This window comes from Heterodontus francisci, chromosome 18 (genome assembly GCF_036365525.1).
Source record: "Heterodontus francisci isolate sHetFra1 chromosome 18, sHetFra1.hap1, whole genome shotgun sequence".
NCBI lineage: Eukaryota > Metazoa > Chordata > Chondrichthyes > Heterodontiformes > Heterodontidae > Heterodontus > Heterodontus francisci.
Window position 1 is genome coordinate 16,287,704 of NC_090388.1, and position 243,793 is coordinate 16,531,496.

Genomic DNA, 243,793 nt, shown 5'->3' on the forward strand with positions numbered 1-243,793 from the left:
AATCGGCTGGGTCATTTCAGTGTGTTGAAACAATATCATCACCAGGAGGAGGATAAGCAAGAACAAGTTTGTCAGGTAGTAGGGACAGTGAAGGATGAAAGGGATAGTGAGGATGAGACAGAAGGAGGCCTAGACAATTCTCAAATTGAACCTCCTACTATCCAGTTAGCTAATACTGAATTATTAGGGAGATTGGATGCTATGCTTTCATATTTAGATGCAAAACAACAAGACCTAACAAGGCTACTCACAGCACTTAAAAGAGTCTGTAGGGACGAGCCAGGATGTACAACCTTAGCCACACATGATGTGGATGTAGGGGAATCTTTTCCAATAAAACAGCATCCTTACCGCTTAAGTTCAGAGAAACAGGTCCAAGTAAAAGCAGAAAACCAATACATGCTGGAAAACCACCTAATTGAACCCAGTCAAAGCAGCTGGAGTTCCCCAGTGGTATTAGTGCCTAAATCTGACCGTTCAACTAGACTCTGCATAAACTACAGAAAGGTTAATGCAGTAACAAGACAGATTTCTACTCAATTCCTCGCTTGGAAGATTGTATTGGCAGAGTGGGCAGTGCCACATTTCTTACGAAAATAGATTTGTTAAAGGGATACTGGCAAGTTCCTTTAACATCCCGAGCTAAAGAAAATTGGCCTTTGTCCTACCAGTCAGTCTTTTCCAATGCCAAGTGATGCCCTTCGGGCTAAAAGAATGCCTCAGCAACCTTTCAGAGACTAATGTTCTTTGTTCTTTGAACCAAGTGTTAGCCAGTGTTCCTAACTGTGTGCTTTACCTTGATGTGCTGGTATACGGTGACACTTGGAAGGACCACTTGAAACAACTAGAAGCTCTGTTTAGAAAATTACAATCAGCTGACTTAGTAATCAGCCTTGCCAAAAGTAAATTTGAAAAAGCAAGAGTAGCCTACTTCGGGCATATAGTAAGGCAAGGGCAAGTGTTGCCAAGAACAGCAAAAGTACAAGCATTGGTGGAGTTCTCCACCCCTAAGACTAAGCCAGAAATCATGAGGTTTTTGGGGATGTGTAGTTTCTATCAAACGTTTGTACCAAATTTTAGTACTATAGCTGCTCCATTGACAGATTTGCTACAAAAAACGGTATTGTGATCACGGGAGTGCCAAGCATCTTTTGAGAGGCTGAAAGCTATTTTGATTAATGAACCAGTGTTGGCAGCTCCAAATTTCACCACTAAGCCCTTCAAGGTAGCGATTGATGCTAATGACCTGGGGATTGGTGCAGTCCTGTTACAAGACTATGAATCAGGTATAAAAAGGTCAGTGGGATACTTTTCCAAAAAGCTAAATTGACACCAAAAAAGATATTCAACAGTGGAAAAAGAAATCCTACATCTGTTATTGACTCTTAAGCATTTTGAAGTCTATGTCCACCACGACTACAGAGAGACACTGGTATATACTGATCATAACCCCCTAGCCTTTGTGGAAAAATTCAAAAACCAGAATGCCAGACTATGCCAATGGATTTTACAGTTGCAACCTTATCACTTAAAGATTATCCACATTGAGGGCAAAATAATGTAATTGCAGATACTTTATCTAGAATCTAAATGTTCTTTGAGTTATCTGAGTGCAAAGATGGTACAAAGCAGAACTGTATTAACCACAGGTAAAGAGCGAATGACAATGAATGTCTAAACGTGTTTTTAAATTTTTCATCTTCTGTTTTTCTATACTTTGTAATGAGACGCATATAAATATGGCATTTCATTCCTCCAAGGGTGGAGGTATTATGAGTGCTTCCATTTTATTTTGTTAAATTATGAGGATTTGTGTGTTAAAACTGAAAAAAGATTCCTTTAGATGCTGGAACTTTGTGCTTTATATAAAAAGAGGTCATCAAAAGGTCTTTTGGACTGAGTTTTTAAACAACAGTTACTGTAAGAATCAATGAGTGCTTAAAAAAAAATGAGCCCTTACTGGAAGGCACCTGTCTCCAGATAATTACCCAGGTTTTTTTTGACTTGGGGAAAGATGCTTATGAAGAAGTGGCAGGTCAAGATTTATAGGGGTCAGGAGGCTTGACACTTGTGATATTGATTTTGGTTTCGCTTTGAACAGTGAGTTGGGATATGGAGTGTTAAAAAAGACAGTTGGTGAAAACGTGCCAAGGGAGCAAACCCCAACTCAGCTTGTTCTAGCTCTTTAAAAACACCTGCCAATTTTCCATCTCTTTAAGAAGCGCTGAGACGCAAGTGTAAGAAACTACCTGAAGCCCCTGTAACTGTATTTTTCCTCGAAAGCATGCCCAAACTGATCTTCAACGTCACCTGACAAGAACTGTTCTCAGAAGATCCCAGTGACAGCCGTCTACGCGTATTTGGGATGCCAAACCAAAACAAAGGACATCTGACATCTTTCCATATCTTCTCATTTTTCTTCAAGAATTAGCAAGTAGTGGCCAAAGTATTCTTTTTGTCTGTATTTTTTTTTTGGAATAGAGCTCCAAAGAGTAAATCTCTATTTTTTGGGTTAACCCGTGTGCATGTGGGTGTGCGTGTGTGAGGATCTAAGGTAAAAAGGGAACTTTTATGTTTCGTTCTGTGTGTTAATGCTTGTTTTATAATCTGATGATTTTGTTTATTAAAGAAACCTGGTTGGTGTATTTTATTCTGGGATTAAAAATAGAGTCTATGATTGACCGTATTGGTAACTGGGAAAAAATTTAAATATATGTTGTTACCTGTGGAGAAGTGGAACTAGAAAAACAGTGCCTCAGTCGTAACATCTGATCCAGGCAGGCATGCTGTATATAGGCCAATATACAGGCCCATGTGAAACGACATTAGATGGCCCCTGGACAACCAAGGCAAACAATGTTTAGCACCTCCGCCTCCCCACCCCCCCCACCCCCCACAACCCTGACCCGACAATCTTCCTTTGCTGGCCATCCATTTATTATGTGTTCCCATTGAATGGAGCTGTATACACATTCAAATGCGAGTGGAGTACCATGCTCAATTTTGGGACTAAATTCTGAAAATCTAATAACTGCAATTGTTTATTTGCACAGAACTGTCATTCAGCTCAATTTTTTTTTGCCTGAAAATGACACTTCAAAAAACTTTGGTTCCAGTATGAAGCTACACTTATTTTTTGCTTTAATTATTGATGAAACTATATAAAGAGTTTCAACAGTAATAATTGTGTGCAAAGTATTTCTCATATAGACCAGGCCAGCATTTATTGGCCATCCCTAATTGCACTTGAGAAGGTGGTGGTGAGCTGCCTTCTTGAACCGCTGCAGTCCATTTGGGGTTGGTATACCCACAGTGCTGTTAGGAAGGGAGTTCCAGGATTTTGACCCAGCGACAGTGAAGGAACGGCGATATAGTTCCAAGTCAGGATGGTGTGTGACTTGGAGGGGAACTTGCAGGTGGTGGTGTTCCCATGTGTTTGCTGCCCTTGTCCTTTAGTTGGTAGAGGTCACGGGTTTGGAAGGTGCTGTCTAAGGAGCCTTGGTGCATTGCTGCAGTGCATCTTATAGATGGTACACACTGCTGCCACTGTGCGTCGGTGGTGGAGGGAGTGAATGTTTGTAGATGGGGTGCCAATCAAGTGGGCTGCTTTTTCCTGGATGGTGTCGAGCTTCTTGAGTGTTGTTGGAGCTGCACCCATCCAGGCAAGTGGAGAGTATTCCATCACACTCCTGACTTGTGCCTTGTAGATGGTGGACAGGCTTTGGGGAGTCAGGAGATGAGTTACTTGCCTCAGGATTCCTAGCCTCTGACCTGCTCTTGTAGCCACGGTATTTATATGGCTACTCCAGTTCTGTTTCTGGTCAATGGTAGCCCCTAGGATGTTGATAGTGGGGGATTCAGCGATGGTAATGCTGTTGAATGTCAAGTAGAGATGGTTAGATGCTCTCTTGTTGGAGACGGTCATTGTCTGGCACTTGTGTGGCACGAATAATAGAATTCTTTGAGGAAGTGACAAAGTTGATTGATGAGGGAAGGGCTGTAGATGTCATATACATGGACTTCAGTAAGGCGTTTGATAAGGTTCCCCATGGTAGGCTGATCAAGAAAGTGAAGTCGCATGGGGTCCAGGGTGTACTAGCTAAATGGATAAAGAACTGGCTGGGCGACAGGAGACAGAGAGTAGCAGTGAAAGGGAGTTTCTCAAAATGGAGAAGTGTGACCAGTGGTGTTCCACAGGGATCCGTGCTGCGACCACTGTTGTTTGTGATATACATAAATGATTTGGAGGAAAGTATAGGTGGTCTGATTAGCAAGTTTGCAGACGACACTAAGATTGGTGGAGTAGCAGATAGTGAAGGGGACTGTCAGAGAATACAGCAGAATATAGATAGATTGGAGAGTTGGGCAGAGAAATGGCAGATGGAGTTCAATCAGGGCAAATGCGATTTGATGCATTTTGGAAGATCCAATTCAAGAGTGAACTATACAGTAAATGGAAAAGTCCTGGGGAAAATTGATGTACAGAGAGATTTGGGTGTTCAGGTCCATTGTTCCCTGAAGGTGGCAACGCAGGTCAATAGAGTGGTCAAGAAGGCATACGGCATGCTTTCCTTCATCGGACGGGGTATTGAGTACAAGGGTTGGCAGGTCATGTTACAGTTGTATAAGACTTTGGTTCGGCCACATTTGGAATACTGCGTGCAGTTCTGGTCGCCACATTACCAAAAGGATGTGGATGCTTTGGAGAGGGTGCAGAGGAGGTTCACCAGGATGTTGCCTGGTATGGAGGGCACTAGCTATAAAGAGAGGTTGAGTAGATTAAGATTATTTTCATTAGAAAGACGGAGGTTGAGGGGGGACCTGATTGAGGTGTACAAAATCATGAGAGGTATAGACAGGGTGGATAGCAAGAAACTTTTTCCCAGAGTGGGGGATTCAATTACGAGGGGTCACGAGTTCAAAGTGAGAGGGGAAAAGTTTAGGGGGGATATGCGTGGAAAGTTCTTTACGCAGAGGGTGGTGGGTGCCTGGAACGCGTTGCTAGCGGAGGTGGTAGACGCAGGCACGATAGCGTCTTTTAAGATGTATCTAGACAGATACATGAATGGGCAGGAAGTAAAGAGATACAGACGCTTAGAAAATAGGCGTCATGTTTAGATAGAGGATCTGGATCGGCGCAGGCTTGGAGGGCCTGTTCCTGTGCTGTAATTTTCTTTGTTCTTTGTTACCTTGCCCATGTTTCACCTGATGCCATGAGACTTCATGGGGTCTGGAGTCAGTGTTGAGGACTCCCAGGGCAACTCCCTCCCTATTATATACCACTGTCCCGCAACCTCTGGTGGGTCTGTCCTGCTGCTCAGAAACAGGCCATTCGGTCCAACTAGCCCATACCAGCATTTATCCTGCATACAAGCCTCCTCCCACCCCTTTTCATCTCATCCTATCTGCATATCCTCCTATTCCTTTCTCTCTCATGGGTTTATCTGGCTTCTCCTTAAATGCAGCTATGCTATTTGCCCCAACCACTCCATGTTCCACATTCTAACCAGTCTCTGGGTTTTTAAAAAAAAAAGCTTCTCCAGAATTCCCTATTGGATTTATTAGGCCATGGGGCCTCACAGATCAGGTTTAAATCCACGTTCACTGCAATGATAAATGTTCTCAGAAAGCAATCATAAAACAAATCAAGAACACGTTAACAGAATTTGAATGCAGATCTTTCAGTTTTTCCACACTGTGCATCCCACTACATACCCTTTTGCAATGCATTTTTTTTTTTAAATTAACATTTATTCACTTAAGAACTGCACTAGCTGAGAATATGATTCAGTGGGGCATGTATCTATGAACAGTATGTAGGAGTACATCAGCATGGCTGTACTTTTACTTGGCAAATTGTTACTAGTTTACAGTCCAATCCTGCAGTTAATCAATGTATATTCTAATCAAAACAGTTTTAAATTAAACACTTGAGTTACTGCATTGAATGCAAACTTAATACATATTTTCATATGCAAACGAGCAGCAAATATTCAATGAAGTTGTGTTCTGGGGAATGAATGCCATAATTCAGTATTAGCTAGTCTCAACTCTTCACACCCCAGAGCTGTAAAGTCACCGATGACTGAAAGCATAAAAATACTAAATGATTGAGTGGCCCCACGATTTCAGAATATTTCATTTAGTTCTCCCTTTCTAGTTTGTGCATAATCGTCGTGGAATTGGTATCAACAATCACAGCATGTCGGACTAGAATTCTACCTTCTTGAGATTGAAAACCATGCACCCTGACCGTTTTACTACTGTCCACATGGTGCATATAAACCATCGCTTTTGTGATATTTTATGTGGAGTCTACATTTCACTAAAGCGTCCCTTGCATATGTAAATTAGTGCAAAATAAGGCATTTCACAATTTTAAAAAGCACAAGACACTGTTTTTGAAGCAACATGCTTGGTCGAGCTTGTCGGTTTTTAAACAAATGTTGCTGACCTTACGGTCCCCTTAATCTCCTTTCACAGATGCAAATTAAGAATATTTTCTATTTCCTGTACGGTCCATACCCTTGTGCCAGTAACCTCCGAATCGAGGGAGGTAAATGGACTCTGGGAATATTGAGAGAATCCTGCATTCTTAATGAGGATTCTACCATAATTGAGTGTGTCTAATTAATAAATAGCTTTGCCATGCTGCTTGCTTGCAAACACAATCAAATTTTTGTTACAGATTTTTCATTCTACTACACATAAATGCGGTAGGATCAAATGCTCAACTAACAAGCATTTAAGAACCATTTTAAGTTCTATACCTAAAAACAATGGCCTCCAATGTGCATCAGTGTAGCTCTTGCATCTAATGCGAATTATATAGCACTTTCGAGTAAGGTTGTGACTTCTACACAAGGTTTTACAGTAGCTGGGTCCACTTATTAGAATTTCCCATCTTGCCTGCTCAGAGTAATTCACTTCAAGTGTAATTCTGCAAAAAAGAAATGGGCTTACCTTGCATGGTTTATGACCAGTGCAGATGAAACTTGAGATAGAATGTCAGTGTTGCCATGGGAACGTTAACTGCCTGATTTCCATACTGAATCCAGCAAAAGGCTGTTGACCTCAAAGAATGTTTGCTAAAAATTGATGGAACCTAAATAAAAGTACTCAGTGTTACATCTTCAGGCCTGCAGCCTAACTGCTGGTGACAGGTGACAACATTATTTGAGACAGAAATGAAAATATTGCACATTGCAAAAAATATCTTTTATATTTGGAATACTTTCTGACAACGAGAAGAATGAAATGCAGTATTCCGCCACTGAAAGTGTGCTTATAATTTTTTCGTTTAGGCCGTTGACTTTTTTGCTCCTCATCATTTTCAGTTGATGATCATGGGAATTTTTGAAAGGATTGTTTTTATGAATAAGTGGGTGTGGGAGAATTTGTGTTCTGCACAGGTATGAAAAAATTGCACTGCTTTTGAAAATCGTTTTTTATTAAAAGAAAGTTCCTTCGATTGATCTGTATACAGGTTCAAGTTTACGACATCTCAGAGCATGATCACAAAGCAAATGATGTACTGGTTCTAGCCACTGATGGACTGTGGGACGTCCTGTCGAATAAAGAAGTGGCTGAAGCCATTACAAGCTTTCTCTCCAACTGTGATCCCGATGATCCACGCAGGTTTGTGAAGAATTTTAATCGCTTTCTAAATGAATGAACTCCGCTAGCTAATAATCCAGAAAATAGGCACAGACAGCACAGTCTGTAATGGAAATAAGTTTTATAGAAAAACTGAAGTGGTAAATTTGAATGGTGGAATAGTTGCTGTACTTGTTGCTGTAACTCAACATGACAACAGAGAAGTTTATAGCACAGAAAAGGAGGCTATTTGGCCCATTGTGTCTGTGCTGGCTCTTGACTAGATCAATCCAAATCTAATCCCAATGCCCACTTCTCCCCTCAGATTCTCCTCTGCTTCATATATTTATTCAGTTTACCCTTAAAATGTGCAATAGTCTGACTGAGCTATTCTCCATGTTAAGGCAAGCCCTCTACATAAGTAAATTTCTTCTGTCTGAATGAAGTTTGAAGATCCTTCATCAATGACTCCCCAAATCAGAAGAAGCAGTCTTTTCCTCTTGACTCCATCAAATCCCCTCATAATTTTGAAAATATACATTAAATCCCTTCTTTGTTGCAGTGTGTATAGTTCCAGTGTACCAGTGTATCAAGTCTCCTCCTCCCCCCCCCCCCCCCCCCCCCCATGACTACAATTTCCCATCCCTAGCATTATCCTGATGAATCTATGCTGTATGCTTTCAAAGATTTTAAAATCCCTACTAATACCCAGGAGTGGGGGAGGGGGCAGGGGGGAGTGGATTTTAACTATTAGGTGCCTGACCAATGGACATCGGACAGTTGCCCACACCACCTTTCGTGATCTCTCCACTGTTTCTGATTTATTCACATCCAGTATTGAATGAACAGAAGTTTGCACCAGCTCCATTCCTCTCCTTGGCGATTGTTTGAGGCTGTATCAGAAGATGAGCTTCTGACCATATACTTGCTACATCACTAAGACCGTCTACTTCCACCTCTATAACATCGCCCAATTCTGCTTCTGCCTCAGCTCATCTGCTGCTGAAACCTTCATCTATGCCTTTGTTTCCTCTAGACTCAATAATTCCAATGCATTAATAGCTGGCTTTTCATCTTCTACCCTGCATAAACTTGAGCTCATCCAAAGCTCTGCTACCGGTAGCCTAACTTGCACCAAGACTCATTCACCCACTATCCATGTGCTTGCTGACCTACATTGGCTCCCAGTCTGGCAAAGCCTTGATTTTAAAATTCTCAGCCTTGTTTTCAAATCACTCCATGGCCTCGCTCCCCCTATCTCTGTAACGTTCTCCAGCCCTACCAACAAGCCGTTGCGATTGCTGCACTCATCCATTTCTGTTCTCTTGTGCATCCCTAATTTTAATTGCTTCACCATTGGTGGCCATGCCTTCAGCTGCCTCGCCCCTAAACTCTGGAATTCCCTCCCTAAACATCTCCGTCTCCCTACCTCTTTTCCTTCTTTAAGATGCTCCTTAAAACCTCTTTGACCAAGCTTTTGGTCACCTCTTCTAATGTCACCTTGTGTGGCTTGGTGTCCAACTTTGTTTGGTAACAATTGCATGAAGCACCTTTGGATGTTTTAGATGTTAAAGGTACTATACAAATTATTGTTGTTTTGTTGCAAAAATAACCCCTTTCTCATTTGCATTAAATCAGTGAGCTGCAGAGCGGCAATTTCTGATAACTCTAGTGTCAGCCCAGAGGATATTGGACACACTTGCCATTGCTCAACATTTCATCATCTAGTATTAAAAGAAATCTTAGATGATATGCCTGAGATGGAAACTGAAATCAAGTTGCTCTTAAAATAATCACAATGCTTCCTCATCTTTCTATATCTGAAATACAAACCGGTCTCCCATGTGACTGTCAGACAGACTATGGGCTGAACTTTACCAGCCCCTCGATGCCGCGAGTCGCGATGCAGGGGCCGGTAATATTCTGGGGGGGGGAAGGGCCTGCCGCATATTACTGGCGGCAGGGGGACCTCCGTGTGGCTCCCCCCCCCCCCCCCCCCCCACCACCTGGCAGCAGGCCCTTCATCAGCATATGCAAAGTAACATTAATCATATGTAAATAAACTCACCTGCAGGCAGCGGCCATCCCATGCCGATATTACGGCCACCATTCGTGCTTTGCGCGCCTTCGGAACGCCGCACGGAGTTCTGAGGCGTGAACCTGGTGGGGAGGGGGGAGGAATAAAATTTTCAGGGCAGGAGGGGTGGGGGAGCGGGAAAAAAAAATGTTGTTAGTTGTGTGAATGGTGGGAAGGGGTTGGAGGCCAAATGTTAGAAGGTTGGGGGGGGAAGTTCAGGAAGGCAATAAAGTTTTTTTTTCTGACTTAAGTGTCACAAATGACCATTGGGGGGGTTGGGGAAGGGCCTCCATCACAAATCTTTTTATGTAATAAAATTTCACAATGCTATAACATTAAATATTAAAATTGCTTCTGAAGGGCTTAAAGCCCTTCAAAAATGGCGCCTGCGCGGTGGCGCCGGACGCCGTTGCTGGGGACGCAGCAGCTGCCCCCTTACGTTATCGGGGTGGCCACACCACCTCCTCTATTTAAATGAGCCCCCGTGCGTAATATTGTGGGGGCTCAGGGACGGCACATCCGTGCGGGATGCATGCCACCATTAGAGTGCACTGCCGCAAACTGCGACGCACTTGTAAAATTCAGCCCTATGTGTTAACTTGTAGTCAAGACTCTTAACAGAAAATGGTTTCATCTGTTTTTACCTTCTAGGAATATAACTTGGGGGAAACCTGCACTTGGGAGGTTTGGAGGAGATCATTGATTTTGATAGTGGATAGATAGAACTTTAGATTGTACCCACTTGCAAAGGAGAGTCACAGTTATACCATATACCAAAGCATGGACACAAGTAGTGTATCTTGTTGCCCTTCGAACTGCAGCAGCACATTTACATAGGATCACATAGGACAGAGAGTACACAAACACACCATTTAGTCCAATGGTTCCATGCCAGTGTTTATGCTCCACATGTGCCTCCTCCTGCTACTTTTCTAACCCTATCAGTATACCATTCTATTCTTTCTCCCTCATGTTTATTCAGCTTCCCCTTGAATGCACCTATGCTGTTCATTTCAGCTACTCCCTGTGGTAGCGAGTTCCAAATTCTAACCACTCTGCATAAAGATGTTTCTCATAAATTCCCTACTGGATTAATTAGTGACTATTTTACATTTATGACCTCGAGTTCTGGTCTCCCCCAGAAGTGGAAACTTCTTCTCCATGTCTATTCTATCAAACCCTTTTGTAATCTTAAAGACGTCTATCAGGTCACCCCTCAGCCTTCTCTTTTCTAGAGAAAAGAGCCCAACCAGTTCAGTCTTTTCTGATAGTTATAACCTCTCATTTCTGCTATCATCCGAGTAAATCTCTTTTGCACCTTTCTCCAATGCCTCTATATCATCTTTATAATATAATTTTTACAGCCAACAAAATCGGAACTCCGTGATGCCATTGATTTTCTAGCCAGCGGAAAAGCGTCTGGGAAGGACGGCATTACCCCTGAAATCATCAAGAGTGCCAAGCCTGCTATACTTTCAGCTCTGCACAAACTGCTTTGCCTGTGCTGGGATGAGGGAGCAGTACCACAGGACATGCGCGATGCCAATATCATCACCCTCTATAAGAACTAGGGTGACCGCGGTGACTGCAACAACTACCGTGGAATCTCCCTGCTCAGCATAGTGGGGAAAGTCTCCGCTCGTGTTGCTTTAAACAGGCTCTAGAAGCTGGCTGAGCGTGTCTATCCTGAGGCACAGTGTGGCTTTCGAGCAGAGAGATCCACCATTGACATGCTGTTCTCCCTTCGCCAGCTACAGGAGAAATGCCGTGAACAACAGATGCCTCTCTATGTTGCTTTCATTGATCTCACCAAAGCCTTTGACCTCGTCAGCAGAAGTGGTCACTTCAGACTACTAGAAAAGATTGGATGCCCACCAAAGCTACTAAGTATCATCACCTTATTCCATGACAATATGAAAGGCACAATTCAGCATAGCGGCGCCTCATCAGAGCCCTTTCCTATCCTGAGTGGCGTGAAACAGGGCTGTGCTCTTGCACCTACACTGTTTGGGATCTTCTTCTCCCTGCTGCTCTCACATGCATTTAAGTCCTCAGAAGAAGGAATTTTCCTCCACACAAGATCAGGTGGCAGGTTCTTCAACCTTGCCCGTCTAAAAGCGAAGACCAAAGTACGGAAAGTCCTCATAAGGGAACTCCTCTTTGCTGACGACGCTGCAATAACATCACACACTGTAGATTGTCTGCAGAGACTCATCGACAGGTTTGCGGCTGTCTGCAATGAATTTGGCCTAACCATCAGCCTCAAGAAAACGAACATCATGGGACAGGACGTCAGAAATGCCCAATCTATCAATATCGGCGACCACAGTCTGGAAGTGGTTCAAGAGTTCACCTACCTAGGCTCAACTATCACCAGTAACCTGTCTCTTGATGCAGAATTATAAACAAGAGCATGGGAAAGGCTTCCTCTGCTATGTCCAGACTGGCCAAGAGAGTGTGGGAAAATGGCGCACTGACACAGAACACAAAAGTCCAAGTGTATCGAGTCTGTGTCCTCAGTACCTTGCTCTACGGCAGCGAGGCCTGGACAACGTACGTCAGCCAAGAGCGACGTCTCAATTCATTCCATCTTCGCTGCCTCCGGAGAATCCTTGGCATCAGGTGGCAGGACCGTACTACCAACACAGAAGTCCTCGAGGCAGCCAACATCCCCAGCATATACACCCTACTAAGCCAGCGGCGCCTGAGATGGCTTGGCCATGTGAGCCGCATGGAAGATGGCAGGATCCCCAAGGACACATTGTACTGCGAGCTCGTCACTGGTACCAGACCCACCGGCTGTCCATGGCTCCGCTTTAAAGACGTCTGCAAACGCGACATGAAGTCCTGTGACATTGATCACAAGTCATGGGAGTCAGTTGCCAGCGATCGCCAGAGCTGGCGGGCAACCATAAAGGCGGGGCTAAAGCGTGGCGAGTCGGAGACTTAGTTGGCAGGAAAAAAGACAGAAGCGCAAGGAGAGAGCCAACTGTGTAACTGCCCCGACAACCAATTTTATCTGCAGCACCTGTGGAAGAGCCTGTCACTCCAGAATTGGCCTTTATAGCCACTCCAGGCGCTGCTGCACAAACCACTGACCACCTCCAGGCGCTTACCCATTGTCTCTCGAGACAAGGAGGCCAAAGAATATAATTTTTATAGTTTAGCATGTATTATCGAAATTTTAATCTATTTTAAGGCAACAGCCCCTGCACACTTCCCACCTCCAAGTGACGTACAATTGCTTGTGCAGCACGGAAAGGAAAAGGGGCAGAGACCAATGTTGCTTGATCTCCACCCTCTTTACTCTGGGATGTTTGGGGCTTTCCTCGAGAGAGCTAGGCAGCATACTGCGCCTACAAAAGGCTCACTGCAAGCATTGAAAGCATGTGGAAATGTATTGGAGGGGGCCTATTGGCACATCATGCCTCACTCTTCTCTGGGAATGTCCGCTGGGCAACAATTTGGAGGAGCCTCTAGAAGCCTTCAGCAGCGGCTGGCTTGCTGCCCAATTATGGGCTCAGGCCTCTGTTTGGGACTGTCTTTGCCAAGGACATGTTTGGCACTAGCTAATGACCAGAAGTGTTTCTAAATTTCATTCTTAAAAGGGTTGACTCTAATTTTTTAGACTATGCCCCCTAGTCCTAGACTCCCCAACCAGCAGAAATAGTTTATCCCTATCTACCCTATCTGTTTCCTTTAATGTCTTGATAACTTTGATCAAATCACCCCTTAACCTTCTAAATTCCAGGGAATGTAACCTAGTTGTATAATCTCTCCTTGTAATTTAACCCTTGGAGTATGTTTGCTGGAAAGGGTAGAGTTGTTCAGCCGCTGAATCCATAGAGTTTGCAGTCCTGCCATTTCAGAGCGTACACCACATCCATGGCAGTGACTGTCTTGCTTTTGGCATGCTCAGTGTAGGTGACCGCATCCCTGATCACATTCTCCAGGAAAACCTTCAGCTCCCCGCGAGTCTCCTCATAGATCAAACCTGAGATCCGCTTGACCCCACCACAGCGAGCCAGGCGGCAGATGCTGGTTTGGTGATGCCCTGGATATTATCATGAAGCACTTTGAGGTGTCGCTTTGCTCCGCCTTTGCCAAGTCCTTTGCCTCCTTTACCTCTGCCAGACATGATGATTCTTCACTCAGATCACTACACAATCAATTTAACCCTTGGAGTCCAGATGTCATTCTGGTAAATCTACACCTCACTCCCTTCTCTTTTCTGCACTTTTTAGTGTCTCTTCCCCTTTCTCTCCCTTTTCTGTCACTACGTTTTCCTGTGTTGGACTTGTGTTTAACTGGGTTTTTTTTTCATAAATTAATTGAAGTAATTCAGTACATGATTGAAAGCTGCCTGATGCGAGAGCAGTTTTAAATGGGGTGTGAAACATCTGAATCATTGACTAATTTCCGCCTTGCTTTTAATGGGTGTGCGTAAAGCTATATATTACCTGATGAAAAACGAAAGCAGTATTTTTAAAGTTACAGACACAACACTCAACACATGCTTAAAATGAGGTCACACTAGTGATTGGATTGCTCTTTCAAAGAGCTGGTGTAGGCACGATGGGTTGTGGGCTGCCTCCTGTGCTGTAAGGTCTTCTCATTCTGTGACTTGTAAATCTTCCAAAAGAACATAACACAAAATACATTTGAATTCTGTAATTATCATTAGTGGGCCCAATGTACCTATACTGGTAAAGGCTCTGTCCCTTTTGTTTAAAGTACCTCTTATGTCATAAAATGTCCTTGTGGTTTCATGGTGTATTGTAACAGATTGGTAGTATTGCCCAGCAGCTTCCTTTCCATTATGATGAGCAGAGAGCACACGGCTTAAAAGAAGTGTGTGGCAGGGCACAGATTTAAGAATGTGATGACACTGGGGAGACTGCAGTTTCTTTCAAGTCTCAAAGGCATTGTAGTTTCAGAAGGATGCAAAAGTGTCAATTCTATTACGTATGAAAGCAGCAGCGTATAAAGGATACTCTTGTATTTTGAAGGAAACCATTCACATAAGAACATACCTGTCATTTTTAATTTCATCCTATGGTTACCATTCACCTGTAGTTTTTAATTACAAACATGGTCACAATCTGTTCACCTGTGTGATTGCATTCTAGAGAGTAAAATTAACCTTAAGCAACATAATTATAATCTATTTGTACATGTCATAAAGTAGCCGATGGTCAGTGATAAATTACAGAAGTGTAAATTCTGGAGTTTAAAGTCAGTTAGTTTTCAGGCCAGGCTTTTACATACAATCGCTTTTTACCCTGTACAAATAATCTTAAGATTTGATCATCAGAGATTGCAGCAGTAATTGGGACCAGGAGGGGGGGGGGAATCCTAAAATGTAAAGCATTTGAAATAAGTAGAGGATAAAATTAAATATATGTGTTGTAAGTGCAACAAATAGTCAAATTCCCCCTCCCCACACTTTCGATGAACAGGCGAGAATATGACTTTATCCAGGGTAAGATTTTAACAGAGATCCCCTGACGACAGAACTAAAAAAGAATTGGCCTGGAGCTTCCACTAGGTTGTGCTTTTTTTTAAGCGCAATTTTCCCAAAATCAGGCAAACAAGTGCAAAAGATCGAGGAATGTCAAATGCAAATTACATCCAGCACAAATTGAGTTTGCACTGGTTTAAAAAGCATCGTGATGGAATCTGGCCCCGCCCATGGAATGTAACAACTCACAGTCTATTCCAACCTGATTCAGTGAGGATCTCGTTAGCCAGAATAGTCTGCAATCATTTTGAGAATTGCTGAAGAGATTTAAACCACAGGGGTAGGTAAGGGAAGAGGTTGCCAGAGAGGCCTACCTGATGAATCATGAACCAGGGAAGAAGTCAGCATCACAGTTCTGCCCCTAGCTGGGAACACCAGAGTGAAAAAGACATCTGGGGCGTATGAACAGTCAGGTTTCAGTAAAAGACTGCAAGGTGTAGGTCTGGAACCCAGAGCTGGAAACTAACATGGATGTGGACAGTTTCTGAAGTTAGAAAGTTGATGAGAAATAAACACTGGAAAGAAAGAAAGAATGGGACTAAAGGATGACGAGTCCCCTGCACATAATGGCCTGCATCCAAGCGTCTTAAAATAAACGATCATAGAGATAGCGGATGCATTGATTATAATCCTCCAAAATTTCCTAGATTCTGAAGCGGTCCCAGCGGTTTGAAAACTGCAAACATAACGCCCCTATTTAAGAAAGGAGGGAGACAGAAAGCAGGAAACTATAGGTCAGTTAGCCTAATATCTGTCAATGGGAAAATGCTAGAATCCATTATCAAGGAGGTAGTAGCAGGGCATTTAGAAAATCCTAATACAAGGTTTTATGAAAGGATAATTGTGGTTGACAAGTTTATTAGAGTTCTTTGAGGATGTAACGAGCAGGGTGGACAAAGGGGAACCAGTATACATAGTGTTTTCAGATTTCCTAAAGTCATTTGATAAGGTGCCACATAAAAGGTTACTGCACAAGATAAGCACTCATGGTGTTGGGGGTAATATATTATAGAGAATGGGCTAGCTAACAGAAAAGAGTTGAGATAAATGGATCATTTTCATCATGGCAAACTTTAAGTAATGGGGTGCCACAGGGATCAGTGCTGGGGCTCAACTATTTACTATGTTAGTGACATGGATGAAGGGAACGAGTCTGCTGTAGCCAAATTTGCTGACGATACAAAGATATGTGGGAAAGCAAGTTGTAAGGATGAGACAAGGGGCAAAATTTTTGATTTGCTTCTGGGGTGAGACTGGAGGTGGATGGGCTAGAAAATTGGCCTCTGAGAGCAGCATTGCTGGTTTGTTGGCATGTTCCCAGCTCGGGTCATTTTAAAAGTAGATGGTTGTGGGGGGGGTGGGGGAGGTGATGGCTACCCACCCACAAGCGTGGGTAGCCAATTAAGGCCCATTAAGGACACTGGGGAGACGGTGACTGTAATTTTCCAGTCGGCAGTTGGGCCTCCCGCGGTGGCCGGAACACGGTCAGGGGATGGAGGCAACCTCCTGGCAGCAATCCAGATGGGGAGGGGCCAGCACTCCATTCCGCTAGGGACTACCCCCACATGATTACCCCCTCCACAGTGATGGCCTGGCAGCTGTGGCCTTTTTCATTTGAAATTTTCTTTACCTTCTCTACAGAGGGCACCTCCATCGTGAGGCGCACTCTCTCTCTCTCTCTCTCTCTCTCTCTCTCTCTCTCTCTCTCATTTGCATTGACAGTGGGGCTGCCAAAGTGCCATGGCTGGAGAGCCTCCTATTGGCCCTCCAGCCTTGGGAGCCCGCCTGCCGTGCTTAATTGGATGTTGGGCCCACTCTCTGGCCAGTAATTGGCCATCTCTACAAAGATCGCATTGGGCGTCTGACGCTGGTGCGACGCGCAGTCCCAACCCAAAACAAAAATCCAGTCCAAAGAATCCGTAAAGGGACATGGATCGGTTAAGTGAGTGGGCAAAAATTTGGCAGGTGGCATATATGTGGGAAGATGTGAGGTTATCCACTTTGGTAAGTAGAATAGAAAAGCAAAATTGTACTTTAATGAAGAGAAACTACAGAATGCGGTGGTACAGAGGGATCTGGGTGTCCTTGAACAAAAAACGGAAAAGGTTAGCATGCAGTTACAGCGAGTAATTAGTAAGGCAAATGGAATGTTGGCCTTTTTTGCAAGGGAGATGAGGTATAAAGTAGGGGAAGTCTTGTTACAACTGTACAGGACACTGGTGAGACCATACCTAGAATACTGTGTACAGTTTTGGTCTCCTTACTTAAGGAGGGATATACTTGCATTGAAGGCCATTCGGAGAAGGTTCACCATGTTGATTCCTGGGTTAAAGCGGTGTCTTATGAGGAAAGGTTGAGCTGGTTGGGGTTATACTCATTACAGTTTAGAAGAATGAAAATATAAGATTCTAAGGGACCTTAAAAGGGTAAATGACCCTTCTTCGGGTCACTGACCCGAAATGTTGACTTTGCTTCTCTTTTCACAGATGCTGCCAGACCTGCTGAGTGGTTCCAGCGTTTCTTGTTTTTGTTTCAGATTTCCAACATCTGCAGTATTTTGCTTTTATTAAAAGGGTAAATGCTGAGAGGGGCGGCACAGTGGCGCAGTGGTTAGCACTGCTGTCTCACAGCTCCAGTGACCTGGGTTCAATTCTGGGTACTGCCTGTGTGGAGTTTGCAAGTTCTCCCTGTGAGCGCGTGGGTTTTCGCCGGGTGCTCCGGTTTCCTCCCACTGCCAAAGACTTGCAGGTGATAGGTAAATTGGCAATTGTAAATTGCCCCTAGTGTAGGTAGGTGGTAGGGAATATGGGATTAGTGTAGGGTTAGTATAAATGGGTGGTTGTTGGTCGGCACAGACTCGGTGGGCCGAAGGGCCTGTTTCAGTGCTGTATCTCTAAATAAATAAATAAAGGATATTTCCCCTCGTGGGGGAATCTAGAACTAGGGGGCATAGTCTCAGAATAAGTTGTCTCCCATTTAAGACAGAGTTCTCAGAGGGTCATTAATCTTTGGAATTCTCTACCTCAGAGAGGTGTGGAGGCTGAGTCATTGAAAATATACAAGGCTAAGATGGACTTATTTTTGAACTGTAGGAGAGTCGAGGGTTATGGGAAACAGATGGGAAAGCGGAGTTGAAGTCAAGATCAGATCAGCCATGATCTTTATTGAATCGCGGAACAGACTCAAGGGGCCGTATGGCCTACCGCTGCACCTATTTTTATTATGTTCTTAGAAGCAAAATACTGCGGATGCTGGAAATTTGAAATAAAATGTTCTTATTGTGTTTCAGTTGGCCTTTGGAAAGATTGGAGAGACACACAAGGGCACATACAAAAGACACAATATTCAGTTCCAATCACAAGGGAATCCTATTGCTATATCCCTGATCACACAATTAGATATTGGGCAGTACAGGTACAGTCCTCAACAGATAACACTCTGACCACTTGCAGGAGGTGAGCATCACTGTACGCAAGAGAATATCTTGGGCAGACCTGAAAATTGTAACACTTGTCAATTAAGATAGAGGGGGTAATTATGATGTTCTGTGACAATGTAAAATGGGTGATAGCAAATTGGCATACCTCTGACTTTTATTTCCATTGACGTCAAGGGGACAGATGTAAAATGGGATACTGGCTCACTACCACCCATCTTATGCTATCATTCAAAGTCAAAATCTACCCCAGTGGATGACTGAAATCTAAGAAAATTGGACAGACATATATGAGGGTCCCTACAGATACACAGCTTTTCATTATATAGATTTACTAGGTAAATATCCTCAAAAGGCAGTGGAAGCAGTCTTTGAATATGTTTAAGGCAGAGGTGGATAGATTCTTGATGAGCAAGGGGATGAAAGGTTATTGGGGGTAGGTGGTAATGTGGAGAAATCCGTTCAGCCAAGGAACTTATTAAATGGCAGAGTAGCCTCGAGGAGTCGAGTGGCCTTCTCCTGCTCCTAATTCGTGTGTTCTGAAACAACTGTTACTGAAACGATTGTTGCTTATGGTTTTAGCAATTTATCAAAGCTCATACTGTTAATTTATTCCTATAGATCTATACTTCACAATTACATTACTTCTTCACAGGTACACACTGGCAGCCCAGGACCTAGTGATGAGGGCCAGAGGGGTTTTGAAGGACCGAGGATGGAGGATATCAAATGACAGGCTTGGCTCAGGCGATGACATCTCCATGTACATCATTCCTCTCCTCCATGGAAATAAGTTGACATGATAATGACTGCATCATGCCAGGTTGGCTTATTTGTTGCTGGCCCCCATAACAATACTGAAGGGAGGAAGATTTCCTTTGTTTTGTTACTTGTAGCAAAGATCATCAGTGCTGTTCCACTACAAATAGAAAACACAAGGAAATCTTCCCCCTGTGGTGACCAGACAATGAGAGGCAGAAGTCCTAGAACTGATTCAAGCAAGTCTCAAGAAGGGAGTTTAATAAACTGCATACTGGTAGATTTTGCTTTCCGTTCAAGTTTCACAATCTTTAAATTCTACTTCTGTTGTTATAGTTGGATGTATTTTTTTCCTGCAATCAAATAAAGATATCCTGTATAAATAAAAACGGATGTATATTTATCAAAAACTTGAGTCTTTAAATAATAAGTCTTTGCGTTATAACTTAAAAGTATGAAAATTTTGATGTATATTTTCCCAGTGCTGTAATACTAGTGGGGGAGGGAGAAATTCTTTGTGCTGTGTTTTAGAGTTCTTCATATAATCAATATGGCAGTCTTCTAGCAGAATTATGCTGTAATGTATTAAATATTGTTTCAATTTTTATGGCATTGTTTAAATGTGAAGTCTGTTGGTCACGACAGGTCATTCAAAAATGGTGCAAGGCACCAACTGTTGTATATACTGGTAACTGCAGGGCAAGATAAACGAATCTGCTGGTTATTTTTGTAAAATGATTTTCTTTGGCTATTGAGTAGACACTGGCCAGGAGTACTTACAGGCTTTCATTAGTCTGTCTCTTCGTCATATTCAACATATATGCCACTCAACTTGAAGAATGATTTTGCTCCACTGTGCTGTCCTTTAGTTCTACCACTGGTACCATATGCTTGGCAAGTGTCAAAATACTGCCAATATCTCACATCACCCATGCCAATCTCACATAGAAGCAGCATTTATAGACAGAAGTATTCTACAAGAGTGATATTCATCTCATTGAAGTATTTGAAGTTTGATCTGTGCTACACTGAAATATTTCTTTCATAGATGCCAAGAGAAAACTGTTATGATTTTTAAAAATGTTTAATTCATTTCTGTAAGACTGAAATGTGAAACATATTTTCATTCCAAAGCAATGTTACATTCAGGCATGTTTGAAGTTTTATTTCAGTGTTTGGTGTCTTATAAGAAGGCTGGATTGAAGATGTGAATAACTGATGTAGTGCTGTATTTGATTGTTCATAAAGGTGGTTTGTAAAGGGAAGGTAATGTTGCACTGTACAGTAATTAAATTTGCTTCATGTTTAAACACTTTTTATCAGTTATCTCTCTAATCACATCACACTGTTGGCAATGGGAATTTCTAATGGAAATCTTTCTGAATGTTTCTACTTTGTAAATCACTTCTTTATTTCCATACTGCATTTCCTACATCAAATTGGATGAGCAACATGACAAATTTTGAAATGATCAGCAATAAACCGGTCAACATATGCATTAGACAAACCAAATTTATTTTTACTAAAAGTATTTACTTTTAATTTTACTTGATGGTAGTAAACAATCCCATACCAAATGCAAAGCAGTTCCCCTAACAATGTGGCTCGTCAGCTTAATCCCTTACTTTGCCTATGCACAAAGGTAAAATGACAATCTTCTAAAATTTGTTGTCATGCAGTTCTACATTATTCTGTATATTTAACCACAATGATTGTCATGCTAATCTCTGACCAAATGCCATTTTATACTCTCAAGGCTAGGCTTCACCCTAAACCTCTTGAAGAGCATAGACAAAAATCAAAACTGTGTTAACAGAACTAATGCCACTTCCTGGTTGCAAGGGGACTAAGTTAGCTATGCTCTGAACATAATCCAATTAATATAAGAACATAAATAATAGCAGGCGTAGACCATACGGCCCATTAAGCCAGCTCCTGGTTGATCTTCGGCTTCAACTTTCCATGCATGCTCCTCATATCCCCGATTCCCTAAGAAACCAAAAATCTGTCCATCGCAGCCTTAAATATATTCAAAGATGGTGCATCCACAACCCTATGGGGTAGAGATAGGTATTGACCCCTATCAAGCCCCTTCAGAATCTTGCATGTTTCAATGAGATCATCAGAAATCAAAATGTGCAAGTGTTTCATGCATCCAATACTCAGTAATGTCCATCTCTTTCACCTATCATCCCTCTAAACTCTAGAGAGTATAGACCCAATTTACTCAGTCTCTCATCATAGGTCAACCCTCTCATTCCAGGGACCAATCTACTGAACCTTTGCTGTACTGCCTCCAAGGCAAGTATATCCTTCCTGAAATATGGAGCAAAACCGCACACAGTGCGCTGAACTTAAGGGCGCTGTTTGCATCCATCACGTGGAAGGCCACCCCACCGCAATTACACACGGGTGCCCATTTTGCATAGGGGAAGCACGCGTTTCCACTCCCACCACCAATCTGGAGGTAAGTCGATGATTACGGCCTCCGATAACTCCAGAGCGGGTGCTGGCGCCATATTTAAAGGGCTGCCAGCCCTGCATTCACTCCTGGCTTGGATGAATTTTCAGTTTTATGCTGTCTACAACTCTGACTGGTTTCTGTAACAACACCCCCCTCCCCCATCCCCAAAGAGAGTTGAAGACGATGGCTGAGGCAAGACACAGAGTGGTCCCATGGTGCGGTGATGCCTCCCTGCAGATTCTCCTCCAGGCTGCAAGGGAAAGACGAGAGGTTCTCTTCCTCCGCGATGGCAAGAAGAGGTCCTCCTGCCTGACCAAGCAAGCCTGATGGAGATCACAGAGGAGGTTCGAAGCTGTGGGGTCACCCAGCACAACTGAGTCCAGTGCAGGAAGAAGTCATTGACCTCCTGCATTCTGTCAAAGTTAGTACTCTACACCAATCACCTTTCTAAGCATTGTATGTTATCAAGCGGCAGGTTGCACAACATTGGGAGGGCAGCAGCACTGCGTCGTTGGCTGAGTGGTTAGGGTTTTATCTCTTCCTGACAGATGCATGGCTGCTTCTCAGCCACAGACCACCTTCCTTCATAGCTCACCCCTCTTAACTCCTCAGACAGTGAGTGTCAGCATGAGATTCATCAGATCCCCCAGTAGGGAATGTGGAGCTGACATGAAAAGAACTGTCATGTTGATCTCTCCGCCATTTTCTACTATCTCCGTTCTACCTCTTGTAGGACAAGAGAACCCATACTAGGAGGGAGACGGCCCAGATTGGAGGAGGACTTCGAGGTCTATGTCCCCTTACCTCTGCCAACGAAGAGAATTTGAAGCAGACGGGCATGCAGGGCAGCTGCACAATATTGGACAGGGAGACTGGAGTCCCTGTGCAAGAGAGTGAGGAATGTCTTCCGTCGGCATGCGCATTAATGTTAGAGAGCCACCTGACACATGGTTTGCATCAGGAGATCTACACAGCCTAACCCACATGTGTCTGTGTTCCCTCATGCAGGTGGCCATGTGCGGGGGTCCACAAACACAGGGGAACACTCATTCACCTCTGAGAAGGAGGACTACTCAGAGGATGCACTGTTCCATGACGCTTTTGCACCTTCCACCAATGCAAATGTTTTCAGTTCGGTGGGTATCCGCTCAGCTGCTGGCCCTCTCCCTCCTCTGCATCCTCCTCATCAGTGGATGAGTGTCACTCAGGCATCTCGTCATCACGTAGGGCCTCCCATCTCTGCAGTCCTAGATTGTGCAAAGCACAGCAGACCACCACGATGCGCGAGACCCTCACTGGGGAATACTGCAGGGCTCCAGTAGATCGATCAAGGCAGCAGAATCTCATCTTCAGTAGCCCAATGGCCTGCTCGTTAGTCGCTCGGGTGGAGCCTTGCCAATTGTTGTACCTCTCCTTTGCTGCATTGCGAGGGTTCCTCACAGGTGTAAAAAGCCAAGTCTTCAATGGCTACTGTTATGACCGACCACTCAAGACAAAGCCCCCCAATCAAAATATATGATTTTGATTGCAGTGGGAGAAACACATTGTCAATTCAATCCTGTCCCTCCACAGATTGCTTAACATATCACTTTAATCTTTCCAAATTAAAGAAAACCACAGCCAAATTGAACCATCTATTAACTCCCGAATGAGGCGAACCAAACCAGATATCTTTAGATCAACAAATTAACTGTTTATTTGAGAAAACTAAATTCTTAAACACTACTAAGATATAAACAACATTTTTTTTTTAAGTAACAAAGTCCATGCAGATTTACACTCCTGCCGACGTGGAATCTTCCAATGTGGAACAGTCCAAGGTTGCTTGAAGTCCCCACAGCCGTCCGATGGGGAAAAAAGTTCTTCAACAGTAGGATAGTCAGTAGTCTAGTTCAGCAGTTGAAGTAATGCTCGTCTTCTTTTCCAGCAATGAACACAGCAATTACAGTTCAATAGTTAAAGTAATTGGTTATTTTCTTCTAAGAAATTAATCTGGCTTGAAGCTTCTTTAAAATTTTGAGAGAGTACAATAAACAGGGTTTAAATAAACAGAACGAGAGCTCTCCTATTTACTTCAGTACATGCTGGCAGACAGTCTGTGTGTCTGTGCCCATTAAAAGACAGTTTTTAAGCTAGTTTCAAAAAGTTAATCACAACATTGTATATTTAACCTCATCTCTGAATGGCTGTTGCCAGGTAACCAAAATGCATTTTAGCTCACAGTCCCTGGAGCTTGTTGCCTTAAAGCAGTACTGATCCTTTGCTGACTTAAAGACACACCGCATACTTCCTGGAAAAAAACAGTATCATGACAATACCCCTTGGCCCCAAGAATCAATCCCTGCAGGTGAGCTGGGGCCTGAAAAGCTGTGGCACCTGGGACTGTCGAAGTATGTAAGCGTCATGGCTGCTTCCTGGGAAGCAGGCACAAACCTGCAGGAAATGCTTTCAGTATGTTTTTTTAGAGATACAGCACTGAAACAGGCCCTTCGGCCCACCGAGTCTGTGCCGACCATCAACCACCCATTTATACTAATCCTACACTAATCCCATATTCCTACCACATCCCCACCTGTCCCTATATTTCCCTACCACCTACCTATACTAGGGGCAATTTATAATGGCCAATTTACCTACCAACCTGCAAGTCTTTTGGCTTGTGGGAGGAAACCGGAGCACCCGGAGGAAACCCACGCAGACACAGGGAGAACTTGCAAACTCCACACAGGCAGTACCCAGAATTGAACCCGGGTCACTGGAGCTGTGAGGCTGCGGTGCTAACCACTGCGCCACTGTGCCGCCCTAAAGTTGCAGACCAGTTGAACGTTGATTGAATGGAAGCCCTACCTGTTGATGAAAGCAGCTGGCTGGTGAGAGAGGCTTGATGACCACATGCATACAATCTATCACAACTTGCACCCGGTGAAATCCAGCGATGGTCCCGAATCCAATGGCCCTCTCTGCCTGACTTCCAGGGTTGGTCCCGTACTGCACATGGTTGGCTGCCATCTTGAATAGGGCATTGGTAATCTCCTTGATACATCAGTGGGCTGCTGCCTGTGAGACCTCACACATGTCCCCAGTGGATCCCTGGAAAGATCAGATGCATAGAGGTTTAGGCCCACTGGCATGGGATGACCCCTAAATCCCATAGGTCGCAGGTCGTCCTGCATTATGGTGCATAAATTGGTGACGGCCTCTCTGGAGAACCATAGTCTTCATAAGCCTGCAGATCACTGTGAAAGCAGAGGCAATCCTGCCTTAGCATCTGAGCTTTAGGCAATTCTCTCAGTGGAGTCGCTGATGGACCTTAGAGTCCAACCCAATCTGTTCCAGTAGTTTGATCTAACAACCAATTAACACTTTGTTAACCCAATGCAGTTCCCCCCACACCCACACCCACACTGAACACTTGCAGAGCCCCCGAGAGCCCCGAATCCCCCTTGCAGAGACCCCGAACCCCTTTGCAAGGCCCCCGAGACTCCAAAACCCCCTGAAGAGCACCCCAAATCCCAACCACTCCCCCTTGCAGAGCCCCTGAGACCCCAAACACCCTTGCAGAGCCCACGGCCATACAGTTCAACAATGGCCTCCAAACACCCTCTCTTCCCCTATCCAACAATGCCCAGGACTGCTTCACTGTTGCAGCAATATGGCCTGTCACCTCACTGCCACCAGGTTTTAACAAATGTGAATCCGTAGGCACTTGAGTGCTGCCTGTTGTCCACACAATCAAGATCTTATCATAAGATTGCAATTAATTATATTAAAATGAATTAAAAAGAGCTGCTCAGCAATTTAAAATAGCTCCCCATCGCATCAGGGCATCAACGCTGCCATAGTGCTTTCCTACCGCTGACAAAATCCGGAACCAATGTCAGGATGCTAGATTTCTGGGTGGATGCTTCTGACATGATTCTCCGTCCCCCACGTCATCATTCCCGCTTCAAATGGCCACACAAAATTCTGCCCAGTATTCCAGATGTGGTCTCACATCTCAGTCTTCACTATTGAGGATACAAGTAACATCCCAGTATTAGCTGTAAGTCAGGAAATGGAAGGGAGGGAGGAACTCAAGAAAATTACAATCACCAAGGAAGTGGTACTAAACAAATTGTTGGAGCTGCAGGCTGACAAGTCCCTAGGTCCTGATGGACCTCATCCTAGGGTCTTAAAAGAAGTGGCTAGTGAGATAGTTGATGCATTAGTTTTAATTTTCCAAAATCCCCTAGATTCGGGGCAGGTTCCGTTAGAATGGAAAATAGCGAATGTAACTCCTTTATTCAAAAAGGGAGGGAGACAGAAAGCAGGAAACTACAGGCCAGTTAGCTTTACATCTGTCTTAGGGAAAATGTTAGAAGCTATTATTAAAGACGTTATAGTAGACCATTTAGAAGAATTCAAGGTAATCAGGCACAGTCAACATGGTTTTGTGAAACAGAAATCATGTTTAACCAATTTATCGGAGTTCTTTGAGGGAGTTACATGTGCTGTGGATAAAGGGGAACCGGTGGATGTATTGTACTTAGATTTTCAGAAGGCATTTGAGAAGGTGCCACATTAAAGGTTATTGCAGAAAATAAAGGCTCATGGTGGACAGGGTAACACATTACCATGGATAGACGATTGGCTAGCTAACAGGAAACAGAGAGTAGGCATAAATGGGTCATTTTCTGGTTGACAAGATGTAATGAGTGGTGTGCCACAGCGATCTGTACTGGGGTCTGAACTTTTTACAATTTATATAAATGACTTGGAGAAGGGACTGAAGGTATGGTTGCTACATCTGCTGATGACACAAAGATAGGTAGGAAAGTAACTTGTGAAGAGGACATAGTGGGGCTACAAAGGGATATAGATAGGTTAAGTGAGTGGGCAAAGACCTGGCAAATGGAATATAATGTGGGAAAGTGGGAAATTGTCCACTTTGACAGGAAGAATAAAAAAGAAGTATATTATCTAAATGGTGAGAGGTTGCAGAGCTCTGAGGTGCAGAGGGATCTGGGTGCATGAATCGCAAAAGATTAGTATGCAGGTACAGCACATAATTAGGAAAGCTAATAGAATGTTATTGTTTATCGTGAGGGGAATTGAATACAAAAGTAGGGAGGTTATGCTTCAGCTATACAGGGCATTGGTGAGACCACATCTAGAGTACTGTGTACAGTACTGGTGTCCTTATTTAAGGAAGGATGCAAATGCATTGGAAGCAGTTCAGAGAAGATTTACTCGACTAATACCTGGAATGGGTGGCCTGTCTTATGAGGAAAGATTGGACAGGTTAGGTTTGTATCCGCTGGAATTTGGAAGAGTAAGAGCCAACTTGATTGAAACATATAAGATCCTGAGGGGACTTGACAGGGTGGATGTGGAAAGGATTTTTCCCTTTGTGTGTGAATTTTTTTTAAATTCATTCATGGGATGTGGGCGACGCTGGCCAGACCAGCATTTATTGCCCATCCCTAATTGCCCTTGAGAAGGTGGTGGTGAGCTGCCTTCTTGAACCGCTGCGGTCCATTTGGGGTAGGTATACCCACAGTGCTGTTAGGAAGGGAGTTCCAGGATTTTGACCCAGCGACAGTGATGGAACGGCGATATAGTTCCAAGTCAGGATGGTGTGTGACTTGGAGGGGAATGTGCAGGTGGTGGTGTTCCCATTTATTTGCTGCCCTTGTCCTTCTAGTTGGTAGAGGTCGCGGGTCTGCAAGGTGCTGTCTAAGGAGCCTTGGTGAGTTCCTGCAGTGCATCTAGTAGATGGTACACACTGCTGCCACTGTGTGTCGGTGGTGGAGGGAGTGAATGTTTGTAGATGGGGTGCCAATCAAGTGGGCTGCTTTGTCCTGGATGGTGTCGAGCTTCTTGAGTGTTGTTGGAGCTGCATCCATCCAGGCAAGTGGAGAGTATTCCATCATACTCCTGACGTGCCTGTAGATGGTGGACAGGCTTTGGGGAGTCAGGAAGTGAGTTACTTGCCTCAGGATTCCTAGCCTCTGACCTGATCTTGTAGCCATGGTATTTATATGGCTACTCCAGTTCAGTTTCTGGTCAATGGTAGCCCCGAGGATGTTGATAGTGGGGGATTCAGCGATGGTAATGCTGTTGAATGTCAAGGGGAGATGGTTAGATTCTCTCTTGTTGAAGATGGTCATTGCCTGGCACTTGTGTGGCGCAAATGTTACTTGCCACTTATCAGCCCAAGCCTGGATATTGTCCAGGTCTTGCTGCATTTCTACAAGGACTGCTTCAGTATCTGAGGAGTCAGGAATGGTGCTGAACATTGTGTAATCATCAGTGAACATCCCCACTTCTGACCTTATGATTGAAGGAAGGTCATTGATGAAGCAGCTGAAGATGGTTGGGCCCAGGACACTACCCTGAGGAATTCCTGCAGTGATGTCCTGGAGCTCAGATGATTGACCTCCAACAACCACAACCATCTTCCTTTGCGCTAGGTATGACTCCAGCCAGCGGAAGGTTTTCCCCCTGATTCCCATTGACTTCAGTTTTGCTAGGGTTCCTTGATACCATACTCGGTCAAATGCTGCCTTGATGTCACGGGCAGTCACTCTCACCTCACCTCTTGAGTTCAGCTCTTTTGTCCATGTTTGAACCAAGGCTGTAATGAGGTCAGGAGCTGAGTGGCCCTGGCGGAACCTAAGCTGAGCGTCACTGAGCAGGTTATTGCTAAGCAAGTGCCGCTTGATGGCACTGTTGATGACACCTTCCATCACTTTACTGATGAATCTAGAACTAGGGGGTCACTGTTTAAAAATCAGGGATCGCCCATTTAAGACAGAGAGGAGGAGAAATTTTTTCTCTCAGAGGGTCATGAGTCTTTGGAAATCTCTTCCTCAAAAGGCAGTGGAAGCAGAGTCTTTGAATATTTTTAAGGTAGAGGTAGATGGATTCTTGATAAGCAAGGGGGTGAAAGGTTATCAGGAGTAGGTGGAAATGTGGAGTAGTCAGTTCAGACATGAACTGTTTGAATGGCGGAGCAGGCTCGAGGGGCCGAGTAGCCTACTCCTGCTCCTAATTCGTATGTTTGTATGTCTCACCAAAACCCTGCACAATTGTAGAAAGACTTCTTGATTCTTATACTCCAATCCCCTTACAATAAAGGCCAGCATGCCATTTGGCTTCCTAATTGCTTGCTGTACCTGCATGCTAACTTTCTGTGTCCCTTGTACGAGTATATATTCATCCAGCCATTCTTCAGGAAGCCATCCATAGCATTTTGTAGTGGTTAATATAGGGTTGTTATTGAATGTATACTGAGTATATCTCTGACCTTGCACACTACATTATTCATCCCTGACAGGTTACTTCCCTTGACATGTCATTTCTATGGTCCCAACTGCATATGAATGACATCTTCCACAAAAAAATCTTCTTGTCTGCATCTGTCCTTATCCATCTAACCATTAATCCCAATCCCAGCTGGAAGGAACAATCCCTCTGTGTGCTAAGTGTAAAAAAATCCTAAACATGTTCTCCAAAGTCAGGCTTATGATTACATTACCTGTAATGCACAAAGGCAATCCTCTCCCCACCCCAAATATTTATCTATCCCCCTTTTTAAAAGAACTCACGAACATACTGTTAATTGCTTTGGGAATCTGTTCCTTATATCTACAACTCCATGAGAAAATAGTTCGTTATAATCTCCCATCTAACATTTAGAAAGACAAGGGCTGCAGGTGCATGAGAACACCATCACTGCCAAGTTCGCCTCCAAGTTGCACACCATCCTGAATTGGAAATGTATTGTCGTTCCTTCACTGTTACTGGGTCAAATCCCTGGATTCCCTACCCAACATGCATTTGTGGGAGTGCCTTTACCATCTGGCTGCAGCAGTTTAAGCAGCTGACTCATTACCACTTTCTCAAGGGCAACTGTAGATGGGCAATAAATGCTGGCCTTGCTAATGAGGTCCATATCCCATGAATGACCTTTTTTTTTAAAATCACCTGTGTTTCATAGTGTCTTAAGGCTGTCCAAGAAATCAAAGGGGTTGATGAGATAAAATACTAATCTCTGTGTAAGTGAGGCCCTGACAACTTGGTTTTTATGACCTAGGCTAACTGATCACAGACTGTTGGTCCACATACTTTTACCATTTGACTCTATGGCTGAATGGCCTGCTTCTATGCCATACATGACTCTATGACCTGTTGTGTTGATGGGGTCTAGAGCCATGCAACAAAATGTACCTGAAGTGTTAAAATGGCTGATATTTTGGGGCTGATTTTCCCTTGCTTTGCCTCCCAGCAATACTTGTTTTCCGGGTGCAGAACAGAGTATAAACGGGGTGGAAACCCATGATAAGGTCTTCATTGCATTGTGTTGCCCTGGGAAATTCGTGGGGGATATCCTCGAGGAGGGGTGTTACAGTGGTGCCTATGTAGGTACAAACATGGAAATACATTATAATGATCTGGCCATGATGTCTCACCTCATTTTCCTGGGCCTCTACTTGGTCACTTGGCTACTTGGTCCAATGCGAAAGGAGGCACTGCTAGACCTGGTTCTTGGGAATGAGGTGGGCCAAGTGGATCAAGTATCAGTAGGAGACCATTAAGGGGACAGTGATCATTGTATCATAAGTTTTAGGCTGGCAACGGAAAGGGACAAAGAACAATCCAGAGTAAGAATAATTAACTAGGGGAAAGCCAACTTCAATGGCATAAGAATGGAGCTGAGACGAATAAATTGGAGTCAAACATTGGCAAGAGAAACAGTAGCTGATCAATGGGCTAACATCAAAGAAGAGGTAGTTCAGGCTCAGTCAAGGTATGTTTCCTCTAAGGGGAAAGGTAGGGCAAACAAATCCAGAGCTCCCTGGATGACAAAAGAGGTAGAGATTAAGATAAAGAAGAAAAAGTGTGCTTATGATAAATGTCAGATCGAAAATACTATTGAGAACCAGGTTGAAGGTGCAGAGAGGAAGTGAAAAAGCAAATAAGAGAAGCAAAAAGAAAGCATGAAAAGAGACTGGCAGCCAGCATTAAAGGGAATCCCAAAGTTTTCTAAAGACATATAAATAGTAAAAGGATGGTAAAAAGAAAAGTGGGGCCAATTAGGGACCATAAAGGGGATTTACACTTGGAGGCAGAGGCATAGTTGAGGTATTAAATGAATGCTTTGCATCTCTCTTTACCAAGGAAGAAGATGCAACCCAGGCAATGATGAAAGAGGAGGTAACTCAGACACTAGAAGGGTTTAAAATTGATAAGGAGGATGTATTAGAAAGGCCGTCTGTATTTAAAGTGGAGAAAGCACCAGGACAGGATGAGATGCATCCAAGGATACTGAGGGAAGTGAGGGTGGAAATCGCAGAGGCACTGGCCATAATTTTTCAGTCTTCCTTAGACTCGGGAGTGATGCCAGAGGACTGGAGGATTGCAGACGTTACACCCTGGTTCAAAAAAGGATGTAAAGATAAGCCCAGCAACTACCGGCCAGTCAGTTTAACTTAAGTGGTGGGAAAACTTCTAGAAAAAATAATTCGGGACAAAATTAATAGTCACATGGACAAATGCAGGTTAATTAAGGAAAGCCAGTATGGATTTCTTAAGGGAAAATCATGTTTAACTAACTTGCTGGTGTTTTTTGAGGAGGTAACATAGAGGGTTGATGAAGGCAATGCTGTTGATGTGGTGTACATGGACTTTCAAAATGTGTTTGATACACTGCCACACAACAGACTTGTGAGCAAGGTTATAGCTCATGGAATAAAATGGACGGTAGCAACATGGATACAAAATTGGCTGAGTGACGGGAAACAAAGAGTAGTGGTTAATGGATGTTTTTTGGGCTAGAGGAAGGTTTGTAGTGGAGTTCCCCAGGGATCAGTGTTGGGACCCTTGCTTTTCCTGATATATATCAATGACCTAGATCTTGGTGCACAGGGCACAATTTCAAAGTTTGCAGATGATACGAAACTTGGAAGCATTGTGAACTATGAGGAGGATAGTGTAGAAATCCAAAAGGACATAGACAAGTTGGTGGAATGGGCAGACAGGTGGCAGATGAAGTTCAATGCAGAGAAAGGTGAAGACATTCATTTTGGTAGGAAGAACATGGAGAGACAATATAAAATAAAGCGTACAATTCTAAAAGGGATGCAGGAGCAGAGGGCCCTGGGTGTATATGTGCATAAGTCATTAAAGGTGGCAGGACAGGTTGAGAGCACGGTTAATAAAGCATACAGTATCCTGGGCTTTATTAATAGGGGCATAGAGTACAAGAGCAAGGAAGTTATGTTGAACTTGTATAAGACACTAGTTCAGCCTCAGCTGGAGTATTGCGTCCAGTTCTGGGCGCTGCACTTCAAGAAAGACGTGAGGGCATTGGAGAGAGTACAGAAAAGATTCCCAAGAATGGTTCTAGGGATGAGGAATTTCAGTTATGAAGATAGATTGGAGAAGTTAGGACTGTTTTCCTTGGAGAAGAGAAGGCTGAGAGGTGATTTGATAGAGGTATTCAAAATCATGATGGGTCTAGACAGAGTAGATACAGAGAAAATGTTCCCACTCGTGAAAGGATCGAGAACAAGAGGGCACAGATTTAAAGTATTTGGTAAGAGAAGCAAAAGTGACATGAGAAAAAACTTTTTCTCGCAGCAAGTGATTAAGGTCTGGAATGCACTGCCTGAAAGTATTGTGGAGGCAGGCTCAAATGAAGTATTCAAACAGGAATTAGACTGTTATATGAAAAAGAAGAATATGCAGGGTTACAGGGAGAAGGCGGGGGAATGGAACTGAGTGAATCGCTCTTTCAGAGAGCCGGTGCAGACACGATAGGCTGAATGGCCTCTTTCTGCAATGTAACAATTCTGTGATTCTGTGAAAAGTCCAAACTTAGAGGCACCTAGCATTAATTAGATTCATTGCTTGCATACATCACAAAGGACTGGGTGCAAACTCTTGGAGCCAGCCTAAAGGTAAGTATATTTTGATTACTGTTTTTGCACTTATATCAAGGATATGTTAACCAAGATTATTAGTGAATATGGAGTCAAGGCAGGTAAATGGAGTTAAGATACGAATCAGTCATGATCTCATTAAATGGCAGAACAGGCTCGAGGGGCTGAATGGGCTACTCCTGTTCCTATGTAGTGCCAATTGAAAGGACCTGAATCGGAAGATACAAGGGAATTTAGGTCCAATGTAGCACACTTCATGGGGGGAATGAGGTTTTCCATCTTATCTGTTGTGATAATTAAAATTAAGATGCGACTAAAATCAAATAGAACTGCCAGAAATTAAAATAATACCACCATTACGTGAAAAGAGTTTTTTTGTAATTCATTCACGGATGTGGGCATCGCACGTAAGGTCAGCATTTACTATCCATCCCTAATTGCCCTTAACTGAATGGCTTGCTCGGCCATTTCAGAGTGCAGTTAAGAGTCAACTACATTGCTGCGGGTCTGGAGTTGCATATAAAACAGACCAGGTAAGGACAACAGATTTCCTTCCCTAAAGGGTGTTAATGTACCAGATAGGTTTTTATGACAATCTGTTTCATGGTCACCATTATTGACACTAACTTTTTTTAACACTTCAGATTTATTTAATTAACTAAATTAAAATTCCCCAGCCTCCATGATGAGATGTGATCTTACATCTCCAGGCCTCTAGAATTACTAGTTCAGTAACATAACCACTATGCTACCATTCCTTTTGGATGTGCATATTTATATTTTATATATACTTAGGAAGCAGTAGATTTATTTCATTCTTGGGATAAGGGTGTCAAATTTATTGCCAGTCCCTAGTTGCTTTTGAGAAAAGAAACAATTTGCAGGGCTAGGGGGAAAGGCAGGGGAGTGGAACTAGGTGAGCTGCTCTTGCAGAGACCCAGCACGGACACGACGGACTGAATGGCCACCTTCTGTGCTGTTACCATTCTATGATTCTAGGTGGTGGTGAGCTTTCTTCTTGAACCTCTGCAGTTCATGTGGTGAAGGCACTCCCACACTGCTACTAGATTAGAGCATTTCAGGATTTTGACCCAGTGACAAGGATGAAACTGAGATTATATGATGAAGTTTGAAATTATGTGCGAATTAAGGTGGGAAACTTGCAGGTGATGGTGTTCCAATGTACCAACTTCCCTTGTCCTTCTAGGTGGTGGAGATCGTGGATTTGGGAGGTGCTGCTGAAAAAACCTTGGCCAGTTGCTGCAGTGCATTCTGTAGATAGCACACACTGCAGTCAGAAGTACACCACTAATGGATGTTTAACCTGGTGGGTGAGCTGCTGATCAAATGGACTGTTTTGTCCTGGATAGTGTCGAAATTCTTGAGTGTTGGTGCAGTGTATTCCATCACACTCCTGAATTATGTCTTGATGGAGAGCCTTTGGGGAATCGAGGTTAGCCCTTCACAGCAGAATATCCAATCTCTCACCTGTTTGAGTAGCCACAGTATTTGTGTGTCTGGTTCAGTTGAGATTGTGGTGAATGTTGCCCCCACACCTCAAACCCTGCCCTGGAAGTTTTATTTGTGATACATGTCCTTCTGTCTTGGTGAAAGAGGGCTCTTTGTCATAATTCTAAAGAACATTGTGGTTGGTGCAGATAGATGATGAGCAAGTGGGGGACACATGGTTTTGCTGTCAATTGGAGGATAGATTTATTAAGGATTCAATCTGTGACTACAGGATTGACTCTCATATCAGAGAGCTCCATCAAATAAAACCAGAATGAACAGCAGCAGGGCAGGGAGAAGTGGCAGGAATTATATCATCTAGAATTAGAGGGTCATACTTGAAGAACCACTGCTGTGACAAGCAGACGAACATGCCAGGAAAGAACAGAAAATGGTTTAATAGAACATAAACAACTGTCCATGGAGAGGTTGGGGTTGCACTGTTACACAATAATTTGTAATCTGCAAACTACAAACTTTTAACTGTCACTTTCTTTTTGAATTCACATTAAGATGAAGTCGATTAACTGACTTCAATGTTTAAAAATGAAACCACGGAAAAGGAAAGATTTCCTTTGCAGCTTATACAAAATCATAATCATTCTTTGGACAATCATTTACAGTTTCATTATAGAGAATGGACAGAACGGAATCTACTCCAAAATGCCTACTTTCTCTGTGATATGCCACAGGTTTGCTTTACTTTTCTTGTGACTTATTTAAAATAGGACCAATGGAAATGTTATGGTAGAAGCTGCTTTTAAAGCGAGCCATGTTTTTTTTTACAATGTTCACATCTCTTTACAGTGTTTCTGTTAGACATTTTTCCATTTTAGTAAAATCTTTGCTTATTCTTTTATCAGAATATATCTTTTGGGACTTTTTTTTTACTCCTTAAGTTTGTTTTTAGCATGTCTCAAACAAAGTATGTCATGGTTGAAGTAGTTCACGATGAAAGGAAGCAAGCCAGCAAGCACCAAACTACATTTGCAGGCCTTGGTACAGTTACTTGCCAGTGATAAAGGAGAACTTTCTAAGCTTAATCTGGAGTTGCAGTAAACTAGTTGCAGACTTGTCATCTGCGGCAAAGGCATGTTCAGGCTAAGCTGCAGCATATTGCACAGTCAGTAGCAAAGTCACCACTACCCTCAACTAGTATAACTGGTTCATTCCTGGCTAACACTATCAGCTAATGTACTGCTCATGCAAGCATTAGTTGATGCCTTTGTATGCATAGTTAGAACTTTAATCTTTTCCACTGAATAGCATAACATAGTTACTCTATGGTACAACAGGATTGCAATTCCCAAATTACAAGAGGTCACTAGTGGCTACCACATTCCCAACCCAAAGTCCTTCTTAGGCATCAATAAGTGATCATGTTTGTGCTACAATGGGTTAAGCCCTTGGAGTAAGCAAGTGTGGTATGCTTTCAGTTGTAAGCTGCCCTGCTTAAATATTTCTATTTATAAGATTCTAGGAAAGAACTTAAGCTTGTGTAAGGCCTTGGCATGTATGAACAATAAATGTGGAACAGATTAACTGGCAATATTTTGTGTATGCCATCTTGGCGTTGTCTACTTGGTATATGGTAATATTAGGAACTTTTCTTTTCCCAAGTTCCTTAAAGTATGCCATGTTATCTCTACAGTTGTTTCCAGGTCCTGCAGTTACTGTGTAGTATTGAGCTTGGCAGGTGTAGTGTCATCTTGTGTGGAGTGCCAAACATGGCAAAGACCCCCTGCACCAACCTGAAGCAGCAGTACAAGCACTTCACCAGCCATCAGGCAAGGCATCAGATGTTAGACTACTATGCCATGTTCCCCATAACTACCATTTTGTGCCTTGACATTGGATTGACTTGCCTTCCTTTTGGCCTGCCACTTCCACTCTCCATCCTCCATGCCATTTCAACTCCAGCCCCCACCCATAGTCTTTGAAAAGGCTGACAACTATTTGAAAGTTATTTTTGGCCTTCCTAAAGATGGGAAGAATCTTTGCCTCGCTCTGTGGCCACTTACTTTTAAGTGACCTCTTTAAATGTGTGTGATATCCTGGCCCCTCCGTCAGCATGGTCCCTGTACTTGGGTCAGAGGGTACAAGGAACATATTCTGATCATTTAAGTGCCTTGGTAGAAATCAGACCAGTATACTAGTGGCGTGTAAAGTGCAGCAATGGGGTCACAGAATTAGTTCTACAGCACCAAATAGGAAAAAGGAACGAAGACTAATTCTCTTATTTGATTCCAGATAAATTGGGGAAGTCTAGTTAATTCTTCTTGATAACCATTTTCATTGAGGAACTTAACTGAAGTTAGAAGCACCCGTCACGTCAGGCAACGTCAGAGTTTGGGGATATCCCGGGTTAGGTCAGTACTATGGTTCTAGAGTAGGAGGGACAGGAATTCCTGGGGCGGAGAAGGGTTGCGGAAATCAAAATTAAAACCATGTGATGATGAAAAAAACTATACACTGATGTCACATAAGTTAGTGAAATTTCAATTTGATTTTATAATTGGAACTGGCATCAATTAGTAGTTGAGGTAGGGTCAACTAGTGTTGGAATGAATGACCATGCTGAGACAATGACTGATCTAGTGTTGATAAAATGCATAAAATGCATTGTAATGCTATAAATCAAAACAAAACTTGAGAAACTTACAAAGAGAAATAATTCCCTTTACCAGCTCAAAGCTGTATAGGAATAGACCCTAATCTGTTTTTAACAGAACCAATAACTGGCAATTAAGAACTTCTTTTCTGTTGTAAGGAGGTTATCAGCGGGAACATTTTGAGGGATGTTAGATTTACTCGTGGCTGAACTATGATCAGTTCCTATTTTTCTATCAGACACTAATGACTTGTAGTTGCTTGAAGTTAATTTTAATATCACCAGTGTCTCGGAAGGAGCTGTGATGAAATAAACAATGAACTGGAGAAATTATGAAATGAAAAAGTAAAGAACTGTGGCACTTGACTATCCAACAAAATGAAAGAAGAGGTCAGGTGATACATTCCCCCCCCCCCCACCCCCCATCCTCATCATCCCCACTCCCTGTACTGGAAATATACATGTTTGTCTGCTGAAGATGAAACTCATTAACCTCGTCTGAATTAGCTTTGGGGAGAGAGAACCCATTGAAATTGAAACAAGCCCATTACATATTGATGACTTTTATGTAGAGAAATTAACTAACGAAGAACTTTCGCAGACAGCCTGTCTCCGTCACCAAGGTCACCACAATGGGTGTGAAAGGCACCTATTCATCAGAATGGACACATTCAGATGCCATCATGGAAAAATGGTTCCCATATCCCGGAACATTGTATGAATCACCCCAGGAGAGAGAGCCCTTAGTCACCTGACTGACACCCCAAGCTGACAAGTTTCTACCTTAAAAGGTATCTCTCTGGAGGGAGAGGCAAAACAGCCAGAGAAGGTCTTTTCCAACCAGAACAGCTGTGAGACATTTCCAGCTAAGCAGAAGCCCTGCTGACAACACCTTTTTACTACTTCAGCAGAGAAATGACTTTTGGAACTCCCCTACCTGCGAAGGTGAACCAGGATTTCCAGCATCGACTTCTGATTAAGGCTTAACCACAAGGAGCCTGCAATACTGTTGTGAGAAGGGTGGTGTGATATATTGTTATACCATCTGTAAAGTGCTAGGAACTAATTGTTATGAGTAAGTGTTCCGGGGGGCTACATTCACGGCTGCACTGGAGAGTCATGTGACATGTAACAGGACACCAGCCTGGGGCAGTCCTATACCAGAGAGCATGGAAAATTAAACAAAGACTCCAGCCTTTCCAAGTCTATAGTGTGATTATTTCCAACATATGGGAACCAGAAAACAACCAAGAGACATAATATGGTGGCAGCGAGTGTCTATGAGTAAACCCAAAACATTTTAAACAAATGTAATGCTGAATTAGATTAGGAAAAAATTGACCCAAATTAGGGTCAGAGAGAAAGAAAAACTGAGTGAATTGTGTGAAAACGAGAAAATGAAATGTCAGCCAGGACAGGAATGAATGCCCATTATGAATTGGGAAGCTGATGAAGTCATAGAGACATTTGAAAAGTTTAAACAAAAGTGTAGACTGACATTCAGTAGTTTCCTAAAAGGCACTAGAGAAGAGGAGAGGGTCAGCTATATCTTCTGTGGGCAGGAGATAAAAAATGTAATTTATTTAACAGGTGGGAGCTAAGTGAAAAGGACAACAGGAACCCAGACAAAATTTTTGAAAGATTCAGCGCCCTTCTCCAGCCAAAATCAGATCATCGGATCTACCAATATGAATTGCAAGGCCTCAGGCAAGAACTAGGTGAGCCTATTGACAATTTTGTAACAAGATTGAAAAATGCAGCCAAAAAATGTAAATTTGTCGATGAAAGGCTGATAGTTCGGCTAATTTGGGGTTCTGCACATCATGAAGTACAGAAAGCTCCAATTGAAAAGGACAAGCTCACAATATCGCAGGCTGTAGGACACTGCCGAGCACATGAAGCCACGAGCAGACAGATGAAGACACTCACTACCCAAACAGTTAGCCTTCAGTTAAGCCAAGGGAAAGGCAGCAGGGTTGATGCAGTGAAATAACAACGAAAGAATGTACACCAAACAGAGAGAAAGACATGCAGGAGTTGTGGACGACCACATGAATTCACAGACAGAAGGAATTTCCCACATATGGATCAATCTGCAGAGCTTGCGGAAAGACCAATCACTGGGAAAAGATGTGCAGAACAAGGGAAGAAGGTGGTAGACAAATCACCAGAGCCAGAATAACAGGGCGAATGAGTAGTGAAAGAAACCAAAGCATCCATACCCTGGAAGACGACGATAGGTTTGAGAACACAATAGACATAGGAACCATAGAGTTGCACTCCAGGTTCCCTTTTATCTGGAAGGTGAAAGGCTGGTGAGCCACAACAATAATCTCAGCAGTAAGAGTTCTGTTCACTGAGCTAGGGATTCCTGAAAGATTAATACGTGATAATGGCACCCAATTCATATCCAAAGAATTTAAGGAATTCGCTGACCAGTATGAGTTCAACACCATCACCTCATCACCACACTACCCACAGGGACACGGGTTTATAGAAAGACATAATAGGCGGTGAGGGGAAACATCAGAGGTTGAATTTCTGTTGAGCTGTGCTTGCTTTTCAGTGCAATTTGCCCGAAAGATTATGGAATTTCAAGCGCAAATTATATTCAGAGCAACTCAGGTTTTTGCAATCTTTTGCGCTAGTTTAAAAAACAATACGCAAAAAGCAGGCCCCACCCACAAAACACCATGCACCCAGGATGAATTAATCAGCTTTGGGAGTTACTTCTAACTGTGCTCGTTTGTGGGCTTTTGAGGTGGCTTTAAAAATTGAGCTGGATTTTTTTGGGCACAGGGAAACTAATAGGCACATTTTAAAAGCTTTTTAAATTTATTTGACTTTACGAATAAATTTACTACTATAGACCAATGTGTCCAGTAAGTGGTTCTTTTTTTTTAAAGTCATTTTCAGTCATTTAAAATAGTTACTCACACTGTGGATTGACACTGATTACAAATGCTTTTTTTTTATCATGAACCCATTTTCAGCTGTATTATTAAAACTGCACCAAATTACCATTCTTAAGAATATTTTTAAAGCAAAATTTTTTTTTTTTTAATTACATTTTAAAAGACTGCCAGATTGCACTAGTTCATAGCAGATTTTTCATTTGCCGATATGCAAGTGAGTATGAGCAAAAACACAAGAAAAAAACTATTCTCAAAATGGGCATAACTTTGGTGCAATTTGCACCTGGATCATCAATTGTCCCCAAAGCTGAAACTCTACCCCAAGGTATTGGTAGACTGACGACAAATCTAAGCTAACTCTTTCCAGCTAGTTTGCATACTTGTGTGTAAAACATTACAACTGTCTGCATGGATTCCACAGCTACCAATTAGATTGATAATAAGTCTATATTTATGAACAATTTTGCTGAACTTAGTGAATTTTTTTATATTTTGATGTCAATTCTTAGAAATATGAATCGACCCACTAAGTACTGTGAAATCATATTTAATATTATGGTGCACTGCAATTTTAAGATGTTAATGTTTTTTAGAACAGATCAAAATTCTCCCAAGGGATCTTCTGGCAGAATGAGTTAGAACAATGTACTTTGAGTTTTAATACTTGGGTCCGGCTTTATCCCACACAGATTGAGTGTGTGGGGCTAAAATTCTTCAGTCACACATAAGTGGGGCACAGTGAGCATCAGTGATTGTTGCTTTCCTGTCACTGCTGGAGTATCTGGGGTCTGGGAAGGGTCCCCTAATTAGAATCATGCGGGCAGATAGCCAAACCACTAGGCATAGGTGTTGGGTACCTGCCAGTGCTGGGGCTGTGAAAAGCAGCACTGGCAAGCCATGCTGTTGAAAGCCATTGGCAGTTGTGCCTTCAGTTACTTAGGCCCTAAGCTCTGGAATTTCCTCCCTAAATCTCTCTGCCTCTCTATCTCTCATTCCTCCTTTAGGATGCTCCTGAAAACCACCTCTTCTGTCGTCATACCTCCTTATAGGGCTTGGTGTCAAATTTTGTTTGAGAATGCTCCGTGAAGCACCTTGTGACGTTTTACTACGTTAAAGGAACTGTATAAATACAAGTTATTGCTGTTGTGGTCCCATCTTCCCTTCATAAGGTGGTGGCGGTGGGGGGGCAAAAAGAATAATTGCACTGGGATGTTAATGAAGCTCAAGCCAGGACCCAGCCTTGGAGTCATAGAGAGATCCAGCACCGAAACAGGCCCTTCAGCCCACTGAGTCTGTACCAACCAACAATTTATACTAATACTACATTAATCCCATATTTCCTACCACATCCCCACCATCCCTCAATTCTCCTACCACCTACCTACACTAGGGGCAATTTACCTATCAATGTGCAAGTCTTTGGCTGTGGGAGGAAACCAGAGCACCCAGCAGAAACCCATGTGGTCACAGGGAGAACTTGCAAACTCCACACAGGCAGTATCCAGAACTGAACCTGGGTTGCTGGAGCTGTGAGGCTACAGTGCTAACCACTGCGCCACTGTGCCTTGCATAGGTAAACCCTAAGCACACTCCTGAGAGGACTAGTATGTTGAGTTGACACCAGCACCTTGGTTGCTTAGTGATAGGTAAGACTGGAGCTGAGGAAATTGCCAGAGTAGGAACTCCTTCTCCGCAGACATCCTCTCTGATTTACGGGACCATGTTTGGAAAGGGATAGAAGGTGCACCCGCCTCAGGTCCCTAAACATATTTCCAGCCAGCAAAATTCTGAGCAGTGACCAGACCAGCCCAGCCATTCCCAGGTCTCACCAGGATTCTGGCCTATATCGGTCCCATGTCCAACTTGGGCAGCAAAAGCACAGTGGGGCAGAAGGATTTCTCCAGTTGTTAAACCTCAACCAATAGATGCAAATCCTGAGCTTAAACTGATCTTAAATAAATATAATATAAAAGCAAAATACTGCAGATGCTGGAAATCTGAAATAAAAACAGAAAGTGCTGGAAATACTCAGCAGGTCAGGCGGCATCTGTGGAGAGAGAAACAGAGTTAACATTTCAGGTCGATGACCTTTCATCAGAACTGGCAAAGGTTAGAAAAGAATAAGGTTTTAAACAAGTGAAGGGGTTCAGGGTTGGGGGGGAGGGGTGCGGTGGATAGTGGGGAAGAGAACAAAAGGGAAAGCGTGAGATAGGGCAAGAGAGATTAAATAACAAAGCTGTCCTGGGACAAAGGCAAAGAGTGTGTTAATGCTTGTGGTGAAAGACAAAGCACAAGTCCAGAAAGAGTGTTAATAGCGGAATAATGGGATGCTCTATCTACATGAAAAACAGGCACATAGTTAAAAATTAAAATAAAATATAAAAGAAGCCAGTCATGCTCTGAAGTTATTTAACTCAATGTTCAGTCCGTGAGGCTGTAGAGTGCCTAATGGAAAGATCAGGTGCTCCTCCTCGAGCTTGCGTTGATGTTCACTGGAACACTGGAGCTGGCCAAAGACAGAGATGTTGGCATGAGAGCACGGTGGGGGGGAGGGATCAGGGTGGTATTGAAACGGCAAGTGACCGGAAGCTCGGGGTCATGTTTACGGACTGGGCGGAGTTGTTCTGCAAAGTGGTCACCTAATCTACGTTTGGTCTCCCAAATATAGAGGCGGCTGCATTGTGAGCAGTGAATAAATTGAAGGAAGTACAAGTAAATCGCTGCTTCACCTGGAAGGAGTGTTTGGGGCCTTGGATGGTGAGGAGAGAGGATGTAAAGGGGCAGTCACTATGGATGTCCAATCTCTCTACACCTCCATCCCCCACCAGGACGGTCTGAGGGCTCTCAGAGGGTCAGAGGCCCAACCAGTCCCCATCCACCACCACCCTCCTCCGCCTAGCTGAACTTGTTCTTACATTGAACAACTTCTCATTCAACTCCATTCACTTCCTTCAAATAAAAGGTGTTGCTATGGGTACCCACATGGGTCATAGTTAGGCCTGTCTTTTTGTAGGATATGTCAAACATTCCTTGTTCCAGTCCAACTCAGGCCCCCTCCCTCACCTCTTTTTCTGTACATTGATGACTGTATCGGTGCCGCTTCCTGCTCTTGCCCTGAACTGGAAAATTTCATCAACTTTGCTTCCAATTTCCACCCTTCTCTCACCTTTCCACTATTTCCGACACTTCCCTTCCCTTCCTCAACTTCTCTGTCTTTATCTCTGAAGATAGGCTGTCTACTAATATTCATTATAAGCCCACTGACTCCCACAGCTACCTGGACTATACCTCCTCACACTCTGTTTCCTGTAAGGACTCTGTCCCATTCTCCCAGTTTATCCGTCTCCGACGCATCTGTTCTGATGATGCAACCTTCCAGAACATGTCTTCCTTTTTCCTCAACCGAGGATTCTCCCCCACTGTGGTTGACAGGGCCCTCAACCGTGTCCGACCCATTTACCACACTTCTGCCCTCACCCCATCCTCTCCCTCCCAGAACTGCGACAGGGTTCCCCTTGTCCTTACTTTCCACCTCACCAGCCTCCACATCCAAAGGATCATCCTGCGCCATTTCCGCCACCTCCAATGTAATGCCACCACCAAACACATCTTCCCTTCCCCTCCCCTGTCAGCATTCCAAAGGGATTGTTCCCTCCGCGACACCCTGATGCACTCCTCCATCACCCCTGATACCTCGTCCCCTTCCCACAGCACTTTTCCATGCAATCACAGGAGGTGTAATACCTCCCCTTTTACCTCCTCTCTCCTCACCATCCAAGGCCCCAAACACTCCCTCCAGGTGAAGCAGCGATTTACTTGTACTTCCTTCAATTTAGTATACTGCATTGGCTGCTCACAATGCGGTCGCCTCTATATTTGGGAGACCAAACGCAGATTAGGTGACCGCTTTGCAGAATACCTCCATGCAGTCCGAAAACATGACCCCGAGCTTCCAGTTGCTTGCCATTTCAACACCACCCCCCCTGCTCTCATGCCAACATCTCTTTTGTTCTCTTCCCCACTACCCGCCCCCAACCCCCCGCCCTTTTCACTTGCTTAAAACCTCATTCTTTTTTAACCTTTGCCAGTTCTGATGAAAGGTCACAGGCCTGAAGCATTAACTCTGCTTCTCTCTCCACAGATGCTGCCAGACCTGCTGAGTATTTCCAGCACTTTCTGTTTTTATTAAATAAATATAAATCTGTTGGATTCACTCTTGGAAAATGCAATTTACTTAATCCAGTAGAAGCTATTCAGAGATTAATGGGCATTGTTGGGGCAGTATGCTGGGAATTCTGTACTGCAAATAGATGTGGCATATCAATCTTGGGTGGAACAAAGTTAGGCGGCATTGTATGCAGTCTAGATGATAGCATAAAATTTCAAGGAAATATTGACAGACTAGGTGAATTGGTAGAACTGTGGCAGATGGATTTCAATGGGGGCAAGTGTGAGGTTATCCATTTTGGACCAAAAAAGGATAGAGCAGGGTACTTTCTAAATGGGAAGAGGTTAAGTACAGTGGATGTTCAAAGAGACTTGGGGGTTCAGGTGCATAGGTCTTTAAAATGTCACGAGCAAGTGCAGAAAATAATCAAAAAGGCTAATGGAATGCGAGCCTTCATAACTGGAGGATTGGAGTATAAAGACACAGAGGATATGCTGCAGCTGTACAAAACCCTGGTTAGACCCCACTTGGAGTACTGTGAGCAGTTCTGGGCACCACACCTTAGAAAGAATATATTGGCCTTGGAGGGAGTGCAACGTAGGTTTACAAGAATGATACCTGGACTACAGGGGTGAAGTTACGAGGAGAGATTACACAAAGTAGGCCTGTTTTCGCTAGAATTTAGAAGGTATCTGATTGAAGTCTTCAAGATATTAACAGGAAAAGGCAGGCTAGACATTGGATAGACATATGGATGAAAATGGAATAGTGTAGGTCAAATGGTTTCACAGGTCGGCGCAACATCGAGGGCCGAAGGGCCTGTACTGCGCTGTAATGTTCTAAAAAAAAAGATAAAGACAAACTATTTCTACCGGTTGGAGATTCTAAAACTAGGGGGCATAGTCTAAAAATTAGGGCCAGACCATTCAGGAGAGATGTTAGGAAGCATTTCTTCACGCAAAGGGTGGTAAAGGTTTGGAACTCTCTCCCACAAACAGCAGTTGAAGCTAGAACAGTTGTTAATTTTAAATTTGAGATAGATAGATTTTTGTTAAGCAAAGATATTAAGGGATATGGGCCAAAGGCAGGTATTTGGAGTTAGGCTGCAGATCAGCCATGATCTCATTGAATGGCGGGACAGGCTCAAGGGGTTGAATGGCCTACTCCTGTTCCTGTCTTCCTATGTTCCTATGAGATCTTGGGGAAACTTAGCTTGTATGTGTGTCTTCTCCATGATCGAGTTTGCAACTAGCGACTTAGACTAGACAATGTCAACATTTTAAATCCAACTGGAGTTAGGGTGGTGGTTATAGCCCTTTGCCTTTCATATTACATTATTCCTTAATCCAGTACTAATATCACCTTAAATAAAAACAAGAAATGCTGGAACCACTCAGCAGGTCTGGCAGCATCTGTGGAAAGAGAAGCAGAGTTAACGTTTCGGGTCAATGACCCTTCTTCGGAACTAGCAAATATTAGAAATGTCAAGTGAGGCGGAGGTGGGGCAAGAGATAACAAAGGACAAGGTGTAGATTGGACAAGGCCACATAGCTGACCAAAAGGTCATGGAGCAAAGGCAAACAATATGTTAATGGTGTGTTGAAAGACAAAGCATTAGTAATATCACCTTTCTCCTCTACAACTGATAGTTTTTGCATCAAAGCCTTGTGGCTCCATGACATTAACGAAGGTACAGAGCCACCCTGCGTGATTTAAAAACAGAAAATGCTGAAAATACACAGCAGGTCAGAGAACATCTGTGGAGAGAGAAACGGAGTTAATGGTTCATCAGAACTGGGAAAAGTTAGAAATGTAATAGGTTTTAAGCAAGTGGAAGTGTGGGTGGGGGGTGGGTGGTGCGAGGATTGGAAAAAGAACAACAGGGAAGGTCTGTAATAGGGTGGAAGACAGGATAGATTCAATGACAAAAGAGTTGGTGGTGCAAGGCCAAATGGAGTGATAATGCGACAAGAAGCAAGCGATGTGTGTCTAGAGGAGGTGTGAATGGCAGAATGATAAACAGCTGCCACCTGAAAGCAAGGAAAGAGAAAAACAAGACAGTAAAACCAAAACCTGCAAAGACAAAAGGAACCAAAATGGAAACAGAGGTTACGGTCTGAAATTGTTGAACACAATGTTGAGTCAGGAAGGCTGTAAAGTGCCTAATCGAAAGATGAGGTGCTGTTCCTTGAGCTTGCAGTGAGCTCCAATCGAACACTGCAATAGGCTGAGGACAGAGAGGTCAGCATAAGAGCAAGGTGGAGAATTAAAATGACAGACGACCAGAAGCCTGGGGTCACACTTGCAGACTGAATGGAGGTGTTCCGCAGACCCATCTCCCAATCTGCGTTTGGTCTCCCCAGTATACAGCAGTCCACATTGTGAGCAACAAATACAGTATAATAAATTCAAAGTACACGTCAGTATCACTGAGTGGATAATTGATTTGGTAATTGTTGGAGCAGAACATTACTTCTTTCGAGGGCTAAACGGTTTTATTTTCTTTTTAACTCATTCGGGATGTTGAACAAAAGTTATAATCTTCAGGGCAGGTGGATACATCAGACTCTATTCTTTTGTCCATTTAATTTTTTAAAAACGTGTTAGAAATTCCTATTGTTGGCTTTACTGTAAATTGTATTTCATTGTAGTCTGCGCATTCACTTATCAATCAAATAGAAAAACAGCCGCATGTTTCCCTTCAGTTTCCTCAGCTTTTTTGGGTGGCTATTATTTGCAGGATTATATACTTTTTGAGGCAGGAGATTTGCTTGACCCAGAATTCGATGTTGTACTTCGATATTCTGTTTGAAAAGGTAAAGGTTACAAGGCTATGGGTGAAGAGTAGGGACATGGGATGAAGCTCTTTTCAGAGTCTGCATAGCCACGGTGTAATGAGCTCCCTTTGTTCGGTACAATTCTATGATTCAACGATAATACTCACATCTTGTCATAATGCAGCAGCCATAGTCACATAATGTACTGACTCTTCAGTGAACTTCTGTTTGGAGGATTAAATATTCCTACCTCGAGTTTTGGTCAGAATAGCACACTTGTCTCTGAAAGCCTACTTCAGCTCAATTCCCTTTGCCAACTTTAGCTAATCGGGGCGTAGGAAGAATGTAGTTCGGTTTAGTAGCTGATAGTATCTGAATTGTTCTCAGCAGCTTATTTATTCCTTTAAAGTTACTAAGCGCTTTAGAAATGCTGATAAAATAACGGGCAATTTTAAACTAAGCTCAGGTTAATTTGTAAATGTTCGTAAAAAGGGGTCAATGACTGCAGATTTCAGTGATAAAAAGCAACTTGACTGATACCATTTGACTTACTGTGAAACTGGAAAATAACTTTATTGCCAATCATCAAACCACACGCGAAAAGAACTTCATATATTTAAGAATTAGCCTTAAAAATGTAAACTCCACATTTTCAAGCTATTAGGCCTTGAAAATCCTTTGAAGCTTCACCGATTAGAAAAAAATAAACTCCCCGTCGGGGAATTGAACCCCGGTCTCCCGCGTGACAGGCGGGGATACTAACCACTATACTAACGAGGAAGTCGCACAAAATTTGTTAACACCTATAATTATATCTAAAGAATATGACCTGTAAGGCCATAGAAAAGATATAATATACGATGACAGTTTTAAAAAATATTTTTATTCATTCATGGGATGTAAGCGTCACTGGCAAGGCCAGCATTTATTGCCTATCCCTAATTGCCCATGAGAAAATGGCGGTGAGCCACCTTCTTGAACTGCTGCAGTCAGTGTGATAGATACACCCACAGTGCTGTTAGGGAAGGAGTTCCAGGTTTTTGACCCCGTGGCAATGAAAAGGAATGGCTATATATTTCCAAGTCAGGATGGTGTATGACATGGAGAGAAATTTGAAGATGATGGTGTTCCCACGTGCTTGCTGCCCTTTTCCTTCCATGTGGTAGAGATCATGGGTTTGGGAGGTTTCACGGAAAAAGTCTTGACGAGTTGCTGCAGTACATCTATCAGGTGGCACACACTGCAGTCAATGTGAGCCTGTGGTGGAGGGAGTGAATGTTTTAGGTGGAGGATGGGGCGCCGATCAAGCATGTTGCTTTGTCCTGGATGGTGTTGAACTTCTTGAGTGTTACTGGAGCAGCACTTGTCCAGGCAAGTGGAGACTTTTCCATCATTCTCCTGAAATGCCATGTAGGTGAGTCACTCGCAGCAAACACCCAGCTTCTGACCTGCTCTTGTAGCCACAGTATTTATGTGGCTAGTCCAATTATGTTTTTTGTCAATGGGACCTCCAGGTTGTTGATGGTGGGGGATGCGACAATAGTGATGCCAGGGTAGGTGCTTAGACACTCTCTTGATGGAAATAGTCATTGCCTGGAATTTAAGTGGCATTTAATTTGCATTCCCAATAGCTTAATTTTCAACACGAGCAAAATCATGGGAAATAACTTTCCAAATTAAATAAAACAGGCATGCCAATTTATAATTTTTATTTTGATGATTCAATGTTTATAAATTATCAATATATATGAATGCATGTGATTTCCTGGAATTCTAATTTTGAAAAATTATTGATCAAGTCTGATGAAATGATTCCTATATTTTAAAGTAATGGAGGTGTTAAATTGCAACACAATGTTGTTTATGATGGTTTTCAAGATGCTGATTTTCAAAAGAAATTTAGAGGTTGATAAAAAAAAATAAAATCCAGTGGAATTAAGCTGTAGTGATGGCTCAATATTTGCAAACACAAACAAACTGTCTGTGTGGTATCCTCCATTAACTCTCTGTAAATCACATCCATAGCTTGGCTAAAATTCAATAAGGGGGTTTACGAACAGATGGATAATACTAAAACAAATATTCTTCCTCAATACACTCAAAGAGAATAGAATTATTGCTCTTGTACCAAATGTCTGAGATTGCAGCCTCTAGTTAGAGGATTTGAAGTCCAGCACCAATACGGTGGAAACAATATTAAAATTAGGTCCTATTGGCTAACCAAAAGTAGAAAGACAATTCTACTGCTTGGCCAATATCTGCTTCTGAAGAAAAATCCTCCTAGCATCCTCCTTCACAGTGAAAACCAGATGTAGATTGTTCTACAGTGGGTAAATATTGTCTGTATAAATACCATACAGTATTATTACCTATGTCCATCACTGGAAAAGATTAATGTGTGGAAAATGAACTGACATACTGAATCGAGCATTGAGTATTTAGATTTTGAACAGGTAAGATCGCATAACAAGTCTGAAAACCAAGTGGCGAAAGTAAGATATTGGTAGCCAAAATCAAGTTTGAAAATTACATGGGTGCCTTAGGTCCTGATTAATATGAGGTACATATATACATATAAATCTTTAAAGGTCAACATATTTAGGTGACTATCATTTTAATTATTATGACAGAATTTAAGTATCACCCAACCTACACCCACTCCTTTTATGATTTATCATGTAGTAGTACTCTCACTTCTGGATTGGATGGAACTCTGATCTAAACTTGTAGGCACATTTTCCTTTTAACAATTACTGGATTTGTTAAATAATCCAAACTCTTATGTTTAAAACTGTCTATTTTCATGATCAATTACAGTGCCATTGTTGAACATCTCCTCTCCACCACCACCCCCAACACTGCCTCCCTAACACCCCTTTAGGAATTGACACATTTCCTTTCCCATATAAATATAGGTGAAAGGTGACAATGAAAACAGCCCATCTGTCACCAACACTAATTTTTGTAGTCTGGCAGAGATCCAGGACCTCACTGCAACCCCCAACATGAGTGAAGGGATCTTTAATATCAGGTGAATAAAAGCCAGGCTGAGAAATTAGTTTTCCATCCCAGCAATCACAAGCCTACCCATTTTCTGTAAATAGTCTCTCAGACTAGTGCAGATGGAGAAGCTGCACCTGGGGACCAAAGCAATCAATGCAGCAGAATTTAAGCAGCTGTGTGCAATTTAAACAAGAGTGGGCGGGCTAGAATTGAGCTATGGTATGCTTTGTGCATGATATAAAACTATATTGACTGTTTTTTTAAGCTGAAATAAAATGTGTATTCCACTACAACTAGCTTAATTGGTCAAGCTGCATTTTTATGCAGCTGCGATAATAATGGTAGCCAGTGAATTTTTCACAAGGGGCTATAAAAACAACACTGATTTATTGCCATGGATTTAATAGCTTGAGACTGATTTATTTCGCCACAGTTGAGACACTGGTGCCATCTGAAGAGCAAGCAGTCTGGAAATCTCAGATGTAAGCATAATCAGTCAATAGTTACTCGGTGACTTTCTGCTCGATTTCTATTTGCATTTGTAAAATACTTTATTAGTTTAATCCTCCAACATGTAACAGCTTGCTACAGTGCAACTGCAGTGACAGCAACACATAAAACTGCAAAATATAATTACATAAATTCATTAAAAACATAAAATGCTTCTAATTTTGGTAATTGTTACGACCGAGACAGAAGGAGTGTACTGTTTATTCTAGTTCCACTTCTCCACAGGTCACAACATATATTTACATTTTTCCCCATTTACCGATACAGTCAATCGTAGACTCTATTTTTATCCCAGAGTAAAACACACCAACCAGCTTTCTTTAATAAACAACAAAATTATCAGTTTATTATAAAACAAGTCTTAACAAGTAATGAAGTAAAGCATAAACACACAGATTGAAATATTAAAGTTCCCTTTTTTACCTTAGCCCGTCACACACACACACACATATACACATACACCGGAAAAAAAGGGATTTTTGTTTTTAGAGCTCTATTACAGACAAAAAAAAAGGCTAAATAGTTGCTCATTCTTGAAGAAACAGTTGATGAGATATATTGTGTTCCAAAACTGGCATACAGTCTGCCCTCCAGGTACACGTAGACGGGTCACTGGGATCTTTTAGAACAGTTCTTTTTAGGCAGCGTTGAGAATTAATTTAGGCAGGCTTTTCTTCAAAGACGGGAGATGAGATGAGTTGACACAGTGGACTGCTCAGGGTCTTTTAGAGAGGTGCTGGAAAGCTGAGCTGGGTTGTAGTCCTCTCTCTTACCTTGGGAATTCTCTTTTCTCCTTGGAAGTTCTCTCCCTTTTTATACAGTTCAACCCCAACTCAAAACAATTCAAAAGCGAAACTGACAACAGGAAGTCAACCTTTTGACCTCCATCAATCTTGACCTGTCACTTCTTTGTAAACAACTTCTCCAGGTATCCAAAGTTCTCTGTTGTTTATTGAGCTGGAAGTCAGGTTATTTTCCTCACAGGACTTCTCAGTGACCCTTTGAAAAACATTTCCAGGGACTGTTTTTCAAAGTCAAGTGACCTTTACACGAGCCCTTTGAAAACCCCAAAGTTTAACATTTCTTCAATCTTACAAAAATGAATCCTCAAAGAACAATTTTAACAAAACACAGAGGCAATTTCGTGACAATCACTTATTGAAGTATTGTGAAACCCTTAATTTGAAAATGGAATGCTCTATAAGCTAGTTATACAACATATTTTGCATCAATACAAAATAATTTTGGCTTCAAGACCTGTTGCATAACTATTCAGAAAGTTGTTGAATTAATGATGCTTTGCATTTTTCAAGCAGCATGAGATCATGTCAAAGAGGTAGCCTCAGACCATATTGGCTTTGCACTGGCTGCATTAAAACTGCAACCTATGCAAAGCAACATTCAAAGATCTCAAGTAATTGTTGGATCATTTGGCAGGTTTGAAATTTTCTAATTGCAAGGGAAGAGTTGAGCATTATCTCTTTATTAACGCAAAATATAACTAGGCATTTCAACTCTAGTGTGTAGACCTCTGCATCTGTATTCTTGCTTAGATGCAGAACTCTGCTTCTCCTGACAAGGCAGTATAAATTAGACATGTTGCTTCTGCACCACTCTTCATAGGTGCCCAGGATCAAATCAGCATCTGAATTTTAAAATATATTTTAGTAAGTAGAGCTTTGAAATAGATAAATTGAACAATTTCAATGTTAAATTATAAAGAATGATATCAGTGTCTTCCTGGGTACTGAATAACTGCAATTTTATTCTCAAATCCACACACTTTTGACTGGTCCACAATATAGTGAGGCAACAACGACTTATATTTATATGTTGCCTTTTAACGTAATAAAACGTCCCAAGGCACTACACAGGAGCATTATTTAAGAAGTAACGCCAATCCACATAGGGAGACATTAGGTCAGATGACCAAAAGCTTGGTCAAAAAGGTAGATTTTAAGGAATGTCCTAAAGGAGAAAAGCGAGATAGAGAGGTAGAGAGGTGTAAGGAGGGGATTTCAGAGCTTAGGGCCTAGGCAACTGAAGGTTGGATATTGATGGTGGATTGGAGTGATTAAAACTGAGATGCTCAAGATGCCAGAATTAGAAGAATGCAGATATCTTGGAGGATTGTGGGGCTGGAGGAGATTACGGAGATAGGGAGGGGCAAGGCCATGGAGGGATTTGAAAACAAAGATGAGAATTTTAAAATCAAGCTGTTGCTTAAAAGTCAGTGAGCAGAGGGGTAATAGGTGAACAGGACTTGGTGTGAGTTAAGACAGGGGCAGCAGAGTTTTGGATGACCTCAAATTTACGGGTAGAACATGGGAGATCAGCCAGGAGTGCATTGGAATAGTCAAGTCTAGAGGTAACGTAAGCAGGAATGAGGGTTTCAGCAGCAGATGAGCTGAGACAAGGGCAAAGTTGGGCAATTTTACAGAGGTGGAAATAGGCTATCTCGGCATGCTTGCCTTCATCGGCCGAGGCATTGAGTACAAGAGTTGGGACGTCATGTTACAGTTGTACATAATGTTGGTTAGGCCGCATTTGGAGTAGTGTGTGCAGTTCTGGTCGCCACACTACAGGAAAGATGTGATTAAGCTAGAGAGGGTGCAGAAAAGAATCACAAGGATGTTGCCTGGTTTGGAGGGCTTGAGTTATAAAGAGAGATTGGATAGTCTGGGTCTGCTTTCCCTGGAGTGAAGGAGGCTGAGAGGGGACATGATAGAGGTATATAAAATTATGAGCGGCATTGATAGGGTAGATAGCCAGAGTCTGTTTCCCATGGTAGGGGTGACTAAAACTAGAGGGCATAGACTTAAGGTAAGAGGGAGGAGGTTTAAAGGGGATCAAAGGGGTAAATTTTTCACACAAAGAATATTGAGTATCTGGAATGAGCTGCCTGAGGAGGTGGTGGAGGCATGAACAGTAGCGACATTTAAGAGGCATCTGGACAGGTACTTGAATGAGCAAGGCATAGAGGGATATGGAATTAATGCAGGCAGGTGGGATTAGTATAGATAGGCATTATGGTCGGCATGGACGCAGTGGGCCGAAGGGCCTGTTTCTATGCTGTACAACTCTATGACTCTATCTTAGAATGGGCTATCTTAGTAATGGCATGAAAATGAGGTCAGAAGCTCATCTCAGGGTGAAATGTGACACCAAGGTTGCGAACAAACAGGCTTAATTGCAGAGTGTTGCCAGGGAGAGGATGGAGTCAATCGCTAGGGAATGGAGTTTGGCGGGGGGACTGAAAACAATGGCTTCAGTCTTCCCAATATTTAATTGGAGGAAATTTCCACTCATCCAGTACTGGATGTTGGATAAACAATCTGTGGAGGAGTTGAGAGAGGTGGTGGTGAGGTAGAGTTGGATATTGTCAGCATGCAGGTGAGAACTATTGTTGCGCTTTCAGATGATGTCACCAAGAGGCAGCATGTAGATGAAAGATAGGAGATGACAAGGATACATCCTTGGGGGATACCAGAGCTAACAGTGTGGGAACAGGAAGAGAAGCCATTGCAAGTGATACTCTGGCTATGATTAGATATATAGGAATCAGGAACCAGGTGAGAGCAGTCCCACCCAGCTGGATGACAGCGGGGAGGCATTGGAGGAAGATGGTATGGTCAAATATGTCTAAGGCTGCAGACAGATTGAGAAGGATGAGGAGGGAATGTTTACCTTTGTCACAGTCACATAGGATGTCATGTGTGACTTTGATAAGAGCTGTTTCAGTACTGTGGCAGGGGCAGAAACCTGATTGGAGGGATTCAAGCACGGTGTTCCGGGAAAGATTGGAATGGATTTGGGAGGCGACAACATGTTGAAGGATTTTGGAGAGGAAAGGGAAGTTGGAGATGGAATGGTAGTTTGTAAGGATGGTGCGGTCAAGTGCTTTTTTGAGGAAGGGGGTGATGACGGCAGATTTAAAGGAGAGAGGGACAAGACTTAAAGAAAGAACCGTTAACAATATCGGCTAACATGGGGACCAGGAGGGGAAGTTGGGTCAGCAGTTTAGTGGGAATAAGATCGAGGGAGCAGAAGGTGGGTCTCATGGACAAGAGAAGCTCAGAGGGGACATGAGGGGAGATAGGAGAGAAACGGGACAAAGATTTGAGTTCAGGGATAGAGCAGGTGGGCTAGTGGAAGGGGAGGGATGTGGCAGAGGCAGCTTATTGGATGGCCTCGATCTTAGTGACAAAGAAGTCCATGAATTCCTCGCACTTAGTGTTGGAATTTTTGTGGTGTTGTTCATGGGTGTCCTGGGATTTGAAGCAGGTTTGACTGCAAATTTGGCCAGTCGCTTTAAGCTCAATGCTCTTGATAAGCAAAGCCAGGTGATTGTAGCTACTTCTAAAATATTAAGGTCAATCAAAGAGCAGTTGTACCTGCCTGTAAATTTCAGACTGTAAATCAATGAGTACTTTTTTCTTTGTTAAGATTGTTTTGCATCTGTAAATAACACTTTGAAGTGCGATGCCTGATGTGTGAGATGCATAGACAGTTTTAATATAAATTATGGGTAGGTAAGAAAACCCACAAAAGTTGTTCATGAAAAACATCTGTAATTTGCAAACAGAATATGCCAAATCCTCTAATGATTCCTAAATTGCTATTGCTATTTGTCTTAATACAATGTACACCCATGTTTTATTAAGAAAGCAAACTATTTTATTCAAGTACAGTGAAAATTAAGTTGTTGAATTGTCACTTTAGTGCAAACATAATTAATGCCAAACTCTGCATCTAGAGCCTGGGGGCAGGGTGGGGGGAGGGCAACTGCTACCTATTTTTCCATTTACTTCAATGAAAAAGCTGAAATGTCAGTACATGCTTGAGACTAGCTGGATCCATCATATGTAGGAATACACTCATATAAGTTTATTCTATGTAAGAGATCTTTTTTGGTCTCCTTATCTCGAGAGACAATGGGTAAGCGCCTGGAGGTGGTCAGTGATTTGTGAAGCAGCGCCTGGAGTGGCTATAAAGGCCAATTCTAGAGTGACAGACTCTTCCACAGGTGCTGCAGATAAAATTGGTTGTCGGGGCTGTTACACAGTTGGCTCTCTCCTTGCGCTTCTGTCTTTTTTCCTGCCAACTGCTAAGTCTCTTCGACTCGCCACACTTTAGCCCCACCTTTATGGCTGCCCGCCAGCTCTGGCGAACGCTGGCAACTGACTCCCACCACTTGTGATCAATGTCACAGGACTTCATGTCGCGTTTGCAGACGTCTTTGGACGGCCGGTGGGTCTGATACCAGTGGCGAGCTCACTGTACAATGTGTCTTTGGGGATCCTGCCATCTTCCATGCAGCTCACATGGCCAAGCCATCTCAAGCGCTGCTGACTCAGTAGTGTGTATAAGCTGGGATGTTGGCCGCCTCGACGACTTCTGTGTTGGAGATACGGTCCTGCGACCTGATGCCAAGTATTCTCCGGAGGCAGCGAAGATGGAATGAATTGAGACGTCGCTCTTGGCTGACATACGTTGTCCAGGCCTCGCTGCCATAGAGCAAGGTACTGAGGACACACGCTTGATACACTCGGACTTTTGTGTTCCGTGTCAGTGCGCCATTTTCCCACACTCTCTTGGCCAGTCTGAACATAGCAGTGGAAGCCTTTCTCATGCGCTTGTTGATTTCTGCATCTAGAGGCAGGTTACTGGTGACAGTTGAGCCGAGGTAGGTGAACTCTTGAACTACTTCCAGAGCGTGGTCGCCAATATTGATGATGGAGCATTTCTGACGTCCTGCCCCATGATGTTCGTTTTCTTGAGGCTGATGGTTAGGCCAAATTCATTGCAGGCAGCCGCAAACCTGTCGATGAGACTCTGCAGGCACTCTTCAGTGTGAGATGTTAAAGCAGCATCGTCAGCAAAGAGGAGTTCCCTGATGAGGACTTTCCGTACTTTGGACTTCGCTCTTTGACGGGCAAGGTTGAACAACCTGCCCCCTGATCTTGTGTGGAGGAAAATTCCTTCTTCAGAGGACTTAAACGCATGTGAAAGCAGCAGGGAGAAGAAAATCCCAAAAAGTGTGGGTGCGAGAACACAGCCCTGTTTCACGCCACTCAGGATAGGAAAGGGGTCTGATGAGGAGCCACCATGTTGAATTGTGCCTTTCATATTGTCATGGAATGAGGTGATGATACTTAGTAGCTTTGGTGGGCATCCAATCTTTTCTACTAGTCTGAAGAGACCACGTCTGCTGACGAGGTCAAAGGCTTTGGTGAGATCAATGAAAATAACGTAGAGGGGCATCTGTTGTTCGCGGCATTTCTCCTGTATCTGACGAAGGGAGAACAGCATGTCAATGGTCGATCTCTCTGCACGAAAGCCACAGGCACAGTGTGGCTTTCGTGCAGAGAGATGTAAGAGATAGAGATCATTTATTCTGTATAAGAGATGGATAGGGATACAAAAGGAGGGGGGGAGGGGGTCACAGTATTGGTTGAAAAAACAGCTGTGAGGAGGGATGATATGCTAGAAGTATCAACAAATGAGGCCATATGACTGAAGAACAAAAATGGGGCAATCACAGTGCTGACAGTATACTATAGGCTCCTAAACAGAGGGAAATAGAAGAACAAATATGTAGGCAAAATATTGAGAAGTGCAAAAACAATAGGGCAGTAATAGGCGATTTCAACTACCCTGATATTAACAGGAATAAAATCAGTATAAAGCGTGTAGAGAGCGCAGAATTCTTAAATTGCATCCAAGAGAACCTTTTAAGGCAGTATGTAGCAAGCCCAACAGAAAAGGGGCAGTTCTGGATTAAGTCCTAGGGAATTAAGCTGGGCAGGTGGAAAAGCATTTCAGTGGTATTGATCAAAATTTAGTTACACTTAGCATATTTATGAAAAAAGACAGGGATACACCAGGAGTAAAAGTTCTTAATTGGGGAAAGGTCAATTTTACTAAGCTGAGATGTGATTTTGCAAAAGTGGACTGAAAACAGCTACTTGAAGGTAAATCAGTGTCAAATGAGTGGGAGGCATTCAAGGAGGAGATAGTGAGGGTTCAGAACAAACATTTCCTACAAAGAAAACGGTGGGACTCCGAAATCTAAATTCCCCCTGAATGTCAAGGAGAATACAGGGTAGAATATGGCAAAAAAGAGAAGCTTATTACTGCAAAAAGCCTGAAGGAATATACGAAGTTTAAGGGTGAAATTATAAAGGAAGTTAAGAAAGCAAAGGGAGAGCATGGAAAAATATTGGCAAATAAAATTAAGTTTAATCCAAAGATGCTTTATAAATACATGAAGAGCAAAAGGATAATTGAGGAAAGCGTAGGGCCTTAGAGGCCAAAAAGATAACCTGTGTGTGGAGGTAGAAGACATTGTTATGACAGTGCTTCTATATTGTTTGTTAAGTTTTTTTTTGAGCGCTCATGTATTTTAGAATTATGGACATTGTTTTATTTAGGAAAACTGAAAAGGATTCCATAGATGCTGAACTTAGTGTTTTTTCTTTACAAAGATGTCATCGGAAGGTTTGTAACCAACCCTTGCAAGAGATCTGAAACAAAAACAAAAAGTGCTGGAAATACTCAGCAGGTCTGACAGCATCTGTGGAGGGAGAAGAAAAGTTAACGTTTCAGATCTGTGACCTTTCATCAGAACCTGAAACATTAATGTTGCTTCTCTCTCCACAGATGCTGCCAGAGCTGCTGAGTATTTCCAACACTTTTTGTTTTAGTTTCAGATTTCCAGCATCTGCAATATTTTGCTTTTACCTTACTGGAGATCACCTGCGAAGATAAATAAATAACATTTACTGGAAGTCACCTGTCTTCAGATAAGTACCTAGCAGGGGCTTTTTGACTCAGGGGAGATGTTTACAGAGAACTGACAGGTTAAGATTTATAGGGGTCAGGAGGCTTGACTCTTGAGATATTGTTCTGGTTTCGCTTTGGACAGTCAGTTGGGGTTTGGACAGTGTTTTGAAAGGAGTTTAAGAATCGACCTGCCAAGGACAAAACCCCAGCTCAGCCTTTTCCATCTCTTTGAGGAGCTCTTAGAAGCGAGTGTAAGAAATAGAGAAATTGATGCTGCATTCCTCCCGAAAGGCCTGCCAGAAATCCCTGTTGCTGCATTTTTCCTGGAAAGTCTGCCAAACTTGTCGTAAGCATCGCCAGAAAAGAACAGTTCTAGAAAGATCCAGTGACAGCCGTCTACGTGTATTTGGGACGCCAAACCAAAAAGGGACAACTGACATCTTTCCATATTTTCTGTTTTTTCTTCAAGAATTAGCAAGTATTTGGCCAAAGTTTTTTTTTGTCTTTTTTTTTGTAACAGAGCTCTAAAGAGAAAATCTCTATTTTCTAAACTGGTGTGTGTGTTTGAGGGGCTACGGTAAAAGAGAACTTTCATATTTCACTCTGTGTTAATGCTTTGCTTCATTACTGGTTATGTCTTGCTTTATAATAAACTGATAATTTTATTGTTTATTAAAGAAAACTGTTTGGTGTATTTTATTCTGGGATAAAGAGTAGAGTCTATGATTGACTGTATCATAGTTTTGGCCAGTCAAGCTGCAGTCTTATGCAGGCTTTGGGCTTTCCTATACCGGCATGTACAGCCACTGTAGTTTCGTGGGCCCCTCTTAATATTTCTCTCTGGTACTTCTGCAGCACCACTAACTGGTGAGCGACTGCCCACTCCTTGCTCTCAGGCCTGTGAAGAGAACTCCATTTCCTCATCAGTACCTCATTCTTTAAATAGAAGCAATCAGGGACTCCCTCTGCTTCACTTTCAGACTGGGCAGCCTGTGCTAACTCTCGCAATACTGGGTCAGCTCACTGAAAATCACCTAGAGAAAATCCATTTAAATCATTCCCTGGGTCACCTAACTTTCCAAAGAAAGTCTCGGACAGGCAGACCTCATGGACATCTGCCTGCAGTGCCAATGCAGTCTCCTCTGGGGAAGCTGGTTTGATCATGGCCTGATCCACTACACATTCAGGGAAACTGCAGGGTTTCATCTCCCGCCACTGCCCTGTCTCTCTGACCTCCTGCGGTCTTTCACTACTTGGGGGGCTACCACCTTCACCCCCCCCCGCCAAATCATTACCTAGGAGCAGGTCAACCCCGTCCACAGGCAAACTAGGGACAATCCCTACAGTCACCGGTCCCAAAACTAGTTTGCACTCCAGGTGCACCCGGTATACAGGTACAGGCATACACTGCCCTTCAATACCATTCACTACCATTCTGGTGTTCACTGCACTCTCTGGGGGAAAGGTCAGGCATTTTCCCAGTAAAAGTGGCCCCTGTGTCCCTGAGAATCACTATGGACTTGCTTGCTCCACTTGAGGGGTATGGGGTTACTCTCCCTTCAGACACAAAACCCTATTAATTTTTCCTACACTTGCAGCAGTAGACTTTTTATTTATTTATTTAGAGATACAGCACTGAAACAGGCCCTTCAGCCCACCAAGTCTGTGCTGACCAACAACCACCCATTTATACTAATCCAACATTAATCCCATATTCCCTACCACATCCCCACCATTCTCCTACCACCTACCTACACTCGGGGCAATTTACAATGGCCAATTTACCTATCAACCTTCAAGTCTTTGGCTGTGGGAGGAAACCAGAGCACCCGGCAGAAACCCAAACGGTCACAGGGTGAACGTGCAAACTCCACACAGGCAGTACCCAGAACTGAACCCGGGTCGCTGGAGCTGTGAGGCTGCGGTGCTAACCACTGTGCCACCCCTTCTTCAGTCTCATTCGTATGCAGTTTAAAGCCACAGCTTGTTCTGCTGTGCTTTCCATCAGGTTCGCTTCTTCACTGAGCGGGTGTGCCCTGATTAACCCTACAGGTTTTCCCTTTAGTTTCCAGCAGTCAGCTCTTAAATATGCTGCTTTATTACAATGGAAGCACACAGGTCTCTGGGTCTCACTCTTGCTCACAGCACCTTCCTTTTTGGCTGGAGGAGGGCCCCTTGCTTTCCTTTCTCTCCCAGGACTGCTTGGGCGCCTATCACCTTCCCACCCTTTGTCCCTTTCGGATTTGTGGGGGTGACTAGGGAAAGGCTGTCTCCTGGGAAACTGATTTCGAAATTAAAGCAAACTCATTGGCCAGGATGGCCGCTTGTCGGGCTCTCTGGACCCACTGCTCCTCTACATGGGTCTTTATGGTGAGTGGGAGAGAGTGTTTAAATTCCTGTAACAGAATTACTTCTCTGAGATTTTCATAGCTGAGCTGTACTTTAAGAGCCCTCAGCCACTGGTCAAAAACCAGCTGCTTACTTCTTTCAAACTCCAGATAAGTTTGATTAGCTTGCTTCTTGAGGGTTCTAAACTTTTGGCATTAGGCTTCAGGTACCAATTAATATGCTCCGAGGATAGCATTTTTGTTCATAATTTGATGAACTCTCCTCTGGCAACAGGGCATAAACCTTATGGGCTTTTCCAGTTGCTTGCTTTGTAGTAAAAGAGACCAGGTCTCAGCTGGCCATTTTAATTGCCTTGCCAGTTTCTCTTCTACATCCTCCTTATTGAACTTTGGAATTAGTGGAGCTAGTTTTAACAATTTAGTACCCAGCTCTGAATTATGTTTCTCCATATTTGCCATGCTTTCACTAGGGTTACTCTGTTGCCCCCTAGTTAACTCAAGCTGCTTCAACTCTCTCTTTTTGCATTCCTTCCAGAATATTCTTTCTCTCTTCCTCTCCTCAAATTCAAGTTTCCTCTGTTCCAATAGTATCTTGCTAACAATACCCTGTCGGAGTCTGCTTCTAACCCTGTTTCTGCTTCTTCAGATGCTGTCATGCAAGGACCCCACCTGCCAAGAACGAGGCACATGAATTTTGTCATGAACATTGATTTTAAACTGTTACTGGAGTTAAGAAAGGACTTGTTAAACAGATCAGTCGTGGCTGGAAAAGTCATTTGCATATTAACAGACAGTGCTTGGAAAGGACAAAGAACCATTCCTTGACACATTCAACCCACAATGGACTTTTGATCACCAGATGTTGAAGTTGGGGGAGCTTGCATTCCAGGTTGACTGCTAAGATGGCTGAATTCACAAACAGACATGGTCAAACCAGCTAGTCACATAACTAACCTGCTGGACAACCTGGCTTTTTGTTAATTGGACAAACTGTTTGAACTGAGAGTGTCTGTTTGCTCCTGGACTGAGAAGATCTCACTCCTGTCTGCTCCCATCTCTTTCTCACAAGCCTCTGAATCCATTAAAGACACATGAAGCCCAAGAGAGAAAAGTCTCCGACAGCAAACAAGATTTAAGAACAATACTGGGCCCCAACAAAAAGCAACATCTACCTACAGTCAAGGACTCTATAGTGAGCTCGAAGAACTGTAACAAAAACTCTTCGGATATTGCCTCAAACTTTTCCACTTTATTTTTCTTCTGCTCTTTTCTGTCTCTATTTGCATGTGTGTATCACGTATGCATGCTAGCATGGGCGCGTTGTGTATCCTTAGGCGTTAACCAAATTAAAGTTTAAGTTTAATAAATTTCAACTTTTCTTCTTTAAACCTAAGAAAGCTGGTTTGTGCTGGTTTCTTTGCCTTATAATTGGAAAGCGGTGAGCAAGGATTCACCAAGGAGGAACTAAAAACACGGTGTATTTAAAATTAAACCCTGTTACAGTAAGACCAGGTGAAGGTCTAAAGGGAACCCTTGACCTCTTTCTCACCTAGTCGTAACAACTGTCATTGAGCTGTGTGGGACTGCACTTGCCTAGTTCCATTCTTATCTATCTAATCATAAACAGAGAATCACCTGTAATGGCTTCTCCTCCTGCTCCCATACTGGTACCTCTGGTATCCCCAAAGGATCTATCCTTGGCCTCCTCCCATTTCTTATCTACATAACTGCCCCTCAGTGACATTATCTGAAAACACAGCATCAGTTTTCACGTGTACCTTGATGACACACAGCTCCATCTCACTGCCACCTCTCGACTCCTCCAATGTTACTAAACTTGTCCGACATCCAGCATAAACCTCCTCCAATTAAATATTGGAAAGACTTAAGCCATTGTCTTTGATCCCTGCTACAAACACCATTCCCTAGCCATTTACCCCAATCCCTCTCCCTAGTGACTGAGGCTGAATCAGACTGTTCGCAACCTCGGGGTCACATTTGACCCCGAAATGAGCTTCCAACCACATATCCACACCATCTAAGACCATCTATTTCTATCTCTGTAACAAGCACAATGTTCAGCACCATTCGTGGCTCCTCAGATACTGAAGCAGTCTGTTTAGAAATGCAGCAAGATCTGGACAATATCCAGACTTGAGCTGATAAGTGGCAAGGATCATTTGTGCCACATAAGTGCCAGGCAATGACCATTTCAAAAAAGAGAATCTAACCATCTCCCCTTGATATTCAATGGCATTACGATTGCTGATTCCCCCACTATCAACATCCTGGAGGTTACCATTGACCAGAAACTGAACTGGAGTAGCCATATAAATACCGCGGCTACAAGAGCAGGTCAGAACCTAGGAATCCTGTGGCAAGTAACTCACCTCATGACTCCCCAAAGCCTGTCTATCATCTACAATGCACAAGTTAGGAGTGTGATGGAATACTCTCCACTTGCCTGGATGGGTGGTGCAGCTCCAACAACGTTCAAGAAGCTCGACACCATCCAGGACAAAGCAGCCCGCTTGTTTGGCACCCCATCCACAAACATTCACTTCCTCCACCACCAACGCACAGTGGCAGCAGTGTGTACCATCTACAGGATGCACTGCAGGAACTCACCAAGGCTCCTTAGACAGCACCTTCCAAACCCGCAACCTCTACCACCTAGAAGGACAAGATGCATGGGAACACCACCAAGTTCCCCTCCAAGCCACACACCATCCTGACTTGGAACTATATTGCCGTTCCTTCACTGTCGCTGGGTCAAAATCCTGGAACTCCCTTCCGAACAGCACTGTGGGTGTACCTACCCCACATGAACTGCAGCAGTTCAAGAAGGCATCTCACTACCATCTTCTCATGGGCAATTAGGGATGGGCAATAAATGCTTACCTGGCCAGCGATGCCCACATCCCAATAAATGAATTTAAAAAACATAGCCTGACTCCGCCCCTGCCTCAGCTCCTCTGCTGCCAAAACCCTCATCCATACCTTTATTACCTCTAGACTTAACTATTTCATTGCTCCTGGCCATTCAAGCACATTCTACCCTCCATATTCACTCCAAGTCTTATTCCCCCATCACTCTTGTCCTCATTGACCTACATTGGTACCTGTTAAGCAATGCCCCGATTTTAAAATTTGCATCCCTGTTTTCAAATCCCTCCATGGCCTTGCCCCTCCCTATCTCTGTAATCTCCTCCAGCCCCACAACTCTCCAAAATATCTGCACTCCTCCAATTCTAGTCTCTTGATCATCTCCAATTTTATTTGCCCCAACATTGGTGGCCGTTCCTTCAATTGTCTAGGCCCGAAGCTCTGAAATCACCTACCTGTCTCTCCTTCCTCCATTAAGGCATTCCTTAAAACCTACTATGTTGATCAGGCTTTTGGCCATCTGCCCTAATATTGGCCCAAGCGGCTCAGTGTCATTTTGTTTAATAATGTTCCTGAAGTACCCTGGGATGTTTTATTATGTTAAAAGGGATTATATACATACACATTGTTGTTGTCTCTTATACTTGAGACTTTAGACACTACCGTATATAAATTTGTGCCACTTAAAGATAAATATTTGCAATTTCCGTTGACAGCATCTTCCAAACCCACAACCTATACCATCTTGAAGGAGAAGGGCAGCCAGCGCTGCCCACAAAAAGGATAAACCTTGTTGCAGTCAAACCAGAGAAGGGGCGAAAGGCGGAGTCTGAGACCCTCTTCCTCACCTGGTAATAATAATAAACAGATACCTTTGTTGTGTGTGCTTTATTCTGGGGACAAATAGAGTATCTAATTGACTGTTTCAGGAAGTGCGAAAATTTATGGATATGTTGTGACCTGTGGAGAAGTGGGACATATTAATTGGGGGCTCTTGTCAGGATTAGACCCAACAACAACGTTCAATTGTAAGTGGGGTAATACTAATTGGAAAAGGAAAATAAAAGAACCAGATTTCTTGTGTAATAGGGTAAAGTCTACACCACGAGAATGTCTGTAGCAGTTGCTGAAGCTTTTCTGGGGAAGGAGGAAGTATCCCTCAGTGACTTGCAAAATTTAATCAAGGTTAAACTAAAGGATTTGGCAGCACAATTGAGGTTAGAATTGAAATCAGCTGTTAAAAATGGCAGACATAATTGGAGTAATAGCCCAACATTTGAAATTGGAAGACGACAGTAAATAGGAGGGTAGTGCAGTTGAATTAGCTAAAATTCAGTTACAAATGAAATAACTTGAGCAGGAACAAGAAATGGAAAAACGCAGGCTTCAACAGGAAACAGAAAAAGAACTAAGAAAACTTGACAAGGAAAAAGAAAAAAATACAATTGGAAAAACTTCAGCTTCAACAGGGAAAGGAAAAAGAAATAGAACTGAAAAGACTTATGCTTGAATTTCAAAGAGGAAGTGAAAAAGAAGAAAGGGAATTCGAATTTAAAAAAGATGGAACTAAGACAAAGGGGTGGTCTTGACTCCAGTGAAAATTCTGATCAGGAAGAATCTGAATCCAGCCCAGGACCCAGGGAAAAGCTGTTTAAATTTATACAAGCTCTCCCTAAGTTTGAGGAAAGGGATGTAGAGGCATTTTTCATTTCTTTTGAAAAGATAACCAAACAAATGAAATGGCCAAAGGAAAGCTGGACACTGCTTATGCAAATCAGGTTGATGGGCAGAGCTCATGAAGTTTATGCCATGCTTTCTGAGGAGGCTGCTGCAGATTATGAGATGACTAAAAAGGCTATTCTCGCTGCGTATGAGTTAATCCCTGAAGTTTACCAACAGAAGTTTCAGAACCTCCAGAGATTGGCCGGGCAGACCTATATAGAATATGAAAAGGTAAAGCAAATTAATTTTGATCATTGGATACAGGCACTAAAGATGGAAGCCACATATGAGAACCTTAGGAAAATAATTCTCCTGGAAGAATTTAAAAATTCACTCCCTCCACTAGTGAGAACTCACGTAGAGAACCAGAAGGTTTCAAGGGCCAGAGAAGCAGCAGAAATTGCTGATGATTATGAACTTGTGTATAAGCCCAAACCCTTTGTCCGTCACCCCCACAAACCCGAGAAGGATAAAAGGTGGGAGAGTGAAAGGAAGGCAAGTAGCCGGGGACATGAAGGGACAGCTGGGAATGTCCAGGATCCCCTCCTCAGGCCAGAAAAGAAGGTGCTGAGGGTGGAAGTGAGGTTCGCATGCCAAAGTGTTACCATTGTCACAAGGTGGGACATCTTCGTTCAGAATGCTGGAAGTTGCGAGGAAAACCCATGGGACTTGTTGGGGTACACAAAGTCACTGCAGAGAAAGGTCTCTGACTGAGAGTACAGCAGATCAGACTGTAGCTTTAACTGCGGCTGTAAAGCCAAATACAAAAACCAATGTGAGTGTAGGGGTTAAGAATAAGATTCCTGAAAGTTATAGGGAATTCTTGTCGAAAGGAAAAGTAACTCCTTATCCCTCAAGTGAGGCAGGCAAACCAAGAGGAGCAACCCAAACTCTTTTGCTGGGGAAAGGTATAAAGTGATTCCTAACTGTGTGGTTCACCTTGATGATGTGCTGGTATACAGCAACACTCGGAAGAGCCACTTGAAACAGCTAGAAACTTAAAAAAAATTACAAGCAACTGATTTAGTGGTAAAGCTGGCCAAAAGGGAATTCGCAAAAGCGAGTGACCTAACTCGGGCATATAGTAGGGGCAAGGACGGGTGTTACCAAGAACGGTGAAAGTACAAGCATTGGTGGAGCTCCCTACCCCTAAGACTAAGCGAAAAATCATGAGGTTTTGGGATGTGTGGTTTCTACTTAAAGTTTGAACCACATTTTAGCACTGCAGCTGCTCCACTAACAGATTTGCTACAGAAAAAGAAAACCAATGTAGTGTGGCCATGCATCTTTTGAAAAGCTGAAGGCCATTTTGATTAATGAACCAGTGTTGGCTGCTCCAAATTTTACTAAGCCCTTCAAGGTAGCGATTGATGCTAGTGACCTGGGGTTGGTGCAGGCCCGTTACAAGATGAAGAATTGGGCTTAGAAAGACCAGTAGGATACTTTTCAAAAAAACGAAACCACCAGCAGAAAAGATATTCCACCATTGAAAAAGAAATGTTAGGTCTATTATTGGCTCTTAAACATTTTGAAGTCTATGTCCGCCACGACTACAGAGTAACACTGGCATATACTGATCATAACCCACTCACCTTTGTGGAAAATTTAAAGCCCAGAATGCCAGAATATTCCAATGGAATTTACTGTTGCAGCCCTATCACTTAAAGATTATCCACATTTCAGGGAAAAAAATGTATTGCAGATGCTTTGTCACGAATCTAACTTTGTTTGAGTATGTGAGTAAAGATGGTACAAAGCAAAATTGTATTAACTACAAGTATACAGTGAATGGGGGCGAGTGTGAGAATGTTTCAAATGTTTTCAACTTTTAAAAAATACATTCAAAAATGGCATTTCATTTCGCCGAGAGGAGGTGCTACGAGTTTCCATATTGTTTGTTAAAAGTTGGAATCTATATTTTAAAACTGAAGAGGCTGAATTTTGGGGGGTTTTTTTAAAAAAAAGGAAGTTCAACAAAAGGTTGATCAGTAAACAAGTTTTTACAGGAAAGCATATGATTTCAATGAAACATAATGGGGGGTTGGACTTGAGATATTTTGTGCTGTGACAGGACAGTGTTTATGATTATCATGGGACTTGCCTGGAAGAAAAGTTTAGTTTCACTTTGAACTGTTAAAAGCCAGCAAGATTCTGGACTAAAGGAATGGTTGGAGATCTGCATATGGACCTGCCAGAATCAGAAGAAAATCTAGACCACCGTTACCTTTTTGAAGAATCCCTGCTCTTGAAAAGCAAAAGCCCGTATGAAGTTGTACTCTTGCCTCTTGTTCTTTGAAGACATCCTGAATGTTTTCAGAAACCTTGCATTGAATGTTAGAACTGAATCCTTTGTTGCACACCTGCCGTAAGACCTATGTGAAGCTTTCTGTAGTCTTTCTTTGAACACCTAGTGGCAGCCACCTATTCGACTTTGGGACACCTCACCAAAACAAAGGACTTCCATATCCACTTCTCAGTCTAAGTTTTCTTTAAAACTACTTTTATTTCTTTGTAACAGCTGTAAACAAAACTCCTTTTTTCCCCCCCAGTTAACCAGTTTTTGAATGTTTGTGCACGTGCGTGAGGGCTAGGATTAAAATATGGGGCTTTAATATCTCAGTTCACATATATATTTACTCATTATTGGTTATGAATTGATTCATAATAAATGGATAATTTTGTTGTTTATCAAAAGAGCCTGGTTGGTGTGCTTTTTTCTGGGAACAAATAGAATATCTAATTGACTGTTTCAGTAAGTGGGGGAGAGAGAGAAGTGGGACTGAATTAACAGTGCATTCCTCCCATCTCAGTCATAACGCAGAAATTTGGAAATTGCTGTCTGAGATATTCCACTCTATTAGTTTCCTGAAAATGGCATCTTGCTGTCTGCTTCAACTGCATTGAACAGTGTGAGGTTATGTGGGGAAACACTGAACAAGCTGGGGTTCCTTTCGCTAGAAAAGACCGAGAGGTGACTTTAATTATGAAATGGTTCAATACAGTAGACAGAGATGTTTCCACTTGTGGAGTCCAAAACTAGGGGCCATAACTATATAATGCAGTCACTAATAAACCGATAATGAAATCGGAAGAAACTTTTTTTTAAACCAATAGAATGGTGAGAATGCGGAACCTGGCGTAGTTGAGGCAAATAGCATGGATGCATTTAAGGGAAAGCTGGATAAATGGGGGAGGGTGGCGTACTAGTAATGTCATGAGACTAGTAATCCAAAGGCCCAGACCCATAGGAATATGGGTTGAAATCCTAACATACCACCTGGTGGAATTTGAATTTTCAATTTTAAAAATCTGTAAGTGAAAGCTAATCTCAGTAATGGTGCCATGAAACTATTAATTATTGTAAAAACCATCTGGTTCACAAATATCCTTTAGGGAAGAAAATCTGCTGTCCTTACCTGGTCTGGTCTACACGTCTCCAGACCCACAAGCAATGTGTTCCACTCTTAACTGCCCTCCGAAATGGTCTAGCAAGCTACTCAGATATCAAGGGTAGTTCAGGATGGACAACAAATGCTGGCCTTGCCAGTAATGCCCACATCCCATAAGAACGAAAAAATACAAAATGGAGAAAAGAATAGTTGTATTATATATAGAATTAGATAAAATCAGATGGAAGGAGACTCATGGGGAGCATAGACATTGGCATAGAGCAGCTGTGCCAAATGTCCTGCTTCTGTGCTGTAAATGTGTAATTCCTGTACTTGCATGGTAGATATGAACTAAAATCCCCACAGTAAGGTTAGGCCATGTCCATTTCATTCTAAGTACCCTTTTCAATGGTGTGGTAAGTCTTAATTACTGTTAAACAACCTCTGTGGCACTGAATATTAATTTTTACAAGTGTAGAGTATCATTCATTCAGCTTTTAATTGTTGGCTTTTTTCTATTTTTTTTTAAATAGCCATTTTATGTTTTCCTCTCAACCCAATCTTCCTTTCCTTTGCTTTTTCCACTTTCTGTACCTGATTTAACATTGTATTCACTACTCTAAGTTATAATTCATGGTTCAAATTATGTGCAGTATATTAACAATTCTTCAGTCAGATTAGTTGAGATACACAGCTTCTTGTCCTTACATTGTACTTACGATACAGAAATAGTCCATTCTTTTTACCAACACTAATATAGAAATCACATTAGCTGTCCACCAGTCCTCTGCCACGAATCCTTTTTTAAAATGAGTTAACATATCTACTTTTAAAATCTCTTCCTGTAATGCCCAAGTTAGCCTCCCTGGTAAATATAGAGGAAAATTTAATATTTCTGCCATTTCCTGTCAGCTTATATCACTTGAGCCTCTATCCCGATCCAGATTTTTCTTGTATGGCTGTAGACTATTTTTCATATTTCTTGATTGCTTCTCTTTGCCTAACTAGATTCCATGTGGCATTGCCCACTGAATGCTTCTTTCCCACTCTATCATCAGTCTTCTACACATTTTCCAGAATACTCGCAGTATGAATCTACACTGTTCGGTCACCTTCCAAACCTGCAACCTCTACCAGCTAGAAGGACAAGAGCAGGAGATGCAAGGAAAACACCATCACTGCAAGCGCCCCAAATCACACACCACCTTCACTTGGAACTATATTGCTGCTCTCACTGTTGCTGGGTTAAAATCCTGGAACTCCCTCCCTAACAGCACTGAGGGTGTACCTACACATAAATTGCAGCAGTTCACTACCACCTTCTCTAGGGCAATAAATGCAGGCTTTGCCAGTGACACTCATCCCACAAAAGGAAGAAAAGAAAATGCATGTCATATTTTGCTCTGCACCCAATATTCATTTACCTTTCTAAGGCCTCAGTTATGTAGAAGGCAATTAAGAGTTAAAGTGGCTGCTAGAGAGCTGCCAGTACATGGATATTTCAGACAGGTGAGACTACTACTGTGATAAAGCAAGCCACTTTTTTTGGCCTTTATTTCCCAGGCCATGTTTTATGCTCATTGGTCGTGGAAGGTCTCAATGAACTAGCAGACATCGCATGCTCCCTCTAAAGTTGGGAGGGGGTGGGGTGGGAAGAGGCACAGGAGCTTCAATATGGAAAGAAATGGCAGGATAGGATTTGGAACTAATTCATGGCATCTGGCAGCACTAATGGGACTGCATTCTGGATACTCAGGCTGGGTAAACAAGCACACAGGCTGGCAAATATTGGGATGGACTAGCAGTTAGACCAAAAAAAACTCTCAATACGTGATAAGACATTATTGGGCTGGGTGGGCAAGCACTCAAGTTGAAGAGTGACTCACCAACCAAAATGCAGATGGACTTGGATAGCTTTGGTCTGCAAATTCAAGTTACTACTGCTTGGGTCTTCCCTCCCATAGGCACCAACTTTGTCAGCTATAAGGGATGGGGACAATGTTTTTCTGCACATTGAGAATACAAAAAAAACACTAGAATTCAAGATGAAAAGAAATTAGGTGTCTATCTAGAATACTAGATATGGGTCATTCAATAAAAACTTTTTCTATGAAGAATCAATACATAAATCTTGTGCTGTAAACAGTTTTGATGTAACTGCCAAAGCTCTAAAATAGTAGCATTTGTAGTAATTTTCCATTATGAGGCAAGATGTGTGGTTTACAAATAGCAAGTCTTAACATGAGTGGTCACTCAAAAATAATTAACCAAATGAAGCAGATGGACACAAACAGATGATGGGAACTATAATTTTTTCTCTTTTGTGGCTTACTTAGATTTTAGTAAAATTTTATAGAATGCCTTCCACAGAAAACTGGAAACAAGTAGGCAAGTTGCAGTATAGCAAGATGGATCAAATTGTGGTAGGATGATGGCAAACATGTCTATATAAATGGGAAGCATTTTGGCTGTAGGGATTGGCATGGTTTCTTTTTCAATTGATTTGGAAGGTGTGGATCACTTCATTTTAGAGCTGGGTGGGTACTTGGTAGATTGTTAAACGTAGCTAAGTGTAAAGTTATGCATTTTGGGCTACTAAAACATGGGATTTGTTCTGAAATACTGACAACACAAAAGAATGTCATAATAGATGGATCCTTCAAAACATCATGCCAATATTTGACACTGCCATGAAAGGAAATTGAACGCTAGCCTGTATTAAAAATTACAGATCAAAAGGAGGTAATCTAACTACTTCAAAGATCATTTTTCAGGCTATGCCCAAGTGAATTTCACTGCTGGAAGGATGCAGAAAATAAAGCTACATGTTTCCCAGTCACAAAGTCGAAACACTGGAGAAAACAAAAATGTCTTTGTGATACATGTAATTTACCAACCAGCTTCAGTTTTGGAACTCAGTTTTCTATACTGCATCTAAAAAAAAAAATGCACTTCAGATATTCAGCATGTTCCTGCCTACATTTTTTCCAAAATACTAACTTTCAACACTGCTAGGTATAAATTCTAAGCACAAGTCGCCCTCCATAACCTTGCACCAAGTGACTAACAGTTAACTATCCTAGTCCAACCAGTCCGGATTTAAAAAAAAAACCCAACAGTGGAAGCGTGAAACTGCAATTGTACCAATTTTTTTTAAAATGCAGCTGCCTGCAGAACAGCACCCCTCCTTCCTGGAGCTACCAATTCCCCATACCTAGCATGCAATCTTCATAAGCTGCACTTAGAGAATGAAGATATGCTTACCAATATGCCTTTCACTCCAGTTATCTGGAGAGAGCAGTGTGCAGGTACATGCCTGATCAAATATTGTATCTGCTGGCATTACACATTCCTTCAAATTTCAAGCACAGGATACAGTGGGATTATTAAATTAAAAAATTACAACCCATGTAGATAACCCATTATCTAAATATCGACCTCAGGGTTTCAACTTTCAGACACTTAAATCTTACAAAAATACTTTAAGGAAGTTGTCTTTAGGGATGTCAGTGCTTCTGATCATCTCAAGGTCCTCCCATTTCATTCAGATCATGGCATTCCCCAAACATTTTCTCCCCAGAAAAAATTACATTTTAACAAGAGCATCTAAATATATAAAAACAACTTTGGGACACAAGAAACTACATCCATTAGTGGTTCTTTTGCATGCAGGGATGGCTTAGCTGCTTGAAGCTTTGATTCCAAAATGTCATCCCTGCCAATAATGACAAAGATTAAACCAAAGCAACTGTTTTTGATTCTCCATTACAATACCCTCAATCTGCTCTCCCCACCATAACAGCATTGTTTCTGCCTACTGTGGTCAGTCACTCCTGCAGGTCAATTAGCTTAATTTTCACAAGTGTGCAGTTGCACATTGTTCCTTTTTTCACAAGGAGTTAGCATACATTTGTGTTTGATTTATTTTGATGCTGCCAACCATATCATCACAACCTGCGCATGATACTTGCAAAAAATGTTTACTGTAACTGAGCCATGGTGAATACATCTAACATACATTTGCATGTCAAATTCATACATAGGTCCTGAGGATCTGCATATGGGCCATAGCCATTTGTGCAACTTGATTGGTGTCTTATTGTATAGTCGGCAACCTGACCTCTCGTCAACCCAGCCACCTGTGCCAGGCAGTTGCACCTGTTGAAGCAGATCTATACAATTAGCATCTGTAGCTTTACCAATGTTGTTAACAGTACATTGTTGAGTGGAATCACTTTTCAGATTAATATTCTCCTCAAAAACACTTGGTATAGTATTTATTAAAACCACTTTAATTAGAAAAGGAGAAAATGGTAACAGCTGATTCAAACAAATATCTATTCCCATGGGACTAAACTATGAACATAACAGCAAATCAAAATCAGAGAGAGATCATACTTCAGAACACAGATCAAGCCAATAGTTAGTTATGACAGTATCTGACAATGCAATTGCCACTTGGCTTGGTTCCCTCCCTTACTCTCAGAATTGTAGTCAATTTTGTTACTGCACTGCAAGATTGGAGACACAATCATTGATTTAAAATATTGAATCGGGGAGGGAAACACAGTCTTAACAATGAAGAATCCCAACAAGATTTTTGAGAGGGGAAAAGAGCAAAAACATTTTATAAAATGCTTGAACCAAACTAATTCTTTGCAGTGTTCTACACTGGTTAAAAGATTTTTTTTGGCTATCACTTCAATATAAAGGCATATACAATTTTAAAAAAGATAAAATTACATAACATGCTAACACAGTATTTGCAGGTTAGACGAAATAGTACAAGACTCAAACTCCAACTAAGAACTTGAACCCAAGCCATCTCAACTGGATTTTTTTTTTACATAATGATGCAGGGTCAAATCTCGGCCTCTGAACACTGAACCAAACATTGGATTTCACATTTGCTTTATATGCACAAACTCGAAATCACAGTCTATTCAATTGTTAAATAAAAACTCTAAAATCACGTACATTTTAAAACTCAACCCAGGTCGCGAATCTCAATTTTGAAGTAAAATGCGTCCAACAAGAGAAATTGCCGTTTTTAAAAAACAAAAATTGAAAAAAAAAGAGAGATCGTCCCCGTCGAGTTATCACCAGCACTAGCAAGGCAGTAGCTTGCGCAGTTATCTCCATACTGGGCAGTGTCACAGACCCTTCCAACAACACAAACTACTACCTCAGCCAGTGTACTGGTCAAAGAAAATCCAAAGACTTCGTGGAGATGATGTTTTTCTTGGAGGAGGAGGAGGAGGGGGGGGGAGGGGGGAAAGAGGAAAAAGACACCCAAGGCAGCTCCATCTCTTCTCAGCAGCGAATTATGATCTTCCCCCTCATCAAGGGCAACCCCAGCCCAGTTTCACTCCGTGAGCGACCTGAAACAAGGTGCATTCATTTCAAAACACGACTAAATTCTCAAAAAGCAAAAAAAAATAATCGGGGGGGGGGGGGGGGGGAAAGAGAACAATGAATACAAACACCGCAGTGAACACAGGCCTAGCTTCTCAGTCTTTGAAGGAAACCCCCTATATATGTATCAGCTATTGTCAACTTTTATTCGCCGCAAGGAACGGGGGAGGTTTTTCTTTTGGCGGTTTTTTCTCCGGGAAGAAGTGCACGGCTACATCCAAACATTTACGATTACCCGCCCAATTAAAATTTACGGCCGTACCTCAGAAAATGCGGTTTCCCCGACCCAGCCGCGCAGTCCCACGACTCTCATCTCCGATCGGAAAATATTATAAAACGTACGGTGACGATCGCAGTTCGGAACTGCTGCCGTGGGTGGGGGTTTGAGATGGCTCCCCTCCCCCCCAACCCACCCACCAAACGGTCGCCCAACGGCCGCCGCTCGAGCTCAGTCCCGCGAGACACGTGCCTCGTGCCGGGCCGCCAGCTCGCCCCGCGACCGGGTGGGGGGTGGGCAAGGGAGAGGCAGAAGAGCGGGCGTCGCAGCAAGAACAAGGCGGGACCGAACCGTGAGGTAACAGAAAAAAAAAAGTCGCATCGTAAACCTCCCCATCCCCGCTTGGTACAGTAACCGGCTACCGAGCGCTCTCTTCGCACCCACCGCGAGGGGGTCAACGTTTTACCACCGAACTCACCGTCATCTTAAAAGTCCCCAAAACGAAAAGCTTTTCCCGTCGAAGCCCTCCGACTCCTTTTTCTTTCCGCTGCAGTTTTTTTTGGGGGGGGGGGGGGGAGGGAGGGAGAAGAGAGGCGTGGCACCCGCGGAAAAGGAAGCCTTCTCCCTCCTCTCCGTGTATATGCGTGTCTGTCTCTCTGTACGTCTGGCGAGCTCGTCTAGGCCTCTCCTTTTTCCCCCCCAACCGCCCGTCACCCGCGGGCCAATCAGGCGCCGCATTCCTTGGCCCCGCCCCTTCATCTGCATGCAACGTCACCGACCCGCCCTCTTCAGAAACCGCGCGGGCCGGCACGTGACCATCTCAAGAATGCGCGCCATTCTTACAGCAGTAAATTATGTCTCTGGAACGAGAGCAAAAAAAGCCTGAACTGCATTAAAACCGAATGCTGATATTCGAAAGAGTTAAGAGTCATACCGTCATAGAAATTCTTCCCAGGAAAGCCAATAGATTAATAGGATAACATGTACAAGATATTAACTCATTTTTTGTGTTGTGTTTTTTCACTAATTTTCTCCTTAAGGATTGACTTGCTGGGACGCATTCCTCTGCCTCCATCAGTTGATAATACCTAGCTATTGCACCAGTAAGTAATGGTGTATGCACACGTGCAATTTTACTGCAGGTCATTCGATAGCAAGCAGAAGACAGCCTGGCTGATTTTCCCCTTGCTATCCCTTCCTGACTAGATCATCCAACCCACCACCAACGGAAATCAATCTTGGAGCCTTCTGGTGCATTATGCCCCAGATATAAACTACCTAATAGCACCAGAGTTAACAGGAGAGTGTAAGTACTACTAAAACTGTTCAACCCCTAAACAATCCAAAACACAAAGATGCTTTAAAACACGTTCCACACTAGATATGTATTTGTGCTCATGTCTATCAAATGCTTCAGCCAATTTTCTTTTCTCAGCAGTGGTGAGGTACCTATATTTGTTTTTTTCTCACAGTAACACAGACAGCTGAAGTTAGTAGGAACCCCACATTCTTGTGTTTTTAAATCCACTTTACATCTGTTTCTCTACTCATTCTGAATACTAGCAGGTTCCAGCCCAACAGTTCCAGGACATGGGCAGGTGCCTCTCCACAAAGAAGAAGCTGCAAATACCTAAAACTGTCAAAGATAAGGGGCTCAGTCCTCTAAAGATCAGTCACTACAATCTAGCTGTTGAGCAACTAGGAGACTGATTGAACTGTAAATATTATACCCCTATGCAGGCACTTCCCAGGATCCATCTACTCTCTCCTAATCTGAGATCCACCAAACAAGTTTATGGTCTGGCAGAAAAGTATTATTAAATAAGAAAACTTCTCCACAAGGGCTAGGTTTCATTGTCCTTCTAATCTCACATCACCTGGCACAATCAATGTCATTACCTCCAAATGGTAAACTGGGGCAATTAATATTTTCTGTGTCACGCACTGTAGTAGCATGAAAGGCAGCAGAACCCCTACCTTGCATGCATGGTTACATCTTTTGAGGGGGAAACAGTTACTTTTAAATGAGCTACCTTATCAGAATTTATTCCTTTGTCTAGTCATTGATTGCAGATCCTTTGTGGTCCTGAAGAATTCGATAAACATAATTAGCAAGAATCCAAATGGAATGACTTTACCCACTGTGGATGCAGAGTTTGCTATTTAAAAATCCATGTGAGAAGTGAAGATAGCTCATTCAATTTAATGGATCCTTTAATGGTTCAGTGGATAAATAAACTGCCTGGTGTGGTACTGAGCCACACAAACTATAAGATTCAGGTTCCATTCCTAAGCTGTGCTGAGTTTATTGATCCAATCTGAACTGGCATTAGAGGTGCTATGATTTACTTCGATGGCTCTAGCTTAGGCAGGGGAAAATTAGCAAAGAATCTTGATCATTATTCACTGATTCCTACTGAAAAGCTCATGCGTATAGCATCAAGTGAAAAATAGCATCAGGCATGAGAGTGATTAAACAAACTTGATGATGCTCACTGTCTAACTCCACACAAGAACTGTCATTTGTGTGAAGCCTGTGGAACTGTACTCAATGCATTTAAGACTCGAGGGAGAAAAGATCTGAAAAGATAAAAAACATTTTCTTTTACATTTTCTTTCTTCATTCTCAATTTTTCTTTTCTCTGACCTCTATGCAGCCACACATCTCTCTTGTTGGGGAGAATACTAGAGGTGCAAAGTATAAAACACATTTATAACAGAACTGTATTCAAAGTGCCTATTTTGGTTTGGCACAGAGGTATGGCAGAGTAGCTCGGCCGAGTGGAATGTGCGTCCTGTGACATGGGAAGTCATGGATGCACCATGTGTCCTTGACTGACTATCTGCAGGAAGTGTCACCAGCTGCAGAAGCTAGAGCTCCATGTTTTGGAACTTGAGCGGCGGCTAGAGTCACTGTGGTGCATCCACAAGCCAAGAACTACGTGGATAGTATGTTTAGGGAGATGGTCACACAGGTTAGGAGCATGTAGCAGTAGTGCAGGAGTCCCCTGAGATGATCTTGCTTACTAACCAGTTTTCTATTTTGGATACTGGTGAGGGTGATGCTTTCTCAGAGGAATGCAGCCAGAGCCAAGTCCGTGGCACCACGGGTGGCTCAGCTGCACAGGAAGGGAGAAAGAAGAGTGGAAGAGTAATAGTGATAGGGGATTCATTAGTTAGGGGTACAGACAGGTGATTCTCTGGCCATAGACGTGACTCCAGAATGGTATGTTGCCTTCCTGGTGCCAGGGTTAAGGATGTCACAGAATGGCTGCAGGACATTTTTCTGGGGGAGGGTGAACAGCCAGAGGTTGTGGTCCACATTGGTACCAACGACATAGATAGGAAGAGGGATGAGGTCCTGAAAGCAGATTTTAGGGAGCTAGGAAAGAGATTTGAAAGCAGGACCTCAAAAGCAGTAACCTCAGGATTACTCCCGATACCCTAGTGAGCATAGGAATAGGAGGATTGAACGATTGAACACATGGCTGGAGAATTGGTGTAGGAGGGAGGGCATCAGATTTCTGAGATATTGGGACCGGTTCTGGGGCAGGTGGGACCTGTACAAGAAGGATGGTTGCAACTTAGCAAGACCGGGACTAACATCCTCACAGAGAGATTTGCCAGTGCTGTTGGGGAGGGTTTAAACTAGATTGGCAGGGGGTTGGGAACATGAGAGGGAGCTCAGATTGGAGGAAGCAAAACTGGTAACAGGAAAAAGTAGTAAGCGAAATTAGAAGAAAAACAAAGTGATGGCAAGCATCAAATAGGATCAGAATGCGGAATATTGTTAAAAAGACTAAGTTAAGGACAATCTATCTGAATGCATGCAGCATTCGCAACAAGGTAGATGATATGAAGGCACAAATAGAGGTAAATGACTATGATTTAATTGCCATTACAGAGATGTGGTTACAGGGTGACCAAGACTGGGAACTGAATATTCAAGGATATTCGTCATTTAGGAAGGATAGGCATAAAGGAAAAGGAGTGCTCTTAATAAGGGAGAGGATCCTAGATCGAAGGATCAAGATGTTGAATCAGTTTGGGTGGCGCTAAGAAACAGCAAGGGGCAGCAAACATTAGTGGGAGTTGTTTATAGGCCACCAAATAGTGGTGGTAATATTGGGCACAGTATAAATCAGGAAATTAGAGGTGCATGTCACATGGGTAATACAGTAATAATGGTTGACTTCAATATACATATAGACTGGGTAAACCTAATCAGCACTAATGCTGTGGAGGATGAATTCCTGTAGTGTGTACAAGATGGGTTTCTGGAGCAGTACATTGAAGAACCAACTAGGGATTGGGCTATTTGAGATTTAGTATTATGTAATGAGAAAGGGCTAACCTTGCTGTAAAGGAGCTTTTAGGAAGTAGTGACCATAATATGATAGAATTTTACATTAAATTTGAAAGTGATATAGTTCATTCTGAAACTGGAATGAGGGGGTTGTCCTATGATGAGAGGGTCAGCAAATTGGGCCTATATTCTCAACTGTTTAGAAGAATGAGAGGCATATAAGATTCTGAAAGGGCTTGATAGGGTAGAAGCTGAGAGATTGTTTCCACTGTTCGGGGAATCTGGAACACAGGGGCACAGTCTCAGGATAAGGGGCCGATCATTCAGGACTGAGATAAGGAGAAATTACTACACTGAAAGGGTTGTGTATCTTTGGAATTTCCTACCCCAAAGGTTTGTGGATACTCCATCGTTGAATACATTTAAGGCTGGGATAGATAGATTTTTGGTCTCGCAGGGAATCAAGGTATATGGGGAGTGGGCAGGAAAGTGGAATTGAAGCCCAAGATTAGCCAATAGCATATTAAATAGCGGAGCAGGACCGATGGGCCATATGGTCTACTTCTGCTCCTATTTCTTGTGTGCTCTGAATCTATCCCATTTAGTTCAGTGATAGTACCACACAACATGATGGAGGGTGTCCACAGTGTGAATACAGGACTTCATTTCCACAAGGACCATATAGTAAAGGGCTGCTCAAGTCACAAAAAAAAAGACCGGAACCCGGCCCGAGTCCCTCCATTTCCGCCCCTAGCCCGACCCGACCACCGGAATGTTCCCTTTACTTACCTTTCGACTCCCAATCTTCAGGAAGCTGCAGCATGAGCATGATGATGTCATAGAGAAGCTCACTGCGCAGACTCAGTTTCCCTGTTTGACGTCCCGGACTCGCAGCTTAGGTAAATTTTTAACTTTTAACACTTACCTGCAATTCTTGCTGTGTGTCCCCGACCCGGCCCGAGCCCGAAGGCCGGACCCAGAAGAGCGGCCCGACCCGAACCTGACACATGTCGTTAGGTCCCGTCGGGTTCGGGTCAGGTAGTAGGCCTTTACCATATAGTGGTCACTCCTACCAATACAATCATGGATAGATGCATTTGCAATGGTTAGGTTGGTGAGGATGAGATCAAGTAGGTTTTATCCTCGTGTTAGTTCACTCGCCACCTGCTGCAACCACATCTGGCAGCTATGTCCTTCAGGTCTTGGCCAGCTCGATGAGTAGCGGTGCTTCTTTTGAGTACAGGAGCAAGGATGTCTTACTGCAGTTATACAGGACCTTGGTGAGACCACATATGGCGTAGTGTGTGCAGTTTTGGTCTCCTTATCTGAGGAAGGATGTTCTTGCCATGGAGGGAGTGCAAAAAAGATTTACTGGGCTGATCCCTGGGAGGATTGACGTAGGAGGAGAGATTGGGTAGACTAGGCCTATATTCACTAGAGTTTAGAAAAATGAGAGGGGATCTCATAGAAACCTATAATATTCTAATAGGACTAGACAGGCTAGATGCAGGGAGGATGTTCCTGATGGCTGGGGAGTCCAGAGTCAGGGGTCGCAGTCTCCGGATATGGGGTGTGCCATTTAGAACCGAGATGAGGAGAAATTTCTTCACTCAGAGGATAGTGAACCTGTGGAATTCTCTACCGCAGATGGCAGCGGAGGCCAAGTCATTAAATATATTCAAGAAAGAGATAGATATATTTCTTCATGTCAAAGGGATCAAGGGATATGGGGAGAAAGCAGGAACAGGGTACTAAATTAGACGATCAGCCAAGATCGTTTTTGAATGGCGGAGCAGGCCTGAAGGGCCGAATGGCCTACTCCTGCTCCTATTTTCTATATTTCTATGTTAAGGATAAGTACAACTTGAGATAATCAAATGCTGTTTGGATATGATGGTTCTTGAGTGGGTGAAACAATTCAATGTCATATCAACCAAGGCAGCTTGTCTAGCTTGTTAAATGTAGGTTTGTAAAATTAGATAGGTATTCTGTAATTTTGCTGATTTACCTCTGTGGGCAGGTAGAAATTTTGCAAAACCTTTCCAAGGAGATTTAAATGGGTTGTGTGGAGTCGATTGATTGTATATATTGTCTATTGGCTGTGGAAAGCATTTGCTTGATTTGCCAAATGTTTATTTTCTGTTCCCACATTATATTCTAAAGGATTGACAAAATGACTATGTTTTTCCACTTCTGCACTAGCCAGGCTGTGATTATCGACCCATTTGGAATGAATGGGAAGACTGAATCACAGAATGCAGAATAGAAAACTCCAGCCAGTCTGTGCTGATCACTAAAGTTTGGTCTATTGCAGATTCAGTTTTCTTTGTTCTTCGAAAGATATTTGGTGAGCTATGATAGCTCAGTCAACTGATTTCTTTATTCTTGCCATGTACAAATTAGTTTCCTTTCTCAACATAACGGTTGTTTTCTTGCTGCTGCAGAAGTTATGTCTGCATCGGACACTGGGACAAACATATTTATTTTTTATTTAGAGATACAGCACTGAAACAGGCCCTTTGGCCCACCGAGTCTGTGCCGACCAACAACCACCCATTTATACTAACCCTACAGCAATCCCATATGCCCTACCACCTACCTACACTAGGGGCAATTTATAATGACCAATTTACCCATCACCTGCAAGTTTTTGGCGGTGGGAGGAAACCGGAGCACCCGTCGGAAACCCACGCAGACACAGGGAGAACTTGCAAACTCCACACAGGCAGTACCCAGAATTGAACCCGGCACTGTGAGGCTGCAGTGCTAACCACTGCGCCACTGTGCCGCAGAGCAAATCATAAGATATTAGATTTATGAGGATTTTATACTGTCAGTTAAGTTAATGTTTCTAACCTTCTAATTCGTTAAAGAGCATATACTAGATGATTGAAAGTTACATCAAAGTGAATAAAATAACACTTTTAAAGTTCCATCCTTAAAAAACTTTTTGCATTATTCATTAAAAAATGTCAAACAAAACCAACTGAAAACTCAAGACTTATTCAATATAATGCAGATTTCTTTTTGATTTGACTTTTAAAATATTCTGCTTTCACCAGGTAAAATGGATATATCTAACCCGCTGAGAATTAAACACAGGATAGTTGTGCCATGCAGAGGCAAGAGTTTGCAAATGTCATTTCCCAGATAGCAAGTCCCTGACATGCTGTCAGGAGGATGCTCAGAATGTACAGTAGAGATGGAGAGTACTATACATTTACTAATTTCTTGTGCAACAACCATCACAGCATTTCAGATGTCTTGATGTGATAAAGCACAATAGAAACGCATGTTTATTTAACTTTGTATATTACCTGTATAAATCAGAATCTGGCACAATATAATGCAGTGCTCATAAATAAGAGGTGGGGTGTGCCAAAGACCCATCTGGCATGATTCCTAGGGGATAGAAGCTGCTGCTTTTACTCCTGAGTGCTGCACCTGATGCCTGTCCTGATGCCAAGACCACAGTGTCAAGCTGGCTCTATGCTGAAAGCTGTAAACAATTGCAGTATAGTCTGGTGTGTTAGGTGCTTTCCTTGAGAAACCTTCTTACCTTCTGAGTGTGGGCCTTCACGGAGAGCGGCATTGATAAAGGTGGGGGTGTGGGGATGTTACCCACGGAATTTCCCAGTCAAATCCACTGCTGAATTCTTTGATGTTTCTTTCATTTTTCATGTTAGAAAAATGCATGTTGGAGGAAGACAAATGTGTGGTTTTCAACTGATCTATGTTCTCCAAATTGCTGCTTCTTGTGTCTGCCAGCCAGGACACATCTTACTCAGGGGCTGCAGTTTCAACCATTCCAGAATACATTCACAAAATTCACACAAGGCAACACCATGGTTGAGGGAAAAGTACTGATGAGATCTGTCATGAGTGTCAGCAGAAAATGGTTTCCTTCCTTTAATGCAAAGTTACTGTATCAGTTTGGTGGACGTAGCATAAAGCAAGATCCAAGAAAACTCAATTATTCAAAATAAAATTTCTGGCTAACAGGCACACATATTGTGAGAAACAGCTTTTTACATAATGCAGCAGATTGCAATATGGCTTGTCTGCAGGAAACCAGAATCATGTGGCTTCAGCAAAAGAGGGATCATAAAGGGTTTCCTAGTTAGCTTGGCATTAATATTTTAATAAGTTATTAGAGATCATTTAAGTTTTTAACTTTGACCAATGACAATTGAATATAATTTTGGAGCCACGAGCCAACATAAGCAGTACTGGGACTTATTTTAGTTGGGCCTAAACCTTAGACTTATACAGGACAGAGGGAGGCCACTCGGCCCATCGAGCCCTTTCAAAGAGAAGTCCAATTCATTCCACTTTGTCTGCAAATTTTTTGTTTTCAAGGTATTACATTTTACAGCATTGGCTTTACATCCACTATAGCTAAAGATCACATATTTGCAGCCTTATTTGTAAACAGCCCCATTCTAGTCTTACAAAATCAGGTCAGGGTAGGCCTCTATGTTTGCTAATTGCACCTTTAATTATGTTTGGCTTTCCCTGTCCTACTTGTTTGTGTGTGTAGACCACAAACATTGACAGAAATCCAAGACACCTCCCCACCCAGTAACAATGACACAATCTCTGAAAAATAGCATCAGCTATTCAAGAGAGAACAGCACCATCGTTGCAGAAATGTTTTTCATAAATAAGCAAAAATAACATTCTATTAAGTCACTGAATACAGGAATCTGATGATCTTGTAGACCCTTTGGGATCAAATCTACACTCGAACACTGAAAATTTGTGGTATACTGGAGTGAAGTGTGGACCACACATTTTAACTTTAGTTAATATTTTGAACCAGAGTTAGAAATGTAAATTTAAGATAAATCTATAAGGACTTACTGCAACAATAATAGTTTTATTTAAGTTGTGGGGTGCAAGATCTTTTCTCCCCATCTTAATCCCTGGCACATACAGTTAGAGGGATCCACAACTATCATTTATAGTTATGCAAAGTTCTAATCAGTTGCAGAGCTTGGTATTTATACTAGCTGTGACACTTAATTGAAATAATGTTTTAGTTGCATATTCTGCAACTTTTCACACTGATTTTTCAAATGTTAAGATCGAAACTGTTCAATTAAAATTATTGTACAACATTTCCGGCTTAATTACCGTTACCAGGAGTTTTTTTTCTCTGAACGAACTATAAAATATGGCACACATCTCAATTAATATCCCGCCTGTAGCTTTCCATACCCACTACTGTTTTTTGTCTGTTGGATCTTTGCGATGAGGTGCCGGAACTTTCAGAGAATGACAAGGCCTCAAAGGTGGTCATCTTGAGAAAAGCAACAGAGTCTGTTAACATGCTGAAGGCAGAGCAACAGAAACTAAATGCAGAGAGGGAGAAACTTCGGAGAGCAGCAGCAGGTGAGACGCAAATTCCCTGAGCAAAAGTTGTCAAACCACCAAGACGATATATGGACTTCAGTAAATTTTATAATCTATATGCTGTGTAAATAATTTTGATGTTATCTAATGTTATGTATTTTTACTTTTAGCATACAAGACTTATCTTTGGAAAGAAGGGGGATGTTGTGTGATTGCCTTTAAGAGTAATATACCTTTAAGATCTTAGTATACTAATGAGCTGAGTAAGAGAATGCAGTCATGTGACTACAAACCAGTCACACTCTGCTACTGTAACACCTAGAGGCAAGTCATGTAAATAGTTAGCTCTGCACTGTATACAATATTTAGCTGTTAATAATCCTGTTTGAGATCTTCAATCAACTGAACTCCACACATCTCATTTATGTTGCATCAGACAACATAAAAACATTCTCATTACAACTACCTCTGATTCCACAGTCTTGTAAAATCACCATATTCAATTTCCAGCTTTCCCGAGACCCCTTTCATTAGTTGGTTACATATCAATGAGTATACTGTCCTTTTGGCTTGCATGTGATCTCCAAGATATTCAATATAAGTTTAGAAAACATTTCAAACTCACAGGAGAATCTGTTTATAACATTTATAATGGTTTCCGAAGCACATATTTTACAAATCACTTGAACATATATTCCAACCAGGTACAAAATCTTACTGCTTTAATTTGCTTATTTGTATTAAAGCTACATCAATGGCAATTTAGCAGCTTTGCTCTCTGAACTACTAACATACTCATACAGTTTCCACAGCTCGATCAAGTTTAGAAAATAAAGTTGCTCTTTGTAACAATTAAAACGGGCACAGAAACATTTTATACTCTCACTCCTGATAATTTTCTGAACTGCTTTTCTAGTCTCAGATGCACACACCCACTGCATATCTTACCTTCTGACCTGGAGGAGAGGAGTGAAAAACTGCAGTACAAAAAGGCAAAAGGGTACAGAACTTAAACTTCTCAAATGTAGTGAGGCCATAATAAATCCTAATCATCTTGCAAACTTTATGAAGAGTCAGGTCTCTTGCACCAGTTAACCCTTTTCTATCTCCACAGAAATCAGGGATAACAGTGGTACAAACAATAAAGAAAATAATTCATACAAATAAATCTATTGTTGTATTAAATCTACACTGCTGTAATGGCTTATTTTGCACCAATAAAATAAATCTTTGTCACTTGATAAATCAAGAATTAGCTCCTCAATAGAAGACAGAAGGTGATGATCAATGAAAAGTGCTCTGCTTGGATAAAACCACAGGGATGTGTTCTTCTTGAACTCCTGTTTGTGAATGAGATGGACATAAATACACACAGTGTGGTAAATAAGATTGGAGAGCTACAGGCATAAGTTGCCACATGGGACTATGATATAGTGGCAATAACAGAGACCTGGCTCAGAGAAGGGGAGGATTGGGAACTTAATATTCCTGGCTACAAGGTATTTAAAAAAAGATAGGAAATAAAGAATGGTGGTGGCAGTGTTCATCAAAAAAACTAGCACTGGAGAGGAATGATGTAGTTGAAGGGTCAAGGACAGAATCTGTTTGATTAGTATTAAGGAACACTTAGAGGAGCTATTATGCTACAGGGTGCATACTATAGGCCAGGGGTTCTCAGAGGTCTGCAGCCTCCTAGGGGTCCATCAAAAATATCCAGAGAATGTGTGGGAAATAAAAATACAACTTAAACCCATAAATTAACTGCTTACTACCTAGAAGAAATACCTACCGTTTGTCTGAGTGAGTACCCCTACCTAAATAGGCTCACGGCATTCTGAAGATAATTCACCTGGTGAAGCATTTTGATATGTTTCAACTACGTGAAAAGGCATTTAATACCATTAAATCTGTTTATGTCTCAACACAAATGCCACAGATGGTGACTGTCATGTGACCAATCAGCTACGGCAGAGGGAGGTGAATGTGCTGGCTATGAGGCTGCCATTCATCTAATCTAGCTCCCTGTAGCTGCCTCCGCCTCACAGCGACGTGAAACATCACTTCAGTGATAGTATTTAATCAACTGATAACTTTAGAAAATGCGCTTTAATTGGGGGGGGGGGGGGAAGCCATGTGGCTTTAGGGTTGAATGTTGACGCAAGAATTAAGAAATGTTGTTCAGCACCAGCGACAAATTTCACATTAAATAAAACAAAAATTATAAATGTTTAATTGTATACCTAGTTTTTATACAGAAAAAAATACTTGTCTTTAAGTGGATGGGGGGCTGGGGGGTGGTGTCTGTGGAATTTTTAAAATATGGGGTGGGGTGGTGGGACTCAAGCAGAAAGGTTGAGTACCACTGCTATCGGACACTAAATAGTGAGAGGGACTTAAAGGAGCAAATTTGCAGCCAAATTACAGAATGATGCAAGAGCTATAGAGTAGTGATAATGGGGTATCTCAATTACTTTAAAATAGGCTGGGATAGTAACAGCGTAAACTGCAAAGGGAAGAGGAATTCCTCAAATGCGTACAAGAGAACTCTCTTGATCCATGCATTTCCAGATCAACAAGGAAGAAAGCAGTGCTGGATCTGAGAGTGTCAAATGGAACATGTTTCAGTGGGTGAACATTTTGTGACTGTATGATCAGGTTTAGAATAGTTATGGAAAAGGATAAGGTACAATCAGGCATGAAAATATTTGACTGGAGGAGAGACAACTTCAGTGAGTTGGAGAGATCTAGTACAGGTGGACTGGAATCAAAAACTGATAAGCAAAGCCATAAATGAGCAATAGGAGGCCTTCAAAGAGGAAATGGTTCAGGTACAGAATAGACACATTCCCACGAGGGGAAAAGGAAAGGCATCCAAAGGTGCAGCTCCCCGAATGACTAAAGCTTTTGAGATTAAATTGTAACAGAAAAAGGAGGTTTATGGTAAGTGTCAGGTTTATAATTCAGTAGAGAACCAAGCAGAATACAGAAAGTACAGAGGAAATCTATAAAAGGGACTAAAAGGGGCAAAGTGCCAGTATGAGAATAGGTTAGCAGTTAACATAGAAGGGAAGCCAAAAGTCTTTTATAAACGTATAAATAAAAAGTGTAGCGAAAGGAAGGTAGGGGCTGATTAAGACCAAAAAGCAGTGGCGGCACAGTGGTTAGCACTGCAGCCTCACAGCTCCAGGGACCTGGGTTCGATTCTGGGTTCTCCCTGCGACCGGGTGCTCTGGTTTCCTCCCACAGCCAAAGACTTGCAGGTTGATAGGTAAATTGGCCATTGTAAATTGCCCCTAGTGTAGGTAGGTGATAGGGAATATGGGATTACTGCAGGGTTAGTATAAATGGGTGGTTGTTGATTGGCACAGACTCGGTGGGCCGAAGGGCCTGTTTCAGTGCTGTATCTCTAAATAAAAATAAATAAAATATTTCTTGTGGAGGCAGAGGACATGGTTGAGGTATATTATATGAGTACTTTGCATCTTTCTTCACTAGGGAAGGGCATGCTGCCAATGTAGCAATAGAGGAGGTAGTAGTGACATTGGATCAGATAAAAATAAAGAAGATATACTTAAATAGTCGAGAGTCCTCAAAGTATAAAAGCTACCCGGTCCAGATGGGATGGCTCCTAGGTTACAAAAAGTCACCACAGAAACTGCAGGGCAATCTTCCAATCCTCCTTAAAAATATGGGGGTGGTGTCAGAGGACTGGAAGTTTACAAGTGTTTAAAAAGCGGGATAGGGATAAATCTACAACGACAGACCTGTCAGCCTAATGGCGGTGGTGGGAAAACTTTTAAAGACAATAATCTGGGATAAAAATTAATTAGCATTTGGAAAAGTATGGGCTAATAAATGAAAATCAACATGGATCTGCTAAAAACAAATTGTGTTTGACTAACTTGATTGAGCTCTTTGATGGAATAATGGAAAGGGTTGATGTGTATTTTTGCGTGAACTTTTAAAAGGCATTTGACAAAGTACAGCATAATGGATTTATTAGCATAATTAAACCCATGGAATAAAGTGACAGTGGCAGCATGAATACAAAATTGGCTATGGGACAGAAAGCTAAGAGTAGTGATGAACAGTTGTTTTCCAGGCTGGAGGAAAGTATATAGTGGCATTCCCCAGTGTTTGGTATTCGGACCACCACTCTTTTTGATATATATTAATGACCTGGATTCGGGAAGGAGGGCATGATTTCAAAGTTAATAAATAACATGAAACTTAGTTTACTACATTTCTATGAGGATTGTGATAGACTTCAGTAGGATATAGAAATGGTGAAATAGGCAGACACATGGAAGATTAAATTTAATGCAGAGACGTGTGAAATGATACATTTTGGTAAGATGAGGAAAGGTCATCGACCTGAAGCATTAACTCTCTTTATCTCTCTACAGATGCTGCCTGACCTGCTGAGTATTTCCAGCATTTTCTGTTTTCGTTTCAGATTTCCAGCCTCCGCAACATTTTGCTTTTGGATAAACTAAATCATACAATTTTAAAGGGGCTACAGGAACACCGGGACCTAGGTGTATCTACACAAATCTTAAGGAGGCGGTTAAAAAAGCATATGGGATCCTTGGTTTTAATAATATTGGTATAGAGTACAAAAGCAAGGAAGTTATGCTAAACCTTTGTAAAATACTGATTCGGTCTTTGTTGACCGTATTCAATTCTGGGCACCAAACTTTAGGAAGGATATCAAGACCTTAGAGAGGGCGCAGAAGAGACACAGATTTAAGGTAATAAAAGCAGAAAATGATGAAAATACTCAGCAGGTCTGGCAGCATCTGTGGAGAAAGAAACAGAGTTAATGCTTCAGGTCTGTAACCTTTCATCAGAACTAGGGCCCTACCAAATTCACAGCTGTGAACAATGCATCACAGATGGTGAAATCTCAGGTCCTCCATGAAATTGGCCATTTTGTGAACTTTGCACGTTTTATTCATTGACACAAGGCTCACCTCGCTGATTACTGGGCATGCTGCCAACAGCACGCATTTTAGTGATTGATACAAAGCTCACCTCGCTGATTGCTGTGCACATTATAAACTTTATTCATTGACACAAGGCTCACCTTGCTCATTGCTCAGCATATTGCAAACATCGCATGTTTTAGTGATTGATACAAGGCTCAACTCGCTGATTGGTAGATGTGGGAGGACTTCCGATGCAGTTTTCAGAGAAGCAGTCTCAAGTATTAGCAGACAAGCGAGAATGCCAGAATGAGAAAATCAAAAACAGCCACAACCATTATTTTTATTTATTTAGAGATACAGCACTGAAATAGGCCCTTCGGCCCACCGAGTCTGTGCCAACCAACAACCACCCATTTATACTAATCCTACATTAACCCCATATTCTCTACCACATCCCCACCATTCTCCTACCACCTACCTACACTAGGGGCAATTTACAATGGCCAATTTACCTATCAACCTGCAAGTCTTTGGCTGTGGGAGGAAACCGGAGCACCCGGAGGAAACCCACACAGACACAGGGAGAACTTGCAAACTCCACACTGGCAGTACCCAGAATTAAACCCGGGTCGCTGGAGCTGTGAGGCTGCGGCGCTAACCACTGCGCCGTTTGTTGCAACACCGTGAAATTTAAGATTTAAATCCATGAGATTGTGAAAATCACAATTCTTAAAATGCTGTGACCGTGAAATTAGTAAAATTTGACCGTGAATTTGATAGGGCCCTAATCAGAATGGACCGGAAAATTGACTCGGTTTCTCAGATGCTGTGGCTCAGTTGGTAGCAGTCTCTGAGTCACAAGGCTCCGAGTTCAAGTCCAACTCTAGGGCTTGAGCACAAAAATCAATGCTAAAACTCCAGTGCAGTACTGAGGGAATGATGCAGTGTTGGAGGTGCCATCTTTCGGATGAGACGTTAAACCGAGGCCCCATCTGCTTGCTTGGGTTGATGTAAAAGTTCCCATGGCACTATTTTGAAGAAAAGCAAGGGAGGTATCCCTGGTGTCCTGGCCAATATTTATCCCTCAATCAACATCACAAAAGAAACAGATTATCTGGTCATTATCACATTGCTGTTTGAGAGATGTTGCTGTGCGCATACTGCTGCTGCGTTTCCTGCATTACAAGTGATGACACTTCAAATAAAACTTCACTGGCTGTAAAGTGCTTTGAAACGTCCAGTAATTGGGAAAGACGCTATATAAATGCAAGTTTTTCTTTCCTTTCTCTTTTATTTCAGATTTACAGCATCTGCTGTATTTTGCTTTGTATTACTGATCAAGGTGATTGACAAAAGAACTAGAGACGACATGAGGAAACTTTTTTAAGGTAGCGAGTTGTTGTGATCTAGAGTGTACTGCCTGAAAGGGTGGCAGAAGCAGATTCGATAAAAAAGGTAAATGGATAAATACTTGAAGGCAAAAAAATTACAGGAAAAACAGGGAAGTGGGACTAATTGGATAGATTTACCAAAGAGCTGGCATAGGATCGATGGGTCAAAATTTAAGGGTACTAATGCACAAATTATAATTGTATGAACTAGGATACTTTTTTTTACATGGATAAATGTTGGGCAGTTTATGAAGATGCAACCAAAAATGTTCTATTTTAAGTTAGCCCAGTGGGACAGGGATTGGGCATAGCCTCACTTTTGAAAGAGGGACATGATAAAATTCAAGTGAAGAATGACCCATTCAAATTTGTTTCTAAACAAAAAAAAAGGGAACTAAAATAAAAATCACTGGCAGACGCCACAAAGAATTTGGAGTGATTACTGATCATACTGTGCAGTATGATAGAGTTATCAATAACGTGAGTTGGTTGCTGGGATTATCTGGAGGGCATTGTATTAAAGTCAGAATAAATTACATTGACATCGTACAAATCAATGGCGAGGCTAAATGCATGTAATTTTAGCCATCCTACCTCAGCAATTATACAGATGCATTGGAAAGGGTTGAGAGGAGGTCAAGATAATTCCAGATCTTGGGATGAAGAAAGGCTAAAGCAACTAAACTTAATTTGCCCAGACAAAAAACAAAGGGGAGACATGATATACAATAACAGGCATAGGTTAAGGTTGAAATAAGCAAGCTATTTCACTTGGGCAGTGAACAAGCCTTAGGCAGAGATTAGAAAAAAAAACTTTTACACAGCATTATGGACATGTGGACCAGATTCCCAGGGATCTGGGACAAACTGACTTCTTTAAAAGGGAGTAAGATTGATATCTATTGAAAAGGGGTACTGAGAGTTGTGGATATATTAACAGCACTGATGTTTTTTTCCAGAGGAAACATGGAAAGGAAATTTAGGGGTCATCAGATGAAAACATGTGGTGGGAAGAAATTCGTTATCAAAAATCATATATTGGCTTGATGAGCTGATTGAGCTTTTCTCATTGCAGATTTTATTCTGTTCTGTAATTTCAGCAGAGGATCCTTTTGACCCTTTGTACTTGTGGTGTTAATTCCACATTGGACCTGTTTAATCCCATTTGCTCAGTCTTTCAACATGTCCTTTAATAATTTTCTTCAAGTTGTTTATCCAATTTCCTTGGAAGTACAGTCCCCATCACTTACACCGTCCGTGCTTATCAGGGACAGCCACATTCATCAGGCAAATTGTGCTATTCATTTGCCTGGAACATTGGAGCCAATTGCAAAGAGCATCTTATAACATGTTAAACCTGCTGGCTATTTCAGGCACTTTAAAGAAGCTGTTCACCCCTTATTATATTTGCTTTTATTTTTCAGTCAATCAACATCACAAAAACAGATTATCTGGTCATTATCACACTGCTGTTTGCAGAGGTTGCTGTGCGCAAATTGGCTGCTGCATTTCCTACCTTACAATAGTGACTACACTTCGAAAGTACTTCATTGGTTGTAAAGCGCTTTGAGACATCCAGTAGATGCAAAAAGCGCTACATAAATGCAAGTTTTTCTTTCTCTTTTATTTAAACCCCTCCGATGATTATTCTGCATTTGTGTCTGGTGTTTTGAGCCCTTAATGTCTCTCATAAAATCTCACCCATGTCTCGGTTGCTAGTAACTGCTGCAGAGTTTTAAGAAACCCGGTCCCTTCTGCATTTCCTCAGCTCCCAATTCTTCAACAGTAATTTGAGAACATTGGAAAATCCCTGTTGATGCATTTCCACATTAAACTTTATCAATAAATGGTGGGATTATTTCCTTCTCTGTTCCAGTTCTCGGTGTCTCTAAATGATGGTACACGGTCAAACGCTTACAGTGGCTAATCACATTACCCCATGATTGACTTTGGTTTGAATAGCCTCTTGTGTTAATGTATTCCATTTTATTACAACTTGTGAAAAATTCTTCTAACCAACTAATTTTAATTTATGCCCCCTTGATATTGATTCATCAACCAGAGGAAATAATATTTCACTGTGTTAGGTAATGTTTTGGAAGGAAATATTCTGGAAAGGTGTTGAAGGGTGTGGATGAACAGAGACCTAGGTGTCCAAATACATCATTTCCTAAAAGCTTAATCCATAAATAAAAGGCCAACAGCATTTTGAGTTTTATAGATAGGGGGACAAAGTACAAGAGTAAAGAGTAATAAAACATTTGTAGGAAACATTGGTTAAGTCATAATTAAAGTACTGTTTGCAGGTTTTGGGCACCCTATTATAGAAAAAAATGTTAAAACCATAGGTTTCATTCACCAGGATGATGCTGGGAATGAGGAACTATAAATCATGAGAGACTGCAGATAAGGGGAGATTTAACAGACATTTTTAGAATGTTGGGAAGTTTTCTTAGTGTTTTAGGGTCTTTTTTATTCGTTCATGTGATGTGGGTGTTGCTGGCTAGGACAGCATTTATTGCCCATATCTAATTGCCCTCGAGAAGGTGGTGGTGAGCCGCCTTCTTGAACTGTTGCAGTCCGTGCGGGGTAGCTACACCCACAGTGCTTTTAGGAAGAGAGTTCCAGGATTTTGACCCAGCAGCAGTGAAGTAACGGTGATATAGTTCCAAGTCAGAATGGTGTGTGGCTTGGAGGGGAACTTGCAGGTGGTCGTGTTCCCATGCATCTGCTGCCCTTGTCCTTCTAGGTGGTAGAAGTCACAGGTTTGGAAGATGCCAAGGAGCCCTGGTGCGTTGCTGCAGTGCATCTTGTAGATGGTACACACACTGCTGCCACTGTGTCCTAGTCCATACCACTAAGTGAGTGAACAGAAAAGTTAGGAGAAATTCCTTTCTGCAACAGCTTTTGGAATAAAGCATATTTTGCCATAGGGAATGGTTGAGGTAGAGACCATTGCAACATTTAACTGAGAATTAGATAAATATTTGAAGTGGAGGAAGATATAGGGTTATGGGGAGTGTTGGGTATGTAGGATTAGTTTTGGATTGCTTCAATAAAGAACCAGCAGAAACAATGGATCAAAAACAACCTCCTTCTGTGGGTTAAACTTCTATTGTTCACAATTTATCCTCACAAACACTCAAAAATTTTGAACGCATTATAAATCATCCTTGAATGCAGCCCTAGTTTTTCCAAATCTCCCATTATAACTTATCTTCTCAATCTGGTATCATCCAATCAATCTACAACTCCATCTTTTCCATAGCTTCAATATCCTGCAAAAACTGTATGAAGTAGTCCAACTATAGCTAAGCAATGTCTTGTACAGATACAGCATCACCTCATTGCTTTAGTATTCAATGCCTGTAGAAAAAATACAGAATCCCATTTACCGTTTATGGTATTTTGCACCTGCGTTCCTGCTTTCAAAGATTTGTGCATTAGCACGCTTAAATTTCTCCCCTTCCATTCTATTGAAAGTTTTACAGTTTTGGGTATATTTCCAATTTGTTACATCTACATTTTATCTAAAATGTCACACTTATCTTCATTGAATGGCTTTGCTAACATATAATCCATCTACCCAGTTTTTCACATCTTTCCTCTTATACCCTATGTTATACCTTCTAATTTGGCTTTGATATCAAATGTTCATATTATTCCCTCCATGCAAATGTCTCAATCATTTATGCAACTAGCTTCTAATGTTTGCTTACTACTTCGTGCTTTGCTCTCCACGAGAACACAATTTAGCTTCAGTAGTAGACTCTCGGGTGTTCACCACCTCATGACTGGAAATTAAATAAACCCATTAATGAATGTGGTTCAGTATTACTGTATACAATATTGTACAAATGCTGAATCCACATTTTAACAGGATTTTAGAAAGAATTTGAGCTGAAAGTTTTTCAATAAAATCATGAGTTTGTGTAATCTTAGTTCCACCTTCCCCATGCCCCCCACCCCCACAATTCCCTTTCCTTGCTGGTCCTCTCCTAAAGGTAGATGGTGATTTATAGCCTGTGGGGATCATCTGGTGCATTGACCAAGTGGCCATCCTTCCTGTATGAGTTTGGACAGCAAATATTGACAGGCTTGAAGAGCATCAGAGGCAGAGGAGATCTCAAAACTGAAACAAATATGCATACACTTTTCAGCAGAGATTACTAGGTAATGATCGATTGTAAGAACCCTGCTGATTTTCCTTTCCTTGGCCTAGGAATGCTGAGGCCAGTGTTAGTAGCCTCACAATTGGCCTGCCTGAATTCAGCTTATAGCACAATGATAAAATAGGGATTAAACCTGGGTCCTCCATGAAATGTATGCTTCTGAAATTTTTGGCATTGTTAGCTAAAATGTTTTTTTTTTCTTTTATTTGTCAATTAAAATCTATTTGTCATACAGACGAGTCTCCCATTAGCAGCTTTAGAACATTTTTCTAAAAACATTCAAAACTTTTACAGGAAAAATTGGAAAATGTTATAGTGCCTTCGGTAATGTGACCTTCTAAAGCATGTGAGCAATTGACATTCAGAAATAAGTGCAGAAAAAAAATGGATGCTTTATGAAAAAACAGAAGATTAAAAACCCTAAAGGCCTATTTTGGCAGATAAACACTTGATAGTGGGGTTAACAGTACGTGACTAAGTACCTTGTTTTAACTGATCCTCACCTATAATGGATGAATATCCAAATTGCATGCTATGTTATGCAATGGTAATATACTGCTTGCACATAATGAATTACCTACTTAGAATATTATACACATGTGGTATTATCATGCAATGAGACATTTGCATCCGTTTTCAAAGCTGTCACTTATCAAACCTGAACCTTGTCCCCTATCTTTAATACTGGGGCTCAGCAAACAACACCAACAGTAAACATTAACTACTAGAAAGCAATTCTATCACTTTTTCTTCCCTGCACTGAACCTTGACCAGGTAGTGGCACCTGCATCCCATAGTTACGATTTGAATTGGATCAGTCCCAAGTTCCAGTGATCTTGCATTCAATATTGATTATGCCGTGAGGGACATTTCAAGCATTCACAATGCATTGAAAATGGAATAAACATTGACCAGAGAATGTCATGGAATAGGAAGGGATAATGGGGTCCAATTCCCAGCAATGCATTAAGGGAACGACAATGTTCAATCGCAGAGGGTGCAGTTTAAAAAAAACAGCATCAAACTGCTGGTGTACTGAGGAAAGAAGATCAAACTCAAGATGATACAGTGACAGTGCAATGGAATGCAATTCCTGTTAGTGCAGTTGAAGATGTCTGATCTCAATCCATGCACTGAAGCAGTGTCCAATCCATAAGTGTCCAGACTTTTCATCTTAGTGAGCCACTGAGTTGCATATTATGGAGTCTTGCAGGTCACATAGAAACAATTACAATTAAAAATAGCAAATTCATGGAATATTTTAGAATGTAAAACTTTCAATTGCAAAATAGTTTATCATCCTACTAGAATTTCCCAATAATTTATATTAATTTGATTCTTTTTAATAAGGCTTGCTATTTCAGTTTCTTATATAACTTGGTTAATCTACTCATTTACATATTCAGACCATTACTTACCAACCATTCCAAGATAATCTCTTATGGTTTTCACACCCTAGAATTGTGCTTCCTTGACCTTCTTCCAATCTGCTCTCTCTCGATCCATGAGTCAGCAACAATCTACTCTGCCTCCATAGAATATGCAGCTCCAATCTGCTCTACTGTGTCATTTGGTTAACTTCCGCTCCTTCAACTATGATATCACTGATCTGCTCGTCCCAATGTGCTATGTCCCAATCCTGCCCCACTCTCCACACTTGCCTGACCTGTACTCCCTGATATTAACTGCTTACACTTCTTGCCCTGCTGGTTTCTTTGACTTCAATTTTGTGGGCCTGATTTGTTGGAAAGATCTTGTCAGTGCTGCTGTGTCAAAATTTAAGTATTATAAAATTATAAATTATTAATTTTTGGACCATCAATCATCTGAGCTCCAGGACATCACTGCAGGAGTTCCTCAGGGTAGTGTCCTAGGCCCAACCATCTTCAGCTGCTTCATCAATGACCTTCCTTCAATCATAAGGTCGGAAGTGGGGATGTTCACAGATGATTGCACAATGTTCAGCATCATTCATGACTCCTCAGATACTGAAGCAGTCCGTGTCCACGTGCAGCAAGACCTGGACAATATCCACGCTTGGGCTGATAAGTGGCAAGTAACATTCGTGCCACACAAGTGCCAGGCAATGACCATCTCCAGCAAAGGAGAATCTAACCCCTTGACATTCAATGTCATTACCATCGCTGAATCCCCCACTATCAACATCCTAGGAGCTACCATTGACCAGAAACTGAACTGGAGTAGCCATATAAATACCGTGGCTACAAGAGCAGGTCAAAGGCTAGGAATCCTGAGGCAAATAACTCACCTCCTGCCTCCCCAAAGCCTGTCCACCATCTACAAGGCACAAGTCAGGAGTGTGATGGAATATTCTCCACTTGCCTGGATGGGTGCAGCTCCAACAGCACTCAAGAAGATCGACACCATCCAGGACAAAGCAGCCCGCTTGATTGGCACCCCATCTACAAACATTCACTCCTCCACCACCGACGCACAGTGGCAGCAGTGTGTACCATCTATAAGATGCACTGCAGCAATGCACCAAGGCTCCTTAGACAGCACCTTCCAAACCCGTGACCTCTACCAACTAGAAGGACAAGGGCAGCAAATGCATGGGAACACCACCACCTGCAAGTTCCCCTGCAAGTCACACACCATCCTGACTTGGAACTGTATCGCCGTTCCTTCACTGTCACTGGGTCAAAATCCTGGAACTCCCTTCCTAACAGCACTGTGGGTATACCTACCCCAAATGGACTGCAGCGGTTCAAGAAGGCAGCTCACCACCACCTTCTCAAGGGCAATAAGGGATGGGCAATAAATGCTGGCCTGGCCAGCGACGCCCACATCCCATGATGAATTTAAAAAAAAAATTTGTACTTTATTCAACTCATATTCGAAGATTTCCTACTGCTTCTCTTTTGACCTGTTTGCTCATTTTTCTGCCCAGTTAATTTAGGCCACATCCCTTGTTTTCTTGCTAAACATTGCCCTTTTACTGTCCACCATCCTCACCTATATGACTTTTTCCTTATAACATTGGGCATATCTTCTAATCAGTTATTTGCTTGACTTCATTTCTTAGAATCAAGTTAAGTAATGTTTCTTTCCTTGTTGGACTGCAAACATAGCAGTAGTCCTGGATCCTACACAATGTTTCCCACTTTCAGCACATACATTTCCTTTACCCAGTCTATCTTGAAAAGTTAAAATCACTCAACATTATTACCCTGTTATTTGCATATACCTCCCTAAACTGTGCACAGATCTCTCCTCTTTACTGTTTGGTAGCTTGTAATGCACACCAAGAATGGCACCACTTTACTTCCTATTGCTCAACTCTATGTGCATGAATTCTGAATAATGCAACACCTTAGAATATGCTCAATGTATCCAGTACTGTGATAGAATTTTTTGATTTGGTTATGGGATTTATTCGCCATCCCTAATTGCCCTTCAGAAAGTGGTGGTGAGTCGCCTTCTTGAATGGCTGCAGTCGGTGTGGTGTGGGTACGCCCCCAGTTAAAGGCCTGCTACCCGACCCGAACCCGACGATGTGTGTCGGGTTTGGGCTTATCTTCCAGATCTGGCTTTCGGGCTCGGGTCAGGTCGGGCCAGACCGGACACACACGGTAAGTGCTCTGCTGGTAAGTATTGAAATTAAAAAACCCACCTGAGCTGGGAGTCTGGGACGAAACGGATTCTGCGCAGTGAGTGAGTTATTACCTTGTGTAATAACCTTTTGTGCAACACCTTATCAAATACCTTCTGCAAGTCCAGATATACTACATCTACAGGATCCCCATTACCCACTTTACTTGTTACATCTTCGAAGAACTCTAGCAAATTAGTCAAACACAATTTACCCTTCATAAAACCATGCTGACTCTGATGGATTGCGTTTTGACTTTCTAAATGTCCTGTTATTACGTCCTTAATAATGGATTCTAACAATTTCCCAACGAAGATGTTAAATTAACTGGTCTATAGTTTACTACTTTCTGCCTCCCTCCTTTTTTGAATAAGGGTGTTATATTAGCATTTTTCCAATCCACTGGAACCTTTCCCGCATCCAGGGAATTTTGGAATATTATAACCAATGGATCCACTATCTCTGCTGGCACTTCCTTTAAGACCCTAAGATGTAGGCCATCAGGTCCTGGGGACTTGTCTGCCTTCAATCCCAATAGTTTGCTCAGTACTTTTTCCCTAGTGATGATGATTGTTCTAAGTTCCTCCCTTTCTATAACCTCTGCATTACTTGTTACTATTGGGATGGTACTAGTGTCCTCCACCGTGAAAACTGAGGCAAAATACTGATTTAGTGTCTCCGCCATTTCTGTGTTCCTCACCATTAACTCCCCAGTCTCATCTTCCAAGGGACCAACATTCACTTTAGCTACTCTCTTCCCTTTTATATACTTATAGAAGCTTTCGCTATGTTTTTATATTTTGCGCTAGTTTTCTTTCATAATTTACCTTTGCTCTTTTTATTACTTTTTTAATAACCCTTTGTTGATCTTTAAAAGTTTCCCAATCTTCCAGCCTGCCACTGGCCTTTGCAATATGGTATGTCTTAGTTTTTGTCTTTATGTTACCCTTAACTTCCTTGCTTAGCACTGGATATTTTTCCCCCTCTTCCAATCTTTCTTCCTCTCTGGAATATACTTTAGTTGGGAGGATTTGAATATCTCCTTAAACATCTGCCACTGCTCATCAACTGTCCTACCTTTTAGTCTTCCTGCCCAGTCCACTAGGGCCAAATTTGTCCTCATGCCTATGTAATTACCTTTGCTTAACTCCAGAATGCTAGCGTGGGTTTCCAGTCTCTTGCCCTCAAACTGAATTTGAAATTCTAGCATGCTATGATCACTCTTCCTTAGAGGATCCTTAACTATGAGATCATTAATAAATCCCACCTCATTACACAATACCAAATCTAGAATAGCCTGCTCCCCAGTTGGTTCCACAACATATTACACCAAAAAACAATCTCTAATACATTCAATGAACTCTCCCTCGAGGCTCCCCTTGCCAATATGATTAATCCAGTCTATATGCATATTAAAATCCCCCATGATTATTGCCGTACCTTTCTTACAAGGATCATTAGTCCAGACCTCTAGATTACTAGTTCGGTAACACTACTACTATGGTACTATTACCTATATACTTGAGTAGGACTTTCCCTATTTCTTCTGAAAGTGTTATAAGCAGGAATATTGTTCCGAGTCCTCCTGCACAAATCAAATCCTTGTAATCTATTTATTACAACACAATTTCCATCCATAATTAATGTTTCTGATACCCACAACTTTGTTTTGAATGCTTTGTGCATTCGCATACACTCCACTCATTCCTAACCCTTATTCTAGTTCTTTTTCATTTTTTTTATATCTCTTGCCCTTTCTATATCAGTGTTTTCAGTTCTCATTATCTTGAAGTCTCTCCGTTTGCCTTTCTCCTTATAATATTTTCTCTATTATTTCAGCTAAGGCTTCTGCTTCCATTCCAACAGCTTTATTCTTTCTGCTCTCTCTCTAGTTCCTAACTTAGGTTCCACCACCCCATGCAAAATACTTAAAATCCTCCTCCATTACATAATTTACCCTCTCTATAAAGGCATTGGTGCCAACTGTTGGTTTAGGTGAACACGGTTCCTTCAATACTTTTCATTTTTCCAGAAGTCACTCCAATAAAGTGAATCCTTCCATGCTGTATTTGACCTGCAGCCACGCACTCGTGTGCCCAATGTTCTTTGTGTTAACCTGTCCCATTCGTGGTAAAGGAAAAATCCCAGAGTCTTATTTTTCAATCTACTGCCTAACTCTTCAAACTCCCTCTGTGAGGCCTCAAGCATATTTCAACCATTGTTTCTAACACAGATAACTTTTGGATGCTTTCCATCCTTTTCCAGAAGTTTTCCACCTGTTCTCCAGGTGTCCTTCATGATGGTATCAGGGAGATTAAAAAACATATAGGACTCTTAGTCATGACTGCAAGGCTGTCTATAATTCTGAATATAGAATCTCCCATAACTATCACCCTGCCTCTCATCTCCTTGCTTTTTTGTGCCACAAAGGTCCAGGATTACCACACTCTGGGTCCTTATTCATTTCATATTTGTCCAACACTATGTATATTTTGTTCAGTTCCAGAAACTGGAGGGTTCCCTGAACTTCTGAGTTCTGTCTTCCTCTGCTGCTCCTGGGGCTCATTACCCCTGTGTCCTGAATTATCTAGCCTGACCTCTTGGGCGATCACATTCGAGTACAATACAGAAATCTATCATCCTGTCTGATGCTGAGGAGTGTGTCTAATTTAAAAATGTAGTGTTAGCCTGAAATCTGCACCAAACTCTACTCACTTCACACCAATATTAATTATAAAAGTTTTCAACTTGATATTAAAACTTCCTCCAAGGCTAAAAAATACACCTCCGATGCCCAGTCTGTGCTGGGTTAGCTAATCTCTGCCGGGTTAGCTAATCTCTGCCATGCTACAATTAGTTCCAGCGCCAATGGATCAAGGGGAGGAAAATCAGCCAGGGATTGTGATGCAGTAACTCACACTAGAAAGTGTGCAGCAGGTATGGTTAGGATTAGGTTCAGGTACAACAGCCTCATAATTAAATAGCCTGATAACAATCATCAAGGCTTACACGTTAAGAATGGCCACTTGGATAAAATACCAGAGGATACCTGTGCAACCCTAAAGAGCATTTGGGAGCAAAGGAGGATGGAAAATCCTTATGTTGCAAGAGAAAAGCACCTCAGCCTAATGACCAATACCCATAAGAGTTTAGAGTAAAATCTTGGCAGAGATCCCTACTGCACCATAAGGATAATGGGTGGGGAGAACACATTTGGAGTTCTACTCAAAACATGCACCAATTGTGTTTTCCCCATCCCAGATGCTGAAGGATCTGCTATACATTTTCAATCATTTGTGCTTTCATTTTATACTGCATAGGGTGGCTAATTTTCTTTGCAGTATAAACGATGGAGACTAAGACAATGAACTAACTGAGCCAAACAACTAGTTCCAATGATACAGGTGGCTTGAGTTCATCCCCATGTCTTCTCCTGACGAGGAACATACAATTTGCTGAATATTAGGCAAGACTTTGGTTTTGGCACTTGTTGATAGGAACAGCTTTCTGCAATCAAAATGTGTTATTAAACTAGCTATTGTGGCATAAGAATTTTGCAGAAGTAAACTAAATTCATGAATACAGACCAAAACACCATTTGCAATGATCACAACTTTGCAGACTTGGCTTCTGCTGATGGAAGATAAGGAACTGAAAATAGTACAGTGATAGAATAAGGCATTACATGGAAGGACACACTTGGTCCTTGACTTGAAGGGCTCTTATAAGGGCAGTAGTAGGAAACTGTTCCTGTGGAAATTGGCGATATGGCATTAATATTGTAATATTGTGAACTATTCGCATGATTAAACTACTGTAAAGGGCAATACAGTTGCACAATTTCTCTATGACAAGGAATTTGGATTCACTTTCTCAACAGCAATCAAGTCCAACATTACTTTTAGTTGTAAAAAAAAAAATTCCTATATATTATTTTACACAAAAATATTTTCAACTATAGTACTATATCAAAAAAGCTTTTAGAATTGAAGTAAATTTTGTGCAGAAGCTTTGAGGTCCACTGCAGTCAGATGTCTGGAAATAAAAATGAACAGCTCAAAAGAGCTGGAGAAGTACTGCAGTCTGAATCAGACCTTATTTACAGCATCTCAGCTCAAGTCTGTCTGGTAGATTATACTTAGAAAGTTGGAGTGCTAAACCACTCCCTTTAGACGCTACTTTTAATTCAGAGCACCAATATAGTTATTAATGCACAGCTAGAATGGGACAGGGCTGTAGTCCAGTTGACATCACAATGGGAGCGCAACAGAGTCAAGTACCAAGCATTTTGCAGTATAAACTTCTTAAAAAAAAAAGTCACATATCATTTCCACAATCTTAACACCAACATGAAAGGGAGGCAGAAAATGACAAAGAAAAACTATCTGAAGAAATGCGTAATTTAACAGGTTTGCTCTGCATGCATGTGCTGAACCACCAGAAACCCTTCAAGCTATCAGAGAAAAAGGTCACACTCTAACAGAAGTGGACAATTTATTTTACACACAAGTACATAATTTCCCTTTACTTGGAAAGGCTGGTCACACATGACATGGAATGTTATGGTACTCACTTGCATATAGTTCTGTGCACAACTTTAGTACCTTAAAAACTGCACAAAATGCCAGCCTATTCTCAAATATATGCTGTTGAATATATATCTTTTTTTAATTACATCAGCAACATTTTTAACACAACCTGTACATGTACCCTCCCTCCCTCAAACACTTTTTATATCACTGCACCAGATTTAGGTTGATTAACTAAAAACATACCCACTGGCCAGCTTCACTAAAACAAAAATGGTGGGGCAGCTAGATCAGTTTGTAAGTGAGTCTTAATCTACATATGTTTAAACAACTCCAATGGTCAGTAAGATGCTTCCAAGCAAGGCCCCTGATTTGTTACTTAATCCAGTCTGCACATGTAGATCTTTACATTCAGTGATGCCCCAGACCTTTACCGAATTGTGCTCTGGCAAGTAAACTGCCTGAATCAACATTTAATAGTACTGCAGATGATGTGGCAATCTCATATTTGTCAGGATTCTCCATTTTGCACTTTGGCTATTGGCGGTTGAAGAAAATCTTTAAATGGATCTAATGCCTCTTTCAAAGCTGAGCAAACTTCAGAGGATGTGCAGGTAATACATTCAACTAGTGTTGGATACAGAGCAATTACCTGCGACCAGGTGTTGGTATCAACTGCAATGAGAAGAATCAGAACAGAAAATAATGAATTGAGTATTCATATAAACAAAGCACCAAAGCAAAAATTTTAGGCTCAAATCTAACAGAAAGCTAGTGAAACAGTTCTGCTATACAATTCCATGGCATCACATTGAGGCAGTAGCTGTAAAGTCTGGTGCACAAGTCACACTTCCAGGTATGTCTTTAATGACCTGGAAGGTGTGACTGATGCACGAGTACAAGCATTGTATGTTACCTGGCTGCTGGCATAATTCACCCAGTGGCTTCCAGATGACTTGTTCCCAGAGTTCTAGAGTCTGGTTGAAAGGCTTAGAAAGGTCAATCATTCCAGCATTAAGCACCATCACAGGAGCATAGGAGCAGGAGTAGGCCATTCAGCCCATTGAGTCTGCCCCACCATTCAATATGATCATGGCTGATCGTCCACTTCAATGCCTTTGTCCCACACTATCCTCATATCCCCTTATGTCATTTGTATTTAGAAATCTGTGAATCTCTGCTTTAAACATACTCAATGACTGATCTTCCACAGCCCTCTGGGTTAGAAAATTCCAAAGATTCATAACCCTCTGAATGAAGAAGTTTCTCCTCATCTCAGTCCTAAGTGGTTTCCCCCTTATTTTAAAATTGTGTCCCCTTGTTCTGGACTCCCCAACCAGGGGAAATATCATAAAAGAATACATTGAAACAGCCAATTTAAAATAATGCATATTTGTTCACTTTTTTCTTTATCCTCCTCTTCCACATATGTTTAAGTCATGGATAGTCATGGATACAAATCCAACTGAACATTATGTCTAAAAGTTGTGTCGCTTTTCAGTTGGTTTATGTTATGGCCAGGTTGCATTTCAGCATATTGGAACCTTACAGTAAGGCTGAAGGTAGTTTGTCAAAATTCAGAACTGAACTCAAACCTGTTATGAAAGGAAAATCAATTCGTGGAAAACTGAAACAAATACATGGTTTCAGACTTTGAAAGCCTTCATACCAAGTGCTGTGCTGGACAAACTTGGATTTTCTATAAAGATTCACCTTTATGTCTGAAAGGGTGGTGGAAGCAGATCCACAAGTAACTTTCAAAAGGTGAACTGGATATATTTCTTGAAGCAGAAAAATTTGTTGGGCTGTGGGAAAAGAGCAGGGAAGTGGGACTAATTGGACAGATTTTACACAGAGCCGACAGAGGCACCCTGGGCCGAATGGGCTCCTTCTGTGCTATTTGATTCTAGGTGACTGCACAATTTGTAGCAGAATTTAAAGAGCATAACTGTCTCAATAACTTCTTTGAACATGTAACATTTATAATTCAGCTTGCACGATCAGTAATGTAATCAAATGGTTCCCTATAATCATGCCCCACACACATCTATAGGTATATAAATACTAAAGGATTTCACTACAAAACATGGCAAGGTGCTACATCTCTCTCTATGTTACTGGAAAGAACCTCATGTTAAAAGACTGTTCAGTGCAGACTGATGCATGAATACTGATTCATAAAATTACACACATATTCTAAAAGCCACTTACTACATATGCAAATACACACCCAAAGATGAATTAACTGGTGCAGAATTGTGTAGAAACTGTTTTTCATTACATGTAGTCTAAACAAAAGCCTTAAATTCACAGGGACATACTTGGTTAGTGTTAATAGCGCAATGAAATTAATTCAAAATGATCCAAAGAGTGAAAGAAGTGAGGTGGCAATTTCAAAAAATATTTAGACGTATTGTATTTGAGCAACTGCACAGCCAGTGGAATCAGAACAATTCAAAAAGAACAGATTTAAGAGACAAAATGCATTGTGCTTATTGCTTTCCAACTTCTCTTTTGCAATTGTATTTCACTGGATATATTTAATTTAAAGAAAGCAAAATATGTTACATTTTAAAGCTCTTCTGCTAATTTAGTAGTGACAAATATTAGCAACCTGAGGTCACAAGTTCAAATCCCACCCTGGTAAGCTGTGCATTGAATTCAATAAATGGTCATGAAAGTTGCTGGATTGTTGTAAAAATCCAATTGGCTCACTCACATCTTTCAGGGAAAGGAACTACTCACCTAATCTGGTGCACACATGAGTCAGTCCACACTGCAGGGTAAACTCTTAATGCCCTCCAAAGTGACCTAGCAACCCACTCAGTTGTCTGGGCAACAAGGGATGGACAATAAATACAGCCTTTCTCTGCACTGCCCATATCTCGAGAACACATTTTTAAACAATTACCATTTTCAGGCTTGGTTTTCTTAAGTGAATCCATAAGAGTACTGATTGCTTTCAGAACAAAAACTATTTCTGTCACGCGCTGTCTGCATTTAAAAAAGACAAAAATTAGACATCCAACAAAAGCGTTCGTGCTTGAATTTTTAAATAAATGCACTATACATACATCAACATTATGCAATATTAATTCCTGCTTTTTGAGCATTGACCACACGATGGCAACATTGCCTCATTTACTCTTATAAACTTAAACTGATGTGCTATTATGCATATTTGTATAATTTCTTCTCAAATAACCTCCAACCTGTAACCCTTATGGAAAAACAAATCCAGAATTGTTTATCCTGGCCAGAGTGAGAGTTAACACAAAGGCTAGAGTGGTGGAGTGAATTAGACCCTATCCTTTCACAAACCCACACTAATGTGCTGACAGTCTCTTGTGTGAGATTCAGCAGTTTCAATTCAGCCTGAACCCACAGCAAAAAGGGCAATCTCACAGTCAGGCAAAGGATGGCTGGTAATCAAAGCCAAAGACTTTTCTATTGTGCTATTCTGAGGATGGGCGTATTGTTGGGACAAATTAGAGGGAGATTCACTCTACACCTAGCTATGCAATGTCTGACAAAAATGGAAAGTAATCCAACCCCAACACCAAAACCCTATGATCAGCACAAAAGTTCACATAAAAAAATTCACAAAAGTTGGTGACAGATGCTAGGGAAATGGAAAAAGAATGAAGTGTTCCTATGGATAATGCAGGGATACAATGAAATGGATGATTCATGCTTAAACATCAACATCACTGCATTGGCAAGAGCACTTCACATACTTCAGGAAATTACTAAACAGTCGCAATTTAGCCAGATCTAGAAATTCAGACTCTCGTCTCAATTTCAATACGAGGTTATGATTAATTTAGAAAAATACAAAAACATTGACTTCTAAAAAATTTAATTGGTTGCAATGTAAAACAGGCTGCTGATTTTGCACTACTGGCATAGACCAATTTCACCTCCATTATCATAAAACTGAGGTAGTATGTACTAAAACATCAAATACTGTTGGTCACAAAGGCAATTCTTCTTCTTTTCCCCCCCCATAAGATTGGATTTCTTAACACATTTCTGAGGATCAGTGCTGAAATATGTTCTGAGTAACCCTACAAGACAATGTGTTTTTTCATTGATTCGGTACGATCACATCTGCAGCAGTGTTCATTAGATATGTTTATAGAGTGGGGTAACTGTATATATTGTGGCAGATGCACATTTTATCAAGTGCAATCATGTTCAACTCTCCCCTTCAAATTTTATATACAAGGTTGCTGGATTTCAATAATGTTGCACATGACCATTTGATAATGCAATAAAGTTTGCATTTTTCTTAATGCCCTATATTGCTGGAGCATCAATTTGGTTAATTTGCTAGGGTTGAACATTATTACAGAATGATGAAAATATGTGAAAGGTGGATTTTTATCCTGGTTACAATGGCCCTTTGCTAACCTTGCATTAAACAGATGATGCATAACTGCAGGACAGCACAACCTGGGCACAGACCATACAGATGCTACATAAATTGAACAAAGTGGGGTTCAATGTAATAAACCGTAATGACTACCTTCTAATGGCAAAAGAGATGGGGCAGTTTCTTTTGAAATGGGTCTTGATTGCACCTCTTCCACACCAAAGATTAATGGTGAATAGCATCTTATACTAGCACTGGTTCTAGGAATTTGTACATTGCTAAATTACATAAATTCTCTGGCTTAGATTCAGGATATTTTGATTCAAAACATTTATCATGCGATGCAAGTAATTCAGCAATTCAGAAGTAAATCATTCAAACCTTGGGAGAGGACATCTGCCACTCAACCTCTCATCTTCAATGTACCGATGCAACACATCCTGTGACCTCTTTAATAACACAGACAATGCCATTCGGGAAATATACCCTTCCTGGGGAGTTGTCACTTTATTACTGAAGGAAAACTGAAGCAGGGTTTCAAAGCAGACTTTGGAAAATTCCTCTCTCATTCGAATGTCAATTTCTGCCTCTGTAGAATTGAAGCAGCACAGTTACTCTACCCGTACAGGGTCATTTAATTGAAGGCAAAAGTCTTCAAAGTCACTGCTCACTTTCTATTGTTGAATTTTGTTTATTGCTACACAAATGATTTCTGCTTTAATATTTTGGTAGCCCAACCAACACACTCCAGCCGAGAAAACTAGGCACACTGGCTCTGAATATGTTTCATCAATTTACCACAGCCTCTTGAAGACAACGGAGTTGGGTGGTGTCGGGGGATGCAGAGATTGAGCGACAGCTGCTTTTATATTGGTCCTGTTTTAATTTGGATTCTGAATGCTAGCACCCAGTGTTTACACTGCCAAATAAGGCTTCTTTGGTAGCAGACCAGTTTTCCGTGTTTCCATGAAATATCGAGAGTCCTGCCATATTGGGCCACCTCCTTGTTTTTAATTACTGCTACGGGCCAAGGTTTCAGAGTACATATGGCTGACTGCAACAGTTTGCTGAGATACCAAATCAATGGCCTCTCTCTGGGATTCCAGCATAATTTCCTTTTAATCTCTGCACAAACAGCCTGTCTGCGCCCAGATCACAGAAATTCATCTATGTTGATTGCTGTGCCTTTGTAACTCAAGTTGGTGACTTCTACCCAGGAAAGCACTCACTAAAGATATGAAACTTATGCCCGAGTATTGCCTGAAATGACATCTTCAACTAAGTACCACAAAGATCGTCTCTTCCCTTTCACTTGCCCAATGCCTTTCGTGATCTCACTATTATCCTAAATGGTCAACTTCTTAAACATGATGCTCACTCTGTTTACTTAGTTGTCACCCTCAATTTGTGGAGGAAGTCAAAACCTGAAATAGTTCAAATTGCCAACTTGCTGGCTCTGCCTGGGGAGCAAACGCCTCCAACTTTATGCTCATTTGCTCCTGAACTTTGTTATTCAGTTGTGGAATAATGCACTCCTGTTTGGGCTTGTTCACTGTATATTAAAGCTGGTGAATGCTCAATTGCCTGCTACTATGCATTTTGTGTCAGGCACATTGTGCCCTACTCCCCTTCTGTAGTTACCAGTCCCTGCAACATAGCCCCTCCACATCTTAGTTGTTCAGATGCAGTAGCAAAATTTGTAAATCGATTTTGTGACAAAAAGCATGATACCAATTCACTCTGATTTGTTCTATCCACGAACAGCGTGACTCTCTTCATGACACATAATGTGGTCAACTTTTACTAATTCCTTTGACATTTCCTTACCAATTTACTGGTGTAAAAACTGGGCAGAAGATGCTCCTATAAATCAACCCATCATCTCAGATCCTATAGACAGTCAACCAGGATTCAGCTGGCTGCTTAGTTGGATGCTTCTCAACCATTTTCAAACTGGACAGGGACACTGCACCTCAAATCCTTACCTATGGGACCTTTGCGACAACAAAAAAATGCACTTGCCATATCTCATTGTTGAATTTTGCCTACTAACTATGCTATCTGGTGGCTTACATGCTTTGGATTTTAGGTGATGCCTGTTTTCTAAAATGAATGGAATTATATGCTGAGTCTGCATATGTTAAATAAATACTAGGAAGCGGCCTGGATAAAGGAGCTGGTATCAGCTTATCAATGTAAATGTAAGGAACTGACACTGGTCTCCTGGAAACTGCATTAAAACTTTCTTGGGGAAATTTCTGAATGGATAAACTATGATAAACATTATCTCTATCTTGTAGAAATAATGCCAATCTACACACAGACTATTATATATATATATATTACCCACAACAAGCACACATACATAGTTGAATCCTGACAAATGTATAACTACAATGCAAAGTGTTAAGACATTGATTGGAATTGCTACACACATTCAGCAGTTAATCTATACAAAATCAGAAACACTTCAAAACCCATGTAGAAAATTGGTGACATGGTTTTAAAATGTCTGCCATCTCGGTACCGCGGAAACACCAAAAATGCTTATTAAAGTATTAAAGAAGGCTTAAGCCAGAAGATGCAAAAATAAAGCTTTCTCTGAAAAATAACATTTAATCCATGCACTTGCCATTTTGTAAGCAGGGAGTTAATTCGTTTGATAGCTTGTGGTGCTCATCTGTATATCTTGATTAGGTACTTTGTCATCATTTTATTGACTTTGTTCTTGGAATCTTGCAGGTATTTTTGTTGTTGCTTTCTCTTTGTCATGGCTTCTTTTACTGTGGGTTAATCTCTGCCTCTGTGGTTTTACTGGTAAATTGCTCTGCAGTGGTTTGACCAGGTTAATCTGTGCCTCTCTAGCTTCACTAATGAATAACTATTTTGTTGGCAGTTTGTATTTTGAGAGTTACAGTTTGTTTCAATACTATTTCTTTTTATTCAGGACTGTTTATTTTCTGTCATGTTAATCCCATATTTGTTGAGTGCAGTTAGTCAGTGACTCACTGAGATTTGGTTGGTGGATTTTGATCTTGGGGATAATGGGATATCTTGTATTAATTGTGCCCATTTTTATTCAACAACTTATATTTGTACAGCACTTTTAACGTAGATAAAAAGCTCCTAAGGCACTTCACAGAAGAGCTTGTCAAGCCAACGGAAGATATTAAGATGGGCGACAAAAGCTGAGTCAGAGGTGGGTTTGGAGGATTTGAAAGAAGCAGAAAGGTGGAGATGTTTAGGGAGGGAATTCCAAAGCTTAGGGCTTCGATGGTAGAGGCATAATGTCAATGGTGGGTTGGAGGGGAATGCACAAGAGACCAGAGTCAGAGGAACACAGAGGTCTTTGAGGGCGTGGAGGTGGTTACAGAGATAGGGAGGGAAAAAGTCATGAAGACATTTAAACACAAGGATGAGTATTTTAAATGAGGGGCATTGGGGATCGACAGCCAATGCAGACCATTGAGGACAGAGTTGATGCGCGAGTGGGACTTGGGTATGGAAAGGATAAGTGCAACAGATGTTTGAATGAGCTGAAGTTTACGGAAGGTGAAGGATGGAAGGTGACGCAGAGAACATTGGAATCGTTGGGTCTGGAAGTAACAAAGGCATGGAAGAGGGTTTCAGCAGCAGACAGGCTGAAGCAGCAGTTGAGTCAGGCAAATAGGCAACCATTGTAATGTATGTGGGATTAGCTTGTAGTTATTTCGGGGTCATACAGCATTGAGCTTGAAGTTGAGAACTTATAAACTTGTTGCTGGATGTGCTGGTGTAGCTTTTTTCAAGTTTCACCTGCATATATTCAATTACCGTAATCTCTATCCACATAAGAAAAAATATAATTTATAGATTTTTATCTCTGCTCCACACATCCTTGAATGAAAATATCTGCAGGTAAAACAGCCCTTTCAATAAAAAGCTGAAAAACATACAACACCACACAATGGTTCTAAAATTTCAAACTATGTTAACAGACATCTGCAGACAGTTTGTTGCCATCTGAATATAATGAAGCTCTCCCTATACACCAAAGGACAAAAATGAAATGTTCTTAATATAGCAGACTCCGTATAGGAGAGTGAATGGATGTTTAGCAAAATTACATCATTTAAAAGGATGAGGCATTATCTTGGGTATGGTCTCATGAAGATTGCATTTTACTGCTTTCTAACCCAAGTGAAATTTTCCTTTTAAACAATTGTTGATTCTGAATGTTAAGATTAAGGTCTTTTACCATTATTTTCCCCATTTCTTTAAGACACTGCAGTCTCCTACTTAAAATTATCAATTTTCACAGGGTATTATAATTTACTGATGCACTGTGCTTTCTCTTAAGGTTTTCCTCCCACTTCTAACCAATTTCTGCCCAGCTCTGAATACACTAACAATGCGACATACCTGTAAATGAAGTTGACTGAGAATGGATTGAACCTTTGTTTAGCATCGTCATTATCTGGCCAACAAATTCTTTTGGAATGAAGTTTGCATAAGGTAATATATCTGTGCTAATAAGTTGCACAACCTAAAATAATAAAAAGCAACTGTAATTTGAAATATTATGGTGTCAAAGTAACCACTGGCAAAATGGGTGATAATGTCACAGAAATACTATGTTTAATGCAGGTCTATTTTTATACATCTACAAAGACCATTTTTAACATATTCAATGTTTGCTGGTCATGCACAGCTTATTAAAAAGTCTGAACTTAAACTCACCTCAACATCGATGTTCTCATTTTTCTCGAATTCTTGAATGGAGAGATTATCTGGGGGCGTGCTATAAAACCAAATCATCATTAGTATGACAATGCAATGTTCATTAGGCAACTTGTTATTTAATGAGCTGTTCTTCAGTGTAAATTGATTACTAACACAATGGGACATCACTTTGCCAATTTGGAAACTTCTGGATGAATTAATAATTCAGGCATGGACTGACTGTATGTTAATCCTGGATAATATGTATTCAGCAGGAATCCAATATGCAGCATGACTAAATTAATGCATACAGAACCAAAACTTGCACTTAAATAGCTCCCCATCAGGACATCCCAAAATACGTAATAACAAACAAATTATTTCTTGCACTGTAGTTACTGTTGCTAGGAAGGCAAACACAGCAAATATTGCAGACAGCAAGGTCCCACAAAAAACAAATGAATGAAGAACCATACAATCTATTTTCATGGTGTTGGTTGGTTGGCTAGTTAGAGCAACAGGAGAACTTCCTTCTCTTTTTTGACTAGTGACATGGGATCTTGTTTATCCATCTGAGCAGATAGACAGTAAGTTAGGTTAATATTTCATCCAAAAGATGGCAATTCCAACAAAGCAGGGCTCTCCCAGTAACTGGACTAATGTGTCAACCTAAGTTACATGGTCAGTTGTGGGGCTTAAACCACACAACCTTCTGACTCTGGCAAGAGTTCTACCAAAGGAGCCAAGTTGACATGGAACAGTTAGAGAGATACAGCACTGAAACAGACCCTTCAGCCCACCGAGTCTGTGCCAACCATCAACCACCCATTTATACTAATCCTACATTAATCCCATGTCCCCTACCACATCCCCACCTTCCCTCAATTCTCCTACCACCTACCTACACTAGGGGCAATTTACAATGGCCAATTTACCTATCAACCTGCAAGTCTTTGGCTGTGGGAGGAAACCGGAGCACCCGGCGGAAACCCACTCGGTCACAGGGAAAACTTGCAAACTCCGCACGGGCAGTACCCAGAACCAAACCCGGGTCGCTGGAACTGTGAGGAACAATCCAGAGATCCAACTGAACCAGTCAGATAAGTGATGTGCAGACAAAAAGTTTTCTCCAGTCCATTCAGATGATTAATCACTGGGCAATTCACCATGTTGTATGTAGAATCATCTTAAGGATACTAGAACTACAATATTTGTAAAAGAGAACACAATTTTAGATGACTGTTTTCATGCACCTTTTTGTAAACAAGAAGTCTTCAAATGTGTTGGATAGTTCTGGCCACATGGTATCAAATTTTCTTGAGGAAGCATGCTGCCTTGCAACAGGAAGTCCAATAGAAAGCACTTTAAGAAGAGAGGAAACAGCCATTTTCCATGTCGTTTCAGATGGGCAGGCATACTTAAGACTGAGTGGTATCCTTAATGTCTAATGAAAAAAGGATAGAGCAAGAGAGAGAGGGCTGATTTCTGTGACTAATATAATCGGCACCAATAGATTACTGCAGGAACTTACGGTCACAAATCCAACATGTCTTATTCCAAACAAAATTAATTTTAAATTCATCAAGCACGTCTGTGCTGGGGGACAAAACACCTTTCTACTCTGACCACCCAGTGTCAGCATGAAACCCAATCATGTCAGGTACCCCACAGTCTGCTGCAGAGTAAAGGTCTCTCTATTCTGACCCAATAAAGATGCCTTTGTCCCAACTTGAGAAAAACACCAGTATTCCCATGTGATTCTTGGCAGTTAACAGACTCCTTGATTGCGATTGCCACCACGAGGGAAGATTTCCTCTCTGTGCAACAGAATCAGAAAGCTCATCCTTTGTAAACAGATTTACTATTTTCCTGCACACAGTGCAAAGAGGAAACCTCCTGCTGGTGTCAGTTTGCACGAACTCTGGCCAATTTTGAACTGTGGAGCTTTTGCAACTAAGAACAGGGATGAGATAGTCCAAATTAACTTCATGTATGTCCCTTCATGCTGGGAGGGATGAGACTCTCATCCCATCAGTTCTTACTAGACTCAGGTCCCAAAGGTTAAAGGCTTGTGTCACCAAATGCCTGACATTTTTTTAAATGGTGAGAAAAGGTGTGCAACAGAAACTACCTGCAAAATGATTTTATGGTTGCAAGAACAGGGATTAAAGCATGCCATGGCCCTACCATCCTATTCTAGAGTCAAAAACTCAGCTCGCTATAATCACAAATCCACAACTATCACGATCATCTAAGTTTTGAATATTTTATAAAAGGTTAAGATTCAAATAATTGTGAAATTAGTTTACAGAATTTTAGGATCATTATGAAGCACTGAAAACTTAAAGCTGATTAAACTATGCAATGCTCTACCAAGCTGAAAGCAGTCCTAAAAGGCAACTAGTCGTCTAAAGATCAGTTAACATCAACCTTAAAATAGATCAGATTTAGACCTTCATTATAGAACACCCAAAGTCAATCCACAAAGTAATTATAAAACATTTTATTGTAGTTCATCATAAATTACCTTAATGATTTTCTGAAGGACTTTTTCATTTACCACAGCTTTGTGGCATGCTGTCTTCTGATACAAGTCCACAACAACTTCCAGTGACTTTTCAGCAAATGGCACATAATTCAAAGCCACCCACTCCGCCTGCAAGGCAATACAATTTATGGTGTTTAAACTTTAAAAGTTAGCGAAAATACTAACAATCTTTCAATTTGAAGGCTGCTTGGCAGTGAAGAGAAATGGGTTATCAGTCTAATTTTCTTGGTTTGCATGCACTAAAGAGATCACTAAAGAGATGGAAAGATAAAGAACAAATTTATACAACTGAAGCAGGGGAACCGTAACACTTTAAAGTTGCAGTATCGGTGTTCTTCAGACTTTTATACCTAGCAGTTAAGGCAGGTAGGTATTGAGATTCAAGTTTGATCCTGAAGGTGCAGGAGCACAGTTCTTCACTGTCAAATTAAGTATTAAATAGAATACACTATAAATTATCTGCCTACAACTACTTTCATGTATAATTATACTATTTTCTGCCCCTGCTAGAAGAAACACTATAGTTTATTTAGCTTTATCATCAAGACAAATAAACTGACCCAACTGACTACTGTCAAAGTTGTCTGCAGATTCAGGGCCTATGACCACTCAAAGGCATCTGCCTCGTGACAGACCACAGTGGTTTGGTAGGGTGTAGAGAAAGTGCATCTTGTGTTGCTTTAAGCCATAGAGACCAGTGACCTCGATTTTACAGGCCAATTACAAGCTAGATTCCACTCAATCCCAAAATCAAATAGTACATTTTCAGTGAAGTTGCTTCAGTATTGCATCGATGCCAAACTTGTAGACTATAAACTGGAAGGCAAGACCTGAACTGCCTCCTCCAGACACTTACACTCTTTTTTGCTCTGATGTCATGTCTGGCAATGATTCTGGGATTTGTATTGCATTTACACTATAACTGAAATGTTGGTGCAAAGCAAAGTGTCTCACACCAACCCAACAGTTGCAGTGTGAGCGCAGTGACTGGCATGTGGCTAAGCTATGAGTTTTGTACGATATTACAACTGGAACAATCCAAGGATGGTTAGACAGTGCTTAAGTCAGACCTCCTGCTGTCACCTGCCCTTTGTAAGCTTAATAACCAATTGCAGAAGTATGTATTTAGTGATGGATAATCTGACTTGTCTATCAGTACCCAAAGTTTTGTGCTCCTAGGAAACATGATAAGTTTTGTACAAGATCTAACATTACAGTTGGTACTATCATTAATTAAAAACAAAAGTTGGCCATTGTTGTTGCCTGTTTGTAGGAGATCCTTGCAATAGACTCCCTCAGGAATGGATGGGTGAACTCAGTTCAACAATGGCCTGCTTTATCAAATTACAAGATGTGAAGGCCTTTAATGTGGGATATCACACAAGGATGAATGATTGTTAAAAAGCTCAGCTAAAACTTAGTTTGCGACAGTGCAAGTTTATAACCTAGTTCCAGTAATCCTGTAATTTTCTTTCCCTTACCAACTTTTCTCCCTTTTGAAGTTGACTTTCTGCTGAGGTGCCCTTTTACCCCTTACCGAAAAGCCCATTGTTCATGCATGAGCCTCAACAGTGAACCAGGCCCCTGATCTTGTTTTGGAATGGATGCATCTCACATTGATGAAGAGCAATAGACCAGTTTCTGAGCTTGCAAACCAAAGATGTATTACAAGCAGGGTGATAATGTGCTTGTTTGACATCTGAATATTGATTTAAGCTGAAACTTCACTCCAATTGCTTAATGTAAGGAAGGAATGTAAGAAGATGGAATTACAACTGGAGAGTGCAAAGAAAAGGATTCTTTACTCTACAAGACCAAGGATTATCCATAAAAGGTTGTTTCATCATTTCAGCCATGAAGACATAGCCATGTTTGAAGAAAAAGAAACTGCAAATGCTGGCAATTAAATAAATATAGAAACCAGAGAGCATCTGCAACAAGCAAATATAATTTAAAAACTTAAGGCCTATGTTCTTCATCAGGTAAGAAGGCATTTTAGTAAACTGGAAAAAAAAAGGCTAGGTAGGTAGGTGAAAATGAACAGATTTTTATTTCCAGAGAGGGAGTTAATCAGTTGTATGACATACAAATTGCTTAATAGAAAACTGTTAAATGATATAAAAAGTCATCAGTGAGGTACTAGAAAGATTTTAAAGGAATATGCAAATAGTTAAGTGGGTGAACTGATATGGGAGAAATCCACACAAGACAATGGAGGAAATTTGATAGAGAAAAAAAAATCTTGCAAATGCAGCAAGTCTGAATGTACACAGAAAATACTCGCAAAACACATTTCCTCTAGTCTGAGAGAGAAAAACAGGCCAACATCACAGAACCACCACTCCCTGCCACCAACCCAACCTCACCCCACACTAAAAGAATTTACATCCCAAATTGTCAACCAACCTCCCCTTCCCCAGACCCATCATACATCCATACATCACCAACACCCCATGCATGGAGGATACAGCTAAGCTCTCAAAGTTACTGAAGTCATTGTTTAGAGCAGAGAACTACAGAGTGCCTAAGAGGACGATGAAGTACTGGAGGTAATTTTTTTTTACTTTGTCACCTGGAACTGATCTACCACCCTCTAAAAAAAAAACTGGTTCTACAATGGGTGGGTAATCTGTTCTGTCAAGCTAACACACAGATAGGAAATTAGAAATTTACCCCCACTACTTCTGAAGCTTGTTTTGAGCTTGGTTGGAAAAATGCAGCAGAGATGGAGAGGACAGAGTGGGAATGGGCACTGAGGAATTAAGTGCAGAGAGTGGTCTTGGGTTTAAAACAGACAAGTGCAAAATGGTCATCTAATCTGCATTTGGTACTCTTGATGTAATGGAAGCCCCACAGTAAACAGCAAATACAGTATATTAGATCGGATAGCCATGCTTCAACCTGTTCAAGTTAGAAAAAAGAATTTCCCACAGGATAACACTAAAAACGTAAAAATGGACAGTGGCTAGTGGAGAGAATAATAGTGCAGATGCTGTAAAATTTGAAAGTGAGTCTGAAAGGCAGAGGTGAAGGGTGATAATAAAAATCAGTGATTTGTCTATAAATTCTAAGCAAACTAAACAGTCAGAACTGAAAGCAGACTCAGAAGTAGACTTTCATACATTCATGCTGTCATTTGATCCCTGATTAAGCTTCAAGATGGATGACCTGAAATGATTCCCAGCCTCAAGCCCACTCACCACTGGACTGAAGTTTAACTGTCTCCCCTGCCTTTAAAGGACTTCCCTTCTCCACCCCTCCATTCCTTTGTCTCTTACATGAAATATCTGCAGTTCCCTGCTAGCCATATGGTTTTTGATAGCAGGGAGCCTATTGCAGCAAATGAGGTAACTCTTAAGGGGAGACTTGCACAGCAGAGTTTATAACTCTTGAATGGAACAACAGATGGCTATTACAACTTTTAAACTTTTCAGATTTCTACTGCATTTAAACATTGTGGCAAGGATAGGTGCAGCTGGAAAACCTCTCTCCATGAAATTATGCCATTTCAACATATATCTCTCAACTTAGATGCATAGCTTTTTTCTCCTTTTCAAATTCATATTTTACTGTACTTAAAATTTTGAATTCAGATCACCCAAAATATCATTGAAGTGATCGGATAATTTGATTTCAAATTCATGAAATCAAATCGAAGTAGATCATCGGAAAAAGGACACTGCAGCTTTAAAAGTCAGAAAAACTAGGAAGCAAATGATTGTGTTAATGTTATACTGAAGTGTACTTTGCCATGCGGTTTAGGGTAGTCCAATGCCAGTCTGAACAGGTCAAGTCAAAAACAACCTATTGGAGGCTTAAAACTTACCGGAGCAAATAGCTGAATCTATTATTTATCCATCAGGCACAGAAGCAGCATAAAACGGAACAAAAGAAGATAATCATTACGAAACTACTTAGAAACGTAAACAAGTTGTCATTTTGTTGTACATTTGTTGAAAAATTTAAGCAATGCAATTGTTTTTTGATAGAGATTTTGGTAGTTTAATTCAAATGAAATGGATGGGTTTCAATTGTTTAAAACATTTTCCATTATTTGATGAGATGACCTTTTAACATTCCTGGCCCACTTAGCTTTCAAGCTGTGACATTACCTTTTAGATAAATGACCTGAATAAATAACTGTGACTTGGAGTAAAGGTGCGAGAACGACCAGAGGAATTTGCCCTAAAGTCACTGCACTTACATCAAGCTAAAATCCCGGGGTTCTCCTATGTGTTGCTGTGGGAGGATAGTGCTGGTTTTGACGCAATTGTTAAGTTCCCCTCTTGATGATTTTATTACTAGGATGGAAACTTGATAGGTTTGTAGATTGGAGGAAAAAGGGTGTTGTTTAAACACCCTTTAATGATGCATTAAGCATAATTCCAGCAAAAATAATCTCTTGATAGCCATCGATTTATCTTTCAAGAGTATGCAGGTTCCATTCTTTAAAAGGGTACAAACAACAAAAGGAATCTCAAATATGAAGAAGCTTTCCTTGAATAAGTAATGGTTAAGACGGACATTGCAGCCGGTGAATATGACACTCTAATAAAAATGTAGAGTAATGAAAATGAAGCTTGTTTTAAGGGGAAATAGTTCACAGAACCAAAAGGCATCTGAATGGAAACGATTTGGCTTGATCTACCTTTACAGTCTTGTTTCATTAGATTCAGGAGAATTCAATTACGAGTTTTGCACAGCGTAACTCTCAACTCAGGGAGACAGTAAGAGATGGATCAGCTCAAAGATGATGAAAGAAAGGAGGATCACTCATCTATATCTTAAAAAAATGCCCAAAAGTTAAACCATTCTGGTTCTATCACAGGTCTTAGGATTAAAGATGCCTGTAGGTTCCAGGGTACATTTTTTGTCAGTGTGGCTCAGTTGGCAGCACTTGCGCCTCCGAGTCAGAAGGTTCTGCGTTCAAGTCCCACTCCAGGCAGAAAAATCTAGGCTGACATTCCAGTGCAGTACTGAGGGAATGCTGCACTGTTGGAGGTGCTGTCTTTCGGATGAGATGTAAACCGAGGCCCAGTCTGCCCTCTCAAGTAGATGTAAAGGATCCCATGGCACTACTTCAGAGAAGAGCAGGGGAGTTATCCTCCATGTCCTGGACAATATTTATTCCTCAATCAACATCATTAAAACAGATTATTTGGTTGTTACATTGCTGTTTCTGGGAACTTGCTGTGTATACTTTGGCTGCTGCATTTCCTACATCATAACAATAAGTGCACTTCAAAAGTACTTCATTAGCTTTAAAGCATCTTGGGAATCCAATGGTCATGACAGCTGATATATAGATGCAAACCTTTCTGTTTTCTTGTCTCTATACTTATTTGATGATGTATATGCCAGATTAGTTGCTTTGCTTTGGAAATCCTACTCATCTGTACCTTTGGGACAATGACAATGCCAACGTTCAGTCAACAACTTTGATTTGAGGAAGTGACCTTCAGTATTTTCCCCAAATCAAATATTTAAGGTAAAATATGAAGTCAGAGGTGTCAGAAAATGAACAGAACAAGATGAAAGTGAAAGTAAAAGAGGTTAAAGGTGGCTGAAGCTGGGAGGCGGGTTTATTTCAACCAATGTTCCCGCCAAGCCCGACGGATGTGCAGCTGCACAGCAGCCTGCAAGGTACTGCACTTGTTCTGCAAGTATGCGCATGTGGTCACGTAAAAAAATTCAGAGGGATTGCACACTAAACAAAATGGGCCACACACAACTAAATTTTAAAGGGAACATGGCTGTCAATGGTAAAAGGCTCAGTGCACTAATGTGTAAAGGCTCTCTGACATGGGTTTGGTGCTTTCTTTTTGGTTGCAAAGAGGAATTAAAAACCCACCGACTACCTTACTGGATAATACATATCAGTACCTCTTCCTTTTGTCCCGCCAACAGGTTTACACAATTCTTCTCCCACAGTTTTGCTTAAAAATTTTTATAATTATTGCAAAGAAAGAATGCTTGTTCTCCTTATGCCTTGTTAATTAAATGTCTTGAGCATTAATACCTGTCTTTAGGTAACAAGAGTACAACAAAATGCTGCCTCATGTTTTGTAGCATATAGCTGGATGCGTTCATTGACCTGATACGGAGACGTGTTATTCAGATATTTGGCAAAAAAATGATGCTGATAATCCAGCATAATCTTCAGTACACATTCCAAGAACTGGCAGTAGCAATATTTCCTAAAGCTGCATTTAGTATTTTCATCAGATTTTGATGTTCATTTTTGGATAATGGTGTGTCTATAGAAAACTAAATTCATACAATTTAAGCAGTATTGCCAGAGCTCTAAGTTGGTTGAAACTCTATCTTTGGTTTCACAACCGAAACGACAAGAGTTTAGAATCTCGCTAGTCCAGAAAGGGGCACGTGGGCTTTTCTTCCAAATGCTGGATGCCTTAAAACATGGTTACCACATACAGCACTCATTCCCTCCTCCAGCCAGTTTAAATCCTTCACCCTGGCCGCTGCATAGTAACTATGAAGTTTTAGGGCATGTCTGACAGTATTGTGTATGTATCAGCAATTGTTGCACCTTCACAGTAGATACAGTTTAATTTATTTTCTATTGATGCAATGATTTTTTGCTCTGGAACTATTTCACAGGTGTAAGCAGCCTCCCAGGTAACTCAGCGGGGTGAAAATTCATTATGTGTGAGCCTAAACAGAGTGTGTTGTAGACTATTTAGCGAAGGGCATTACAGACACTTCAGATCCCACCTAATGCACACCTAACTGTAATTTCCAATTGGTGGGGGGGGGGGGGGGGGGGGGGGAGGCTCTTACCTGATACTGACCCCAAATGTAATATTTGGCCAATTTTCCCCTGCCTAGTTCAAAACTAATTATACTTCAATCACCTCAGCTGAGACCAATCAACTCAACAAAGATTAGTGAGCACAACTGGAAGATTTCTGGCTTGTAGAGTTTAGTACTTGACTGGATGTTGCATGTACCTACTAACTCAATGCGGCTTTTAAAAAAAAGTAATAAGATGACTATCCCTCCCTCCCCTCCCCCATGTTGGCTCTGAAAACTTCCAGTAGTTTAAAGAGGGTCATCTTCAGGCTCAAGCATGCCAGATTCAATACTAAATACAACAGACACAATAATTGTAGTTAAGGTCAAGTGTTTCATATGGAAGAGTAAGAAGTATACCAAGGGGCAGGAAACTGTGTAAAACCCCTCAGGCTGTACGATTCATGTGAAATGTATGTGGTAAATATTATGCGTAATTGCAATTGTATTGAGGCTCCTCAGATTGCCACAGGCTGCGTGGAAAGAACTTGAACCATACTGCACTTTCTGTAAATGACCAATTTGTATATGTCATGGAATGTACTTATAGAAATTTTATGAATAAAGTATATTTTTTGAAAAAAATGGAAGAGTAAAAATAAACCTCAGAGGATTTCTTTGTTATAATCACAGGAATATATTTGGGTGGCTGCACATACTGAGTTACCACAATATCATGTTGCTAATTATAAAAGACAAGCTTATTGTCTGAAAAGAAGTATCTGCCCGATTACCTGATTAAACTTCGCATTTGCTATGTTTTTTGTTTCTAATTTTCCATATGTTGGTGCCTTGCAGGAGAATTCGACAAATGAGAGCAACTGGTCAAAGATTGCTGGGTACATGATTTGCATGTCTTCTGCTCCTATGCAAATCGCCTAAATAGGGAGAGAAACAGGTTAGGAAGATGCCAAGAGAAAATCAGTCCATAATTTCATATTTCACGTGTATGTTTTCAAAATGATGTATTAATTCTTTTTTTAATTCATTCTTGGGATGTGAGCATCGCTGGCAAAGCCTGCAATTATTGTCCATCCCTAGCTGCTGAGAAGGAGCTGGTGGGCCACCTTGTTGAATCACTACAGTTCGTGTGGTATGCTTTGTAGGGGTTTGATACAACTGAGTGGCTTGCTAGGCCACTTCAGAAAGAAGTTACAAGATGATCATGTTGATACGGGACTGAGTCACAAAGTGATTGGTTAATGACATCAGGTTTCCTTCCCTAAAGGACATTAATGAACCAGTTGGGTGCTTATATCAACTGACAGCTTCTTGGTCACTTTTACTGATATCAGCTTTTTATTTCTAGATTTTATCAACTATATTTAAATTCTGAAACTGCCATGGAGAGATTTGAACTGTTGTTCATGGATTATTATTCCAGGCCTCTGGATTGCAAGTCAATTTAACAGTGGGCAAGTGTCATGTAGAATTAACAGAATCAACATTTACATTTTTAACAGAGGTTGCAAACAGTTTGATAGAAAATAAATTACACTCTCTGTATTAGTTTGCATTTGTTCAGTGACTACTCAACTTTACTGACCCATCTAAATGAGAAAACTGGTTCAAGATTATTCATTTGCTCCCACAAAAAGTGATCCGTTCCTCATGAGTACTGCTGGCACAAATGAAGCACTTTTCCTTCTTTACTCATCCTCAATGAGTTGCTGTGTATTCTCTTGAATTATTTATTTATTTTTTTTAAAGTGCTCCCTATAGTGCCCAACTGACAAAACAAAAGTTAGACCGCCTCCTTGAAGTCTTTTAGTTGGACAGAGTAACTTTGTTGGAGCCATTAAAAGGTCTCACACACCACAGAATAAATCTCATTTACTGTTCTCAGTTAACAGTGAAGCATGCAGGTGAGAATACTTTGTAAAAACCTGCTTTACTAGTTAATGGAAAACTTGAACAATATATTCAAGGCTCAACAAACACATGATGTTTAAAGGGTGAATGTGCAGGAGAAAGATTCTTTCTGCCCTCTCCATACCCCACACAAAATTTTGATTTTTAAAAAACTGGAAATTTCTGTTCTGTATAGCAAACGTCCACTATTTCAAATCTTCACATCTGAATCGATAGGAAATAATAAGGATCATATTTACAATAATAGAGTACCACCTTCCCAACTTACTGTCTCCTTTTAGCACATACAGTCATGTTTTCTCCTCCTTCCGCTCCTCTCCTGAAGGTACTGACTCTATCTGTATCAAACTGTGCTACTGCACCTAAGTGACCATGATTCACTGTGACAGTGTATGTTGGGTGACTATTCTAAAGCCTAGTCCACTCTTCCAGCTGCTCTTAGTTAACTCATTTAAGACTAGGGATTGAAGCTGGGATCTTTCTAATCTTTACACTTTAGCTACTCATTGGTCAAACTTGTTTAGTCGTTGGGGGCGGGGGTGACTATAACATGCGCGCTGTTAATTACCTTTACCAACAGTTACTGCCTTATATATTACCTGTGAACCATCAACCTTAGGTTCTAACTTCCAACAAAATGTCTTTGGGAAAAAGCTCAACGGGCTTTTCATGTGAAACTGGAATTACATCACAAAGAATAGAGGTTGCTGTGTGCTGTTTATTTTGTGACGTTCAGTCTCATCAGGTCAATTTTAAACCTCCCTTTTCAAGCCATGGATTTGCAAATTAAATACAATTAAAAAGTGATGTTTAAAAGCAGACACTTCGTATGCCAAGAAACACATTTCACTTAAGTTATAGCAGTATTCAAACATTTGTGAATTAACGGCAACAAACAGAATCTTCATTTTCACAAAAAAGTGCAACAGGTCAATTTTTTTTTAACCCTCTCCTTTTGCTATCAATTCTCCTGTCCTCACAAATGTCCACAAATAGACTTCCAGCAGAGATCACTGGATTAGCAACCAGGGGACAGAAGACCTGTTCAAATTTCTCCCTCCCATTTCAGGAACAATGAGGCTGATGGTAGCATCCTTACTATTGGCCCATTACAATCAGCTACTTCATTACAGAAACAACTTCATTTTCTGTATTAGCTATAACTTTTACTGTCTAATGAGTCACCAAGTTTGTCCAATGAGATAAGAGACCAGGGAGGTTTTAGGTCTGAGTTAGCTGGTCATACTGGGAGCTACAATTAGTCAGGGAGAAGAGAACTGAAATGACAACAGAAAGTGCCAGAAATATCTGTGACCCTTCGTCAGAACTGATGTGTTCTGATGAAGGGTCATGGACCTGAAGCGTTAACTCTGTTTTTCTCTCCACAGATGCTGCCACACCTGCTGAGTATTTCCGGCACTTTCTGTTCTCATTTCAGAGTTCCAGCATCCACAGTATTTTGCTCTTATTAACTGACCAGCGTTCTCTCTACTGATCACTACAATCTGGTGGAAGAGGACATGTGTGAGGACAATTATCAATTTAAAGTTCTTTAACGAGTGCAGCTTAAAAGTTTGAGACTCATTTATTAAATAGATACCAGAATATAACATAATTCAGACTGGTAACCTGAGCACTGCTCACTAACATACCCAATACATGAGTGAGCTGAAATATTGATTGCTGTGTTACATTTCTGCTTTTTACAAATGAACACACAAATATTATTTTTTTACAAATACATTTGTTTTCATTCATCATCCTGACTGCCACTTACAGCAACAGCTACACTTTTCTGTAGCTGAGTTTGCAATTGGGGACAATATAGATCAAAGGTCTAACTGCAAATATTTGTGAATTCTCATCAATGTAGCAATGAATCAAATTGAAAAACTAAATACTTGCACTTTATGGACTACAAAGAGGCTGAAGATTCATACTAACCCACCCACCTTTGTCCATTCAGTATAGACTTCATAATTAAATTGGAGATTTTTCTCATTAGCACAAAGTGCTCTTGTATTTTAATATATGACTCTAGGTCCATGGCTAATATCCCTCCATATACAGTAGAAGAACATTGTTTCCTTTTCCAATCTGTCCTAGTAAGCAAACATTAAATCATAAGTGGTGATACCCATTACCAGTAACATCATTATCCGAAGCCACTAAAATCCATCTAACATCATGTTTACATTACATGATACAATAGGAGGGAACATACCCAGTCCTTTGAGCTACTTAGCGCTGGATTCTTTGTATGTCAACAATACATTACCATGTAAAATCTATTCAAACAATTCTGCTATTTATCATATTGATTTATGAAGCACCTAACCTACACTCAGTGCAAAGGGTTCAAGTTAGCAACCGATTAGTGAAGCTCTGACTACATTTTCATTACTTCACTTTGAAGTAATGTTTCTGCTAAACATTTATTGATCAGCTACAGTCCCAGGCAAAACTGTTCCTTCAGCTCACTTGTTTTGTTTGTCCAAAACCATGTAAAACAAGTTTTGCATTTCGATAAACTTGCTCATTAACCAACACGTACTGATACTTGTTCATGAAGGATATTTTTATGCATCAGGTCTACAATTTGTGTCTTTGCTACCTACTCCTCTCCATTATTAAGACGGCAACCTTGTGTAACGTATGAAGTCTTAATACCTTCTGTAGGACGTCTAGAGCTATCAGCACTGCTTCTTGTAGACTAGTCAATACTGCTTCAGTGTACGATGGAAGAATGAATGGAGAGGCATCAGAGCTGATTGGAACTGACACAGCACCATGCAGTATTACACCCAACTTCTTCAGGTCCTCCATGCTGAAGCCCGACTTGATGTGCTGGTACAGAGCTGGGAAGATCTGCACAAGTGCTGTGAGGAATGGCTGACTTGGAATAAAGAACAGCTTATCACAGGCGGCTGGTGGCTTTGTGCTCTCTGAACCTATCTTGTACCAGGTGTTCCACGCAGCCCACCACAGGGCAGAATCCTCAATTTCATCTACTGCTGCATTCAGTTCAGCTCCGTTGTATCTTCCTAGCCTTTCTCCCAGTGAATCTGTCCTGGACAAGACTCTAGGTGGCCCCGGAGGGATCAACGGTCCCACAAAAACCGGCATATTAACTCCAGAAAGCCCTTCTGGCTTGTCGCATTCCTTTACAGGGGTTACGATCTGTAAAATTTCCTGGCAACTCTTTAGAGCTGCCAGTGAAACTTCGCTGTTCTTGCTCAGTGCAGCTGACTGAATGTGATCCAACAATACATCCCATGCTTTGGAAAAGTCCCCTGCAACAAATTAAAAGAATATATGTTAGTAATAGAGGTTCCAAGGTTTTCAACGGTCATCAACACAAAAGTAAAAAAACACATTTTAAATGCACTATTTACAAGTATTTGGCAAGAATTTGGGGGAAAAGACATTACCTAACGACTGTAGTAAGTATCTCCTGGTATTAAAGATTCTAGCCACGCCAGCCAATGTTAAAACCCATGTCTCTGCCCATTGCTTCTCAGCAGTGTCTCTAGAATGATGAATAAGGATATTTCCACCACCAGACTCAATCTTCTCTTTGTCGGCTGTAGTGGATGATTCTCTAACCTGATCCAACAGGGGAAATAAAACCTAACATGAACCAAAAACAAATAGGATTAAGTACAAATATCTGCTGCCAGAATGAAATCAATGCAAGAAATGCCAGTGCAAACTATATCTATAAATAAGCACGTGCAAAAGGTTTGCATTATTCATATCGATCACCGAAGCTCATACTCGGTATTGAACGTGACAATTCCTTTTTTAAATGCAACTCAATTTTGCTGGAGCTGAAGTCAAATTTTCTTCAAAAGAAAATTCTAACTTAATTGTATTTTCTCTAAATTAGCACATCTCTTATTGTGTATCTTGAGGGTGAAATGTATTGTGCTACATTGTTTGTGAACCAACCCTTTCCCTCAAGTCACAGCATGCCCAGAGAATACTACCAAACTCCAATATCTCTCTTGACATGTTTGATGTTGCTAGGCAGCTTGGACAATGGGTTGTTCTGACACATTCTGTTTTGGCATATGGACATCCTCAATATTACCATGTTCCTGTGTCTGCCACTAACTAAGCCAGAGCCCAACTCTCAGGACCAATAGCGAGTATACATTGAACATACTAGTCTTGGGCCCCTGGTTGCTCACTGACAGTTGCAATGCTAGTTGATTTGTCTTTGTGGCAGGTTAACTATTTTCTCTCTGTGCCACACTTTCACACACTTTCAATGTCGTCTCTGTACCTCAATTTGTTTCGGACTCTTTCTTTCAATCACTCTTGGGTCTTGTTTATATCCCTGAAAATCCTTCAATTTTCTCTTCCTTTTGCATGTCTCCCACACTCCCCCTATGCCTCTTATGTATGTTCCTGGGCGGGGAGTTGGAGGAGGGGACTGAGTGAAGAATTCAAGGAGGAGGAACCACCTAAGAGTTGATGCACATACGGGTGAGATGGAAACTGAGGCTGGAATTTAGGTCTGCGACAGCTAAATATTGAAGAAAGGGAGAAGAACCTTATTGGAGAAGCAACCAGGGAGTCTGTGGTCTTGAGGATGAGGTAGTAGGGGTCTGGAACTGACAGCCTGCTGCAGGACACTCCATTGAAGAAACAAAGTCAAGGAAACCTGGAATGTAGGCAGCCAATGGAATTTGATTTTTTTTCTGCTTTGGAGCCCCACACACAGAACAAAGGTTCTGAAGTTCATTCTCTCCCTTTTGAATTTTATACTCAGACTAAAATATTATAGACTAGAAAATAGCATTAGTAGGTGTTACTGATTTAGAAATCAGACTAAAACTCAGTTTGGAACATTCAGTAGGCATATTAACTTAACCTTTATAGAAAGCTCATGTTACAACACACAGAAATTGATATTTATTAATCTAGTATAATCTGATTTAACAAGTAGATTAACCCCAAAGGACTGGGGAGTGTCGTCAGCTTGAAGTTCGGAAAATAGTGAGAATGTTGAGCAGGGAGACAGCAGGGGGCTGTCGAAAACGAACATAAAAATTAGGAGCAGGAGAAGGCCACTCGGTCCCTCGAGCCTAATCCGCCATTCAAAAAAATCATGGCTGATCTGATTGTAACCTCAACACATTAGTGGGATTCAGTGTAGGCCTGAGCTGAGACATCATGTTCCATGTCCACAGTTTCACAGTGGCCAGGCACAAGACAGGGAGAGAAGCACAGGGTCAAAGTGCACAGAACAGAGTAGGGAATACTCACAGCACCCTGTCATGAAATAGCATGGCAAGGAGGGGAAACAGTCAGGTAAGGAACAAGTTATGGAACTGAGGGAAGAGAAAGCGTGAGGCTCAGATGTTATTCGGCTGGAACACTTCACAGAATTACAGAATCGTTACAGCGCAGAAGGAAGCCATTCGGCTCATCATGTCTGCACCGGCTCTCTGAAAGAGAAACGCCCTCAGTTCCATTCCCCTGCCTTCTCCCCATAACCCTGCACATTCTTCCTCATCATATAACTGTTTAATTCCCTTCTGAATGCTTCAGTTGAACTTGCCTACACCACATTCTCAGTTGGAACATTCCAGACCTTAACCATTCGCTGCGTGAAAAAGTTTTTCCTCATGTTGTTTTTGCTTCTTTTACCCATTACTTTAAATCTGTGTCTTCTCGTTCTTGATCCTTTCAAGAGTGGGATCATTTTCTCTCTATCTACTCTGTACAGACCCCTCATGATTTTGAATACCTCTATCAAATCACTTCTCAGCCTTCACTTCTCCAAGGAAAACAGTCCTAACTTCTCCAATTTATCTTCATTAACTGAACTTAAGGAACTTAGCAAGGAGTCAGGAGGGCTAAAAGGGGTTATGAAAAGTCATTGGCAAACAGGATTAAGGAAAATCCCAAGGCTTTTTATACGTATATAAAGAGCAAGAGGGTAAATAGGGAAAGGGTTGGCCCACTCAAGGACAGAGAAGGGAATTTATGTGTGGAGCCAGAGGAAATGGGCGAGGTACTAAATGAGTACTTTGCATCAGTATTCACCAAAGAGAAGGACTTGGTGGATGATGAGCCTAGGGAAGAGAGTGTAGATAGTCTCAGTCATCTCATTATCAAAAAGGAGATGGTATTGGGGGTCTTGCAGAAGGTTTTAGTTTAGGCAGGCACCAAGATCGGCGCAGGCTTGGAGGGCCGAATGGCCTATTCCTGTGCTGTTCTTTGTTTGAAATGCCTCATCCCTGGAACCATTCTCATGAATCTTTTCTGTACTCTCTCCAATGCCCTCACATCTTTCAAGTGCGGTGCACAGAATTGGACACAATTCTCCAGCTCAGGCTGAACTAGTGTCTTATAAGTTCAACATAACTTCCTTGATCTTGTACTCTATGCCCCTATTAATAAAGCCCAGGATACTGTATGCTTTATTAACCACTCTCTCAACCTGTCCTGCCACCTTCAATGACTTACGCACATATACATCTAGGTCCCTCTGCTCCTCCACCCCCTTTAGAGGTGAAGGTGCCATCTGGTTCATCCAGCCTGTGATATTATGTCGTACAAACAATTATGTTTTTTGGTTTTTCAGTACCTTCCATAACACTGTATGCCAGGTCGCATGCTGCAGTAAAGTTCCATGTGCACCAACTGTAGAAAACAAGGTCTGTCCTCCACTCTTTCGGATAGCCGGCCTTGGATCCACACACAGTTCACCCAGCTTTGAGTAAAGGCACAGCCAGAGACAGTCAAATGGTGGAGCAGGATGGAATGGCCGGTTTAGAGGGACTCCCTTTTCCTCTGCCTGCTTTTGCAGCATTGCTTCTTCCTTGTCTAGTTCCTTTTCGATGATCTCTCCTCGTTGGAAAAAATAATCTGAAATGTTCCACTGGAGGGAAAACACACCAAAAGATGTTACAAAGATAGAGGATGGCTAAAAGAGTAATTGATTATACACTTCATTCCTCCTGCTCAATGGAGAGCTTCTGAAATTCTACATTCTAAAACTTTAAAGCAAAACTCCAGGTATGAAGGTTAAAGTAAATTACTAAGAACATTGGGTTTTGTTTAACAATTTTCCTTCTTTAGGAGATAAATATATGTAAATAATTTTAAATACATAATCCTAACATGGAAACAATTAGTGTAGATCAGTAGCAAAGAATCTGGTTCATTCAGTGAGATCCTGTAATTGAACAATACTCCAAGTTGTTAACAAAAGGTAAATATTAAATAAGCAACATCCTTTTATGATCCCCATGGAGACCACCAACAAACCAAATGAATCAAATCTACTAACTGACCCCAACTTAGGAAACAAAAACAAAAAGGACAAGATTTCACTTCTATAAATTTTACTTTAACACTCAAACCAAAACCAACATAAATTAAACATGAACCAACAGTTAAATCACAATCTAGGTATGTTTATCCTAAAGGTTATACGTTACTTAGCAGATGCAACAAAGATCGTCCTCATGAATCTGAACAGTCTTGTCAGCAAGCTGGTGCCGAACAGTCCCACAGTACAATATATGATGTCATGCCCAGTAAAAACATATATTTCTTCTTTTAACATCTAAACTTTATTCAATGTAGACTCTTTGAAATTGACTTTTCCCTTTTTAAAAAAAAAGTCGACACTGTGCTGCAAAAGATGGCCACCGAAGGTCAGATGACCTGGCCTGTGCATTCAAACACTGCTGCACTGTCGCGAAAGGACAAAAGGATAAATTTCAGACTAAGAGGTGTCGACTATACCCACCCTGAAACCATCAGAGACATTTCTGAATTGAATGGTTTGCTTGAGACAAAGGAGGTGTGAAGTAGCCACATCTTAACAGAATGATACCCATTCAGACATCAATAACTATGGATTCCACATCCTGGTCTATTGTGCAGTCACACCAGGGGAGGCGGCCATGTGTCAAGTAACAGAAATGCTAATATGATGAATTGTGACCTTAAAAAGTAACCCTCTAGAGAGAAAGAGATCACAGAAGACAGTCCACTCAGAGACTGTGGAAAGATGCAGCCTAAACAAGAAGCAGCAGCCCTGCTAATTCTACACTTCAACTTGGTGCAGCAGAAAATTGAAAGTGGCCACCACCTCCAGCCTGGAATCTTAACCATCCGAAATCTGCAATACCTCAGCAAGTTCAAGACTACAAATTCCCAGGCCTGCACCTTTAAAAATAACTGTCCTTTGACAAGTTTACCTTAAACCACGAGCATCTACCACATATTGAACTCTTGCCCTTTACCTTCTATCTATCTTTGAGAGTGCATGTGAGAGTGAATCCGTGTATGAGTGGTGTTTAGATCATTTCGGAGAATGAATATTGTTTAATAAATAATCTTCTGTTTTAAAGCTACAAGAAAACCTGTCACTGTCTCATCATTTTAAACAAAACACAACTGCGGTCAGTGGGAGGTGAACAGTGGGAACCACCCACACCCTTACCACCTGTCCGTAACAACGAAGATATGAATTAGGAGCAGGAGCAGGCCCCTTGAGCCTGCTCTGCCATTTGATAAGATCATGGCTGATCTGAATGTGGCCTCAACTCCACTTTCCTGTCTGCCTCCCCATAAAACTTGACTCCCTTGTCAAGCAAGAATCTATTGAACTTCGCCTTGAATATATTCAATGAACAGCCTCTGCTGCTCTCCGTGGAAGCGAATTCCACAGACTAACAACCCTCAGAAAAAAAATTTCTCCGCATCTCCGTCTTAAATGGGAGACCCCTTATTTTTAAACTGTGTCCCCTAGTTCTAGTATCGCCCATCAGTGGAAACATCCTTCCAGCATTAATCCTGTCAAGTCCCCTCAAGACTTTATATGTTTCAATAAGATCACCTCTCATTCTTCTAAACTCCACTGGATACAGGCCCAACCTGTTCAACCGTTCCTCATAAGATAATCCCTTCATCCTTTCATACCAGGAATCAGTCGAGTGAACCTTCTCTGAACTGCTTCCAATCCAATTTTATCCTTTCTTAAGTAAGGAGACCAAAAATGTACAACAAAATCAGGAACTTCCTCAGGTAGTTTTATAAGTCCTGTCCTCCAGGATGCAGATATGGAAGAAATGATGTCCTGTCAATCGCGGGTGATGCAATCTTCCCTTTAATGGTTCAGTCACACCACCTTTCAAATATCCTCGGCCTCAGCCTCGCCCACAACCGTCTTGTTGGCGTGATATGTTTTCAGTCACCGACGACAACTGCCATAAGTCATGCACCAGTGGTCAGTCCTCAGAATCCCAGCTTTTCTGGTTGCAGTCTGTCTCTTTAAAACAACTGCCTGCAGTTTTATTTCACACACACACAGCTGTCTGTTCCAGTTCCATGCAGCTTTTCTGGAAGGACCAGAACCAGCTGCTTGATTCTCCATGGCAGACCAGAAATCAGGTTCCAAGCTCAGTGGCTTGTCCACTCAGAAAACCTTTTACCGTTGGACAATCTTTTCAATCCTTTCTTAATTCACTTGTTAATTTACATTTTTAGCAGAGACATTCTACTGTTCAACATGGCTCTCTCTCACAGCGAACACAACCATTCCAGCCTGCTACTTTTTGCAGTCCGTGTAGGCTTGTAAAATCTGAAAACCTGAGCTTCAGTCACATGTCTTTTTTTTTTAACCTGGTCCTGACTTCCCAGAACTTTGAAGTTTTTAGTTTCATTTTCAAAACAATGCTTGTCTCAAAAAAAACACGCTTTGAATCCCAAAGTCAGAGCACCTAGACTGGACTCACACTGAGGACTCCATCACACCTTGAAAAAACTTACAAAAATAAGCTTTATTTTCAACAGATACATTTGACATGGAACAGCAGTGCAACCTGGATATAGAGACAGGCACCAACAAAACTGGAAGATATCCAGTGTAGGCTATTCTAGCCTGTATCTGAAGTCGTAAATATGAAACCTGATCAGATTGACAGCTCCTGGCTACAAAAAGCAACAAGAACTGCTAAATTCTTAGAGTTCAGCCAGGTGCAACAAAAGTAATTAAATATTAAACTATAATCGTTAAACCGGACATTTACTACACTCCAATGTTACTAAACATCCGAAAAGAATACCACAATCACCCCTGCTTAAAAGGTATAGCTTAGTACCATCAACAGCAAGTTATCACCTGTGCAAATAGTTTTAGTTTTCAGTGACGTGATGACTCTCTGTGTCGAGGATTGGAATGCTTATCCACATCTGGCACAGTCAGATACAGGCTAATTCTAACTGGATTTAAGATGTGTTGTGAAGCAAAGCGGACAATCTCAGAATAGCACCTCTGTCATGCACAAGTACTTAACTTTCCATCTCCCTGAAAAAACACCCTTCATATGAAATAAATATCTATAATTAAAAATTCAATCTTATGCTGTGGACTTGCAACCGAACCAAACCCATTTCATTGAAGAGTTGGAATTGATTTTGACTCCATGTTTTAGCTGCATTGAAGCTCAGGATACAGAGGACTGAGCATCCATGCTACCAAAAAAATTTTAAGTATTGACAGCACAGAAACAGGCCATTTGGCCCAAGTTGTCTGGTGTTTATGATTCATACAAGCTTCCTCCCACCTCTCCATCTAACTCCCATCAACAAAGTGCTTCTAAAGTGTCATCTAGCCCTACCTTCAAAATAACATATGCATTGACAGTGTTCTTTAGTGTGCAATTTGCAGCCACATTGAAAGACGAAGTTCTTATTTCTGACTACAACTTACCAAGAGCCCTATTGATGTCAAACTGATATTCAGCTCTTGATTCTGAAGCCCAAAGCTGCCAGCTACATCCACAACAATCTGAAGGCAGGTGCTGGGCATCGTGGGAAGAAAATCCGTTACGACTAACTGCAAGCACTGGAATGCTGTTCGGATTAGAGATTCTCTGTGAAAAGGAAGCAAACCATCCATTATCCAAGGTGAAATTATTCCATCACTGGAGGGGGTGAAAGAACGCCTCGGAAAACATTCCATTACAATAAAAGCTGAGGATTAAATCTGGTCTTAATTACATTTGTACCTAAATTACATCTGCACCCTCTAAAGGCACTACTTATGGACCAAAAAGTAATAAATCAGTCTCACTCTGTGTTAAGTACGTGCCAAGTTTTGACTTCAGAAGTAAAATAGGAGTAATTACAAACAACTTCTGAATCTTTTCCAACAACAACTTGCATTTATATAGTGTCACCAACATAGTAAAAAGTCCCAAGGTGTTTCACAGGAGTGTAATCAGATTATAGGACAGGTAACCAAACGCTTCATCAAATGTTTGGTTCTTTTCAGTAAGGTGACATACTAAAGTACACTGCAAATGCAAAATTGTTTTTAACATTCAGAATTCAAGATAAATTTGCAGTGGATATTTTTTGCTTAATACAACGATCACTTTTTTGCTTAATATAATGGTCACATTTTTTAGATCTGTATCAGATTTTTCTAGTTACATACATTTTACGCTGTGTTTTCACAAGATTAACAGTTACTGAACATTAAACTTGATAAAATCACAAAAAATAAAATGCATGCTATATGCTTCTATAAAGGCAGCTGGAAACAGATTTCAAAGTTCGCTCAGGAAAGTCCTTGCGAATTAACATTAAAAATAAAACCACGTCCCTGAGAAAAGTGTGTACGTAGATGTACAATGTTGAGAAAAAGACCCAGGGCAATTCAAATATAAATTTGCAATGGGTGGGAATTAATGAAGCAGACCTTAACTATGGTACATGGAAGGAAGGAGACAACAGGAAAATGACAGCCCCTACTGACCCTTGGTCATTTCGGATTGCTTCGATGACTCCCAGCACCAATGGCCAGCCAGGTCCCAGGCTGTCGCCTTCATTCTGTAGGATCTGAAGCACGCACTCCAATTGCTTCTGTCGGATGTCAGGGTGCACAATGTTGGACAACTCCTTTAGTGGATTCAGCAGCAGCAACTGCAGCCTCTGTGTGCAAATACAAAAGCAAGTTCAGAGCAAACAAAGCCAAAAGGCTACTGAGAAATAAGGCCTTGTCTAGGAACCCAATTTCTAGTGCAAATTACAGAATCACAGACTGATACAGCACAGGAGGCGGATATTCGGCCCTTCGTGTCTGCACTGGCTCTCCAAAAGGAGCAATTTACCTAGTGCCACTCCCCTTTGAATGCCTCGAATGAACCTGCCTCCATCACAATCTCAGGCAGGGCATTCCAGATCCCAACCATTCTTTGCGTGAAAAGGTTTTTCCTCATGTCCCCATTGCTTCGTTTCCCAATTACCTTAAATCTGTGCCTTCTCGTTCTCAATCCTTCCACCAATTGTAATAGTTTTTCCCTATCGACTCTGTCCAGACCCTTCATGATTTTGCATACCTCTATCAAATCTCCTCTCAACCTTCTCTTCTCCAAAGAAAACTGTCCCAACTTCTCTAATCTATCTACATAACCAAATTTCCTCATCCTTGGAGTCATTTTCATGAATTTTTTCTGTACTCTCTCTAATGCCTTGACATCTTTCCTAAAGTGTGGTGCCCAGAACTAGACACACTACCCCAGTTGAGGCCAAACCAGTATTTTATATAAGTTTAACATAATTTCCTTGTATTTGTACTCTATGCCCCTATTAATAAAGCCTAGGATGCTGTATGTTTTATTAACTGCGCTCTCAACTTGTGCTTCCACCTTCAATGTTTTATGCACAGAGACACGCAGGTCCCTCTGCTCTTGCATCCCCTTTAGAATTGCACCCTTTATTTTATACTGACTCTCCGCATTCTTCCTACCAAAATAAATCAGTTCACTGCATTAAATTTCACTTGCCTCTTGTCCACCCATTGCACGAACCTATCCATGTCCTTACTATCTTCCTCACAATTCACACTGCTTCCAAGTTTTGTATCATCCACAAATTTTGAGATTGTGCCCTGTACATCAAGGTCTAGGTCATTAATATATATCTCAGGAAAAGCAAAGGTCCTAATACCGATCCCTGGGAACTCCACTACAAACCTTTTTTCTGTCCGTAAAACATCTAGTAACCACTACTCGTTGTTTCCTATCCCTCAGCCAATTTCGTATCCATGTTGTTACTGTCCCTCTTATTCCATGAGCAATAAGTTTGCTCACAAGTCTGCTGTGCGGCACTTTTTCAAATGCCTTTTGGATGTCCATGTACTAACCAACAACATAACCCTCTTTGTTACCTCATCAAAAAACTCCAGCAAGTGTGTTAAACACGATTTGCCCATAACAAATCCGTGCTGGCTTTCCTTAATTAACCCGCATTTGCCCAAGTGACAATTAATTTTGTCCCGACTTATCGCTTCTGGAAGTTTCCCCACCACCAAGACTGAACTGACTGGCCTGTAGTTGCTGGGCTTATCTTTACACCCTTTTTTTGAACAAGGGCGTAACCATTTGCAATTCTCCAGTCCTCTGGCACAACCCCTGAATCTAAGGAAGACTGGAAAATTATAGCCAGTGCCTCCGCAATTTCTACTCTCACTTCCACATACGTCAGTATCTTTGGATGCATCTCACCCTGTCCTGGCGCCTTATCAGCTTTAAGTGCAGAAGCCTATCCAATATCTCATCAATTTTGAACCCTTCAAGTGTCTGAATTACCTCCTCTTTCACTATGACCTACACAGCATCATCATCTTTGGTAAAGACAGATGCAAAATACTTATTTAATACCTCAGCTATGCCTCCTGTCTCCATGCATAAATCTCCTTTTCAGTCCCTAATTGGCCACATTCCTCCTTTTACCACTCTTATGTGCCTATGGAAGACTTTTGGATTCCCTTTTATGCCACTTACCAGTCTCTTCTCACACTCTCTCTTTGCTGCTCTTAATTGCTTTTTCAATTCCCTCTGAACCTTCTACATTCGGCCTGGTTCTCAATTGTAGAATACAGAATTTATGGAGACAGCAGTTTCTTAATAGCTATGCTTCAATGACAGAATTGAAAAAGACTCTCTGGCCAAAAACAAATGGTTAGACAATTTATTTTAAACGGAAGGAAAATGAAAAGGCAAGTTCAGTAGGTTATCTCCCGAAGGTAGTTGCTCATGCAGACATACAGGTCCGTGAAGGTTGGATAGCCTCTGGTACTTTCTCCACCAAGAGTCCAGACAGTTACTGTGGCAGGCTATTTGACTGCCTGAGGAATCACAGCTAAGGCCATTCCTGATTTTACTTGGGGCTCACTGTTCTGTATGGTATGGCAGCATACTGCATTAACCAACAGATCCATTTTGCAAAACCAAGAATGCCAAAATCTATATAAATCCGAGCTGTTCATGTGTTAAAATCCTATTTAAAGCTCAACTTAGACAAAATTGCAGCGCACTAATCATTTGTTACTAATTTTCAGCATATTCACAGTAAAATTGTTGCTTTAAACAATTGATTTGTTTCCGGAAAATATTCCTGCTCTCCTGGCACCGCATTTAAGCTGGTTATAAATCAACTGAATTCACATAAGGCATATTTTATGGGTCTTTAATTTTGTACTTGTCTACTTTAAATATTTTTGCTCAGCAAATCAAAAGTAAGCTTTGGCCATCAACCACAGACATTTGTGTAGAAAGGACTACTTAAGGCAAAGAATGTTTGAAAATCATCACAAAACCATAAAAGATTAGAGAGATGCAGTTTTGAAGTTAATGATACATTGCAGGTAAAAGGGCTGATCACAGCAATTTGCCCCAGGTCTCAAAACCTCTCTGTCAGTGATGCTTTTCCGACTGCAACCTGTGCTATTTCATTGCATTTGGTTGAAATGACAAATTTATAATGGTAATGGATTTGTTCTGGGATCAGTTAAGGAGGTGGTCTGATTGATACTCTGTTCTTCTATAAATAAGAAATGTAACAAGGGTACCATGAGCACACGCTAGATTGCCACAAGGCCTGGGGCAAAATGCATCTCTTCTGTCCTCCAGTCAAAAGCTGTGTACTGAGTGATATCTAATCCTTCTCTTTCTCATGATGAACTAACCTGATTTTGGGATAGTGGTGGATCATATTTAAAAGAGAGTCCAGATTTTATCAGAGCAGTCACTGCTTCAGCTCCCCACTCCCGCATCCTGGCATTAGGGTGCTGGCACACCTGTGAACCAAATACAAAAAGAAAACGTTTAGGTATAAAGCAGGAGCCAAACGTTTTAAGAAACTGAATGTGCAGAACCTTGAACATTCATATCTCACTGATAAGTTCGATTTTTACAGATCAAGTAAAAAACAGTTCTCAACAGTTTGATATCTTGAATGCACACCACAAGCAAGTTATCAAATTTATAAAACTAATCCATCACAAACCCCCCACCATCACAAGCAGACCATTGCTATCAGGGAGCTTCCTACCAGGCCTCTCTCACCACCAATATAAAATCTGAAAATATGGAAACAAGACTTTTTTAGTCATTATGTGCTACTACGATTCTCAACTGCATTAAAAGATAAAAGCAATCTTCCAATAAATTAATGGATCAATAAAATAATGATTTCATGTTATGATGAAAGGTCACAGACCTGAAACGTTAACTCTGCTGCTCTCTCCACAGATGCTGCCTGACCTGCTGAGTATTTCCAGCACTTTGTTTTTATTATAATGGATTATTGATAACATGCCAGCAAGAACACATTGCAAAGCACTCTGTTGTATATCTGTTACTTTCAATCCCAAGTACGATTTTACATCTGTAAAAATACCACACTGAAACAATATTAACTGCCCTGTACAACTACAAGTTTACTTCACCGTGAAAATTCCCAGAAGGATCTATTAAACTCTAGCATATTTAAATTCAAGAACTTGCAAACTTCATAAACTCAGAAGTCGTCTTCTTTCTTCTTTGGCCTCCTTGTCTCAAGAGACAATGGGTAAGCACCTAGAGGTGGTCAGTGGTTTGTGGAGCAGCGCCTGGAGTGGCTATAAAGGCCAATTCTAGAGTGACAGACTCTTCCACGGGCGCTGCAGTTAAAATTGGTTGTTGGGGCTGTTACACAGTTGGCTCTCTCCTTGCGCTTCTGTCTTTTTTCTGCCAACTGCTAAGTCTCTTCGACTCACCACGCTTTAGCCCCGTCTTTATGGCTGCCCGCCAGCTCTGGCGATCACTGGCAACTGACTCCCACGACTTGTGATCAACGTCACAGGACTTCATGTTGCGTTTGCAGACATCTTTAAAGCGGAGACAAGGACGGCCGGTGGGTCTGATACCAGTGACGAGCTCGCTGTACAATACGTCCTTGGGGATCCTGCCATCTTCCATGCGGCTCACATGGCCAAGCCATCTCAAGCGCCGTTGGCTCAGTAGGGTGTATATGCTGGGGATGTTGACCGCCTCAAGGACTTCTGCATTGGAGATACGGTCCTGCCACCTGACGCCAAGGATTCTCTGGAGGCAGCGAAGATGGAATGAGTTGAGATGTCGCTCTTGGCTGACAAATACGTTGTCCAGGCCTCGCTGCCGTACAGCAAGGTACTGAGGACACAAGCTTGAAACACTTGGACTATTATGTTCCGTGTCAGTGCGCCATTTTCCCACACCCTCTTGGCCAGTCTGGACATAGCAGTGGAAGCCTTTCTCATGCGCTTGTTGATTTCTGCATCAAGAGACAGGTTACTGGTGATAGTTGAGCCTAGGTAGGTGAACTCTTGAACCACTTCCAGAGCGTGGTCGCTGATATTGATGGATGAAGCATTTCTGACGTCCTGCCCCATGATGTTTGTTTTCTTGAGGCTGATGGTTAGGCCAAATTCGTTGCAGGCAGCCGCAATCCTGTCGATAAGTCTCTGCAGACACTCTTCTGTGTGGGATGTTAATGCAGCATCGTCAGCAAAGAGAAATTCCCTGATGAGGACCTTCCATACTTTGGTCTTCGCTCCAAGATGGGCAAGGTTGAACAACCTGCCATCTGATCTTGCATGGAGAAAAATTCCTTCTTCCTGAAGACTTGAACGCATGTGAGAGCAGCAGTGAGAAGATGATCATAAACAGTGTAGGTGTGAGAACACAGCCCTGTTTCACGCCACTCAGGATAGAAAGGGGTCAGATGAGGCACCGCTATGCTGAATTGTGCCTTTCATATTGTCGTGGAATGAGGTGATGATACTTAGTAGCTTTGGTGGACATACGATCTTTGCTGGTAGTCTGAAGAGACCACATCTGCTGACGAGGTCAAAGGCTTTGGTGAGATCGATGAAAGCAATGTAGAGGGGCATCTGTTGTTTGCGGCATTTCTCCTGTAGCTGGCAAAGGGAGAACAGCATGTTCTTCCAACAAGCAGACACCTGCTGGAGATACTTCTACTCCTAAAGCACAGAAAGCTATTGTGAATCATCCCAGTGTTGCTCTTATGGCATTGTGGAGAGGATCAAGGAACCTTGCATTTAGGGACTATATGGACGAAAAGGAAGGTCCAATAAAACACATACACCTGACAGCTACCTTTCATTTTAAAAACTTGTGGATCTCTCTGCTCGAAAGCCGCACTGTGCCTCAGGGTAGACACACTCAGTCAGCTTCTGGAGTCTGTTTAAAACGACTCGAGCGAAGACTTTCCCCACTATGTTGAGCAGGGAGATTCCACGGCAGTTGTTGCAGTCACCACAGTCACCCTTGTTCTTATAGAGGGTGATGATATTGGCGTCGCGCATGTCCTGTGGTACTGCTCCCTCGTCCCAGCACAGGCAAAGCAGTTCATGGAATGCTGAGAGTATAGCAGGCTTGGCACTCTTGATTATTTCAGGGGTAATACCGTCCTTTCCAGGGGCTTTCCCACTGGCTAGAGAATCAATGGTATCACCGAGTTCCGATTTTGTTGGCTGTACGGCCAGCTCATCCATGACTGGCAGAGACTGGGCTGCATTGAGGGTGGTATCAGTGACATCATTTTCCCTGGAGTACAGTTCTAGGTAGTGCTCCACCCAGCGGTCCATTTGCTTGCTTGGACTTGTCAGTGATCGTGTCCCCTGATTTAGACTTGAGGCGGGGGGGGTACGATCTCCTTGATTTTTGGCCTAAAAGCTCTCTTGATGCCATCATACATTCTTGTTTCCGGTGTCGGAGGCCAGCTGAATACGACTACATAGGTGTTGCCAGTAGTCATTTGCACAGCGCCTGGCTGTTGTTTGTGCAGCGCTTCTGGCTACTTCAAGTGCTACAGATGTTAACTGGCTGTGGGCTTTCTTGTAGTTCAACAGCGATCAGGATATATTCACTCTACAACTGTGATGGCAGGACAAGACAGCGCCACTTTCACTGATGCTGCAATAATAATGTAAATGCAGCCTGAATACGGAATCAGAGCTCAAACGAACACGAGAACAAAGTGGAAAAAGACACCCTTATAGGGAGCTAACTCTGTTCCACTCCAGAGTTGGGCCGTGCCTCAACTCCAGACAAGATTAGTGACAGTATGAAGTGGAAACTGATCAGCATAAGGAGTGCAAATCAACCCTCAATACAAGTACTAGCGTCAGGATAGGTAACCTTCCTTGCTGTTCACACTACAGATGACACATGCAGCTAACATATACCTCATACAACAAAGTATCTCTCCGCACAATGTCCCAGGAACAAAACAGCACTGATTACAAACCAGATCCCAATGTTCCACAAATCATATTTTCCTGAAAACTTCAAACTGATTCCCAATTTAAACAACTTAATTCCCACATGCCAAAGACATTTACAACAGGCCCGTGCAACATACTATTTATTCTGAGTGTAGATGATAATTTTATAGGCCACTATTATATTTCAAGCAAATTAAAAACATTTGTGGAACAAAATGCAACAGTCATTGGGTGCATTTTATTACTGAGCTGCTTAAAGGAGAATGTGTCTTAGGAATCATATTTCAGGAGTACTTTCACAGGACCTGTTATTGCCACCTTTGTTCTGGAATAGCACTGAAATCATTCATGTGATTTTCTCTGTTTAAATACCTGCTTAAATGACAATCTGACTCAAGGTTATGAAGTTTGCTGGTTTTAATGTCAAATGAAATGTCCCTATTTAGACTTATTTTAATATCAGCACTCAGATCTAATCCATTTTATTGATTTTTGTGCTTAAGAATAATGAATTAGGCAATGTCAACATCACAAAATGGGAATCAAGCGCTTAAAAATTTTTGAATTATGAATAATTCAAGTTGTGTTATTTCAAATTAAGAGAAGCACTTACTGTCCAATAGGTGGTTTATTAATTTTGCAGTATTTGCAATGCAATATTGATCTACACATTTGATTCACTTGAAGGCTTGGTTTTGAGCTCCCCTGATTGCTCAGTCTGTTTATTCAATGAGTAGCTCAGCTACACAAGGTCCCAGATTCTTTATACAGTTGGTGTCGAGCTGGTGCAGCAGCAAGGGCTGCTCTCAGCACCCCTGGATTAGGCATGGGAAAATCACAGTGGATCTCTGCTCCAAAATGTTATCCAATGAAGCATGATGGAAGTACTAACATGTGGAAATTAGGTGGTGAGGAGCGAAGGAGAGAAAAATGGAATTTCCTTCATTTAATGAAAAAAGTTAAGTTAAGACCAAATTTCCAAAGAACCCCTCGCTTATCGTGGCAAACTTGAAGTTCTTTCACTTACCTGTTCAAATTTTATGTCTTCTACACTCAGCATTAAAATTTCCTTAGACTAGTGGGATATCCTTTACCTTCAAATTGCTTTATGAAATTGACTTCCATCAGATTTACTGTCAAGGCTCATGGTACACGTCCAGTTCTGTGCCAGAAGGTTGTGGGTATGAACCCCTCTCCAGGACTTGAGCAAATCATCTACGCTGACATATGGGTGCAGGGAGTGCAGCATCATTGAAAGTGCAGTGTTTGAAAGGGGCTAAACCCTGTCTGTCTCTTTAGGTGAATATGAAAGATCCATGCCACTATTTGAAAAATAGCATGGAGTTCTCCAACTGTCCTGGTGAACATTCATCCTCCACCCAACAGCATTAACAGAGATTCTCTGGCAATGCATTAATTTGCTACTTGCAAAACTTTGATGTGTACTCACTGGCATTGCCATTTTCCCACATAACAACAGTGACTACATTTCAAAAGTAGTGTAACACTTTGTTGGACATGAAGTACTTGAAACGTCTTGTGGAGATGAAAAGTGCTGTATACGTGCAAATTCCTTATCCTTAGCTTTATTTTAACAAAAGCATGAAAAGCATCATTAGATATTTAGTTATTCTGCAATCCTTTAAATTGATGTCTCTGGATATATCCAGTACCCCTTAGTGTAGTTCCATGGAAGTCTGGGTGAGATAGTGAACTCTAATCAAATACCAGAATGAAGTCTCTCCTCAGAATGCAAGATCTCTACATCGCAGCTCTGTAACCAAAAAGCGTTGTCAATCCTTTCCAAATTTGAAGGTAAAACTCAGCCCACCACCTTTCCAGATTTATACCCGTCACTGGGAATGAATTATCCAACAGTACAATGATGTACTGCTTGAATGTAGCGTACAAGGACAATTAAGGATGGGCAATAAATGCTGGCATAGCCAGCGACGCCCACATCCCAGGAACGAATAAAAAATTTTTTTTAGAAACCTTGAATTACAGGAATTTGTTAGTAGAACAATGAGGAAAATGTGTTTATGATGATAACTGAAGTATAAGGTTTAGGGACAAAAACTGTGTCAAGGATACTTAAATAATGGGGAAGGACTTACCTTCTGCAAAAGACAACAAGAGGAAGCGATAGGAAGGAAAACAGAAAGGGACAGAATGAAGTTGACACAGGTTACAAAGAACACAGCAAGAACAACAATTCAAAGTGCTTCACCTGGCAAAGGCGTGAAGAATATCTTTGTGTGATTATTTTTTAATGAATGCTTCAGTTTATAACTTGTCAGAACCACTATTATAGATTCATTACTACCTTCTCATAATTTTTAGAGGTTAAAATTTTCACTATTTCAAAACAATCATGGAAAACAAAATGCAGGAAAAAAAATTCTGCCCTATGCTGTACCAAGTCTTTGGATATTACATCTGTCACCAACACAAATGTTCCTGCTTAATAGACTGCTAATGTTACATGCAGCTTTATCAAACTTTAAATTTTATGCTCACAAAGATAAAGGATCCAATAATGAATATTTTCCTTTCAACAACCAATGATAGCAACAGGCATTTCCATCTCAATAATCCAAAAGTAAAGATTAACTGATGCCTTAGAAGAGCACTTTACTGTGTCAGAATGGTACTGAGTTTGTTTCCATGCTTTTCTTACCGCCTTTCTGGCCAAGTTGAGTCCAATTCCAGGATAATTCACTGCAGAACTATGTCTACTGGAAGTGGAAATATGACTACAAATTTTCTTTACTTTTTGGGGTGATCATTCCATTCATCCAATTGGAAAGTTCAAACCTATTTCATCACTCAATCCATTTAAATGTAGTCTTGTAAATGGATTTTTTTTTTAGATTTTATAAACAACATGGTTTATTTCTGAAAAACGTTTGGCAAATTTCAAATGTGTTGCTTATAAACAATACTCCCAGTATTTGATATTTATGTAATTTTTACAGAATTCTTCCTCTCTACTTTCTGAAATAACGAGGGCTGGGTACTCTAAGCAACTTGCTGCTACGTACCTAATTAATATTAAAAAAGAACAAGTGAGAAGCATATATCTGCTGAATTAAAATTATTCACACCCACACTCTGATGCAAGTTACTTTCAATAGTTACCAATAAATACACAAAGAATTAAAAGACTTACCTCCAGAAGGTGTCCTGTTAAAGGCCTCCAGAGAATCTCAATTCGGTGCATATTCACTAATCCTGTTTCTAGCAACTTGGCAACAGCAAATAGGGAAGGCTCCTAATTCAAGAATAAATAAGTTATCAACTTCATAAATAAAGCAGATTCACCAGAATTATACAGGGACTAAAAGTGTTAAATTATGAGGACAGTTGCATAGTCGAGGCAACTGTATTCCCTTGAATATAAATGATTTTGGGTGATCTATTTCAGGTGTTTGAGATGATCAAAGGATTTGATAGGATAACTAGAGAGAAACTATTTCCTCTGGTGGGGGAAGTCCTGAACACATGGACAAAACCTTAAAATTAGAGCTAGACCAAGGATTGGCAACATGCGACCCTCTAACGTCTCAGTTGTAGCTCCCAACCTTTTCCAGTTAGATCACATTAACATGATAAAGCATTAAAAAAATTAACTCAAGAAAAGCAAGAGCTGTGTTTTTATTGTGGGGATAGAAGGCTAATCATTATGTTGCACTTTATGGTTTCAAATGATTATTTTAACAAAAAATATCATTGTGCTCTAAATAAACCTGTTTGAGTGGTTTGCTACACAATGGTTATAGACAATGCCTTTGTTCAAGAACAGGTTTTATGGTTGCAACCATTATTGTTTCTAATACAGCTGAGACGACAAATTATTCTGAATGTGCTATTAGAAGCACTTTTTTAATCACTAGAATGAACAGCAATAATTCAGTTAGGTCCATTTTTATTTTCAACTTTTTTTTTCTCTTGATACATAAATTCAATACATGTATTTTATTTATTGTATATGCAAATTATGCCTTCTCCTTGAGACTTTTGGCAATTTGCCAAGTATCTGGTTTAGAAATGACAAATATTTGTTCTGTGGCTCCCAATAGTTTTGATTTTAGGCAATTTTTTTTTTTTGAAAAGCCTCTTCAGGTTAAAAAAAAAAGGTTGCCGACCCCTGAGCTAGACTGTTCAAGGGTGATGTCAGGAAACACTTATTGACACAAAAGGCAGTGGAAATTTGGAACACTCCTCACCTCCTCCACCCCCGCTGCGCAAAAAACCTGTTCAGTCTGGTGGGGGGTGGTGGGTCACTGAAAATTTCAAAGCTGAGATTGACAGATTTTTGATAGGAAAGGGTATTTACAGAATATAGCACCAAGGTGGGTAGATGGAGTTAAGATATAGATTAGCCATAATCTAACTGAATGGAGGAACAGGCTCAAACGGCTGACTGGCCTACTCCTGTTCCTATGTTCCATATATAGAAATAATTTGGACTTGTGAAATGGATATCCTCAAACACTATTCCAGACAGCAGGTATATCTGGAAAAACTATTTGACAGTTAAAACAAAAAGATCGTGTACACAAATTCTTGGTATTCAGTGCTTCACTACTAAATTAACTGCAACAATGGCATTCCAAAAATTTACAGAATCATTTGTGGCTGATATATTTTGGGGATATAGTTTACCCCTAATGTGATTAAAAGGAAACTTTGAATTAAGTCAAAGTAACTGTTCTTTAGATAAAACTGTACTCCAGTTCTTTGAAGTATAAATATTCAAGATCCTCCCTTAAATTTTGTAATGCCAGAATATGGTGAGCAGGTGGCATAAAATGAAAACACTTATCAGTGAAAGTTTGCAGGAAGCAGCAATATATGGTTTACAAAACAGTGTGTCAGAATAAGTTTAAAATAAACTCCAGAGTCCAGAAAAAAATGTAAGTTTTATGAAAGCTTCATTGCTCTTATTAAACTTTTATTTGTGGTCTCAGTTCTTAATTTTCTGTTAACAACTGTTGATTTCCTCTCTCGATAAGAGATTTACAAACATGTTCTAAAAACCATGGTAAAACAGCAACCTCTCTGGCAGAAACATTTGATCATTTATACAGTAGCCATCATGGTATCTATGACCACAAAGAGCCAGCAACAATAAGATATTTTTCCATTTATACCTTGTTGTTCCAAAATGCCATATCCATTGCTTCAGCTGATAAGGAGCACAGAGCATTTATCAAATGATGGAGTGATACATCATCAAGATACCTTCAAAGAGATTTAAAACACAAGTTACCCAACAGTTTGCAATTGCCCGTAATAAAATTATTAATATTCTTTATTAAGAGACAATTCTCACTGGGAACTCTCGAACAGTCTTGAAAGTATGTTTGAAATCACTGGCAAATCACTCATGACAGCAGTGGTCAAAACCTAAAGAGGGTTAAAACCATATATTAGTTATCTATACAATATACAGCATGAACAAGAAGGAAGACAGACATGCCCATAAAGTGCTGTAAAGACCTGACAGTAGAGTGTAGCTCAAGTATTACTGTTGAATTTCAAGGTTTTTAAAAATCCCTTGAAGCCATTAAATTCCAATTGATGTTTAATGTGTACAAAGCAACCATTTAAAAACCAATATAATTAATAAACTAAAATGTTTAAAAAAATTTGAAGAACAGACTTTGTTTACACCTGAAACACGTACAAGAAACGTATTTTGATTCTTCTGTTGCATTTCTGCAAGTGACAGAAAGCTAGGTGAACCTGAATCTCATATCAAATGGAACACGGTTACTTACAGTGCTGGGTCCTTCAACAGCTCTCCCTGGTTTTAGAGCACCCCCACTTGCAGGTTTCAAACCCAGAATCCACACAAGATGCTGATGAAAAGAAAGTCTAACTCAGTTCCATAAAACTCAATTTTAATTACTAAACATCACCAAATGCGAAGACAAAATATGTAAACCAGTAAATAGACCAAGTGATCATACTCTTTTCTATGGTTCTATAGTTCTTTAGCTGCGGGACCATGCAATTGTTCACAGAATTTTTCAAACCGTAAATCAGGAAATATTAACCAGAGCAATACTTCATCTATCCCAAGGCTGCAAACACCATCACACAAATTTTGCTGAACCATTTGAAAAGGAATTAGTAAATTGAAATTCAAAGTAAATACCTACCTAGTACCATCAGTTTCAAACGTAGATGATACATTTGTAGATGGTTATAACCTACGAGCAGCCAACAAAAGCAAGTAGTACATGCTGGATGCTCCAGAAATTAAAAGTAGAATGCATATGAACACAAGTACAAAGCATCTGACTCTCATTACTTAATGTATCTCACTCATGCCAGGTTAGCATAACCAGGGCACTGCTGCAGCAAAATGCTGCATCACAGGTTAGTATAACCAGGACACTGGTGTAGCAAAATACTGCCACGGCATTGACCTATAGTTTGAGTTTGCAAAATCAATTTCCCATAGAGGCAAAGAATAAGAAAACTATTATCCTATTATTATGACCAGGTGAGAAAAGAGTCTAGGGGTTTCCTCTCAGCCATCACCTGGTCTTACCATAAAATGGTTTAATTTTAAACACACCGTTTTTTTTAGCTCCCCTTTGGTGAATCCTTGTTCACTGCTTTCCAATTATAAGGCAAAGAAACTGGCCAGACAGGTTTTCTTAGGTTTAAAGAAAAAAGGTTGAACTTTATTAAACTTAAACTCTAATTCAGTTAACGCCTACGGATACGCGGCACTCCCATGCTAGCATGCATATGCAATACACACATGCAGATAGACAGAAAAGAGAATAAAGTGGAAAAGTGTGATGTAATATCTGAAAATGGTTTGGTTACTGTTCTTCGAGCTCACTGTAAAGTCCTTGATGATAGATAGATCTTGCTTTTTATTGGGGCCCAGTATTCTTCTTAAACTTTGTTTGAGGTAGGAGACTTTTCTCTCTTGAAGTTCATGTGTCCACAGTAGGTCCAGAGGCTTGTGAGAAAGAGATGGGAACAGACAGGAGAGGTCTTCTCACTCCAGGAGTACACAGTCGTTTCTGAGTTCAGACTCTTTGTACAATTCAAAAAAACACCCAGGTTGCCAAGCAGGTTAGTCATGTGACTAACTGGTCTGACCACGTTTGTTTGTGGATTCTCTTGTCTTAGCCCACCCTGGAATGTCTCTTTTTACACATAATACCTAGTGCTCAAAGTCCACTGTGGGTTCAACTGAAGCAGGGAATAGCCCCTTTGTCCCTCCAAGCACTGCCTAATAAACATTTGTATGCAAGTGTTTTTTCCAGCCATGGCTGATCTGTTTACCAAGTCAGTTCCTCGCTCCAGCAACAGTTTAAAATCAATGTTCACATGACAAAATTAATATGCCTAATTCTTGGCAGGTGGCAGTCTAGATTAATCTTAGATTAGACTTTTGCTGTCATTTTAGCCATGTTATTTTGTCATCATTAGCATTACTAGTGCACTTAAAATCTGCTGTTTGAGATGCAATTTATTGCAGTATTCTGCAATAATACGTTTGTGAAGCATAGGATCATGAGTTTGAATTAGAGTTAATACTTACTAATCTATGGTAAATATTAGCTCCACCTGAAACTATTTGAGATTAAAGTTACATACAAATTGTTCTTATGAGTTAAAACTAAAGAAACACTATACTCTCCTGTCTTTTTATTTTTTACAAATCTCAATAAAATTAGTTTTTTAATGATTAAACTAGCTAAAAAGCTCTTTCCACTTGTGAACTTTGACAAAATCACAATCCCAAAAGTTATACAACTTTCAGAGTACAAATAATTCAGCATGTCCTTTCTCAATCTGTGCATTAGGTATTGCTGCATATTATATTAAATATGGCAGGAGTTGAGGGGGTTCTGTATGATTTCTCCACTTCCTTTTAAACCAATAACCAACCCCCTTTTTGGTCTACTTGTGTGTCTCACTCCACCTTTCGTACCCTTCAATCTTCCCATTATAGCTTCTTGGCAATTTTACGTCTCTTGAATGAAGTCGGCTTCCCTTCTAATCAGTTTGCTCAAATCAATTCAACCCCATCAGTGGTGAAGATCTGTATCCCTGATCTTCCAGTACTTCTAAGTCATATCATTTTCCCCTCCCTGGACCCCTCTGCCACTCTCTTTTCCTTTAGGACAGTCCTTGAAGTCTGCCTCTCTGACCAATGTTTTGGTCATTTGTCATGGTGCCTCCTTGTGTGGCATGTTTTATTAGGTGATCACCCCTGTGAGTGCCTTGGGATGTTTTGCTACGTTAAAGGTGCTATATAAATGCAAGTTGTTGTTGTATCAAGAAAGCCTGAACATGTTGCGGCGCTTTTCTTTAGAAAAAAGCCAGCTGAGGGGTGACTTGATACAGGTCTTTACAAGTATGAATGGGTTTGATAGGGTAGATGCTTCTTCCAGTTATTGGGCCTGGGGGCGGGGGGGTGCCGCTAGAGACCAGGACTCGGGGCCATAACTATAAGATATAGTCACTAATAAATCCACTTAGGAATTCAGGAGAAACATCTTGACCAAGAGAGTGGTGAGAATGTGGAACTCTACCGCAGGGAGTAATTGAAGTGAATTTAAGGGGAAGCTAGATAAACACATGAAGGAGAAAGAAATAGAAGGATGTGCTGATGGGGTTAGATGAAGAGGGGTGGAAGGAGGCTCGTATGAAGCATAAACACCAGCATAGACCAGCTGGGTTGAATGGTCTATTTCTATGCTGTAGATTCCATGTAATTTCAATTTCTGTTTTTGGATTGGATAAAAAAAATTGTTACATTGCTCAGTCCTGCAGTGCGAACAGTTAATGCTCTTAAAATGTGAAACATCTGGATGGCTGCTAGCTGTATTGCACTCAAATTGCACTGAACTAAGCTCTACAATCTTACAGGCTAACAAAATCTTGGCGATGAGATCTATTTAACTACAGAAAACTAGTTGTAGAATCCAGTACTATGTCACTTGCATGTAAAGGAAAGGCCTACATTTATATCGTGCTTTTCACAACCTCAGGGTGTCCCAAAGTGGTTTAAAGCCAATTAAGTACTTTTGAAGTGTAGTCACTGTTGTAACAGAGGGAATGAGACAACTAATGTGGGTAGTGACCAGATAATCTGTTGTGTTTAGCATTGTTTCCCAGAAGCTTAAAAGGGGCTTCACATGAATTCAGTAGGAGGCCTCATTCAATGGGAGCATGGGTCAGTTAGCATTAAAACACTAACACTGATCCAGGCTCCCTTCAGGAGTGGCTTCCTGCTGGGAACATGGAACTGCTTAATTTACATTAAAAGGATTACAAACATGGCAGCCAAATTGGCCACAGCAAGATCCCACAAACAACAATGGTCGGTTAATCTCTTTCTGGCAGTGTTGGCTGAGGCAGCTATGTTGACTGGGACACCAGGCGAGCTCCCTGTTCTTCAAATAGTGCCATGAGCCTTTAACACCCTCTAAGCACATAAATTGGGGCAGCTGATTTAATGTCTCATCCAAAGAACACTATTTTGCATTATGAGATGGGTCTCACACCCAGATGCACTTCACACATTTCATGGTAACTTTACACATCACATGCACTGGATGCAGAAAATTACAGTACAGTTACTGAAGCAAATAAAAGCAGAATAATGTAAATGTATAATGAAATACAAAACCTAATTCTTATAAAACAAGATGAAGTGAGCAAGAGGTTTACCCTACCTGTAGAGTGGCCAAAACGAGCTGCCATGATGTTCCAAGTACCGAACCATGACAATGAGCTAAGTTCAACAATGTCCGCATGCATTGAATATTCTTTGCAGTCAACTTGAGGAGGAAAAGAAAAGTTTTACTTATGGCAAATAAATGACTGAAATGCACTGTACCAAAGTAATTATATTTTTTTTAATTGGAGGAAAAGGCACCTTACCATCACAGTCCCTTGGGGTTGAGAAGTGAGCGGCTGACCCACTGCAACCACCTGTTGGTGTGACTCACTCGATGGGCTGATCATCTGCACACTTTGACCCTGAATGGAGTACGCTAGAAAGAACATAACATAGGAATAGGAGCAGGAGTAGGTCATAAAGGGCCCCTAAGTCTGCTGCACCATTCAATAAAATCATGGCTCATCTTCTACATCAACTCCACTTTCCTACTGTATCCCCATATCCCTTAAATCCCTTAGTGCCCAAAAATCTATTGATCTCAGTCTTGAGTATAGTCTGACTGAGGATCCAGTCTTCTGGGGTAGAGAATTCCAAAGATTTACACCCTTCTGAGTGAAGAAATTTCTCATCTGTTCTAAGTGTGACCCCCTAACCTGACACCGACTCTGAATTCTGGTCTCTCAGTATCTCTCCTGTCAAGTCCTCTCAGAACACATTATATGCAAGGGAAATGAGATCCTGATACATCTTCAGGTTGCAAAACGTGAAACTGTCTAGAATATTATTGTAAAATTATGTCAACACAAAACCTTTCACAAATAGTAAACAGTGTTACGACCGACTGCTCCAATCAAAGCCCCCAATCAAAATATATGATTCTGATTGTGGTGGAAGAAACACAGTTAATTCAATCCCCTCCCTCCACAGATCGCCTAACATATCATTTTAACTTTCCAAATTAAAGACCCAGCCAAATTGTACCATCTATTAACGCTCCCCCCCACCCCCACCGAATGAGGCTAACCAAACCAGGTGTCTTTAAAATCAACAAATTAACTGTTTAATTAGAAAAAACTAAATTCTTAAACACTACTAAAATATAAACAACATTTAAAATAGAAAAAATTAGAGTCCTTGCAGATTTACGCTCCTGCCGGATGTGGAACAGTCCGAGGTTGCTTGAAGTCCTCACAGCCGTCCGATGGGGGAAAAAAGGTTCTTCAACAGTAGAACAGTCCATAGTCTAATTCAGAAGTTGAAATAGTTGCTCCTTCTCCAGTGATGAATTTCAACAATTAACAACTTGCAAACACTTTTTAATGAATCAATTTGGCTTTAGAATTTTTGAGGGATAAAAGATTGTCACAGTCTAACTTCCCTTCCTTCAGTCTAAATTATCAGAGATCTGTGTTTTGGCTTGACTTTTTAGAATTTTGAGAGAGAATAATAAATAAACAGACTAAATTCTCTTCCTTCAGTTTAAATGGTCTGTTTCTCCTTTCAGGTGCTAACACACAACTGTCTGTCTGTTTCTCTGAGTTAGAACAGTGTGGTTCCACTATAAGCCGGTTCAAAATTAATTTGTAACAATGTATCTCTCGATTTCTGGTCCTGATTGGCTGTATCCTGGGCAACGAGAATGCACTCTTTGACTCAGTCTTTAGAGCTTGCTGCCTTAAAGCAGCACAGCTCTTTTTCCAGCCTTAAAGGCATACCGCATTCTTCCCGGAAAAAAAAACTACAGGATCATAACAACAGGTCAAATAATCTGACTTATGAAGTGTTTCACTGAGGGTTACCTTGGCATCTTACTTTTATATTTTCCTTCAACAATTGCTTCCCCACCTCTCCTGAAGGTATCGACGCCTGTCGGGTTATGTTTCCACAGGCAGTTATTGCTCTCTGCAACTTCACCCAAGTGAATATTCAATTATGAACGGGACTGTCCCGGCAGACCCATTGTGTCAGCCTGCTCCTGCCCCACTGAACTTATTTCTTCCTATCTAGACTCTATCTTTTCTCCGCTGGTCCAATCTCTTCCCACCTACATCCGTGACTCTTCTGACGCCCTACGTCATTTTGACAATTTCCAGTTTCCTGGTCCCAACCGCCTCCTCTTCACTATGGACGTCCAATCGCTCTACACCTCCATCCCCCACCAGGATGGTTTGACGGCTCTCCGCTTCTTCCTGGAACAGAGGCCCAACCAGTCCCCATCCACCACCACCCTCCTCCGCCTGGCTGAACTTGTTCTCACATTGAACAACTTCTCCTTCAACTCCACGCACTTCCTTCAAGTAAAAGGTGTCGATATGGGTACCCGCATGGGTCCTAGTTATGCCTGTCTTTTTGTGGGATATGTCGAGCATTCTTTGTTCCAGTCCTACTCAGGCCCCCTCCCCCAACTCTTTTTCCGGTACATTGATGACTGTATCGGTGCCGTTTCCTGCTCCCGCCCCGAACTAGAAAACTTTATCAACTTTGCTTCCAATTTCCACCCTTCTCTCACCTTTACATGGTCCATCTCTGACACTTCCCTTCCCTGACTTCTCTGTCTCCATCTCTGGGGATAGGTTGTCTACCAATATCCATTATAAGCTCACCGACACCCACAGCTACCTTGACTACACTTCTTCACACCCTACCTCCTGTAAGGACTCCATTCCATTCTCCCAGTTTCTCCGTCTCCGACGCATCTGCTCTGATGATGCTACCTTCCATGACGGTGCTTCTGATATGACCTCCTTTTTCCTCAACCGAGGATTTCCCCCCACTGTGGTTGACAGGGCCCTCAACCGTGTCCAACCCATTCCCCGCACCTCTACCCTCACCCCTTCCCCTCCCTCCCAGAACTGTGACAGGGTTCCCCTTGTCCTCACTTTTCATCCCACCAGCCTCCATATCCAAAGGATCATCCTCCGCCATTTTCGCCACCTCCAGCGTGATGCCACTACCAGTCGCATCTTCCCCTCCCTTCCCCTGTCAGCATTCCAAAGGGATCGTTCCCTCCGTGACACCCTGGTCCACTCCTCCATTACCCCCACCACCTCGTCCCCGTCCCAGGGCACCTTCCCCTGCAATCGCAGGAGGTGTAATACCTGCCCATTTACCTCCTCTCTCCTCACTATCCCAGGCCCCAAACACTCCTTTCAGGTGAAGCAGCAATTTACTTGTACTTCTTTCAATGTAGTATACTGTATTCGCTGCTCACAGTGTGGTCTCCTCTACATTGGGGAGACCAAGCGCAGACTGGATGACCGCTTTGCGGAACATCTCCGCTCAGTCCGCAAGCAGGACCCTGAGCTTCCGGTTGCTTGCCATTTCAACACTCCCCCCTGCTCTCATGCTCACATCTCTGTCCTGGGATTGCTGCAGTGTTCCAGTGAACATCAACGCAAGCTCGAGGAACAGCATCTCATCTACCGATTAGGCACACTACAGCCTGCCGGACTGAACATTGAGTTCAATAATTTCAGAGCATGACAGCCCCCCATTTTACTTTCATTTTTAGTTATTTTTTCTTCCTTTTTTTACATTTTTTACAATCTTTTTTTGCATTTATTTCATTTCATCTTAGTTTGTTCAGTTTGCTTACCCACTGTTTTTTTCAGGTTTGCACTTGCTGCTGTTCAATATTCAGTGTATTTACACCTAATCTGTACTAATGCTTTGTCTTTCAACACACCATTAACATATTGTTTGCCTTTGCTCTGTGACCTTTTGGTCAGCTATGTGGCCTGGTCCAATCTGCACCTTCTCCTTTGTTATCTCTTGCCCCACCCCCACCTCACTTGCTTATAATCTGTGACTTTTCTAATATTTGTCAGTTCCGAAGAAGGGTCACTGACCCGAAACGTTAACTCTGCTTCTCTTTCCACAGATGCTGCCAGACCTGCTGAGTGTTTCCAGCATTTCTTGTTTTTATTTCAGATTTCCAGCATCCGCAGTATTTTGCTTTTATTCAATTATGAACCTTTAGTATATATGGGTCAGGAGGTTATTCAACATCAAGAGGCTTTGCAAAAAAAGTTCAATTCTGTCTCTGTGCAACACCCACAAGTCAGCACCTCCAGCAATCTGGACAGTGGTGAGCAGGATCCCCCACAGCCCCCAACCGATGGTGGCAAGCAGGATCTTCTCTCTTCCCCCACCCCTGGAGGGTGGCAGTCATTTAAGAGCGAAATCAGGAGACAATTATTCACACAAAGGGTAATGGAAATCTGGAACACCCTCCCCCAATGAATGCTTTATCAATTGAAATTTTCAAGACCAAGGTCAATAGACTTTTGTTGGTAAGAGTATCCAAAAAATGGAGTTGAGGTACAGATCAGCCATGATCTAAATAAATGGTAGAACAGGTTCAAGGAACTGAATGACCTACTCCTGTTCCTATGACCTGGTATTCACACCTAGGTGCTGTTCATCAGCATGATCAGGAGCAGAAACTATTTCTGCTTTAACACTTGCTGTGCAAGGGATACTGAAGCCAACTGTACTGCCTCCTGCCACTGCCCCCCTCCTTCACACACCACCCTAACAGACATCACCTATCTCTGCGTACAACGGGGGCCTTTCTTGACCATATGGCTCAGTACCATAACAGGCAGCACATTTACTAACTGAATCCAACGTCGTACCTTAAAACTAGCAATTTAATCAATACCTTCAAAAAGCTACAGCAACAATCAGTGCAAGAGTGACTTAATTTACTGCAAAAGGCTTCATTGATCTTTCTTGGAAGAAAGATCAGTATATATTGGAGAAAAAAATCTCTTATCTGGAAGCTAAGTGAGAAAGGAGTTCATTCTACATGGAGTTGCATTTCTAACAAAATCACAGCATAATAGTTAACCTTGGATAAACTTTAGCAAAGTGAAAGTAATTTGGCTAGAACCACTCTAAAAATACAAAAAGACTCTGACCTTGATAGAGTCAGAGTTTTACAGCACAGAAACAGGCTCTTTGACCCAACGTGCCTGCGCCGACCATCAAGCACGCGTCCTAACTAATCCCATTTCCCGCACTTGTCCCGTAACCTTGTATGTTATGGTGTTTCAAGTGTTCATCTAAATACTTTTTGAATGTCGTGAGTGTTCCTGCCTCTACCACCTCTTCAGGCAGTGTGTTCCAGATTCCAACCACTCTCTGGGTGAAAACATTTTTCCTCAACTCCCCTCTAAACCTTCTGCCCCTTAGCTTAAATCAATGCCCCCTAGTTATTGACCTCTCCGCTAAGGGAAAAAGTTTCTTCCTATCTATCCTATCAATGCACCTCATAATTTTGTATGCCTCAATCAGGTCCCCCCTCAGCCTTCTCCACTCCAAGAAAAACAACACCAGCCTATCCTGTCTGTCTTCATAACTGAAATGCTTCAACCCAGGTAACATCCTGTGAATCTCCTCTGCACCTTCTCCATTGCAATCACATCCTTCCTATAGTGTGGTGACCAGAACTGTACACAGTACTCCAGCTGTGGCCTAACCAACGTTTAATACAGCTCCATCATAACCTCCCTGCTCTTATATTCTATGCCTCGGCTAATAAAGGCAAGTATCCCGCATGCCTTCCTAGCCACCTTATCTACCTGTGCTGCTGCCTTCTCGTCTGCGAACTTACTGATCATACCTCCTATGTTCACGTCTAAATCATTAATGTACACTACAAACAGTAAGGGTCCCAGCACCGATCCCTGTGGTACCCCACTGGTCACAGGCCTCCATTCACAAAAACAACCCTCCACCATCACCCTCTGCCTCCTTCCACTAAGCCAATTTTGAATCCAATTTGCCAAATTACCCTGGATCCCATGGGCTTTTACTTTCTTAACCAATCCCCATGCAGAACCTTATCAAAAGCCTTACTGAAGTCCATGTAGACTACATCAACTGAAGTTATCAATTAAATGACTATCTAAATCTGCAATATGTAAAAACTACTCACTTTTATGAAAACCACCAGAAGAACTGTTCAGAACAGTCAATGCATAATGTGGGGGCAGGGAAGCCTTGCAAATGGCAGTGATGAAGGCATCTCTTGGCGTAACAAGACTCAATTTGCCACATAGAGAAGCCATAGTCATTTCTGCTTTCAAGATGTTTTCCGAGGCAGTTTCATCAGTGCTGTAAAAACAAATACTATTATTTTCAAAAAATTGTCTATATATTGTATTCAATATATTTTATATTGTAGAGAACAATTTCAAATCCCAATGCAGTTGTGCCTAAAAAGCTCTAAATCTTCAACTGTTTTACTTTATAACAACATTTTTCAAGCATCAATTTGGAAATCAATGTGACGTAATGTAGAATCAGAATCTTTACAGCACAGGAAGCCATGTGGCCTATCATGTCCATGCCGGCTCTCTGCAAGAGCAACAGATAGTCCCACTCCCCAACCTTTTCCCCATAGCCCTGAAATTTTTTTCTTTTCAGATTATCAAATTCCCTTTTGAAAGCCATGGTTGAATCTGCCTCCACCACACTCTCAGGCAGTGAACTCCAGATCCTAACCACTCGCTATGTAAAAAAAAGTTTCTCCTCATGTCACCGTCGGTTCTTTTGCTATTCGCCTTAAATCGGTGTCCTCTCGACCATTCTGCCAATGGGAACAGCTTCTCCCTATCTACTCTATTTAGACCTCTCATGATTTTGAACATTTTATCAAATTTCCTCTCAACCTCCCCTTGTCTGGGAGAACAACCCCAGCTTCTCCAATCTATCCATGTAACTGAAGTCCCTCATCCCTGGAACCATTCTTGTAAAACACTATAGAGCACAGAAAAGATCTTATATCCACCTCTCGATGGTGGGGAGCAAAGTTTGAAAATGCTGGTGCGGGCATGCAGCGATGAAAGCACTTATTTTGATGCAGACAATTTAGTGGATGGCTCAATGCTGAAGAATGCATTTTACAACACTCAAACACACTTGCTGTGCAAATTATAAAATTCCCATTTTTGTGATAGCCCTTGTATGTTAACAATCTTGTTTGTTTATGTCTGGGTCATTTGGTTTCTGTATGACTGTCAATGGAACACTGGAGTCAGTTGTTCTTTGTTCTTTTGCATGCCTGTCCCAAGCAGGACAGCCTGTTATGATAATTTCTGGATGCACGGTGCCAACATCACAGGAAGCTTAAACCCAGACAGAGCCGAAAATCATTCTGCTTAACACTCTAATGCTTATATAATCTAGCCTACTCTGACAGAGAGGCTGGACACACTATCCCAAACATTTTGGAACAAGGGGTCAGAAATTCATGTTTCCCCAGCACAGGCTATCCCACTGCTATGCTCCGCATATCAATTTCTACTCTCAGAAGTGTGGTGTGAAGAGCAACAAACATTTAGCTTGGGAAACTGACTGTTTGAATGGCACAAGCTCTGGAGTTTCATGCAGTACAGAAGTTGGAGAACAGGGCGGCACAGTGGTTAGCACCGCAGCCTCACAGCTACAGCAACCCGGGTTCAGTTCTGGGTACTGCCTGTGCGGAGTTTGCAAGTTCTCCCTGTGACTGCGTGGGTTTCCGCCGGGTGCTCCGATTTCCTCTGACAGCCAAAAACTTGCATGTTAATAGGTAAATTTGCCATTGTAAATTGCCCCTAGTGTAGGTAGGTGGTAGGAGAATGGTTGGGATGTGGTAGGAAATACGGATTAGTATAAATGGGTAGTTGCTGGTCGTCACAGACTCAGTAGGCCGAAGGGCCTATTTCAGTGCTGTATCTCTAAATAAATTTAAAAAAAATAAGTGTAACACTATCAAAAATGTCACAACATTTTCATTTACTTGCTTAAAACGTAAGCTAAGCTATAGTGTGATGGAGTCCACAGGTTGTGAGATCAGTGGGGGAGCATATGCGAACTGTTGTCTGAACAGATAACTTGTCAAATGTTTTGTTAGGTGCACTGACCCTAATTTCAAAGTTTTTTTTTGAGACAGCCCCTAACTGAAAGGGAACCTAAAACTGAAACAGAAACTGAAACTAAAACTTCAAGTTTCTGGGGAAACAGAAACTGGTTGGAACCAGATAAAAAGGACAGAACCATCCAAGCTCAGATCACGCAGGAATGGAGCACTGGCAAACTGAAGAAAGTGACGGTGCTGTTTCTGTTACTTAAAGTAACTGATCAACCAGACCTGGCTATACAGTGCATAGGGTTGTCATTGAAGGGCTCGGATAAAGGTAATACTGGTGGATCCAAGCCATCAAGACCATCGTGAGCAGAGCTGAGGTGGTTCCGGAGTAATGTGCCGTTTGAAACTGAAGACCATACCTGTGGAATTCGGGTCGAAGGGAACTGATGTCAGATGTGAATCAGTGGGCTGCATCTTGGAAGAAAGATCGCCCTGAGGAAGTTCAGTGCTTTGATTAACTTTGTGGCTGTAATTGGTGCCATACTTGCTGAGTGGACTGCCCAGTAAATCCTTGGGATCTATCTTTGTTGTATCTGATAGTTAATGTGCAACTTGTAATATATATAGATATATGAGCTGTCTGTTAATTCATGTTTATGTTGATTTTGGTTTGATTGAGAAAGTAAAAGTTATAAAAATGAAATCTTGTCCATTTGGTTTTTTTGAGGGTCGTTTAGTAAATTTGGTTCTTTTGATTTGTTGATCTCCATTGGGATCATAACAATAGTCCTACAGTTTCTAGAGGATGTGGACTGAAGAAAAATAGTGTGATTGATGTTAGACTCTGTACTTCCACATATTTTGATATGTTATTCTATACCAATTCTACAAAGGGGTGAGGTTGATTATCTTGCACCTTTTGAATATTAGGGCCAGTGTTGCTCTCTCAAGATATTGGGCTAGGTTTTGCAGTCAGCGACAAAGCAACTGCACTGGCCGCTGACCTCGAAAAAAGCGGATCACGAGGCATCCAGCAGCAGTGATGTCAGCAAGCAGGGTAAGGAGCCAATCACAAAGAAGTGTTCTCACAGACAGCAAACTAGGAAGTTAAAAGCACATTATCCAGACCAGCAAATTCACAAAATTAGTGTCTTGTTCACATTGCCTGTAATGCCAATTTTGACCTTTTCCTCACCATCCCTTCTTGATTCATGCAGATTACAGAAGTGGCAGAAGCTCATAGACCCCTTGTCTCAATGGTCAATCTTCACGTGTGAACTTCATCACTGAGCACAAACAGATTACTCAACTGTGTGCACACCATACCAGCAACTAATCCGGACCTTACCCACTGTTCACATATATACAGTGTTTTACCAGAGGTCACTAGAGAGTAATTTTTTTTTATTGAGAATCATTATATTCAGTTTGCCACAAACCTAGCATAGAAATCTTGATGATCTTTTGGATTTAAAACCCATGTCCCAGTGGTGAAAAGACAATCCATTTAGCCACTTAGTGAACAAGCAATCAAAATTGACCTTTTCAAAGATTGATTCTGTTCCTAAATGATGACATTTGAAAGGGTTATAGCCAGTTTAAAAAAAAAATTCCCTCAATGTGTATACAACTGGGAAAACTTTTGTGAGCAAACCATTACAAGCTCAATATTATGAAATCATTCCAGTTATGAGGCAAATAGTAAGGCGCACTCAATACAATGCTGATGTGGCACTTAGCTTCGACCACTAGAGGTTGTAATTGAGCTATGTGAATACTGCAAAACGAAACACTCTTGCACTGGGTTAATGGCTACCTCTATAGTTCAAACTAAGCACAAGTTCCTTCCATAATCTATTCAAAGCTACAGATCACTTTTGGTCCATCCCAAAGAGCAAGCTTTACCTCTCATTTGAAAGCCAGCACCTCTGACAGTGCAAGATCCACTCATTGCTGCACTGAAACATCTGTCGAGATTTTTGCTCAAGTCCCTGGAGTGGGCTTGAACCCCCAACTTTCTGACTCAGAGGCAACAGCATTAGCCATTAAGCCATGGCTGATATTTAAGTATGCAGACTTAAAGACCTTAGTCTTGAAATTCCTTTGGAGGACTCTGGGTGTGGCTCTGGGCCGGTGCGGGACTTTCGCCTGCTATATGGATGTGCACCTGACCTGATTCGAAATTCTGGGCTGGAGCCCATATCATTCTCACACCATTATAGCACTTGCCTCAGTTGCAATATTTTTCAATGCAAGTGGGCTGGCAAAGGATCTTAAAGTTTTGAAAGCTCTAATTTTGTATTTGCCACTTTCCCCAATGGCAACTGATCAGGTAGCAATCAAGTACAGTAGGAAAACCAGCCTTTGTAACTTCGCTAACCCCGCTTAGGATGACGCATGTAGGCAAACACTGTGGTTGGGGCACTGCAGGTAGAGATGGCAGGAACTCTGATATCCTTTGCACCTCTTTCAGTGATTTTCGCAAAGACAATGGATGAATGAAGAGCCTGCCTTCATCTGGTAGAATTTTAAAATCCATGAAAACAGGTAAAGGCCTGTTCAAACCAGGCCCTGCCCCAAGTTCCTTCGTTGCCTCACCCAGATTGTGCAATTTATTCAACCCCAGAAGGGGAATTTCAGGGATCTTATTCCCTTTTCACATTTCAGTTTTGTAATGGAACCATGTACATGGAAAGGTCAAATAACTGATTTCACAAAATAAAGTGTATGCATACTGCATCAGTCGAATCTAACCTTAAAGTCTAAGCCAATAATAGTCAGGAAGTAAAACTAGGGGTAATTTTAATCTTTGGTGTAGATTAAAATGCAACTAAAACCAGGTTAAATTCTTTAAAAATACTACATCATACACACAGCCTTTACAACAATAGTTAACTGAGCAAAATTATCCAACTGTCAAAACAATTTTGACAAACCAGTTTGGGAAATCAGTAGGAACAATTCAGGAATTTTGTTATTACAATACATAAATAAATTGATATCTGGGAGTGATCTTCACATCACAGGGTTCTGAATATGCTAAGTTACAAGGATAAATTTAAAGCAGTTTATAACAATCATTTTAAACAGAATTCAACCAATTCAGTTACCCCAATATAAATATTATACTCTGAAGCTAGAGACAGTGACTGCAGCTCACAGTTTCTCTTTTCATCGAGTACACAATGACTTTCTCTACTGTTGGTACGTAATGATGCAGTAATTAAAGGATTAGCTATTGTAATTTAGAAAATAAATCTTCCCCAATTCCTTACCTTCATTGACCATTGGCATGAAAATAATACTGTCTTTCAGACTTTTACTGTCCCTTGGAACCCACATCGGCATCAGTTAAAGAAACTGAAGATAGTCACACGGAGAACATGAAAGGGGCCCTGGCTGGAAAAATCCTCACACTAATGTTTTGCAAGCAATTTCCCCCATTAACTATATGGACATATATTGAAAATGAAAAACAAACATTTTTTGGTATAGTGGAATTCGGATAATTGCACGCTTACTCCCATAACAATTTCTACGACTGATAGAGAATTCTGATATTCTATCCCATCGTCTAGAAGTTCTGATCCAAATGTGACATATATTGGCAAATGTATTTTGTACTTGTCAGAATTCACCTAATTTTCTTGTTCGGCATCAAAAGCTGGATTTGCAAGTAGGGTTTATGGAGAGTTGGCATGAATCTTTGTCAGTTTTGGTTCAATTTATTAAATGGGAAGAAACAGCCATGTAGGAATTTAAAGAGCCATCTGTATTTACCTGGCATCCAGCAACAGTGAGAAAGCTGCAAGAAGGCCACACCAGCAAGCACCGACCATCTCCTCCCATACAACTCTAGAAACTGAAAAGAAATACAAGGAAATGTATACCTAAATTGGGTTATAGTTTCAGGAGTTGAGTTTTCCACAATTTCTCAAAAAAGTCATTTAAAAACTACATGCGAAATGTGCAACAACACAAAATGAGATTTTTAAAAACTTGTGCTACATTTACAATACGGATTAAGTAAGGTATTCCAAATTTTGCTGTTTTTGGGGACAAGGAGAAGGGTCCTTGTCCTTTTGGGGTCATGGACAAGGGAAGAAAGGTGGTTGAGAGTGCTTTTACTAGTAGTACAAGCAGGAAGAACAACTTGGGGATAGTAACACTGGAGCAAAGAACTGCCGCATGTTTCTTTAAACATCTGATCAAAATCCCCAATATTGGTTTACTCTTCTCACCACTTTTTTTCCCTCCAAAAGGCCTTGATTTCTTGCCAGGATATGTTTCCTTTCACACCAAATTGCTTATTGGTAGATTGCCTAAGTAGTAATTTTTCATTTCTGAATCTTGATCATCAGTGCCGATTGTTTGACTTCTGGGTGAGGGAGTAGACAGCAGAGCTGGATCCCTGCTTTTACTCTAAGTCTAAAGTTCAGTTCAGTTACATGAATAGATTGGAGAAGCTGGGGTTGGTCTCCTTAGAAAGGTTGAGAGGAGATTTGATAGAGATGTTCAAAATCATGAGGCGTGTAGACAGAGAGATAGGGAGAAACTGCTCCCATTGGCAGAAGGGTCGAGAACTAGAGGACATCAATTTAAGGTGATTGGCAAAAGAATCAATGATGACATGAGGAAAAATTTTTTTTTTTTTTTACACAGCAAGTGGTGTGGATCTGGAATGCACAACCTGAGTGTGTGGTGAAGACAGATAGAATTGGGCTTTCAAAAGGGAACTGGATAAGCACCTGATGAGAAAAAATTTGCAGGGCTACGGGGAAACGGGCAGGGGAGTGGTACTAGCTGACTTGCTTTTGCAGAGAGTCAGCAAAGACATGATAGGTCGAATGGCTTCCTTTTGTGCGGTAACCATTCTATGATCTATGCACATCATGCAGGATTGCTTGACAGTGATCAGTAGCTAAAACTCTGGCTATGTTTCGCCTCCCCCACTACAGTACCTACTTAATAAAAAAAAGTAATCAGCTGGTTCACAATCATTTCTTAATGCTCTTTTTTTGCCTTTAGCATCAAAATAAACTGAGCTGGTGAAACCACAAGAACAAGCATTCATGCTAGACCAAGAAAGCTTGAGGAATCTGACAGCAGCCTTATATACCACCAGGTGGGAAGAGGTTGAAGGAATGAGGATATGAGAAACTTTGATGCCAAGTTACAATTCTTGCTAGGTTTCTTTTGCTGACCAGTGGCTCGAATAATACAGTGAAAATTCCAAACTCTGCTATAACTGTGCATATAAATAAAGTAACATTTATTCGAAATGCAAAATATCTTATACACTAGGACAACAATCCAGAACAAGACAGGCTCCCGGCTAACTTCCATAGCAAGTTCTGTATGGCCCTATAATTGACAAAATTTCAATATAAAGAGGGCATTAATATATCCAAGACAGTAAGTTTTTAAAGATAAAATCAATGCCAGTGTAGGCAGAATGGCTAATAGGAATACTGCTGCTAAATCTGTATTATGCAAGCTGAAAGAAATCCTGCTGCTGTATCTGTAATATAGGTAAATATCCAAGGAGAATCCTGCTGTTATCATAGAATCAAATGTCACAGAAGGCAGCCATTCAGCCCAACATGCTTGTACCAGCTCTTTTGCTGGAGCTACCCTTGACCTATTACCCACAACCCGGTAATTTTTTTTTCCCTTCGTATTTATCCAATTCTCTTTTGAAGTTTACTATTGAATGTGCTTCCACACCCTTTCAGGCAGTGCATCAGACCACAACTCGCGGTGCAAAAAAATGTTTCCTCATGCCACCTCTGGTTCTTTCGCCATCACCTTAAAGCTGTGTCCTCTAGTTACTGACCCTCGTCACTGAAAACAGTTTTTCCTTATATACTCTATCAAAACCATAAGTGATTTGAACACCTCTGTCAACAATCTATATCTGCAATATAGGTAAATAGCTAAGGTAAATTCTGCCGCTGTATCTGTAATATTAATAACCAAGGAAAACCTTGCTGCTTTTTCTGTAATAGAGGTAAAACATAATCTTGTTTTTCATTTGGTAAAGAGGGCATGAAGATGTATAAAAACATAGTTACAAGTTGATACCATTAAGATCGGAGATCTAGCACTTAAAACAAAGTGTATTACCAGCTCTCTTTTCAGACGCTGCTGGCTTCTCTTGTTGCTCTGAAGACTGCACCTTCATTGCCTGCTTTGCAATGCCAGGCTCGGAAGTAATTTCTTCACGGTCCAACTCTGCCTCAATCATGGCAGTAATACCTCGAACCAGGTCCAGAAGGCAACCAAATGCTACAGACATAGCATAGCCATCAGGGATACTAGGAGGCTCCACTTTGTCCAGCAGTTCTAGGCTAAAGTGTGGTTCAAATTAACAAAGGAACTATTTTAAAAATCATGTACATTTTAGATACCATCAGGTAAGATTTCACAACATATGCAAATTGGAAAAATTACAGTACTATAGTCACTAAAAACTAATTCTTATATTTTGAATATTAGCAATTTCCTGTACTTAGGAATAGACATTTAAGTAAAACCAACAGCACCCACTAAATTACAGGTACTTAGTTGAAAACAAGGAAAAGTATACTTAAGATACACAGAAATTATTAAATTTCTGAAACCAGAAACTCAAAACATTTTCAGTATTGATAAAATCTGCCACAAAGATAGGTTTAGGGCTTTTCTTTAGCCAATTTTCCCCCCTATTCTGATGTAGTGACCCTTGCTGGGGTACAATTCAATGAGCGCAGACAGCTTTCCAGTAGCTCACTCACATGACCACATTTCATGCCAGTCTAGACAGTGAATTGGCAGCTGAGCCCAATTCTGTCCTCACCTGATATCCACTGTGAAAATGTTTTAAATAAGGAAGACTAGGTTTGCATCATAAAGTTTCAAATTACATTCAGTTCCCACATTGCTTGAACATTCCTGCATTACAACATGCCAAATTTGATGTCTGTAATGTGCCATATTTCCATCAGGTAACAAAATGCCAAAGGGCACAAAACACTAACAAGTGGGTTCCTTACATTTAAAAACAATACTCAAACCACACATCTACAGGATTAGACTAAGAAATATAGCTTCTTAAAGATGTAGGTGTTTCAGACTTACTATACAGCCCCAGGTTGCCTAAACAGATTTCTCCACACCAACTGATCCCAAAACCACTTAAAAAAAACTTGTTTATGAACACGTGGCCATTAATCTTCTGCGAAATTGCATCACACTTGGATCTGGTTAAGTAACCAAAATGGAGAATTTCTTCAAACAAAATCATCAAAAATTATGCAGTGATTGAAAATTCTTATTATAGATCTAAATGTCTGAATAAATAAGGTTTGAAGTTTTCCTCCCTGCACATTAATTATTTTCTTATTTTATGGCCTTTCAATGGAATGCAGCATTCCCTGACAAGATGGATGACCAACCATGTTTCTCCTAGACCTTTGACAATATCTTTCTGGAATCAATATTTCAATGTATTATCACCACATTCTGCAATGAATTGCTTGCAGTTCAAAAGTCTTTGGATGCCAGCGCATGACTAAATTTGCACTCACTAGGCTGCTTTAGAAGTGCCTTGTACAGAGATATTCAGAATTGGAATCCATGTGCCTCTGTATTCAAAAGCTGGCAGTGGGGTGAGTCCCACAGTGGCACTCATCCCTGCCCCATTCTGTGCTGCAGTCGAACCACCAACTCCACTCGTGCCTGTAAGAACAGCAAGAGTTAGCTTTAATACACTGAACAGGCAGAACAAAAGCAACCTTACTTGAAAGTGGACTGCAAGATCAACAATCTGAATGCACTTCTTAGGTATGTATATGTACCATCATTAATCTGAATAGCACAACGGCCTAAAGTGTTTGTATAGGTTTTAATTTCCTAAACTGTGGGTGGCAGTTTTGTTCGTGGAAATTGCTTCTTTGATATGTAGATGAAACTACTGCATTCCAAACAGGAAAAAAAATCTATAAACTATGAATACCTGCAGTGAATGTTTCATGACATTTGTTGAACACACTAGCCTTGAGTTTAACCCAAGCAGGGTAGGTTCAGGTCAGACACCCATTTTAGATGCTATCCTATTTTATTCTGCATTCAAGTCAATAGAGTATAAAATCAGGTGGTGTGTGAAACAGGTATCCAAAGCAAAAGCCTAACCTGCCTGCTGGAGCAATGAAATCGAGCCTACTGAGTTTTAACGGCAGTGCCTATTGATATAGGTAAGTAATTACAAGAGGAAAAGCAGATGGTCAAACTCTGTAGCAGCTGTGCTGGATGGCAGCATGGGGGAATTTGGTGAAATAGATGCCGAGGACAGACTTTGTTTCTTTTCATCTGTTTCAAAAGCAATCAATTATAGCTATCTGGGGAACAATTTTGTTTCTTGGTCAGAAGAACAGTAAAAAAACAATGAAAGAAAGAAATTTAAAGATATCATTTTGTCTGTTTAGTAAAAATTTAAAGAGGAGCAAATATGAAGAAATTAGACTTGATAATCCATCGAGGTGTCTCTTTCAAACTGTGCATGACCCATGTACTTAACCCCTTGCAATACTAATATCATGCCATATGCATCCCGATCAATCAAATTACCAAGGCAACTCCTAACTATAGACATGGTTTTTCATATATACATTTTGAAAGTTTCTGCATACCATAAAATGCTTGTTAAAGGTGTAAAATGTTGAGCACCTCTAAAATCATTATGGATAATAGACACCAGTACACCAAGCAATGTAATGTAATTCTGGGGAGTGTAAAAATGGTATTTCAGATGAGTAGTATGCTTTCAAACTAAATTCCCATATCATCCTGAAGGAGGACACTTGTGCACTTATTGTCTTTAATCCTCTAATCTGCAAAATACTTGTCACAGGCTGCCTGGCAGTGTTCCCCAGTGGTGACATGCCATGAAGTCCACTGTGTACCCAATTTTGAATTCCAATCATATTTAGGGTATCACTGCATTAGAACTACATGCTGCTACCACAGTGGAGCGTTCCACAGAGCTGTGTGTACAGATCTGCAACGTGTTAACTAAAAATATGATGTCTAAACAATTCTGTAAGTTTCTGAAACCATGAAGTTTTGCACGAATGTTTGGTTGGCACACATTTGTGAGAACTATTTATTAACAGCTTCAAAATGGAAATATTTAGGACAGTCCCAGTAGATTCTTTTGGTATTTGAAAATTGTATTACAGTAGTTAATGGGAATGCTGCGAATAGGACCATTCATTTAAAAGGAGCATTTTCTCATTTCTTTCCCCTTCATTTTGCGGTGTTTCCATGACAGAACGACTGGATAAGAAGCACATTGTGCTTGCACTGGATGGATTCCCACTAACGAGCTTTGACAGATTTACAGTGACTAACTGAAGGCTCTGATTCATTACCCCAGCACAAAGTGGTACAACATTGCAGTTAGATGTTAGATTAGTGTTTGACTCCACTGAAAGGAACCCAACTCATTCAAATTAACCTTTATCTATTACATACATCTACTGTTCAGGCACCAAGGTCTTGTTAAGAGTATTAGGGCCTCGTCACAATACAAGTAGTCTTTTTTTCAAGCCAAAATAGTTAAATCTACGTGGAATCTAATATTCATGTCTGTACCAGATGAATGATTGGCCAAATATAAGTTTTACTGAAATTATAATGTATATCAGCCCAGTTTTTATTTAAATCAGGCATAGTGACAATTCTAAATATTTACCAGTCTATTAATGGTTGCTATGTAAGGTTCCCTCAAAATATTGACAAGGCCTCTAGCTTCAAAAGCTCTCATTACATTCCTGCTGCCCAAATGTTTGATCCAAGATCTCCAGAGACTCCAAAATTAAGTGCCACACAATAAATCTTGTACTAAATATCACTCATCCAATGATGGTGGTTACAGAACACACAGCACAGTACAGTCTTTATTATAACTAGTGACTATCTGATGAAATATTCTGAATTGGAAAATTTAAGATTCAGTTCAATACAGGATCTCTGCAATAAGTGGCAATAACTAATTTCTAATTAGCCAAATATCTAAGAATATATCAGTATTCTAAATATTATAGTACATAGATAGGGTCAGAAGATAATAACAACAGAAAGTAGAACCAGGTCAAACAAACATTAAATATCCCAAAACACTTTTAAACCTAAAGCGTGGTTAGAATGTGGAACCTGCAGCCACAAGGAGTAGTTGAGGTGAATAACAGATGCATTTAAGGGGAATCTAGATAAGTGTATGAGGGACAAAGGAGTAGAAGGATATACTGATGGGTTTAAATGAGGAAAGACAGAAGGAGGCGAGAGTGGAACATAAAGGCAGTCGTGGACTGGTGGGGCTAAATGGCCGGTTTCTGTTCTGTATATAATAAAAGAAATAGGAGCTGGAGTACACCATTTGGCTCTTTGAGCCTGTCCACCATTCAACAAGATAATGGTTGATCATCCTATGCAATGATATGCAGATATAGTTAGATGAAGGAGGGTGGAAGGAAGCATGTGAAGCACAAACACAAGCAAAGACCTGTTGGGCCAAGTGGCCTTTTTCTGTGCTGTAAATACTTTGTAACAGATGCTCTCAACGAACCAACCATGCAACAGAAGAGATATCCGTACCAGTCTGCGTATTTGCAATTGGATTGCTTCCGGTGCTTGGAGTAATAAAGAGAGATTGTATAAAAGAACCCAGTGCATTTACAATGTCTCTGAAGACCTTTGTTGAGTGCGGCTTCATATCATATGACTGGCAGAAAGACCTGTAGGTGCAAACAAACAATTCTCAAATACTGTGGGACTCCACAGAATTTTCAGATTTGGAGTTTTATTGCAATTTAAAGTAGCTATAATGCTGCTGTTTAAGTACAGAGAAGTCACTCTTGCAACATTAATTCAAAGATCTGTGAGATAATTAGAAGTCTCAATTAAAACAAGTGGAAATGCACAACTGTGTAGTATGTTACAGCATTTTGACATCATACCAAAAGTCAGTGACACCACTTTATTCTCCTGTCCCTCAATTTACCCTTTTTTGCTTCCACATAGGATCTTGTGACACTACAGATCTCACCACTACAGCAACCATACTATTCCAAGATCAGATGCACTGCTGTCAGGTTAACAGACAATTGCTCTTTCTCTTCATACTCATTTCAAAGCAGTAAGAAAACTAGCTCAATTCATGATCGAGAACAGCTGTATCAAAATAGACTAATGCTCCACAATTTTAATAATTCATTACAGTTGGTAATAAAAGCTTTTCATGCTGCTCATTTGTTCTTTTTTTATATATTGAGAAAGGCAAAACAACTTAAGGTCAACAAAGTTTCGGGGTTAAAAATCTTCAAGTTTAAACGGACAATAAACTTCAGCTATGCACTGTTAAAAAATAAAAGTTTAAGCCATTCGTAGCAGCATTTTTTTTTACAAGCAACATCACATGAGTAAACTATTTAAGTATGAAGTGTCAAATTATCACTTAGAAAGTGTTAAAGGATGGATTACCGTAGCAGCTGAGGTTGTATACAAAGTCTGTGAATGCATTCCACAGCAACTGCTCGAAGCCACTGTGGTTTATCACCATCCAAAAACTTCACCAGCAAAGACAAAAATATCTCACATTCAGTTACCTGGCAAACAGAAAAATATAACATTAGGAACACAGAACTGGGCAGCCAAATGAGAAAGTAAAGTAATATTAAAATGCTCAATATGCCAAGCAAGCAGTTTGGGTAAACTTTTTAAAACTATATAAGACAGAATTTCTTTTGAGTAAAGAATGATAAATGTTTGGATGAATCTGCTAGGTGGGTGGGTAAGAAAGATGAAAAAACCTCAGGGAGAAGCAGAATGCAGCTACAATGTTAGAATTAGGGTATGACTATGTTAAGAGTATCGACGGCCTGAGCAGCCAGTTCTCAACCTCCACTTTTCTTTTGTGCCAATATGCTGTCTATTAAGGTCAAACTGAAGGATTAAAGATGGTAACATTTCTGCTCATTTATCAGGAGTGCATCTGTAGCTGGTAACTAGGACTTGGTTAAGCACTAAATGGCCAGAATGTAAAAATCTGAATTACAAAGAAGCAATGTAGTCCTGAAGACTACATAACCAAGACACTGTCGCTGTGCACTGCTATACAGTGCAACTAATCATAACAATTTATATAGCACCTTTAAGGTAATAAAACATCCCAAGGCGCTTTACAGGAGCATTACAAAAAAAGTACAACTCTGAGCCACAAAAGGAGATATGAGGTCAGATGACCAAAAGCTTGGTCAAAGAGGTAGGTTTTAAAGAGTGTCATAAAGGAGGAAAGTGAGGTGCAGAGGTGTTGTGAGGGTATTCCAGAGCTTGGGGCTGAGACAACTGAAGGTGTGACCAACAATGGTGGAGCGATTAAAATCAGGGATGCACAAGAGGCTGGAATTAGAGTAGCACAGACATCTTGGAGGGTTGAGAGGCTGGAGGAGATTACAGAGATAGGGAGGAGCTAAACATGGAGGAATTTGAAAACAAGGAGTAGAATGTGGGAGACCAGCCAGGAGCATGTTGGAATAGTCAAGTTTAGAGGTACAGAAGTCTTCGCTCGTGTCACTTTAAACAGGCTCCAGAAGCTGGCTGAGCGGGTCTATCCTGAGGCAGTGTGGCTTTCGAGCAGAGAGATCCATCATTGACATGCTGTTCTCCTTTCGCCAGCTACAGGAGAAATGCTGTGAACAACAGATGCCCCTCTACGTTGCTTTCATTGATCTCACCAAAGCCTTTGACCTCGTCAGCAGACATGGTCTCTTCAGACTACCAGAAAAGATTGGATGCCCACCATAGCTACTAAGTATCATCACCTCATTCCATGACAATCTGAAAGGCACAATATGATAGCGGCACCTCATCAGACCCCTTTCTTATCCTGAGTGGTGTGAAACAAGGCTGTGTTCTCACACCTACACAGTTTGGGATCTTCTTCTCCCTGCTGCTCTCACATGCACTCAAGTGCTCAGAAGAAGGAATTTTCCTCCACACAAAATCAGGTGGCAGGTTGTTCAACCTTGCCCGTCTAAAAGCGAAGACCAAAGTACGGAAAGACCTCATAAGGGAACTCCTCTTTGCTGACGATGCTGCATTAACATCTCACACTGAAGAGTGTCTGCAGAGACTCCTCGACAGGTTTGCGGATGCCTGCAATGAATTTGGCCTAACCATCAGCCTCAAGAAAACGAACATCATGGGACAGGACGTCAGAAATGCTCCATCTATCAATATCGGCGACCACACTCTGGAAGCGGTTCAAGAGTTCACCTACCTAGGCTCAACTATCACCAGTAACCTGTCTCTCGATGCAGAATTAAACAAGAGCATGGGAAAGGCTTCCTCTGCTATGTCCAGACTGGCCAAGAGAGTGTGGGAAAATGGCGCACTGACACAGAACACAAAAGTCCAAGTGTATCAAGCCTGTGGCCTCAGTACCTTGCTCTACGGCAACGAGGCCGGGACAACGTATGTCAGCCAAGAGCGACGTCTCAATTCATTCCATCTTCGCTGCCTCCGGAGAATCCTTGGCATCAGGTGGCAGGACCGTATCTCCAACACAGAAGTCCTCGAGGAGGCCAACATCCCCAGCATACGCACCCTACTAAGCCAGCGGCGCCTGAGATGGCTTGGCCATGTGAGCCGCATGGAAGGTGGCAGGATCCCCAAGGACACATTGTACAGCGAGCTCGTCACTGGTACCAGACCCACCGGCTGTCCATGGCTCCGCTTTAAAGACGTCTGCATCTGCGACATGACGCTCTGTGACATTGATCACAAGTCGTGGGAGTCAGTTGCCAGCGATCGCCAGAGCTGGCGGGCAAGTATAAAGGAGGGGCTAAAGCATGGCGAGTCGAAGAGACATATCAGTTGGCAGGAAAAAAGACAGAAGCATAAGGAGAGAGCCAACTGTGTAACAACCCCAGCAACCAATTTTATCTGCAGCACATGTGGAAGAGTCTGTCACTCTGGAATTGGCCTTTATATCCACTCCAGGCGCTGCTGCACAAACCACTGACCACCTCCAGGCGCTTACCCATTGTCTCTCAAGACAAGGAGGCCAAAGAAGAGGTAAAGAAGGCATGAATGAGGATTTCAGCAGCAGATGAGCTGAGAGAGGGGCGAAGTTGGGCGATGTTACGGAGGTGGAAACAGGTGGTCTTAGTGATCGCAGGAATATGAGGTCGGAAGCTCATCTCAGGGTGAAATGTGACACCACGGTTGCCAACAGACTGGCTTAATCTCAGACTGTTGCCAGGGAGAGGAATGGAATCCACATCTATGGAAGAGTTTTAGCAGGGACTGAAAACGATGGCTTCATTCTTCCTAATATTTAACTGGAAGAAATTTCTGTTCATCGAGTACTGGATGCCAGATAAGCAGGCTGATAATTTAGCAACAGTGGAGGAATCGAGAGATGTGGTGCTGAGGTAGAGCTGAGTATCGTTAGCTTACACGTTAAAACTAATGTCGTACATTCGGATGATGTCACCGAGAAACAGCGTGTAGATGCGAAATAGGAGGGGTCAAAGATAGATTCTTGGAGGACACCAGAGGTAACCATGAGGGAGCAGGAAGAGAAGCCACTGCAAGTGATTCTCTGGCTATGATTAGAAGGACCAGAATGGAACCAGGTGAGAGCAGTCCGACCTAGCTAGAAGACAGTGGAGAGGCATTGGAGGAGGATGGTATGGTCAACTGTGTCAAAGGCCGCACACAGGTCAAGAAGGACGAGGAGGAAAAGTTTATCTTTGTCACGGTCAAATAGGATGTCATTTGTGCCTTTGATAAGATTTGTTCCGGTAATGTGGTGGAAACCTGATTGGAGGGCTTCAAACATGGAGCTCCGGGAAAGATGGGAACAGATCTGGGAGGGGACGACACATTCAAGGACTTTGGAGAGGAAAGGGAAGTTGGAGATGGGACAGTAGTTTGCAAGGGTGGTGGGGTCAAAGCTTAAGTTTTTTTTTAAGCAGAGGGGTGATAATGGCAGATTTAAAGGAGGGGCGACGCTGGAAGAGAGAAAATGTTCACAATATCAGCTAACATGGGGACCAGGAGGGAAGTTGATTCATCAGCAATTTATTGGGAATAGGTTCAAGGAACAGGAGGTGGGTCTCATGGACATGATGAGCTCAGAGAGGCATGAGGGAGATCAGAGAGAAATTAGAGGATGCGAGTTCAGGGACAAAAAAATTTTCAGGTGAACTTCTGGGGTTCAGTGATTTTCTTGACATAAAACTTTTTTTTTTAAAATTCCTTCGTGGGATGTGGGTGTCGCTGGCTAGGCCAGTTATTGCCCATCCCTAATTGCCCTCGAGAAGGTGGTGGTGAGCTGCCTTCTTGAATCGCTGCAATCAATGTGGGGTAGGTATACCCACAATGCTGTTAGGAAGGGAGTTCCAGGATTTTGATCCAGCGACAGTGAAGGAACTGCGATATAGTTCCAAGTCAGGATGGTGTGTGGCTTGGAGGGGAACTTGCAGGTGATGGTGGCCCCATACATTTGCTGCCCTTGTCCTTCTGGGTGGTACGGGTCATGGGTTTGGAAGGTGCTGTGTAAGGAGCCGTGGTGTGCTGCTGCAGTGCATCCTATAGATGGTACACACTGCTGCCACTGTGCATAGGTGGTGGAGGGAACGAATGTTTGTAGATGGGGTGCCAATCAAGCAGGCTGCTTTGCCCTGGATGGTGTTGAGCTTCTTGAGTGCTGAGTGTTGTTGGAGCTGCACCCATCCAGGCAAGTGGAGAATATTCCATCACAGTCCTGACTTATGCCTTGTAGATGGTGGACAGGCTTTGGCCAGTCAGGAAGTGAGTTAATTGCTGCAGGATTCCTAGCCTCTGACCTGCTCGTGTAGCCACGGTATTTATATGGCTAGTCCAGTGCAGTTTCTGGTCAAAGGTAACCCCCAAGATGTTGATAGTGGGGAATTCAGCGATCGTAATGCCACTGAATGTCAAAGGGAGATGGTTAGATTTTCTCTTGTTGGAGATGGCTGGCACTTGTATGGCACAAATGTTACTTGCCACTTATCAGCCCAAGCCTGGATATTGCCCAGGTCTTGCTGCATTTCTACAGAGACTGCTTCAGTATCTGAGGAGTCACGAATGGTGTTGAACATTGTGCAATCATCAGCAAACATCCTCACTTCTGACCTTACGACTGAAAGGAGGTCATCGATGAAGCAGCTGAAGATAGTTGGGCCTAGGACACTACCCTGAGAAACTCCTGCAGTGATGTCCTGGGGCTGAAATAATTGACTTCCAAAACCACATAATCTGCCTTTGCGTTAAGTACGACTCCAACCAGCAGAGAGTTTTCTCCCCGATTCCCATTGACTCCAGTTTTGCTCGGGCTCCTTGATGCCATACTCGGTCAAATGCTGCCTTGATGTCAAGGGCAGTCACTCTCACCTCACCTCTTGAGTTCAGCTCTTTTGTCCATGTTTGAACCAAGGCTGCAATGAGGTCAGGAGCTGAGTGGCCCTGGCGGAACGTAAACTGAGCGTCACTGAGCAGGTAATTGTCAAGCAAGTGCCGCTTGATAGCACTGTTGATAGCACCTTCCATCATTTTACTGATGATTGAGAGTAGACTAATGGGGCAGTAATTGGCCGAGTTGGACTTGCCCTGCTTTTTGTGTACAGGACATACCTGGACAATTGTCCACATTGCCAGGTAGACGCCAGTGTTGTAGCTGTACTGGAACGACTTGGCTAGGTGCACGACAAATTCTGGAGCACAGGTCTTCAGTACTATTGCCGGAATGTTGTCAGTTAACTTGAGAGCATCAAGCTAAGATCAACGCCAGAAAAAACAAAGGGACGGGTGGGGAGAGATTTTTTTTCAGCTGAGGTTTGTTAGGACATAGAATGCCTGAATAGAAATAGTGGGGGAAGCAGAATGCATAACAACTTTTTAAAAGGAAAGGGGGCAAATATTTGACAAAGAAGCACTTTAAAAGGGGCAAGAAAAGAGGAATCAATTAGGTGGAGAGATCTTTCAGAAAGCCACCACAGGCATGATGAGCCAAATGGCCTCCTTCTGTGCTGTAAAATCCTGTTTCTATGGAATACGAAGCTGTTCAGACCAGTAGGGTCACAAATTCAATCCCTGGCCTTTGAGTTTGTTATCTCCACCAAAATTGGCCTCAATGTGACAGAGGTGGGAGAGGGAGGAAAAAAAAACAGTTCCTCCTCCTGATCATCCTTAATGCTCCCTGTTAGAGAGTACATTCGTGCTTATGTCGGAAACAGGTTTGGAGGGGGGTGGGGGGTCTCCATTCTCTTGTTCCAACAGTCAAACAATCTGCCAACACTCACTGCATCAAGCTTTTGCACGCTTTCAGTGAATATTTCTGTGTGGTGGTACAATAGTGGCATGGACCTTGATTTGTAAGGGAGTAAGAAAGAACTCACATTTGTAATCCACTCTTGCTTACCTCACAGAACAGGCTACATAATGTAAGCTTCATATTATTTAAATTTCAATGTTGGGATACACAATTGAAGCATTAAATAAAAGTGTCTGAAATAATGTTTTCTTATCTGCACACTTTAAGCATTATAATGGTTCCCACACAAAAATCTCCCTACATCGTGCTTCTCCAACCAGCAACTTCACCCTTTCGATATGACTGGCTCCTGAAATTACATTGGCCATTCTGCTGGGAACTGTTATTTGCAGGACTGTTAAAAACCTCTTGAATGCAAATACACATGATAGTCCATTACAAAATAACATCCAGAAAGAAAAAGTTCATGTAAAATCTAATCTATTAACAACACAGTGGACTTTGAACAGGAAGTCAAGTAAACAACAATGCAGTATAATAGATGCACCCTCCAATGATTGACATGAATATGGTCAAATATTTATAGTAACAAAAAAGTCAACTGGTCACACATTAATTAAGCATTTCTATTTACAATTTTATTCTTGCATCGCCTTAGTGGAACTTGTAAAGTGTGCCTAAAAGACATTCTTAGCCAAATGATGGCCATAACAGTGCAAATATGGATGCTGCATTCCAACAGCCTAGAGAATTTAATTGCAAATGAGTATAGGTTTAAACACAATATTAGCACAAACTCTCTGGAAAAAAAAAAACTTTTAATCCAACAGTTAAATAAGCAGGGAAAAAAAATCTTAATCTCTTACCAAAAGACTATAGAAGTGCTTGATTAAAACAGACACCACTCGCAGAAGACGCATACAGATGGGAAAGTACGGTTTTTCAACAGGAGTTGGGGAAGATGGAGTGTTAGTACCCTGTCTGAATTTGATATTGGGAGAAAACAGCTTTATAACCAAGGGGCACACCCTTTCCTTCAGAAGGAAACTGAACTCCTGGTGCTGGAGGGAAAAGAAAAAACAAAGCAAAAATCAAAAAATGCAAGCTGGCATTTTAACAAAATCCAAGTATCATTAGAGCAATGCTAAAGCAGAATTATCACTGGTCACGGAAGTTCTGTGGTCAGTTTGTCTACAAAACAAGTCATTGGCACTTCAAAAATAATTAATTGTTGGAAATGCTTTGGGGTGACAAGCTTTTATATAATGTACACATATTACAATGAAACAAAATACAATGCAAATAATTAATTATCTGTGGGAACATCTTTGCTTCTATTACAAAGTAACATGAGATTTTTATTTAAAACATTGCTATATACATATAGTCAGTGCTCTGGACTACAGTAATCCTGTTGGGAGACACAAGAAAGGAATTACCCAATAACCCTATCTATGGGATTCCCAACAAACCTGGAAGCAACTGAAATGGCCACTGAGATTCTTACCAAAAATATAAACTATGTTGCAAAGTCTTGCAATTATGCTGAGAGATTGGCCTGGATTTTGCCAGGCGGGTGGAGGAGGGGATTAACAGCGAACTGTCAGTGTTCACTGTCGTTTACATCTCTGAAACTGACTTCAACTTCAGGAAGTCGGGCATGCGCAGATTAGTGCGGAAATCCAGATATTGCAGACTGTTGCTCAGGGTTCTGACACAGGCTGTGCTGTGAACACCCTGCGCAAAGCCGGCAATCATTAATATCAGCGAGAACTTCAACGTTCCTGCTCCCACATCGCTGTTAGAAACACCATAAACTGGCCCTGAAAAAATAATTTTCTATTCATGGAGTCTGTTAAATGATTAATTAGTAGTTCTTTTAAGTTAAATCTCAGCTTCTTCTTAGAAAAAAAATTTTCAGAATATTTTAGCTTCTGCCTTCACCCCATGTTTATGTCCCAATCTTTAAATGGCTCTATGCACAAATTTTTAAGTGATTTTTATTTTTGCTTCCTTTTCGTGTGTCTGGCAAAAACCTTTAATGCAATTGACAGCTTGGACAGTCTGATGACATTACTCCAGCTCCATGCTGGGAATCCCCAGTAAAGAATACTGTAATCAGTTGCAGTACCACTGCAATAGAAGTGAAATTCCCACCAAAGATCATGACTCTCAGCGAGACTTACTTTGAGGTCATCAGCAAGCACCCTTGCTTCACTGCCAACTGCAAACTCTGGGCCGTTATGTAATTCAGTGCAGCAGAGAGTGAGCTCCACTGTCAGACAATGTCACCTTCAGATATTAAACTGAGGCCCTGTTTGTGTGTTCAGTTGCATGTTAAAAAAAAAATCATGGCACTATGTTAATTGTATTTTAATTGTGTTTAATTATATGCAGGTGGTGGGCATTATCGGGGCACTCACTCGAGCTGTCTATAAACAGAAACATAATAAAACTGTGGTTGTTGGGTTAGGTGTATGCTTTTAAAGTGTAACTCTAAATAAATATAAAAGCATGTAGAGATTGGCTCCAGTTCTATCCTTCACCAACAGGCTTTCTGGAATAGAACACTATGTAAAGAGTAGGGCGCTCTCCCTGTGGTCTAGGCAGCATTCCTCTTTTAATCATAACCACAACAAATTTATCTCATTCCTTTTTGCAGCAGTTGCCCAAATAAGTGACTACACTCCAAAAATAATTAATTGGCTGCAAATACTTTGGGACTTCCTGAGAATGTGAAAGGCACCATAAATGCTAGTTATTTCTTTTTCTTACAATTTTTAGCACATTCATCTGAAATTCCTCTACTATTTCAAGAGGCATTAACCTAGCTATTTGAAACATGTTAACACTTCTAAGATGGAGAGGAAAATTTCAAACAAATGTTCTAGAGTATCCTATCGTGGAACTTCAGTACCATAGTTTCGTTGAGACGGTTAACAACCAAATTGGTGCATTGCTTGCATCACTGTTTATCAAAGGACTAAGGAAATAAAGAAAGAGAGTGGGTGAGGTAGAAAGGTCAGAAAAGCAGAGTGATAAACTGCAATAAAGAGATATAGAAACAGAGAAAATAAAACATAGAAAGCACGAGGTAGAAAAGAAAACAGCAGGAAGAAGCAACGGTCAAGATGAGAGGCCAATGTGAAAGTTGGAAATGTTGCAGAATCAGATAATTAGAAACAAAAAGTACAAAGGATGGAAACAATTTGGTAATATATTTGCACCTCTTTTATGCATGAAAAACAGAACAAAAATAAAGGGAAAAGCTTGAATTTATCAGATAAATATAACCTTCTTGATGACACTTCTTGAACTAGTCCTGAAACCACAATATGGAAAGGGTCTACTTCAAATCTGTGACTGTACACAACATTACCCACCAACAAACCTCTTCACTCAAATTATCCCATATCAGACAATGAGATAAATACAAATTCAGAGAGCAAGTGAACTGTTATTCTGGTGTGGGCATCCAGAACAAAGGAGCACAATCTTAAAATTAGAGATAAGCCAGTTAGGAGTGAAATCAGATAGCACTTATTCCACTCAAAGGGCAGCAGAAACCTGGAAAACTCTGCCCAAAAGGGTGCGAATGTTGAGTCCATTCTAATTTTCCAAGACTCAGATCAATAGATTTTTGTTAAGTGAGGGTACCAAAGCATATGAAGAAAAGGTGAGTAAATGGAGTCCAGGTAGAGGTCTCCCATAATATAATAGAATGCTGCATTATGTTTGAAGGGTTGAATGGCCTACTCTTGTTCCTCTGTTCCTGAAATAAAGATAACTTTAATTGCTTTTACAAAGTATATTTCTGCCTCAAATCTGGTAAACATTCAATGAAAGTATTAAATGACTCATACCATTAGATCAGGTTGCCCTTGGTTCCAGGCACTGACACCAGTACCATGCAACACAAAGTCAGCTAAAGTCTGCTGGAGGCACACACTGTCCCTAATAAAATGCTGCACATTTAGTTGCAGATCTGGTTTTATAATTCTCTAGAAACTAACCAGGCTACGGACAAATAATTTCTAGGTACCAGCTGAATAACCTGTTGAAAGGCAAAAATTAACAGATTAAAATAAAATCATTATGTCCTAATGAAATCAGAGTGGTCATGTTATTTATTGCTGGAAAATGAATAAAAGTTTGAGGTAGAGAAGGTCATCAATGCTACTTCAAACTAAATCATTCTTCATTGGCTTATAAGATGTTCAGTTAGGTCTATAAAATGACTCAAGTTGGTACTCTGTATTAATAGGGCTGTCTGCCTCCACAAAACACATATCGGTGCTGAAGCTCCCTAGTTTCTGTTGCAATCTACTACACCTTGGGACAGATGAAGCAGACAGCAAACTTGGCAGTAGATTCCACCCCCTGTTATTGGTAGATAAATGATAATAGGTCAAAGATCACAGCACAGTGAAGTTAGCTACTTAACAGATTAGATTAGATTAGATTAGAGATACAGCACTGAAACAGGCCCTTCGGCCCACCGAGTCTGTGCCGAACATCAACCACCCATTTAGACTAATCCTACACTAATCCCATATTCCCACCAAACATCCCCACCTGTCCCTATATTTCCCTACCACCTACCTACACTAGTGACAATTTATAATGGCCAATTTACCTATCAACCTGCAAGTCTTTTGGCTTGTGGGAGGAAACCGGAGCACCCGGAGAAAACCCACGCAGACACAGGGAGAACTTGCAAACTCCACACAGGCAGTACCCGGAATCGAACCCGGGTCCCTGGAGCTGTGAGGCTGCGGTGCTAACCACTGCGCCACTGTGCCGCCCTCCGCTAATTCATCAAATCAACTGATCAGATTTTAACTGCTATTAATGTGTTTTAGCTTTCTACAAATGAAATTCATGCACTCACTCGTGGTTTAGTGGTTAAATGCACTGTAGGATGTGGTGTTCAGCCTAGCTTCAATTCCTGGTCTGTGCTGAGCTACCTGATCTCACCCCAAGTACCCCACTATAATAATAATGTCCAGAAAATCTGTCTCTTTAAGAAAGACAGCATAAACCCAAACAAGTTTTAAATGACATATCTCAAACACCTTACTTGTAAAAACACTCGTGGAAAGTCATTCAGAACAGACTCAAGAAGTTCCAATCCAAATGTTCGGGTCATTTCCGTCATTCCAACCAACCAGTACGGAGCATCTGCATTGACTAACTGGCATAAGTCCTGGAAAATTAAATTAGATAGATGATGTCAAAGGTGAGTTTCTGTTTTATATCTAACACTCAGAATAAAACCATATTAGCTTTGTTAACAAAACAAGGAGATTCATCCTTGAGGAATTAAGATTTTTCCTGTTCCATTTGGTCAATGTGAATATCGTTTAAAAAGTGCCAATGATCTAATTTACGAAACCGGAATGAAAGAGTTACTGAGCAGAATTAACATACACCATTGAAAATGAAGCAACGTCGAAGCACCCCAGGTAATGACTTTACCTCCATAGATGTTGATTCAGCTCCTTCACAGTGTAAGGCTCAATTTTTTTTTGATTTGTTTCATAGGATGTGGGCATTGCTGACAAAGCCAGCTTTTTGTTTCCCGTCCCTAATTGCCCTCGAGAAGATGGTGGTGAGATGCCTTCTTGAACTACTGCAGTCTATCTTGTGCGGGTATGTCCACGGTGCTGTTAGGGAGTTCCAGGATTTTGACCCAGCAACAGTGCAGCAATGGCGATATAGTTCCAAGTCAGGATGGTGTGTGGCTTGGAGGGGAACTTGCAGGTGGTGGTGTTCCCACACGTCTGCTGCCCTTGTTCTTCCAGGAGGAAGAGGGGTTTGGAAACTGCTGTCAAAGGAGGTGTGGTGAGTTGCTGCAGTGCATCTAACATACCATTAGGAGCAGGAGTAAGTCATTCGGCCCCTTCAAGCCTGCTCCACCATTTAATAAGATCATGGCTGATCTGATTGTGGCCTCAACTTCATTTTCCTGGCCATATGAACATATGAATTAGGAGCAAGGGTCGGCCATTTGGTATCTTGTATATGCTATACACTGCTGCCACTATCCATCAGTGGTCAAGGTAGTGAATGTTGAAGGTGGTGGATGGGGTGCCAATCAAGCGGGCTGCTTTGTCCTGGATGTTGTCGAGTTTCCCGAGTGTTGTTAGAGCTGCACTCATCCAGGCAAGTGGAGAGTATTCCATCAGACTCCTGACTGTTGCCTTGTAGATGATGGACAGGCTTTGGGGAGTCAGGAGGTGGGTTACTCACTGCAGAATTACCAGCCTCTGACCTGCTGTTGTAGCTACAGAATTTATGTGGCTGTTCCTCAGTTTCTGGTCAAAGAATATTAACTTCAACTTAGATTCTCCAGTGAAGCCACAAGCAACATCCATTTAAACATAGATACAAACTTAAACTAAAATACAAAAAGGAAAAAAAACAAAAAGTGGATACTTAAGTTAAACAGAATGTTAGGCAACTGACCCATTAAGGATCAAACCTGATGCAACTCACTGACTGCTTTAACAATATAGGAATGACCCTACCTGGAAGAGCATGTATGCATCTTTTGCACATGGTCTCAGTGTGCTGATTGTTCTTCTGTTGCTATTTCCTTGGACGACAGGAGGCTGACCGTCATCATCTGAAATAAACATAGCTGACGTCAAAGACCTTCACTGAGATGTGGGGTTTAGGTATTTAGCCAACACTTTTCTCCCCCCTGCCTTCAGAGATTTACATCACTATCTCTGCTCAATATCTAACAATTCATTCAATATTGTTTTCAGGGAATAAATTGGTAATTTTTGTGTGTAGTTAGATCTCTGTAATAAAATGTTATATCGACTGAAGAAACAATTGTTAGGGCAGCAAGAAGTTGGAGTAGAAAGACATTGAGATTTCCGAAGTTTCAAAATTACAGGCAAAGCATTGACATAACTTCCAAAGATTAAAACAAAGTGCTCTGGTAATGGCTCAGTGGGTAAATACATCCAGTGTTTTGGTACTGAACCATACATACCAGAAAAATACAAGGCTCAGTCCCTGTTATGTAGGAAGTCAAGGGATGCTAGCTGAAATAATTGTGAGGTTAGTAACTCTCACATTATTCCTAAGCCAGGGAGAGAAGTTTTAGCATGGGATCCTTATTCCCAACTGTTACCCAGCAACTCACGTCGAGAAGTATATGTGGATATCAGGCAAGAACGTGATCAGGCTGGACTGGACAAATAAGACTTGAGAAATGAATGGCTCAAAGACTGGTGTGATAGAAGTGGGTTCCAGTTCGTGGGACACTGGCACCAGTACTGGGGAAAGCAGGGGCTGTACCATTGGGACGGTCCACACCTGCACTGTGCTGGGACCAGTGTTCTAGCAAGCCGCATAACTAGGGAAATAGAGAGGGTTCTAAACTAAATAGTGGGGGCAAGGGATCAAATTTGGGAAGATGTAGTAAATCAAAGAGTAGAGACAAGGCAAGATAAAAGGTATTAATATGGGAAAAGATAAACAGACCGTGACAGGAAGGGACAGTGAGTACAAATCTAAGAGTAAATCAGCAGACAGTGCTAAAAGTTACAAAAATAATAAACGGACAAAACTAAAGGCTCTTGCTACGACCAGGTGAGAAGAGGGTCTAGGGGTTCCCTCTCAGCCTTTATTTGGTTTAACCGTAACAGGGTTTAATTTTAAAACACCGCGTTTTTTAGCTCCCCCTCAATGAATCCTTGTTCACTGCTCCAATTGTAAGGCAAATAAATCAGACAGGTTTCCTTAGATTTAAACAAGAAAGGTAGAAGTTTATTAATCTTAAACGCTAACCTGGTTACAGACTATGAATAAGCGCACGACCACACTAGCATGCATGCACGATAAAAGCACGCGCAGGTCGAGACAAAAAAAATAGAAAGAATAAAGGGGAAAAGTTTGAGGCAATATCTGGTAGTTACAGTCCTTTAAGTTCAATGTGGAGTCTTTGGTTGCTGGTACGTCTTGCAATTCGTTGGGGCCCAGTGCACGCTTCAACTTGTTTCAAAGTCGGAGTCTTTTCTCTCTTGAGGTTTACGTGTCTTCCGTGTATCTGGTGGCTTGTGAGAGAGAGAGAGAGAGAGAGAGCGGCTTCCTTGTTCCAGCTTCAGTTGCACACAAAACTTCTATTCCGTTCTGTGTGGGCACAATTAAAAAAAAACCCCAGGTTGCCCAGCAGGTTAGTTATGTGATTAGCTCCTTATTTGGAACAGTCTCTCCTGTGAGGTTTGTGGATTGTATTACCTTTGCAGTCTCTGGAATGCGCTTCCTTATACCTTCAATGTCTGGTGATCAAAATCCATTTGGGTTAATTAGAGCAGGGAATAGTTCTTTGTCTCCACAAGCAGTGTCTCTTAGTATGTCCTTCCAGCCCAGTGTCTGGTCATCTCCAAACAAGTCATTTGTTCACTCCAGCAAGAGTTTAAAATCAATGTTCATATGACGAAATTAATATGCCTCATTCTTGGCAGGTGGAGGTCTGCAATAAAGGCCTGCTCAGGTCTGGAAAATAAAACCCGACCCGAACATGACAGAACCACATCGGACCCGAGCCCGACCCGGCCAGAGTCCTTCCATTTTTTCCTGAGCCCGACCTGACCATAGTGCACTCGCTGCACTTACCACTTTTGGCTGGATGGAATAGAAGGAAGCTGCACTGCTGCAGCATGAGCACGATGATGTCATTGAGATGCTAACATGCCCACCGTGCAGACTCAGAGTCTGTGGAGTACTGTGTGTCCCCGACTTGGACCCGGCCCGATCTCGAAAGCCGGATCTGGAAGAGCAACCCGACCCGACCAGTCGTCGGGTCCGGGTCGGGTAGCAGGCCTTTAGTCTGCATGACACTCTGTATCTGAATGCATATAGCATTCAAAACAAAACAGATAAACTAAAAGCGCAAATAGTAATAAATAAATACGATTTGATAGCCATTACACAGACATGGCTGCAGGATGACAGATTGGGACCTGAATATTGAAGTGTACAAGACATTTAGAAAGGACAGGAAGCTAGGAAAAGGTGAAGGGGTGGGTCTGTTAATTAACGATGGTATTAGCACAATAGAAAGGGATGACCTAAGTTCAGGAAACCAGGATTTAGAAGCAGTTTGCGTCGAGATGAGAAATGATAAAGGCAAGAAGTCACTTGTGGGAGTGGTGTACAGGCCACTCTAACAGTAACCACATGGTAGGACAGGGTATAAAAGGAAGAAATAACGGAAATTTGTCAGAAAGGGACGGCGATAACCATGGGGGTTTTTAATCTACAGATAGACTGGAAAAATCAGATGGGCAAAGATAGGTTAGATGAGGAGTTCATAGAATGTTTCTGGGATCGTTTCTTAGAACAGCACGTTCTGTAGCCAACCAGAGAGCAGGCTATACTAGACCTGGTATTGCGCAACGAGATAGGATTAATTCATGACCTCATAGTGAAGGCACCCCTAGGCAGCAGTGATCATATTATGATTGAATTTTACATTCAGTTTGAGGGAGAGAAGAGTGGGTTTAAGACAAATATTTTAAACTTAAATAAGGGCAATTATGAGGGCATGAAAGCAGAGCTAGCAAAGGTGAACTGGCAAAGTAGGTGAAGGGATAAGTCAATAGAGCTGCAGTGGCAGATATTTAAGGGGATATTTCAGAATACACAGAATAGATGCATTCCAATGAGAAAGAAAAATTCCATCCATGGTTAACTAAAAAAGTTAAAGATAGTATGAAACTTAAAGAAAAAGCATATAATTGTGCAAAGATGGGTGGCAGGTCAGAAGATTGTACAGAATATAAAAAGCAGCAAAGGACAACTAAAAGATTAATAAGGAAAGAGAAATTAGAATACCAGAGAAAGCTGTCTAGAAATATTAAAACACATAGTAAGAGTTTCTATAGATATTTAAAAAACAAGAGTTAACAAAGTGAACGTTGGTCCTATAGAAAGTGAGTTTGGGGAATTAATAAGGGAAAATAAGGAAATGGCAGGTATTTTTCATTGGTCCTCACCACAGAGAATACAAGTAACATCCTAGAAATAGCTGTAAATCAAGAATTAGAAGGGAGGAACTCAAGAAAGTCACAATCCTGATGGACTTTATCCTACGGTCTTAAAAGAAGTGGCCAGTTAGATAGTTGGTTTAATTTTCCAAAATTCCCTAGATTCAGGGAAGATTCTATTGGATTGGAAAATGGCCGATGTATTTCCTTTATTCAAAAAGAGGAGACAGAAAGCAGAAAACCACAGGCCAGTTTGCTTAACATCTGTCATAGGGAAAATGTTAGAAGCTATTATTAAAGACATTATAGCAGGACACTTAGAAAAATTCAAGGTAATCAGGCACATTCAACATGGTTTTGTGAAAGGGAAATCTTTTGACGAAGTAACATGTGCTGTGGATAAAAGGGAACCCGGGATAAAGGGTGGATGTACTGAGATTTCCAGAAGGCATTTGATAAGGTGCCAACATCAAAGGTTATTGCAGAAAATAAAAGCTCATGGTGTAGGGGGTAACACTTTGGCATGGATAGAAGATTGGCTAGCTAATAAGAAACAGAATAGGCATAAATGGGTCATTTTCTGGTTGGCAAGATATAACAAGTGGTGTGCTACAGGGACCTGTGCTGGGGCCTCAACTTTTTACAACTTATATAAATGACTTGCTGATGACACAAAGATAGGTAGGAAAATAAGTTGTGAAGAGGACATAAGGAGGCTACAAAGGGATACAGATAGGTTAAGTGAGCGGGCCAAGATCTGACAAATGGAGTATAATGTGGGAAAATGGGAAATTGTCCATTTTGGCAGGAAGAATAAAAGAGAAGCATATTATCTAAATGGTGAGAGACTCCAGAGCTCTGAGATGCAGAAGGATCTGGCTATCCTAGTGCATGAATCGCAAAAGGTTAATCTGCAGGTACAGCAAGTAATTAGGAAAGCTAATAGAATGTTATAGTTATGTACAGTATTGGTCTCCTTATTTAAGGAAGGATATAAATGCGTCGGAAGCAGTTCAGAGAAGTTTTACCAGGCTAATGGCAGGTTGTCTTATGAGGAAAGGTTGGACAGGCTAGGCTGGAATTTAGAAGAGTAAGAGGCGATTTGATTGAAACATATAAGATTCTGAGGTGTCTTGACAGGATGGATGTGGAAAGGAGGATCTAGAACTAGGGGTCACTATTTAAAAATAAGGGATTGCTCATTTAAGACAGCGATGAGGAGAAATTATTTCCCTCAGAGGGTCGTGAGTCTTTGGAACTCTCTTCTTAAAAAAAGGTGGTGGAAACAGAATCTTTGAATATTTTTAAGGCAGAGGTAGACAGATTCTTGATAAGCAAGGGGATGAAAAGTTAGTGGAGGTAGGCGAGAATGTGAAGTTGAGGTTACAATCAGATCAGCCATGAATGTGGAGCAGGCTCGAGGGGCCAAGTGGCCTACTCCTGCTCCTAATTTGTATGTGCTTATGTTCGTATGACTGTGATGGCCCCTATGGTAAAATAGTTGGCTGAAATTAAGATCCAGACTTTCTGTCCCCTTGCCAACTTTTTGGCAGATCTGGGCAGTTGTGGGCAGAGGCAGCAAGGTTCTGTGGAGCATCTGCTTTGTTGTATTCCCATGTCTGTGCACCTCCAATCCATTTCCAGCACCAGACCCTTTAGTTTGAATGAGTGGACATAATAGCTCTGCTCTTTTTTCATTAGGTCTCATGTCTTATTAAAGCCATGAGTATTGAGACTGGAAAATCAGTTAAGGTTAAAGTGCATTTCCACAGCAGCACTCCAGACAACAGGGACAGGTGGAATGCAGAACGCCTTGACCTCACTATCTTAGCCCAACCCATTTAGAATAGACGCTGGATAGGATATTGTAGAGCTGCTAGCATCCATAGAACATTACATTAGCATGAGTTATAGCCTTCAGGAAGAGCAGAGAAGAAAATGCAACAAAATTAATTTATCAAGATTGCCCCTGGGAAAGAATTCCCATCAAGATATTTTAGAAATAAAGTCAATTTTAACAAGTGGCAACATTTATGTTATTAATTTTGCTTTTTGTCCCAGCTCTGAAAACACAAAGGAATAATCATTTCATGGGAGACAGAATAGCTTATATTTGGAAGCACAGTTCATTTGCACAAACTGAGCAATTTCATATTTGGTACAGCGCACATTAGACCATCATAAAACTACTGAACATGAAAGGCCCCAACTATGTCCGTGTAGTAAGTTAAAGATCCACCTTGTTCAATTGTGTTTGCCCCCTAAAGATTGTAAAATATCTTGTACAGTTGTTCAGACCATAATAACCAAATATTCTATTGGATGTCGACTAGCACACAGTACATATACTGTAAAGGTCGAAGTCAAAAACAAAACAAAACTGAACGTAACATTGCAGAGGAGAGGGAAAAAAGTTCAGCTTCTCCAGCTTTCCAGGTTACTTAGATCAATGTTCAAGACTTGCATAGATTCAAGAACAAAATAATTGGGAGTTTTAATCTTCACTAAAATGAGAATTCAACCAGAACTCTATTACTGAACTGTAAAATATCCAGTCAAAATTTTCAAAGATACTCACCTTTAAATCAGGGGCAAGTCCTAATCACTGGTAGTATAAGGAAAATCTCTATAAATGGAACATAATTACAACCCTTCTTTGAGTTGACAGGTATATTTTCCAAGCAACCCAAGTAATTGAAGTTTATAGAGACATGCTTGGCAATAGTAATAATTTACTGCAGATAAATGGATTAAAAAACGTGAGACACAGGGCCAAATGGAAAAACTGAAGGAAATAGCATACTCCCAAATGGTTTAAATGTAAAGCACTTACAACCTGTGTATGCTGCCGTGTTAGGTTTGCAACATGGCCCACTGGTTACAAATAATCAACAAAGGAATTTTAGACAACAGATCTTTGACTGAAGTAAATGTAGAACTGGTGTATTTCACTGACGTCAGGCAGAAAGATCCTCAGGGAGCAGGTCTCTGAGCCCCTATGGAGTTCTATGCCAATAGAGTGAATAGACACAAAATGTGAGCAGGTAGCTTTTAAACCTCTTCCTGCTGGGTTTTGCTGTGCATTAGGATCTATTTATTTTTCAAGTTATGTTAAGACTTTTGAAAGAGGAGGGAAAAAAATGGATATATATAAACAAACCAGTGTTTTTCATAAAAGTGACTTTGGGGTGGCACAGTGGTTAGCACCGCAGCCTCACAGCTCCAGGGACCCGGGTTCAATTCTGGGTACTGCCTGTGCGGAGTTTGCAAGTTCTCCCTGTGAGAAAACCCGCGTGGGTTTTCGCCGGGTGCTCCGGTTTCCTCCCACAGGCAAATACTTGCAGGTGATAGGTAAATTGGCTGTTGTAAATTGCCCCTAGTGTAGGTAGGTGTTAGGGAATATGGGATTACTGTAGGGTTAGTATAAATGGGTGGTTGTTGGTTGGCACAGACTCGGTGGGCCGAAGGGCCTGTTTCAGTGCTGTATCTCTAAAGAAAAAAAACCAACGAGCAGCATCCATTTTACATGTGGGAAATATGTGACAATCATTTTGCAATCACCCAAAAGGAGTGCGTAGTCCTGCTGAACCAGCCGTTTACCATTTCTGTTCTAGTATCTAAATTGAGCACATTTTTCTGCGAGAATCCTTGTAAATTGACACACGGTGCATGCATTTAGAATGCAAAAATACTTGAACTTACCTTTATGTTGCTCATCTTCAGCATCCATTCTCTCAAAAACAACTGTGACCACTTGCCGTACCGTAGCTGCTGCTGTGTTATTGGTGATATTGTCTTTGGTAAAGTGCAGCCGAAAGCAGAGTACAATTGCCTGAAAAAAATTGGAAAGAGAAACTTTTGTGAGTACAAAGGGAAAGTTAATCTGCAAGGATATAAAAACTGATTACAATAAATAGCAACATTACTGGCAGGCAATCAAGAATTTCACATTCAAATTTCTACATAAGTGGCATTTAAGAATGATCATTATTTCAGGAATTCTCGTATAAAATACTGTTTAAAGTCAGGAATTTATACAGAAAATTCATTTGGAAAATTGAAAAGTTTGTGTTGCTTCCCCAAAAACAAGCAAAAAGGAATTGATAATAGATTTCCACTGGCTTATGTTTAGGCAAGTGTTACTAAAGGGTTTACCTATGGAAAGGATGAATGGGAATTAAAGTATTAGGTCAAGTGAAAACATTAAAAAGAACCAGCAACCTCAAAATAATTATACCGACATAGCAACTATTATTGCCATTTCACAGCCATTAGAGTAAAGACCATAAATGCTAGAAATCTGAAAAATAGACATAAAATAGACAGTATCTGCAAGAAAAAGATGCATCATTTATGAACCTTCATCGGAAGACCTAAAGTGTCGATTTCCCTTCCTGGTTGCCATGCTGACACCGCAAATGGTTCTCCTTCCTCAGATACCTTCCCCCTTCCTTTCAAAGCTGCCACCAGCTTTCTCAAAAAAAAAATCTACCCCTTTGCAAACTACTGTCCCATCTTCACCCACCCCTTCATTTCCAAAGTTCTTGAATGCATTGTCGTTTCCAACAGTGACTCAAGTTTGTATCTCCCCAATCAGGGTTTTGCCTCTGTCATCATACTGAAATAACCCACATCAGGGGCACAAATGATATTCTCTGTGACTGTGCCCATGATGCATTTTTGCTTTTCTACAGCCTTTGACACAGTGAGTACACCACACTCCTTCAACATCTCTTCTCTCATGTCCAGCTCACTGGGACTGCCTCACTTGGATCCACACTCAACAGCAATGGCTTCTTTTCTGACTGCCGTACCATTATCTCAAGATTTATTCTTGGCTCCCTATTACTCCCCATTTACGTGCTGCACCATGGCAACGTCATCCAAAGACATGGAGTCAGCTTCCACATATACACTGATGACACCCAACACTACCTCTTCAACATCTCTCAATCCTTTCACTGCCTCTATGCAGTCAAATTGATTGTCCAATATCCAGTCTTGGACAAGCTGAAACCATCCTCTTCAGCCCAAGCCACAAAGTCTTTACCTTTGTTACCGATTCCAATCACTCCCCCAGCCACTTTCTCAGGTTGAACCAGACTGTTTCCAACCTTGGTGCCCTATTCCTTCTACAGCGCTGTGTTCATTTTTGTTTGATACACCTCTATGAAGCCCCTATTTTCTACACTAAATGCACTATATAAATGCAAGTTGATGTTTTTAATCGGCATCCTGTTATAAAATACTTACGTTCTCAGGGAATGATGCAAGGTGTTGGGGAAGGGAGAGAAACATAAGTGATGAGCAAAATCCATCAAAAACATAGTACAGCACCTATATTATAACGGTGAAAATTTAGTCCTCTCAAATAGTCAATATAATTCCAAAAACACAATTCCCTTCTTTCCTTTAGCTCTATCTGAAATGGGGAAGAAAATGAAAATGAAATTATCTTATAGAAAATAGCAAACAGACTTTGTTAATTAACAGAATAAACCTTTCTCTTCCATTTCCGTTTGGCATAATCCCAATGACCTGTACCTACTGTTAGAATTTTCTTAGGTAAATATTAGGTTGAGCATGTGGATAGAAAAGGCTGAAGAAAACACAAATGGAATTATCAAGTTTATATTTAGAAGCAAGGAATTCGTGCAGAATTTGTACAGAACATTGGTTGGGCCTCAATTGGAGAATTGTATGCAGCTCTGAGCACCCCATTATTGGGAGGATAGTGGAGGCAAGAATAAGGGACAGTAAAAATTCATTAGAATGTTACCAGGAATAAATGGTTAATTATGAAGAAAAGCTTAAAGTTATTTTTTCCCCCACCACTGCAATAGAGGTTAGAGGGAGTGTAATGGAGACTTTCAAAATTATGAAAGGTATTGAGGGGGTAAATAATGGAGGATTGTTTCTATTGGTTAGCAAGTTGGTTGTACACTCAGGATTATCACAACTAGAGAAATAGAGGGTGAAGTTAGGAAAAAATATTTGCACACAGAGGGATATTAGAACATGGACTGCTTGTCACAATTAACTACAGACCAATGGAATAGAAGTGAGTTAAAAATTACTCAAGAAAGTCCATCACCTCCCTAGGAAAGTTTCTAAACTTGCACAAAATTGTTTGGGATGCTCCCACCTGTGGGTCTAAAAGCACATAGCGACAATCTATATGAAAATAAGTACTCCTACACAGAGCTTTCTGCTGGCTGAAGCAGTTTAGTTTGGAACTGGGGCAAGTTAACAAAAAAAGTGTCACCTAGCTGAAAACAATTCGATAGCTAACAGTCTCAGAGTCTTAATGCACTCTTAACGCTCCGAGGCAAAGATCTGCATAAATACGCCATGAGTCACAAAATTTCTCTCATGAAATATGGAATTTTCACTCATCTTCATTACTCTACTGTTCCAACCCTGCCTGCTGCCCTCCAAGCAAACATTTCCTCCATCTCCAGCAAGACAAGACCCATCGTGTCCCATGGTAATCTAAGTCTACACCAACTCCAATCCCATTCCTAACAAGATCCTTAGTCATCTCCCTTTTAAAAGGACTGTATTGTGTCAGACTCAACTGCTTTTGCTGCTAGCCTATTCCACATATTAACTATGCTCTAGGACAAGCTTCATCCCTTCACATCCCAAATCTGTTTAGTAGAATATAACCTGCAATACTGGATTGATGTTCCTACCCTTTAATGATTGCAAAAATAAAAACTATCTTCACAATGCCTTACAACAGTCTAAAAATGTAAAATACCATTTGCATTTGTACACAAAGGGTGCAAAAAACAAATCACCTAACCAAGTACAAATTGTTCATGAAAATTAGAAATCCCATGTACTTATCTGACAAGTACAGGAAGGAAAGAATCATATTAGAACAAATATCTTATGGTACAAACTTCCTTACTTGACTATCTTACATTTAATATACAAGAATTAGTCTGATTTTACAAATAATAAAGGAATAGGAACATTGAACTACTTCAAAGGGTTCACCTACAGTTTACCTAGGGAAAAAAAATGAAAGGGCCGCTTATTTTTGTGGTTTCACCATTTTGGGTACTCTTCCTTTAGCAACTGCTCTGATGACAACGCAAAATGGCCCAACTATAGGGAAAAAGCTCTCCTGGCTTGTCTTTTGCTCAAGGAATATTTGAATTGCACTGGCTCTTGGGTAGTTTTTTTCCCCTTATTTGATCCCAATCTTCATTGGATGGGATGAATCTTTCACATTTGTTTTTGTCGTTTGTTTACATTGCTTATAAGACTGATCCTCAGGATTATCTTAGAAATGCCAACCTCACAAATAAATATCACAGCTGCGATACAACATCGAACCAAGGTAAACGGTAGTTCTGGCTCTACAGTAATGGTGAATCTAAAGCTCTAGTATATAAAATGACACACAATTCTAATAGTACACAAGAAAGTCACCATAGCAAATAATTGTTGATTGATGCCATTAGTATCCAAAGACAGCATAAAGAAACATAGGGCCTGTGCTGCCACTGGGCATGCTCTCACTGTCAGCAAAACAGAGACTCCAGGACCTTGAGAATATTTGCCTGGGTAAACAAGCAGAACTAGGAAAGGAAATTTGCTTTATCCAGCACATCATAACTGATGGATGACCTAACTCAAGAGAGTATCTAAAACCAAAAATGCACATTTGCAATTGGGGTGGCACAGTGGCTAGCACCGCAGCCTCACAGCTCCAGCAACCCGGGTTCAGTTCTGGGTACTGCCTGTGCGGAGTTTGCAAGTTCTCCCTGTGACCGCGTGGGTTTCCGCCGGGTGCTCCGGTTTCCTCCCACAGCCAAAGATTTGCAGGTTGATAGGTAAATTGGTCATTATAAATTGCCCCTAGTGCAGGTAGGTGGCAGGAGAATTGAGAGAAGGTGGGGATGTGGTAGGGAATATGGGATTAATGTAGTTTTAGTATAAATGGGTGGTTGTTGGTTGGCACAGACTCGGTGGGCCGAAAGGCCTTTTTCAGTGCTGTATCTCTCTATGACTATGACTCTATGACATCCTTAGCCCTTGTGAACATGAATTTTACCTCACTATGCTGAGCCAATAACTTCCCAGGTGAGGATCATGTGCAGAGTTATTTTCAATTGTAAACTGATGAGCAATGTCCCAAGTTCCACATACTTCAGCCTACACTCGAGGCAATAATGGGACCTTCGCTGAAAATGTCACATCGAGATACACAAACTTAAAAAGACTCACTATTTAATTATCGTTCCACAGCAGTTTTAACATGCTCCATTTTAAAAAGCAGCATTAGGACTTTCAAAAAATTATTTTACACTAACATAATGGGAAAAGAAAGAACACTACAAACTTCTTCTTTGAAACCCTCAAGGGTGTACCAATTACATTTCTGGTAACCCAGGAGATAATGGGAAAACAAGGAAGCTATATCGCAGAATACAAAACATTGGCTGGTGAAAATGCACAACCTTTTCTTTTGCAAGTATCATTTCCAGAGTCGATAATTTCCTAAGTGAGGGTCACATATGAAATTATTTTCACTTATGAACTGGTAAGCTGTTTCCAAGTCCAACCTGCATTTGCCTGCAGTCAAGGCCAATAATTCTTCTTCCTTCCTCTTCAAAAAAAAATCCCTCCCAATTTCAATACATTGGGTCACACGTACTAATCATGGATACAAATATATACATCATCTCAAAATAAAATGTGGTATCTTTGTAATTGTACAAACAGTTCAATTGGGTACAAATAATGTTTGAGTTTCTTTGGTCAAACCTCTGAAGGAGAAAAGTAAACTCAAATGAGTTACATTGCAAAGATTCAATTAAACATGATAACCTCCCAGACTGAAGTATAGTCCTATGACTGCCGTTTAATATTAAACAATCTTAAGAATTTAGCTCCTGTATATTTAGGTTTCATTACTTGATAATATTAAACTTCATTAAACACAGTTTCACATAGGAGTGTTGTTCAAGTGTGCATGGCAGTTTAAAAAAAAAAATTCTTACCTTAGCAAGGGAATCATCATGTACTACAGTGTTAGTCGTCAAAAGGACCAGGACTGTTTGAAGAAGCTTGAGTTCCTCTAGTCCATTTTCCATCAACTGCCACAGCATGTTAATGATGTTTCCAGCTGCACCCTGTCAAAATGTATACAAAACAGACAGTGAGGAGCTGAATATAACTTTAGGACAAAAAGTATACGGCTAGAGGTAAAATGCCTGTTATATGGTTTACAAGTGTAATTGAGAATCACAGAATAGCACAACACAGGAGGCGGCCAGTCAGCCAATCAAGCCTGTGTCGACTCTTTCGAAGAGCAATCCAGTTAGTCCCACATCCATGCAATATATACTGCATGCTGTTTTGTACTTTTCAGTTTTTCTGTTATATTTTTCATTAAAATAGAATATATAATTTACAAAAAATTATGACAATGTATGAAGAGAACAGTGTCCACAATTTATCAATGTTAAAACTGGACCTCTATACGAGCAGAAATCTGTAATAGTGGATACAGCAGATAGACTGGTCAATGAAATAGTATTGGTCAGGGATAAAAATCAAGAAAAAAATGCTACTCTTACTTAGATTACATTCCTGGATGGCCATGCTGCTTCTGGTAATCATATACACTTGTGTATGAATTAGCCTCCATTTTATTTTGTACCCAAGACCTTCATAGAATATTAAGATATTTTCTGGATATTACTAACTGACCAAGTTTACAAGTAATCACCTCTTCATTGATAATTAGTGATATATAAATATAGTTACTATTTAAGTAGCAACATCCAGATCAATTCACAGGCACACTTGAACCCACTGTCAGCCAGGCATAACCTACAATCAACAGCAGGTGATTCCATGGCAGGGTTGGTACAGGCTAGAATCTGCCCAAAGGATTTGAGCACACCTTTTGATTGCACTGATGGATGTCCTGCAGTGGTGCAAGCAGGCTGAGGAAAAAAGTTAAACTCTGTGCCTGGAGGGTTCAGGTATAGCAAAGACAAATGTGGCTGGCAGCCAGTGCTGAGGCTTAGGATGAGGGGCTTGGGGTTTAGGATGGGCAGATAGTGGAGTTAAAGGCTGGGGAAAAATGTTGTTCACACAAGAAAAATAAGCCTTGGAGCAGACCAGATGGAGTGTCTGAATAAAGTCTGCGGCTTGTAGAATCACAGAAGAATATAAGAAATAAGGGCAGGCGTAGGCTGTATGGCCCATTGAGCTTGCTCTGCCATTCAATCAGATCTTGGTTGATCTTCGATCTCAACTCCACATTTCCACCTGATCGCCATATCCCTTGGTTCTCATAAGAGCCCAAAACGTATTGATCTCAGCCTTGAATATACTCAACGACCGAGCATCCACAGCCCTCGAGGGTAGAGAATTCCAAAGACACTTCGCCCTGAGTGATGAAATTTTTCATCTCAGTCTGAAATGGCCAGCCCCTTATATGAGACTATACTCTCTAGTTCTTGTTCTCCTTGACTATAAGTGTCAAGAAAACCATGGGCATGGACAGGGAGTTGCATCTCCACCCCTGACACTAAATAACACCCCACTGGAAATGGTTAGCAAATTCTGCTACTTGGGTCCACGGTGACAGACAATCTGCCCCTTGATGCAGAGCTTGATACACACATAGGGAAAGCAGCTACTACCTTTGGTCAACTCGTGAAACATGCCTGGCATAACACAAAACTGACCCTTAGCACCAAGTTGATGGTTTATAAGACCTGTTTTCTCAGCACCTTGCTGCATGACTGTGAAACATGGGAGACTTACAGCTACCAAGAAAAGCAGCTCAATAATTTCCACCCTTGCTGTCTGCGGCGCATTATGGATATGTCCTGGTCGGACAAAATCACAAATGCGGCAGTCCTCTCAAAGGCAGAGCACCCAAGTGTGTTGGTACTAATCAAACAGAGACAGCTTCAGTGGATCAGACACGTTTGTAGGATGGAAGACAGTCGCATACCCAAGGACCCTCTATATGGCGAGGTAGCCGGGGCCAGACAACCAGTGGGGCATTCAAAGCTCCGCTTCAATGGATGCTTGCAAGCATAATATGAAGGCCCTAAATGTCAACTATCGCACCTGGGAGTCATGAACTAACAAAAGAGGGAAATGACAACACATCCTGTGGACTGGTGTGCACTACCACAACAACCAGTGGCTACAGCAGCTTGGCAACAGGCGTCAATATCAAAAACAACAACTCACAGCGTCACTTGGCAGCTTCATGTGCAGTACTTGTGGCAGAACCTGCCTCTCAAAGATTGGCCTCCACAGTCATCAGCAAAGGTGAACCAAGAGAAGACACCCCACCTAAATGGATTGTTTGTTGTGTGTCCATCATCTTTCATAGATGGAAGGATACCAACTCTGGTTCACAGAATATTACAGAATACAAAGAGGCAACACAGCCCAAGATGACTGTGCTGGATCTCAGACAGAGGAATCCATTTAGTCTCATTCTCTTGTCCTTTCCCCATATCCTTTTAAAATTTTCTCTTTCATATAGTTCTCAAAAGCTTTCCTTTCAGCCTGAACCTCGACTGTGAACGTCATGTTAGCTGTAACCTGGAGGCGTTCTTTTCTTTGCTGCATGTGATTGAGCAGATTGTTTTATGCTCTGATGTAATTGGGTTAGAACTATGTTTTCTGGAATGTGTTTGGAAAGAAAGGATTTGCTTACTATGAGTAACAAAAATAGAAAAATAAAAGAAACCAAATAGGCAATACAAGAGAAAAAACATTTAACTAATGAAGTGGAATATTGGAAGATAGACTTGATGGTCATTCCTCGCTTCATCAAGGAATTTTATTTGCCTTCCCTCTAAAGGGGTAAAACATGCTTATTATGTAGCTGACGAGCAGACTGAGGCTTGAAATGATAGCTGTGGCATTTCAACCCCAGGTTTCCTCATCAGCTGCATTACCTGGAGACGGGGATGCAAACACATATCCAGGACTTACCTTGGTTGCATAGCAGCTTCATTAACTGGGGTTGCAAACATTTATCAAATCACTAACCTGGTTGTGTTGCAGAAAGGTTAACAGTTGCTGCTAAAGCTTAGCACCTTCAACTGTTCAAACCACTAACCACTGTTTGTTGAGATATGGAGAAGAAAGAGGAAGCTAGACAAGTACATAGGGGAGAGAGGAATAGAGGGATGTGATGATAGGGTGAGGAATTAAGATGGGAGGAGGCTCATACAGAGCTTGAACACTGGTATAGACCTGTTGGGTGAGATGGCCTGCTTCTGTGCATGCAGTAGTCAAGAGAATGATGGCAACACGCTAAGGCTGCTGTGCTGCTCACCATGGTACTCAGGGGGAATTCCTGTGACCTGCTGCCTGAGGGCTCAAGCTCATACTTTCAGGTAACTAATTACTATCAAATAACTATGTTCCTTTTTGTGGTGCGGGAAGGGGTAGAGAGTGAAAGGTGAGGTGAGATCTCTTTGGGTTGCATTGACATACCTGCCGATGGTATATTAGAACCAAACCGCTCCTCTAAGGCAGGATTGTTAATCCAAAAGATGAATAAGGCAGGTCCACAGCACTCGTTAACCAGCCTGGCTTAACTGATGTGAGCTGCAAGGGTAGCAGCCTTGATCTCAACTAACTTACACCCCACTCTAACGCACAGTGCCCTCTCAAACACTTCACTGTACGAGGACAGAGTGTGAAGTCCATACCATGTAACTCGAAGCAACTTATTTGAAAGACTGAACAGGCTGGGGTTTTTTTCTCTAGAAGGGAGAAGACTGAGAGTGACCTTACAGAGATTTTAATGATGAAGGGGTTCAATAAGGTAGACGTAGAGAAGACATTTCCATTTGTCTGGAGTCCAAAACAAGGGCCCTAAATATAAAATAGTCATTGATAAATGCAATAAAGAATTCAGGAGAAACTTCTTTGCTCAAGAGTGGAACTCCATACCATATGCAGTGATTGAGGTGAATAGCTCAGATGCATTTAAGGGGAAAGCAAGTTATGTACATAAGGGAGAAAGGAGTAGAAGAATATACTGATAGGATGAGAGGAATAAAGGTGGGAGGGGGATAATGTGCAGCATAAACACTGGCCTAGACCTGTTGGACCAAATGGCCTAAATCTCTGCTATACATTCGATGTAATTTCTCACAGTTTGGACTGCAGACCCTTCAATGCAATGCTAGTCAGACACCCAGCTGACCAAATGAAAGTTCAGTATTTAACATTTTAAAATGCTATATAAATGTCTGAAGCATTAACAGAACATGACTCTAGCCACTAAATGCACCAACAAACCAACAACCTCCATTTTAACATTAAATGATTTCTACATACCTCAGAAACCACTTCATGAGACATGAGCCTCTGAATTGCTGACAAGCATAATTGAGCAATCTTGGGTTCCTTGGTTCCACATCCCATGAGCAGTGGCTGGACAACTTCAGAGCTGTTTTCTTTCAAAGCTGGTAACAGAATCATTCAAGATGGGCACTAAGAAGTTTGTAGTTATGAAGTGTTTATGAAAATGAATTTAGAGTTGGAATGACTGTCTGTCCAGAAACGTTTATCAGAAAGGAATCAAATGTTGCTCTTCAAGAGAAACACTTATAATAAGCAGCAGCCCATTTTATTTACAGCTTCTCAGAAATTCCACTTTAAATCTATACTGGAATGATGTGCTTATAATAACCGTTCATGCGCCAACTAAGATTCCTACATTTCAGCTTGGATGTTCCCATAGACTGAACTCCTCAATGTCTCATTTTTATTTATTTATTTTTAATTTTTTTTTATTTATTTAGAGATACCGCACTGAAACAGGCCCTTCGGCCCACCGAGTCTGTGCCAACCAACAACCACCCATTTATACTAATCCTACATTAATCCCATATTCCCTACCACATCCCCACCATTCTCCAACCACCTACCTACACTAGGGGCAATTTACAATGGCCAATTTACCTATCAATCTGCAAGTCTTTGGCTGTGGGAGGAAACCGGAGCACCCGGCGGAAACCCACGCAGTCACAGGGAGAACTTGCAAACTCCGCACAGACAGTACCCAGAACTGAACCTGGGTCGCTGGAGCTGTGAGGCTGCGCCACAAAAAAAACTGATCCCATACCATTGCCTGGTTGTTTTGCCCTATTTAAAATGCAATGCTGATTTGGCAATGAGGGAACAATTATGCACACTCAAGATCCACGCATGTGCAGTTGTTTACAGTACCAACCACCACTTTAAAGCTTACAAATATATGCAAGATTTGCAAATGTTCAGTTCTTTAAGTGGCATTTGCAATGTGGCTGGGAACAACCTTAATTTGGGTGAGGGGAAGGCAGAAGTTCTGTGCAGTCTAGAAACGGCAAGAAGCCACTGTCATTGGTTAGAACTAAAATGGTGGGCCCACTGGCAGCTGCTTTCCTTTGCTAACTCTGTACTCTATGGAGGCACTGTGACCAGATCTGGAACTTTACCGCATGCTTCCAATGGTGCTGTTGAAACTAACCCTGCAAAGTAAATGGTGTATTGGATTGTCCCAAATTTAATCTCTGAAGAGTTGGTTGTTCCCAGTAGGGAAGTAATTAGGATGCTACAATTGGTCTCATTGTCCTGGGCTGTGAAAAGGTAAAAATCTGTCGTAGGTATTACAGGTAGCCAAGGTTACACGTCTTTAGCAAAAATGCTTTACCAAAGGCCAAATTTCTGGAAGCTCACACTTACCTGCCAAAATATCTGTGTTTCGAGCAGCTATAGTTTTAACCTTCACAATTCCTGATTCAGCAGCCTAGTAAAATCAAAGACACCAGAGATATTAAAATAGGCAGCTATTAACAAAACTATTTCTGATGACCTGGAACTTGCTGCCCACAAGGGTGGTGGAAGCAGAGACAGTCGACGACTTCAAAAGGAAATTGGATGGCCACTTGAAGGAAATAGACTTGCAGAGCTACAGGGATCAAGTGGGGAAGTGGGACTGACTGAACAGCTCTGTGGAGAGTCGACACGGACTCAATGGGTCAAAATGGCCTCCTTCTGTGCCATAATTGACTCGATGATCCGTGTATTTTGTGTTGCAATATTCATGCAAGAAAGGTTTATGATCATTAACACACATATCTAAGGACTATATTGGCATTTAATGACCCTGACATTCTTGGGGCTGGAAGGGGTAATGTTGGTAGGGAAGGGGAGCAGAATCTCGCTCCTCTGAGGTTCTCTGCATCCCCATTGCAAATCCCAGTACCTTTAATGGCAAACCCATTACATGTCCACCAAAAATGGGTAAGTGCATAATAACCTAATGCAAATTAAGAAAATACATCACTCGATGTATTTTTGTCGCTTATTCCCTTGACAATGCTGTACACCAAGGATATCTGAAAGCCTGTGATGTCCAGTATTGCTAGAGCTAATTTCAGTTATGCAATCAATTGAACAGCATTTGACAAAAAGAGGAGCTCTTCATCTTTTCTTCTACTCCAGAGCCATGTGGACCGTGAGAGCTGTGGTAAGGTGCTGCAAAGAAATCCCAGCCTAGACAAAGGCAGGGACTTCAACACTGGGTGGACAGATGTTCTTGTTCCTTCCAAGTACTTCACCTCCCTCTCCGCAGGCGCCTCTGGGAATTTCAGAGCCTATATGCATCAGTTGAACAAAACTGTTGCCTCAAAACAGAAATGTGTTTCAACTTTGTCTTTCAGGTGAGTAAAAAAAAGATCCTATTGCACTATTTCAAAGAGGAGTAGGGAAGTTCGCCCTGGTGCCCTGGCCAATATTTATCCCTCAATTAACATCAAAAAAAAAAATTAACTAGTCATCATCACATTGCTTGTTATAGGACCTTGCTGTGTGCAAATTGGCTGCTGTGTTTCTTACAACAGTGGCTAAACTTCAAAAAGTACTTCATTGGCCATAAAGCACTTTTAGACATTGAGGTTGTGAAAAGAATATAAGGACAAACTATCATATGTAGTAATTCCTAACTTAAATCAAACTTTACCTTTAAATAAAGATTTGTGGTCATTTCAAAATAAGTACATTATTCTACAATAGTTGGTAAAATTATAAAGACACGATGCCCATGTCTAGCAACTTCAAGGACTTGATTCAGTCTTGAACCAGCAGAATCCCATTTAGTAAAGACTCACTGGAGAAAAACTAAACATGCCACACTCCTTAATGGTTCCATCATTACTAACACCTGCACTACATTCTTCTTCCTTGTTCTATATTAAGGAAATTAGCACCGCACTTTCCCCAACATGATAGCAGAAAAGACAGATTAAATGTCATGCACTGTGTGGCAGAAGATTTATGACTAATAATAATTTCTCACCATCACAATTATTAAAGGTAATTTTCAACAATGTTTTTTTATATATCACTTTCTCTTCAACTGCAATTACTTCTAGATGATTATTAGATTCACTTCCTAACAAATTTTATTCCTGTGAGCAATGACAAGCTCAGTTCATTATATTCCAGATAGATATTTTTCTGGCCATTGGCATTCGTGAACCACACAAACTCTTTATTAAGACTGCTGCACCAAAGTGCACGACAACTAGGTTTAGTCAATTTTGTGCAATGTTACAGATATAACTTTCTTGGCAAAAGCTAAGCATTATGCAGGTTCACACATTATGTACTTTACTGAAACTTTACATTGAAAGTTATGGGGAAATGCATACATTCTCTCGCTAGAAAGACTGGATCTTCTTAGTTCCCAAAGAGTTCAAACATGCAGCGCCTTAAGGCAAAGGGTTCTGAGGATTTCAAGAGTTTGAAAATCAGTCAGTCACATTGCTATATTTTAGCACCCTGTTTAATAAAGTTTTCTTTTAAAAAGATAATTACTAGGTCACTAAAAACTACTGCCCAGCTCATATCTAGTATGGGACAGATTCATTCAACTCTGCCAATTCATAAATAAGTTAAACTAAATTACCCCACTACACTACCTAACAGCCACTGAGGATAGTTAAACTCCATCACTGCCTTCAGGACATGAGGTCAGATGAGGAAGAAATGTTTTTCTGACTTTTTAGTCAGTAGCCAAAATGGCTTTCCACTAACTCTAAACATTGGGTCTGACGGTCCCAACTGATTCCAAGAAGAAGAGCGAGATACACTTTTAATTCTGCTTTGTTCCAGTGTCAGGTCTGGTCCTGCTACCAGATTCAGGCCACATCGACTTTAAAAACCATAACATTCTGCATTGACCCTTAATAAGCTTTCACATTCTCCTTGCACTTAAAACCCAGTTCTTCCAAATTATTAACTGGCAGTGCATTTCCCTATTGAGAAACAGATGGAGGGAATTCTCTGCCAATACAGATGGGAAAAATCCATTACTTGCACAACTGGGCAGTCATCAAAAGGCGGAGGGAAGTCCAGTTTTGCAAAAGACAAGTGATTCTGCTTAAGTCTGAGCCAAGTACAATACATTGTTTTGGCCTTTCTTATTCATTTGGTCGTGCCTCTTTTTTTAAATTCTCAGTTTGAGATGAGTCTCAAATCTTGGAGTTAATAGTGTCAATTGAATTTGCCCGTAAAATGTAATTTCTGATATTGTACAAAAAAATGTAATTAATGAAGACAAAATCTTCAAACAAAAACAGATTGGAATTGAAAATATGGAGCTACTTGTAATCTGAAGGCACTAGATTCCTGAGAACATAAAGCGATTCAAATAAAAGTATAGTTCTTTAAACTAATACTCAAGTCAATTTAATATTGGTTTTCACTTCAGTAGCTCACCCAGAAAGCACAGCCAAATACGGAAAAGATTAATTTTCAACAGCATGAAACAGTTTGAAGAATATAGGTGGTAATTTTATGATTATGGAACAGTTAGATACGGGTACAGTGGGGGAAAAATGCAGGGCCATGGGGAAAGGGGAGAGCAGTGGGATGAACCGGACAGCTCTTTCAAATAGCTGGCATGGCCATGATGAGTCGAATGGCCTCCTTCTGTACGGTGTCATTTTATGATTCTATACAGAAAATTACAAGAACGGATAGTATAAGTTATATTAGGTACTGTACCCCTCTATGGCTGGAATCCCAATATTAAGCCATTTTATTTGCTTATAATGAACTAAAATATACAGCAGAGTCCTGAATTACATAATCCAAGACCTTCAGGGGTGAAAGCAGTTATTCATAAAGTTAAAAGCAACTCAATTTTATGACCATGTCCCGTAGATTTGACTGTATATTCTAATTTTCTGTTTTTTTTCTTGTGAAGGTGACAATAAATTACCCTTGCACCCCGGTGGAAAGCTTTACCTGTCCTGTATGAAGTATGACAGCATACCTCTAGTGGAAGTTCTTTTTAAAACTTTAATAACTCCTGCCCTTCAGAGTATTGAAAATCTTGTTGCCTTCCAGTCCTGCTCCCTGGAAACCTAACATTTTATGGCTCCACTCAGGCTGATGTTAGCAATGATGTAAGTAGATGAATGGCTCCATAGAGAATAACACTAATCCAGGGGGCCCCCACACAGGGAAACTGATATTGGCTGAGGTTTAAAACTGCAGTCTGTGTATTCTAATAGGATATAGGCATCTGGGCACTCGAACCATCTGTTTTCCAGTTTTGTCTTACTAAAATACTTTCAAAAATCTTCAAATGCCAAAACATTTGAGAAAACTACTTCAAATAATTTATTACATGCAGTACCTATTTCTTAATTAAAGAGTTATCGTATCAACCTAAGATAACATGCTAACTAATGGTTAACCACATCAAAGTCATTATGCCATTCGATCCATCAAGTCCATGCTGGCTCTCGCGGAGCAATTCAGTCAGTCCCACTCCCCCACTCGATTCCCCTGGTCCCGCAAGTTTATTTCCTTCAAGTGCCCATCCAAATGGCTTTTGAAATCATTGATCGTCTCCGCTTCCTGCACCCTCTTGGGCAGCGGATTCAATGGTCAATTACAACAAACCAAAAGTACACATTTCACTCAGACGTACGAGACAAATGTGTTTAATTTGACTCCAGCGGATAAATGTAATTTGCCGTTTTTCCTGGTTGGTAGCTTACTTAATTATAGCTAGATTTCCCAATATTAATGGTTATAAACAGATATGGTCCAGGGACCCGCCTGCAAAATAATGACCGCAACTTCACCATTATTTTGAATAATCGGTTTCATCTTGTTTTTAATGGCAAGCCTAGCCAGTGAAGTAAAATAAGCAGAAAGGTGGTAAAGTTGTCCATCTGGACAAAAATCCCAATCTTGAAATAATTCATTTCTCTACATGAGACGGTGAGTTCCAGAGTGTTTGGCACAAAGGTTTCATTCATTATTCAATCTAAAACATTACAAAAGTGATAGTTCTGCACAAAGGATCAACAGAAAGTGCTGCATGTCATAGAGTCATTTACAGCACAGAAGGAGACCATTCGGCCCATTGAGTTCATGCTGGCTCTCCACGGAGTTATCCTGTCAGTCCCACTCCACTGCTCAATCTCCTTAGGCCTACGAGTCTATTTCTCTCAAGTGGCCATCCAACAACTTCTTGTAGTCATGGATCATCTCTGCTTCCACCACGTTTGTGGGCAACGAGTTCCAGGTCATTAGCAGATGTGAATTAAAAAGTGCTTCCTCATATCCTCCCTGCATCTTTTCTAGCATTTTCTGGTGTTGTTTCAGACATCTGGCATCTACTGTATTTTTCTTTTCTTTTACTTAGAAAATGGTAAATTTGCCAAAAATGGAGGGGGAATGAATTTGGCATGAGTTCTGTGATGTTCAAGAAAACATCACAGTTCTCTTTCTCCCTCAAAGACAAAGCTTTTTGCGCAGTGACCCACACAAGCATTTGGGCAATGACACAATGAAAGCCAAATCAAGTCAGACTAGTTATGTGGAAAAGTAAACACAAGTCTCCAGCAACATTTTCTTTGTGAACCATTTTGTACTGTTGCTTCTTTTGAGTGTTAAGTATAGAGAGGCGCTGCACATTTTACATGGGCTGTAGTGGCAGCGCTGATAAAGGTACTTGGGCAGAATGGCCAAGTTAATATTTCAGTTGCGATTCATGTACCTACTTAAAGGACATTGTGGAGCAGTGTTGTCCAACGGAAATTTCTGACCAGTCACAGGTGTAGTTACGGTGACTATGGTAGCTACGGTACATGCACTGGTGGAAAATAACTTACATATGTATGTTTACTTAACAAACACCTATCACCATTTAGTAACCAATGAAGTAAAACACCCTCAGCAATCAAAAAACACTCGTATACTCTGCTTTGACTTACCATTTTACCAACAAACAGGCAAACGAATTAAATTACAGATGCATATACCATGCCCAATGACAAGGTCGATTTTTTTTCACTAATTAGCAGATGCACAGACTCAAATTCCACAGTGGACAACATTTAATCCACGTAGATCACGTGTGTCTTTGTTTCAACCTACCTCATCAATGATCAAGAAAAGTTCTGTATTTTTCTTCCCTTACTTTTCCTAAACAGTGTAATTTATTCTGGATTCCAGCTCCACAAGGGTGGGAAGCTTTTGGCACTTCACCCAAGCAGGCAAACCTCATGGGGATTGTTTTCTGAGTATGCGTTGGCCGAAAAACTATGAATAGTGTGACTGCATTACTGGCAGATGAGGTTCCTTATCCATAGCACATACTTGGAAAATTGCCCCCTGTGACCCCAGACAATGAATGATGTCAGGTCGTTTGATGATGGGGGTGGTGGGCAGGAAGAGAGGGCACAACACAATTGAGTCTAACTTTGCCCTGAGTTGATAACCACAAGCATGCATTTCAAGCAAAGAGCACTAGACAGTGATTAGGAGCAGGAAATGGCTAACTTTGTCATTGATAACATCTGTAGAACCCCAACTGCTACCTCAGCTGAGATTGGCTAACTCCTGGGATTGAATCTGAAATCTTACTGATCTTCAGGACTCATTACCACTTTACAAGATATTGTTACCTTCTGAGCATTGTTGTGGCACTGGGTGCTTCTGCCCAATTTTGCCAACATAACATTTTTAGATGTTACTAAAACAAGCTACCCAGAAATCAATACAAATGGAGTTTGTTTGCCCGAAAAGAAATCCACACACTCTTCCCATGAGACACGCCAATTATCCAAATCCAGAAAGCTAGGGACAAATTGGCAGAGCCAAGCCTTGAGAATCCCAAGTGTGCGCAAAGATACTGCTGGAGGTTATGTAGCTGAAACTATGCAGCTTATCAGCGCAATGCATTGGCAAACTTTCCGCTACTTGTCCAGGTAGGCCCAACCTACCATTAGGTCATTACCCAGCAGCGTTAACTGAAGCCGAGTGAGAAGATTCCAAGTCCTCAGCAATAAGTCTAGACTTTAGTGTCCACCCAGGTTACCAGGGTGATTGTCAACTATGCTGTGCACTGCCTGAATCAGATATCAGATTAGCAAGAATGTTATAAGAAACTAAGTTAGTGCCAAACTTTTATCACCAGACACACCACCTTTAGTTATTTCAACGCCAGCGACATCACTTCAGCTCTCCCCTCCGTAGGGATAGGTCATAGTTGGTCATTAGACAACTGACAAGCGTCAGTTTGAATCTTCCTACGGTAAGCAACAGGTAGCAGCTTCTCCTCAAACAACTGCACAACTCATCAAATATGCAAGTGCACTGCCACTATACAACTGGCTACAGCACTAATGCACATCATCACTGACAAACCAGTTCCACCAGCTGAAGGTGAGGAAGTTTAGCAGTTTATGCTTGCCTCCCTGCAACCAAATTCTGGTTAGTTCCAAATCCTGAACACATGAGCAGCTGTTTTCATGATGGTCTCTAGGCATTAACCTTGGCTCAGTTGGTAGTAATTTCACCTCAGAGTCAGACGGTTGGGCTCAGGTCCTACTCTAGAGACTTGAACACACAGTCTACGCTGACAATTTAATGCAGTACTGAGAGAGGTGCTACACTGCCGGAGTGTCGCTGTTCAGATGAAACATTAAACCAGGGCTCAGCCTGCCCCCTAAGATGAACGTAAAAGATCCTATGGCACTATTGGAAGATCAGGGGAGTTCTCCCTGGTGTCCTAGCCAATATTTATCCCTCAACCAACATCACAAAAACAGTAAAGCAAAACACTGCAGATGTTGGAAATCTGAAATAAAAACAGAAAGTGCCAGAAATACTCAGCAGGTCTGGGAGAATCTGTGGAGACACTAACAGAGATGACGTTTCGAGAATGATATGACTCTTCTTCAGAACTGAAGCAAGGTAGAAATGTAATGGGTTTTATGCCATTGAAAAGGGGGACGGGAGAAAAAAAGGGGAAGGTCTGTGATGGGGTAGAGGGTGGGAAGATTAAATGACAAAGATGTCATGGAACAAAGGGCAAAGAGAGAGGTAACAGTCACAATAAAAGAAAAAGCATTAGTCCAAAAGCATCACAAAATAGTCATTTATCTCATTGCTCTTTGTGTGGAAAAGAATCAATTCACAATAGATAAAACAAAGCATTTTCTTTTTAAAAAGGGAATTATTGAATTGTGGAGAAAGATAAGGGATCAGAGTCAGGAAACAGTATAAATTTACTCTTTGTATCATTTATCAATAAGCATTTCCAAGTCAAGTACAGCAAAGGTCAATACAGGCTGCACTCTTTATTCTATGACAAATGTTTGAATCTCAAGGACTGGAGTGCCCCTACTGGACATGAACTTTACAGGGACACAGCTGCACAAACATCTCATGCAACCCCCCACCCTCTAATGCAATTTGCAGCATCATAGCCAACAGCTGGCGGCAGTCTCAGTTTTCCAGTTTCTAATAAGTGCGGCAAAATGCAGAATGAAGATGTTGTCAATGTGACTATAATTAAAAGACTGGCGCAGATGCAAAATAAAACAAATCCTTGACTTTCATAAAGGAGCGGGATTACAAGGGTCTGTATGAATACAAACTAACAGCCTACTCCCACACATTTTATACTTGAAACGTATCCCATTGGAAGTGAGTATGTGATAAGGGACTGTTATAAACTGAGGTCTTTCTTTAAATTGGATCAGCAAATCAAACACAAGCAATTTTTACTCTCTCAACATTACTGAAACATTCAGAAACAATCTAGCGCAGTGGTGCCCAACACATGCTGGTGAGCTAAATGAAGTTCTGCCTTAGTTCAGGCACTATGATCTTTCAATATACGACAACAGTACAGCTTTCTGTTGAGCCAGCTGCAAAAATCACATGCCCCGCTCAGGAAGTACAAAGTGCCAATTTCTCCAGAGCGAAAGGCAGTTAGATTGATTGTGCTCCATCCTAAGCCGAGCATTCAACCCCCGTTCCACCCACCAGCACAAAACCAACTTACTTCCATCTCCGCAATCTTACATCACTCTGCCCCTACTTTGGACCATCTGCTGCTGAAACCCTTCATTCATGTCTTTGTCATCTTTTGACTGGATTTTTCTAACACTCTCCAGCCTACCTTCCCTGACTTCAACTCATTCAAAACTGCTGCCTGCATTATACTCCATACCAAATCCCATTCACTCATCATCCTTCCCCACTGATGTATATTAGCTCCCACTCACTCAACACCTCGAATACAAAATTCTAATCCTTGTTTTTAAATGCCAATCTTCTCAGCCATTTTTCTCTGCAAAAAATCCCCCCACGACTTCTGCCTCTTGTGCATCCCCCTCCCTTCACCTCATCACTGGTAACTATGCTTTTAGCCACCTAGATTCCACTCTGTGGAATTGCTTCCCTAAGCTCCTCTGCCTCTCTATACCTTTAAAACCTTCCATAAAGCCCACCTATTTTGAGCTAGCTCTGGTCACATTTCCTAAGCTCTTATTGGCTTGATATCTACTTTTTTTTCATGCCTCTGTGATGTGCCTTGGGATGTTTTACTACATTAAAGGCGCTTGTATGAACACCAGTGGCAGAGTTTCCACTTCAGGCATAATCAGGAAATTGCGCGCAAAATGTGCTTGAAATGGCACTGGTTAGGTTACAGTTCAAGTTTTCACTAAAATTAATTTGCATAATCACAAATGGAAAATCTGCCCTGAAACAGCTCAATTGTGTAATAGAAAATAACCATTTCTTTTTTTCTTTCCATTAAAAAATATTCCCTGATGTATTTAAGAGTGGTAACCTGGTGCAGTTGTTAGCACAGCTGAAAATGGATTTATCACAGAAAGTAAGCATTTTTAATGGGTTTCCAGTCCTCCACTGTAAGAAACCAGATTCAAAATCACTGAAAGCAAATAATTTATGCTGAACTAGTTAACAGTTCCATTGGTGTACACTAGTCAGTTTCTTAGTAAATTAAGTATCTTCCGATAGAAAAAAACATTTAAAATGTGCCTACAAGTATCTGTGGGCCTAGGAAAAACAAGTGCAATTTAAGAGCTGCTCAAACCAGCATAAATCGATGGAATCTCACAATGCCAACCTGGAGGGCAGGGCCAGTTTTGTGGGAAGGACCTGATCAGAGTGAATTGAACCTTGAACCAAAGCGCAGAAAACACGAAAGCAAGTGTCTTTGGGTATATGCTGCGCTAAAAGCTCCCCAATCTTTTGCACTGGTTCGGCCAATGCCGCCTGAATTGCACTGGTATTACTAGTTTAAACAAGCCATAACTCTACCCCCAATTATTGTTACTGTTGTTTATAAATGGGACAGGAGCAAGACCGAGACTTAACAAACGGAATGAGAAGGTAGGCGTGATCAAGAGAGGCATAGCAACACAGTGATAAATAAAAACAAATAACTGTTATGCATCAAGGCCAAGAAGATTTAGCTTGATCTGTTGCCTATAATGGATTGTAGGGTTTCAAACATAATTTAAATGCTGAAGATATTGTAGCTATTCTATGGTCACATAACAATCAACTATAAAAGCAAATTTCAGATTTGTAATTGTCTTATCGCAAAGGAGAACACTGGATCTTGGATCCAAGCGCAACTACACTCAGACATCCAGAGATGTACATATATAGGTCCTGTTCTAACAACTTTCGTGACACAAGACACAAAGTAAAACTGGAGTGCAGATACCACTATTCTCTACTCAAAAATCCGAGCTGCCTCAGCAGAAGCAGTCTGCCATTTCCAAAGAGGAGACGCTGCCAATGTTCAGATACATTTTTGAAGAGTTGTTTTTGAGATGTGAGTGACACTGGCAAGTCTGCATTTGTTGCTCCGGCCCAAGGTGTGTTGAGCAAATTAAGAGTTAATCCAATAGTATGGGAATGGAGTCCCACGTAAGCCAGATGGGGTTAGGTGGAAGGTTTCCCTCCCCTGAAGGACATTAGAAAACCCGCTGACTTTTAATAACAACTCGGCAGTTTTCAGTCATTTTTATTTTCAGGTGCCAGTCCACTAATTATGTTTATTGAATTCAAGGTCATACTTCCCATGAAGTTAAACTCGCGACCTTTGGGCTGCTAGTTCAAGCCAAAAATCACTGCACTTCAAAAGCCTGGGGGGGGGTTATTGGCTTTTGGAAACCCGGAGAGTTTTAAGCATCACTTGCCAGGAGAAGCTGCTGTAAATGCCTCTGAACTGGAAGCCCACTGTGAAGATTGTTTTTAGCTACACTGAAGCCCATGTACCTAATCACAAGCATAGCTCAGCAATGAAGATCTCCTTCAAATCTTATGATTCACTGTGCGTGCAGTGGCTTTATAAAGGAAAAGCAATTGTTTACTCTCGTGAAAGTATCCATGGAAGAAAAGGGCAAAGAACAGCCTCACTCGGAAAATTTGTGATGGGGTCTAATTTGACTTTGCTGGGTGATATGTTCTGGATAAATTAGTATCAAATTTCAAGGAAAAATGACACATAAATACACCAACTGTTTCAGACTCATTTTCAGAGTTGAACGGACACACTTCTAATCCACGAAAATATTCAAGAAAATGGTAACAATCTAGAACACCCATGGAGTTCCAAGCATTACACAACAACTTGCATTTATATAGCATCTTTGACATAGTAAAATGCCTCAAGGAGCTCCACAAAGTAAGCCAGTTTTCTTCAGCAGATATGGTGCTGAATGGGCATCGTTTGATTTTTGATCAACTCATTCAGTGTGGAAACAGATTGCATGAAGGCTCCATCAGTTACCAATGGAGCAGCTGCTCAGTTGGAAATGACTGAAATGCATCAAAATAACAGCTTGAAGCTAATGTGAAAAAAGTACAGGGCTGAATTGTGGACAGCTGTGCCAGACGAGCCAAAATTCAAGATTGCTGGCTTACATATGATTTATCTGTATTTCTCCATCTATGTATGCAAACCTTTTTTCTTGTGTTAAACCTGCAAAATCGAAGTACAGATGTTTGATACTTACATTTCAAAGTTGCTATATCTGCAACCACATCAAGAGTAGAACTTTCTGATTCACGGGTAATGGAAGCCTTCTGGGCTGTACTATCAGCTACCCTTAAAGTCATTCCTAAGTTCACAGCTTATAGGTCTGTACACTACAAACCTATCTTTACAGACTGACAGCAAGACTGTTAGCCCAAAAGCACAAGCAAAAGCAGCGACTGACAACAGCTCTCAATTATCAGCTTTTTTTTTTCCAAAACATACCTTATTCATAAAATTTGTAAAAGTACATTTCATAGCAACTTAAACTTAACAGCAACCAGTGGAAAAGCCCCTGGATAGGACAGCATTACCCCTGAAATAATCAAGAGTGCCAAGCCTGCTGTACTCTCAGCACTCCATGAACTGCGCTGCTTGTGCTGGGATGAGGGAGCAGTACCACAGGACAAGCGCGATGCCAATATCATCACCCTCTATAAGAACAAGGGCGACCGCGGTGACTGCAACAATTACCGTGGAATCTCCTGCTCAGCATAATGGGGAAAGTCTTTACTCAAGTCGTTTTAAACAGACTCCAGAAGCTGGCTGAGCGTGTCTACCCTGAGGCACAGTGTGGCTTTCAAGCAGAGAGATCCACCATTGACATGCTGTTCTCCCTTTGCCAGCTACAGGAGAAATGCCGCGAACAACAGATGCCCCTCTACGTTGCTTTCATAGATCTCACCAAAGCCTTTGACTTCATCAGCAGACATGTTCTCTTCAGACTACTAGCAAAGATCGGACGTCTACCAAGCTACTTAGTATCATCACCTCATTCCATGACAATATGAAAGGCACAATTCAGCATAGCGGCACCTCATCAGACCCCTTTCCTATCCTGAGTGGCGTGAAACAGGGCTGTGTTCTCGCACCTACACTGTTTGGGATCTTCTCCCTGCTGCTCTCACATGCTTTCAAGTCTTCAGAAGAAGGAATTTTCCTCCACATAAGATCAGATGGCAGGTTGTTCAACCTTGCCCGTCTTAGAGCGAAGACCAAAGTACGGAAAGTCCTCATCAGGGAACTCCTCTTTGCTGACGATGCTGCATTAACATCCCACACAGAAGAGCATCTGCAGAGACTCATCAACAGGATTGCTGCTGCCTGCAACGAATTTGGCCTAACCATCAGCCTCAAGAAAACTAACATCATGGGACAGGACGTCAGAAATGCTCCATCCATCAATACTGGCGACCACGCTCTGGAAGTGGTTCAAGAGTTCACCTACCTAGGCTCAACTATCACCAGTAACCTGTCTCTCGATGCAGAAATCAAAATGCGCATGGGAAAGACATCCACTGCTATGTCCAGACTGGCCAAGAGAGTGTGGGAAAATGGCACACTGACACAGAACACAAAAGTCCGAGTGTTTCAAGCCTGTGTCCTCAGTACCTTGCTCTACGGAAGCGAGGCCTGGACAACGTATGTCAGCCAAGAGCGACGTCTCAACCCATTCCATCTTCGCTGCCTCTGAAGAATCCTTGGCATCAGGTGGCAGAACCATATCTCCAATGCAGAAGTCCTCGAGGCGGCCAACATCCCCAGCATATACACCCTACGGAGCCAGCGGCGCTCGAGATGCCTTGGCCATGTGAGCCGCATAGAAGATGGCAGGATCCCCATGGACGCATTGTACAGCGAGCTTGTCACTGGTATCAGATCCAACGGCCGTCCATGGCGCAACTTTAAAGACGTCTGCAAACGCAACATGAAGACCTGTGACATTGACCACAAGCCGTGGGAATCAGTTGACAGTGATCGCCAGAGCTGGCGGGCAGCCATAAAGGCGGGGCTAAAAAATGGCAAGTCAAAGAGACTTAGCAGTTGGCAGGAAAAAAGACAGAAGTGCAAGGAGAGCGGCAACTGTGTAACAGCTCCAGCAACCAATTTTATTTGCTGCGCTTGTGGAAGAGTCTGTCACTCTAGAATTGGCCTTTATAGCCACTCCAGGTGCTGCTCCACAAACCACTGACCACCTCTAGGCGCTTACCCATTGTCTCTCGAGACAAGGAGGCCAAAGAAAGAAAGAAACATAAAGTGCAATACAGTTTATTCTTGCATTACAGTATGCAGCACTCTAAGCGTAGTGAGGCACCTCAATTATAGGTTATATTTACAATGTACATTTCATGTCAAATATACAGACCAAGGGGTTCTAGCCCCCTGGCGCACTCTGGTAGGAGGAACTTAGAATGAGGCCTTTCCTGATTGCAGCAACTGCCCCAAGCTTTAGCACGCCCTTCAACACATTGTCCTGGACCTCGGAATGTGCCACACTGCAACACTCGATCGCACACAGCTGTTTTCACTGGAAGATCAGCAAGTTTCAGGCAGACCAAAGAGTGCCTTTCATCGCGTTGATGGTCCTCTAGCAGCAGTTGGTGTGTGTCTCAGTGCGTGCCCCTGGGAACAGCCCTTAGAGCACAGCATCCTGCGTTATGGAGCTGCTCGGGATGAACCTTTTCAAAAACCACTGTATCTCTTTCAAAACCTTATTTGCAAAGACAAACTCCAGAAGGAGGTGGGCAACGATGGTCCTGTGTTCAATGGTACTGAGATTCTGGATGTGCATGAAGGATCTGACAGGGAGGGTCCTTCTCGTCACCAGCCAAGCTACGTCTTGGCGCTTGTTTGAAAGTTCTGGCAGAGACATTCTGCCAAATGGGTTTCACAGTTTGTTCAGGGAACCATCCAACAGGATTTACCACCTCCTTTTCCCGTAGGGCCTTGAGGAAGTTAAGTGTGGGCCACTGCCTTACGGGACTACTGGTCAAAGGTGTTTTTCGGCACAAGCTTTTCCACGAGGGACAGATGGCATGGCAAGGTCCAACTGAATGGAGCATTCTGCAGCAACGTGGCCGGACCCATCCTTCGCAACACAGGGAACAGATAGAATCTCAGCACGTAGTGACACATGGTATTTTCATACCGGGGGTCTATGCAGAGCTTGATGTAGCCACACACAAAGGTAGCCATTAGGACAAGGTCCCCCCCCTTTTTCCAGAGATTTGAACATTGAGTCCCTGCAGACATGATCCATCTTCGATCTCAGATTGTTATGATCACCTTGTTCAAGGTTTGTATTAATATTTTAGAGGTCACTTTTAGTTTTGGAAAATTAAATGTGTAGTTGTGAGAATTTCAAAAGGTTGCAGAACACCCAAGTTTTAAAGCTCAAAAATCTCTCCATGAGTGCTTACAGAGACAGTGAAGTGCAAGAGCCATAAAACCGCAGGTGGTCCCATTTAGTTGGGCAGTTGGAATCAGCAAGTTTAGGAGAATTTGTTCTGTCATTGTTAGCAATATCAATTATTCATGTGGGCATCAGGAATCAAAGAGAAGATTTGGAGTTGGAAATAATTAGTTTAAATTGCTATCTGCAACATCCCATATGTACCACATTGCTATGGAGACAGATAATGCAGGGGGTGTCTGCTGGTTTTTTGAGCTGTGTGCTTACTGACACAGTCAGTTGGCTTTTGGAAAAGCAAGTTGACTTTGAAAACAACTGGACTCAGGAGCAAAGAGGCCATCAGGAACCAGGGTTGTTGCTGTTTTGAATAAGGCCCACGCTCCAGCTGGGAAGTCCAGATTCAGGAGCTCTGATACCTCAGAGGACAGCTGAGAAATTAAGAAAATTAAAGTGAATTCTTAAGTGCTGTGGTACACTTTGAATTGGTCCCAGGAGAAATGAACAAATCGCCAAGATTCTGTAACGTATAGGGAAATTCTTGGGGTTGAAGTAACAGTCAAATAGGAGTGTTCTGTTGAGATTTAGCATTTGAAGTAAACGTCTTTATGTTCCGTTAAGATTTTTTTTACAATAAGTGTTTCCAAATTGGAGTGGATTTGAGCAGAAGATGGTGACGTTGCCCATGTAGAGGGCTGCTTTAACCTGAATCATGTTTTGCTTTGTTCAACTCTTACAAAGTTTTTTGTTTAAAACGTGAAATCTTGTGGCTTATTTCTATCTGTAATAACTGGGAATTCAACTTTCTCTTTTTAAAAGTTAAAGGGATCGAAACAAGATAAAGCTGAAGTTGGCACATGTGACCATCGCGACACTGAATCGGTATATATGCCAGACCTGCAGAAAAACTGAGAACACTTCAAACCTGATGACCAGATTCTTACCTGCAAATGGAGAGGGAGCTTTGCACCCACATGCCCAGTTTCTGTTTCACCTTGGCTGAACGGTCCTCCCAGCTGTAAGTGCACGCCCCAGCCCCTCCAAACCATATCCCGAGCACCTTCAGGTAGCCTGACCTATTTTGTAGTCCATATTAAGCAGTGAAATGGGCTGCCAATTTCTGAATTTCTCCCTCTTTCCCCCATCCGTTTTTAAATGAGGGTGACTTTTAGGACTAGGTGAGAAAGGTATCTAGGGGTCCCTTTCAGCCTTCACTTGGTCTTACTCGTACAGGGTTTAATTTTAAACACACCATATTATTAACTCCGCCTTGGTGAATCCTTGTTCACCGCTTTCCAATTATAAGGCAAAGAAACCAGCACAAACAGGCTTTCTTAAGTTTAAAGAAGAAAAGTTGAAATTTATTAAATTTGAACTTAAACTCTAGTTCGGTTAATGCCTACGGATACACGAAACGCTCATGGTAGCATGCATACACGATACACACATGCAAACAGAGACAGAAAGAGAAGAAAAAAAAATAAAGTGGAAACGTTTGAGGCAATATCTGAAGAGTTTTTGTTACAGTTGTTCGAGCTCACTGTAGAGTCCTTGATTGTAGGTAGATTTTGCTTTTCGTTGGGGCCCAGTATTCTTCTTGAACCTTGTTCGCTGTAGGAGACTGTTCCCTCTTGGGGTTCATGTGTCTTCAGTGAATTCAGAGGCTTGTGAGAAAGAGATGGGAGCAGAGAAGAGAGTTCTTCTCAGTCCAGGAGCGAACAGATACTCTCTGTCCAAACTGTTTGTACAATTCAGAAAAAACCCAGGTTGCCAAACAGGTTAGTCATGTGACTAACTGGTCTGACCACCTCTTGGATTGTATCACCTTAGCAGACTCTGGAATGCTCCTCTTACACACAATACCTGGTGATCAAGGTCCATTGTGGGTTGAATGTGTCAGGGAATGGTCCTTTGTCCTTTCAATCACTGCCTGTTAATATGCAAATATCTTTTCAAGTCTTTAACAAGTCCTTTCTTCACTCCAGTAACAGTTTAAAATCGATGCTCATGACAAAATTAATGTGCCTCATTCTTGGCAGGTGGGAGCCTAGCATTTCCCCAAAAATTCGGACAAGCTGCTGGCCAGAAGAATATTCGCGTGACTTCTAGCAGATCTGGGGTGATCCAGTTCGACAGAATCGAAAACAACTTGGCCGGTAAGCCGTTGCTTCCAAAAGTTTTACTCGTCTCAAAGGACCTGATGGTCTTTGTCTATTTGTCCAGAGTTAGCAGTTTGCCCAAACTCTCCCGTGTAGTCATCCAAGACCTCCGTGATAGAGAACAGGAAGGATGGGAGGCCATTCTGTCTGTGGGCTTCACATCATACAGCCCGGTATAAAAGGATTTGCTGATCCTTAATATATCAGACTATGATGACCTTACGAAGCCATCTTCTTCCTTCAGGCTGCTGATCATAGAGCTCCCCGAGTATCTTTTGGAAGAAGAAACGCGAGCATGTCTCATCCTGCACCACGGAGTGGACTCTGGACTGTAAGATAATCTTGGAGGCATCTGAAGCAAAGCATGAGGCCTGCTAGCTCTTCATATCTTGGAGATCCTCCTCGACATCGACCCTCATCGACTGCAGCAGGAGGAGATTTTGCATGTTTTTCTGGAGTCTGGATACTTCCCTCTGTCTCACTATCTGAACACCTTCAAGGATGAAGAATCTTTTGATGTTCGCCTTGATTGAATCCCTGACGCACAGGTGAGAAGCAAAGAGTTTCACTTGGCTCAGTCGTTAATGTATCCACTTCTAGCTCATGGGCTGGGGTCTTATACCAAGGCATAAGTGAATCTAGACCAACACTTTAGTGCAATAGCAAGGGAATGCTGAATTAACAAAGATTTCATCCCTGTACATGACATTAAACAGAGGCTCGAACTGCCTGTGTTCTAGTGTTTTAAGATTCCATGGTGCAACATAAAGAACACACAGTTCTCTCTAGTCCTGCCTTTCCTCAACTAACACTACCTAAAAATACACCGCTCAACTATATCATGAATGTTTGACAGACTTTGCTGGCACCATAACAGCTGCTATGTTTATTGCACAACAATCACTGCACTTCAGAACGTAATTTGTTGGAAGTGTTATTAGATGACATATAAATGCAAGTATTGCATTGTAATTTATTTCCCAGTAGCTGGGTAATTAAACAGAAAGCTAGAATCTCTCACAATCAGCATGATTGGCAAAATAAAAATTATTTTCTTGAAACTGAATAGAATTCAGGTATTTATTATTCCAATACATGATGCAAATACTCCAAAAGTTCAGTTTGCAATGTGCATGAACTTAATCTTATCTCTTCTAATCTTTGGCCTCCTTGTCTCGAGAGACAATGGGTAAGCACCTGGAGGTGGTCAGTGGTTTGTGAAGCAGCACCTGGAGTGGCTACAAAGGCCAATTCTAGAGTGACAGACTCTTCCACAGGTGCTGCAGATAAAATTGGTTGTCGGGGCTCTCCTTGCGCTTCTGTCTTTTTTCCTGCCAACTGCCAAGTCTCTTCAACTCGCCACAATGTGTCCTTGGGGATCCTGCCATCTTCCATGTGGCTCACATGGCCAAGCCATCTCAGGCGCCGCTGGCTCAGCAGGGTGTATATGCTGGGGATGTTGGCCACCTCGAGGACTTCTGTGTTGGAGATACGGTCCTGCCACCTGATGCCAAGGATTCTCAGAGGCAGCGAAGATGGAATGAATTGAGATGTCGCTCTTGGCTGACGTACGTTGTCCAGGCCTTGCTGCCGTAGAGCAAGGTACTGAGGACACAAACTTGATACACTTGGACTTTTGTGTTCCGTGTCAGTGCGCCATTTTCCCACACTCTCTTGGTCAGTCTGGACATAGCAGAGGAAGCCTTTCCCATGCGCTTGTTGAATTCTGCATCGAGAGACAGGTTACTGGTGATAGTTGAGCCTAGGTAGGTGAACTCTTGAACTACTTCCAGAGTGTGGTCATCGATATTTATGGATGGGGCATTTCTAACATCCTGTCCCATGATGTTCGTTTTCTTGAGGCTGATGGTTAGGCCAAATTCGGTGCAGGCAGCCGCTATCCTGTCGAGGAGTCTCTGCAGACACTCTTCAGTGTGAGATGTTAATGCAGCATCGTCAGCAAAGAGGAGTTCCCTGATGAGGACTTTCCGTACTTTGGTCTTCGCTTTTAGACGGGCAAGGTTGAACAACCTGCCACCTGATCTTGTGAGGAGGAAAATTCCTTCTTCTGAAGACTTCAACGCATGTGAGACCAGCAGGGAGAAGATGATCCCAAACAGTGTAGGTGCGAGAGCACAGCCCTGTTTCACGCCACTCAGCATAGGAAAGGGGTCTGATGAGGCGCCGCTATGCTGAATTGTGCCTTTCATATTGTCATGGAATGAGGTGATGATACTTAGTAGCTTTGGTGGACATCCGATCTTTTCTAATAGTCTGAAGAGACCACGTCTGCTGACGAGGTCAAAGGCTTTGGTGCGATCAATGAAAGCAACGTAGAGAGGCATCTGTTGTTCACGGCATTTCTCCTGTAGCTGGCGAAGGGAGAACAGCATGTCAATGGTGGATCCCTCTGCTCGATAGCCACACTGTGCCTCAGGGTAGACATGCTCAGCCAGCTTCTGGAGCCTGTTTAAAGCGACTCGAGCGACCTGCATGAACGTAATAGCTTCAATAAAAAAAACTGGACGAGAACAGCTGTGCACCAGTCTCCGGGCAACTGCAAAAAAAGACCTGCTACTCCGTTAATTTGATTTTATGCACAATGCAACATATGGACAATGTCAGGTGATGCAACAGGTCAGTCTTTGGCTGCACATTTCTACATCAGCCAATAGGATGTGCCATGTGATAGTCCCTAAGAGATTCACATGAGACAATGTCCAGATTCCACTCTCAATGTGCTGAATTCTGTGCAACAAATTAAAACCTCAAACTGATTAGGTAATTATACGCGGTATGTCATCAGATCCAAGGAAGGCCGCTATATTGCACAGATGTATGTTAAACAGATTTTGATGGACCACTGGACTATCAAACACTATTGAACCAGGACAAAAGAAACTGATACTTTGCCATCTTCTCTTTCACACCAGTGAACTAGCTTGGAACACCTTGTTTAGGCAGTTGCCTGTAACAGTGGACTTCAATTCTTTGCTTTCTCAAAATGTGACTAATTTATACCACACACACATCAGAATTGCGAAAATAAAATGCACAACACATATAAAAATATATATATATATATATATTTATATGAGGTCAACATTGCAACAAGAGTACAGTCACATGAATAATTTCCCTCCTGCGCTGAAGAGCCATTAATTACCACTCCCTCCAAGGACCATGTTGAGGCACATGAGTTGCTTCATTAGTGGCATTAAATCCAATGCAACCTGTGGATGCCCAAAAAAATAACTGACTTTGCAAAGTAATGGTACAGTAAAATGCAATTCAAAGCTTTTCACAGCCTCTGGGCCTAGTTTGTTCTCTGGATGAGCCACCTTGTAAGTTCGATCAGAAACTTAATTGCTAACTGTGCAGAACAGCCTGTCAGCCCAGCTATATTGAAGGCAAGTTCTTGAAGCTGCAGAATTCACTCTATTTGCATACTTTAATTAGAGTTAATTCAAAGCTACTGTTTGCAACTATTTCTAGGGACTGGATATTCAATAGCTGAAGGTGGTCCTTACGGCCAGCCATATCAGAACTGATTGCTCCCTGTACAGGGGTGTGAAGGAGCACTTCAAGTTGGGCACCTCTATCGCCAATGGCAAGTCGATAATGGTATTTACATTTGGAGTTTCAGTGGTGCCAGCAGCTGCAGCGACATCTGATCACAGCACCACTGTATTTACACATGGAGGTTAAACTCCAATAATAAACTGGGTTATGAGTGAGAAGAACCGAAACATGCACAGGGAAGCATGGCCTCAGTACCAAGCCATTAAAACCGTCAACAGATACAGCTCAATGTGTTTGGTAAGAGGTTAAATATAAAAGGAGGACAAACAAATACCGGCTTGTCTACTGACACCACTAGCAGCCAATGAATTGGAGGTGGGACATGACTTACAGCAAACAAAGTCTATTTATAGTTTAATTAGAAAGAACATAAGAAATAGGAGTAGGCCAATGCTCCCTTGAGCCTGCTTCGCCATTCAATAAGATCACAGCTAACCTTCTACCTCAACTCCACTTCTTTACCTTATCCCCATATCCCTCGATTCCTTTAGTGCCCAAAAATGTATCGATCTCAGTCTTGAATAATCACTATCGACTGAGCAACTGCAGCATTCTGGAGTAAAGAATTCCAAAGATCCACAACTCGGAATGAACAAATTTTTCTTATCCCAGTCCTAAATGGTCGAGCCCTTATCCTGACACTATGACCCCAGCTTGTGACTCTAAATTCTGAACAGTCTGCAGAAAATAGAACTCACGACAGAAACTGCGGCATGTTCGGATAAAAGCAGGGTGATCTCTTCGGCAAAATGCAGTGAGTGAAGGAAATACAAAGAACGATAAAATCAATCCTTGTCACTTTGGTGTGATCAATGGAGTAAATTACCCAAATATCTCCATTCTGGCCAGGTATAGTAATGTCACTATATGCAGCCAATGAATACTTGTTTCCTTCTTGCTTTAGTGTTGCATTTACTTTACTCGCTTTCACGCTGAATGCAGTACCAAGGTGGCCTTCTCATCTCTGAAGGCTGCGCCAATACTAACAAGTTGGTTTCCAATGATGCCACCAGTCCCGACATCAATGTAAACAGAATTGGATTTGCCAGACAAGTAGCCATGATTTATGGCCACAGGTGGGTCAAGTGGCTTAGCCTGTTCGCTCAGGCCAGCAAACCAGTTGCACACTGGCTCCGTGTACAAGCTTTCCTCAACTACTGGAAAACATACAAGAAAACCCTGCATTTAGTAACACCTTGTTCCTAATACTCAGAAACATCTACATATACAACGAATTACTCTGACGTGCAGCACCTATTGCTAGAGAGGCAAAAGCTGTGGCCATTTTGCACATATTCATCTAATTCCTGTTGCAATGCCTTGATAATCAGCCAATGGAAATAAAAACAGAAAATTCTGGAAACACTCAGCAGATCAGGAAGCATCTGTGGAGAGAAAAAGAATGAACATTTCAATTCAATGAATGTCTGATGAAGCGGGTGAGCTCAAACATTCAACTGAGTCTCTCTCCAGAAACTGCCTGACCTGCTGAAAACTTTCTGCATTTTCTGTTCCAGATTTTCAGCATTTGCAGTCTATTTCCTTGCTTTTTTTTTCAAATTAACCAGTTATCTACTTTCAATACTGTTGGCCAAGGAGAGAATGTTGGCCCAGAGAGATGCACACTAAATACTGGCCTTGCCAGCGACGCTCACATCCTACAAATGAATTTTTAAAAAAAACAAGAACAATCTATGCTCTTTGAATGTACAATGGGATATTTGGTGTCCACCTCAATGCCTTAAGTTTTTAGTCTCGTTCAGAAGAATAGCACCTCCAAGAACTGCAACTTAAAAATAACTTTGTGCAGTTGATACCAGTGCCGTTAATGAAATATTCCACCTATTTTGTGTTTTTTTTTAAAGAAAACAATGTGAGGGTAGCACAGGCATAGAGGGCCAAGTAGTCTCATGCTGAAATCTTCATGATTGACCAAAGTTAATGATTCTTCCTAATGTATTCATTTTTGAAAAAGGCTGAAGATGGTGAAACTTGTTGACTACATTAAATCTCCATCTGCAAATGACCGTAAAATAGTTTCTAATAAAAACACTTTGTAGTAGAGTACCTTTTTTGCCTACTGTGCAACAATGCTGACATTTGTTTCTGTTTATTTTCCCAACGTTTCTCATCAATGTTGCAGACTCACCTACTGGTTTCAGGATATCTATAATAGTGAGGCAGGGGACTACGTGGATAGCACACTTCAGGAGGTAGTCACCCCAGAGCTTAAGCGAGCACAGGCAGAGGGGGACTGGGTGGCTGCCAGACAGACAAGGTGGTCAAGGCAGGTAGTGCAGAAAACCCCGGAGGGCATCCCGCTTTCTAACCAGTATTCAGTTCTGACTACTGATGGGAAAGAGGATTCCTCTGGACAGTGCAGCGACAGTCATGACCAGAACACCATGGGTGGCACAGCTGTGCAGGGAGGGAGGAGAAAGGACAAAAGAGCGATAGTGGTAGGGGATTCTTTAGTTAGGGAAACAGATAGGCATTTCTGTGGTCGCAGATGTGATTCCAGGATAGTATGTTGCCTCCCTGGTGCTAGGGTCATGGATATCACCGAGAGGATACAGGGCATTCTAAAGGGCGAGGGTGAATAGCTGGAGGTCGTGGTCCAGGCTGAGTTTAGGGAGTTAGGAATGATATTGGCAAGTAGGACCTCAAAGGTCGTAATCTCTAGATTACTCCCAAGGCCATGTGCTAGTGAGTACAGAAATAGGAAAATACACCAGATGAATGCATAGCTGGAGAGATGGCGCAGGAGGAAGGGCCTCAGATTTCTGGGCCATTAGGACTGGTTCTGGGGAAGGCGGGACCTGTACAAGTTGGACGGTCTGCACCTAAACAGGACTGGGACAAATATCCTTGCAGGAAGGTTTGCAAGTGCAGTTGGGGATGGTTTAAACTAGTTTGGCAGGGGGATGGGAACCTGAGTGCAGTCTTCGATAGGACAATTTTAGGGCAGGGAACAGGAGGCAAAAAATTAGCGAGTGACTCTGAAAGACAGAAGAAGCAAAGGTTAAAAAGTGTGCAGCACAGGAATTTGGCAGTGTTAAAGGGTATTTATTTAAATGCAAGGAGTATAGTAAATAAAGCCGATGAGTTGAGGGCACAGATTGACTCATGGCAACACAATATCGTTGCTATAATGGAAACTTGGCTTAAAGTGGGGCAAGAATGGCAGCTCGACATCCCTGGATATTGAGTTTTCAGGCAGGATAGAGAGGGAGATAAAAAAAGGAGGGGGTGTAGCATTATTAGTCAAGAAATCAATAACAGCTTTGAGGAGGGATGATATGCTAAATGAATCATCAAACAAGGCGATATGGGTGGAGCTCAGAAAAAAAGGGGCAGCCACACTACTAGGAGTGTACTACAGACCCCCAAATGGTGGGAGGGAGATTGAAGAACAAATATGTAAGCACATTTCTGAGTGTAAAAACTATAGGGCAACAATAGTTGGGGATTTCACCTACCCCAATATCAGTTGGGATACAAACAGTGTGAAGGGCACAAGAGGGAACGAAATTCTTGAACTGTGTTCAAGAGAACCTTTTTAGCCAGCACGTAACAAGCCCAACGAGAGGGGGCGCAATTCTAGATTTAGTCTTCGGTAATGAGGCTGGGCAAGTGGATGAAGTAACAGTGGGTGACCATTTTGGAGACAGTGACCATAATACAGTTAGATTTAGCATAATCATGGAAAAGGACAAAGACAAAATAGCAGCAAAGGTTCTAAATTGGGGAAAGGCAAAGTTTACGAAACTGAAAGGTGACCTGGCGAAAGTGGACTGGATATAGCTATTTGAAGGAAATTCAGGGGCAAACCAGTGGGAAGCATTCAAAAGCGAGATACTACGGGCACAGTGTAGGCATGTCCCCACAAAGATTAAGGGTGGTACTGCCAAATCTAGAGCCCCCTGGTTATCTAGAAGCTTACAGGGTAAATTAAAGCAGAAAAAGGAAGCTTATGCCGATCACAAAAATCTTAATACTTTAGAAAGCCTAGAGGAGTATAGAAAATGCTGGGGTGAAGTAAAAAAAGAAATGAGAAAAGCAAAGAGAGGGCATGAAAAATTATTGGCAGGAAAAATCAAGGAAAACCCAAAGATGTTTTATCAGTATATTAAGAGCAACAGGATAACTAAGGAAAGGAACAAAAACAAGAAATGCTGGAATCACTCAGCAGGTTCCGAAGAAGGGTCACTGACCCGAAACGTTAACTCTGCTTCTCTTTCCACAGATGCTGCCAGACCTGCTGAGTGATTCCAGCATTTCTTGTTTTTGTTTCAGATTTCCAGCATCCGCAGTATTTTGCTTTTAACTAAGGAAAGGGTTGGGCCTATCAGAGATGTACAAGGGAATTATGCGTGGATGCAGAAGATGTGGGCAAGATTCTTAATGAGTTTTTTGTCTCTGTCTTCACAAAGGAGGGTTGATGCAGACATTGTAGTTAAAGAGTGTGAAATATTAGATACAATAAGCATAATGAGAGAGAAAGTACTAGAGGGTTTGACAGCCTTGAAAGTAGATAAATCGCCAGGACCGGATGAATTGCATCCCAGGTTGTTAACGGAAGCCAGGGAGGAAATAGCGGATGCGCCGAGGATCATCTTTAAATCCTCACTTGATACATGTGAGGTACCAAAGGATTGGAGGTCTGCGAACGTTGTACCATTGTTTAAAAAGGGTGCATGGGATAGGCCAAATAAGAGGCCAGTCATTCTGACCTCGCTGGTGCGTAAATTGTTAGCATCAATTCTGAAGGACAGAATAAACTGCCACTTAGAAAGGCACGGATTAATCAGGGATAGTCAGCATGGATTTGTTAGGGGAAGGTCATGTCTTATTAACTTGATTGAATTTTTTGAGGAAGTGACAGGAAGGATTGATGAGGGTAGTGCAGTGGATGTGGTCTATATGGATTTTACTAAGGCATTTGATAAGGTCCTGCATGGCAGACTGGTTAGTAAAATGAAAGCCCAGGGGATACAGGGCAATGTGGCAGGCTGAATCAAAAATTGGCTCAGGGACAGGAAACAAAGGGTAGTATTTTGCAAATGGAAAGCTGTTTCCAGTGGCATTCCACAGGGCTTGATGTTGGGTCCCTTGCTGTTTGTGGCATATATTAATGATTTGGACTTAAACGTGGGAGGCATGATTGGGAAATTTGCTGTGTAGTTAATTGTGAAGAGGATAGCTGTAGATTCCAGAATGATATCAATGGTTTCGTTGAGTGGGTGGGAAAGTGGAAAATGGAATTCAATCCAGAGAAGTGTGAGGTCATGCATTTGGGGAGGGCAAATAAAGCCAGGGAATGCACATTAAATGGGAGGATATTGAGAGGGATAGAAGAAGTGAGAAACCTTGGAGTGCATGTCCACAGGTCCTTGAAGGTGGCAGGACAGGTAGATAGAGTGGTGAAGAAGGCATATGGATTGCTTTCCTTTACTGGCCAAGGTATAGAATACAAAGGCAGGGATGAAATGCTGGAACTGTATAAAACGCTGGTTTGGCCACAGCTGGAGTATTGCGTGCAGTTCTGGTCACCACATTACAGAAAGGACATAATTGCTCTGGAGAGAGTGCAAAGGAGATTTACAAGAATGTTGCCAGGGCTTGAAAGTTGCAGCTGTGAGGAAAGATTGGATAGGCTAGGGTTGTTTTCCCTGGAACTGAGGAGGCTGAGGAGTGACTTAATTGAGTTGTACAAAATTATAAGGGGCCTAGGTAGAGTGGACAGGAAGGACCTGTTTCCCCTAGTGGAGAGGTCAGTTACCCGAGGACAGAGATTTAAGGTGATTGGTAGAAGGATTAGAGGGGACATGAGGAAAACCTTATTCACCCAGAGGGTGGTGGGTGCCTGGAATTCGCTGCCAGGAATGGTGGTGGAAGCAGAAACCTTCAATTCTTTTAAAAGGTACCTGGACATGTACCTGCAGTGCTGTAGCCTGCAAGGCTATGGACCAGGTGCTTGAAGGTGGGATTAGATTGGGCAGCTAATTTTTCCCACCGGCGCAGACACGATGGGCTGAATGGCCTCCTTCTGTGCCATAACTGTTCTTTGGTTCTAAAACAAATTAAACACAGGTGGGACAAGAATCTGAAGAAACAGCTCAATCAAATTTCTATTGTCAAATTAATAAATACAACCAGCATGCAGCACCTTAATCCACAGCAACACTTTTTCACCATAAATACTTTGTAGTATTTGATTAATATTGGAAGACTTTCTGGTGCATATGGGAACATCGTACTATGTGAAACATCTTTAATTACTCATTGCTCAACTTGACAATTAAAATACTTGGAGGAAAGAAGAAGACTATAAGGCCTATTTTTCCTTAATCATGTTAATCTGATCAGTCAGAAAGATGATGACTTAGACTGCTATACTTATCAAAGTGAGGACGATAGTATCTAGGAACAGAACACTTCTCCGCTTTTTCATCCAGTATTACTGTCAAGCACTCCCTAGATAGGAACAAAAACTCGCATTTAAATAGCGCCTTTAATGTAGTAAAATGTCCCAAGTCACTTCACAGGAACATTAACAAAACTTGACATCAAGCCACATAAGGAGATATTAGGACATGTGACAGAATATTTAGTCAAACAGGTAGGGTTTAAGGAATGTCTTAAAGATGGAGAGAAAGGTAGAGACCTTTAGGGGGGGAATTCCAGAGCCTAGGCAGCTGAAACATGCTGCCAATGGTGGAGTGATTAAAATGGGAGAAGCGCAAGAGGCCAGAATGGAGGAATGAAGAGATTGTGGAAGGCTGCAGGGCTGGAGGAGGTTAGAGAGATAGGTCATGGAGTGATTTGAAAATAAGCATGAGAATTTCAAAATCAAGGCTTTGCTGGACAGATGAGGAATAAAGAACTTGACTAGTGTCTGCAAACGTGTTTTATCCCTCAAGTGTGTCATTTCCCACTCGAGCCTAATTTTAGGCAGCTTTGTGCCAACAAGCAATAAGAACTTGGTTGAGACTGGCCACATACATTTCACAAAGGGCCCTGAGAGCCAGTTCAAATGGCTTACATCAATCTGGATGGATTCAAACCTAGTTCCCATAAATGAAAGGACAGTATGAACCAAATGCAGCATGCAGTTTTTATTTTTTTTTTAAAGTTTGATCTGTTGCCTTTAAATAGTATTTACGTGGCATTATTTTGATAAAACAAAATCACAGTTTTATTGGAAAATACCACCCCTGGACAGATTATAATATGGCTTAAAATTCACAGTTATAGTTTTTGTACAGTTCCACTGTTACTAACTGTAGGCCTGCCATAAAAACCATCAGCCAAAAACATCATAAACCTTACACAGCAACTTATCAGTGAATGTCTGGACTGTTACCAACTCATTTGGAATGTTAGCTCGTGCACTAATTATCCAGTACTGGCACTGGAATAATGTTATTCTCAAATATCAGTCACCAAACAGGTCCACAAACTTCAGAGATCATGCTAGTTTAATTTAATGCACAAACACCATGAATTCCAAAGCTTAAAAAACTGCATATGTCTCACGAATTCCGAAACAACAGAAATTGACATTTTCTCAGTACACAGAAATTCCTACAAGAGAAGGGGCGGTACTGGACCTAATCCTAGGGAATGAAGCCGGACAAGTAGTAGAAGTGTCAGTGGGCGTGCATTTCGGGGATAGTGACCATAACTCAAAGATTTAAGGTAGTTACGGAAAAGGACAAAGATGGACTGGAAATAAAGGTACTGAATTGGGGGAAGGCCGATTTCAATATGAAAGAACAGGATCTGGCCAAAGTGGACTGGGAGCAGCTACCTGTAGGAAAGTCTACATCAGACCAGTGGGAGTTATTCAAAAAGGAAATAGTGAGAGTTCAGGGCCAACAGGTTCCCGTAAAGATGAAGGGTAGGATCAATAAGTCAAGGGAACCTTGGATGTCAAGGGATATAGAGGATTGGATAAGGAAAAATAAAGTAGGCTTATGGCAGATTCAGAGGGCTGAAAACAGTGGAGGCACTGGAGGAGTATAGAAAGTATAGGGGGGTACTTAAAAAAGTAATTAGGAGAGCCAAGAGGACACATGAAAAAAAACTGGCGGGTAAGATAAAGGAAAATCCCGGCGTTTTATAAGTATATTAAGGGCAAGAGGATAACCAGGGAAAGAGTAGGGCCCATTCAGGACCAAAGTGGCAAACTGTGTGTGGAGCCGGAGGACATAGGTGAGGTTTTAAATGATTACTTTTCATCTGTGTTCACTATAGAGAAAGACAATGTAGATGTAGAGATCAGGGAGGGGGATTGTGATATACTCAAACAAATTAGCATTGAAAGGGAGGAGATATTAGCAGTTTTAGCCAGCTTAAAAGTGGATAAATCCCCAGGCCCAGATGAGACGTATCCCAGGCTGTTATGTGAGGCAAGGGAGGAGATAGTAGGGGCTCTGTCACAAATTTTCAAATTCTCTCTGGCCCCAGGAGAAGTGCCAGAGGACTGGAGGACAGTGAATGTGGTACCATTAGGCAAGAAGGGTAGCAGGGATAAACCAGGTAATTACAGGCCAGTGAGTCTAACATCAGTAGTAGGGAAACTACTAGAAACAATTTTTTTTTTTTATTTAGAGATACAGCACTGAAACAGGCCCTTCGGCCCACCGAGTCTGTGCCGACCATCAACCACCCATTGATACTAATCCTACACTAATTCCATATTCCTACCACATCCCCACCTGTCCCTATATTTCCCTACCACCTACCTATACTAGGGGAAATTTATAATGGCCAATTAACCTATCAACCAGCAAGTCTTTGGCATGTGGGAGGAAACCGGAGCACCCGGAGGAAACCCACGCAGACACAGGGAGAACTTGCAAACTCCACACAGGCAGAGCCAGAATTGAACCCGGGTCACTGGAGCTGTGAGGCTGCGGTGCTAACCACTGCGCCACTGTGCCGCCCCTTCTGAGGGACAGGATTAATCTCCACTTGGAAAGGCAGGGATTAATCAAGGATAGTCATCATGGTTTTGTCAGGGGGAGATCATGTCTAACAAACTTGACTGAATTTTTCGAGGAGGTGACTAGATGTGTAGATGAGGGTAAAGCAGTTGATGTAGTCTACATGGACTTCAGTAAGGCTTTTGATAAGGTCCCGCATGGGAGATTGGTCACGAAGGTAAGAGCCCATGGGATCCAGGGCAATTTGGCAAATTGGTTCCAAAATTGGCTTAGTGGCAGGAGGCAGAGGGTGATGGTCGAAGGTTGTTTTTGCAAGTGGAAGCCTGTGACCAGAGGGATCGGTGCTGGGACCCTTGCTGTTTGTAGTGTACATTAATGATATAGATGTGAATATAGCAGGTGTGATAAGCAAGTTCGCAGATGACACGAATATTGGTGGTGCCGTAAATAGCGCGGAAGAAAGCCTTAGATTACAGGATGATATAGATGGGTTGGTAAGATGGATAGAGCAGTTGCAAATGGAATTTAATCCTGAGAAGCGTGAGGTGATGCATTTTGGGAGGACTAACAAGGCAAGGGAATATACAATGGGTACCCTAGGACCCTAGGAAGTACAGAAGGACATTGGTGTACTTGTCCACAAATCACTGAAGGCATCAGCACAGGTAGATAAGGTCGTTAGGAAGGCATACAGGATACTTGCCTTATTAGCCGAGGCATAGAATATAAGAGCAGGGAGGATATGATGGAGCAGTATAAAACGCTAGAGAGGCCACAGCTGGAGTACTGTGTACAGTTCTGGTCGTCACACTATAGGAAGGATGTGATTTCACTGGAGAGGGTGCAGAGGAGAATCACCAGGATGCTTCCTGGGCTGGAGCATTTCAGTTATGGAGAGAGACTGGATAGGCTAGGGTTGTTTTCCTTAGAGCAGAGAAGGCTGAGAGGGGACCTGATTGAGGTATACAAAAGTATGAGGGGCATAGATAGGAAGAAACTTTTTCCCTTAGCGGAGGGGTCAATAACCAGGGGCCATAGGTTTAAGGTAAGGCGCAGGAGGTTTAGAGGGCATTTGAGGAAAAATGTTTTCACTCAGAGGGTGGCTGGAATCTGGAACACACTGCCTGAAGGGGTAGTAGAGGCAGGAACCCTCACGACATTTAAGAAGTATTTAGATGAGCACTTGAAACACCATAGCATACAAGGCCAAGGGCCAAGTGCTGGAAAATGGGATTAGGATAGACAGCTGCTTGATGGCCAGCATGGACACGATGGGCCGAAGTGCCTGTTTCTGTGCTGTATAAGTCTATGACGGTACAACAAAAAAATTAGCCCTTCAAAGGGGCACTTGATATGCCACTGGTTATACGAACTTTGAAGCAAAGTATAGGTTGTTAAAAAGAATGAAACAGAAAATTTCCTGCCCTCATGGGGCACCTCTCCATTTATTACCCTTACTAAATCTGCAAATAGAGAGATTTGAAGAGGAGCATTTTGACAAGGCATATTTATATATCAAGGTAGTGGGATGTAGGTTTATCTTCTCTCAAGCTAGTGATCTTAATTACAGCATAGCTGTCAAAGGGAGCCGCCCGAGTAGGCATAACTTTTCAATAAGATGAGAGGCAAAAAGACCGTGATTTTTTGTTGGTTGCTTAGCTCTGTGCTTGCTTCAATTCCCTTCTGCTTACCTTATTTTCCTTCTTAATGCTGCTGAGACTTATGGATTCTCATGAAAGTGCACATTATCTTAAAGAGGTAGCATTTGGCTACATTTGCACTGCAACTGTTGTGTGATGCAAAGTGGCTTTGCTTTGCACTGTCACTACCGTTGGGGTCTAGTGCAGACTTTTTGGTATACTGAGTTATTTACTAATGTAAATAGCAAAAAGAATCTAATCTGCAGATGGTACAAAAGAGTGCAAAATCTCAATCAATGATTACGCTGATATATTGGATCCAATGTATTACTGTTTTTCTCATTAGTACATGATGAATAATTATTTGTGACAAGCTGTGGAACAGAGCAACACATTCAGTCATCACAACAGCTTCCATTCTAACTTCACTGCTGTGCATAGACTGTTGCATGAACTATAGTGACAGTCCACTAACAGAATGTAGCCACTGTTACAGCAGTGATTTGAGATCAGTAAGTGGCCGCACTTTGAATAAAGGTCAAATGTGGTTATCACGTGGTTAATTGCAGGAGTTTGGCCAAAAAGACAATTATACAGGGACAGTTCTACAATGGTGTCTACTGGATCACAAACACACTGCTGCAGCAAAGCTACATTTACACTTAGGGTTTCTAGTTAAGCTTCATGACCACCATTCACCAACAATCAAAAGACAGCCCGTAACACTGATTAAATTTGTAAAATATACTAATCGCACCTACCATTCGTATACCAGCTTTCTTCAAAATGACAACAGGCCCAAATTTTTCACAAGGAAAAGTTTTGTAAGCTGATCTTGATCCAGGTTTACCCTGCTCTCTGGCAAGGTGTGAAGCTAATTTCACCCTTTTGTGGAACCCTGGATCAATCCTTTTTGGGATTTTCTTCTCCCTGCTGCTTTCACATGCGTTCAAATCCTCTGAAGAAGGAATTTTCCTCCACACAAGATCAGGGGGCAGGTTGTTCAACCTTGCCCGTCTAAGAGCGAAGTCCAAAGTACGGAAAGTCCTCATCAGAGAACTCCTCTTTGCTGACGATGCTGCTTTAACATCTCACACTGAAGAATGCCTGCAGAGTCTCATCGACAGGTTTGCGTCTGCCTGCAATGAATTTGGCCTAACCATCAGCCTCAAGAAAACGAACATCATGGGGCAGGATGTCAGAAATGCTCCATCCATCAATATTGGCGACCACGCTCTGGAAGTGGTTCAAGAGTTCACCTACCTAGGCTCAACTATCACCAGTAACCTGTCTCTAGATGCAGAAATCAACAAGCGCATGGGTAAGGCTTCCACTGCTATGTCCAGACTGGCCAAGAGAGTGTGGGAAAATGGCGCACTGACACGGAACACAAAAGTCCGAGTGTATCAGGCCTGTGTCCTCAGTACCTTGCTCTACGGCAGCGAGGCCTGGACAACGTATGCCAGCCAAGAGCGACGTCTCAATTCATTCCATCTTCGCTGCCTTCGGAGAATACTTGGCATCAGGTGGCAGGACTATATCTCCAACACAGAAGTCCTTGAAGCGGCCAACACCCCCAGCTTATACACACTACTGAGTCAGCGGCGCTTGAGATGGCTTGGCCATGTGAGCCGCATGGAAGATGGCAGGATCCCCAAAGACACATTGTACAGCGAGCTCGCCACTGGTATCAGACCCACCGGCCGTCCATGTCTCCGTTATAAAGACGTCTGCAAACGTGACATGAAATCGTGTGACATTGATCACAAGTCGTGGGAGTCAGTTGCCAGCATTCGCCAGAGCTGGCGGGCAGCCATAAAGACAGGGCTAAATTGTGGCGAGTCGAAGAGACTTAGTAGTTGGCAGGAAAAAAGACAGAGGCGCAAGGGGAGAGCCAACTGTGCAACAGCCCCAACAAACAAATTTCTCTGCAGCACCTGTGGAAGAGCCTGTCACTCCAGAATTGGCCTTTATAGCCACTCCAGGCGCTGCTTCACAAACCACTGACCACCTCCAGGCGCGTATCCATTGTCTCTCGAGATAAGGAGGCCCAAAAGAAGAGGATCAATCAAAGCAGAAACACCATCAGCAATTAAGCTGAGGTTTTCCCACTTACGTTTGAAAGAAATAAAAAGGAAAGGACAACAAAATCAGGATTTTGGTGCCAACAACTAATGGCTACAGTAAGTGCCAAAACCAGAAACACAATACACATTGCTGTTAAACTGCCTCTGAGGCAAAACAAGCATATTTAATAATATCCTTCAGAGGTAAGACTGCTTCTTGGAAGCGTTCGCTTGGTTCAATTGGCAACACTCTCACCTCTGAATCAGAAGGTTGTGTTCAAGTCCCATTCAAGAGACTTGAACACAAAAATCTAGGCCGAGACTCCAATGCAGAGCTGAGGGAGTGCTGCGCTGTCAGAGATGCTGTCTTTCGGAAGAGACGCGAAACTGATTAGATTAGATTAGAGATACAGCACTGAAACAGGCCCTTCGGCCCACCGAGTCTGTGCCGAACATCAACCACCCATTTATACTAATCCTACACTAATCCCATATTCCTACCAAACATCCCCACCTGTCCCTATATTTCCCTACCACCTACCTATACTAGTGACAATTTATAATGGCCAATTTACCTATCAACCTGCAAGTCTTTTGGCTTGTGGGAGGAAACCGGAGCACCCGGAGAAAACCCACGCAGACACAGGGAGAATTTGCAAACTCCACACAGGCAGTACCCGGAATCGAACCCGGGTCCCTGGAGCTGTGAGGCTGCGGTGCGCGCCACTGCGCCACTGTGCCGCCCTGAGGTTCCGTCTCCTCTCTAAGGTAGAGGTAAAAAATTACATGCTGCTATTCCAAAGAGCAGAGGAGTTATCCCCTGTTTCCTGACCCATACTTATCCCTCAATCAACATCACAAAGAGAGATTATCTGGTCATTAACACATTGCTGTTTGTGGGACCTTGCTGTGCACAAATTGGCTGCTGTGTTTCCATCATTATAACAGTGACTACACTTCAAAAGTACTTCATCGGCTGTAAAGCACTTCGTGCCATCCTGAGGTTTTAAAAGGCACAATGTAAATGCTATAAGACCAAACATCACCCTCTTTTTTTATTTTATGCTTGAAAGCTTCCATTGTAAAACTGCTGATCAAAGGACACTGCAGAATTTGAAAGTGCAGAATGAGCTCCTGTCATTCAAATCAGGTTCAGCGTGCAAAAGCTTCTGGGTTTGCCCTATACAGATATATATTTCAAACTTTTCAATAATCCCAAATGATTTTTGTACCTCTAGTAAGGCCCCTGCCCCCAAATAAATCCCACACCAAGCAACTGCTCAACAGTTTATTTGATTCTGCTTCCATGTCAACATGATCTATGATTAACTGCTCTTACTGTAACTTTCAGTATTAAGCTAAACCCCTGAAGTTATTCAAAAGTTGCTGTACCATAGGTCTCTTAAAGAGGTAGACTTTTTTACCTGCCAATCTTCTGCCTTCCTTCCAAACTCTGTGACCGCCTCCAGCCTCACAACCCTGATATCGCTGCACTCATCTAATCCTGGCCTCTTGCATACCCGTGATCTTCATCACTCAACCACTGGTGACCGTGCCTTCAGCTGCAGAAGCTCTAAGCTCTAGAATTCCCTCCCAAAGCCTCTCCAACTCTCTCTCCTCCTCTAAGATGCCCTTAAATCCTACTTCTTTGACCAAGCTTTTGGCTACTGTCCCAATATCTTATGTGGTCCAGTGTCAAATTTGTTTGATAGTACTCCTGTGAACTGCCTTGAGATGGTCCATTACGTTAAAGGCACTACATAACTGTAAATTGATGCTGTTTTGAAAGTAATGTCGCATGCTGGAGATTCTGGTCACCCACCAATACCTCATCCAAATGGTCATTCATCACTGAGAGCTGAAGTGAAGGGCTTTGGCAAATCAACTACAGTAGGCATCAAAGCCCAGCTGAATTCTATCTTCACCCAATTGTTACAAGCCTGTAAGAAGCAGGAACACTGGCTGATCTTCCTTTTCCTGAGCACAAAGACCAACAATAGCGCTGAGATCAGCTAGCGACAGATTGAGGAACAGACTTGGGATTTCCTGCCCTGAATAGTTAGTTGCACACTGAATAATTTAAGTCACTAGACTTAAGCTAGATAATTCCACCTCTTTAAAAATACCATAACTTGAAAAATTAATTAAAAATTCAATGTTTGATTTAACAAATTACTGTGGGGGGGAAAATTAACAAAGTTTGGCTGTTAAAATAAAAAGCTACAATTTATTTGGCACTTTTCAATGGTAAAACATAAAATTCACCCATCAAGTTGACTTGAATATAAGCAAGAGTCTACAGTGAAGCTCATCTGTCTTTTTCCAGTCTGACCTTTTCTAATGTAGCAGCCTGGAATGGCTGCAGTTTGAACAGTGCAGCCTCCTCCCCAAGGCATTCTTGACAGGTGTTTTGTTTGCCTGGGTTTAGATTAGCCTTGCAATGTCCGACATCTGTTTAAAAAAACGACAGCCTTTTTCAGGTCAAGCAAGTTTTTCGCAACACCACATCCAGCTTCCATTAACCCTGCAAGTGCTTCAAATCAGTGAGATAGCCACAATCACTCCCTTCACTGAGACTGGAGAGAAGCCTTCTTTGAGTCTATAGCTACATTCCTCCTCCTCAAGTTTGACTGTTCATTTCATTGCTGAGTCCACAGATAGTTTGATGAGTCTATCCCTTAGCCATTCTTGTATCAATAAGGCTGGTGCTAACTCAATGTCATCACCAGTACCAAGTTATTTAAACCCTAACTTAAACCTTTGGTGCTAACATATCCTTAATTCTTGAAATCTGAGGGATACAACCATGCATGCAATTACCAGAATTTATTGCACTTAGAACAACCAGTGCTGGTTGAGAAGCCTTTGAAAAGTCCAAGAGATGTTTTTGACAATCTCACAGGATTGCTCAAGTTACCTGAGGAGGGAGTAACAGAACAATTTACATTTATATAGGATCTTTAACATAATAAAATGCCCCAAGGTACTTCACAGGAGCATTATAAAACAAAATATAACATTAAGCCACATAAGGAGATATTAGGTCAGATGACTGAAAGCTTGGTCAAAGAGGTAGGTTTGAAAGAGTGTCTTAAAGGGGAAAACAAGGTAGAGAGGCACAGAGGTGTGGGGATGATATACCTGAGCTTAAGGCCTAGGCAACTGAAGGTGCAGCAACCAATGGTAGAGCGTTTAAAATCAGGGATGCACAAAAGAACAGAATTAGAGGAGCACAGATATCTTGGAGGGTTGTGGGGCTGGAGGAAATTACAGATATAGAGAGGGCTGAGACATGGGCAGCAGAGTTTTGGATGACTTAAGTTTACAGAGGGTCGAATGTGGTAGACCAACTAGGAGTGCATTGGAATAGTCAAGTCTAGAGGTAACAAAGGCAAGGATAGGGTTTCAGCAGCAGATGATCTGCGGCAGGACAGAGTCAGGCAATGCTACAGGAGTGCAAATAGGCATTCTTAGTGATATATGGTAGGAAGCTCAATTCGCAATAAAGGTTGAGAACAGTCTGCTTGAGTTTTTACCATTCTCAACTGGTGGAGGGAGACAAGCTGCTGCTGTTATATCCTGTTGGGCTTATCGTGATTTACTGTGGTCTGTGCCATTTTATTTAACTAAAGGTTATTGTTCGGAGGGAGACATTTGCATTGTCATGCAACGTAGAATTGCAGACATTTTTGTCTGTTGTCGGTTTTTAATTTTCATAATGTTAATTTATTTATATTTATTTAGAGATACAGCACTGAAACAGGCCCTTCAGCCCACCGAGTCTGTGCCGAGCAACAACCACCCATTTATACTAATCCTACATGAATCCCATATTCCCTACCACATCCCCACCATTCTCCTACCACCTATCTACACTAGGGGCAATTTACAATGGCCAATTTACTTATCAACCTGCAAGTCTTTGGCTGTGGGAGGAAACTGGAGCACCCACGGAAACCCACGCAGTCACAAGGAGAACTTACAAACTCCGCACAGGCAGTACCCAGAACTGAACCCGGGTCGCTGGAGCTGGGAGGCTGCGGTGCTAACCACTGCGCCGCCTGGACTCTAATCCAAACACAAAATCTACTTTTCACTCTGTAATCTATTTGTGTATGTGATTTTCATGTGAATACGTGTGTGAATGTGTCACGTATTTAAAAAAAAATTTTTAGATCGGGTTTAGAATGTGAAGTATAATAAACTCACCTCTTTCTTGTTTAAACTCATGAAAGCCTGTCCGATTAATGTGATCGCGAAGAACCAAAGATAAAAATGTAAAACACTCGCTGAGACAGTAAGCACAATCACTGTTTAAAAAGGAATAAATCCTGTTACGGTAAGAGGAAGGGCAAGGATGGAGCCTGTGACCCCCTTCTCACCTGCCCGTAACATGGCATTCAACAGGAGTGCAGGAAAACCATTTTCCGCTAAAAACAAAGAATAAACTAAACACGAGTGAGACTCTAGGGCACACAGGAGCAGGAGTTTGTATAGAAAAATATGATTCCAAGGGTCTGAATAAAATGTTTTATGTTTGACCATATTTGCTCAGACACTGCATCCCATAGCACCTTTCAAAGCTAAGTGTTGAGATATTTTGATCATTCTAAATATTTAACGAGTCAAGTTACTTAGTTCGTAAAGTAAACCAAGTACATGTACTGAACTCATTCTGGTAAGAATCACTAACAAGTTGTTGCCTACTTCAAGTTTCCTTTTGAAACCATAATTGGCCTCCAGATTTTGTCTATCAACCTCCATCATTAACTCAGATGATCTGGTCATTATCTCATTGCTGTTGTGGGATCTTGCTGTGTGCAATTTGGCTGCTTCATTCCCTTTGTTACAACAGTGACTACATTTCAAAAATTTGTCATAAAGCATCTTGGGCGATCCTGGTGTTGTGAATGGCATGATATAAAGGCAAGTTCATTCTATTTTTTCTTTATTTCAAAAGCACACCTTATGAAGGAGTGCTTTGTATAAACATTGCCCTGGAGAAGGAATAACCCAATGTCAGAGTGTTGTTAACCTGGCCGTTGGTGAAGATTTCCTCAGGGAAAACTTACTGGTCCTAGTGTCCACAATTGGGGTGAGACCATGGAGGGATTTGAAAATAAAGATGAGGATTTTAAAATCAAGATGTTGCTTGACTGGGAACCAATGCAGATCAGTGAGCACAGGGGTAATAACTGAACAGGACTTGGTGCGAGTTAAGACATGGGCAGCAATTGTTTTCAGGAAGGAAGATTAATTGATCTTTTGGCCGCATATTTCTGAGTAAGGCGAATGAAGTGGTTGCCTGAGCTGCCAGAAAAATATACTTCAGATTTGTGGCCAGGACAAAATCTACAGGAAGACTTGCTTCCACAGGCTCGAACATGGAACAGCCATCTATGGCTTCAAAAGGAAATTGGACGTAGAACCATAGAAAAATTATGTCACAGGAGGCCATTCAGCCTGTCGTGTCTGTGCTGGCCAAACAAACTAGCCGCCCAATTTAATTCCACCTTCCAGTACCTGGTCCATAGCCTTGCCAGTTACAGCACTTTAGGTGCAGGTCCAGGCACCTTTTTAAAGAATTGATGGTTTCTGCCTCCACCACCGATGCAGAAATCAACAAGTGCTTGGGAAAGGCTTCCACTGCTATGTCCAGACTGGCCAAGAGAGTGTGGGAAAATGGCGCACTGACACGGAACACAAAAGTCCGAGTGCATCAAATCTGTGCCCTCAGTACCTTGCTCCACGGCAGCGAGGCCTGGACAACGTATGTCAGCCAACAGTGAGGTCTCAATTCATTCTATCTTCGCTGCCTCCAGAAAACCCTTGGCATCAGGTGGCAGGACCGTATCTCCAACACAGAAGTCCTTGAGGCGGCCAACATCCCCAGCATATACACCCTACTGAGCCAGCGGCGCTTGAGATGGCTTGGCCATGTGAGCCACATGGAAGATGGCAGGATCCCCAAGGACACATTGTACAGCGAGCTCGTCACTGGTATCAGACCCACCGGCCGTACATGCCTCTGCTTTAAAGACGTCTGCAAACGCGACATGAAGTCCTGTGACACTGATCACAAGTCTTGGGAGTCAGTTTCCAGCAATCGCCAGAGCTGGCGGGTAGCCATAAAGGCGGGGCTGAAGTGTGGTGAGTCGAAGAGACTTAGCAGTTCGCAGGAAAAAAGACAGAAGCGCAAGGGGAGAGCCAACTGTGTAACAGCCCCGACAACCAATTTTATCTGTAGCACCTGTGGAAGTGTCTGTCACTCTAGAATTGGCCTTTATAGCCACTTCAGGCGCTGCTTCACAATCCACTGACCACCTCCAGGCGCGTACCCAATGACTCTCGAGACAAGGAGGCCGAAGAAAGAAGAACTAGGACCGCCTAATTCCACATCTAACATCGCTTGACTTGCCCCTGTCTCAGCTCACCTGCTGCTGAAACCCTCATTCATGCCTTTGTTACCTCTTGACTTGACGATTCCAATGCACTCCTGGCCTACCTTCCGTAAACCTGAGGTCATCCAAAACTCTGCTCCATGCCTCAACTCGCATCAAGTCCTGTTCACCCCTGTACTCGTTGATCTACGTTGGCTTCTGGATAAGCAACAACTTGATTTTAAAATACTCATCCTTGTTTACAAACCCCTTCACCCCTCCCGACCTCTGTAATCTCCTCCAGCCACACAACTGTCTGAGATATGTGTGCTCTTCCAATTCTAGCCACCTGAGCATCTACGATTTTAATTGCTCCACGATTGCTAGTCCTTTCATCAGCTACCTAGGCCCCAAGCTCTGACATTCCCTCCCTAAACCTCTCTGCATCTGTCTCTCCCTCTTTCCTCCTTTAAAATGCTCCTTAAAAACCACCTGTTTGACCAAGCTTTGAGTTATCTAATACCTCATTATGTGGCTCGGTGTCATTTTTTTTTGTAATGCTCCCGTGAAGCATCTTGGGATGTTTTATTATGTTAAAGGCACTACATATATATATATATAATATTTTGGTATTGTTCTCAGGGAAACTACAGCATAAACATGAACCAAAACCGAATCACTAACCAGGTCTCCACAGTGAGGAAGACATTAAAGTTTGTCACTACCAGAAAAAAGAAATTTGCATTTATGCCTGTTACAACCTCAGGATGCCCTGAAGCTTAATTCAGACAATTAAGTACTTTGTTTTCCATCAGAAATCACTATTAGAATGTAGGCAATGTAGAACTCACATTTGCAATGTGTGAAACAGTTCCGTCATTTTGATCTTTTACTTTCGATCATGTTATTTCAACATTCAAATAGCATTCAGAATGTCAGCCGTAGCTCAATGGGTAGCACTCTCACCTGATTCAGAAGGCTATAGGTTCAAGTCCTGCTCCAGAGACTTGAACTCAAAAATCTAAATTGACATTCCAGTGCAATACTGAGGGACTAAGTACTACACTCTCCAAAGTGCCTTATTTCGGATGAGCTGTTAAACTGAGGCCCCATCTGCACTCTCAGGCGAATGTAAGAGATCCCATGGCACAGCTCTGAAGATGAGCAGGGGAGTTATCCTAAGTGCCCTGGCCAATATTTATCCCTCAATAAACATCACAAAAACAGATTATCTGGTCAATACATTATTGCTGTTTGTGGGAGCTTGCTGTGTGCAAATTGGCAGCCACGTTTCCTACATTACAACAGCGTTTACATTTCAAAAACGTGTTTGAGACGTCCTGAGGTCGTGAAAGGTCTATATAAATGCAAGTCTTATCTTTTTAACAAAATGCATGCTACATTAACCAAGGTACAAATTGCAAACTAGCTCTAAGACAGGCTCCGTTTACTTAGCAACAAGAACATCTTGCACTTATATAGCAATATGACCCACTCCGCTTCACAGGAGTGTTATCAAACAAGCAATACTGTCAATAACAAGCACCATTCCAACAGTAACAATGACCAGATTGGTTCTTCACTGACACAAACTATTGTAGAAATTGCCTATATGAGTTCTGGAGTATGCTGGGGAACTTGCTCGATCGTCAAGGAAGTGATATTTCAATAGCACCACACGTATGTTCTATCAATGCTGGAAAAGATTAATTGAATATTCTGTTCCAGAGCTTTAATAATGTGCAGTTATCGCAGTACTGTGACATGGAACTTAATTAAAGCAACTGAACCTCAGCTGGTTTGAACCGTGTTAGCTTCTCCCCCCCCCACCCCCACCCGCAAGAAGACAAACACAGCTAATCAACTAATTTGAGTGCTTATTCCACTGCTTAATGGCATGACAATAATAGGTGTCTGCAATCAAATTGACTGTGTGCGCATACCAGTTCACTGCTGGGCGATAAGAATTATTTTCCTGTGAACTGTTTATACTGGAGTCAAGCAATCTTGCAACATACTTATTCGTGTCAATGTGAGGTGCATGCAGGGACACCACTTCACTATTCCGAAGCTACCTGTACAATCATTCTACACAGAAAAGACTGGGAAGCTGTTGAAGCAAATTATCTGGGAAACAACTTTTTGAAAATGTAGTGATCTCTTTTAGATAGGATCACAGAAAGTGCAGACCGCTTTGGACATTGTACAACTCAAACATATTCACAAATACCGAAAGCAGCAAATTACAACTGTGGCAAGAACCAAACGTGCTATGTGTTTTTATCTTTTATCCTGTTCCACACAACTCAGAGAGGAAGGGGTGGGGAGTACTTTCATCTGTGGGGACTGCAGTTACTGGTCTGTGTAGGGGTATAGTGTGTATGGTGGCTCTGAGTGACAATGTCTGACTCTTGCATGTTCCACCAGGGGTTTGCGTGTCCCTCTTTCTCGCTGCACTGTGAAGGGGTCAGCAACACTCTTGCATGCCTGTCTCTGGCCATCTAGTCCAGGTCATGCTTTCTACCTGTAGTCTGACACATCTCGCAGTCTCTAGTCGGTGCGGGGGTCTCTCTTCCGCACCACCTGTCACCCCCACCCCACCTTGTCCCCTACCCCTCAACCTCTCTTCCCCCCCGGCCTGCCTCCCCCACCCCCTTCCTCTCACCTCTTTGACGGGAGGGAATTTCTTCCTGCACTCCAGCGACAGGCTCCTCAGGTCGCTCTGCATGTTTTCCAGCAGCTTCTTCACGGCTTCGGGCGACGAGGTGGACATCTTTCTCATTTCGGGGCCGGCGATTCAGTGGCCACCCGGAGCCCGTGGCTCCGCTGCCGGCAGCGTTAAAGCAGCAAAGCCGCCCAGAGTCCAGGCCTCGAGCGGCCGCTACACCCACAACCCACCGCTTCCAGACACGTCACCCGCACTTCCGTAAACACAGGCCGAGCGGAAATGACGATCGGCTCGGACTCGCCGTGCCGCCTGGCGGACCGGAGGTCTCCTGCAGCGCCGACTGGCGGGCCGGAGGTCTCCTGCAGCGCCGACTGTTAGCTGCCACCCTCTACAGGATGCCCAAACCAGGGAGTAAATTGTCCATTAAACTAAGAATAAAATACTGCAGATGCTGGAAATCTGAAATAAAAACAGAAAGTGCTGGAAATACTAAGCAGATCAGGCAGCAACTGTGGAGAGAGAAGCACAGTTAAGGTTTCAGGTCAGTGACCTTTCATCAGAACTGCCAAAGGTTCGACATATAATAGGCTTTGAGCAAGTGAAAGGCAGGGAGGAAGAAGAACAAAAGGAAAAAGTCTGAGATAGGACAAAGGGCTGGAGAAATTAAATGACAGAG

General features: G+C 41.6%; 2 protein-coding genes and 1 non-coding gene across 4 annotated transcripts in view; 1 reads left to right on the plus strand and 2 right to left on the minus strand.

The window, feature by feature from the left end:
• Positions 1 to 20,699, plus strand: part of ppm1h (protein phosphatase, Mg2+/Mn2+ dependent, 1H) — a 207,923-nt gene extending 187,224 nt beyond the window's left edge. Inside the window, exons 9-10 of the mRNA XM_068050351.1 lie at positions 7,487 to 7,638; positions 19,286 to 20,699. Coding sequence (XP_067906452.1) covers positions 7,487 to 7,638; positions 19,286 to 19,433 — 300 coding nt within the window. The 3' untranslated portion in view covers positions 19,434 to 20,699. The remainder of the gene's footprint in view (positions 1 to 7,486; positions 7,639 to 19,285) is intronic.
• A 26,767-nt stretch (positions 20,700 to 47,466) lies between these two features.
• On the minus strand, positions 47,467 to 47,538 carry trnad-guc (transfer RNA aspartic acid (anticodon GUC)). The gene has a single exon. It is a non-coding gene; the product is annotated as a tRNA-Asp (tRNA).
• A 54,737-nt stretch (positions 47,539 to 102,275) lies between these two features.
• Positions 102,276 to 243,356, minus strand: mon2 (MON2 homolog, regulator of endosome-to-Golgi trafficking). Of its 2 annotated transcripts, XM_068050352.1 has the most exons (35): positions 243,115 to 243,356; positions 200,832 to 200,895; positions 199,443 to 199,570; positions 195,110 to 195,241; positions 189,795 to 189,924; positions 182,616 to 182,713; positions 181,166 to 181,291; positions 176,952 to 177,146; positions 170,265 to 170,389; positions 169,380 to 169,519; positions 166,313 to 166,463; positions 164,871 to 165,094; positions 162,525 to 162,606; positions 156,831 to 157,009; positions 151,150 to 151,262; positions 150,942 to 151,046; positions 147,009 to 147,089; positions 146,561 to 146,634; positions 146,379 to 146,469; positions 144,395 to 144,496; positions 137,641 to 137,751; positions 134,428 to 134,603; positions 133,378 to 133,540; positions 129,238 to 129,531; positions 126,068 to 126,266; positions 125,307 to 125,929; positions 121,499 to 121,642; positions 117,778 to 117,795; positions 113,931 to 114,059; positions 112,657 to 112,847; positions 111,422 to 111,482; positions 111,104 to 111,227; positions 107,084 to 107,291; positions 105,239 to 105,321; positions 102,276 to 103,002 (listed from the first exon to the last, which is right to left on the minus strand). In XM_068050352.1, the coding sequence occupies exons 1-35, from the start codon at positions 243,229 to 243,231 to the stop codon at positions 102,839 to 102,841; spliced, it is 5,145 nt and encodes a 1,714-aa protein (XP_067906453.1). In that variant the 5' UTR covers positions 243,232 to 243,356; the 3' UTR covers positions 102,276 to 102,838. The 2 variants fall into 2 exon arrangements, with proteins under 2 accessions (XP_067906453.1, XP_067906454.1); XM_068050353.1 differs by lacking the exon at positions 117,778 to 117,795.
• Between the last annotated feature and the right edge of the window lie 437 nt (positions 243,357 to 243,793).

Coding starts and splice junctions, on each gene's coding strand:
- mon2 (XM_068050352.1), bottom strand. CDS start 243,231: ATGAGAAAGATGTCCACCTCGTCGCCCGAAGCCGTGAAGAAGCTGCTG. Junction 181,292..182,615: donor ATGCATACATGCTCTTCCAG/GTAGGGTCATTC, acceptor TTAATTTTCCAG/GACTTATGCCAGTTAGTCAA. Junction 151,047..151,149: donor AACCCCAAGGGACTGTGATG/GTAAGGTGCCTT, acceptor TTCCTCCTCAAG/TTGACTGCAAAGAATATTCA.